This window comes from Lepidochelys kempii, chromosome 5, assembly GCF_965140285.1.
Source record: "Lepidochelys kempii isolate rLepKem1 chromosome 5, rLepKem1.hap1, whole genome shotgun sequence".
NCBI lineage: Eukaryota > Metazoa > Chordata > Testudines > Cheloniidae > Lepidochelys > Lepidochelys kempii.
The window spans coordinates 79,531,660-79,820,017 of record NC_136384.1 but is presented as its reverse complement, the minus strand read 5'-3'; the positions used below and the strand labels follow the sequence as shown (position 1 = coordinate 79,820,017).

Genomic DNA, 288,358 nt, shown 5'->3' with positions numbered 1-288,358 from the left:
TTTTGGGAAGAAACTATTGATAAACAGAATATTTTTGTGCCTACAAGAGAATTCACATTTCTAGGAAAAATAAAATTAGAAAGCTTAGAGACACTATAGGACTCATCAGCATCTCAGAGTTAATTAAAGGAATGAGTGGAAAGCATCAAGGCTTGCTCCCCTCTGCATGAATAATTCACCGCTTGTATCCATTATTAAAACCAGTTACTTCACCACAATAATTTCCAGCCTGAGATGGATTGGTCTCAGAAATGAGAGATAAATTGCAACAAGGCCTACAGCTATATTAATAAATTGAAATGAACATTTATTTGCTCATCTAATTAGAACTGTAGTTTTTCCAAATAGTGTAGTAATGCATTACCTTGACAGCCAATACCTGCTGTAAGATATAATTAACAGAAGTGTTTTTTCTAAGATTCAGTATTTTTAAAAAAATGTTCATTTGTTAATTTTGTTCACTTTAAACTATCCATTTTTAGTGATTGTGCTCCTCAGTTTGTCTTGCTAGGGCTGATGAGATCAGGGCATTTGAGGTACCAGTATTTAGTCATAAACCAGCAAATAAAACATACCTCCATAACACAATCCACTTTAGTCAATTCTCTTTGTTAAAGGTGTCATGAAATTTTCCCTTGAATAGTATCTGAAGAAATTAATCATGGTTTCAAAGCTTTGGTTAGTACCCCACACCCTTAGACAAAGAAATTAAGAACTCTGGGGATGTTAATTCATTCTTGCAAATTATTTGACAGAATATTTGCCCAACTCAGGGATGGAAGATATATATAAATTGTCATACCAGCGTTGGGCTCTTTTCAGGCTGTTGGAATAGTAGAACTGTTATAATAACTGTGTGTGTGTTTGTGTAAAAATTTCAGATTTCCCTTTCTACTTCCTCCTGCAAAAATGAGAGAAGAGCCAACTGCTCCAAAATACTGCCTGGTCTTTGCATTGAGCTTGCTGATTTGTGCTTAACATTCTTCATCTTTGTTACCCCAGGCTCAGGTCTGCTGATGGAAACAATAATAGGAGCAAACAGTCGTTGTCATTCCTCTCCCTTCCCCCCGCCCCTCGCCCACCGCAAACACACAAAAAACTGGTTACAAACTGCAAGCTTCGAGCAGGCACGGAATTTGCCCTCCATGCACTGCCCCATTGGCCTGACTGGAGCTGCTCCCCTTCCCCAAATATAGAAGTCAAACTATGCCTATGCAGACAGTGTGCACAAGCTATCACCATTTAAACCACCACACCATCTAAACCTGCACATAATAGCAAGCCTATAAGGACCTTGAACTCAATGTGGGAAAAGATAAAAAGTGAATGGATTGGAGCAGGGGTTGATAATGTCAAATCATCAGCAGCGAAGTGTTGCCTTGAATCATAAAATCATAGAATATCAGGGTTGAAAGAGACCTCAGGAGGTCATCTAGTCCAACCCCCTGCTCAAAGCAGGACCAACCTCAACTAAATCATGCCAGCCAGGGCTTTGTCAAGCCTGACCTTAAAAACTTCAAAGGAAGGAGATTCCACCACCTCCCTAGGTAACACATTCCAGTGCTTCACCACCCTCATAGTGAAAAAGTTTTTCCTAATATCCAACCTAAACCTCCCCCACTGCAATTTGAGACCATTACTCCTCGTTCTGTCATCTGCTATCACTGAGAACAGTCTAGATCCATCCTCTTTGGAACCCCCTTTCAGGTAGTTGAAAGCAGCTATCAAATCCTTCCTCATTCTTCTCTTCCGCAGACTAAAAATCCCAGTTCCCTCAGCCTCTCCTCATAACTCATGTGTTCCAGTCCCTTAATCATTTTTGTTGCCTTCTGCTGGACGTTTTCCAATTTTTCCACATCCTTCTTGAAATGTGGGGCCCAAAACTGGACACACTACTCCAGATGAGGCCTCACCAATGTCGAATAGAGGGGAACAATCACGTCCCTCGATCTGCTGGCAGTGCCCCTACTTATACAGCCCAAAATGCCATTGGCCTTCTTGGCAACAAGGGCACACTGTTGATTCATATCCAGCTTCTCATCCACTGTAACCCCTAGGTCCTTTTCTGCAGAACTGCTGCCTAGCCATTCGGTCCCTAGTCTGTAGCGGTGCATGGGATTCTTCCATCCTAAGTGCAGGACTCTGCACTTGTCCTTGTTGAACCTCATCAGATTTCTTTTGGCCCAATCCTCTAATTTTTCGAGGTCCCTCTGTATCCTATCCCTACCCTCCAGCGTATCTACCTCTCCTCCCAGTGTAGTGTCATCTGCAAACTTGCTGAGGGTGCAGTCCACACCATCCTCCAGATCATTAATGAAGATATTGAACAAAACCGGCCCCAGGACTGACCGGCCCCAGTGCCCTTGGGGCACTCCACTTGATACCGGCTGCAACTAGACATGGAGCCATTGATCACTGCCCTTGGAGTCTAATGATCTAGCCAGCTTTCTATCCACCTTATAGTCCATTCATCCAGCCCATATTCTTTAATTTGCTGTCAAGAATACTGTGGGAGACCATGTCAAAGGCTTTGCTAAAGTCAAGGAATAACACATCCACTGCTTTTCCCTCATCCATAGAGCCACATATCTCGTCATAGAAGGCAATTAGATTAGTCAGGCATGACTTGCCCTTGGTGAATCCATGCTGACTGTTCCTGATCACTTTCCTCTCCTCTAAGTGCTTCAGAATTGATTCCTTGAGGACCTGCTCCATGATTTTTCCAGGAACTGAGGTGAGGCTGACTGGCCTGTAGTTCCCCAGATCCTCCTCCTTCCCTTTCTTAAAGATGGGCACTACATTAGCCTTTTTCCAGTCATCCGGGACCTCCCCTGATCACCATGAGTTTTCAAAGATAATTGGATAGATCGGAAGACACAGAGGCCTGTCTATTCTACAATATCGAACTGCTGCTGAGCACAGGTGTCAACAACAGGTGAAGCTGCACCAATTCTGACTCCAGTTTAGATGAAAGCATAAAACAGGAGAAAAACACATTCAGCATAGTTTCAGCAATGGCCTACAGTATTCAGCACCACTTCAGCTGCATGCATTGTTGACACCAGTTGTCAGTTCAATTTTGTGGTGTAGAAAAGCCAGAGAGGAGATGATGGAGGATGGTTATTCTAGTCCAGGTACGAGATAACCATGGGAAGGTCTTTTGCAGACAACATGGTTTTATTCTCTTCCCTAAGATTACTTCCTTAAATAATGTCCCTGATAGATCAAACTCATATGAAATAATATCTACCTATAGATTTTGCAGTGCAGCATTTTCAATAAGAAATATTTTTAAATGAAATAAATATAGAGATACACACATAGTTTGCTCCATAGATTGTGCAATAATGGTAAAATGGTTTCAGAAGAATAGTAAATCCATAGGATATAAATCAGAAGAAGGGGCTAAATTTGAACTTGCAGTTGTTTTTATTTTCTGGATCCAAGCACATAAAAGAGATTTGAATGTGCAGCCTGCTTCCTCCGGGCATGCATTCATCCAACATGTGAACATTTGGCTTGTGTGCTTAAAGAAGTATGTCAAAACTGCTTTGTTAAGAAAGAAACAAAATAAAACAAAAAACACCCCAGACTAAGTGACAAGACTTGGTTTAGGGAGCTAATCATATTCGTTCTTCTTCTAACCCAAGAAGCTCCAGTGTAGAATTTAAATGAAATAAATGATGTTTCAAACACACAGTTAGTGATTTTATATGGTCACTGTCATTTTTCTTCTTCTGGGAATTCAATTTGTTCCTGTTATGCCAAGGTCACAGATTGGGGAATCTTAGTGAACATTATGTCTCTGCCTTTGATGTAAAGGGTCAGTGCATTAGTACAAAGGAGAATTAATCCAATGTGCTGGCTCACCAAATGATATTTAATTTATTTTAAATGAATGACTGTGGGTTCCTGTTCTTAGTTTCCATCTGGGCAAGCAGAAGCAATCCTTCTACCAATCAAAAACTTCATAAATGAATATTCAAGAGAAAGTATTACTTCATTGTCAGCTCTAATTGCTAGTTTTACCTTATTAGTACAAGCTTTTCTGTAGCTAAATCTGACATACATTTGTTTGCACACTGTTATTAGTCAAGACTCAGTGAAGTCTTGTAATTAACACCTCCACATTATCTCATGCAGTGAAAGCAAAGACAAAAACAGATTACTCACTTTGTTTCAGCTTTGCTCTTGTTTTCTGATACAGAAGTACTTAAGAAGAAGTGTAAGCTCATCAGAGTTACATATGGAGGCAACAGAAACCATAAAAGGGATCTCAGGAAGCAGTGCCTGAAAGTTCATTAAGAACTGAACAGGAAGGCCTGGTCTCTGCACAGTTTCAGTTAGGGATGTGATATTCTACCTAAAAAGTTGCACTTGTATAAGCCTAGTATGGATGCAGTTATAATGATATAAATCTGCTTCTCCCCATGCATCTTATTCCCCATTGCCATGGGAATAAACTATATCAATACAAACACATTTATACCAGTATAACTGCATCCACAATGGAGGGATTGTACTGCTTTAGCTATACTGGTACAGTTAAGTGGTACATCTTCTGTGTGTAGACATGGTCTAATACAAATATCCTGATTTAAATTTCTAGAATGCACAAATGTGTCCTGCAGGCTCATAATATACATTTTATTCATTGTTCAGACTTCTAGCTTATCAAGGACAAGCTCTGAGCTTGACTCCATTACTGAAAAGGAGAAATTAAATATTTTCAATAAGTATTATTTCATTAATGAGCTATAGAATGGTTTCACAACGCCTGTAGGACTACTAATCAGTGGATACATAGGTGTTCCCATGCTGGAGCAAACTAGCAGTGGCCAGTCACAGTGTCTGAGGAGAGGAAGATTCCCTTCATAATGTTCATAGCCCATTGTAGAAATGGGAAAGTTTATTCTGTGATCCCACAGGTGATAAATTTATGCCCTAAACTGAGATTTGACTATTCTTTTCATAGTCTCACATTGCAAGCTGAACGTTACCTCTCTGTTAGGTGAGATTTATCTTCAAAGTTATTTGGCTCCTAAAATTCCAGCACCTAATCTGCCAAAACCAGTAAATTTCAAGACCGTTACATGTTACATTTTGTAAACTGCCACTCCAGTTCTGGGGGGAGGAACAAACTAAGATAGCTATAGTAGTAAAGAGAAATTATGTTAATGCAGCAACACTGTGGCCTTTCAATTAACAAGTATTCCCAAAGCAATATGGAATCCAGTCATTAAATTATTATTGTACAGAGCTTGCCTGAGTTAAATATTCTGATAACAAAGCTTGTTTACAGGATAGAAGCTGACCAAGAACTTTCAAAGAATTAATAGAAATACCAAATTTCCCAAACTCTAGAATTAGACTTTGGAAAGGCAATGATTTAGAATGACAGAAATCCATGTTGATGCTATGCTTCATTGTAAATAGATGTTGCCATCACAATAGTGCTTTTTAGTTGATACATGTTGCATCATTACCGTTGTTATTGATCCAACAATCCCATATGTTGTTGGTTTATTATTTTGCTCCTGAAGAAGAGCTATTTTAAATGATTAGGTCACAAATGTTATTGTATTACTGTGATTTGGAAGAATTATTAAATATGGATAGCTTCATTATGCAGATCCCAGAGGTGCTATATATGATACGACTCTATTAGTTAAATTTCTGTTGGAGCTAGCAGGTGCTTATGCACAACTGAGGCTATCTGTATTTTATCTCAATCCCAAAAATACTGCCACTAAATGTTTTCAAGCACTTTGCCTTTGTGCATATTTTGGCAGCACTGTACTGGGTTCTGCAACAGAAAAATTATGCACATAAAATATAATTTATCCACCTCAGGTTCTTACGTTTTGGTTGCAGTAGACCATTATGCAATGGACTTCTGTGCTAAAATAGAAACGTAATGTTTTGTAACCTTTCAATGGGATTGCTAATAATAGCATTGCTTCACTATTTTGGCAGGGCCCAAAGTCTATAGCCACCTAAAGTGAAATACACACTACAGTAACCTAATCATAAGATTTCTCGAGGGTATAGGCAACATTTTTGTACACATTCATATTCTAGAATTGTTCATGAAGGAAATATTTCAGTACTCATTTCAAAATAAATGTGGGTTGTTTCTAGTCCGAAAGGGACAATATAAAAATCCCAGTTAAGAAGTTATTGACACAGGACATTTTGTTCTTTATCTCAGGCCTTGTTTATAGTGGGGATTAGCCCTGACTTCAGTAGTGCTTGAATAACAACCAGTATAGCTGCATCAGTGCAAACCCAAAACACAAAAAGCCTTGATTTGCACTTAGTTGAGCTTACCCCAGTTTCAAGCAAATTGCTACCAGTTCAAATTGTAGTACAGTTGTCATAAATATAAAGGGAAGGGTAAACACCTTTAAAATCCCTCCTGGCCAGAGGAAAAACCCTTTCATCTGTAAAGGGTTAAGAAGCTAGGATAACCTCGCTGGCACCTGACCAAAATGACCAATGAGGAGACAAGATATTTTCCAAGCTGGAGGGGGGGAGAAACAAAGGGTCTGGGTCTGTCTGTGTGATGCTTTTGCCGGGGACAGAACAGGAATGGAGTCTTAGAACTTAGTAAGTAATTTAGCTAGATATGTGTTAGATTCTGTTTGTTTAAAGGGCTGAGAAAATAAGCTGTGCTGAATGGAATGTAGATTCCTATTTTTGTGTCTTTTTGTAACTTAAGGTTTTGCCTAGAGGGATTCTCTATGTTTTAAATCTAATTACCCTGTAAGGTATTTACCATCCTGATTTTACAGAGGTGATTCTTTTTTTTACTTTTTCTTCTATTAAAATTCTTCTTTTAAGAAACTGAATGCTTTTTTCATTGTTCTTAAGATCCGAGGATTTGGGTCTGTGTTCACCTATGCAAATTGGTGAGGATTTTTATCAAGCCTTCCCCAGGAAAGGGGGTATAAAGGTAAGGGAGGGTTTGGGGGGGAAAGACGTTTCCAAACGAGCTCTTTCCTAATAATAATAATAATACTGGTTAGACATTTGGTGGTGGCAGCGAAAGTCCAAGGGCAAAGGGTAAAATAGTTTGTACCTTGGGAAAGTTTTAACCTAAGCTGGTAAAAGTAAGCTTAGGAGGTTTTCATGCAGGTCCCCACATCTGTACCCTAGCGTTCAGAGTTGGGAAGGAACCTTGACAACAGTATTCCTCATATACACTCAATGTTTGCACTGACAGCTATACTGGTTGCTGGCCACAGATTACTGAAATTGGGACTAGCCCCTCACAGAATGTAGGAATTTGCACTCAGATTACCAGGAAAGAGAGGCAAACCTTTGTTGTCTAGTGATTAAAACACTGATCTGGAAGTCAAAAACCCAGGGTTGAAAACCTGACTCCATTGAAGTCAAAGGCAAAACTCCCATTGACTTAAATCAGGCCAGGATTTCATTCTTAGTTTCTAATCTTGGATCTTGACATGGACTTGTGTGACTTTGAACAAGTCATTTTACTTCTGATTTTATTTCACCCTCTGTAAAATGGGATTAATACGTATCTGTTTTCCTAAAGCACTTTGAGACTTTTAAAGGAAAAGTACTATATAAGAGCCAAGCATTATCTTATTTTACTGAAAAGATAGGGCTGCTAGTGTTTAATATGGGAACCCTTTTCCGACATATTCAATTGTTATTAACATACAAGTCATTTTATACCATATTTTAAAAGATGCTTATTTGATGCTAACGGCATCTAAATAGTAATTTCAGAAATATTGGTTGTTACAAGCAGTTAACATCCATTTTGTTGGTTGACCTCTTAAGGAAGGTTAATGGTCTAAAATCTGCTCATTAAGTATAGTAACAAATGTTTTTCAGGGAGGTTATTGCTGCCATAAACTCTAATCAATGGTTCATAGGCAGCAGCCTCTGGTTCAGTGTTCTGACTAATGAAGAATTCACTATTTCCAAACAGTTAATAAAGACTTTTCACCAATCTGCATGCAGAACCATGATTTCCTTAGCTTGTAATTAACATTGTCCCATGGGTGCTAAATCCCACATCTCCAGATCAAGATTCCATACTAGCAAAGATGACAAGCATTGAATATAATACCATTTCACAAGAGAGTGTTTAAATTGGCTATTTTAGCCGAACCAAACAAGTTCTAAAGAATAAGGACTGTTGAGTCTTTAATGAATCTGCTTGCTGAATCATAGCAATGACCCTATTTTGTCATGACTGAAAATTTTACACTTGAATATTACAGGCTAGAGCCTGGAACCAGTTAATGAGCTACAAAGGGTTGTGGAGTTTTGTTTTTAAGATTGAGCTGCTGTTGGTATAAGAAAAACACTAGAGAGCACTAATAAATATATGCCTCATAACAGTAAAAGGAAAAAGGTACATCTAACCTTTCTAAATAGCCTGAGGGCAGTGTTTTGCTTTCCAATGAAAAGGTCATCCAGAATGAATTAAAGTTACTTTCCTACTGACGTCTAAGCATGTGGCTTCACTTTGAAAGCTAGAATAAAGTTGCTCTTACAGTTACTAATGTATCTTCAGGACATGGTTTTAAAGAAAGCACTGCAAAGCATGAGTCGCTATAACTGGGAAGAATTTGTGACACAGTTTCAATTTGCACAGAAAAACAAAAATCCGAAATAATATCTTGATACCTACATTCTGAAATACAGTAGTCAATCAATGCAAAATGAAAACTTAGATCACAAGATGGTAATCCATTCTGTACCCTTCACATGAGACTTCATATCATGCAGGCCTTGTCATTCTTCAGTTATTCAAGTTTTCATTGTCTTCCTTCATTATATCCCTTGTGTGAAATCCTGATAGTCAGTGGCAAAACTACTATTGACTTCAATGTGGCCAGAATTTCATAGCTGCAGGGGAGGGGGGAATGTCCTGGAATGATCACCTGTGAATGTGAGGGTGGAGGTTTTTACAGGCCAAATAAAAAAAAGGGTATGATCAACCAGAAAAAAAGGAATATTTGGGTAGTAAGGAATAAACTTTATTGCATTTTTTTAAATGGGGAGACTTGGTCATTTTGTGTACCCTACTATGCTGCAATAATAGATGACTTAAGGTGATTTTGTTCTATGTATCTAACTAAAAAGAAAAAAGTACCACTTACAGCTATTAGCAGTATGTTTCCTTCCTCTTTCATATGAAATTTATTTTAGAAATTGTGAACTATAAGAGTCATAGGAAATACATTTTATTCAGAACAAGCTTGTCATAAATATAAAGGGAAGGGTAAACCCCTTTGAAATCCCTCCTGGCCAGGGGAAAGCTCCTCTCACCTGTAAAGGGTTAAGAAGCTAAAGGTAACCTCGCTGGCACCTGACCAAAATGACCAATGAGGAGACAAGATACTTTCAAAAGCTGTGAGGAGGGAGAGAAACAAAGGGTCTGTGTCTGTCTGTAGTCGTCTTGGCCAGGGACAGAACAGGAATGGAGTCTTAGAACTTTTAGTAAGTAATCTAGCTAGGTATGTGTTAGATTATGATTTCTTTAAATGGCTGAGAAAAGAATTGTGCTGAATAGAATAACTATTTCTGTCTGTGTATCTTTTTTGTAACTTAAGGTTTTGCCTAGAGGAGTTCTCTATGTTTTTGAATCTAATTACCCTGTAAGGTATCTACCATCCTGATTTTACAGGGGGGATTTCTTTATTTATTTATTTCTTTATTTATTTAAGGACGCGTCCAAACAGCTCTTCCCCAGTAACCAGTATTAGTTTGGTGGTGGTAGCGGCCAGTCCAAGGATAACGGGGGTAATATTTTGTACCTTGGGGAAGTTTTGACCTAAGCTGGTAAAGATAAGCTTAGGAGGTTTTTCATGCAGGTCCCCACATCTGTACCCTAGAGTTCAGAGTGGGGGAGGAACCTTCATGTCAAGGTTCCTCCCCCACTCTGAACTCTAGGGTACAGATGTGGGGACCTGCATGAAAAACCTCCTAAGCTTATCTTTACCAGCTTAGGTCAAAACTTCCCCAAGGTACAAAATATTACCCCCGTTATCCTTGGACTGGCCGCTACCACCACCAAACTAATACTGGTTACTGGGGAAGAGCTGTTTGGACGCGTCCTTCCCCCCAAAATACTTCCCAAAACCTTGCACCCCACTTCCTGGACAAGGTTTGGTAAAAAGCCTCACCAATTTGCCTAGGTGACTACAGACCCAGACCCTTGGATCTTAAGAACAATGAACAATCCTCCCAACACTTGCACCCCCCCTTTCCTGGGAAATGTTGGATAAAAAGCCTCACCAATTTGCATAGGTGACCACAGACCCAAACCCTTGGATCTGAGAACAATGAAAAAGCATTCAGTGTTTTACAAGAAGACTTTTAATAAAAAATAGAAGTAAATAGAAATAAAGAAATCCCCCCTGTAAAATCAGGATGGTAGATACCTTACAGGGTAATTAGATTCAAAAACATAGAGAACCCCTGTAGGCAAAACCTTAAGTTACAAAAAAGATACACAGACAGAAATAGTTATTCTATTCAGCACAATTCTTTTCTCAGCCATTTAAAGAAATCATAATCTAACACATACCTAGCTAGATTACTTACTAAAAGTTCTAAGACTCCATTCCTGTTCTGTCCCTGGCCAAGACGACTACAGACAGACACAGACCCTTTGTTTCTCTCCCTCCTCCCAGCTTTTGAAAGTATCTTGTCTCCTCATTGGTCATTTTGGTCAGGTGCCAGCGAGGTTACCTTTAGCTTCTTAACCCTTTACAGGTGAGAGGAGCTTTCCCCTGGCCAGGAGGGATTTCAAAGGGGTTTACCCTTCCCTTTATAAGCTCAATGTGTGTAATTATTTAGGAAAATTCCTTATCCTCATATTACTGTGTACCAATACCACACATTAAGGTGTGAGGTGCTGGATATCTGTGCCTCAGTTGTTCTGAGGCATGAAATGAAGACTGAGGGTCTACAAAAACCTGAAAAGTATAAAAATGGGCTAGACCCAAAATCCTGGATCCAAAAACCTCTGAAATTTGGGGTGATTCAGAATGCTAACCAAAACCTGAATTTCCCAATAACGCATTAACCCAAAATTTCAGATCCAAACTTCCTTAAACGTTGAGATATTGGAGATCTGAACCTGGGTCTGAATTCTGTGGCTTGGATCCATCACCAGGACTCATAACAACTGCACTTTTGGAATGTTTTATTCCACTTAGATATTTTTTGTTTGTTGTTTCATTACCTTCTTTGTAAAAATAATTATATTCTCCAGTTCTGTTGTGTTGGGTGGTTTATCTGCACACATGGAACTTCTGTGAGCCAGGTGGGCTCCTTCTTCTAAGGTTCCTAATTATGGGGAAAAAGGAGTGAGGCCTATTCTGACATTCCTGGGTGCAATACAGACCAGTGAGGAGGGGGTCTCACAACCTGCCCTGCAACCTTGCTTTCTCATAGTGCTTTGCTGCTGTAGCTCCCAACCTTGACCCCTCACAAACAGCCAAACAGCATGCAGTCACAACCTGCATGTCTGTGGATAGCTACAGCCTGCCAGCACACACCAGTCACACTCTGGTTTCCACCAGCTCTGGTTACCACTTGCAGGGCCCAGCACACTCACTGTCCCAGATTTCCCGCCATACATGTGTTCTGCAGCCCTCTCCTGGACAGCCCAGATACTGGAGGTCCATTGCCCTTGTAAGGGGTCAGTATACAACATTTTGCTACTTTAAATGGAGTTACTCACAGTTCATTTTAAAGATAACACTGGATTAGTTTTAATTAAAGAATAAAACAAGTTTATTTAACTACAAAGAGAGAGAGAGATTTTAAGTGAGTACAAGTATAAGGCTTTAAAGTCAGAAATGGTGATAAGAGAAATGAAGTGAAAAGGCTTTCTAGTTACTAAACTTAACGAACTAGACTTGGTTCAAGGTAAAATTCTTACCACAGATTCCCAGCAATACTGCTGACCAAATTCTCGAGTCAGGATCTGCCCCGAAATCCAAAGCGCTGATTTCTTTTGTCGTCTTCGATGAAAGAGAGGTGAGAGATGGATAGGGAGAGATACTGTGGTGTTTTTTGCCCCTAGTTTTATAGTCCAGTCGCCCTTTGGAATGAATTTTCCTGAGATTTACCCCTGGATAATGTTCATTCCCACTGTGAGGATGGAGACATAGAGTCTTGTGGTGAAAGAGGTTCCATGATGCAGTTTGGTAAAATGCAGATAGGTCTGTTCCTACCCCTTTGCTTTCTCAAGGACCTTGCTTACTACTTATATGTAAACTAAGGTAAACACATATTCCTTTGTTTAAGATAGACGTGCTTAACCACTCCTTCCTCACTGGAGGTAAGTGGGTTTGAATATGTGCTACCAACATCATTCGGGGGAATTCATAACTTTACATATTACATTGCTACATACATTTCAGCATGATTTTATTGACCAGCGAGTTACTAGTTTTCAGATGATACCTCACAAGGCATATTTTGTACAAAGTGTATTACAGTAGTGAATAGGGTGTGCATAAAGGGGTGCATTTAGTCACTTGCTTATCCAATAGGAAAGCTAATTGAGAAGACTTCAGTAGGTTGAGAATAGCCTACTGAAATCCTAGACAAATTACAATGAAAAGAATATTGCTTTTCCCTTTTGTGCTATGTTATAGTTACAGCCTTCCAAACAGCAGTTGGCCCAGTCACCCCCTTCTTATGAGAAAATCCATGGGAGGGGAATAAAATCTCCACAAGGTTCCCCCTCAGAGATGTCTCCCAAGCCACTCTAGTGGGAATGGGGGCAATATATTTTGTTTCTTTCCCTGCTGTGGAACTTTCTGAGGAACTCTTAGCCAAAGCCAGTGAATTGCCTGGGATCTGTAGAGATGTGCACATCTCAGGAGCTTTGGGTCTCCAGTGTTTCCCCCCCGCTCCCAGTCATCATGGCTTCCTGGACTCCCATCATAGACAGAGCATTAGAAATGTAATACAGCCGCTGGCTAAGTTCAATTTCTTCCCTGAGTTCTGTAGAGCTAGTATGGGGGAATGGTAAGTTATCCACTCCTGTGTCACTTCCCTCAGGTGGAATTGTGGATTCACAGAGAGCTCTCCATGGGTTCAGGTGCAGGGTGTTACCAGATTTGCCCGTTACTTTCAGGTGAGCTCATTTATTAGGGTTAATCTTCTAGGGGGTGGGGGGGCGAGGTCTGTAATTCTATCAATGTACTGCTTGTGTCACTTGTGTTTTCATACGGCGCTCTACTTTTCCCTTCTGCAAGTTCCCTCCCAATGGAGCTATCCTGCAGGACCTAGGTTCCCCAAGGCTGGGTTTCTCCAGTCCCAGAATCAGATGAACACACACACCCACATTAACAGAACGCATCTGAGCAGACCGGGTCAATCAGCACTCCCAATCTGACCCCTTATACGCCTCTGGACTCAGCAGGCTGGGTCAAGCAGCACTTCCAAGCCATTACCCTCATATGCCACAGGCAACACACTGGAATAGAGTACGTCTGAGCAGGCTGGGTCGAGCAGCGCTTCCATGCTGCCACCCTCCTATGTCACAGGTTCAGCACATCGCTATCCTCACTTTCATGTTACAATTGTTCTGTTAGTAACCCACTTGATGAGCAAACCCTACAGGATTTTTGGACACTACAGGGATCTTTAGCTTAGGTGAGACGAGTGTTGCTGCAGAGCAAATTGGGAAGCCAAAAACACAAGAGAGAGAGAGGGAGAGACGCAACCAGTTTAACCATCAAAGTTATTAATTGCCAGGTAATAATCATACAAGGAGAGCCAAACAAACAAAACAGTTACAATATTAAATCTAGCTTAAATTTGATGACAAAAGTCAGATTTAGAAAACTATACCTGATCACACAAGTCAGGATTAGAAAGCTATACCTAGAGTAGGGGGGGAGGGAAACAGAGAGAGAGAGAGTTGGGTTCTCACCACTCCGTGACGCTTGAACAGGTCCGGGTTCCTAGGTGGTGGTGGTAGCTGGGGGTCCAGAGTGCTGGAGTCAGTCAGAACCCCCAGTATGATCAGTCAGGAGAAGATGAAGTCCCAATGGAATTGATGCAGAATTTGGATCCAGGCATCAGAACACTTAGTTGAGCATGGGTAGGGTTTTTTTTTTTTGTAGGGAAACAACAATGGTTCAAGGGAGAACACTAGATTTGTTTATGGGTAAACTGATGGCTCAAGGGTGTATACCAGTTGTTTTGTTCAGATTAGACAATAGGAACTGATCACTCCTGGCTATGGGCTGTGTTCCTTGGAGGGAATTCACAATACAATTAGGGACCTTCACTATTTTGGATACCAATAAAGGATTTATTACTAGAATTGGTTTGATAATTACTGAGCTGGATGTGTGCAGGTATGGGTTCATTAAAATCTGGAGCAGCGATCCCCGTCAAGCAATGCTTCCCTGCTTTTCTGGTCCCAGAGTTCCATGTGGTTCTTGCCTTGGAATCTCTGTTCTCCATTCTGTATGCTAATGGAGCTGCCTTCGATGTCCCATCTTCGATGCAAATGTGGCTAGGGGAGTTTCCTTAATCCTGTCACCCTTGTCCGGAGTGCTTTTGTTGTGTCTCCCACTGTCTTTTCATTGCTTTTTGTAAGTCTTTCTCCTGATTGGTTTTGGTTCAAACAGAGGCTGGGGGCGGAGGGGAGGTGTTCTTCATGCGTGCAGGGTTCTGCACCCTGGTTCCCCAAGAACACAGAGCTGACAGGTAATAAGGGAGGATACGGCCATGGAGATGGCTGAGCCACCTTTCTGCGTGGCGAGGGAGATCCTCGCATGGAGGCTTCACCTCTACTATGAGCTCAGAGGCATGATCAGGGCCAATGTTTAGATAAACTTTAACTTCTATTTTGCTGACTTCTTGCTTCAGTAAGTTCTTAAGTACAGAAAATGATTCTGAGATGCATTTCTGGTGTTGGACTTTTGGACGGATTGTTACGTGCGAAAAGAGAAAAGAATGCAAAGTAAGGCTCAAAACAGAGAAATAGGCAACCGTTAAATGTCTTTATTTAAAGTATTTTAGTTTCATAAAATATACACACTTCATAAAATGTGTGTGTGTTATTTGGAAGCATCCCTCTGTTGCAGTTAGGTTCCACAGGAGGGTTCCAGCTTGTAAAGGTTAGCCGTGCAGAAATCAAGGCTTTGTGCATTTTTGCAAAGGTCACACTCATCAGCAGTTCCGGAAAGACAACTGGGAAGGGCTATAGTTACTACCCAATGATTGAACCATGGCTCTGGGTTTCATTTCCTTTAAGAATACTGCCACAATCACTGGTTGTGTCACCAAGAGATAAAGAGGCTGCTCAGTCACTTGAAATTCAATTTGTACATTACTCAAATCTACCCCACCTCTTTCCTTCACGGTGTCTAGCAACAGCTTGCTGGCACTCTGCATTTCAAATGCCTGAGCTGCAGGAAGCAGTTTAATAAATGGGATAGGTTTTGATTAATGTAACAAGCTGAAAATAGACAATGATGTAATGCGTATCTCAGCAAGAACCACAGACTCAGATCAGATCTGTGTTCTAAAAGGAGACTGCTGCAGCAGAGAGTTCATCCAAAGAAGCATACACTATGCTTCTATAACACCTTGAGGTTCAAAAACTACAATATATAAGATTTAGACCTGTAATCCTGTTATGTCTATGAGCACCCATGACAGGTGACTGCATAGTCATGAAGTTCAGGACTAAATTAAGTATATGACACTGACTGTGTTCAAGCAAGGACATGTTCTGGGCTACACCACGGAGCTCTGATCTTATTTGGAAGAAGAAATACTGCAAATATTTTTGGCTAATAGAAATGTAGGCGATGAGTCATTGTGGCATATGTAAAACAAAAGCCATAAATTTTTCATTTTCAACTGGTAGTCTGTAAACATACTGCAGCTCATACAGTTTGAAATTGTCACAAGTTTATCGTTTCTGTGGTGGTACTACCCGCCCATTGTGGGTATGTCACTTTAACACTGGCTTTGGTGAATATCACTCCTGGGTAGATATGGGGCTCTGCATGATAGGAAGTTTAATCTGCTTTGGACCCTATCCTGTCAGGCCCTCTACAAACAGAACTCGCATTGATTTAGGATTTTTGTTAGGAATTCATCAAGGTAATTCTTTAAGGTCACTTACAAAGCAAATAAACAAAAAATATCATTCTGCCTTTCATCACTGCTTTAGAATGGTCCAAGAGGGTATGATTACTTTATGTGATATGTAAAGAGGGTATAATTAATATATGCACATACTTTTTTTCTGTTTGCTCGCTACATTCAAAATGTCTAAAATATCAGGTCCCTCCTTTCCCTGCAGTCTTGAAATGTGACATCACAGGAAGCTGAACTTGAGTGCAGCACTGCCCACTTTCCAAAGAGGAGAGAGGGGATGTCAAGACTGGATTTCTGTGCAAGATTGTCTTATTGGAATAGAAAAGGAGAGTTTTGATTATTCTGAGTTTCCTGTCTGTTTCCTGTAGTGGTAAATGAAGAACTCAAAGGAACTTGGGGGGAGGGATAGCTCAGTGGTTTGAGCATTGGCCTGCTAAACTCAGCGTTGTGAGCTCAATCCTTGAGGGGGCCATTTAGGGATCTGGGGCAAGAATTGGGGATCGGTCCTGCTTTGAGCAGGGGGTTGGACTAGATGATCTCCTGAGGTCCCTTCCAACCCTGATATTCTATGATAACTTATAATTCTTCCTGTCCATTGTAAAAATAATGAGATTTAAATTCCACAAGATGCAGAAACTGTTACTCATAGGACACTGTCAGGGTATTTTTTAATTATCTTAAAAATTATTTCTCTTACTGCTGTTTATATAACCCTTGGAAGCTTGAAACTTGCATTTGTTTCATTACCAAGGGCCAGATCCTGCAAATTTCTACATTAATGAATAGTTCAATTGCTACTTGAGTGAGTACGAGTTTTCCAGCCTGACTCCGAGGTTTTTCTCCTGCAGTTGTAAGTAAATTGGTTTAACACTGTAAGGATTAGAATTGATCCAAAAATGGGAAAAAAGTGATTTGAGAATATGTTCACCTTTAAAACTATAAGATAAGTTCATTTGACTGTTATTGATAGGCTCATATTAATTATTGTCTGCAATTATTTGGTTGAACAGCCAGTTTATTAATGAAAATGCTCATGTGTCCCAGAAACATCATGAATTTAAGCACACACATTTTTCATCTGAAAATTTGTACGGAAAGAGTGTTATCATTAATTGTCATTCATTGTATTAGTTAGTTTCCAGTTTAAACAGTCTCACGCATCCTATCAGGAAACAGAATCAAAGTGTTCACTTGGTGACCAGGCACATGCCATGACTAACAAATAGCTTAAGTGAATAGTTGGCAAACAAGCTGTGGGCTAAAATTTGGTTGCATAAAGGATATTTTGTAGAAATCAGGATCAGTTTTCAAATGGTTCTCAAAAAGCAAAAAGAGCTACAGTTAGATAATTTATTCACAATGAATAATTAAACCTACTCTAGTAAGGATGCTGATGAATGCTGAGATACTGGCAGATTTTTGTTTTGTTCATCTTAAAAGAAAACAGCATATTGTCTCTATCATGGGGCAGCAGCTTTTTATGGGGAGTTAGGGCTCACTCTGCCGGTGACTGGCTTATGAAGGCCCCACCTGGAGGTAAGTGACTGCCCCAGATGGCTGCTTAGTAGACAAGCACCTGGACCTAATAAAGGTTTTCCATGCTCATTTACAGGAAACTCCAAAGGGAGAAAAGAGGCTCATGTGGAGAGGAGCTCATAGAGAAGCCTGAGCCAGGGACCCTAGAAGCTGAGCTCTCCTGGGAGCCTTCTAGACAAGGTCTGTAACCAGCAGGCATCAAAGAGGGCCTGGTCTCAGCCAGTGGGCCTCCAGACACTAGCTGCAAGCACAGCCTGGCTAGGATCACTAATTGTCTCTGAAGAAGAGTCACAGTGGACAGACCTCCCCAAACTCCAAAGAAGGGCATGACTCTGGTAGGGGCAAGAGGCTTAACACCATGGGCAGAGATTGTTAATAAATTAGACCCTCCACATGGAGGTACTCTTTAGCATTTAACAATCTGTTTAGACTTGTTGATACCCTGGGCAAAGGGAAAATCAAGTAAGGGCTCATCTGCAAACTATGCTGCAAAGTGGGTAAGCTGGGTCAGACTGGAATGATGATAGTCCCATTTAATTTTGAGGAAAACCTATAACATTACATATATAATACATACAAGGACAGACAGAGATGGATAAGGTAAAAAAAAGTTTGAACTTCAGTCAAACTCAATAATAACAAAACAAAATTTCATTTAATTTGGAAAATTAAATATGTTTTTTAAAAAAGCTGTCCCTCTGTGTTTCCTGGTTTCAGCACGGTCTTGAAATGGAAATATACAACAAAAGCTTCTGTAGTCAGTTCTTGGTGAAAGCACATGCTTTCTTTCATTTCTCCAGTTTGAAACAGACAATCTGAATAAACAAAGGATGGGGGTGGGAATGTGACAACAAACAAGTGACTGGGCAGTGAAATTAGCACACATCTTGTTAATGCCAAAATTTGTTTGGTGTTTTATTTATTAAATTATATATTGCCTGTTTTTACTGCACCTCTTAAAGGACAGAACTGTGTTTTAATAAGACTTTGGAAGAAGTGTGTTTTTTAACGTTGGGACTTGAAGATGAAGACCATGGAGGCATGGCAGACTGAATCAGGAAGTGGGTTCTAGGTGTAGAAGCATGGGTGTAGTTTGTGGGGGAGGATGGTGTTGCCCCCCAAACTGCAAGCCTTGGGCAGGTGTGGAATTTGTCCCCCCATATGCAGCCGCATTGGCATAACTTGAGCTGCCCCCCGAAATATAGAAGTCAAACTATGCCTATTGCAGTAGAAGGCATGTAATGAAAGTAGGAGAAGAACATGAAGTGGCTTGGATAGGATGAAAGGGGATTGAGAATACCAGAAGGTAAGCAGGAGGTTCGTTGTATAGGTCCTTCAAGATAGGGATGAAGAGTTTCTTTTATATAGAATGTGTTGAGGTCTGGAAATAGTCAGAACAGTGGACTAGATAGCTGATTTTTGCACCACTGTTTTGGATCAATTAAAGATGGTAAGGAAACCACTTTCTCTCTAGATATGTAATACTCCAGGGGAGGGAGAACCCAGATCTGCACAAGGATTTTGGTGTTGGGAATGCAGAAGAGTATTTGGAGACGGTGTGGAGGAAAATACACTGGCTACATCCAGAGGATCAGTGGATGAAAGGAAAGAGAACAAGTCAAAATGACATCAAGGTTGCCCCCCAAAGGAAAGACAGAATGAGTGAACTGATATCAATAATAGAGACGCAAGGAAGAGGAGAAAGATGTGGAGTTCAGTTTTTGCCATTTTAAGTTTCAGTTACTGTTAGGATATCCTGAAAGGAAAGTCATAGAGGAAATTGAAGAGTCAAGACTGAAAAGAGGTTGTGAGGTGGTCATTGAATGGATCCATGAGACTGGATGAGGTTGCTCAGGGACAAGGTGCATCTCATTATGTTTGATCAAATGTGTAAAATAAGGTAGACTCTTAAGGTCAGTTTGTAGTATCTATCCTTCTGACTACTTACGTGGACACCATCGTCACCATAACATCCGAGAAAGGGGATGCATAAAATTAAGCCAGGTTATGTCAATCCTTCTCTTCCTATGCTAAAGCAATACTAACAAAAAGGAATACAAACTACAGCCTGCCTGAACCCTGCTGCGCCGGGGCCCCCCTAAGCCGAGGGCCCTGGGCTGCAGCCCCTAAAGCCCCTGCATTAATCTGGCCCTGCTGAAACGCTTCTGTTTTGTTTGATCTTTCTCTGTAAGTGTGTCAAGACTACAAAATCATGGTAATAATAAATATGTGTATTTATCAAGCTGTCAAATGACACACTTTACTGCAATTCTTTCTGTCCCTGTCTCCTACCTTTCCTATATTTTTCTCACTGCTCCAGTAAATGTTACCTATTTATTTCATTCTTGTGATGTTGTTGCAGCCATGCCAGTCCCAGGATATGAGAGAGACAAAGTGCGTGAGGTGATGTCTTTTATTGGACCAACTTCAAAATTTTAAATCCTCAAACTCTAATAAAACCAAGACGAGAGCTTCTCTCCTACCCTCCCCCACCACTCTACTGGAGCTGCTGCCTGCTTCAAATATGTTTTAAATGCAGGCTCTGTTATCTTAATCATGCTAATATTCTGAGAAACAGCCTAATATTGTACCAGCATAATGCTGATCTGCAAGTGTTATGTCCTATTGCAAACACCACATGATTCAATTACACTACATTTATAAGATGGTTTTAACATATCCACTCTGAGTTCAGATTTTCCATATTTAATGATGTCATACTATACCTAACCAGGTCAGGGCCTGTTTATTGTCAAGTACCAGTCAGTGTTTACTACACAATGTATCAGTTCCCCTTCCATCTTTCAATATAAATTCATTCCACTGAGTTTCAGTGCAGGTGAAATGATATACATTTTCATTAAAGAAAACTCTGTATTATGACAGCACTAAATGAATCCTCTGAAATCACTTTTAAAATACTTTATTTCCTGCAGTTGGATGGCTGTATGTATAAAAATACTTTCATTGACAAGAATGAAATATAGCTCATATCTATCTATCTATCGTGGGCCCTTCAGGTCATAGTTGGCCCCATTTACTTCTTTAATAAAAAAGGAAAACAAATTGACTAACCAGCATAGAATAACATAAAATCCATCAAAGTGGAAGATAATATTTTTCTGGAGTGATTCATATTCACACTTCCTTCTGTGAGACTTTCATATATTTGGTGACATTGTGAAATGTCATTGAAGAAAAGGCAATCTGGTTTAGCCTTGAGCAAACATACAAGCCGTGGAAGAACAGTGCATATGCAAAGCCTTTTTCTTCTTCCAAAAGGGACCGTTTATTTATTTATTTATTTATTTATTTAATAGCTTAGGCTAGTAAAGTACTGCATTATAAGAACTTGGTGAGCAAACATGTTGTTCAATTGAATGACTTGAATAACAAAATCCCCCGCAGAGTGTTTCAGAGCTAACTGCATTTGCACTCTGCAAGGAGATCAATGCTTCACCCTCATTGATTTTCTTCAGTTGCAGAATGACGATTATGCACAATGTGAAACTGTATTCCCAGACTTATCCAATCTGATTTCCAAGGCAGCACTAAAAAGGCATGGTGCTGTACTGTAAACATATGGTTACAAAAGTACAAGGTATCAAATTTGTACTTCTGCTAATGCTGCATGTTAAACAGAAGCCCAATAATGTATGATGTGATCCATCTTACAAAAATATTATATTCGTGATAAACAGAGGGGGTATGGTGTGGAGAAAGAGCTTCCAAATACTATAAATGTGCAGAGATGCCAAAATTAGAAATGGAAATGCATTGCATAGATTCATTTAAATCCCAAGACATGTTAAAATGTAGTATAGTTTCCCTTTCTAGGAGCCTTGAGATTTAGAATAAAAACATAAAAAGAAATAATTTCTTCGACAACTTCAGAGTCAGAATGTAGTACATCTTCGGAACTTGAAATAACCTTGTAATTTACAATGTATGCCAGTTTTTTTTAAAAGGAGTAATTACAGTAAAATATATCAATGTAAAATGACAGCTGACAGTAGCTTCACTGTGATCTTCAATTTCCCCATGTGCCAACTTTGCACATAAGCCATGAAATACCATCAAATGCTGTTAATTTATAATGTTCAACCAAAGACAGGAGTGAATAAAATTAGGCTGGCTCAGAGTCTTCTTAACTACGCCTTATTATGTAGTCCTGGTTGGACATAGCTAAAAACAGCAAAGAGAGAGGAAAAAAAACCACTAGAATCCTGACCAAAAGAAATTCCTTGTTTCAACCTCTGCTTTCTGGATCAGATGGAGGATTGGAAGCCATTCCTGGAACTTCAAACTGCTTATGAAAACAGGGCTCTTCCTACAAAGCCAAGATAAGTGATTACACATCAGCCTTTCAAAGGTAACTTAGCCAGAAAATGATCTTTTTGCATGGGGCATACTCCATTATTTAAGATCACTGTCACATCTCTCGCTCTGTTTACTCAAGGCTATCACATAGTCATACATACATATATATACACAGAGTAGGACTCACTTTATGTAAAGCATGTCAGTAGGAAGAAGGAAGTTTTAGACTGTTTAAACCAAAGAGCCTTGGGTTGATACATATAGAGAATTAACAGCTTGTACTACTTAAATTTTAATGTTTAAATTGGCTAAGTAGTGCCATCCTGGAAAATAAAGGTGTTAGATAAAAAGGGGTTGATTCTGTACAGAGCAGGGGCGCAGTTTGAGCACAAAGTAAAAAGTGGTGAGCAGACCAGGAGAACCAAGCTTGCATTAATGCAGCCACCAAATCACTGACGCTCAGAAGCAACAGTAAGACTAGAGAGAGGAACATGTAGTTAAGTGCCTTGTTTGCATGTTGCAGATCATGTTTAAGACTTCTCTCCTTGGACATGCCTATTTTAGTCCTTGCCCACACCTTTTTTTATGTAGTGTTTTTATTAATAAAGAGCAATCAAACAAGGTGTTGAGATTTCCTTCTACTTAGTGCGGAGGCCTACAACGGCCTAGATACAATGGTATATATGGTGCAGTCACACCAGGGCCCATGAGGTTATGGAGAAGCAGATGGAAAGGCACTCTAGCACTTCACTTGGCACACATGATTGCAATGCCACTCAGTCAAATTTGGCCATCTCTCCATCAGACACAGGAGTGTCTGGCCCAAATTTGAGTAGTGGCGTGACTGGGCGCATGGGGGTAGCAGTATTGTTCAGGTTTGTCCCAGCCATCTCTCCATCATGACAGAGGGGCAACCAGGCCAAACTGCTGTGGCGCTGTGATTCCATGCACCAGGTTGCAATGCCCCTCATCACTCAAATTTGTCCTGTGTTGTGTGAGTGTGGGGTAGGTGATGGGAGCAAGTGGAGTTGCTGGGCAGCTGGGCTTGTGAGGAACCACCTGAGCCCAGGTTGAGAGTGGAGCACTTAGCTGGGAGGGGTGCCAGTCAATGGACAAAAAGGTTCCTGGGGCAGTGGGTGAGAGGCTAGCAGACAAGTTGTTGATGGGCTATGGGGTGAGTGAAGAGTGTTGGAGTTGAGGGGTTGGGGTTGAGCATGTACTAAAATCATTGTCTTCAAGTATATGCTTAAAGTTAAGTGTGTGCTTAAGTGCTTTTCCTGAAATGGACCCTGTAGGTCTGATCCAAAGCCCACTGAAATCATTGGGAGTCTTTTCACTAACTTCCATGAGCTTTTGATCAAGCCCTGCTTCCCCCACCCCCATAAAAAACTTCTAAAGCCTATTTCTAAAACAACTTAAATTCCATATTAAAGTAGGATTTTAAAGCAGTGTACTGAAAATAATCTTGTTTCTGGAAAAGTTATGTTTGTAGAATTTAGTATGCTTGATCTAAGTGAGAGCAGTCTAAATAAATATTGCAATGTAATTAGATAATGAATAAGTAGGAGGATGCAGAGAGAGAACTAACACCATTGTTTAACCTCAAAACTATGCTAATAAGTAGGGTGATAGACATGAAACTTGGAATAATGGAGCTGTTATTCTAGCCCAGTGGGGCTGTCTCAGGAGACTCATAAGTGGATTTGCCATGCCATGACTAAACATAGCTCCAGTAGTGTATTTTGCATAGCCTAAAGTATCTTGTTGCAGCGAATCCTCACACTTATCAAACTAAATCACATTTAGAAGAAAATATATTCTTCCATTCGACATAGGAGACAGCTGTGTATATTATTTGCATACTATTTGTTTGCCTGCATGTAAAATTGATGAATACTTTCGAAATAACCTGTTTGTGAAAGGGATTATATCAGCACAAGAGTTTCATTAATCTTCGGTGTGCCTGTTAAAAATGAAAATTATCCTGCTAAGAGGAAAAACCATGAAGAATGCAAAATATGAACATAAATACACACACACGTCTTTGTTTGACCTGCAGTTGATTATTATGCCGAGCGTGACTCTAAGAATATTTGAACGCTGTGTGGGTTGAAGCCATCTATAGTTAGTCAAGACTGAATACTCAGTGCATTTCATTTCTGTTTACAACAACCATACCCTAGCAATAGAAGATCAAATACTTTTGGTACTGGGCTGAATTTTTAAGAAGTACTTGATGTTCCCTGTGAATCTGCTCTCAGTTACAGCTCATTAAAGGGACTGGTCTACCGGTGATTCTGTAAATACAGACATAAGCTGAAAGGGCTGTTTTTAAAGCAGAAAGTACAAGATTGATGTTGAGTGATTTCCACTTCAGTCTATCTTATTTGCAGTGTTCAGTTCTGAAAGCATGTGGTTATGAAAGAAAGAAAGAAAGAAAGATGCAGAAATGTGCACTGTATCCAATTATCGGTTGGCCTTTTTCAGCACAGAACCATACAATTACAATTAAAACACTGAAATGAGCCAGTATCGACTTCCATCTGTTCATAGTGGTGTGATTTTTAGATAAAATATGTTAAAATGAGGACAGATAAGCAAGAGGTTGCCACAATGCTTTTACTTCTGATTACTGGCAGTTAACTTTTCCATCCACACTCTTTTTTACATCTGGTTAAAAAAGAGGAGTATGAGGAGATTTCCAAAGAAACCACACTTGTTAAATTAAAAATATTTTTAAAAATCTACTGACAAATTTAAAATACTATGGGTGCATGCTCCACCCATACTGGTTGTTCTATATGTTAAGCCATCATTTGGATGAGCTATAAAACTAAAGTTCTGATCACTCGTGGTCATTAAAATCCCATAGTGTATTTCACATGAGTAGGCCTGGTAACCTCAGTGTCCTGGCCATATTCCAAGTCAGATACAATTAAATCTGTTACAAACCACTACATTTAGAGCCCAATCCCATTTTAGCTGTTATAACAGGTGGCCATTCAACGCAGTTTTCACTCTTCCTTGTTTCTTAGAATTTTTAATAAAATGTTTTAATTTATGTAATGTGCAACACTCAATCCTTTATACTTCCTACGGGCCATTGTGAATTGGAAGCACTGATCCGATGTTTGAAAGCGATTTTTAGCCATTTGTAGCTCCAAAGGCTCAAAATTCATGAGTCAGACCTCTACCATCATGAGATTAAAAAAAAAAAGTGTGATTTTTTTTTTCAAGTAGCCATCTGATTTTTGAATCTGTCGACCTATCTGACTCCTGTGTGATATTTTAAAATTGCTTGAGCAGCTATTGTTATATTGCCTTACACCAGTTACCAAACCACTTCTTATCAACAAACAGGCTGGCTTTCACCTGGATTGTACTGGACAGTTTCCAAATCTGAACATAAGAATGGCCATACTGGGTCAGACCAAAGGTCCATCCAGCTGAGTATCCTGTCTACCAACAGTGGCCAATACCAGGTGCCTCAGAGGGAGTGAACCTAACAGGTAATGATCAAGTGATCTCTCTCCTGCCATCCATCTCTGACAAACAGAGGCTAGGGACACCATTCCTTACCCATCCTGGCTAATAGCCATTAATGGACTTAACCTCCATGAATGTATCCAGTTCTCTTTTAAACCCTGTTATAGTCCTAGCCTTCATAACCTCCTCAGGCAAGGAGTTCCACAGGTTGACTGTGCACTGAGTGAAGAAGAACTTCCTTTTATTTGTTTTAAACCTGCTACCCATTAATTTCATTTGGTGGCCCCTAGTTCTTATATTATGGGAACACGTAAATAACTTTTCCTTATTCACTTCCTCCACACCACTCATGATTTTATATACCTCTATCATATCCCCCCTTAGTCTCCTCTTTTCCAAGCTGAAAAGTCCTAGCCTCTTTAATCTCTCCTCGTATGGGACCCATTCCAAACCCCTAATCATTTTAGTTGCTCTTTTCTGAACCTTTTCTAATGCCAGTAATCTGACACAACATATCAAAGACGAATGTGAAAGGGGATTGATTATGGGAGTGGAGTCAGTTGATCTCTCTGCTGCCTACAATACAGTCAATCATTGTGGGCTCCTTGCCAAAGTACTAATGCTAAAGAAGAGCCACCGCCTCACAAAGCTAATATAGACCATGCTGGAGAATAGAAGATTCTTCGTGAACTTTTGTGGCAAATGGAGCTGCTAGTGATGACAGAAAAATGGCCTCTATCGAACTAATGTCTGAGCATCTACATTACTCAACATCTATACAAATGATCAGCCGAACTAGCTTAGCACAAGGTCCTCGACATATATGATCTGTGCATCATCACAAAGCACAAAGAGTCTGGCATTTAGATAGTACTGTGTGGTGACTGTACTTAACAGTTTAGACAAGGATTCTGTAGCCACCAACTGTGTGCAAACCCAGTTCAGATGCAAGTCAGTGCCTTTTATCTGAAAAACTGAGAGGCCAAATGTGAACTCAAAGCAGCTGGCTTGAGTCAAAACTTATTCATTCCATAATTTCTGCATACCTCGGTGGTACTCTCAACCCCACGCTCTCATGTCAAGAAAACTAGAGCCAGGGTTAGCATAGGAGACAACAATCTCAGCAAGCTGGTTACATCAAAGTGGGATACAGACCCGTCCACTCAGTGATCAACAGCACTGACACTTTGCTACTCATCTGCTGAATGCACCTGTGCAGGGTGGGCATGATCCTCTCACACAAAGAAGCTAGACCCTGTACTTAACACCGTCAGCCACTACAGTACAGGATGCCTTAAATCTACCCATCCCAGCATCCTCACAGTTATTGCTCCTCCTGATATACATTGGGAATTTGCTAGTAGAGTTGAGCTCACAAGGCAATGTACAAATCCAAGACATAAGCTATATGATATAGCACCAATGCTGAGTCAATTGAAGTCATGACAAAGGTTTCTTGCCACTGTTAAACCCCTAACATCGTCACACCAGTATTGTCTTAATCAACTCTGCACTGAAGTTGGCAGGTCTAGAGTCATGATGATCAACTAGCTACATCACTGGCCTCAGTTCCTGTGACTGCAGCAGAAAGCCTCAAAATATGAAGAGTCTCCTGCAATGCCAACTGCTTGAGCACAAATGCTCCTCCAGTAACCTGGTAGAGTGTAATAACTGCTTGTGCACAGACGTGGTGGGAAACAGAATGAGGACATGAAGAGGAGGAGAAAGCTCCCCAAATTGGTGTGCAATCATTTTAGGTTCAAAGTTCAACTTTAAATACAGACACACACACAAATACAGTCCAAACCAGTGACTGATTGGATGGGGGACCCCACTTACCTTCTATTATCCCCTGAGATGTGGATAGCTACAATTATATTCCTCTCCATCCCCTTCCCTTTATACTATTATTTTCCCCTCCTCTTGCCATCTACTATCTGCCTCATTCACATTCAACCTTCATGCTGGCTCACACTTTCTAGTTCACCCACATACATGTTCTCTATGTTCAACTGCCCTCCATATTTTCTCCTCCCTTTCCCCTCAAGTTTCTTACTCTTCATATTCTGCTTCTTTGTCACCCCATTCCCTTGCACTCATTAGTCTCCTCTTGCATCTCTTATTCCCCTTCCTACTTCCCACTTCACTGCCCCCTCAATATTCTCCCCACATTTTCTTGAAAGCTCCTCCACTCCTTCCTGTATGCCTCATTCATTTGTTACCCTCAGTCTCCTCTGGCCTTCACCCCAGAATTACCCTAGTTTACATTCCCTCAGTCTTACTCTTGCTCTCCACATTCCCCTTCATTCCCCAGTTCCCATCACTCCCCATAGTTTCCCGTCTACTCTCCAAACCATAGGACAAGGGGCAGCTATTTTCCCTAGGAGCTGCCTGGATTCAATCCCATGGAACATGAAGTGGGGAATTGTGGCCATTTTTTTTTCATGTGTGCAGCTATAGGGAAATGACAGCCTTCTTGACTGAGACAGGTTGATGGCTTCAGACCCACTGATTGTAACAGGAAAGACTTTGACTAAGGGCAGCATTTGCATGTTTGACAGCAGAAATCAGGAGATCACAGGAAATTTTTAAAACATTGTAAGACTTGCAATTAAATTGTGAGAGCTGGAACTTCTGTCTTTGATTCTTCATCATTTGGGGGTAATCAAAAACCTTTGTATTCTGTCCATCTTATCAAGATGCTTATAAATATTGCATTATGTATGGCAAACAGGTCAGCAGGTATATAAATTACACAGGTTTATAATGTGAAAGATTCTTAGGGACTGAGAATTTAATGGTCAGTACATTCATGATTAGTAGGTGGCTATAAGTACAGATTTGAGAGTAATTATATTCTCTTTATCTAAATTCCCCTTGTGGTTTCATTAAATACATTGTTCTTCATTTAGTATCCTAGGGCCCCAGGCCTAATATTACACAGATTTAGGCATATGAATAAATCCTTCAAGGCTCAGGCCCCAAACTGTTTTTATTATTGTGTTGTACCATTTTGCCCCAAAAGTGGTTGTATTTCAGTGAGGCGGGAAGTGATTATTATATGTAGTTTGTGGTCGTGATATTCAAAACATAAAAAGCCAAAAATGTGAGCACAATTGTGAATGTAATTTGTACACAATTATTGTAATTGCACATGCAGATCAATTATTCATTTGTGGAAATGTCAGGTAAGGTATCAAACAACCAAAAGGAAAACTGGGGGGTTATCTATCTCCAGCTCATCTGAATACCAGGCTAATGAAGCTAGGACAACTACTCAAATACCTTTAGATAAGAGTTAATTTTCTTTATTTCTGTCCACTCCGTTCTCTTCCCTTTTATACCGTTATCTATTTAGTGTAACTGAACCAATTTTCAGACCACTTCATTAAATTCCCTGTGCAGTTATAAAATAAAATAAATATCTTTAATTTCCTCACAAAAACAGGGAAGTATATATTAAATAGTACTTACCTAGACTACAGTATTTGAAGAAATAGCTCATAATCATTACAAGCTTTCTTCTTTTAATGCATGAAAGTCCTGATTATAAAATGGTACCAATAATTCATGCTTCTAAATTATAACTCAATACCTATATTTTATTATCACTAATCACAGTGATACAAATATTATTTGGCCTGAAAAGGCAGAGGAATAGCTTTTTACTAGTTTTAGTTATCTCCAATCTCGGGGATTATGTGGCCATTAGTATGGCTGCAAAGTCACAATATCTGAGGGTGCTCTCTTTAAACAGATTATATTAATAATAACTGAAGAATATGACACATTTTGTCCCCCTGTATTGAATGGGGAAGTGGAGAAGGGAGTGTGGGGCAAGAGAGGGTTAGTCTTACATACACTGGCATAGCAATGTTAAGGGAGAAAAATACTCACATTTTCAAGTTTGTTCCTGCATTGAAGAGGAAACCCACTATCTTGTGCTGTGGAGCCATTCAGATTAAACTTGTATTTAGCATGTAACACTAATTTTTCTTTTTAAAGTTCTTTCAATGAAGGGGCATTAGATGAACCAGTGTTGTGGCTCTGGAGAGATTCATTGAAATTTAAGGCTGCTCCTGGATGGAGAAAAAACAGAACATTCCCATTTAATATATCTCACCTCTCATCTTCGCATCAAAAAGCATGCTGTGCCATTGTGAACATTTTGATCTCTTGGGACTTTCTTCACTTCAAGAAAATAACAGTGACTTCTTTAAAAGAAAAGGAGTACTTGTGGCACCTTAGAGACTATCAAATTTATTTGAGCATAAGCTTTCGTGAGCTAGCTTACAAAAGCTTATGCTCATATAAATTTGTTAGTCTCTAAGGTGCCACAAGTACTCCTTTTCTTTTTGCTAATACAGACTAACACGGCTGCTAATCTGAAATCAGTGACTTCTTTGAATCTCTAAACTGCAGTCTGGGTAAAAATGAAATGAACATGGAGTTGCATTTCATTTCTCATCTCTCAACATTTTACCCTTACCTCTGTAGTTGAGACATCTGAAGAAAAATGTCTAGGGAAAGCTCCCAGTTGGTAACTCTGCTGGCATTGTGTGTGCCTTTTCAGTCGTCAGGGTCTCAAGGTGGAGCTCCTTGCAGAATATCATTTTCAGTAGAACTTCAGAATAGTTTTCTGCATCTGCTTCTTCCATTCCCTCCAACAGGGCTACAAGCCTGACATTTTTTCACTAGGAACTGTTCTCAGGATCATCTACCATGTTCTGGGAGGAGAAAGCATCTTTTAATAGTTTTAGGCTGATAGATTCTAATATCTGTGTACAGTGCCAAGTGTTTCTCCGTCTTGTCAATTAGATTTACCATACATTTTAGCAGCTTGCTTCTGCAGTGCTAGAATGTTGTGGGTATTGTTTGTAGTTTCTTTAATGTATTTATTTCCTTCCCTAATTGCTTTTATGACTTTTCCCGATTGCTGTAATTTGCAGGGATTCTTCAAGGTTCATCCAGAAAGAGAAGTTGAGGCTTTGGAGTCTGTGTCCAATATAGGAGTTTCTGCTATTTGGGGGTAACCTGCTGAATAAGAATCTAGTTTAAAAGTCTAGTGAAAAAGACTGTTTAATATATCCTCTACCCCCGTTTCCTTGCATGATACCATATCATTTCATGTGAATGGATTTTAAATTCAGTTATTCCTAACCTTTTTTTATGTTTTGTATGTGCTCAAAAAATCCACTCACTCAACCTTCACCAAATACTGCTCTTTCTGATCCCTCCGTCCCTGAATTCCTCTTTTCTGGCAATCACCACATCTCCTTTGGCATTCCCTGCTCGCCTCCTGCACCCTGCCCTGCCACCCAATCTTCTGTGACTTCCAATTCATCAAAGTCCATTATTCATCTGTCTCTTGCAGCCCTCTCCTTCTGGCCCGCTCTTCCACTGACACAGTAGTTGACTCCCATGCTCTCTGGCACCATTGATTCCTTTGCTCTGCTCACTCTCCACAAGCTCTGTCATAATATCCAATTAAGTTTACCTGCTAGGAGGCTTAAGGTATCTACATACATTTCTAGTCTCACACTTCAAGCCTAAGAACTGGCACTGTTTGGAGATCTGTACTGAAACCTGAGGAGAAATGGCCTGGGAATTTTGAAAAACTTATTTACCAGAATTTTGCACTCTGAGCAATTCAGAGTACATTTTGGCTGAAAATATAAGATGCTGCCAATTACTGTATTACCCTTATGCAGAAGGAGGAAAGTATGAACATCATGAATGATTTACATTACTTTGCATAACTTGCCACACAACCTTTGTTTAACATTCAAGTAAGATTACCCAGATAAAGAAAGAAGGCAAGAGAGAGAAAAATTTATGCAATCTATGGTTAAAGCAATCTAAAGGTCAAAATTGTAATATTAAATAAATCTTACATGATTTTATACACCCTAATTTATTGTCTATGTGCAACTGACATTTTAGCTCTTGGTTTAATACCAAGCACTTCAAAGTATTCTTGTAGAAGAATGGTTGATAACCCTCTTACATGGTATAATTGGAATTCTGCGTGTTAGAACATTTGGTTTCTGAAAGATTTCTGAAAATGTTAATAGCTGTCTTTTAAAATGGTGTAAGTGTGAAATGCTATGAAGAGCAAAGGTTTAAATGTCACTCTGTGTATAATTTTCATATTGTAAAAACTAAATAAGTTTTTTTAAATAAAAAAACCTAAAGGCCTGCTGCAAGTTTAAAGATATAAGCTAGCTCAGTATTATTATTATTTTTAAAAAAACCCAACAGATATGACAGGCTTTAGGCTTGTTTTGCTAAAATTTACATTTGAACATTTAACTGGATGACAGTGGTAGTGGTGCAGATTCCTCCTATTTCCTGACACATGTGACTGGAGTATGAATAATTTACCAAAAAAAGCATGCACCCGATGAGTCTTCCAGAGCCTCATCACCTTTCTCATCAGAGGTATTTTTCCTTCATGACTCCACGGGCACTCAGGCTGAAGAGTTATGCAGGATTTCTCTGGGTCAAGCATGTTTTACTGCCATCTATTAAGAAGGAGCCTGTAGAACTATGTCAACATGCAAGCGCAAGATTTTGTTTGGTTAGTTTCTTTTAATATTTGTCTGGACTGGAGAAGAACAGATAGTTTCAGTTCCAGTGCAGAGATCTTTTGCAATCATTTTACTTCTGGGATGATTCCATGCATTCTGGATTATCTGGATTTTTAAAAGCAGCAATTTTTGATAGTCTATCCACTAAGAAATAGTCCATCAAAAGAAGAAATAGAACAAAAATGATCATATTACAGGAAGGTGATATCAGCAAAAATGTGTTTTTTGTATTCTCCTTTATTATTATTAAACATAATGTAGGGATAAAAGTTAGCTTCACCATTAACAAGGGTATCGGTTTACCATCAGACCTGCCTAAATCAAAGGGATGAGAATGTTTACCAGAGCAAAAATATGGTATAAAAAGCGGGTAACATAAACAACAACCATGCCAAGAATGCCTTGTCCTCACATGTTGGTTTTAGGGAGCTAAAACAATTTTCCCCTGATCTACTGTAACAATAAAGATTTACTTCAAGCAAAACAATATAAGATAATATTTCTATGTGCAAAAGGAAAGCATTCTTTTAAGTCCTATTGTAAACTTTGTGACTACTCAGCCTCCACCAAGTTGTTTTCTTTAACAAATTTGTTTATCAGGTTCATAGTAAAGAGCTTCTGTCTAGAGAAGGATTTCCCAAACTTTGTCATTCACAGAGCATCCCTCTCCCAAGCTCAGAAAAAAAAATTGTGTAGAAGGAACAGTTTTTCCTACATGAAGCACCTACCACATATGACCCAGGAGACTGTGCACCTATGTAAGGGATTCTAGACCCTATACTTTAGCTCACTACTGCAGCAGAGATGCTGCTGCTGCTTGGGTGGTAAGAGGTCACTAGGAACTTCCCTTCCAGAGAAGGGAGGAAGGACCCCCCTCTAATGTACCTCTGTGATGGGCGCTCAGCCTATTAGGGCTGGAAAGAGGTGTGTAGGTCAGGGTTGGAGGTGGGAGTGAATCAGGGGAGCATCAGAGGAGAATGCCAAGGATGGATTTACTGCATGCTCCTATGTGTAGCGTTCCAGTACTAAATGCTATCTTGCTTTTATGTTTGTTTTGGCAACGTAGGTGTCTGATTCACTATTCTCTGCTAGGCAGTATGTAAAACAGATGTGTTTATTTAGATATTAGCGAGAGAAATTAAAACAACAATCTTAGAAACATGGCAAGAGTTAGTTCAAGAGAAAAAGAGACGATTATTTTTGCTTGATAATGTCAAGGGCAAGTGGGGGAACCACTGCAATGTCAAATGTCCCGTCTTCTGTTGGCTGTGGGGAGTGGGGGAACAAACCACAAAAACCAGACCCAGTTAAATCACTAGAAAAGCCAAATTCAACATCTGGTGTTTTGTCAAAATGAAAACTAAAGCATGGCTACTTGAGTCTATATCTTACTGACGTCAATGAGACTTTTGTCAAGGCCCAATGAGTAGGCAGAAAGACCAGAGAGTTTTGTTTTCTCCCAAGAACATACAGGACATCATGGTAGCAGTTATTAGACATTTATTCCTGTATTAGGTAGCTGTTAATAAAAGTCTTGTACTTTTACATATTTTTTATTTGCTGCACAAAATGTTTAACATTGGTACATTTGTATTCATACATTCATTCTAGGAAGTTACAACATACTGAAAATGCCATATTGTGTATCTTTAAGGATTCTCATATGTCTTATCTAACCATCCATTACCTCCTTTAAAAAGAATAACAATATATATCAAGAATATAAAAGACACCAGCTGGTACCAAATTTCATATTTTCAATAACAATGGAAAACCTTAATCACCTTTAGAGTCCAACGAGGCCAGTGTGAATGTACTGTAAATGTTAGCTAAGTATTTAACGTTAACAAAGAACAGTTTATAACCTGATGAATTTTTTTGTGGTGACATTTCTCAATCTTCATTTTTTTTTCTTTAATTTCTATCTTTTCACTCAAAGAAGATCCTAGAGTGACCTTGAAATCTGCACTGGCATTTTCCCAGCAGAAAAAGAAGCTCTTGTTTCTCATTTGCAAAAATGAATAACAATTTGATCATTCTTAAACTTCTAAAAGGTTAATTATGCTCTCTCTATGAGCACTGAATAAAACCTGCTTTATCTCTGCCCAAATGAAACCCACAGGGCTCCTGTTCCCTGTACTCTGCCTGGAGACCAAATCCTGCAAGCTGTCAATTAACTCCTATCAACTCATAGATCTGTGTGAGCTGCAGTTGATTTTCTCATCCGAAAACTATGACCGCTCTCATTTGCCAGAGCTGTCGGGTGACTTAAAAATTTTTGCAGCAGGAAAGTGTTATCTGGCTGTGGGTTTGGTGGACAGAAAAGGAGAGAAAGTGGCAGAAGAGGCCATGGATTAAAGACAGTTTGTTCTTAGCGCTAAGATTTCCATCTGGTTGCAGAACTCAGTTTGAACTCGAGTTGCATGTTTCAAACAATAATAGAAACTGAAACATTATGTGCTACAAAGAAGATTCCCCAAGTTGGGTGCCTTTTTAATAGCACTGCATAACAACAGTCAGTCAGTCACCTATGAGACAAGACTGTCAAGCCATCAAATTAGTAGAACAGAAACATCAGCATTAAATATTACCCCAGCTGCTATTAGTTCCTGGCCATAGAATGGCTCTTTACTTCTGAAGTCAGAAATGGTAAACTTAAAAGGGAAGACTGAGATGCTGCAAAAACAGCATTTCATTTTTACCCTTAAAAAGTATTATTTTCAAATGAAAGGAATAAGAAAAGGTGAAAAATTCACTGACTGGTGAGCGATTGCCACATTCCCCCCACCCCTGTTTGTTTTATATGTACAATGTAGCACCTGATCTTGTTTACTGCAGAACAAGATACAGCTCTCAATGGGAGTTGTGAGATTGTAATGGATGCCTTCGAAATCAGAGCAATAGTAATTCATTTTAGATATATAATTTACAAATATATGGTCTTGCAGTTAGGACATGTGACAGGAGCTCTGGGTTTGGTTCCTGGCTCTTTCACAGACTTCCTGGTTGACTTTGGGAAGGTCCTGTATGCAGTGTTGTAGCCATGTTGGTCCCAGGATATTAGAGAGACAAGGTGGCTGAGGTAATATCTTTTATTGGACCAACTACTGTCGGTGAGAGAGACAAGCTTTCAAGCTACACAGAGCTCTTCTTCAGGTCTGGGAAAGGTACTCTGAGTGTCACAACTAAGGGCATGTCTACACTGGCAGAGTTACAGCACCGGCAGTTACAGACCCGCTCAGAGAGCTCTGAAGGAAAATCGCTGTTGTGTGTTCACACTGACAGCTGCCAGCGCAACAGCGTTTTCCCACTTGCGGCATTTGCAGCGGTATTCAGAGCAGTGCACTCTGGGCAGCTATCCCACAAAACACCTCTTTCTCTTTTGTCACTAAGAGTTGTGGGAAGGCAGAGGGGGTCGTGGGGCATCCTGGGTCCTGTCCTGATGCCATGTGATGCATTGCTTCACATCCCAGCAATTCCTGTGCTTCCGTCCACATTTGGTACCATCTTTCAACTGTTTATGTATTGCATGCCCTGCCTCTTTCAGGCTGCAGGAACGGATCCCAAACTGCTGACCAGTATGCTGCTCGTTCTGACGAACATGTCACAAGTGGCAATGACATTATTGCTTAAACTACAAGGGGAAGAGGAGTGCAATGTTGATCTCGCCATGCATAGTAGCTACGACACGAGATTGCTTATGGTATTCACGGAGGTGCTGACCATAGTGGAATGCCACTTTTGGGCTCGGGAAACAAGCACTGAGTGGTGGGATCACATCGTCTTGCACGTCTGGGATGAAGAGCAGTGGCTGCAGAACTTTCACACGAGGAAAGCCAAATTCATGGAACTGTGTGATGAGCTCGACCCAGCCCTGTGGCACAAGGACATGAGAGTGAGAGCTGCCCTATCATCGGAGAAGCATGTGGCGAGTGCACTGTGGAAGCTGGCTACTCCAGACTGCTACCAATCAGTTACTAACCAGTTCTGAGTTGGAAAGTCGACCGTTGGAGTCGTGTTGATGGAAGCGTGCAGGGCCATTAATCACATCCTGCTCCAAAAGACCGTGACTCTGGGCAACGTGCATGACATTGTAGATGGCTTTGCACAAATGGGCTTCCCTAACTACGGAGGGGCAATAGCTGGCACACATATTCCAATTCTGGCACCAGACTACCTAGTCACCAAGTACATTAATTGGGAGGGGTATTTCTCAATGGTTCTCCAGGCATTTGTGGATCACCATGGGCATTTCACAGACATTAATACAAGCTGGTCCGGAAAGATGCATGATGCACACATCTTTTGGAACACAGGCCTGTTCAAGAAGCTGCAAGCAGGGACTTTCTTCCCAGACCAGAAGATCACTGTAAGTGAAATCAAAAAGTCCATTGTGATCCTGGGAGACCCCGCCTACACTTTAATGCTATGGCTTATGAAGCCATACACGGGACAACTTGACAGCCGCAAGGAGCGGTTCAACAACAGGCTGAGCAAGTGCAGAATAACTGTTGAGTGAGCATTTGGTTGTTTAAAAGCCTGCTAGTGATGCCTATATGGGAAGCTGGACATGGCCAATGACAATATTCCTATGCTTATAGCCGTGTGCCTGGAGGCTGAGTTTGAACAGCCAGAGACCAGGGCTATTAGAGGGGCACAGAGAGGGGCCATAAGGCTCAATTTGAAGCTGAAAGCCACGAATATTTGTTGCTATGCTCGGGATTGCAGTGCTCTTTTTGCTTTCACTTAATAGAATAAAGATTGCTTTCAAACCAACACAAATCTTTTATTAAAAGACAACAACTGGAGGAGAGAGTCAAACAACAACATTCATCAGCAAGGAGGGACAAAGGGGGTGGGGAAAGGGAAGGTTTCAAGAGGAGGAGGGGTCCTGGGATGGCTACAGACTTGTATATGTCCAGGGATCATACCCAACCTTCTCCTTTGGAGTACAATGCAGTGGGTGCTGTACTTCAGCAGGGTTAAACTGCAGAGGGTGGGTGTTGAATGCAGTAAGTAGTGGGAGTCCACACTGCTGGACTGCGAGGAGGGAGGAGTGGAATGCTGTGGGTAGGAGTGGAGCCAGGAGGTTGATAAGAGTGTGTTGGCGGTCTGTGGGGGGTACATGAGAAAGAGTTTTGCGACAGCAGCTGCATGGCAGGGCGGCCATGGAGCTGCTCGATTTGAAGAGCTATTATCGCCTGAAGCAAGTCCACTTGATGCTCCATAACCTTTACGAGCCACTCCATGGCTTCTTTCTGGTGTGCCACGTTCTCCTTTCATTCCCTTTTCTCGCTATCCTGCCACTCCTTCAATTCCTTTTTCTCGGCAGCGAAGTGTATCATAACCTCATGCAGAAAGTCCTCCTTAGTTCTTCTTGGCCGCTTTCTAATTCTACACAGCCATTCTGCCACCGATAACAAAGAGGGAGGCTGGACTCCCAAGGTCATCTCTGAAGTTTAAATGCAACATTTTACAGAAGCAGTATTGTTTGCAACACAGACAACACTGATTCAGTGCTTTAAAACACAGCCAGTACTCACACACCTGTCACGAACTGGCTGACCCAGGCAAACACACATGAGCCACAAGACCCCCAAAACAGTAAGTAGCTACAGGAGCAGGGGAAATCACTCTTCCTGGACCCTGCTGTACATTGGGCACATGGCTCTTGGGGAGAGCCAGCACTGTAGGGGGAGGCCCTGATAATCCTCGCTGTCCCCACACTTTCCACAGGATGTGATCATTATTGAAGATATCCCCCTGCTGAGGGTAAGCAGGGAATCAAGGGAGGGTCTTCTCCAAGCCTTCTGCCCTGTCCCCTATGCAGCTCGCCTGTATGCAGCAATGGTCCCGTCTTCCCCCCCAGATTTCCTTCTCCTGGCTAGGTCCACTCTCAACTGGCACGTGAGCCAATGAAGTATCCACCATGGTCTTCACAGTGGAGGTGGGGTTGCCACCGAGTACCGCATCCAGCTCTTTGTAGAACTGCTCGTGGGTGCAGCAGTGGAGCAGCGGTTTGACTCTCGCGCCTTGTTCCGCAGCTCCTTCACTTTTACCCTACACTGCAATGTGTCCTGGTCATGGCCCCTTTCTATCATGCATCATGAACTCTGTCCGTAGGCATCATAATTCCTGTGGCTGGAGCGCAGCTGGGACTGGACAGCCTCCTCTCCCCAAATGCCGATGAGGTCCAGCAGCTCAGGATTGCTCCAAGTGTGGGATTGCCTGGTGTATGGAGCAGGCCTGGCCACCTGGAAAGATGTGCTGAGACCACTGCACGCCTTACCAAGCAAACAGGAAGGGGACTTTCAAATTTCCAAAGGAATTTAAGGGGTGGGGATGATGGTTGGTCATCTGAGGGCAGGGCAGTACAGTTCAAAACGATGACCAGAGAGGCGAGAAGAGGCATTGTGGGACACCTCCTGGAAGCCAATCGCGGGGCTGTAATTGCCACAGTGTCTACACTGGCATCGCAGCGCTGTAGCCCCGGCGCAGAAAGCTGTACACCTCTCGTTGGGGTGGTTTTCTTACAGTGCTACAACTGTGCAGTTTCTGCGCACTGAGTGGCTTGGCAGTGTGTGCACCTCGGGAGTTACAACGCAGAAAGTTGCTTTACTGCGCAGAAACTTGCCACTGTAGACAGGACCTATACACAAGGTGGAACAGATTATTTAAGATAAGTAGTTAGCACATGTTCTAAGGGACCATTCGAAGTGAAGTAGCCAATTAACACCCCTGTAGTCATAGGATAAAAGGGGGTTACTCAGTTACAGATTGCTGTAACAAGCCATACATTCAGTGTCTCTATTAAGACCATGATTTTTAGTGTCTTGTAAAGTTATGAATTTAGGCTCTCATGCTCATCTTTTGAGAATGCTGTGCAGGTTTCCTTTGAGAATGAGGGTTAGATATAGAGCGATCACTTTGACAAAAGTGTTCACCAACAGGTGATTTGCTTTTTTGTCCCTTGGGAAAGTCTTTCAGTGTGTCTGTCTATGTGTTAGTGCTTCATCTGTAAAATAATAGTACTTGTTTTTTGGACCAGGTCAAAAAAATCAGGATTAAATGTTTGTGAAAAGGCAAGTGAAATTGTGAATTTCAAAATGTTGTCACCAGATCTTTAGCTTCACCAGATCAAAAAGCAGCACAAAATTTCCATGAAATTGTTCACCCATTGTCAAAGCCAGGGTACAATCCAGACGAATGAGTAGCTGAGTCACCACTGCCCTCTAACCAGGGGTGCCCTTTACAGTGTTTTGCTGCTGTAGCCTCCAGTCTGGACTGCTCACAAACAGCCTCCAGCTTCCAAGTCACTCCCACCTATGTCTCTATGTGTACTGCAGCCAACCAGCCACACCTTGGCTCTTACCAGTCTCAGTTGTATTACAAGGTGACCCCAGCACACTCCCAGTCCTAGATTTTCCCTCCAGAAATGTCTGTACTTCCCAGCCCTCTCCTGGACAATACAAACAAGTCTGTTATTGCTTTAATAGAAGTAATAGACACATAACTTACCACCCCAAATGGAGTGTCCCACACTTCAATTCAAATCAGACATGGTTACCAGAAACATAAAGATAAAACACAACTGGTGCCCATCTTAACAAACTGTTAAATTCAATGCAAGGTTCTCATCACGTACTTTCAAAGTAGTTACTGACCAAAGTTCTTAAGTTAGGACCACTTCTCCAGTTCAATGGCAGCTTCTTTTGTCTCTTCTGGTGCAGTGAATCGATGGGTAGAGAGAGGAGGGGTGCCTTGGGGTGTCTGCCTCTTCTTTTTATAATCTGGTCCCCCCTTTGAGAAGTATTTTCAGCTGGGAGCAAGGCTGTCTGTGTGGAGGGGAACTCCATGCTGTTTCTTTGTTGAGATGTAGATTCTTTGCCTGTGCCCCTTTTCCTGCCAAAGAATGGCCAGTTAGCAGGTAATGGTCCATCAGCCTTGTTTACACCTGTCTGAGGCCTCAGCTTGAACTTTGTCTCTGAGGAACCATTTTAGGCACCCCCCCGACTTCTCTGGAAAACATACTTTTTGATCATAATCTCAGTTTGTTTTTAACTTCACATGTACTGCTGCTACTTGCATTTTGACGTGATATTATTGATCAGTAAATTGAGTTTTTAAATGACATCTCACAAGGCACACTTTGTAGAAAGATTATTACAATAGTGTTTAGGCTATGCACATGGGTACATTCTCTCATACCCATGGAGGCACATAATTTGAAATGTCAACAAAAATTAATCCTAATTACAAATTTCAAAAAATTCTGACCAGCCCTGCTTAGTTCCTCTCCCGGGTCAATTTAGATTGTAAGCACTTTGGAGCAAGCACTGTCTCTTATGATGTATTTGTATAGCACCTAATATAATGGGGCTTTGATCTCAGCTGAGGATGTTATGGGCTACCATAATTCAAAGAATAATATAACCAGGAAGATTTCTTATGAAATATAAGATAGGAGGGTAAATTAAATGGTTGAACAAAAGAGCTAAAAGTAAAATGAATTCCATATTTGTATAATGCATGTCCCCATTACCCTCTTCTTTTTCTCATCATTTCCTGATTTTTCCAAAATACCCCAAAAGATGTCCCAAAGTGCATCATTCTTGATTTCAAAATCAGTTGAAGGGCTCAACATCTTGCAGGACTGGATCTTCTGTCACTGATACTATGAGTTACATTAGACTTTTGGTGTGAAATCCTGGCTCCTTTGAAGTCAATAGTAAAACTCTCATTGATGTCCAAGGGGTCAGGATTTCACCCCAGTATCAGTGATGTCAATAAATGGGTGGATTCTGGGCTAACTTTGCCAAAGCAGTTCCAATTGGTTTAATAGAGGGAGGAAATAATTTTAAATAAAGGCAATTTAAAAATTAGTGAAGATCTGAATCCTCCATCCTTCCAGCAGCCTGATTATTTGACACTTGAAGTCAGTATAACTGCTCTGATTTTTCAACAGTAATATAATTAGCAAGGTGGTACACAGTGATTGATTTTTTGACAAGCCTCTGTAATATGTTACTATACAGCATATTAAAAAGGTCTCTGTGAATCTTTGTCTCCCAGTTCATTAAGTAGCAGATCAAACACCTATGAGTATATTGCCAAATATCTGTTATTTATATAGCAATATTCCACCACCACTACAAGAAGACCTAATGAAGACTGAAACTTCACAATTATTTAATTAAATTTAAAATACACCTAGAAGCTTAATGAAAAGTATATAGTTTTAAAGCATCCTAAATGTGCTGTCAAGATCACCTGATACAGTGTGAGAAATAGAAAATCTACTAGGCAATTATTTAGATATTAATATGTAAACGATTCAAGGATTGTTTAAGTTAATTTCTTGCTCATGATGGACTACACTAGAAACTGAAGTCTTGTGCTTATCCATGAAGAGGAATACCTGAAAAGTTTTGAAAAATTCCAAATGCAATAGAATAAGGCTTATGGAACTGTGCCTCAGTGGGCCATAATTGAGAGTGCCAAATTCAGGACAGCCTGGAGCAGCAAACTGCAGCCACGGGAAGCCGCAATCAGCCGAACCTGCAAACGCGGCAGGTAAACAAACCGGCTCGGCCCGCCAGGGGCTTTTCCTGCACAAGTGGCAGAACAAATTTGGGAACCACTGCCTTAGGCATTCCAGTCCTTGTATTACCACCGAAAACACTACACTTAGAGATGAGTGGTTCTTTGAAACCAATCTCTTCAAATAAAAGGTTCTTCGGATCCCAAAGGACCGGCCACATACCCAGGTCAATAGAAAACTTAATCTTACCCAAAAATCACGCTGATGCCAGTCCTTTAGTATCTAAAATCTAAAGGTTTATTCATAAATAGAAAGAAAGGTGAGAGTCCTGGCTGGAGTCCTTGGAAGTTTTTGCATTTTTAGGCACTAGGCTATTAAGGGGGCTGTATTTATTCAAATGATATTAGTATATGCATCCAATAAAAATGTCTATTTGTTATTTTTTTCTTAACCCTCTCACACATCTATGTCTCCCCTTCTTTAACTCCTTTTGTTCTAACATCTTCACTCTGGCCTCTGTCTTTTCCTCCTTAGTCTCTGGCCTTCCCACTCCTTGTGGTTTCTTTCAGCCATACTTTCCTCTCTCCTGGTTCTGTCCATCTCAAGATATTTCTTTCCCTGTTGGTCATTCCTCCCTGGTTTCTTCCCTTGTTCCTCTTTTCTTTCCCCATCTCCTAGTACTTCTATTACTAATTTCCTCTCCTCTCTTTTCTGGGATGGTTTCTGTCTCTTCTCCACTTTTTCCTGGTACCCCATTACTTGCTTCTTGTTGCCAGTTGATAACATGCTGTTTCTCCTTCCTCCGCTATTAACTCTCTGCATGGTTCATTTCTGCCCTGACCTCTGTCAGTGTTCCATGATTACTAAAGAATCACACAGTGGGCTCTTGTGCTGTCGGACACTGCTCCTTCTGGGCTTCTAATTTTAATTCGATAACGTCACAGCGTGGGGCAGAAGTCACTATTGCCTTTTGTTGGTGTCATAAACATACAGCTAAGGGTAGCATACAATCCCTCCTTTACCTGTAAGGGGTTAAAAAGCTCAAATAACCTGGTTGACACCTGACCAAAAGGACCAATATGGGAAGAAGATCCTTTCAAATCTGTGGCGAAAGGTTTTGTTTGTGCTCTTTTTGTGTGCTCTCAGGACAGAGAGAGGGACCAGACAGGAAAAAAACCTCTCCTAAAACCCTACCTGAAATAAGCATGTAAGATTACAAAAATTGTAAGTAAAGCAAGGAAATGAGTTAGATTGTCTTTTGTTTTAGTTTGTGACTTTTCCATTTGCTAAGAGGAAGGTTTATTCCTGTTTTTTTGTAAGTTTGAAGTTTTGCCTAGAGGGGGATTCTCTGTGTTTTAAATGTTATTACCCTGTAAAATTACCTTCCATCCTGATTTTACAGAGGTGCTTCTTTTACCTTTTTTCTTTATAATAAAGTTCTGCTTTCAAGAACCTGATTGGTTTTTAGTGTCCTAAAAGCCCAAAGGTCTGTCTGTGCTCACCTTGTTTACCTATTTGGTTGGTATATTATTCTCAAGCCCCCTCCCCAGGTAAGGGGGTAAAAGGGTTTGGGGGAATATTTTGGGGAAACAGGAACTCCAAGTGGTCCTTTTCCTAAATCTTTGTCTAACTCACTTGGTGGTGGCAGTAATACCATCCAAGTACAAGGGAAAGTGTGTGCCCTGGGGAAGTTTTTAACCTAAGCTGGTAAAAATAAGATTAGGGGGTCATGTGGGTGTCCACATCTGTACCCCAGAGTTCAGAGTTGGGAGGGAACCCTGACAGCTGGAGTCAGGGATAGGGGTCCTGGCTGGAGTCCTTGGAAGTTTTTGCATTTTTAGGCAGTAGGCTATTAAGGAGCCTATATTTATCTAAATGATATTAGTATATGCTTCCAATACAAATGTATATTTGTTATTTCAGTGGATCACTGATGTGAGATGCTGCATACCTGCTCTGCTGGTGCCCAATGGGCACCATATCATGGGAAAATTTTTCATTACAAAACAGTCTCAGACATTTGTTAAACTGTAGAATAGGCAGGGCTGGATTAAGGCATGAGCACTATAGGCTTATGTTGACAGCCGCAGCTTCTGGAGTCACATAAAGAGTTCAGAAGCTTAGCTCTTTTTTTTATATTTTATTTTTTTAGACAAACACTATGTTTCTAAAAAGAAAAGGAGTACTTGTGGCACCTTAGAGACTAACCAATTTATTTGAGCATAAGCTTTCTTGAGCTACAGCTCACTTCATCGGATGCATACTGTGCATCCGATGAAGTGAGCTGTAGCTCATGAAACCTTATGCTCAAATAAATTGATTAGTCTCTAAGGTGCCACAAGTACTCCTTTTCTTTTTGCGAATACAGACTAACACGGCTGTTACTCTGAAAACTATGTTTCTAGTGGTCATGTATGCAAACAAAACTTAAAAAGGTATCCCAAGAAATATTGATGCATGCTTGAGTCTGCAGACAGTCTGAAACAATAGCTCCAAGATGTGTGGACCACCACTTTCATCCTAACTCTGAAACATGCTGCCACTCTAAGGGGTCATTGTAACAAGGTGGGGCTTTTGGTTGGATTGGACCCAGGCAGGCTACCCTGTGGGATATGCCTAGGGCTGCACAATATCTTAATTTGCCCCTGAGAATAGGTAGTGCCTGGGTTGCAACAATGTAAGCATCCCTTTACTACTCTATCATAGAGAAGATAATTCAGTCTCTCTTTCTTTTTCCTTTTTTATAAGACTGCCAAAAAGGGTTCCAGTTGAGATGGTGCTCTTTGTCATGAGGATATCTTTTCTGCAAATCGTGAGATATGAACCAGCAAACCAAAGCACCCAGTTTAAATGTTTAATTTTGAATGGGTGTTTGCACATATTTGGAAATAGAATGCACGTGCCCATTTGTTCATGAACTTCAAGTGGTCTGTCATTTTGTTCAATAAGCTGTGGGGGCGTTGTCCCTAACTTGCCATTCTAACAAATATTTGACATTAGAAAGACAAGGCGGGTGAGGTAATATCTTTTATTGGACAAATGTCTGTGAGTGAGAGAGACAAGTTTTTGAGCTACACAAAGCTCTTCTTCAGATCCCTTCAGAAGAAATTACTCCAATAAAAGATATTATCTCACCTACCTTGCTTCTCTAATAGCCTGGGACCAACAAGTCTAGAACAACACTGCAAACCAATATTTGACAAGTAAGTCAACAGGATACTAAGCAGATATAGTTGACATGAACAATAATGTGTTTTTTACTGGCCAATATACCAAGCATTTATCAGAATAATGAGTGAGGTTCAGTGTCAATCACTGACTTTTTTCCACTTAATGAGTGTTTGTCTTTCCTTCAATGTCATCAAACTTGTTAAGCATCCAAGCTGTAATAACCAGTTTCATCATTGCAGCACTAGGGGGAAATGAAAATAAATACAAGAAGAATATGAAAGAAATATCAAATAGCACACTGTGCTAAAAGTGTTCCGTGGCATCATTTACCAGCAGCACATGGTTCATCAGTGATTTGACGAGGGCATCCTCGTTAGCGGTGTGATTTTGGACCTTGTTGGGAAAACAAAACTGAAGAAAATGTAGCCAGAGCAGTCGTGTCAGCACAAGAAGAGGGCATTCATTGGTGTGGGAGCACATGAAGCGAATAAGTTGGCAGAGGTGCCCAGATAGTTCATGTGCCACGCATTTGGACACCACATCCTCAGATGAGGTAGATCAGTATTTCTCTAAATGTGAAGCCATTCTCCCTGAAGAGGGTCCAATCTCTGCCAGGGGAAGCTGCAGCAAATCCAAGGGAAACAGCCTGGGCAGAAAGAAAAGGAGGACTTGTGGCACCTTAGAGACTAACCAATTTATTTGAGCATAAGCGTTCGTGAGCTGTAGCTGTAGACAAACTGTAGCTCAGGAAAGCTCATGCTCAAATAAATTGGTTAGTCTCTAAGGTGCCACAAGTACTCCTTTTCTTTTTGCAAATACAGACTAACACGGCTGCTACTCTGAAGCCTGGGCAGGATGTTAATAGGAATTTTGTGTGGAGAATCTAAGGGTAAACTATGGTTCATGGCCTGCAATGAACCGTACATCTGACACAAAGGGAGAAATCCTCCCTCCCGTCATAAAGATCAAATAAACTAGCTTTGCACGGGAGTTCTCCAGCATCACAGGCTTTGAGGAGGGAGGCATTTTCCAAACCCCAGGCCCTGGAGCACTGGTACAGCTACTCTGTGACTGCAGCTGCACTCCACTGATTACAGCAGCCTCTGAGACCGCTGAGTGCCAATTCCCTGATGAGGGCATTTGGCTGACAGATGTGCTTTGTCTAGTCATGGATAATACCGTCTTCCCCCTGCTTATCCTCAAGCCCTCCCCCCTCCCGCCCTAGTATTATTGTGCAAGGAGCTGCTGTGCAGCACAGTCTGGCCCCCTGGCAGGGACATTAGCTTGCTCCATGCCAGTGAAACCACAGCATTTCCACTACATTTCAGACCCTATGTATTCGTGGAGAGGGGGTGGGGAAGCAGTATGTGGATTTAAGGCCACATATTTGAAATCCAGCATAACAGCAAATATATACGTTGCACCCACAAAACACTGTATTTGTACACACCAGACAAGGACCTGTGATAGCAATTTCCACATGTCCACATGTCAGGTCCACTTTGTGTTTGCCAGTGCAGTGTAGTGAGTATGCCAGCATGCATATGATTCTGCAGGAACACCTACTATGCTGGGCTTTGAAAATGTAGCTCTGCATTTTTATTTTTTTTGTATTTATTTTTCTTTGTGTACAATTTTTTTGAATGGGAGGCTAAAAATGAATGTGCACCATGAGATGCACGGTTGCTGATCTGTACTCTTTTCTACTGAGCACTACAGAAAATTTCTGCATATGGTAATAGGAGAAAAATAAGTTCACTCAGTTCTTCTGTCAATAATACACTACTTTTTAAACATTTCTTTTTAGTCTTAATCCATGTTTACTCTGATTTTCTACTATGATGGTTTATCTGGTATTCTGTGATACTAATATATAGCTAGATTTATGAATAATATTAAGCAAATAGTCAAGGTCCGATCCAACTACCATTAAATTCAGTGGAAAGAGTCTCACTGACTTCGATGAGAGTTAGATCCGTCCTTTATCACATTATTTTATTTTTAAAGGAACATCAAGTACTGCTCTTCAATGACATTGTTTCCCAGACATCAGCAATTGTTCACTGACCCAGATATGAACTTGTATTTTTGTCTGTCTCTGTTTATAAAGTCTCTTTCTCTGCCATGCTTATCTACCCTAGTCACAGAGACCTGTTTAACTTGCTGAGAAATGGTGATGGACCAAATTAGAAAGCTTACTGTTTATAGCTGGGTCTGTCAGATCTAGTTAAAAAAAGAAAGAAAGAAAGGGAAATAATATTTACATAGATCAGGGTCTTCTTTTACTGTTCTCACTTCTTTGCCATTATTCAGCTGCAGGAAAAGAGATTATTGCTCAAGGGGGGGAAAAAGCAGTTCTCTTTAAAAGTACTAGAAGCTGAAATAAATTGCCTTCTCATCAGCCTAATACTTCCATCTGACAAGACAAGATGATAAGTTTCATTGCACTCAAGGGTTCCTTTCTCAATTCTTGCCCATATTTTTTGAGTAATGTTCACTCTTCTGCAATTCTCTCAACCCTTTCCCACAGCAGAGGAATCACAAGCTCTTTGTCAAAGCTTGTGAAAGCCAGAAAAGGAGGTAGAGTTAACCAAAAAAGATGTATTTCTATTCAGAAAATATCAATGCTGCTTCAATAATAATAATTTTAAAAAATCTTTTAGAACACACCAAGTTTTGTTATATTTGGCTTTCATATGAACCTGCTCTGATTCATATAAACTGTACCCATATGTCACAGTGTATCTGCATGTTGTTGCTAATTTTTATTTGTAGTTGAGCTGTGTGTTTATTATATAGCCCCAATCTTAAATAGACGTTATATACACTTGATATAAAATGGGCCAAAGGGTTGTCTCGTTGACTACAAATGGAGTTACTCTGCATGTACACTGGTGTAAATGAGTGCAGAATTTGTCTTAGCTATCAGGCACATCTTTGTGTTTCTTAATTACAGTTTTAAAATAGAGATAATACACTTTCGATTTTTTTGCCTACTTTCAGTGTTTCAGAACTAGGAGAAAATGTCCTAAAACACTCAGGAAATATATATAAGTTTTTGTGCATGCTATAACTATCCTTAGATTAACGATAAATTCTTTTTTAAAATCCAAAACTGGTATGAAAATGTCATAAATTTGGAGATTTCTTTTGCTTTCCAAAAAGGTATAAAATCACTGTCAAGAAAAAATAAAATCTGCTTCTTAATTTGTGGTGCTATTCCTTTGAATGAGAAGAATACCTATCTGAAGGTGCTTTCACTAACATTATGCGTGTGTACTGCCTGGTGACAAAGCATTGCAAAGACTTAACCCTGCAAAGAGGAAGGTGATTCCGGTGCAGTCACACTAATCTGGTGGTTGATGTTTGTTGCTGACCTGAAAGTGTCAAAGCAGCGTTATGTAAAAATAAAACTGGGTGCAGTGCCTGTAGTCCTAATGAAGGCCTGGATGCAGACTGGCTTGTAGATACAACTGACCCATGTTTCCTACACATTCTGTTTGCTGGAGAGTTGTGCATAAAAATTTAAAATAATAAGATTAAAAACTTTAAGAAAAAATGTAAAGGACAAATATCCAGCAAAATTACAATAATTGTTGCCTAGAAGTACAGCACTGTGAATCCTTTTCACCTGGAACATCAGTGGTTTTATTCTTGTCTTTACTAAAAACTTAGGGCTTTTCTACACTTACTGGAGGACGGACGCTGCAGCGATCGATGCATCGGTGGTCGATTTAGTGGGTCTAGTGAAGACTCGCTAAATCAACCGCTGATCACTTTCCTGTCAATTCCTGTACTCCACCGGATTGAGAAGAGTAAGGGGAGTCAACGGGAGACGCTTTCCCATCGAAATCGCACAGTGTAGACCCTGCGGTAAGTAGATCTAAGCTATGTCAATCTGAGTTACGCTATTCACATAACTCAAATTGCATAGCTTAGATCAACTTTTCCCTTTAGTGTAGACAAGGCCATAGTGCCTGATCAATTGCTTATGCTGCTGATTCACTGCTAACAATGAATTAATGGTGGACTGATTTGGCCTTCTTTTATGGCAAGTTGATTATACAAATTTGCCCACTTAAAAAAACAAAACTAGTATCAAATTCAAATTATTATTGAGGCAGAAAAGAAAAGAAGCTGCATGGCACTACAATGCTTTATTATCTTACCAGTTACAAATGTCATACAGTAAGTTTCTTTAGTTTCACATGACCATAATTACAGCTGTAATGAGGAAGCTTTCTATTTTTATACTGTATAAGTGGTGTAATAACATAGTAGTGGTGTTTTCCTTGTCTAATTTGTACCATGATACAAGATTTTAAAAATAATTATTATTTTACATTATTTGTTTAAAAGTCCAGTTTAGTTCCTGCTGGTTAAAATGGTTAGTAGCATTTTTCCTATGATAAAACTCAGGTATTTACTTGATTATAATGTAAAACACCTTCATTGTCCCTCAAAGGCATAATACCACATTTTTAGCAGTTGCTGCAAGAAATGCAGAGGCTGAAATGATATAGAATGAATCAGCATTGAGCTGGAGCTTGAGCCGTAGGAATTTTGATACCTACGGGCAGATTTCTCGAGGCTTGTGCAAAAAGGGCTACAATCGGGACACGCAGCAGTGCAGTGCGAAGATAAAGGAGCTGAGGCAGGCGTATCATAAGGCAAGGGAGGAAAACTATCGCTCCAGTGCTGTACCTAAGACCTGCTGGTTCTATAAGGAGCTGGATGCTATCCTCGGTGGTGACCCCACCTCCACTGCCAAGAGCCCCGTGGATACTTAGGCAGGCCTGGAGGCGGCAGAAGGAGGACCTAACCTGGAAGATAGTCATTGATGAAGAGGTGGAGTTAGATGATGATGTGGAGCTCCTAGTAGGGTCACCTGGTGGGGCAGGCAGCCAGGAACCGTTCACCACTCTGGAGGTGTCTAGGCAGTCTCAGAAGTTGCTCTCCGGTGAGCTAAAAGCAGGAGAGGAGATGCCTGGTAAGTGACTGTGGTTTGTGTGTAAAGGTAAAAATCCTAAGGCCATCTTGGATCCTCTAAAGGACAACTAGGCATCCATTTTTGTGAGCTCTTCTTGTCCCCTCCTCGTTCCAGTTTGGCACCTTTTTTCTGGTTAGGCAGGAAAAGACAGTGGCTGTCAATCATCTAATCTGCCTAGTGACCGAGTGTCTATATAAGGCAGTGTTCAGATCAGATCGGGGCTCCCCATCTGAGTGGTAGAGTCTGGTTGAGATGAAACAGGTAATTGAGGGTAGGCCATTCACCCCACAAGGGTTACTTGGAATAGGGGATATACTTGCTTACACACATCTGATCCATCTTCTGTAGAATTCGCTTACTGCACGCACGACGACGCAGGTATAGGGAACAGGAGGGATTTAACAGCTTACCTGAGAGGACGCTCATCTGATCCTGCCTCAAGGTCCTGCTTCCATCTAAGGGATCCAGCAGTCCTGTTTTGCTGTGCCACCCAAAGGAGGAGAAGACATCAGTAAATCAAGCTGCTAGAGATGGTATAGTGATCATCACTTTGTTTGTGTGCATAGTCCCCCTATTGTTACAGCCTGCCGTGTTTTTTATCTGACTGGTTGCTTTCTGTTTTACCTTGTTTATTCTGGGAGTCCCCACCATCCCTTTAATAAATTCTGTTATACTTTTATTTTGTTTGAGTTTTATGTGGAAATATAAGCCCCCAGTGACAGATACAGGTAGGAGGCAAACCTGAGACCGAGATGTTTGGGCCACTTCTAATTTTAGCTCCTGTTTCGCTCAACATGTGCAGTGTGGAGGTGGATTCAGGGTATATAAATGTGGAAGGCTGGCTGTGTTTCTGTGTGCTGGACATTCCCCTGTGCAGCTAATATGTATGGTGGAACAGGGTGTTGATGCATGCCAAGTTCTCACAGGAATCCTCCAGAGAGATCTCTAGTTAAATTTCCTGGAGGTATTTGGCAATCCTCTGCTGAAGGTTCATTGGCAGAGCTGTTTAGTTCCTTTCCCCATTGTAGGAAACTTTCCCATGCCATTTGGCAATCACTTGTGCAGGGACCAAAGTGGCACACAGGCGAGCAGCATAGGGACCAGGGCAGAAGCCACAAGCGTGTAGTAGATGTACCCTTGTTTCCCTGCTTACCCTCAGCCGTGAGATATCTGCTACAATGACCCCTGCCTGTGGAAAAGTGTGGGAGAACTTCAGAATTTTTTCCCTTGTTGGCTGCACTGCCAACACTCACCATGCTTTGTGTGTTCACAGAGGTGTGTGCTCCAAGGGTAAGTGAGAAAGTGATTGTTATGTTACAAAAGATGTATTTTACTGAAATGTTTCAATTCTGTGTGTGAACTTAACAATCATGCTTCTGTGCATTGTTCCTTCTGCTTCAGCAGATGTGGCCTTCAGGAACAGCCCACACACACCAGGCAAGTATCTACGCCAGATAAGAAAGCACCCAAGACAGAGAAAAGAAGACATGTTCCAGAAAGTACTGCATTGAGAACAGACTCTCAGCCTTATTCATGAGCCACGGCTGTAAGGGGTATGCCGGGCTCCCAGGATCACTATGGGCATTTCAACATCCTCCACTGTAATCTTCTGATCTGGAAAGAAAGTCCCCGCTTGTAGCTTTCTATACAGGCTGTTGTTCCTGAAGATGCATGCATCATGCACCTTCCCGGACCACCCCACGTTGATGTCAGTGAAACACCCACAGTGATCCACAAGCACCTGCAACACCATGGAGAAGTACCCCTTCCTACTGATGTACTCCTTTGCAAGGTGGTCTGGTGCCAAAATTGGAATATGTATGCCATCTATTGCCCCTCCACAGTTAGGAAAAGCCATCCACTATTTCACATACATTTCCCAGAGTCAAGGTCCTTCATAGCAGGATGCGATTAATTGCCCTGAACGCTTGCATTAAAGAAGCCCCAACAGTCAACTTCCCAACTCCAAATTGATTCGCAACCGACTGGTAGCAGTCTGCAGTCGCCAGCTTCCATGCAGCAATTGCCACATGCTTCTCCACCGATAGGGCAGCTCTCATTCTGGTGTCCTTGCACCACAGTGCTGCGGTGAGCTCCGCACACAGTTTCAGGAAGGTGGTTTTCTTATCCAAAAGTTCTGTAGCCACTGCTTGTCATCCCAAATCTGCATGACAATATGATCCCACCAATCGGTGCTTGTTTCCCGAGCCCAAAAGCAATGATCCACCCTTTGCAGCTGTTCTGTGAATGCCAAAAGCAATCTAAAGTTGCTCCTACCCATATCACACTGCATGTCAGACAATTGTGAGTCGTCTTCACGATTAACTGCACTGCCATTTGCGATGTCTTCGTGACAGTTATGAGAGCATAGGAGAGCAGTGCTGTATCCATCCCTTCTCACAAAGATGCTCGGATGCACAGCAAACAAGGGCCATTTAAAAGAAAGAAAGCCAGAAACCCATGGAATGCTGAGACAGAAAGCAATGCATCATGGGACATTGAGCCCAGTCCCAAGATGTGCCGCGATCTGCTCCACCTTCCCACAAGACCTAGCGACAGGAGGTGTTGAGCTAAACTGTGGGATAGGTACCCACAGTGCACTGCTCACACTGTCGATGCTTGTGCCCCAAGTTTGGATGTGCTCTGCTGACAGAGGGAGTGAGTGTGAACATGCAATACTGATTTTTATTATAGCACTTTTTGATTGTTGACATAACTTTTGTCGACAAAACTCTGTAATGTAGATAAGGCCTTAGGGACGCATAGACTGCCTTTGACTACTGTTTATGGTTTCAAGAGAGAGGTTTCAAGAGAGAACATAAGAACGGCCATACTGGGTCAGACCAGAGGTCCATGTAGCCCAGTATCCTGTCTTCTGATGGCCAATGCCAGGTGCCCCAGAGGGAATGAACAGAACAGGCATCATTAAGTGATCCATCTCATCATGCATTCCCAGCTTCTGGCAAACAGATGCGAGGGACACCATCCCTGTGCATTCTGGATAATTGCCATTGATGGACCTATCCTCCATGCTGAAAGGTGCAAATTAACCTATCTATCAGTAATCTCAGACCACAACATTCTGGGTACTCAAGCTAGTCTGATGGCATACAGATTTGTTTCAAAAACAAAAATTAGTGTTTTTCTCTCTAAACAATCAATTGTGAGCAATTTGTCTTTGCAAGCAGCTTCTGGCAGTTGATCAATTCTTTTCAGAGAATCTTTCCTCAAACCAAATGACCGTCAAGATCTTTCCACTCAACAATGGTACGCTTTAATTCTTAATGAAAACTCCCTCTTGAAATATTGCATTTGTTGGATGAGATAGTATAAAGTGTGTCATAAACAAAATTGTTAACACTAAATTATAATTTAGCTATCCTTTTTCGTCCCTTGCATTTAAATAATCCTGTGTTTTAAATTCTTTCTCCCCTAGCAGTAAAGGCCTGAACCTGCAGGACTTACATAGGTCTGAAGGAGCTTCATTTGAGTAAGGCCTGAGAATGTGCCCTAAAACACACTTATTTCAAAGTTCTAAATAACTTCTTTTTTTTAAAACCATGTGAGAAAAACACAGCAAAAACCATGCTGGGGAAACACTGTAAAATAACAAAAACAAGGAGGAGTCCGGTGGCACCTTAGAGACTAACAGATTTATTTGAACATAAGCTTTCGTGGGTAAAAAGCCCACTTCTCCAGATGCATGGAGTGAAAATTAGAGATGCAGGTATAAATATACTGACACATGAAGAGAAGGGAGTTACCTTACAAGTGGAGAACCAGTGTTGACAGGGCCAATTCAATCAGGGTGGATGTGGTCCACTCCCAATAATTGATGAGGAGGTGTCAATACCAAGAGAGGGAAAATTGCTTTTGTAGTGAGCCATCCACTCCCAGTTCCTATTCAAGCCCAAATTAATAGAGTTAAATTTGCAAATGAATTGTAGCTCTGCAGTTTCTTTTTGAAGTCTGTTTTTGAAGTTTTTTTGTTGAAGGATGGCTACTTTTAAATCTGTTATAGAATGTCCAGGGAGATTGAAATGTTCTCCTACTGGCTTTTGAATGTTACCATTCCTGATGTCTGATTTGCATCCATTTATTCTTTTGCGTACAGACTGTCCGGTTTGGCCAATGTACATGGCAGAAGGGCATTACGGGCACATGATGGCATATATCACCTAAGTAGATGTGCAGGTGAATGAGCCCCGATGGTGTGGCTGATGTGGTTGGCTCCTCTGATGGTATCACTAGAATAGATATGGGGACAGAGTAGGCAACAGGGTTTGTTACAGGGATTGGTTCCTGGGTAGTGTTTCTGTGGTGTGGTGTGTAGTTGCTGGTGAGTATTTGCTTCAGGTTGGGGGACTGTCTGTAAGGAAGGACTGGCCTGCCTCCCAAGGTCTGGGAGAGTGAGGGATCATTTTCCAGGATAAGTTGTAGATTGTTGATGATAAAGGTTTTAGCTCGGGGCTGTACGGGATAGCCAGTGGTGTTCTGTTATTTTCCTTGTTGGGCCTGTCCTGTAGTAGGTGACTTCTGGGTACCGGTCTCGCTCTGTCAATCTGTTTCCTCACTTCCCCAGGTGGGTATTGTAGTTTTAAGAATATTTAGTAAAGATCTTGTAGGTGTTTGTCTCTGTCTGAGGGATTGGAGCAAATTCGATTGTATCTTAGGGCTTGGCTGTTGACAATGGATCATGTGATGTGTCTCGGATGGAAGTTGGAGGCATGTTGGTAAGTATAACCGTCAGTAGGTTTCCGTATAGGTGGTGTTTATGTGACCATCACTTATTTTCACTGTAGTGTCCAGGAAGTGGATCTCTTGTGTGGCCTGGTCCAGGCTGAGGTTGATGGTAGGGTGGAAATTGTTGAAATCCATGTGGAATTCTTCAAGGGCTTCCTTCCCCTGAGTCCATATGATGAAGATGTCATCAGTGTAATGCAAGTAGAGGAGGGGCGCTAGGGGATGAGAGCTGAGGAAGCATTCTAAGTCATCCATAAAAATGTTGGCATACTGTGGGGCCATGCGGGTACCCATAGCAGTGTCGCTGACTTGAAGGTATAAATTGTCCCCAAATCTGAAATGGTTGTGGGTGAGGACAAAGTCACAAAGTTCAGTCACCAGGGTGTGCCGTGGCGTCATCAGGGATATTGTTCCTGACAGCTTGTAGTCCATCCTCATGTGGAATATTGGGGTAAAGAGCTTCTACATCCATGGTGGCCAATATGGCATATTCAGGAAGATCACCAATGCATTTTGGTTTCCTCAGGAAGTCATTGGTGTCTCTAAGATAGCTAGGAGTACTGGTACCGTAAGGTCTGAAGAGAGAGTCCAAATAGCCAGATAATCCTGCTGTGAGAGTACCAATGCTTGAGATGATAGGGCGTCCAGGATTTCCAGGTTTATGGGTCTTGAGTAACAGATAGAATACCCCCGGTCGGGCTCTAGGACTGTGTCTGTGTAGATTTGTTCCTGTGCTATAGCAGGGTGTTTCTTGAGCAGATGGCTATCCCTCTGATGTAAAATAACACTTGCCTCAATTGCAGAGAAAGAAAGGCAGGACATCTGAGATAAATATAAAAGGAGGACTTGTGGCACCTTAGAGACTAACCAATTTATTTGAGCATGAGCTTTCGTGAGCTACAGCTCACTTCATCAGATGTTTACCGTGGAAACTGCAGCAGACTTTATATACACACAGAAATCATGAAACAATACCTCCTCCCACCCCAAATAAATATAAGATCACTCACTGACTTTTGGGAACAAGCATTAAAGTATATGGTTATGTTACATGCTCCTCCTTTTTCCTCCTTCACCATTAATAGTTATAGGTTTTGCTTTTCCTAATATTGAATTGTATTTATTATTATTATAAACATAACATTAAATGGATACAATTCATTGAGTTTAGTTGCAGTTCTATCACCTTCCTTTGCAGAAAAGAAAGACAGTGTTTAGTTTAAAGCAAGTGGTTCTCAGCCTTTCCAGACTACTGTATCCCATTCAGGATCTGACTCGTTGTGTACCCCTATGTTTCACCTCACTTAAAAACTACTTGCTTACAAAATTAGACATCAAAATACGTCACAGCACACTATTACTGAAAAATTGCTTATGTTCTCATTTGTACCATATAATTATAAAATAAATTGATTGGAATATAAATATTGTATTTACATTTCAGTGTATAGTATATAGAGCAGTATAAACAGGTGATTGTCTGTATGAAATTTGAGTTTGTACTGACTTGGCTAGTGCTTTTTATGTAGCCTGCAGTAAAACTAGGCAAATATCTAGATGAGTTGATGTGCCCCCTGGAAGACCTCTGCACACCCTTAGGGATACGTGTACCCCTGGTTGAGAATCACTGGTTTAAGGCATTGGGCTGGGACATAGGAAATCTGGGGTTCAGTTTCTGTTCTAGCACAGGCTTCTAGTGTAATCTGGAGGAAATCCTCCCTTCCTTTCATAGGTACAATCTTTTGCTAACCTCATTGGTGTTTCTAAGGAGTCACTAATAATTTGGTGACAAGTGCCACAGAAATGCCTACAAATACAGTAAATAAATATATGAAGGAGGGTGGGCTCTAACAGTAGTTGATATATTTCTGTACATCACTAATGCATCTATCACATATTCTTACACCGATATGCATTTTATTTAAAACAGACAAGCACAGGTCATGAAACAGTATTAACAGTCTTTATTGTATAAGCCCAGCTGTGATGCAGAGGCTTAGGAGAACTTGTAGACTTACAAAGCGTAACTCCTCTTTCACTAGGCAACACTAGTCAATGCTTGTAAGGACCTCGGCATTTAGTATGTGGTGATGACGACCTGGCTTGTGGTATAATCTGTTTCATGGCAACTGGATCTGGTATAATCAATTAGTGGTGCTTTCCTAAGAATGTGTACAAAATGGCTGTCATCCCGCTTTGGAAAATAACGGCGCACAATGCTAGGAAAGCAAGGATACAAATATTAGAACTCCTAGTGGAAGACACTGGAGGGGATCATTTGATGAAGAAACAGACAAAAAAGGGGAAAAAAGTGTAATCCTTTTTAACCAAACAGAAAAGAAAGGAATTGATACTAAGACAGAAAATATCATATTGCCTCTATATAAATCTATGGTACTCCCACATCTTGAATACTGCGTGCAGATGTCATCACTCCCTCTCAAAAAAAGATATATTGGAATTGGAAAAAGTTCAGAAAAGGACAACAAAAATGATTTGGGGTATGGAACAGCTTCCATATAAGGAGAGATTAATAAGATTGGGACTTTTGAGCTTGGAAAAGAGATGACTAAGGGGGATATGATTGAGATCTATAAAATCATGACGGGTGTGGAGAAAGTAAATAAGGAAGTGTTATTTACTCCTCATAATACAAGAACTAGGGGTCACCAAATGAAATGAATAGGCAGCAGGTTTAAAACAAACAAAAGGAAGTACTTCTTCATGCAATGCACAGTCAATCTGTGGAACTCTTTGCCAGAGGCTGTTGTGAAGGCCAAGACTATAACAGGGTTCAAATAAGAACTAGATAAATTCATGGAGGATAGGTCCATCAATGGCTATTAGCCAGGAATGGTGTCCCTAGCCTTTGTTTGCCAGAAGCTGGGAATGAGTGACAGGAGATGGATCACTTGATGATTACCTGTTCTGTTCATTCCCTCTGAAGCACCTGGCACTGGCCACTGTCAGAAGCCAGGATACTGAGCTAGCTGGACCTTTGGTCTGACCCAGTATGGCCATTCGTATGTAAAATCAATTTGCTAATCAACACATCCCACATTCTCAGAGGACCCTTCCCCAGCTCCTGAGGCTTCTGAATGTCACTCTCATGGTCTTACTAGAATATGCCTGCACAACCAGCACTTCAGAGCACTCTGCTTTTGTTCAGACTCCAGTGTTGGCTGACGGGTGTGGCTGGAAAATGCAGTCAAAAATAAGGAAGAGTCTTAAACTTTGCAAGAATCCAAATAAAGGATTAAAAGAAGGAGAATCCAATTTAGAAAATAACACACCATCCAACACAGAGATCCTATTGTGAAGGTTGGCCCGGTTGAGTCCTGTACAAGCTCCAGTGGCCAGGCTGCCCTTTATTGAGATTTCTCTGAACCCAAGAAACTAAATCAGGAAGGAATTTTCTCCCCAGGTGAGATTTGGCAGAAACCAGGGGACACAGGCTGCCTTCTTCTGTAGTGTGAGTGTGAGGCACGGGTCACTTGCTGGTTTGACCTAGTGTAAATAAATGGTGGATTCTTGGTAACTTGAAGTCTTTAAATCAAGATTTGAGAACTTCAGTAATGCAGTCAGAGATTATGGATCTATTACAGAAGTGGATGGGCGTTGTTCTGTTGTCTGCGATGTGCAGGAGGTCAGACTAGCTGATCATGATGGTCCCGTCTGTCCTTAAAGTTGAGTCTATGAGTCTAAATGGATAATGATTGCAGAGGCTTCCCTACTGTACACACAAAAGCAGCCAAAGCACAGATATGTGCAGCTGGGCATCACAGAAACAGGAGTATGTTATCATTAAGGCTACGTTTTAGACACAGGTATTTTTAGTAAAAGTCATGGACAGTAAACAAAAATTCATAGCCCGTGACCTGTCCATGACTTGTACTATTTACCTGTAACTAAAACTTGGGCCAGGGCCTGAAGGTTCTCAAGGGGCGAGGTGGTTTGGGGGCGCTGTGAGTGCTGGGGAATGGCCCATGACCCCGGTTGGTGCTGGGAGAAGAGGGGGGCTGGGTGGCGGCGCGTGGCCCAAGACCCCTGCTGGTGCTGGGGGAGGCGGCGGGGCTGGTAGGCTCCCTACCCAGCTCTGTGTGTCCCTACAGCTCTTAGGGGGAGGGAAGGCTGGGAGGCTCCACGCGCTGCCTGCGACGAGCTCCGGTTCTGTAACTCCCATTAGCCGGGAGCCGCAGCCAATGGGAGCTGCATAGGCAGTGCCTGCAAGCAGGGACAGAGCACAAAGCCCACTGGCCCTTCCACCTAGATCAGGAGTTACAGGGTCATGTTGGCCACTTCTGGGGAGCCTCCCCCCAGGTAACCACTGCCCCACATCTCAGCCTCCTGCCCCAGCCCTGAGCCCCCTCCCACACCCAAACTGCTACTGCTGCTGGCCCAGGGCTGCCCGAGTGTATGGGCAGCCCCTCAGCCAGCGGCTGTTGCGAAGGTCACAGAGGTTACTGAAAGTCACAGAATCCGTGACCTCCATGACAGACACACAGTCTTTATTATCATGCCACGCACAGGACGCAGTCTACTTCAGTTCCTCCACAGGAGTTATAGCCATGGTCATTGTCCAGGCTGCAAATCCACTCCCACCAGCCCCGCAAAGTTTTCATGTCCTGGAACAGGACATCAGCATCCGGGCACACAAGACAGTTTATGCCATGGAACCCTTCCTAGAGTGTACTGTCCATGCTGTTCCCTGCGGAGGGAGAATGTGTTACCTGGAACTGGCTGGAGCACCAGCAATATTAGAATGAAGGACTGCAGAGATTTCCTGCTTAGCTTTCCCACTCCCCAAAAAGTGTTTTCTCCACCAATTGTTTCACTTGCCCTTTCCTCTCTTTTTAGCATATTTCCCTGGGGAAGACAAGAAGCAAAAGACTGCAGGAGCAAATGTTTCCATTTCAGGGAACACTTTGTACCACTGCAGAGAGACCTTCTCTCCTTTGTCAAGCACTGACTCTGAAATGCCAGTCACAGAAGTAAATATCACCAGGAGAGCTAAGTTTACAAAGACCATCACCTAAACTGGCCTGCAAAATGTACATATGCACATGTGGAACTATGCATCTGTGAGTGTAAATATACATTATCACACACAAACCAAGTAATTATACAAAAGGAAACAGGCACTTTGCATATGCAAGCACTTTTACAAGTGCACAATTTCCAGTATGGCACATGCACGTGTACACTTGCTCATCTGCACATATGTTGAAGCTGTAACTTACTTGTAGCACCTATTATTCTAAATGACACACTAAGTCACCTAATTGCTTGTGAAAGTTTCTGGATGCACATCATTCTGTTAAACCTATACTCAGAGTAATATGGCATGTGGAAGTACAAATTTTCCCATATAGTTGCAACCCAGCCTGGCCAGGTAGTACCACCAGAGGACAGAATATTCTGTGTACCTATGTCACAGTTGTCCTCTCTTCTGGGATTGCCATCACCAAGCCAGTCTGATGTTATTTTTGTGATGTCCACAGAAATATGAGTGAGACCACCAAATCATTTTACATATGTTTGTGAGCAGCTATCCGATGGCAACAACTTGTAGACACTATCATGCTCAGTAGATTTGAACTGGTGACCTACCCTTCCGGGGAAGTACTCGATCTCCCATTGCCTATCCCTTAGCTATCCATTCCCCTTTTCTCCATGCTTTTTAACAGCATTAAAATATGATTTATGGCTTTGTTTTGAAATGATTACTCATCTTTAAAGAAAAAATGTTGTTATACCTGTAGGCTAAAGAGCCTGAGCTAATTAATGCTGCAACAATTTTCAGACTTTTCTTGTATTAGAAATGAACTTCAGTTAACAGGATTTTGGAAAGCTAATGGGGTGGAGGTAAGGCCAAGCACAACACTAATGTAATCTTCCTCTGTTCCTGTTGTCTCATTTGTTAACTGTTGTTATTATGGCTTGGGTCAAAATACTTGAAAGAAATTACACTTTCCTCTGCCAAATACTTTAGCAGTAACAGACAAAAAAGAAGACAAATCAGGATGGGAAATCCTAGCCCTAGCAGTTCTTTCTCCCCCTCATTTCTCTCTTCTGCACTGGCCTTTGTGAGAATTAATGCACAAAGTATATATATATTGCAAAACATGCCTTTTTATTCTCAACTGCTCTGTGGGCTTAGATTCCTGACGTTTGGGGAATGTAAATTAAATACAATCCATGTTATTATTACATCTACCTTTCCTATTGCAGGCTTGATCCTTGATGTGTTGGTGTACATGTATCATTTATGCTAACCTTTTTTATTTTTCTTCTGCCCGTAATCCTTTCCCAGTAATTCCACAAGATATCCATAATGGAATTGTCAATCAGAAGTGAGCCAAAGGAAAATGCTGTCTGAGTACAAAATGGCCTAGGAAGACTCTCAACAGTGTAATCCTGAGACAGACCCAATGGCAACTGCAAAGCTGCTGTAACAACTGGCGCCAGAGCTTGCCAAGGAGTCAGTTGCCACCACTAGTAAAATGTAATCCATACACTGATAGCTGGATCCTGAAAAAATAAAGGAAGAGGAACAGGCTGTGAAAGGCAAGTAGCAATAGAATATGGGGAATCTTGTTTAACTTCAGATTAAATCTTTCTGCTAAATTTCATGGTTTTTTCACATGAAATTGTTTCTTTATGTTAAACAAATTCAGAACCATTTTCATGCATTCCCTGAAATCCAGTGATGTAGCCTAATGCGGTTGGAGAGCATTTAATCACATTGCAGCGAAACAGACATTGTAAAATGAATGTAATTGAGGAAATACCCAGTATTTGGGAAATTGTTTTTCTGCTTCCCATACCTGTATTTTCCTTAAAGTAAAGGTTTTATATGGTCCAAAAAAATAGCAAGAATAAAGTGGCACTGATAATGGCAAGCCCCAAGCACAGCCTTGCATGCATCAGCCCTTCAGAACAATTACTATATTTTTTTACAAGACTGAAGATCTTTGCATAACAGCAAGAAATGGCATTTTCTGAGAGTATGGACTCGCAGAGCATATACACCATGTGGAGGACTTGCTTTTATATAACTACTGTATGGTTTTTATGAACAACAGAAAATGTGTACCTTGGCTCAGATTTATGAAATGATCATTTGAGATGACCATTTATTCAAAATATGAGTGTAAATATGTTTTGTAAGCAGGACCCCTTTCTATAGAACATGCGCTTATAATTATAACATTTATTTACAAACACAGTATATTGTCAATTTACAGGCAATTAGTACTAACAGATGACAGTCATGTGGTTTACATCATCTCTCTGAATATTCTGAATCTCATAACCTCTTGTTTCAGTAAGATCAGTTTTTGAGGCTAATCTCTCCCACATGAGCAATGCTAAAAGATTGTCTTCGCTGTGGAGCACAAGAGAAATTGCTTAAGTAAAGGTAGTGACTTTCTCAGATAAAGGCCATTAAGTAAGGCTGTGTACAAATCTGACACTTTATTTTGTTGCCTTTGACAGTCCCTCGGAAGGATTTAAGAGAACAAGATCTGACTAAAGCTTTCAAAAATTCGTTGCAGAATATTTGTTAACCTTGCTCTCTATGATTGTTGTAGAACAAAGATAATACTCTTCAAATGGAGATAAATTACTACCTTTCAAAAGATTATCACCAATCTTAATCAAGTTTGCTCATACAGCTGAACAGCCAGTGACCTTGTTATTTACACAACAAACATGTCTGCTACTTTATGTTTATAGGTAGTACATTTACTCTAACTACCCTGCCCAGCATGGCTCCATGGATTTGTTACAGTTAAAACTTCTATACGTAAGTTAGCCGATTCATCTGGTTTGGTAAGAATGGGAAGATTGAACAGACAGTAACTAAATATTAAAATTGGTTTGGTTTTGGTTTAACTATACTAAAAAAATCCCACCCCCCAATTAGGTATTTCAGCAGCCTTTTCTTATATCAGAACATGTTGACTTGGCAGAATTATGTTTTAGGGAACTGGCACATCTGTTGATGATGCCACAGTGCTCATTTTCTGCAGATATGTTGGGGGTGGAAATTAGAATGGTATTAATTATTAAATTATGACATTTATTCGTACATCCTTAATGGCTGTGCCAAAAGAAAACATCTGTAGGGAGTGAGTATGAAAATCTGGATTGTTAGCAGTTCGGAATTAAGCTTCCCAAGTTTAAAAATACAGTCTTTCAGGCTAAGCACTTAGTTATTCTACAAACAACCCGACCTTTATTGGAATGAGTGCCTCTCAATGTCTCACAATGGCCCACCAAGGCAAGAGATCAAGCCTGGGGTAAAGCAGTGGCTTTTTGTTCTCTGTAGAAGCCTGTGCCCCAGTGTGCAGTGTTTGAGAGTGCCGTTCAGAATCAACCATAACATGAAAGGGAAATAAAAGCCACTTTAAGATAAGGCATGCGGCATTATAGGGCTGGCTGGAAAACAAAAATTCTGTTTCATGAAAAATGTCAAGGTTTCAACATTTGGTTTCATCCCACATGAAAATGAGACCTTTCAAAACTTTTCATGAAAAAACATGAGAAAGAAACCCACAGGAGCCAACAGTACACTGGTTAGTCCACTCACCTGGTGGGAGACCCAGCTGCAAGTCCCTCTAATTTGGTGCAAGATCTTGAACCTGGGTCTGCTGTATCCCAGGTGAGTGGCCTACCCTCTGGCCTATTGGCTTCTATGAATGTAGGTGTCTCTCTCTGACTTTGACCAGAAAATTCATCTGGGCCTGAGAACACTTTTTGATAAATCAGCATTTTTGACCAAAAAAAAGTTTTGTCAAAAAATTCCCAACCAACTCTGTGGCTTTACTGCAGGTTCAGACAATGTAATTATAAGAATGTTCTCTAGAGTTTTTATGTTTCTTGGTTTAATATCAGTTGTTTTTACTGAGTATTTTTTAACTGTTGACCCAATGCCAAAAGCTGATGAGTGCTTCCAGGATCTCATTGGGATTTCAGGGTGCTCTGCACCAATGCTCTGCACAAAGGCTCTAGCAAGAGCCAGTTAAGAGGTGGAAAAAAACCTTCGCTGTACTGTTCTCAAAATTGGGACAAGGGAGAATGAGAAACATTTTGTCATTGCAGTGGAATTTAATGAAAGTTTCAGAGCTGGTAAAAATATGGAGCAGCTGAAATGTTTGCAAAAATTAAAGGGAGAGAAAATTTTCTTCAGGGTTCCAGGCATCTATAGAAAACATTTAAATATTTTAAAGTGTATTATGCTCCTTAGGGCTCTTCCAGTTTTTATTGTTCTCCCCTGCCTCGGTGTGGTGTCTCCTAAATCCTGCACTGCTTGTCTGAGGGCTTAGATCCACCCACTAATGCTCACTGTACACTTTCACTACAGGGTTGGGCCAAGGAAGGTATTAATAAATAACTGTACTGATTTCCATTTGTTCAATCACCTCTGTGCTGCACTGGTTGATCATCCTAGTAAGTGGTTAATCCTGCAAAGTGTTTTTATCTACTGGAGCAAAACCTGGGCTTTTAATGTGACTTTTCTAAAACGAGTCTCACGTGATGTTTTGTTAGAGAGAGGAAAAATGTTGCTTTAATCATATGGCCATGATCTGAGCTTCTCTTTCTAACAAAACATCACATGGACCTCACTTTACAAAAGCAACATGAAAATCCCAAGGCCAGAGCTGTTTTTGTGAATTTTACACAATTATTTTGCAAAACCACAAAATAGTTTTTAAAATGTTTAAAACTTAAAAGCTAAGCACCTTCTATCATTTACTAGGCATTTTGAGCCTTGGGTCCAGCTGAGCTCCACCTGGTGATGGACTAAAGGTGGGAACAAAGGTAGCTGTGAACCAGCTTTGTCTGGTCTCCCCGCCCAACCCACATTGATCCCTCAGGCTGCCAGGGTCAATTTGTTAACAGAGTTGTCATGCTTATGAGGATCACTGGAGCACATAATCCCAAGCATGCCCTTATATGCTCCCTATGCCAAGGGCCTGGGGTTGGGTTGGTGGCATACAGCCAGGCACAACAGCTTTACACCACATGGTGGAATCCTCAGCTGCTCTATTAGGCCAGGGTTGAGTCTTCATCACACTGCTTGAGCAATCCACAGCAGTCTTAGCATGAGGCAGAATCTAGCCCAGTGGTGGGCAAATTGCGGCCTGCAAGCCGCACGCAGCCCATCAGGGTAATCCGCTGGCGGGTCCCGAGACAGTTTGTTTACATTGACCGTTCGCAGGCATGACCACCTGCAGCTCCCAGTGCTCTCAGTTCACCGTTCCCGGACGACGGGAGCTGCAGGAAGCGGCGTGGGCTGTGGGGACGTGCTGGCCACTGCTTCCTGCAGCTCCCATTATTTTGCATAACCAGGCCCTGCTGCATTCCTCAGGGGAGTGGGGGTGGAGCAGGGCAGGGGCCCTGGGCAAGAGCCGGAGCAGGGGCTGGAAATGTGGTGCCCCAAATTTCCTGGTGCCCTACACATCTGTGTGCTTTGCGTATGGGTAAGGATGGCCCTGCCCATAGTCCCAAATTTTCAGTGGGCTCCCGCTAGTATACCTGCATTTCATACACCTACACATCCAATGGTGTATGTGAACACTCACATATGCCTATGCAAGCAGGAATATGCAAAGTGTGTAGCTAGGCACACAAATTCAGGTTTCTGCATTCGTAAACAGGTGTGCACAAAAATTTGGCACATGCACAAAGCATCTGCTGAAAGCATGGCTCCCATTGTTTAATTTTAAAGAAAGCCTAGGCTTAGAGAGAGAAGCTATAAAGTTTCACAAAATAAAACAGCTGTTTTTGCAATCAAAAGCACAATGGGCACTATGTGGGAGCCTCTGAGGGTCAGGCCCAAAATTTGCCAAGAGTTGCTAGTGAAAAGTGAGATTTTTCTTGTGTTTGCAGATACTGCTTTGAAAATTTCATTAAACCATCTTCGCACCTCACACCCCAAAAGTTCCAAACAGTATTATCCTCTGAATAAAATAGCTGTGACAACCAAAAAGGTTCATTTTGTCATACATGTCCAACTGCAACCATATTGGGGAGGGGTGTGCTTGTGTGCATATGCGTGTGTGTAAGCTTTCACCGTATGGTCTATTGGTGTCTGTAGCATCTGAGACGTAAGATGCTATTGGTGCAGAAAGAAGAGATAGACTCCACTTCTAATAAAACAGCCATTTCAGTAGAATGTTTGTCATTTATAGGAAAAACATATTGACTCTCTGCTCCCAGTTTCTGCAGTCTCACTCTTGCCAGTTTCTTTGTCTTTTCCTGCCTCCTTTTCTTCAGACTCCTAGCTCTAAACCAAGGAATTCTGTAAACTAATAACAATAACTATTCTATCATTGTAAGTCGGATCCTCAACTGGCCTAAATAGGGATAGCTCTGTGGCTTTCTTTTAAAAAGTCCAACAAACAATTGCATGTGCAAACATGTATGCAGTTAAAGCCATTGTGCAAGTAAGCTAAGTATTAGCAGGTGCAAATGGCAAATTATGCATCTAGCTGGCCAACTGCATGCATAAAGATCCAATTTACACATGCAATCATGGTAACTGAGCAAATAAATTAGACAAGCAATTGCATGCGCATTTTTCATGCCCTAATTCACCTGACCTTTTCAAACTCAGGCCTGAAACGTCAAGGAACACTGTTTGTTATAAAACTCTGGCTTTTTAGCTGGTTTTACTACTACTCTGTGGTTAACCCCAGGACTCCAAGGGAACTGCTGGTTTCAGGATGACATGCTAGTTTTATCTAGCATGCACATTTTTCTTTTTGCATAACTGTACATTAGATGCAGTGAATCTATTGCCGTAGTACCCTGGTGAGGAAGGAGCCCATAGCTAAACAGCACCATTTTCTTGCAAGGCAACCATGAGATACATGTTCTATGCAAGCGATTTTCTATCAAATATTTTTAGACTGGTTCTTGAAAGCTAGGCACGGCTCTGCCTTGTGGAGGGTTTTTTGTTTACTTGGTTTTTGCTTCCTTGTTTACTTCTCTCCATCTGTTCAGTGTTTTGCTTGTGTTTTTCTGTCTGCATATTGGTGGAAGAAAAAAGGTCCTTCCTTTCTCCAGCTCTGTCTTTAATCTTTTTGCACCATGACTTCTGGGCACTACTTTTTTTTGTTTAGCATACAAACGGTTGGGCTAATAATGAGCTGGAAAGATAGCTAAATTATGTAGAATGCCTACAGATTCTCCACTGAAATTGGATAATAATTTAGTATAGATTTCCGTTTCCCTGCAGATTGAGTTAGGCCCCCTCTTCTTGGTTTCAAAGGTGCGGAAGACAAGGTATTATTCCATGACTAAAACGATTGTCAGATTCTCACCATTCACATTTGAAACTTTCACAATGGGCACAAAAGGTATAAAAAAAAATACCAACCTGTAGTAATTTAAAAGCCTGTCGGTGTTTGTGAACAAGGTGGACATTATCATTCTATAAAGCCTCCTTGTGTTTATTATGATTTTTGGTCATTGGCCATTGCTCTTGATAATTCCACATGGGCCAAAGAAATAACTTTGCTGATTGTGGCAGCCTACTGTCTCCCAGTGGTATAAGCAATATGAATGCCTGTGCATATTCTATCTGCTTATAACCAAACTGATCGAAACAGTCCTAGCTGAGGCCCACAGAGACTTTTATCTGCTTGCCCACAGTTCTTCATATACTTAGCAGAGAGCATGTCTACACACAAAACTGATTCTTCCTTCTGAACTTATTAGGCATGATACTATCATTCATTCTAGAAGATAATGTCTTTCAATAACATTGGAGTAATCAGAGGGGGATTAGACATATAAATAGCACCATAATTGTATTTCTTGTAGTCAAAGGGTAACATTTTCAAAAGTGCTTAAGTGACTCATTGAAACTCCATGTGACATAGCTTCCTAAGCACGTAAGACAATTTTGAAAATGGGACGTATGCTCCTAAGTCACTTAAGCATTTTGAAAATTTTAGCCAAAGGTCTTTTCCTAGAGTTGCACTTCTCTGCCCCACTGCCACCCTTTATTAGGGGCTTATACAATTAGAGGCTCATCTTTAATTTACATTGGTGTCTCCTCCAGGCTCCTGGTGGGGAAGCTACAGTGAGGAGAGACTAAAACAGAGTATCTTTTGGCCACATTAACCACACTTTCTTCCCAGCCAGCACAACTACCTTTGGGGCTGCACTAGACTCGTGGCACCACTGTAGACACTGTTCCTCCGCAATGGACTTTCTGCTGCCAGGAGCCCTGTGCCCAAAACAGGGATCAATCTACCCCAAGTTTTTTATTTACAACTGCCGATAGCGGTTCATCGAGACACAGAGAGAAATAGGGTCTAATCCTGTAGCCTGCCCCCTACTCATGTGTTGACCTGAACTTCCTCAAGTGATATAAGAGCTGCAGTATCGGGTCTGCTATGAACAGACAAGTAAAACGAGTACGATGCAGAAAAGTGTGTTGAGAATATACTGGCCTGATGGTGCTCTCACTGAAATCAAAAGGAGATTTAGGGAATAGGTTCAGGATCTATGTAAGCAATTCAGTAAATTGTTATCACAGCCAAGACCTTATTGATGGGTAAAATAGTGGTGATAATTTCACGTGTTTTGACTATTTTGGAGTAATGTGATAACAATACATCCTAGTAAACCAATAGCACATGTCTCACTCATCTATAGGACAAGTTTCAGAGTGGTAGCTGTGTTAGTCTGTATCAGCAAAAAAACCGAGGAGTACTTGTGGCACCTTAGAGACTCACAAATTTATTCTGTGAGTGAGAGTGTAGTCGAGTCCATCACAGGAGTACTAACAAACCAGGGAAGCAGTGACAGAGCCAGAGTTAATTGTAGACTCATGAGAGTCCTGAGGGCTGCTTCACAAGACATTTACTCAGGAAGAAAAGGATAAGGGAGAAAAGCAGGAAACTTAGTGGGCTGCTAAAGAGGTCATCAAAGCCTTATCGAGTGAAGAGGATAAAAATATCCAGAGAGCAACTAAAGGGAATGAAAGAACAGTGAAAGGAGAAAGATTTATGGAGGCATTAATATTATAGTACCTCCACAGTTAAAGTTGGATTGACTTTTTAAGTTAAAGTGAGGTTTACATCAATTTGTTAGGCTAAAGAACAAATGTGGATCAAACCAAAATTATATCACTTACTCTTAGGATAATGATTCAATTTACTGGAAAGTTACAAATAAATCCCTGAAGGAAACTGAGCAAATACTTTTCAAAATTACCTTGATCTGAAGGAATTCTGAAGTGTCTGAACATTTCTTTGTGTCCCATACATATTGAAAACTGAGTCAAATTATAACTCAACTATAACTACTTGTTAAATAGTGTCCATCACAGACTTTTGCACAAGCTACTTAAAAAAAAAGAAGTAAATACAAAGGTAACATTATTCTAACTAGTGCACAAGAAACCATCACTTCAGTCACTGAGGGAAGGGGGAGAATCATGCCATTGGATAGCTTTTCTAGTAACACCTATCTTCTTATGCACACACTGAATGAGCAGACTAAAGCTGATGCAGAAACTTACACACCGTCAGATAAAATGTTTCAATGACACCTGCTTTCACACACCAAGTAGAGGAGGTTTGAAGTTCGTGGATGACTTTACTCACTTTTGGAAGGACATCTCATTGACAGCCATGTGTACAACAATACTGCATGAAGAATAAATTGTGTATGTTTCGCTGCATGACAACCAACCAAAGCAGCAGAATAAACTAAATTTAATGAGAGGAAGGTTTAGGAGACATCATTGAAAGTCAATGGAAGGCAGGGATCCTGGGACCCTTTTAAGGGGAGATTTTTGCAAAGGCACAAAGGGAGTTATTTTATTGACTTTGGGTTTCTGACTCCCACTGTGCCTTTGAAAATTTCCACCTTTAGCTCTGCAGGGCACTGGAAATCAGAGGAAGGCAAGATCCTGGCTTCTCTGGCCTGAACCAGTGTGGACTTTCTACATTTGTCAGGAGCTACTGTGTGATGACAAGTCCAGAGGGACAATGCTCCAATGCACGCTTTTATAAAGTATGTATTGGAACATTGCTCTTAGAATTTTTAAGTCTTATAGTTGCTCATGTCATGTATACTTTACAATGTCTTCACAGATGCTACTTATTCGGGTGAATAGGCATGAAGAAAGGGAGCGTAAGGACAAAGGAGAAGATGTGAAGCAGGGAAGAGCTGTGTTTCAGGAATCAGGAAGGGGAGCAGAGGCTCCTAATGAGCACTTCAGTCTTTCAGATCCCTTGCTTCCCAACTCTTGGCTATTTATATTTGTAGTTTTTATGGAATAAAAAAGAATACCTTTCCTTATGCATTTGTGGCCTTCTCCATCTTAACTCCCTGCCATGCCGCAGCTTTCTCATTTTGCCTCAGGGCTCCTGTTTCATTGCTGCTACTGATAAATTAGAACCTCTGTGGACTTTCTAAATTCCATATATTTGGGCTATGTATATACTTGGTGACATAAGAACTGGGGCACTGTTCCCTGTTGACTTCTTAAGATCAGTAGCAGCACTTGTAGCCTTTATAACAGTGTTTAAGAAACTACACACGATTCTTTGAAAACAAAGCAAAACAGGGAAATTCATTAACAAACTTTAGTTTTCCATTAAAGTTGCTAAACAACACTAAAGCTGTCTTAATTGTAACATTGCTTGAGATGTCTACATTTTAATTTAAGTAACATAATCTTAATATTAAAGATAGCAACCTTAAGGTTCATGAATTTAGCAACCTTAAAATCAACAGACTTTGTAGATTAATCTAGCTATATGCTAATCTGCAGTTACGCAGGGTACATAATGAAATTTCCCTTCTTTGATGATGATAATACAATATCTGGCTATTATATAGCATTTTTATCAGTAGATCTCAAAAGAAGGTATAAACATAATTAACTCCATTTTACAGATGGGGAAACTGAGACATAGAGAGGTGAAATGACTTGCCCACACTGTCTTTTGATTCTGGTATTTATTTCATTGTGGAAATCCTGAGATAATAAACTGAATTTAGACACCAAAATAATAATTTTGATGCACTTCCTACTAACAACGATCTGGCACTTTTTGAAGTATGCATGTAGCTGAACAGGTCATTTCTATTTCAATCCACATGTTGTTGATGGCAGTTGAGCTGCTGATCCTGTATTCTAGAGATGACAGAGATAGATCAGTGTGAGATTATGTTGTTTATTATAATGCTTCCTGAGGTGTGCTCTTAGAAGTTGCAGTCTTTTCTAAGTGATCAGAAGTAGTGGGTCTCTTTGAATTACAACTGTGAGAGCCAGGATTGATGACAGGCTGTTTTAAAGCCGATCTCCTTGGCAATTAAAAAGACTAGGAGGTTGTTGGAAAGATATCATTGGAGATTTAGGGATCATCCACATGCAGATTTTAAACACTGCTTTCTGGAGTCATTCTGAATGGGGATTTAATTTGGTAATTGTTCCATAGCTAGTTGTAGTTTGATAAAAATCGGCCACAAAAGCCAACTTGTGGGTAAAGTAGTCATCCTCTTCTTTCTTTGTCCACTGCATATTACTACTCATCTGGGCATGCTGTAAAGTCCTTATATTGCAGTCGGTTAGCGAGGTTGGAAGTTTATAGGTGAAGGAGCTGGAGACTGAAGGATGATTTAGGTTGGATTTTATGGCATGGTATTGTTAGGCAGTACGCCTTCAGGGTTTTGTGGGAGAGTCTATTAGCTGGGAAAATGTGTAATTAGCAATTTGAAGAATCAAGGTATTTTACTGAAAAATGTTAAATTTTCTAATGATGAGCTTGACATTTTATGAGGCTCCCAGAACTCTGGACTGGTACCTGGAAAAAAAAAATGAAAGAGACATGTTTCAACAATAAAAATTGAATTGCAAAATTAATGCAGATTTGGGTCAAAATGTTTAACACTTTTTCAAGAACTCCATTACTAACACTTTTCTTGACAGATTTATTCCTTTATCAAGTATTTATTTGCCATATTTTACTCTCTCGCATTTCCATACATTCTGTATTGCATATATTTCCATATATACATAAACAGAGCCCATCTTATAGAATATTGGTCTTGATCTGACTCCGAATGAAGTTGATGGGACTTTTGTCCCTGATTTCAGTGGGAGCAGGTCCATTATTTTTAACTGTTCTCAGTGTGCTATGTGCGAAGTTTGTGATTGTTGAAGATATTAATTTAAATGGGCTTCATTGTAGAGAATGGTGCATAGGAATGAATAATACATTTTCCTCTCTGCAAAGTTCTATGTTATATGGCTATCCATTGCTCTATCTAATCTCCAGACACCAGCAATGTCCAGCAGTGTGGCCATGTGAACAGAGCACTGGACTAGGGCTCAAGAGACCTGGATCCTATTTCTGGCTCTGCTACTGGCCTCCTTGGTGGCAAGTCATTTTGCCTCATCCATGATATGAGAATAATGACTTACCTCCTTTGTTAAAGTGCTTTGGGATCTAATGGTGAAAAGCATTATACAATAGCAAGGTATTATTATTAGGGAATTGCATTTGTAAATAATACCTTACCATATCTTGCACAATTCTTGCCTTCCAAAAATACTACTGTGGAAAATGGCCACTGAACTTGTTCCTTATCAGGTATGTCATACCAACAGCATCTGCTGAGTCTTTGTACATCAAGACCACAATTTACAAAAGTAACTTGTCATTTTGGGACTGTAACTTGAGACATTTTAAAGGGGCTTGATTTTCAGAAATTGGTGTTGAGCACTTTCTGAAAATCAGGCCCTTTAAAGGAATCTCTGGTTCGGCAATCAAAATGGGTCATCCAAAGTCACAAGTCACCTTTGAAAAGCTTGGCCTAAATACATCCATGTGACAGTTATAGTGCCTTATCAAACCTCTTCAGTGCATTCATTTATTCATGTTTTGCGTAGGTTATCATTAGTTTAGTTAATTTTGAAAGGAAAATTCTGGAAAGAAATTATGGATGTATGTCAGTATCTTCACTAAGTTATGGTTGTCTTACCTAACATAATAGGAGTTCATAGAGTCTTTTGTCTTATGAATTTAGCCTAACATACAAATTCTGTAACTTGGATGAGAAAGGGCCCAGTTAATATTGATTTGTAAATAATTTACTAGAGGTGGTAGTTACATGTATTTCTCTTTATGTATGATTTCTCATCTCTTTGGAGGTGATGAGGTCATTTGGCTAAGTCTCTCTTTAATACAATAGCCTCTTTTTAATTCAGCAATAGTACCTGCCTGAGCCCTGGTTTACGCTACGGGGTTAGGTTGAATTTAGCCATGTTAGATCGATTTAAAATGAATGCATCTACACAACCAACCCCGTTCCGTCGACCTAAAGGGCTCTTAAAATCGACTTCTGTACTCCTTCCCAGCGAGGGGAATAGCGCTAAAATCGACCTTGCTGGGTTGAATTTGGGGTAGTGCAGACGCAATTTGACGGTATTGGCCTCCGGGAGCTATCCCAGAGTGCTCCAATGTGACCGCTCTGGACAGCACTTTCAACTCTGATGCACTAGCCAGGTACACAGGAAAAGCCCCGGGAAATTTTGAATTTCATTTCCTGTTTGGTCAGCGTGATGAGCTCAGCAGTACAGGTACTATGCAGTCCCTCCAGAATCACAAACGAGCTCCAGTATGGAGCAAACGGGAGACACTGGATCTGATTGCTGTATGGGGATAAGAATCTGTGCAGTCTGAACTCCAATCAAAAAGAAGAAATGCTAATATATATGCCAAAATTGCACAGGGCATGGTGGAGAGAGACTACAAGAGGGTCACACAGCAGTGCCGCATGAAAGTTAGGGAGTTCAGGCAAGCCTACCAAAAGACAAAGGAGGCAAATGGTCACTGCAGGTCAGAGCCCCCATACATGCTGCTTCTATGATCAGCTGCATGGCATTATGGGGGAGGGGAAACCTACCACTACCCCACCACTGTCCATGGACACTGCAAGAGGGGAGTCTCAAGCAACAGGGAGGAGGATTTTGTGGATGAGAAAGAGGAGGAGGAGAATGCACAGCAGGTAAGTGAATCCATTCTCCCTGGCAGCCAGGACCTTTTCATCACCCTGGAGCCAATACCCTCCCAAGAATCCCCGACCCTGAAGCTGGAGAAAGCACCTCTGGTGAGTGCACATTTGTAACTACAGGTACAGGGTTTAAAAGCAATAGTGTTTAATGTTTGGTTTGCCCTGAAGCATTGGGATGCATTCATGGCCAGTATAGCTACTGGAAAAGTCTGTTAACATGTCTGGAGATGGAGCGGGAATCCTCCAGGGATATCTCCATGAAGCTCTCCTGGAGGTACTCTGAAAGCCTTTGCAGAAGGTTTCTGGGGAGGGCTGCCATATTTTGTCCTCCACAGTAGGACACTTTACCACACCAAGCCAGTAGCAAGTAGTCTGGAATCATTGCAGCACAAAGCATGGCAGCGAATGGTCCTGGGTTTTGGTCGCATTCAAGCAACATTCGGTCTTTATCTTTCCGTGTTAGCCTCAGGAGAGTGATATAATTCATGGTCATCTGGTTGAAATAGGGGAATTTTTGTAAGGGAACAGTAAAAGGGCCCCGTTCATGCTGGGCTGTTTGCGCTTGGCTAAAAGGGATCATCCCAGAGAATAGCCACATGGCGTGGAGAGGGGTGAAGGATTCATCCCAGAGAATAGCCACGCGGTGGGGTGGGGGGAGGTGTGTGCTGCACATCTACCAGAAAACCGCAGCCTCCTCCTTTCAAATGTGAAACCCAGCCAGCATTGCTTGCTATGGGAAAGGAGGGTGCTGCAGTTTGAAACCATTCCCACATATTATGAAAGCATAAGAAGCCAACCCTGCGTACCCTTTGGCTTACCATGGCTGCTTGGAAACCGAATTCTGTTGTGATGTGTCATCATACCGGCAGGCACTCAATATAAAAGGCAAAATGCGACCTTGTACCTAAAGCACATGTGCTGTCTGCTGTGAATAGCTTGATTCACTGTGAGTCTCCCTTTTGTTCTCAGAAATGTATCATCTTAAATTTTACTTTCCCTTTTTATCCCTCTGCATGTGCAAATGTTTCTATGCTCCCCCTATCATCTCTGTCCCTGAAGTTATTGCAGATTAGAAGGCGAAAAAAATGCACTCGCGATGACATGTTTTCCGAGCTCATGCAGTCCTCCTGCACTGATAGGGCACAGTTTAATGCATGGAGGCATTCAGTAGCAGAGGCCAGGAAAGCATTAAGTGACTGCAATGAGCAGAGGCAGGAGGCGATGCTGAAGCTAATGGGGGAGCAAATGGACATGATGAGGCATCTGATGGATCTGCAGGAAAGCCAACAAGAGCACAGACCCCCACTGCATCCATTGTATAACCACCTGCCCTTCTCCCCAAGTTCCATATCCTCCTCACCCAGATGCCCAAGAATGTAGCGGGGGGGAAGGCTCCGGGCACCCAGCCACTCCACTCCGGAGGATGGCCCAAGCAACAGAAGGCTGTCATTCAAACAGTTTTGATTTGTAGTGTGGTTACAATAAGCAATGTGGCCTTGTCCTTCCCTCCTCCCCGACCTCACCCCACCCGGGCTACCTTGTCAGTTATCTCACTTTTTTTTTAATGAATAAAGAAAGAATGCATGGTTTCAAAACAATAATTACTGTATTTCCTTTGCCAGCTGTGATTGAAGTGGGGAGGGTGGCTGGCTTACAGTGAATTAAAATCAACAAAGGGGACAGGTTTGCAGCAAGGAGAAACACAGACAATTGTCACACCATAGACTGGCCAGTCATGAAACTGGTTTTCAAAGCCTCTCTGATGCACAGCATGCCTAGCTGTGCTCTTCTAATCACCCTGGTGTCTGGCTGCTCAAAATCGGCCACCAGGCGATTTGCCTCAACCTCCCACCCCGCAATAAATGTCTCCCCGTTACTCGCACAGATACTATGGAGCACACAGCAGGCAGCAATAAAAATGGGAATGTTGGTTGCTCTGAGGTCTAACCTAGTCAGCAAACAGCACCAGCAAGCTTTTAAACATCCAAAGGCACATCCTACCACCATTCTGCACTTGCTCAGTCTATAGTTGAACTGCTCCTTACTATTGTCCAGGCTGCCTGTGTACGGCTTCATGAGCCATGGGAGCAAGGGGTAGGCTGGGTCCCCAAGGATAACTATTGGCATTTCAACATCCCCAGTGGTAATTTTCTGGTCTGGGAAGTCGGTCCCTTCTTGCAGCTGCTCGAATAGCCCAGAATTCCTAAAGATGCGAGCGTCATGCACCTTTCCCGGGCATCCCACGTTGATGTCGGTGAAATGTCCCTTGTGATCCACCAGTGCTTGCAGCACCATTGAGAAGTACCCCTTGTGGTTTACGTACTGGTTGGCAAGGTGGTCCGGTGCCAAGATAGGGATATGCGTTCCGTCTGTTGCCCCACCGCAGTGAGGGAACCCCATGCAGCAAAGCCATCCAGTATGATCTGCACATTTCCCAGATTCACTACCCTTGATAACAGAACGTCAGTGATTGCATTGGCTACTTGGATCACAACAGTCCCCACAGTAGATGTGCCCACTCCAAATTGATTCCCGACTGAATCAATAGTCAGGTAGCAGTCAGGTGTTGCAAGCTTCCACAGGGCTATCGCTACCCACTTCTCAACTGTCAGGGAAGCTCTCATCTTGGTATTCCTGTGCTTCAGGGCAGGGGAAAGCAACTCACAAAGTTCAAGGAAAGTGGCCTTATGCATGTGAAAGTTTCGCAGCCACTGTGAATCATCCCAGACCTGCAACACTATCCGGTCCCACCAGTCTGTGCTTGTTTGCCAGGCCCAGAATCGGTGTTCCACAGTATCAACCAGCCCCACTGCTGCCATGATGTCCCAATTGCCATAGCCGGTGCTTTCAGGAACGTCTGTGTCCATGTTCTCCTCACAGTCATCCTCATGCTGGCGTCTCTTAGCCAGGTTCTACACATACTACAGGATAATGCGCGAGGTATTTACAATGCCCACAACAGCAGCAGTGAGCTGAGTGGGCTCCATGCTTGCCGTGCTATGGCATCTGCACAGATAACCCAGGAAAAAAGGCACAAAACAATTGTCTGCCATTGCTTTCACGGAGGGCGGGGAGACTGATGACATGTACCCAAAACTACCCGCAACAATGTTTTTGCCCCATCAGGCATTGGGAGCTTAACCCAGAATTCCAATGGGCAACGGAGACTGCGGGAACTGTGGGATAGCCACTCTCAGTGCACTGCTCCGTGAGTCGATGCTAGCCATGGTATTGAGAATACACTCCGCCGACTTAATGTGCTTATTGGGGACATACACGATCGACTGTATAAAATTGATTTCTAAAGATCAATTTCTATAAAAGCAACGTAATTTTGTAGTATAGACATAGCCTTAGTCACCTAGTTTAACGAGGCTATCAGTTCAAAATCAAGATCATTTATGACTGCATTTCTTCCTTTGGAAGGATTATCCAAAGTAAAGTAAAGACAGGGTGAACAATCAATATATCTATTTGAAGCAGCAAGTTTTCCAATAGTATTGCTGTTTTTCTTTCTTTCTTTCTTTCTTTCTTTCTTTCTTTCTTTCTTTCTTTCTTTCTTTCTTTCTTTCTTTCTTTCTTTCTTTCTTTCTTTCTTTCTTTCTTTCTTTCTTTCTAGCTAGGTTCTTACATACTAAAAGTATCACTGTGGTATCTGAGCACCTGTGCATCTTACACAGTCAATGTATTTTGTAGACAGAAGGCCTGAAAGGATTAGGTATCTTTTTATAATAGAAATAAGAGTAAACACTATTAATTATAATTAATTATAACTAATTAATTCATTATATTATATATTATCTCTATCTCTCTCTCAATTTGGCCATTTTACCCAGCTCCTTATTAGTGTAGGATTATTTCCTGTGCCATATTTTTAGTGCATATTTTCTTTCATGTGATCTGTGCTTTATGTCAATATGGTCTGCTTGTATTTAAAGAAAGAGCAGGAAGAATCAAAGTTTCCATTGTAACACACCAGAAAACTACACTAGGCGTTGTCTTCAGTGGTGAAATTTACCCCCAAATTCCCATTGCTTCAAACAAAATAAGTCTTTGAAATACTGGGACCCATAAATAAAGCAGGTTTCAGAGTAGTAGCCATGTTAGTCTGTATTCGCAAAAAGAAAAGGAGTACTTGTGGCATCTTAGAGACTGACAAATTTATTTGAGCATAAGCTTTCGTGAGTTACAGCTCACTTCATCAGATGCATTCAGTGGAAAATACAGTGGGGAGATTTATATACATAGAGAACACGAAACAATGGGTGTTACCATACACACTGTAAGGAGAGTGATCACTTAAGGTGAGCTATTACCAGCAGGAGAGCGGGGGGGGAGGGGGGCGGGAATTTTGTGGGAATTTTGCCCATTGTGTACACAGCCTCTGTGCCAGATCCTGAAGTCCTTATTCAGTTTTGTCTCATCCTTAATTGGTTTTAGTGAGTTTTGTCTCAGTAAGTACTTTAGGTTTTGGCCCTTTAAAATCATATTTATTTGTGATTCTTAAACTTTGGGTGCTAATTGCACTGTATTTCCTATAGTTTCTAAACAGAGATTGAGCCAAATTCTGCGGATTTTTTCCTCCTGCCTTTTAGCAGTAATTCTGCGTGTGTGGGAGGGGGGAATCTTTGTTTGCTCATTGTGGTTGATAATATATCTTTCAATTCTTTGGTGATAGAGTGTTTTCAGCAGAATAGTGCCTAATACCAGGTGTTCCATGGGATAGAGACATTGTATTCACATTTTGTTTAGTTGAAAACCGTGGAATAAAGCTATGTTTGCATTTTACAGCTGAAAACAAAGAGTGAAAAGTGACTGCCTTCAATGTGAAATGTGCAATGAGGGAGGTTTTGTTGACTGTAAAGAATGTCACTACCAAGTTTCTTAATCCTTTGTCAACACTGAGCTAATTCAGCTTTCATAAAACTAGGGAAGGGCAGTGAGTAAATAGATCATTCTTCTAATACATTCTTCTAATATCAAACTATATTACCATTAGAATTTGCAGCTTCATCTATATAAAGGGCTGGCTTTGATTTATTCTTTATGGGGAGTTTTTTTTATAAACCATTGGCAGATTCTGCTTTAAAAGATATACAAGGAAACAATGGAAGGTGACTGGAGCGAACATGACACATTTTGCAGTGATCCCAACTATGCAGTAATAGCAATTACAAACTACACCACCAGAATGGGCAGTACAATTAATACCATTAAAGTAATTAGCCCTGGCAGCTGTACGGTCAAATAAAGGTAAGTTTGTAACAACAATATGCCAGCAGAAAATTACTGACATTTCCAACTAAATTATATTCTCTAAATTGTTGTCTTAATGCTAAATAAATAAAGTTATGCTAATTAAGGGACTGATTACAGACTGAAATTAACACAATTACTTGTTCGACAGTCTGCTAGGGTTAACATTCTTTAACATAATTAATAGCTTTTGCTCACTGTATCTGGCTATACATTGTGTATCTCATTTACATGCCTTTGCAATATGCTGACAGTGCTAAATGTCTGAGAAGACAGATGTCCTCCACTGGAGGAAAATGGTTCTTCTTGTTATAATGTTCATAATAGACATGGTTACTGTACTGTTTTATTAATAATGACCAGAAAAGAAATGTGAAAGAGAGAAGCTCTGTGCTGTTTTTTGGTGTCCCTCCCCCCCCCGTCCCCCGGTCGCCCCCCCAAGTTTTGTGTGCCAAGCCTTTCCTGGAGTCAATGTGAAATGTAATTGCTCTTTTGACCTCTATCTTCTCTCTCCCCAGGTCTGAGGAAGAGCTACACTGGTTGATTATTGCAGGAATGAAAGGCACTCTGACCTTGTCGACCGAATGCCTTGCTGCTTTCAATGTTGCCCATTATGCTGAAGGCAGGCAACTCCTGGAGAGAGACTGGAATCTACAGGAGAGCAGCAATCTGGGCAACCTGCCAGCAAAGGCTTCATCATCAGGAAGTCAGACATGGCCAAACAGCTCAGGCAGCTAAGGAAAAGGGGAGGGGGGGGGAGAGTATATCAAAACATTGTTAGCACAGCATATAAAGAGCTTTCAGATGCTGATCACAGATTGTTGCTTCATTAATAAGGTTTTGTATCATACACCTGAACTGAAAAGTAACTGTGAAGCATACAAAGAAGAGGAGTACAGTAACCAATTTCCTGCCGTGGAATGTGGCAGTCATTAAAAAGTTCTCCCAATAATGGAGAAATTGTCCATGTATAAGGATTAATTAAAAATAGTTTTCTAAGAGAAAATGGGTTAATTATTCAGTTACTGCATTTGTGCTAAATCAGAAAATATACACCATAAAATCTTGCTAGATTATTTTTGGAGGTGCGAGGGAACTGCATGGTCAACACACTCTCCCTGTATATTTAAATTAAACCCTAAACCCTCTTGAATTTGCAGTCATAGACATTTATTTCATTAACTGAAATGATTTATTAGTACTGTGAATATAACTTTTCCTGCTCTGATCCAGCCAAGGGTAAGATGTCTAATTTGACCTGAGAATAGGTTTGGAGACTTGGAAGAATTTGTTGAAGGACATTGACTATGCAAAATGTCTCCCTTTTAAGCTCAGCCTTCAAAATAAAGATTTAAATAAGAACACAGAGACTTCATGTTTAAATTTAATCTGTACCAACCACCCAGGTTAATAGCATCTGAGAGTCATTACTGTTTGAAGGCTATCTTATGCCACATACAAAATGAGTTGGTGGTCTCAATTCAGTTCCTGGTAGCAAGTGTCTACATCATGAAAATCACTACCAAAATTTAGACAAATAAACACCCATGTTACTAGTTTCCTCCAACTGAGCAGGACTAGATGAGCCATGGAAACTAAACTACTCTCTCACTACTAGGGCTGAAAGCTTCTTCACGCATTGGCAGCAATGAGGCACTGCCAAGACCTTCATATCTCATGTGACACTCATGTATCTGGCAGCCCTGTCATGCATTCCCAAGACCAGCTTTATCCTCACGCATCCTTCTGGGCTGCAGCAGTAGTTGCTCCTCTAGGCCACCAAGGGACTTCAGAGTACTTGCTATGCATGCAGCCATGTGGCTGATCTGCCTCTCCTCTTGCTGATCCCATTGTTGATCCCAGTAAGGAAGGAGCTGCTGGGAGAAGCAGCAGATTCAGAAGGTGAGGGGTCTCAAAATAGGCCTCCCCCCCATCTCCTCAGCCAGATTCAGCCACCCAGGGAAACATGATCCCCCAGAGATCTCATAAACATGCCCAAACAGAATCCATCACCTACCTCAGCACCCCCATCAACCTCCTTTTCACCTACCCACACATGCCAGCCATCACTGCCAAGTTTTATGCAGCTCCATGTCCTATCCCCATCACTGCTTGGGCAGAGTATATAGGCCAAAAGCTGAAGTCTATGATTGTTTTCAAATTAGCTCATTACATAATTTGCATAAATGTTATATTTGGAACTGCACAAGACTTGGCAGCTATACAGTTTTTATGGTGGACTTCTTTTGTAGACAAAATACTTGTCACAGGTGGCAATGAGCCAGCTATCATGGGCATTAAATTATCTTTTTCAGAAAAGAAGGAAGAAATTAGACCTATCACTATTCACTATTCACAGATTAATAGATTATAAGGTCAGAAGGGATCCCTGTGATCATCTAGTCTGACTTTCTGAATAGCACAGGCCATAAGATTTCCCTAAACTAATTCTTGCTTGAATTAGAGCACATCTTTTAGAAAGATATCCAATTTAAAAATTTCCAGTGATGGAGAATCCAACTCAACCCTTCTAAAATACTCCAATGGTTAATTACCTTCTCTGTTAAAAATTTGCACATTATTTCTAATCAGAATTTCTCTAGCTTCAACTTTCAGCTATTGAATCTTATTACATCTTTGTTTGCTATATTGAAGAGTCCTCCTTTATCAATCTTTGTTCTCCATATAGGTACTTATAGGCTGTGACCAAGTCACCCCTTAACCTTCTCTTTGTTAAGCTAAACAGATCCAGCTCCTTGAGCCTTTCACTACAAGGCACGTTTCCCAATCCTTCTTTGTGGCTCTTCTCCAAACCCTATCCAGCGTATCAATATCCTGCTTGCATTGTGGACTTCAGAACTGGAGACAGATTCCAGCAGTAGTTGCACCAGTGCCAAACACAAGAGGTAATATAACCTACTCTTATTCTATATTGCTGGGTTTATGCATCCAGGGATTGCATTGCCCTTTGGCCACAGTGTTACACTGGGTGCCCACGTTCAGCTGATTATCTACCATGAATGCCATGTCTTTTTTAGAGTCAATGCTTCCCAGGGTAGAATCCCCTTGCCCCCCATAAGGATGACCTTCCTTCTTTGTTATGTATGGCTTTAAAATATGGCTAGCCCATTGCTGTTTCTTTGTTGCTATGAAAGCATTAGTGCTGTGTCAGTGAAAGAAGACATTTTTTAAAGTAACAGGTCTAAAGAGCCTAAATGTTCCAAATACCGGGCCATATACTGTGTCTGATCCCTTCATACAACTACTATTGAATTCATTAGGAGTTGTTCCACAGCTCAAAGGCATAGTTTCACCAGGAATCGTTATTTTAAGATAGAAACTAATACTGAAGAGGTTCCTTAATTTGATCTTTCTTTTTTTAAGTTACTTTTTTCTATGTCCTTTAAATCTAATGTTGGAGCCTCTTGAGGTAACACTAGAATGGGATCATAGTCCAAACACATATTTGGCACAGGCCATTGGCATAATGAGAATGAAAGAAAGGTGAACATGAGTCTGACAAGCAAACAGGAGTAAAAACATGTTTTTCTCTTAGACACCTACAGAGCCTTTGTGTGGTGTGGTATGGGGGGAGGGTGTGTGTTTTGGGGGTGTTTTCCCCAGAGTTCAAATCTCTGGCAAACAACTTGCTGCAGCTCAAGTTAGTTTGTTTGGAGAAATCTAAAAAGGTTAAGCCAACTAACCCCAATGAGACAAATGGCTCAAAGGTATTTGAGCCCTGTGGAGTCAAAGTATTAAATAAGTTGTACATTCATACTATGCAGGTTCTTAGTTTTCACCGTCTTCAGCTAAAGGATGAAGTAAAGTAAATCAACGTCAGATAAAAGAACATATCAGTAACTTGACACAACATCTGTAAAATAGAAAATAATTGTTTTCAGTAAAAATGCTCATCATCTAGAAACCAGTAAAACAGGTTTTCTCATACAAACATTTGAAAGCAACTTGAAACATTTACTTCTGAACTTCTTCCTCCTCCTCCCCTACGCCCCATTCTTTTAAGCCTTGTTGGGATGATAGTGTGGCATTGTTTGTGTGCTTCTTGCTGTGTATGTAGTGTTCTTTTTGACCACTGTATGGTACTTGTGCAGCAAATCAAACTGTTAGTTGCAAATTTTCAGAAGTTCAAGCACCTGATATATACATAGGAGTTATGTGCATACACAGCTGTGTGTACATGCAAACCTAAACATGCATGCACACTGAGCAATGCATATGAATTTGTCTGCATGCAATGCCTGACACACACAAGGGATTAATCCTTGACTTGCATGTGAATCAGGCCTTGTAGGTGTGCAAGTTAGGTATGTGCAAAACTGTGTGTGGGGTTTTTTAAAATATGCACCTGGCTGTAAGCTGTTCTGTTCAAGTAGGTCCTAGTTCTGTTTAAAAATACCACTCAAGGTCATTTTTCTAAGGTATGATAAGGTCACCATGAAAGCAGTAGTATCTAAAACAAAGTGCTGCTTAGATGATTCAGCTTAGTTCTTATACAGCATTGCAGTTGCTGTCTATTAAGCCTTTGTCAAGACTTAGTTTAGGCCAAAATAAGATTAGAATAAAAGAAAAATTGAAAAAAATATGAGGTAGTTTTCTAATGCACACATTTTTGTGTGGTTTATTTAGACTCTCATCTAATCCCTTTCTATTACTTTGTGTTTTGACTAGAATTATTCGGAAAGGCCAAACACAATCTGTACTTTAAACCTGTAAGGTGTTTTTTTATCTGTTGTATAGCTAGTGCAGGAAAGATCACCACAATATAAACTCTGAAATAACCAAGTGAAGAAATTTTAGAGCCTTTGTTTTTTGCTAATACACAGCCTGATCCTGCAAGATACTGAGTGCCTTTAATTTTCATTGGGCCTAATTCTGAGAGATGCTGAAGACCCTGTAACTCCCACTGAATTTAATCCTACAGCACACAGCATTGGGCCCAAGGTGTACATGTTATCAGTGTTTGCTCTTTGCTTCATTTTAAAGGTTGATATTTGGCATTTTAAAAATGTAATGTCAGGTAGGTAATACATTTGAATGTTAAGAGGTTACTAAGTATCAAATTTGTTTTTAACAGAGGAGGAAGCCATAATTTCCTTAATACTTGTTAGAACAGGGTTTTTGTTTGAGGGGGAAGGGCAGATTTTGTTGGAGGCTGGAGACTCCCTGTCAGCAGACAAGTAGGAGTATAAGAAGCTTCCTTGTGTTCAATATCAGCAACTCCTGCTCCATTTGCATTTGATGGAGTTTTTTTCCATAGTGTATTCATTTGCCAATGAGTTAATGTGTCCCTGCATAATCAGATAAGAATGGAATAGAATTACTAATGATAAGATGAGGTGGAACAAGGGCACAACAGCGATACAGCCTTTCCTTCTCCCAACTAATCTGAATAGAATCTCAAGTTCCTTTTCAAGGTGGTAGTAGGGATATTTTTTTTAAAAATTAGTATAGGAGAATTAAATACCATGGGATGAATATGGCAGATACTGCTGCATTCTACAAAGCTCTATTTAAAGAACAAAAGTGTTCTCTCTAACAGATAGGCAGATATGTTAACTTACCTTCCATACCTAATCCTAGAGGCAATTAATTATATCAGAGTGAAAAATACTCAAGCACTGAGCAAAAAAATACAAAAAAATGCTGATAAATACATAAGCTGTCAGTATAACATATTTTAATATGCATAAGTCAATAGTTATACTTGAATTAGAGTAAATGCCATTTGATCTAAGGGTTACTTACTGTGTCTTTTATAGGTTTCAGAGTAGCAGCCATGTTAGTCTGTATCCGCAACAAGAAAAGGAGTACTTGTGGCATCTTAGAAACTAACCAATTTATTTGAGCATAAGCTTTTGTGAGCTACAGCTCACTTCATCGGATGCATCAATGAAGTGAGCTGTAGCTCATGAAAGCTTATGCTCAAATAAATTTGTTAGTCTCTAAGGTGCCACAAGTACTCCTTTGCTTTTTGTGTCTTTTATGAGGCCGAGCTGCATGGCAAGCAGTTGCACTGTTCAAATGGCTGTCACCTGGCACTGTGCTTTCTAGGCTTTGGGAGAAGGTGGTGAGCAGCGTTTCTTGGGATGGCCTCCAGCACTCGTTCAGGAGGCAGGGGGTTATCCGCAACCAGGAGGTTACAGCACCATTTCTGAAGCAATGTTGTAACGGGGGACACTGTTTTAGACTATTTAACAAAGCATTTGTGGTTCTTTCTTAAACACAAGGGCAGGGAACACAGTAATAGACAAATAAGCAGTACCAGCTTCTACAATGGTGCCAATGGTGTCATCACACCGGGCCCACACTTGGAAGGGGCCCATATGGATGCCAGGCGGGGGCGTTGGAAGCTCCCTAGAAGTGGGGGGCCCACCAGCGCCTGGACTGTGGCCCTGCCTCCCACTCTACCCATCCCTCAAGGCCCCGCACCCACTCCATCTCTTCCTGCCCCGTTCCACCTCTTCTGATGAGGCCCTGCCCTCACTCCCTCCCTTCCTGCCCCCACTCGGCCTCTTTCTCTGAGGCCCTGCCCACTGTTCACTCCTCTCGGCCCCCTCACCCCATCGCTTACCCTTAACACTGGAAAAAAGTGGGAGGGCTATTTTAAAAGTGATGGGGCCATGGCCCCCTGGCCCATCTGTTCCAGTGCCCCTGTTGCCAGATATCCAGTTTTCGATCAAAAAGTCTGGTTACAGGAGTAACTGCAATCAGTCTGCCCACCAGGAGGGTGGGAGAGTAGTTACTGGTGTCTGGAGGAGCTGCAGCTCAGCTGGAGAGAGAGAGAACTGGCTCCCAAGGACCTGATTCCGGTGGAGAGAGGTAGGTACTGCTCTGCGCTGCCCCAGGGGTAGGGTGACCATACGTTCTGTTTTGGCTGGGACAGTCCCTTTTTTAAGCCCTGTTCAGGCCATCCTGACTTTTTTCGCAAAAGTGGGCATTTGTCCTGTCCAAGAGTGAACGGGACAAATGCCCACTTTTGCCACAATAGTGGGGTGCAGAGGAGGTGCAGAGGGGGCGAGCAGCAATGCCAGTCCTGCGCAGCGGGGGGATGCAGGGCTCAGGCAGGGCTTGGGCAAGCAGCGACACCAGCCCCAGTCTTGCGCGGGGGGCAGGCAGGGCTCAGGCAAGTGGCTCTGCATGGGGAGAGGAGCAGGGCTTAGGCGAACGGCTAGGGCCAGTCCTGCATGGGGCGGGGCTCAAGCTAGCCCCATGCAGTGTCCCATTTTCCCTTTGGATCCTGTCCCCCTACCTGCCCCTCTGTGCTTGCCCCTGGCCCCTGCCTCCTGCCTCACTCCAGGGACTAACCCCACTGCCACCATGCTGTGCTTTCCCTGGCCCCTGCCCCGCCCCATCTCTATCCTGCTGTGCTCTTGCCCCCGGCCACTGCCTCCCTCGGGGACCGACTCCCTGCAATCCCATGGGGACCCACAAATATGTTTGGCATCAGGACCACAAAAGGTTAATCCAGCCCTGCAAATAAGCATAACAGACATTATGAGCATTTTAATAAAAACACAAAAAATGAGTGTGTCAACCCATTAATTTATTCTCTGTGTTCTCTTAACTGAGGGGTGGGCAAACTATGGCCCGAGGGCGGCATCTGGCCCTCCAGATGTTTTAATCCGGCCCTTGGGCTCCCGCTGGGGAGTGGGATCAGGGGCTTGCCGCACTCCGTGTGGCTTCCGGAAGTAGTGGCATGTCCCCCCTCTGGCTCCCACGCGTAGGGGCGGCCAGTGGGCTCTGCACACTGACTCCACCCCGAGTGCTGCCCCCCACAGTTCCCACTGGCCGGGAACCAGGGCAGCATGCAGAGCTTCCTGGCCGTGCCTCTGCATAGGAGCTGGAGAGAGGGGACATGCTGCTGCTTCTGGAAGCTGCTTGAGATAAGCGCCACCCAGAGCCTGCATCCTTGACCCCCTCCTGCACCCCAACCCCCTGCCCCAGCCCTGTTCCCTCTCCTGCCCTCCAAATCCCTCGGTCCCAGCCTGGAGCATCCTCCTGCACCCTGAACTCCTCATTTCTGGTCCCATCCCAGAGCCCGGAACCCCCAGCTGGAGCCCTCACCCCCTCCAACACCCCAACCCCTAATTTTGTGGGCATTCATGGCCCGCCATACAATTTCCATACCCAGATGTGGCCCTCGGGCCAAAAAATTTTCCCACCCCTGTTTTAGATTGTTAAGGAAGGGAAAACACCCAAAGTTAAATGTTGTCATATTCTGTTTGTGAAACTGTAACTCAACATAAATTAGTCCTTAATCCAAAATTTTCTCATAATCTAGATGAATTATTTTTATATTTGAGAGAAAAATGTTAATGACCAGGATGAAGGAGGTCAAATTTTAACCTGGTGTTTGGAATCTTTCCATTCAATTTTGATGGACTTTGTTAAATCAATAGAGCCGCACCCATTTATATATGCAGAGAATTTGTTCGGAAGATTGGATACTTCATATGTGTAGTAATTCTGTTTTAAAACATTTTACCATTATTTTTAGTACCCAATTTGAGCATGCACATCGCAAATAGAGCCAGGAAAACATAGAGCCATTAAAGTCCATAGTCATGTGTAAATAATTTGAAAGAAAAGAAGGATTTACAGGATAGATCAATGGCTCTGTTAGTCTTTTGCATCTATAATCAGTATTTACATCCCTAAATACACATTTACATGATAAATTGTAACAACTTCTTCAGTCTAAATACTCCCCTCTGGGGTCTATTCTGGCTTTCTTTTTTTTTTAAACTTACATAAACATATTTTCTTTCTTCATATCATTTGCCCAGCAGGATAGATATGCTGGCTATATGGTATTTTGCTTAAGTAACACAAATTATGCAACCTTGCACTGGTCTCTGAAACTGATCTGTGCTACTAATATATTTGAATGAGGATTTCAAACAGGGGCAAAAGTGGTTCCTTTCTTTACCTGATTTAACTTTGTGTTATTCAAGTTTTACACTAGTGAAACTCTATTGATTTTGAAGGAATTACACTAATGGATAAACTGGAGCAAAATAGTGGTGAATCAGGCCCTGTATGTCTATTTTGTGGACAAAATCAACAGAGGCTTGCTGGAACAAGGAAAATGGGTCTTGAATCAAGAAAAGTGCCCAACATTCTGTTTCTGACAGTATTTGGGTCAGTCATCCAGAAAGAAGCACTAGAATCTCAAGGAACATCCCACCTACCAACAACAAAACTGCCCCTGCCATGACTGATGAAGACCAGCAAAAAAACACCAGAGCCACAAAACTGCAATCATAAGTGCCTGTTTCAAACAATGGAAGCCTCTGACCACCCTAAAGATTACAGTAGTCTGAGCAGTTTTGAAGAAGCCTACCCTTAGTGCCAACAAATTCACCAGTTGTGGCTCTCCCACATTCAGTCTTCCTTTTCTTGGCAAGATGATTGAGAAGATCTATCAAGGGTTTTGTACTGTGTTCTTCATTAAAGTATCTGAGCACCTAATAGTGTTTGTGAATTACAGTGATGTCTGTCTTCATCCAGTATTCCAAGTTTCAGAAAAGCACATGACAGAGGTCAATTTCAGACCAAATTGAAACCCAAACTCTTGGCCCTAAATGAACCAGAACTTGATTATCTCTCAGGCCACATTTTTGTTAGCAAACTTATTACAAACAAATGACCTACACAGTTATGGTGTAGCTGAAGAGATCCAGTATAAGATTCAAGCATTACGGCAGAACTTTCTGAGCAAGGAGATCCCAGCTGTGGAAAGTGGAGAGAGGAAAACATCCTTCAGAAGTTTTTGTGCTTTTTATATTATATTTGATGCATATATACCAAGTTGAAAGGCTACCTAATAAGATACCTACCTAATATAGCTAATCAAATATGAGAAACAACCCAAGTTGTGTGCTTATTCAGTCTAGGCTTTCTCAAAAAAACCCTGAGGTTCTGATATTTTTTATGAAAGATACTCCAGAATAGCCAAATCCCAGCAGCTAGGGCACTCACCAGGATATGGGAGATCCAAGTTCAAGACCCTTTCTGCCTGATTCAGAGCAAGGACTTGAACCTGCATCTTCCATGTCCAGACTATGGAGTCAGTCTCTTTAGTTCAGTTAATATTTAATTATTTATACAAAGTGGAGCAGCTTCCACAGGATATATTGAGATAGACTCTATAACTTGGTGGTTAGGGCATGTACTAAGGAAGATGCATGTTTAAGTTTGAGCAGGGACTTGAACTTGGGTCTCTCATATCACCACCGGTGAAGGCCCAAACCACTGGCCATTGGCTATTCTAGAGGCTCCCTCTCTTATTTTACCAGAAAGTTCATCCCAGACATGAGAAACTTTCCTGACAATATTTTAATTATCTTTCTGCAAAACGTTTCTGTTTTGATAAATCTGCATTTTCTCAACACTTCCTTCCCCCCCCCCCACAAAAAATGTTTCTGTAATACAATTGCTGACAACAAAGCTAAAGCAGATCATCTATTTTTTTTCTTTTATTACCTTGTATCTTAAAAAGCATGGTGGTTGATGTTGCACAAAATAGTAAGATGGATTTGTGTATATTATATTTGTTCTTCTTTCCAGGTTTTTGTCAAACAATCACAAATCAGAATCATGTTATTTGACAAAAATGTCTTGTACATTTTTGCTGTATAATTGCTCCTATTGTATTTCTTTTAGTAGCATAGAATATGTCAACTAGTGTTTGCCATCTTGGAGATGTATATATTCATTAATACCATCTTCCCTGAAAGGCTTGTAAATAGAATAGTGATTTCATTTAATTTATTAACATTATTTAAATAGCTACTGTGACGGGGCATGGCCATATGGCTATAGTAAAGTAATGGGAGACAGTTATATTAGCCACAGGCTAAACAAATCCCTGTTACCAGATTAAGCAAATGGCAGCTGCTCCAGATCAATTAAGACACCTGGGGCTAATTAAGATTTTTCCAAAAGGCAGGGAGGACTGCTAGGTTGATTGGGACACCTCAAGCCAATCAAGCCAATCAATGATTGGGGCTGGCTGAAACTAGTTAAAAGCCTCCCAGTTAGTCAGGTGGGTGTGCATGTCAGGAGCTGTAAGAGGAAGTTGCGCTGTTGGAGAGACTGAGCAGTACACATCATATCAGGCACAAGGAAGGAGGCCCTGAGGTAAGGGTGAAGTGGATCTTGAGGAAGTGGGGGCTGCTGTAGGGAAGTAGGCCAGGGAATTGTACGCGTCCTGTTTCTAAATAGTCAACTATCATTGCTGATACTATTAGGGTTCCTGGGCTGGTGCCCAGAGTAGAGGGCAGGCCCGGGCTCCCCCTTTTGCCCCCCTGATTAATCACTGAGACTGGGAGACAACAGAGACTGTGCAAGGGAGGATAGCTTCTCCTCATCTCCCTCGCTGGCTTATGATGAAAATGGTTCAGTAGGCTGTGACTCTTGCCTCTAGAGAGAGAAGGGCTACGTGAAGGGTCACAGTGAGCCTCTGAGGCTAGCGAAATCCACCAGGAAACACGGGACCCATGGAGACAAGGACACAGCTTTGTCACACTACATAACTAGTGTTGATTTGCTGCCACTACCTTGAATATATTTAAACATTATTATAACTTAGCTCAACATTCCCATTTTACCTCTGAAATTAATGCTTTTAGGCTCAATTTATGCCTGTCAACAAATAATGATCATAGATGTGAGCTGGGCTGGCTCATAATCCAGAAGTACTAGGTTACAATGCATTGCCATGGAAACTGTGTTTTATTGCATTTTCTCTACTTGATTTAAGACATTTGACAATCATAGCAACTGTTTGCCTGTCTTCCCACATCATAAAAAATTCAAAAACACAAACATCCAATAGTGGAAAATCATACAGTTCTTGGACCTCACTATAAAAATAAAAAAGAAATGACAACCTTATATTTAACAAGGACCTTTTGTGAATAGTTTATCTCACAGAATGTCCAGGAGTGTTGGAAAATTCAATCAGTGGTTAGTCATCGATGGACCTGTCTTGCCTGTGGTTCATTTTGTTTATTGCATCATATATTTTTTATGATCACTGGGACTTTAGCCTGAAACAGCATTTTCTTTAACAAGAACCATGTTTCCTCTAACATTGTTTATTGCATCTGAAACATTACTCTTTGAAACCATGGTACATTTTCAATTGAGCAAAGGTCTGTAACTGAATACTGCATGTCTGTGTTTATTCAGCATCCAGAGTAAAAAATATCCCAGTTCATGTAACATTAATCACTTTGCCAGTGTAGCTGAGGTCATTGCCACATTCCTAGCAGTATTAAGGCGAGTCAAGATTAATCACATACATTAAACCAAGGAAAGCACGTGAAACGGATCTGAAATTAGACATTTGGTAAAAGACTGAGAGCACTGTAACAAAATATGTTAGCATTGCTACAGCAAGCACTTGGCATGATTTGGGATTTTTCTACTATGCTGGTGTCAGCTCATCTATATTTAACAGTTTGTCAGTGTTTTCCATTTCTGAGAGTTTTTAACTAAAATCTTTAGACAAGGAGTTTTAGTTTTTGAAAGTGATTTTTTTTCTTTTGCTAACTACTTGAATATATGAGTAAAAATAAAATGCATTTTAAAAATACACTGGTGCATTTTTATGTAACGCAAAAACAGGTTAAGTTTTGAAAATAAAAACAGATACTAGGACCCTATGATATTTTAAACATACCAACACTAGTACTATCTAATGGACACTTAAAAATCAGTTATTGCTTATACACTCTTTATTCTTTTTGTGTGCACACATATTAACAATGTAGTGCTTCATCTTAAACAGACATAATTGAGAGTAGTTGTCTCACTGATGCATAAGATATACATTTTAAACTACATATTTATGTTGTACATGATAGACTAACAATTTATGTGTCCATTCTCCATTAAAGGTTTGTTTATATTTAGTGTGTTAGGGTTTCATAAAAGGGTAAAAACAAACAAACAAAAAACATTGCTAGCGCTGTTGAGAGCAAAGGCATATTTAGGCCTGACAGAAGCCTGCTGTGGATTTTAAGAGTCTGTTCTGATAACATTTAACAATGTAAGCATAAGTAGAACTGTGTATATGTAAGAAATTGCAGAATAATCATATGTGAGAACAAGAAAAAATAAAGATTGGTTTGAATTAACACTAAACTTGTACTGTTAGGGGAGGAGAGTTCTCATGGAAATGAGACTAATAGGTCTAACAAGACAAGATAATAAGAGTTATAAATAGGTTGGGTTTGTTTGTTTGTAACAAAGGGAGGTTAAAGCTGTTTTGTCCAGAGCTGGAGACAATTGTGTGATGAGATTGTCCTGTATGAGCTTCCCACTTGTAAGTAAGTGATCACTATTTGATGAGTGTTTTGCTTTCATAAATATTTGTTAGACCCATCTGAATCCCAGTCCAACAAAAGTGACACTAAATTTGCATGCATATATTTTTGCAATGAGAATTTATTACATTTAAAGAACATTGAATTTTCCTGAGTTTATAATTATTTTAAAATATAGTTTTAATGTTAAACTTAAAAGAAAACTAACTGTGGAAATAAAGCTAAGGTAACCAAACTACCTTAATTCTGGCCCTTTGCAACGCCCTGAGAAAATCAGATATTCTTATTCCCTTCTGCATCAGTAACCCCAAAACCTAGAATTGCCTTATTCTACATTGTCTAATGGTTGTGCTACTTTATGGCCTGCTTTACAGTCACATACAGTACATATTTACCGTCATACAGTATGGTGAAATTCAGAACACATACTTTACAAATTCCTGATCAGGCAGCCAGCCTGCCAATGGGAATCATTCCTCCCTCCTCATTAAGAGCCCTATGCTGCAAGGTGCTACATGAAGCACTTCCCCCTTATGTGCCTCACTGATGCATACCTCCTCAGGTCCTTAGGAGAGAAGCCCATTTCCTGCAGACCTTGAGTAAGTGCATCAAGTCTGATGAGTCTCCTAATCCTTGTTAGGGTCATCATTGCCAATATCTACAAGTTTTAGGAGGCATATTAAGGCTCCTCCAATGCTCAGTGATCCTTATGTTTGTAATCTCCTCACCTGTGAGACCTAGTAGCTTGAAAGGAGTGGAGCCAGGGCCATCCTTACCCATGCGCAAAGTACGCAGTTGCGTAGGGCACCAGGAAATTTGGGGCAAATTTCCTGGTGCCCTGCACAACTGCATGCTGCTCCAGCCCCTGCTCCGCCCCGTCACTGCCCCAGCTCCGCCTTTTCCCGCCCCTGCTGTGCCCCAGACCTGCCCCCACTCCCCTGAGGAGTGCAGCAGGGCCGGGCCTGCACTCACCGGCGGCAGGAAGTGCAGCAACCCGGCCCCAGCTGCACCGCCGGTGAGTGCTGGGGGGTGATGCCCCCCTGCCCTCCCAAGCCAGGCCCCTCTCCCAAGGAGGCCTGGGGCCCGCCACCCTGCTCCCCACCTCACAGAGGCCTGGGGCCCCACATGCACCCCCTGCGCGGTGGGAGTGGGGGGCTGCATAGGGCTCCAGAACAGCATGACCACCCGCAGCTCCCAGCGGCCGAGGGTCGCTGTTCCCGGCCAATGGGAGCTGCGGGAAGCAGTGGCCAGCATGTCCCTATGGCCCGCGCCACTTTCTGCAGCTCCTGTTGGCCGGGAACATAGGCTTATGCCCCCATTTCTCCTATCAGAGACCCACTTCTCCCTATGTCCACCACACGAACAGCCAGTGCATTGGAAATGGCTGCAAGGAGCTGAAAGGGCTAGATGGAACATTAGTGGTTCCATTTCTTTTCCACCTGATGAATGTCCTGTAGCTTGTCAGAGGGGAGTCCTGCTGCTGTGAGAAATATCAGAGGATTTCAGGAGATACTGAGGAAGAGCAAACTGGCTGAGAATAGGGAGCATTCTCTTCTCTTCCCCCTCCCTGCCTCTACACACACACTACCCGTGGGGCACTTCAGGTCTGCAGGGAGTAGGGGAGAGACAACTTGGCAAGCTTCAGGAGGTTCATCAACACCATTTACAAGCTTTAGGAGACTTGTCTTGGTCCTCCACATCTTCCCACAAGCCTTGGTAGAAAAGTTCTGGGATTTTCCATTGACAAGGCTCCCTTATGATCAGGATACATTCTGACCTCTATCTCCCTCTCTAAGAAAAAGGGCTACAGACTTGTTTTATTTTTTAAATGCAAGTTTAATTTAAAAGTATGTTTCAAATTTTGAAATTAAACTTTAATCATCTTCATCTTGGACACAAATTTGAGCTAGAGGCATCCAATACACAAAATTTTATTCTTCTACTTTCCCTTGTTTTGCTAAAAAGTGGCAGAGTCCAAAGATCATTTCTGGCTCTACCAGACTTCCTGTGTGGACTTAACAGCAAGTTGCCTTAGCTTGCCCTGCTGAACAATGGCTAGGTATTATTATCTCCATGTTTCTACCTAAGTTATATCAAAGGTACCTGTGTCTGTGGCATCTAGGAGCTGCATCATACTTCACAGGGATATTCTGAGGATTGACTAATTTTTTGTGAAGTCTTTTGAGCTCTTCATGGAAAGAGCAAAAGAAATACAAAGTACCAAAGGGATTCCATCTCCTGAGCTGCCAGTTTAGAACCTTTCACAATTACTGTTAGAACAAATCTGTATGCATAGTACATTGTATTCTCTTCTCTCATGCTTTATTACTAAGGACTTTTATATTAAAACCATGATGCAAAAAGAAACTACACTAACTCTATATTGTGGAACTCTTATTGTCTGCAGGAACCAAAAGCTCTAACCCTAATAGCTAAGTATCCCAGATAAAAAAAAGTACATCATGTTTTTCCAGCACTCTGAGGAAAGCTTAATGGCACTGGGCTCTTGCCATGTTTCTAGACAGGCTCAAGTGTGCTCAGGGATACATTCTCGCCCTGGCAGTATTCTGTTGAGCTATCAACTGGGTATTAGGACTTGTCCTTCCACATGTCTGAATCAAAGTTGGTCAAGAAGTCTTCGCTGACCAAGACTACGCTAATGACACTGTCTTGCTTGTGTGGAAGTCAGATAATTTCAATACCACCCTCCAAGGTCTCCACGATACTGCTGCCTGCACTGTGGAGTGGAACATCTCATGACAGCAGACCAAGGTTCAGAACCTCAGAGTTGGGCCACCAGAACCCTCGGTGCAGGAAGGGTAGAGAACCAGGGAGAGAATTGACAAATTCATATCCTATGCTGCAAGCATTATCTGAATGGTGGAAACAAACAAATAGGTCTTGCTGCCTCCTACATGGAGTCCATGTCTCAGTTATGAATGCAAAAAAGTCTTTGCACTGAGGCAAAGTTCAGGATCTATCAAACCTGTGTGCTACTTGTATTGCTATATGGGTCAGAAACCTGGACCCTCTTGCAGGCAGACTTGGAGTGACTAGAAGCATTCCATATGAGCTGTCAGTGCTAAATCCTGAGCATGAAGTGGTTTGACTTTGTGCAAAATATCAATCTTGCAGGGACCCGTTCTTTCAATTGCACATTACCTTCAAAAGTAGCTGTCATATGCTGCTGGAAGCACCCAGAGCTATGAACCACTGTGTTACTTCTCTGCCTCAGCAAGAGTGAGGGTTGCTAGAGATTAAATTGTGTCAGCTTCTTGCCACACCAGTCTCTCTTCCTCATCAGCAAACTTCTCAAGGTTCTCCTGACCTGGACCTCACCTAGCAGGTAAGAATCAGTGAACTCCAGTCCCTGAACTCCTCAGAAGTGTTTCTCTTCAATGCACAGCCCCTACCAGTGTGCATTCACACATGACACTAAGTTAACTGCTCTTTTAAAGTCAGTACATTACAGTTTATTAACTTAACTGGGGTACACATACCCTTCCCTTTAAATACAGTACTGAGTTTGTATATAGTAAAATGTTTATTAACCAAAAGCCATAAGTTAAGTGACACCAACTAAAAGAAATAAAGGTAGAAATGATTTCAAGTCATGAAAGTGAAAACATCATCTAAAACACTAAAACTTACTCTAGCAAGATAGTCTTTTTCTAGATGGCTTCTTTTACACACAGACTCCTTTCCAGCTTTTACTGGCCAGGATCTATCACAGAGATCAAATTACTTGGTTCTTTGCCTCCTAAGGTGAAGGAGAACTCAGGGGTTCTTTGCCCCTCTCTTTTATAGTCCACTGAACCTTTGAAATGTATTCATCTGAAGAGTACCTTCAGCTAAAGTTCATTAGTTCATACTGAGTACAGTAGCATGAGGTCTGAAGGATAGGCCCCATGCTGGTTTACCCCTGCCCCTCATTTGCTGGTGACTGCTACAATGCAATCGATCTGTTCCTGCAATCTCTGATATACTAATGAATAATGCATTGATTGTAATTGCGCCTGGGTGGAGGCATCAGCCTTTCCTTTTCTCTGAGAAAAACCTGTTTATCAACCACCCAGACTTGTTTGGTTTGGACCATTTTAGTCCCATATTTCCAGTGCAACTGTACAGTCCTTTGGGTGTTTACTGTATATGTAAGAATAAAGATCGGTATGTTAGTTTTTATGATGATTCCTGACATGACACCTATTGGAATAGGTTATGCCATTAGTGAGTTGAGGTACACTGAACTGGTTTGGTCATCTGAAACTCACTGCTCGATATCAGGGAGCTCCTGGTCCTCTGACATTTGGGATGCACAAAAACACCCCAGCAGAGTGGGCTCTCAAACTCTCCATTGATGTGTGAAGGGGCACATGTCTTGACCCTACTGGCACTGCTCACAAGCGATTAGTGGATTCACGAAATTGAGTCCAATCTGGGAACTTCACTACTTGCCTCGTCTGATGCCATTAACTGTGGTCACTGTGGCTGGCACAATTGTCCGCAGTAAACTATGCATGTTTTGATGATGATATTTTGAGAAAGCTTACAGATGAGTTTCGGGGGTGGGGGGATATAGCTATGGGATTCCTCCCCCTTCATTCTTGATGATGTATTCATTATCCCAAAACTTCATTAACATAGAGTTCAAGTTGACTGGCAATGGCTCATACCCTTCACGTGCACCTGTATTTAAGTCTCTAAAACCCATGGAACATAATGAGACTTATATCTTTCCCAGTTACCTCAGTTTGTACCACTAACACTATCCCTGGCCTAATGTGACATAGTAATATTATGGTAGCAGTGCTGCCACAGTTAAGGTTACATCAAGATTTCCATTTTAATGGGGTTGAAAAAGACCTACAAAAACTCTTTTGGATTATGGCATCACCTTTAAATGTATATTGTATTTTGTCCACTGTTTGATTTTTCTGTAGAAGTTTGTAGAGGAAAATATCATTTGAGATTTGCTATCTGTTTTTTAAAAGGGCCATGTGACTGACATTTTTTCCAGTGTGCAGTGTTTGACCTCTCCTTCACACCCCTTTTTTCCAAAGAACTACAGCACTTTGACAGATAAAATGGATAGGTATGAACTCTGGGTTTGGTAAACTGGATTAGATGAATTATTGTAGAATGCTGAAATTTGTTCTGTGTGTTTATTTTTTATGATAACATAAGGTATTGTTTTGACTGGCGACAGTCTCTTGGTGCTGCATTAGTCAATATCTACCACAGGCCACTCCTAAGAACAGGGCTCTCTTTTACAGTTGTGATTCCTGATGCTCAACAATAGCGCTGGATTGAGAAAGGCATTCCAATTCACAGATGATTTAGCTATTTCAAAATGTGGTTTTGTTCGAATTTAGCACCCCACACCCATTTGAAATTCCCTGAGAAAGGGGATAGATCTCTGGCTTTAGGGCAATTTGATGGGTGGGGCGGTCCTGGAGCTGCAGACCCTGGAAGTCAAGGGGTCCATGACTCTGAGGCAGTCCATTTGGTGGGCTATCCCAGAGTCATAGACCCTGAAAGCCCTGGGTTCCCCAGCACCAAGATAATTCACGTGGTGAGGTGCTGTGGATCCTCAAAGCATGGGCTGCTGAGCAATCAGTAGTCAAGTTGGCAGGGAACAACGCAGGTTTCAGTTGGAATCTTGCCTGGTTTCTGGAGGAACTTTGTCAAAATCAAGCTTTCTGTGCAGTACGTCTTAACTTTGACTAATTAGAAAGTTCAAACAAAAAACTGTTTCATTGCAATATTTCTGCCCAGCTCTATTCAGCAACCCTTTTGATCACATTGATTTGATGAAAGTTGAAGCTACCTGCTTTCTTAGATCATGCTCGGTCCCACTATTCAGGAAACAGGTGAAAAGCATGTAGCATGCTTACATTATCTTAGTGCTGCTGCTTACTGGAGTCTTTCATCTTCCCTCTAGTTCATTAATGCTGTTTTCCTTGACAATACCCTACAGTAAAATCAGAGTATGCACACAAATTGTAGGGTACTTTGAAATATTAAACTCTGCTCTCAGGGCAAAACTTCCAGAAAAAGCCCCTGCAGAATGCAACTAATGTGCACAACACACATTCTCATAAAGCTTCCCAGGTCATGACTCAAACTTACAGTACCTGGGATCTGTTTGGGTTTAGTGGCCACAGCATGTATCCTTGAGCTACTACCCACTTACTCTGAGATATCACCAAATACTGGCTTGTGACAGCTCCAATCTTGCTGTGCTGTACATATGACAATGACTTTCTCTGTCTTGACAAATGGGCTTGAGTCATAATGTAGATCCAACTTTTTTTTTTAATCTTGAAAAACTTTAAAAGTATTCTTTCCCCAAAGAACCTAATGGGCACTGGACACTAGCTGAGATAAATACCTGGGTGATATCAGTCTGGAAAGGATCAGAGACATAGTTTGAGCCCCAGAAATGTGCAAAAGGAGTTTAGAATTGTAAAATATTCATCACTTTTGGGGACAAGGGTGTGGAATGGGAGCTATATGTCAAGAAACCTTTGCTCAGATGACCTCAAACTTGGATCACTAATCTTAACTCAGATCCCTATGAGGCACAACAGTTTCCAAGATAAACTGGGAGAGCATATGGATTTTACAGCACTTAGAAAAGTTGTCTAGTAAACAAGGAGATAGTCTCAGCCTTAACTACAATGGTGCTAATGCCCGCCTACAATAAGGAGGGCCAATTTTATTTTAATTTTATTGTAACAATAAATAAATTCATAATTTTAAAAAACTGCTTGATTTTTACATTAGAAATTTGGATTCTGTTTGTTCCAGTTTTTGACTGGGATGGGAGAATGGTAAGTGGAGAGAGAACAAAATGATGACATCACAAGACAGTGAAAGTTGAGCAACTGGGAAGGGAAGGAATTTCTAATCAAATGGTTTGAAATGTTGCTCTTTTGTTAACACCTATTTAATTTAATTTAAATAACTAATTAACATTCTGGGAGAGGGGCTACTTGTTTAAAAATTCCACAGCTCACCTCTTCAATTCAGAGGTGAAATCTAACAATGTACATCTTCTGAGTTCTGCCCTACCAAGCCAGAGTTGGCAATGCTACTGATTCTGACAAAAAAAACCCCAAAAAACAAAAAAAAATCCTGAAAGAAAAGAGTCCAGAAAGAGGATAAAAGAGGGTGCACACACCCAATTAAAAAAGAGAGATAATTTGTAAGTCATTTTAAAATACGAAATGTTCCCCAGTCTCCATGTTGTAGCCCAAGGTGCTACATTTTCAGTGGATGGTGGGAGAGGATGCCAAAAAAGGTTTTTCTGGATGAATGCAAGTATATTACACATTAGAACATGTAAGGCCCATTATTTAATTCCATCATTAACGGACACCACCCAGTTTTCAATTTATGCACCTTTTTCAGTGTGTAATGCCAGTGCCATGTGCCAAGAGTGGAAAATTATTTGTTTGTGAACGGAACACTTAAGGCCTGATTCTTATTTTATTCTCACTACTTATTTTCAGGAGTAACTCCTCTGAAGTCAATAACTAGTTTAGTATAAGAACCTTAGAGCCTCTTCGTGAGACATCAAGTGCCATTCCATGTTCCAAGTTGGAAACTTTTAAGCTGCAATTAGATATATATATATTGAGTAAACCATTAAAACATCATTTTCATTTTAATGATTTGTATCGGTGAGAGGATGTAAATTAGTAATGGCCTATTAAATGTTACAGTTTAAGTTATTCTAAAAAAGACCTATGTATATTAGATGATGAAAAAAATAATTAGCTTTTTTAATATACTTAACCACATCCCTTTCAAACACGAACGAGAAGAACTGAAATAATAAGAAAAATTTAACATTTTTTGTCACTCTTTAAAGAAAAGATTTGCACATGTTCTACAGCTTGAATGTTTCCAAGAAAGATGATTGCAAACTATTATTGTATATTTGCAGAACATTTCCTCTTTATATTTGATGCCATGGATAGGAGCGTTCCATTCAATACATAGATTTCGGGATGCTTGAATCCCTAAAGTCCTCCTGAAGGCTTTTTTATTACATAGGTTACTTAAAATTAGTTTTTATGGCTGCTGGCTGCTCCTGAAATGCATATCAACGAGCTATCTCTGAAAAAGGAAAAATCTTTAAAAAAACAGAGGACACTAATTTTCTTTATTCTGAGTGGGAGCTATAATGTATTTATAAAGTAATAATTAAAAGAAAAACAATTACTGGAGCCTTATCTGGACCTTGCAGCTGTACTTCCTCCTTTTGCATTAGCAGTGTGTGTTCTAAGGTTATGACAAACCATGAAAATTGCATGTTAAGAAGAGTTTTATTCCTTTTCCTATGATTTGATTGAAACAGACAGCTACATTTTGTGTATATATAATTAGGCAGTAAAATAGGCTTTGAAGGCAGATTTCCATTTAGTATGTGAGTCACACGCACAACAGTCTTTCATTCAACAGCCAAAGACTGATCTTTTTAATGCCTCAACTCGCTCAACATGTTTTCTGAATGCTACATCTTGCGCGCCGGGGGCGGGGGGGGGGATGATGGAGAGGGAGGGGAGAGAGAGAGAAATCAGCTTTTAAGACATATTTCTTTCTTTCTTTTTTTTTTCCCCTTCCCAAACAAAAAACAATCTGAAAAGCGAATCTAGCAAGTCTGTGGTGATTTAACCTTACAACAAACTGATTTTTATTGTCTTTTTTTCCCAGATTGTTGTCCAGGGCAGCGATGAATGCTGCACCAGTTCTAGGCGTATCTAATCCCTTTCATAAAAGGCCATTGTGGTAGTAAAACTGAGACCAATGGCTTTTTCATTCTCTACCTCTCAGCACTCCAAAGTAATGGCACTGGGATCTCTTCTTCATGTTTTTCTTTTCAGATGCATATTTTCTTCTTTTAATAAGGTGAAAATGGGGAGAAATAAAATTAATACAATCACATCTTCCCCAGGCTCTCCATAAGCACCTATTAGAAAATAAAAAATAGAAATAATCACCTGCAATCTTAGTTGTTGTGATGTGTATGATAAACTTGTTTTTCTATAGCAATATGCCTTTGCAATTTTATGGCCACTATAAAAGTGTATGAAAGTGTTTAAAAGTTATGCAAATAATATTTGGTTCATCATCTTTTTCCCCTCAGGGTCAGATTATGCCACACTTCCTTGCACTGAAGTCAAGCGGACTACTGACAAAGTAAGGAATTATTCAACACAACCATGGCTATCAGAATCTAGAAGAGCAATCATGTATTGGGTGTACCATTCATTTATTTTTTGCCTTTTAGAAATTTGTGACGTATTCCTGCAAACCAATAGGTAGAAAGAAGTATCAAGATAGCTGAACTGTAATCCAGTTTTAATGTATAGGACACAAAAGAATAGTGGGTATATAATGCAATTCTGCAGGGGAGGGTGTTTGTGTAGTTTTTTCCCCTCAAAATGTCCCAACCTATGTATATACAAGCACAAATGATTTATGCTAGAATAATCCCATTGCATTAAATGGTTTGAAAAGAATTTGCCATTTTGAATTAGAATACCAATCTGCATTTGATACAACCTTGATTTTGACACCACAGGAATGGGTTTTCACCAACAAAACAAAGTGAGGCTTACCAATTATCTCTTTTTTTTAATTTATTTTTATTTTTTTGGTCAGATCCTACACTAAACAGGTATATATTAAGCAAAGAAATTAGATTTATGACTAGACATATTTCACACTGCACATATTTGCATCTTTAATAATTTCTTAAAATGAAATTATTTTAGTATGTCCCTTTAATACCACTATAGTTAAAGGTATCTCTTAGTATCACCGTTAAAAACAAACAACCAAAACAAAACAAAAACACAACAATGTTTAGGGGTCACAAAACTTTGCTCCAGGCTAAAACTTGGCGTACGAAGTTTAAGCTAGGGCTGTCACCAGTGGTAGGGATCTTTGTTCCCCGCCTGCATCCTTTCAGCTGCTGGGAAAACACAGGTGGCTGTCCCTGAGATCCTGCCCCGTGAAAGAATTCCACAGGACAGAGGGGTTTCACACAAAAGGTAATTCAGCCTAGGCTTGTGCAGATTTCCCGTGGGAATGATTCTCCTGGCTACATCCCTCTCACTTCCTTAATGCAACTTTAGAGGTGGTGCTGTTGAAGCAGCTGAATCTCTCTTCCATGTGGAAGGCAGCAGATCCAGCTGCAGAAGTTGCCTTCCATACCTGAGGGAATGGTCTATTCTCTATATTACTATTTAAAACACAATTTTTATGGCACTTTCCCTGTAGTAGCTGGGTATTCATAACTACATTACACTTGGACTCAACATGCTTCATAAACTGTAACCGCAAAAAGAAAAGGAGTACTTGTGGCACCTTAGAGCCTAACCAATTTATTTGAGCATAAGCTTTCGTGAGCTACAGCTCACTTCGATGATGAAGTGAGCTGTAGCTCACGAAAGCTTATGCTCAAATAAATTGGTTAGGCTCTAAGGTGCCACAAGTACTCCTTTTCGCGAATACAGACTAACACGGCTGTTACTCTGAAACCTGTAACCTCAAACCATCCCTATAAGGTAGGTAATCATTATTACCCCAATTTACAGAAGAGGACAGCACTTGAGATGGTGAGACCCACATTTTTCAAAATATGTCTGTAAAGATGCACACACACACACACACACACCAACGCTCCTGATCATGAATGCACAATGGCAGAAATGTGCACGCAAGTCTGGAATATGTGTATGCAAATCAAATTGTAAATAGACCAGGTGTTTTGTTTATGCAAATTGTGCAAACACTATTGATCATATACAATAGTGCATACAGTTTTAAAATGAGGGCCTAAATAACTTACCCAAGGTTAACTCAAGACTATCCTTCTTCCCTCATAAAAATGATAAGTAATTATGATGATTGATTATTTATATGGTGGTAGAGTATAAAGGCTCAAACTAAGGATTGGGGCTCTATTGTGCTAGGTGCCATATATATATATACATAATGAAAAGACAATCCCTGCCCTAAAGAATTTACAGTCTAAAAACATTAACAGAGATAGAATAAGACAAAGAGAGCCATCACCACTGCTACCTTGATCACTGGGAAGAATTTGCTGGGGTCTTAGACACCACCTTCTTCTAATTTTCATAGAATCCATAAAATTGAGGTCTGTAGGGACCTCAAGTAATCATCTAGTCCATTTCCTTGCACTGAGGCGGGACCATGTATACCTAGACCATGCCTGACAGGTGTTTGTCTAACCTGTTCTTTACAACCTCCAGTGACTGATATTCCACAATTATTCCCTTGGTAATCTATTCCAGTACATAACTATTGTTATAGTTAGAACATTTTTCCTAATATCTGACCTAAAACTGCCGTGCTGTACATCAGTGGTTCTCAAACTTTTTCTTTCACGGACCACTTGAAAATTGCTGAGGGTCTCAGCGGACCACTTAATGATCTTTCCGAATGTTGTTTGTACCGTTAGCTATTGTAAAGCACTTTGGATAAAAGTGCAATATAAAAAACCCTTAATAATAATTAAAGTTTTTGTTCTACAGATAAAAGCACACAACTCATATTTTAATATCAGTAGTCTTACCTTTCTAATGCAATGGATGTGTCCTCTCTCCCCCATCGTGGCAGCCCCCAAGCTGTGGCTGGGAAGGAAGGGGGTCTCTCCCTCTCTCCCCCACCGCAACAGCCCTCTGGGAAGGGGGAGGGGCTGTCTCTTCATCACCGCAGCAGTCCCCAAGCTGAGGCTGGGAAGGAGCCTGGGGGGTCTCTCCCCGGCAGCCACAGCCCTGGAGCTGGGGAAAGTCACCTCTTTCTTCTGCCACTGCAGCCCTGCAAGTCCCAAATTCCCCCCACCCCCTCTTTTCACTCCACTGCCCCCTCCCACCTATTTCCTATTCCCCTCAAGGCTACCACCTCACCCTATTTGTGCGTCTTCTCCAGGGTTCAGGCACCTAATTAGTGGAGCCATGCCTGTGCGGCTCCACTAATTAGGTGGGTGGCCCTTCCTTCTCTCGTGTGCAGTCACCCAGGCGTGTACCTTATATGGAACTATCCGCAGACCACCTGAATGGAGCTCACAGACCACTGGTGGTCCACGGACCACAGTTTGAGAACCTCTGCTGTAGATTAAGCTGATTACCACTTGTTCTACCTTCAGCAGACATGGAGAACAACTGATCACCATCCTATTTACAACTGCCATTAACATCTTTGGAAACTATTTTCAGGACCCCTTCAGTCTTTTCTCAAGTTAAGCATACCTAGTTTTGTTAACCTTTCCTCATAGATCAGGTTTTCTAAACCTTTTTGTGAAGATCTGAACGTGCAGGTCTAGAACCTTCTCGCTCCAGTGGAGTACCGGAGTCGAAAGGGGAGCGCTCAGCGATTGATTTATCACATCTTCACTAGACGCAATGAATCGACCCCTGCTGGATCGATCGCTCCGGAGGTAAGTGTAGACATGCCCTTAGTGGCATAAGGAGTGTATGGAGTGAACAGCTTTTTTCAGATTCAGCCTTTCTTCCCCTAACTAAGGCCTGGTATATACTTAAAATTTATACCGGCATAGCTGTGTCAGTCAGATGTGTGGGGGAAAAAAGCACATTCCCTGGTGACATAGCTATGCTGGCAAAACCCCCAGAGAAGACATAGCCCTGCTGACAGAAGAGGGCTTCTCAGATGGTTTCTTGATGTTTCTACACCAGTAGAAAAACTCCTTCTGTTGCCATGTGCTGCATCTACACTTGGGGACTATGCCATCAGAGGCTCTGCAGTGTAGACATAACAAATTAACGCTAATACTCTCAAGTGAGGATCTTAAGGTACTTTTACCTATCTGAGATATAGGTCAGTATTATTGTCTTGTCCCCATTTTAAAAACAGGGAGGCATGGGGAGATGACAGGATGTTCCCAAAACCATACAGCAAATCAATTGGAGAAATAGGAAAGTAACTCCCTGGAGTTCTGACTCCCAGTGCTGTGCATTAACCACAAGATCATTCTTCCTCTTTTTGTACCTGTGCTATTTCTTTCCTCCTTTTCCATCTCTAGGTTCCAATATCTCCTATCTCTTGTTGTGTTTTTCCCCTCTGCATTGTCTGCCATATTATCTTTTCTCCCTCACCTTTTCAGACAGTTCTCTCATTTCTCTCCCACAGTCCTCTGTCCCTGTGTCTCTCACCCTCCACTTATGAGGCTTGTCAGGATGCCAGTTGTTACTTTCCAAACACATTCTGATACCTTCTTTGCTGAAATTCCAGTGTTACAACTCTCCAAATTTTGTTCTGTCTAAAATGTAGCAGCTTGTCTTGTCCTGCCTATTCAGTGGTAGGAACCTATTACCCTCATACTCAGAAACTTTCACCAAATCACTCTTCATTTCAAATTTTAGTAGACACTCTGCCTCCTAGTCACCGTGATCTTATTCCGAATATGTACTATCTGATTGTATTTCTTTCCATTGCCTGTCCCATTCCTTCTGTTCACTCAGTGTCAGATTTCTGTCTGCCCTCTTTTCACATTGCACAACACATCCCTCTCTCCCTCATTTTCTAGTATAGACTCCCTATGCCTAATTGACCACCACTCTGCAAATTCCAATTCAAGACTCATCTCCTCTTTCCCTGGCCTATGACTTCTAGCCTTCCCTCTAATAAAACAATCTAATCCTATTCCTTAAGCCTTAGTTTCATTTCCCCATGCTCATTTGTTCTCCCTGAAAATCTAAAGTGTGGCACTCAGTCATTGGCCTTTGTATGCTCCTTCACCTTAGCACTATAATAACTATGACTACTACCTGTATAAAATATTGTACCTTCATACATCATATGTATTACAGACTTTAATTCACTATGAAGCATTGTGATGTTTTGTATGAAAGACGCTATACAACAATTGCATACATAATATGTTAGATCTATAAGAAAAGTAATGTATATTTTAAAATTTTTATTTATCATGCACAATCTACTTATAAATAGAACGTATTCTTAAAATTAGCTGAATACTTACACAATACACTAAGTACTATAGTTTTGAAATTATTTGAAAAAAGGAGTATCTATACCGCTGGGTCACTCATGTCTGGGTCAAAAGGTCAGTAGCTCAAATTCTACTGCAGGATTTCATAGAATCACAGAAGTTAGAAATGAGAGACTTATTCGATCATTCAGTCCATTTCATTGCCAGCATGGGATTGCTCCCTACAGTATATTTGTCTAGTGTTTTGTCCAACCTAGTTTTAAAGTCTCAAGCAATGGGATTTAACAACTTCCTTTGAGATATTATTCCATAGATTAATACATCTCACTGGCAGGATTCTTTTCCTGGTCTTCAGCTGAATTTTTCTCTATTATTTTCAGCCCCTGACTCTTAACTGTACTCTTGTCTAACACAGATGCATAGCCCCTGATAATTTTTGTTGCCCTTCTCTAAACACCATTGAGGTGACTTGTGGTCATATACAATGCACAGCAATACCTACCTGCATCCCGCACAATTAGAGAGATTGACTTTCAGAGTAAACATTAAATTGAGGTACCTTGTGATTATTCAGGTGAAATTTAAAGACTGTTCTAAAGGAATAGGGGATAACCTCACTAATATTCTCTTTCAGTAAAATACACTCTGTGTAAGTCTGTTTATGAACTATTTGCTAAGTGTATAATGGCTAACTCTATTTGTCTATACAATCATTGCCCCACAAGTATCTAATGTATTGCTTTCAAAAGTACTGTGGTGTGCTTTGTATATAAAAGGTGCTATATACAACAACAACATTTCATTCTACTTTTACTTAATTCATCGAGTAAAATAATTAATAGAAAACTAGATATTGTCTCCTTTTGGATGCTAGGTTAAAAGAAGAAATGCTGGTTTAGTTACTGCTGCTATGGTACTTTTAGAATCAATACTGTCACCTCTCAGCTCCCATATACACCTCTCAGCTCCCTTAGTTAAAAAAAATCCCGCACAGTCCTTTTACAAATCAGAAACAAAGAGCAACAGTCAGGGACTCTCTTATTTTTAAACAATAAAATAAGACAATAAAAACCCAGCTGAAAATTAAGATTTTATTCAAACATTTAAACAATACTTTTTAAAAATACAATTATTTTAAAATCAGACATGTCAGAGGGACTAGTGTTAACAAAACCATGAACATCTTCCCAGTGGGAATATATTTGCACACAGCTAATATGTTTCTCCATGGTTAACTGCTTGTTTACAAAGAATGCTTTGTGGAGCAGGGAATGTGAAAAATAAGATGACCTGACTCTCTCCTCCACAAAAGGCATAAACCAGGCCGAGGTCGGTGTGCAGACTCTGCTGTATTGCTGCTAACTGAATATACTGGCCTGTGTATCAGCCAATGAGAAGGCTTAAAAGCATATTTCCATAATGATGATTGGCTGCCGGACTCCAGGCTCACTTCAGCCTTTAAAGGAAAGAAAAAGAGGAGCTTTGCTGAGAAGATAGGCAACACAACTTTCTGTTGCTTGTTAAATATTCTCGGTACCAATTCATCTTCTTAAAAAGCTGTTTTTTGGGGAAAAAGGAAACATTTGTTCACAAGAAATAGGTTTCAAACAGCCAAAGGGTTTCATATAATAGCCTATCATTCTTTTTGCTAAAAATAGATTTTTGCTGGTAAATTTGCTTAGCAAATTTGATGCACATGCCTGGCTAGTTAAATAGAGTGAGGTTTTCTTCAAGATTCATAACAGTCTACAATTGCTTTAATTAAACAAGATTGTGCTATTTCTGACAAACATCACAAGTTTATTGGCCTTGTGCGGGTCTTTTAAAATGTGCACGAATCCAAAATTGTAATTCAGTTCGGAGAGCAGGCAGAAATTAATGAAGGTGGAAAAGCCTCTGGATGCTCATTCATTCTTTTAGGATGAAGGACATTTTCCCCTTCACAAAGGAGTTCTTGTGAGAAATCTTTCTGCAACCACTCACCATGACGTGTGAGCGCTGAAGATACAGCAGCCCCTGGCAATGGGCTCGCTGTAATCGTTCCTTTCGAAAAAGCTTCTTAATAATCAGTCAATAAACGACACAAAACATGTAGCTATATGTATTGGGGTCCGTCCGCCGCCCCCCCCCCCACGAGTTATATGAACTGCGGGGTAAGGTGACGCTATTTCATCTACATAATGCCCGCTTCAGTTGCACAAACATCTGTTCAATAGGCCGTCCTTTCAAAAAATTTAGAAAGGTTGACTAATTCAGATAAAGCAGTGGGCGCATTTTTGCAATCTTTCCCAGTGACCATTCCTTGGCTACCTAACAGACCAGCCATTCAGAAGCAATTTTCTTCAGGATGAAATTATGTGCTGACGGTAGCAGATCACGTCCCATAATAACCCTTCCCCCACCCAATGCTAAATACAATCTGTCTCCTACTCACTGCAATAATAACGTGCAAATGACTGTAATTTTGCAGACAAGAAACAGCCCAAAGTGAAACGTGTCTAAACAGAGGTCGATTTTGAAAAATCAGGGCTATTACCTAAATCTGTAAAACACATATTGTAAAAAACCCAGCAACAATGATCTGCCTTAAGTAGTGGGGGAGGGGGGAGTAGCCTCGATGTCGGTGATTTTAAAAGCTTCACTAGCACAAAGTTAAATCATTAAAATAGTTTCATTTCACACTCTTTTCACAACCATGTCACAGTATCCATACCAGTTATGATGTGCATAGCAATTTAAAGAACATAGAAGGCAGGAGTAGCCGTGTATTCTTCAGTGTTTACACTGATTTGCATTGCACTGCTGCTTTGGAAGTAGGCACTTTGCAAGCACTTACTTTGTTGGCATAGTGTTGTGTATTGTGAGATTGCCTGTGTAAGAGTCCACACAGCAAACCCTGCTTACATAACAACCATGCTCAAGAATCCCCCTTCTCACCCACCCCTAAGAAGTATTCTCCACTGATTCTTTGACACTATCGTTAAATGCCTTTTCCTACTTATAGTGTACGCAAACTGGTATTTTTTTAAAACAATTTCAAATGTTTAATGTCATCAAGGGCCTTCTTGGCAATTACTTTATCTGAGCGAATTAGACCCTTCTCTAGCAGCTCCAAAAGGTGATATCTTTTAAAAGAAAAGGAAGAGGAGCATACATCGTTCCTTCCATGCAACTATCCAAACAACATATGGCGTGATGTGTACTCTTTACTCTCAACAAATTTCAGTATAGCTGGGGAAAGGAGAACAGGAGACGCGACCCATTATTGTAGTTTACGGTCATTAAAATATAGTTTTCATTACGTTTAAAGACGATCTCAGTTATATGATACATTAGCAATAATTCAGACGTGTTGTGATTCACTATGCGGCCAGAGGGGAAAGAAGTATGCACTCGCCACAGAGAAGAATGGAAAATGTTGTTTATTGCAGCATCAACTCCAGTTTGGTTTTAAAGAACAGACAGAGGCTGTCTAGTGTTTTGGTAAGACAACTAAATCAGAAGTGATTTTTATTCAACCAAATGTTTCTTTAACTGTTACTTCTGAAATGAGAAGGATCTAAAATGTTTACTCATCCGAAAATACTCTACTAAACATCATTTTGATGTTAAGTGTCGACCGTATAAGCACTAATGCACATAATTTGCTCAGTTGGACAAAATCCAAAAGCGTATCTTGTCACATTGTCATCTGTAAGCAGTTTTACAAATGTCGTGCTTTAACTTCTTCCCGGAAACTATGATTTGGACAAAATTTTCAATTAGCTATTCAAAGATAAGAAAAGTCCAATATTGATTTTCAGAGTGAGATACTTTACACACACAAATACACACACAGAGGATTTGAAATGAGACATAAATGAAAAATAAAAGCGCACAGTTAGCCAGACTCCAGGGTAGTTAATAGACTTTAATATTAAATTACCCATACAAACTATTATTTTCATGCTAGACCCCATCAACCTCATGATATGTGACCGCAGAGACACATTATCTGGGTTATCAGCCTTTCGTCCTACAGTTAATTCAATTCTCGACAAGACATTCATGTTTGTTGGGTCCCTTCAATGTAGAAATTGTTCTCTGCAGAGTGCGTGGGGGAGGGGTTGTGCCTGGCAAACTGATCAATTTAAGCTGCATAAGGAACGTACTCACATTTTTTAATCAATTCAAATGCATTTTAAAGAGCATTTGGATCTAAGGCTAAACAAAAGAACTGATTAAGATTTTTTCCCCCTTTTTTGACGCAAGACAAAGCCTGCTAGAAAAGATTTGTGTTACTGATTCTTGTGAAAGGGTGTTGTTCACGTGGTAGTTATATGGTCGCTTGCATTCACAGTTCAGTGCTTGCAGCAGTAAATGAGGAAACTGGAAACAAAAGGGTTACGTGTTTTTTCAACAACAGAGAAACCGCACTGTCTCCTGTAAGTCCTATTGTAAAAATGAACATGAAATAAACTCTGAGGAAGGGACAAGCGTTAGGCTGAGGAATAAGGACAAACCGAACACGCTGCAGTACCTTGAGTGTCTCTCTAACGCTGGGGTGGGGGAGGAATGGAATCCAGTTCTGTTCTTTGCTGAGCCTCCCCTTCTTAAGACATTGTTTGCTTTTCTCCTTCACTAAACATGAAAATGATCGCACTCAGGTAACAGCCTCTCTCTCTCGGTTTCGTGTCAAACTGTTGCAATTCTGAATGAGGGGGCATTTAAAAACGGAGAGTGAGATTTTAATTTGCCTCTTTGAAACAGAAAAATCATCCATCATTGCTTTGAAAACTGCCTTGAAATTAAATTAAAAAGAAAATGAGGAAGTCCTCCTCCCACTGTGTGAGGCTTGGCTGGGCTGCTCGCCTCCCTATTTGGTTGTCTTGACATAAAATGTTATATAGGATAATGCTGTAATTGAAATGGGAAACATGATTTGTATCTTGCTGCAGCAGGAGGCTGCCTGCTGTAGCACTAAATGTAGTTTGAGGATTGCAAAATACAAGGCTTCTATGTATGTATGCGTGTGTGTGTGTTTTTCCCTTTCACCCCCTTCAGCAGCCGAGAGGAGCAGCTAGCCAATCGGAGAGCCCGGTTTCATAAAAGCTGGTCTCTGATTGGGCAGATGGGAAAGGGCATTGGGAACAAAGAAAAGTCCCTTTCAGGTACAGAGTCTGTGCTTGCTTCACACTCTCCCTTCTCCAGTTCTGATTTCTGCAGCTCACTATTGCAGTAAAGCCAGTTTGTTGTGTAGTGTGTATGTGTGTATATGTGTGTAGGGGGATTTTTATTTTTTTTAATTTTGTTTTAAAAAAGAAGGTTCATGAAATCGGGTGCTCTTTTCTTCCAAACACAATAAATCTGTTGAAGAAATTAGATTTTTTTTCCAAAAATAAAAAGCGGCTGCAACAAAAACACACTCAATGCAGTTAGAAGGAAAAGGTCAACTCGATCCAATACAGATCGTAAGTACGGTTGCGTGGTGTGTCTCTAGCACTTAGAGGGGATTTTTTTCATGCGAAGGGGAGTATTATGAGTTTTGTGCATTGAAATAAGGAACTAGTTATTTGTGTTTTAAAACAACAAAAAACCACGAGTAGGCTGAGTTATCTAAGGGATATGAAGGTGAGGAGGGTGAAAGCATTGTAGCTTCTCACACAAATCATACTTGACGGTGCACTCGGCGGGGGGAGGGGGGCGTTTTTACCTTTTTGGTTTTTTTTTTAAACTAACCAAGAGGGGAAAATCAAAGTGACACAACTACAAGCCTGCCAGCATATTTTTTCTCTCTCTCCACTCAATCCCCCCTAAAAATGAGCAAGCAACTTGTTAATAGGACCTTAGGGGTACAAAATAGCGTAGTGGAGCAGGAGGTTTTTTTTCTTCTTCTGTCACATGTTAATACCAATAATGTAATGCTAAATTAGGGGATAGTGACGCCCATACGTTGTGGTGCAGTGAGCGTTTTTCACCCCCACCCCCCCAAAGCCAGCCATCCCCCAACCAGAATCTACCCAGGGTTTAGAATGGAGACTAACTTGGAAGCTATCAAATGTTTAGTCATGTTTTATATACGAAGATATTAAAACCTTGAAATAACCTCCCCATCCCGTGTCTCTAAACTACTACAAATTGCAGATAACTCGAAGAAAGATTTTATAAGGTGTTTCTCTAAAACATATGCTTTGCCATGGTGTTCAGTACATTTTACTCATTCCTAACTTCAGAGACCCAGTTCGCAGAGAGAAATGTTTCACATTCATAACTTGTAGCTGTGCCAGCAGCAGAAGGGGGAGGGAGAGAAACAGACCTTAAGTTTTTTTTCCCCCTAAAGACCAGATCAGTATTTTCTTGATACGCTTGTCACCCATTTTTGTTCTCACGACAACCAATTGAGCCCTTGATCGTCACGTGATGAGAAAGGCTTGAACTGTAACAAAATCTCTCCTTTTAGATGGTTGGTTGTTGGTAACTCGCCCTTCCCCCCTCCTGCCCTAACATTTCCAGCAAACCAGCTCTCCTTTCCAATCCATCAACAATTCATTACAGCTTTTAGCTTCCAAACGCCAGCTAATTAAAAATACTAAGCCAAGCTCCGAGACTATCTGACTTAAAGGCAAAAGGGGAGGAAGTCATGAGGGGTAATAAATAAAAAGACGATGCAACATTTGCTGAAACGATAAGGAAAAAATGTGTCCTGCAAAAACCCAAAGTCTATTTTATCTCTTTGGTCTCTAATTACTGAATTACTTGCAACATGACTGATTAGCCTGAGCTCCCAGATTTCCCCCGCTCCCCCGGGTAGTTTGGATGCTATTTTTTTTTTTTTTTTACAATATACAAAAGAGAAAAAAAAGGGGGGGGGAATCCCCGGATCATACCCTTGGGAAGATTTACTTAATTTAAAAACACACTCTTTCCTCCACTCCCACGAAATGTTCTGATAACTGGTTTATCAGAACACTGATTTCCCCCTCCCTCTTCTCCGCCCCCCCCTTCCCCTCCTCATCCTCCCCCCTTCCTTAAGTTAGTTCAAGAAATCAGATCTGTCAGGACCGGCGGAAAAAATGCCACTTCCCGACTAACAGGCGGAATCCAGCCCAGATTTTCAGTCCTTTCTTCTTTTTTTCCTTCCTCCCTTTCACTAATTTATCCTGATGTTAGCACATTCTGTCTTGTAACAACCGGACGCCTGTAGGTTTGTTTCATGGGATCATTACTTACTGATCAGGATGGCTCTGAAGTCTGGAGTTGAAGACGGAATGTGAAGTTGGAAAACATTTTAAAATTGTTATTATTATATCTCGGTGCCTGTTAAGAAAAAACAAACAAACAAAAAACCCTGGTCCTTGATGCTCCTGTTCTGAATGTGAAATATTATCTTCCAGCTTGTAAAGTTGAGGAACAACATTTTTAAGAAAGGAGGAAAACCAACACAAATAAAAGGACTCCTGATCCGTATGCCAAAATGGGGGGAGATATCTTTTTGAGCGATTATACTGGCTGAGATGTTATTTTGTTTTCTACTTCTTGATCACTTTGCTCTTTAAGTAAAATGAGGCACAGAGTTGTTGCTGAGTCGAGTGGGGACAGCATTTTGATTTGCTGGCTTAATTAAAAATGATAAAGGATTAAAGGTAAGCAATATGCCTATATATGTATAAATATTGAGACAGTCAACTGTAAAAGGGATAGAGATCCCTTTAAAAATCGTTTTAACTAAGCTTTGTCAAACACACACTCATTTGCGGTCATTGAGGCCACCTTGGTGCAGATCACTTAAAGTGTACGTCTTAATCAGTTTCCTGTACAGTCAGTAATACTATATTTAACAGAGTGAGCAATTGTGTAACCTAGGAGTGCATTAAAACTGATTTTAGAATTATCTTGGGTATATTTTAAGAAGAAAAGACACTTTTACCCATGAAGATGGATATTTCTCAAGTAAATGTACCATTTAAAGTATAGGTTGTTGATTTTTTTTAATGGAAACTATCTTGTGTTAATGAAAAACAGGCTTCATGCCCCCCACCTCCCCAAGGTTAAGTAAAATTGGGGTAAAAAATAGTATAGAAAAGTCACAAAACTTCCAGGGTCTTGTATAAAGCCACAAAATCCAAGGAATGCAGTGAGGGCTGAAGCTGTGTCCTTCCTTTCTGGCTTTTGTGTCTAAGTGGTGGTCCAGGAGCTTATATTACACATGTGCTCCAACAGCTAGTCACCAGCCCTAACTCCCTATGTCCCTGACTTTGTGCATTTAAATCATGTAGTTAGGGTGGGGGTTTTTTTTTTATAGATGACTATTTTAAGAGTGATTATGGATGTTGGGGTACAACTAGATTCAAGCTGTTCACTATAAAATAATCACAAGCAATTGCCTCCTATTTAACAACTTTTAAAACAAAATTAAACGTGGAAACATTGAATGATCTTGCTCCCCCTCTCCTTTGCCCCCTATATTAATCGTATTATATTCTGGTAATATCCAGACAAGAAATATTCGACTTTTCCCCTCCTCACAGGAAAAGGTGGACCTGGACTTCAGGGTATAAACCTAGACATACCAGGGGGAGGAAGATAAGAAGAGTTAAATAATAATTTAAAAAGAAAAGCCCAACGGAGATAAACGAATGTCCCCTCATCTCCAAAGGAAAGTTCATCGGATTTTTATTCTAGAGATCTCATCTTCAGGATGTCAGTGAACACTTCCACTGCAGGCAAAGGTGTGGATCCAAACGCGGTTGATACTTATGACAGTGGCGATGATTGGGAAATCGGTGTTGGAAATTTAATAATCGATTTGGACGCCGATTTGGAGAAGGACAGACAGAAATTTGAGATGAATAATTCCACTAATACCACCACCAGCAGCAGCAGCAGCACCAGCTCCAAGGATTGTGGGGGTCTGGCTTCCAGTGGGGCTAATGCTACCTCAGCCTTAGCTGATGGCCTAAAATTTGCTTCTGTTCAGCCCCCTGCCCCCCAGGGGAATTCCTCTCACAAAGAGACTAGCAAATCAAAAGTGAAAAGGAGTAAAACTTCTAAGGATGCTAATAAATCTCTGCCTTCTGCTGCCTTGTATGGGATTCCTGAGATCAGCAGTGCTGGCAAGAGGCAGGAAGTCCAAGGGCGCCCTGGAGAGGCAACTGGCATGAATTCAGCACTGGGTCAAAGTGTGAGCAGCAACCCAAACGGCAATAACAACAACACCAGCAACAACAACTCTATTGCCTCTTGCGGGAAAAACAAAGAGGAGAAACCAGGTAAAAGCCAGGGCAGCAGAGGCTCCAAGCGGGATAAGGATGCGGGGAAATCCAGGAAGGACAAGCAGCATGACCTGCAGCAGGGCCACCCCAACGGTGGGGGTGGCAGCAGTCAAGCTCCCTCTGGGCACCTGTATGGCTTCGGGGCCAAGGGAGGCTGTGGTGGGAGCAACAGCCCCTTCCACTGCGGCTCCTCCACGGTGGGGGAGGTGAGCAAAAGCGCCCCGGATTCAGGGTTAATGGGGAACTCTATTTTGGTAAAGAAGGAAGAGGAGGAGGAGGAGAACCACAGGCGAATCAAGAAATTGAAAACAGAAAAGGTAGGACAAGCTCTTCTTTCCCTGGCTATCTCCCCCCCTGTGTCTATTACAAACTTCCCGCAGCTGTGTTCCTCGCTCCTGTTATTGATGTTATGCGTTTGTGATATACATATAATCTGTGTGTACAAACCCCACTCCCGGACAGAAAATGCTACGGTGGAGTCTTATTTTCGTCCTGTCTTTAATTTCTCTTTCCCCCTCTCCACATCCCCAGTATCTTCCCAAATGTGGCCAAACGTGTGTGTCCTGTTGTTGTGTCTCCTCCTTGTGTTTATTTTAAAGGAGAATTCGAAGTGACCCTCCCTGATGGGGCTGTTACACTAATAACATTCCGAAGTGATGTTTGCAACCCCCGAGGACACGTGTTTGCAGACCGGAGGCTGGTTTGTGTGTGTGTGGCTCAGACCTACCTGCCTGGGTTTTGTTTACTATCCTTTTTATTGTGCACTCTAGTATAAAAGCGGATGTTCCTTCTGCCAAGGTGGAAAGGAAATTCACATCCTTTCTTCCCACTCTTCTCTTTGGAGTTTAGATTGTGATAGGGAGGAGAGATGCATCTGCAGATACTTTGGCTCTTTCATCCACCCTAGTCTGGGGTCTTTTTGGTATTGGGGGGCTCTTGTGTTTACAACAGCCAAGAGGCCTCGGAAGCTGGCGTGGGGAAAGGGGAGCACTGAGCCAGAAGACACTCAGTGCCTGTAATAATCAGCCTGGAGGAAGGGAGTTGGGGGAGGGGAGTGCACCGCACCTTGTACTCTGATATATGTACAAAATATCTTTCTCTCAAATGTGGGGGAACAGTTTTCTCCTGTCAGGGCAGTCTTTCTTATCTGAGCCCTATAGGTTCTTGGCTGTGAACTTCTTGTTTGCTGAGTGGTTGAAATGTGTGAAAGAAATCAAGTGGTATGTGTGTGTTTTCCTTTCTGTGTTAATGCATAAAGGATGCTCTCTGTAAGAATAAATGGCCTTGTATTGTTAAGGGAGGGCGGGGAGAGAGCTGGTTTTCTTGGCTATTGTTATTGCTCATTCAGGCAGGTTCTAGTGTCAGCAGCAATTGTTCTATCCAGAGGGCAGAAGGTTTCTTCTCTAGGATCTAGGGGGCTATTGTTGGCCCATGATTAAGAGTCAAATGAATTCTACAGGTTTGGTTAAACAAAGACACCTTCTCCTCACCCCTCCCCCGCCCCCGCAAAAAACCCAAAACCTTAAGGGTATTAATTTGTGGCATGATTGTCTGGAATTGTTCTTAAATTACCTGCTTTTACAACTTCCCTGACTAACTTCTAAGTGATGGGAAAACTTTCTGGCTAGTGTTAAGTGTACAGAGTTGTTTACCAGAGTCCAGCTGGATTGAAATCCTTGGGAAAATTTATGCTATTTACAACATATTATGAGCCTCTTTTTGTGTGTCATTGCTGATGTTTAAGATTGTGTAACGTTTCAACAAACTCTTGGGCTATTGATAGGATTAGATTTTGGGGGTTGTGACATTAAATATGTTAAGAAAATGTAAAGATAGATTCAAATGTCTTGTATGAGGAGAAAATTTGAATTTCACATTTGTAGGTATTTTGCCACTTTTAGGATAATATATCTACAGGTCAATTTGAATGATCTGTTTGATTTTTCTAAATACAGATGAGAGAAACTAGGTTGCTTTAATTAATTCACAGGTGTAAACTTGCACTCTGATTTACTAAAGGTCTGCTGTCACTCAGAAAGGTGTCCTAAAATCCCATGGTCTTTTTCCTAATTTAGTACATACAGTAGACATTTACTTTTGTTACCAGTAGTCTTCAAATTGCAGTTCTCTAATCTGCTTTAACTATCTAGATAAATTGCCCTAATCCAGTCTTCACAATGGTTCTGGTTAAAGAGTCAGAGCCATTTGATTGGATTCAGTGGCTGCCTGGAATGTGGGAGGTACTGCCCTTTTGCAACCCCCTTAGCCTTTTAATCTTTCAGCCAAATGTTCACATTCAACAATTTTGTTTAGCTGGCAATCTGAACATTTCAGTATCTCAAAGGCTTGCTGTCATGGCAACAGAGATTAGAGAGTAGTGTGGTTTCTCAGTTTTTGTGTTCTTTTCACTCTAGTCACACAGGAAATTGTATGAAGAATGAATTCATATACATACAAGTAATTTTCAGTCAGTGTAATGTAAATGGGATAATAGGTAAATTAAGAACAAACATGTTAGGAGTAGTTTTGAGCCAAAGGTACACCTTATTTTCCAGCTCTTGGCTTTATAGAATTCTCAGAGCTTGCAATTCCACTAACACCCACTGCTGTTGGCACACAGTGACTTTAATATAGGCTTCACACGTTAGAGTCCTGCAGTGCTGGCCATTGTCTATCACGCTGGTGTGCTGGCTTACTGTTTTAAACAACATCCCTTAGTGTTTCACTCCAGAGAGCAATTTTCTTTAAAGAACGTCTCCTACTTGGCATATGAAAGTAGAACTCACTGCAGACTTTGGTTGCAATTTTAGATCCAGCCTGTAATGCGATCAATGAAACTTCAGTTTTAAAAAAGACTTACAAATCATTCAAGAGAATTATTTTAGGGATTTAAGATTGAATCTTTTTTTTTTCCCGCTTTGGCTATACACACGTGTATCTATAGATGTGACATGACCAAAAAGCACTGTTGTGACCGTAGATGACTATATAATTTTCAAGCCTGGCTGTTAAAATCAATTTCCAGTTGTTTTAATCTTTTATGAATGAGTTGTCTCGTAAATTTGAATAATATCTTGTTAGATACAAATTAGTTAATGCCCACAAATTTTAAACCTGAGTTTCTTTGTGTGGTATTGGAGGATATTTTATTGTTTGTTTACTCTTTGTTAAAAGCTTGGAGTAGATTCCCAAGAGTTGCAGTCACTGTTTAATTTTCACAGTATGCTCAAATGTCTATTTTTGGTCTGTTTGTTCTGTTTCCTTACTGCAGAAAGTCATGTAAAACATGATAAATTGGATTTCATGAAGTCTAATTAAATCAATGACTGTGTTCTGCTGGCTCTTTTATGCAAAAACCACAAGTATTTTGTAAAAGTCACCACTCCCCTAATACGTGGATAAAGTCAAAGTATGCTATAATTCTAAAATGTTTGAGCTATATTCATGAAGCTCATTTTGTGGTTAAGACACCAGTGCCATGTCTGAATAGGTAGATTTGACAGGTAGGCTAACCACTCCTAAGATTTTTGGTGTTAAAACCTGTCCCCTTTCTCCACCCTTTAGGTTTTTTTTAAGGACAATTACTCAGTAAATATTGGTCAACATATACTCTTCACCCATGTTACACTTTTGTAATTTTAATTGCTCTTACACTGAGAAATGTTCAGATTATAAGTAGTAGTATGTCCTAGATTTTGTTTATTGTGTGTGGGGGCTCACAACAGACCCTAAAAATAGGAATACTAAGCATATGCTATGAAAACCTTGTTTGTTTAGGGAGGGGGGAAGAAATACAGAAAGTCTATATCAACAGTTTTTTATATACATATATATAAAGTCTAGCTGTGTTCCATCTTTAAAATTAATAAATCTGGTAATATTCCAGAATGGAATTTATTTCTCCTGTATTGGTTTATTGACTTTCATTAAGACGGCATTTCACATCTGAAAGTTGTCTTCAGTGAATTAACTCACATGTGACTGGCATCATTTATTTTATTCTTCTTGTATAGCTGTTGTTTTTACACTTAATCAGGGAATTCTTGTAAATCACTGAAGAACATGTTCTGATTAATGAGTTTATAGAGATATGCTTTCCATATATTTTGCGCCTTACAAACACTACTTCTTGGGTGTAGTTTATTCACTGTGAAATAAAAGGGCAAAAAGGTCACTTGCTGTAATTAAAGAACAAAGTCCATTGTTGTTTGATAGCAAACTGTTTTGAAAGCTACATAAGGGATTTAGCTGTTAAAATCATTGATAACTATGGGTGTCTAACAATAAGCACAGCTCAAGGTCCTAATGTGCTGTAGTGCTGTCTAGTAGTGTGACAGAGCTTTCTGAGCTGGGTGAAGAGGTGTTGCCCTTTGGCTGAGGAAAGCTTTCTATGTGAACTTGCTGACCTCTGAGAATATGTATGACCAGCTTTGCTATTGAATTCCTGTGCAAAGCTAAAGTAGCATTAAAACAATTGACGGTGGTCTAGAATGTTTATATCACAAAGTATTGAAGGTGATGAGGTTATTCTGAACGTCAGGCAAATTATATTTCACTTAGAACATCGGTAATTTTACAATTTTAATAACTTCATAAATACCCATTAAAAAGGAAAGGATTGATTGTCCAGATGTCATGAGGTTAAGCATGTTCTCGACGTTAAATGGTTTCACTGCAAGATTGTTTTAATTAGAGTTATATAAAGACTTGTTTTTCCAAAGTAGCATTTTATAGTCCAATAAATGAAATGTATGTTAAAAGTGCTAACCAAAATTCTCCCATAACCACAAAGGTGTTCAATAACCAGAGTCAAGTAACATGGAAAGTACCATCTGTTCCTAGTTTTCAACATAAAGACAAGAATTGAATAGCTGAGATTTACTCATATTTTGACTCCTGCTTTTCTTTAATTACTTAAAAAAGTTCACCTGGAACTTTTTTTTTGAAACTTTCTGAATTGCAATAATACAAGCAAGACTGTGAAAACACATGATTGTACGCATATTTTAACCAGTTCTACTTTTATTTAAAGACATTTCCAGAAGTTCAGTCACTGAAGAATTTATTATACTGAATCAGCTCCTGCAGGCAAACACAATGATGGCCATTTCTTCAAAGATCTTATTGTTTAGCTAGAACCTGAATTATTCTGTCAATTTTCCCCAATGAGGGAAAAATCTTTCGAAGGGTAAATTTAGTGAGCTCCTATCAGTTACCAAATTGCATGTGATAAAACCATTAACTACAAATATCCATGGAGAGACTTTGCTGTTCAAACAAGTGTCCTAAAATTGTTGATAGCTGGACATTTTTTTAAAGATACCTTTTAAGTTCTGAACTGTTAGGCAATAAGATTCTTGGCTGCAGACTATGAGCCCCGGATAAAACATCATCCGGCTTTTGTTTGAGGTCTTTTATTGAAGCTAATGACTGGTCTTGTGCCGCCCTGAGATAAATGACATTATCTCTGAGTGGGCTGACAGGAAACAGACATGTTAATGGTGAAGCTGCAGGGAGGATCTGCCATAGTTCTGACAAAAGGGTAAAGCATGGACCCCTGGTTGTGATCATTAACACATAATGCATTCCTGCTTTTCCTATGGGGGCCATGATAATTGGAAAGCTATTTTATCAACAAGCACTTAAATCATAATCTGAAACTCCTAGTTTCTTTGCATACTAAAACTTGTGTGTTTTTTTTAAGAAGTGTGTGCTCTAGTTTTTAAAAGATGCCAGCTCTAGGCTGTATAATATTGACATCTATATGAGAATTTGTGGCCTGCTTTCCATTAATTGAACATGTCTTTTGGATGTTAAGCGTTATGTTCTGCATTTGGACTGTGTTATCCTGGTGATTTGTATTTGTAAAAGTAGATATGAGGCCAAATGCTGCTTGTTTTATTCAAGCAAAAAGTTACATTGACTTCAATGGGAGCAGGATTTATTCTGTGTTTTGTAAAACCTATATGTTTATTAGGTTGGTATAAACTGCATTTCTCTATGAAAAAGGAAAAGTCTTGAAAGGTGTTGTGGGGTGATGGAACTTAATAGTACATATTAGAAAGCTGCGAGATTGATGTCACTCAAGGATGGATAGGTCTGCTCCTTATCTCTAGGAGCAGGCCTCTTGCTCACCATTTCCAGTGAGACGGTACTTACCTTCCACTGTTCCGTGAAGCAAACGCAAATCTATTCTATTTGAAAGTTTACAGTGCCTGGCTGGTTCTAATGCATCTCCTGTGCACTTCCAACTTGCTTCAGTTTCTGAGACCAAAACGAGGGCATGCTGCAGGTTGGCAGGTCACAGAATGTATACTATACTTCTTTAAATTGTTACACAGAAACCTCAGTCAGTTGGAGATTGAGTTGAGAGATAAAGTATGCACTGTGATCCAGGAGCACTTGGCAAAATCCTATGAGAAGTAGAGATGGGAAATCAGGAGAGAAAAGCCATCATTTTTCTGGTGCCCATGCTTGAGCAGGGATGGAAGTGATCCAAATATAGTGCTCTATCATGAAACCTTTATTTCCCTTGAAGCCACTGAGACTAGGACTACAAGTAGGGACTACATGTGTGAGTAAAAGTTGTAGGTTTTGACCCAGGAAGAGCTACATCAGAAGATTAGAGTCAATACTATAAAGAAATATGGAGATAAGAGGCTACAGTCAAATATGAAATTAGGCAGAGTGCAGCTAAAAAGATGCAAATTATGTAAGTAATGCCTAGATACACCATGCATGTATGTTCTTTGCAACTCAAGCCCTGTGTGTAATTTTTCATCCTGCATACTGTGTTTGGCGTGGTGTTACTGGTGCCTATGGCATCTAAGCATGCACTATCCTGGTGCTTGTCAGACCTTACTCAAGATTCCTACCAGACTCTTACCCAAGCCACCAAGGCTCACCTGTGGACAAATGACTGTTTTGAGCAAAATAACGTGCAGGAGTTAGACAAAGTGGGGGAGGTAATATCTTTTATTGGACCAAGTTCTGTTGGTGAGGGAGACAAGCTTTCGAGTTTAAACAGAGCTCTTCTTCAGGTCCTCGGACCGAAATGACAATGCTGTATATGTGCAGGAGTTTCCACTGTCCCACAGGCAGGCTAGACTTTTTTCACAGCTACAGTATTTACCTGCCCTCTAGATACAGTTATTGAATAGTCTCTATTACTCTGTTTTACTCCCTTGCATAACTCAAGCAGTAGGCAATGATGCATCTTCTTGACTTGTTCCATGGTACTCAATTAGTCTTCATGACTATAATCAAGTTTTTGTAGTACTTCAGATTATCTCTTGCCCTCTAGCTGGGATAATTCCTGTTGGACAAAGTCTGTAGAGAGATTTATCAGATGGGGGTGTCAGGTTATTCTGTACTTAATTCATTGAGCACAATACAAGCTTTACCCAATAATTATATATAATGTCATAACATACAGTTATGCTAGCCAGAATCCTCAACACATCACTGCATTTCTGTGAATGGTTGATGAGCTTGTCCAGTTCTTATTTGTGCCTTTCCCCCTTCAATTAGAACATCAGGCTAGATCCTTAGATAGATAGTTAGCTCTATTGATTCCCTTACACTACTTGAGGATTTGGCCTATTTATAGTGAAATCTCAGGTCAGCACTGTTATATTGTTAAGGTTTTTAAATAATAAGCATAATTTAGAAATTGTATTTATACACAGATAGGAAAAACAGAGAATATTTCTGTATAGCTGAGGATTGCAAACTCGTGTTTGTTTCTTCTTCATTACTTTTAGAGGATTATCTGAATACACAGTATAAATGGCTGTTTAGAATTTAGAAATGGCTACTCTGGTTTTTATCACAGAAGCCATAGGTTCTTTTTTCAGGGCTTGTCAAACTTCTAAGCCATTTTCACTACATTGAAAAATACATTTAGAACAGAATAGTTGCTGAATGTGTCCTATTGGTAGTTTCAGAACATGCCAGTGTAAATCATCTGAAGCTGGGTTTAGAATCAAAAGCATTCAAATTTTAAATCAGATGTATTCTTCAATCTTACCCATGAAAAATCAGCAGCTGAGTGCAAGCAATGAATTGCTACTTGAACTATAAAGACTAGTCTAGAACTGCACTGTGCTGTAGCTGAGGTTGCACTAATCACTGTTGTGCAGTTTCTCTTTAATTCACAGTAAATGGTCTTGGCAATTGGAACAAAGCATTTACACTTGAAAGAAAGGTTGTAAAACTATTCAGAATGGCGTGACTGACAATTGAATTGTTTGTATTTTTTATTTTGTGTTTGTGGAAGAGAAAGTTTGGCACTTTTTCCCTATGGCTGTTGAATTTTGATTAAAATACATTTGGGAATAGATCAGTTAATTTATGGACGCATGTGGTGAATTGTGATGTCTGTTTTGCTTGGATTTACACTTCAGGCTGCACAGTCTTGGTGTCTGTGTCCCTTATAAGTGCTAAAATCCTGGGTCAACACTGTGATTCAAAATACATTATGCTTTAGTGTGAGAGAAGTTTAATAATATTAGTATTCTTATTTAATCTAGGTAGGCAAATACTACTAAACCTGAAAAGAAAGATGTCACCTTTTCCAGCACTTCGCATACACAATGTCTTCAGAGACTCTACAAAGCTAGTGTCTGTTTAAATTTGAAGTTATTTTTCCCAGTAAATTTACAAAACAAAAAAAGCAGTGCTTTAGGTGAATTTTGAATCCTTTACATGGAATCCTTTCTGGCTCATGGCTACAGACAGTTGTGTGGAAAAAATAATTATTGTGAACACTGAAATTGTTCTTGATTTTTGATTTAACTTTTTTCTCATTTTTATGTCTGAATATTATTCACAGGGACTATCCCTGCTTGACAACTGCGTTTTCAGCCTCCTGGGAACCTTCACTGTCAACTAGTAACATAAGAAATATGTGTCCACATGGACATTTTAGGCATATTCCAATCAGACCATGTGAATGCAGCTTTTGCTGTTAAAAGAACAGATGAAAGTATATTGATCATATTTTTTATTTTGGTTAGCAATTTTAAAAAGCTGATGTTCAGGTTGTGGTATTGTCTTATTATGTTAACCAGGAAGCAGATGGCATTGTGCCACAGAAGTATAATTTTACTTAAAGGAACTTTAAAGGTTTTGATGTGTTTTCTTTTCTCTTATTTCCCTGATGGCTTCTTTTTATTGAAGGGTAACTTGAGGAGAGCTGGTAGCAATTTTATAGCCTTCCCATGACAGTTTGAAATAATAGCTTGGTCTTTGGTTGCCAGTCAACTTTCTACTAGTTAGCTTGATTCTGGTTTTTATCATGTGGCAATGCAATATAAAACATAGATGTTTGTAGTTGGTTCTAAGAAACTGGCTCTTTTTTATGCTTCAATTAGCAATAGAAGACTAAGCTCCAATTGGTCACACTTTTGTAAACTCCTAGAAGTCACCTTTCATCCTTTTGATTAAAGAAAGCTCCCAAGTTTAGGCTCAGTTTCCCAGGAAAGCTTGATGCACATCTGGCCTCTGTTCACACTATACAGTTTAATTTTGCACACTGTTAGTCTTTCACATTAGCCATTGACTTAATTCAGAGGTTTTGTTAAAGTTCTTTCCTTCTCAAAAGCACAATCCACTCAAAAAAACACCTTCAGTGATATTTGAGCTATGCTATAATAACCTATGCTAGAAAATGTTCTGACTCTGTCAGAGCAGTACTACGATAGGTTTGTTAAATAAACTTAGATTTTATAGTTTTTTGCTGTTTCTTCCACCTCAACCATTTGGAAGAGTCAAAAGCAACTTGTAACCTCCTTTCACGCAGTGTAGAGGGCCAGACCAAATTATTTTTGGATTTCCTGTCAACTCCTTGGCTGATTTTTATGGATGGCTCATGTTAAAAGTAACAATAATGTTTGAATTGGAAGGGTTTGGTCTTTAGGTTTTTATTCTTCATGGAGAACTGTTTATTTGTGTGTGGTTTGCCACAGTACATGGATAATACTATCAAATCTGGGCTTTATTATAAGCTTATAACTGTAGAGCATCAGCAGTAGTTGTATGTTTCTGGGTTTCATGTCGTTGCCTGTTTTTCTTTTGGGGGGAGGGAAATGAAATTAGATCTATATCTTAGCAACAAAGCGTGAAAATTAGACACACAAACAAATCAGAAATTGACCCCTTTTCTCAATGGGAGTCAGTGGTGGTGTTGGAAGTTTTACATAAGATTGGCCAAATAGCTAAGAAGTTGTTAGTTTATTTTTTTCCCTGAAGATATATGAAAGATACGCCTGGAGTATATTTGAATATTAATTTATTAATTCTCCCTTGACCGAATGTTATGTGATGTACATATGAAGGTTAAATTGTGCTGAGATCTGGACTTTGAGAAAAATCATTTTGGTCATAATTTGAGCATATTGTATGTTGTTGCTTCACATCATCAATTACTGCGGAAAAAGAAAAAGATATTCAGATTCCCTACTCTTTTAGCTGGTATGAAGGTATAATTTGATATAACTCGGATAATATTGCTTGTTGCTGTAAAAAAATAAAACAAAATATAAAAACATGCTATTGTTTAAAAAAATATAGTAACTGAGCTTTTCAGAATCCAGCTACTTTTGGCCAGTTGTGTATATTTACATTCCTTGTCCAAATCCTTCATCAGCCTTTCCCATGATGCTTCAGCAGATGCCAGACACTGAAGAAGAAGGCAGGCAGCTGTTTCCATTACACCATTGCTATACTCTCCACCATAACTGTGTATCTTTTTTTTTTTTTTCTTCCTCTGTATCCCCCTCTCTTTTAAATACATTTTCCCCACTGACATTTGGGAACTCTGATTTATCTGTCCCCAGGTTATCTTGTCATTGCTAGTATTTTTTGAAAAAAATCTGCTTTTATTTTTTTCCATGAAGAGCCTGATTCTGCAACTCTTGATCATATTGAGTCTGCAATCCTTACTCGCGTTGAGTAGCAGTTTCCCGCATTAGTTGTCCCTGGGATTAGTTGCATTAGTAAATACTACTCAACGTGCACATAAATTGCAGAATAGGACCTTAAGTTAATAATTTGATTTATGTCTCTGACAACTGTTGTGTGATTTTTACATTCAGTCTGAATATATACTTTGAACTCTTACACTTTGCTTTTCTACCCGCTCCACTGAAAATAATAGTTTCATAGCTGTAAGCTGCTGTTGCTGAGATATGACCGAGAGAACTGCATGCAGTACAGTGAAGCACATTCATTTTCATCTAGTACCCGTTTATTGCCTTGAGCACTGTAAATCTGTCAGCTCTTCACGATTCTTTCACCTCTTTCTTCATTTGCTCCAGCTTCTAGTTTGACAATGTTCCCCTGAGGCAGAATTCTAATCTGCTTCCAATTAGTTGCAAAATGTGACTGAAATTTCCACATTATGACTGCTGTTTTACTTGCATGCACACATCTAGAAACAAATTAATGCTCTTGAATATTTATTTTTTGAGCCCTTGGATTTACTTTCAGAGGAAAAGTTGCCAACTGTTTTCAAGTGACTTGCAAGGTTTACATTTTCCCTCAAACTCTAATATTTAGCATAGATTTAAAGATGTCCTCTGAATTTAAAAAAAACCCACCCATAAACCTTCCCAGCTTTCTGAGATTATTGAAAATGTAGTACATATAGAGAAGTTAAAACTACAGCAATTTCTTTTTATATTTCCTCATTTATAATTATCTTGGCAATTCAAAATATAAGAACACCGATCCTGTGCATGATCCACAACACAGAAATCTTTTTTTCTGATGATTTAAGATATTGTGCAGGAGAAAGAAAATGCTTATTTTCTATTCTTCTTCCGTCAGCTAAGAGTAATTATTTGATTGGTCGAGGAAGAGTCTTAGATTCATCTTATTTCCTGGTGTTGGCAAGATTAAAATAGATATGGCTAATTAAAATCTCCCCACTGTATTTTCCACTGAATGCATCCGATGAAGTGAGCTGTAGCTCACAAAAGCTTATGCTCAAATAAATTGGTTCGTCTCTAAGGTGCCTCAAGTACTCCTTTTCTTTTTGCGGATACAGACTAACACGGCTGCTACTCTGAAACCTGTTAAAATGTGAGTGTTTCCCTTTTAAATGTATATTGTAATGGATAGGATGTGATCCTGCAAACTTCTCTGGCAACAGTACTTATACTCACATGAGTAGTTCAATTAGGACTACTGCCCTTATAATAGGGCCACTTGGATGAGTAGGAAATAGTGCCATAAAGACTTTCAGAACTAGACCTTAATTTGTGTGGCATTTAGGATTGGGGGAAGCACAGGAACCTAAAACTCTAGAGGACCCCAATGTGCAGACCTTGTTTAGGCAAAACTCCCACCATATTGCATTTCCACCTCACTGTATTATATCTCTAGTAGCATATCTGGAGAAATGCTGTGTATTTAACTCAAGTATACCGGTAGCTAAATTTATAGGTGCAAATGTTTAGTACAGCTTAGCACTCTACAGCTTGGCAGATTGATGTCAGCAGCTGTAATAGACTTTAAATAGGCTTGCAGAATTTCATTGAAAGTAAATTGCTGACGTTGATATTGCTAAGTACCTGTCATTTCTAAATGAGATTTGCACCTGTAAATTGAGCTATTGGTACACTATCAACAATTCTATTATTTATGGACATGAAAATGTAAAAAATAATTAAATTTCATTAGCTACCCTACGCTTATGTAGTAGCATATCACCATCACGCTCTCTTTTCTGTCCATATAAACATGAATGTAGATACCCACATATACACAATATCTTTGGAGAAACTGATTTTCATTCAGCAGGAAATGGTTAAAATAGAGGCAAAGGAAGATGACCTTGATATTACTCAGTTTCTCTTGGATCATAAAGCTCTGATATGAGACTCCTGATATAAAGATTGGAAACCTATTTTTTTTTTTTTATTTTGCTTACTCCGGTAACCTCCAATGAGGCACATCACGTTTTTATGAGGAAACAATATTGGCACACATTGTGAAATGCTCCAGCAACATTTTTTAAAAATGAAACATCAGAAGTCTCTGAGCTTCAATACTAATTCCAGGACAAATTGCATTTGCTATGATTTGTCAGTTGTTAAGAAGAAAGTGCACAGACAATTAAAATTCAAGTGGAATGCATGTATTTGCAATATACAATAACTGACTTAAAGAAATCCAAAGTGCATAACCAGGGTCAGCACATTTAAAAGTATTATTAATTTTGCAGGCAAAAGCCACGGTGCTTCTGAGAAGCATTAAATGCTTTTGTTGATGGCTTATAGTTTTATAAACTCTAAATGAGCTTATTGCCTTTTAACCATCATGAGCACTAAATAACAGAAGAACCTGTGAGCCTCCACATTGGACAGCAGCCAAGCAGCCACAGAAAGGGAAAAAGAAATGAATGGTTTAATTGTAGAGCAAATCATTTGTTTACAGATTAAGACCTATTTGGTAGCCAAGTTCTATGGACCAGGAGGTGAAAGAATGAGACCCTGAGGTACAGGAAATGAATGTCTGGCTTTATATTTTGTGACCAGGTTCTGCTATTTTTACCCCCTCCTAAACCAGAGAAGGCAAGGAAAAAATGAATTGTTTAATGGTGAGGACTGCTGAGCAAAGTGCACATATTTAAAAACAACAAAAGGGTGGGGGAAGGGAAGTGTCGGTATGCCTTTGCAGTCTGACAGGAACCTGACAACTCGAGCTACTTCCAGCTAAGGGGCACCAGTTGTTGGCAAGAAGAGCTTGCCTCTTTTGTTCGCCTGAATTTAAAAAGAGAGAGGAGAAATACCTCTGCTAATCTGAACAAACATAATACAGTCTCTTGAACCTGTCTCCCTGAAATGCAATTTGGCCTGCTCACAGAACCTTTAAAAAAAAAAAAGTTGTGTAAATGGGTCTTTGTTTCAATATCGTAATTCATTAGTGGCAAGTGCTAATGGTCAGCAAGGCTGTGGTTACTGCTTTATTGCTATACTTTTTTTTTTTTCTAAAAAAGACCAGTTGACTGGTGGCTTGTGAATTTCAGGACATCAATTTCATGACACACTGGGAGTTGCCCTACCAAGCCCCGCCCTACCAAATGGGGGTCTTGGTAGGGCAACTCCCATCTTTTCATATGCTGTGTATTTATACCTCTCTACTGTATTTTCCACTCCATGCATCTAATGAAGTGGGTTTTAGCCCACAAAAGCTTATGCCCAAATAAATTTGTTGGTCTTTAGGGTGCGACAAGGACTCATTGTTTTTGCTGATACAGACTAACACGGCTACCACTCTGAAACCTGTTAGCATGTGTGAGCTATTCTGAGGTAAAACACAGTGAAGATAAGACAGTTTTAGTTTTACCATGCAGTAAACTAGGCAAGGTCATCGCTATACACCTTGCCTACCCTCACAGTAAAACTCAAGTGCTTTTTCTTCATTGTGTTTTTACTTCAAAGATAGCTGACATTCTGCAGCCTTCTGACACCCAGGGAAGCTTAAAATACCGAGGACAAAGGGGTGGATTCCTTCACAGTAGTCTGGTGACCTGCTGGCAGGGAGATAGTTAAGCTGAAGTAAATAATACATCTTCTTTAACAGTGAAGATGTTGCCTGAGATAGGCATCGAATTAGGGAGTCAGTAAACTAATTTGCTTCCATGTGTACGTACGTATTGTTCCTTGGCTACAATTTGGAGGATGGAACAATTGACTTTTCCGATAATTTAAGCCCCAGTCCAGCAATCAGATCTGCGTGGGCATGATCCTTGCATCCAGACAGAGCTCTTCACTAGGGCTCTGTTCAGGCCTGCCTCCAGGTTTAGGGCCTTAGTTGATTCAAATATTTCAGCAAATTTTGACTGGCACTCTCAGCTGTTATTCTTAATCTGTAGCATGTTGTGTAAATACATTTTACTGTGTACTCTTAGGGTGGATTTTCAAAGCAACCTCAAAGGGAATTGAATTGGGCATTCAGATCTCTCAGACAGCTTTGAAAATTTCAACCTTAAAAAAGATTTCAGAGTAACAGCCGTGTTAGTCTGTATTCGTAAAAAGAAAGGGAGTACTTGTGGCACCTTAGAGACTAACCAATTTATTTGAGCATGAGCTTTCGTGAGCTACAGCTCACTTCATCGGATGCATACTGTGGAAACTACAGAAGACATTACATACACAGAGACCATGAAACAATCCCACTGCTCCCACCATGTCAAGGTTCCTCCCCCACTCAGAACTCTAGGGTACAGATGTGGGGACCTGCATGAAAAACCTCCTAAGCTTATCTTTACCAGCTTAGGTCAAAACTTCCCCAAGGTACAAAATATTCCACCCTTTGTCCTTGGATTGGCCGCTACCACCATCAAACTAATACTGGTTACTGGGGAAGAGCTGTTTGGACACATCTTTCCCCCCAAAATACTTCCCAAAACCTTGCACCCCACTTCCTGGACAAGGTTTGGTAAAAAGCCTCACCAATTTGCCTAGGTGACTACAGACCCAGACCCTTGGATCTTAAGAACAATGAACAATCCTCCCAACACTTGCACCCCCCCTTTCCTGGGAAATGTTGGATAAAAAGCCTCACCAATTTGCATAGGTGACCACAGACCCAAACCCTTGGATCTGAGAACAATGAAAAGCATTCAGTTTTCTTACAAGAAGACTTTTAATAAAAAATAGAAGTAAATAGAAATAAAGAAATCCCCCCTGTAAAATCAGGATGGTAGATACCTTACAGGGTAATTAGATTCAAAACATAGAGAACCCCTCTAGGCAAAACCTTAAGTTACAAAAAAGATACACAGACAGAAATAGTTATTCTATTCAGCACAGTTCTTTTCTCAGCCATTTAAAGAAATCATAATCTAACACGTACCTAGCTAGATTACTTACTAAAAGTTCTAAGACTCCATTCCTGGTCTATCCCCGGCAAAGACAGATTATAGACAGACACACAGACCCTTTGTTTCTCTCCCTCCTCCCAGCTTTTGAAAGTATCTTGTCTCCTCATTGGTCATTTTGGTCAGGTGCCAGTGAGTTTACCTTTAGCTTCTTAAAGGTAAGAGGATTTTTTTCTCTGGCCAGGAGGGATTTTAAAGGGGTTTACCCTTCCCTTTATATTTATGACACGCCCCCCCAAATCGCAGCTAGGGTGAAACACTGGCTGGGATTTCTTCCTGGAGCTCTAGGAAAACAGAGTTAATAAGGTTTCAGAGGAACAGCCGTGTTAGTCTGTATTCGCAAAAAGAAAAGGAGTACTTGTGGCACCTTAGAGACTAACCAATTTATTTGAGCATGAGCTTTCGTGAGCTACAGCTCACTTCATCAGATGTTTACCATGGAAACTGCAGCAGACTTTATATACACACAGAAATCATGAAACAATACCTCCTCCCACCCCACTGTCCTGCTGGTAATAGCTTATCTAAAGTGATCAACAGGTGGGCCATTTCCAGCACAAATCCAGGTTTTCTCACCCTCCACCCCCCCACACAAATTCACTCTCCTGCTGGTGCTAGCCCATCCAAAGTGACAGCTCTTTACATAATCAAGTCGGGCTATTTCCTGCATAGATCAAGACACATGTATCTCTAAATATACTACCAAATACATAAAGACTAACAATATTTTCTACATCCCAAGGACGATTTTAACCAGTTGATTCTGGGAAACTTTCACGGGAGAGTGCATCAGCCACTTTGTTAGAAGCTCCTGAGATGTGTTGGATGTCGAAATCAAAATCTTGGAGAGCTAAACTCCACCGAAGAAGTTTTTTGTTAGTTTCTTTGACGGTGTGAAGCCACTTCAGTGCAGCATGGTCGGTTTGCAGGTGGAAACGCCGTCCCCAAACATATGGGCGTAGCTTTTCCAGAGCGTAGACAATGGCGTAACATTCTTTTTCAGTAACTGACCAGTTGCTTTCCCTGTCAGACAGTTTTTTGCTGAGAAACACTACAGGGTAGAATTCTTGATCAGGTCCTTTCTGCATTAAAACTGCTCCCACACCACGCTCGGACGCATCTGTGGTTACTAGGAACGGTTTGTCAAAGTCTGGGGCCCTTAGTACAGGGTCAGACATGAGTGTCGCTTTAAGCTTGTTAAAGTCCTTCTGACACTTTTCGGTCCACTGAACAGCATTTGGCTGTTTCTTTTTGGTTAGGTCTGTCAGTGGGGCGGCGATTTGGCTGTATTGCGGTACAAATCGTCTGTAATAACTGGCCAAGCCTAAGAAGGATTGAACCTGTTTCTTTGACTTTGGGACAGGCCATTTTTGGATGGCATCCACTTTGGCCTGTAGGGGGCTGATAGTTCCTTGACCCACCTGGTGTCCAAGGTAAGTCACTCTGTTTAGGCCTATTTGACACTTCTTAGCCTTAACAGTTAGTCCTGCCTCCCTTATGTGCTCAAGGACTTTTTGTAGATGTTCCAGGTGGGAGGAGGTATTGTTTCATGGTCTCTGTGTATATAATGTCTTCTGTAGTTTCCACAGTATGCATCCGATGAAGTGAGCTGTAGCTCAAGAAAGCTCATGCTCAAATAAATTGGTTAGTCTCTAAGGTGCCACAAGTAAACCTTAAAAAAGCTGTTCTGCATCCTTCGCTGCTGTCACTGTTCCATAAAAATCAGTCTGATGGGTTTGGTTTGCCCACCGGACTCTGAGTGGTATTCAGTACTAGAAGATGTTACACATAAGGGCTTGTTTACATGCAGAGTTGAACTGGTTTAACTTAAGGGGCGATTTTAAACCAGTGGACTTTAACTGGCGCAAAAGGTTGTGTGGGAACTCTTACTTCCGTTTAAACCTGATTCCAATTGATCTTAAGTTGATTTTAAATACAGCCTTTTAAACTGAAATAGTGTCCATGTAGGGGTTTGCATGTGTTTAGTTAAACTGTGTTAATTAAACTAGTGCAAGTTTGTGTGTCGACAAGGTCTAAGATACATTTTTTCTGTATCACATTCTGTTGCATTTGAGATATAATTGAAATATTTATTGTAATGTATACATTCAAGGAGAAAAGGTTGTACATGTGACCTTAATTGTGGCATTTCCTGACTTTTGAGTGCTTAGCTATGCAACCTTAACTTTCACTTAACATACTCTTCTTAATGGAATACTGTCTATTGTTATAATTTTAAATATTTTCCCTCTCAATTCTGTTACAAATAAACACGTAAGGGAAATAGTCAGTGATGTGTTATTAAAGAAGTACTTGTACTTAACAGAATTATAGTCTACTTATGAACAAGAGGCTTCCTATTAAGATGTGTTTTCAATATTAGCTTCCACCTATATATATAATTAAGAGACAACATATCATAAAAGACATAAAGTTATACTGCAAATCACAGGCCTTTTCTCAAATTGCATTTAGGGATTGATCTTGCTCCCTTTGGAAGCATTCGCAACACAAGCACTGACTCACTGGGAGCAGAACTGAGCCCTAAATATAATCTGAGAAATGATCTGTTATGCGCAGCATAATTATATGCATATTTGTGTATGGGTATAAATCCTAGGTTTTTTTCCTTGGCAATGAAAGGGATATTTTCTTCTGGAACATTAAAACTACAGTCTGTTACCGGATATGTACTTGGTACAAGGAGCTTTGACATCATGTGTTAAATGATTTAAAGCAATGTTCTAAGTGACCCTTAAGGAACCTTTCCTTACTTTATGTTCTGGTATTGTGATCTTGTTCACATTGTACTTTGAAATGTGTATGATATTACTGGCAAGTTATCATGATAGCCAGTGACTGAACGGGGTTTTTTTCAGTTTATTTTTGCAAGCATGTCCTCAAAGTGGTGATATTTTTTGCAGCCAGTTACATATTTTTAATACCATTTGTTATTACTGATGCTTCCAACAATATGCAAATGGACTTTCATCATGCTACATGGTAAAATACTATTACTGAAGATATAAGGCATAGTTTCTTAAGCTCAGAGGGCAAAGTTCACAAGGCTTCCATTAACTTCTAATGGCCCAAATTCATCCCAGGCTTATGTTTAATTTCTAACAAAACAATAAAGTATGTACAAAGGTATGTTTGTTTTATTAATAATACCATGTGGCTAAGTGATAGACTAACTTTTATGTATCTTGTATATTTCTGTCTGGAAGAGACAAAGAGGAAAAATAAGAAATATTCCCTTGGATATAGGGCCCAGTGAAGTCAAAGGAAGTTTTGCTCTTGATTTCAATGGGAGCAGGTTTTTGCCCTTTTAAGTTACTTGACCTAGGGATTTTTGGAAATTCATTATGCTCTCAACTTTGGCTTGCTTTGGGAGCCAAAGGGCTGGTAAAATAGCTGAGAAAAACAGAGGAAGTTGCGGACATAGATCCAACTCATTAAGATAAAAATGGATGATGATGATTATAGCAGCTTTAAAGTTTTTTTGGGGGGAAGTGGCGGGGTCTTGAAACTGTGTTTAACAAATTTTAATCCTTCCAAGAAAACCCTTGTGAATATAGTGATACCTTCAGAAGTTGAAAGGAGTGATTTGAACTACCAAAATAACCCACATGGTAAATATCACACAGGAGATGAAGCTTTGGTGATTTTGAATTGCTGAGTTTAACGTACGACTATACAGCAAAAGTGTATGAGAGAGCTCTGTGTGTCTGAGAGTGAAAGAGAGAGTTGCCCACACACAAGTAATGACACTGAGGTCACTGGTGTTACTCATATGAGTAGGGACTACTTCTGTGAATAAGGTTGCAGCGCCAAATTTATTCATTCTCATATTTTCCTTTTTTGTCCTTGAGAAAGTCCGCTGAAGCGTAAAACTGAGTGCCAACAGTTTCTTGTACAGAAATCCTTTTTTGCATAAATAGGCTATTTTATTTTAGTCATGGCTAAATGCCTAATGATGTTTCCCTGAGAAGTCAAGTTATGAACAGGAGAGGAGACCTTTGTTGTTTTGAGATTAATTGAATCTCACTCATCTAAATTACAGGTTTACAAATGTTTAATTTAAATATATCCCTAGCCCACATTAACTACTGGGGTTGGATCAATCCGAGCTTGGGTGGCTAGCCTGAGCCTCCACCAATGCAGCGGTGACCATGCTAATATCTTTAGTATGCTAGCTCAAGCACCGCAAGTGTGAGTCTGTCTTCTCAGGCTGGGAGGTTCACATCCAGGTTCAGTGTAAGTGTACCCTGAGTTAACAATGAGGAGAGGAAGGTTGGTTTGTCCAATAGTTAGGGTGCTAGTCCGGATCTCAGAATGTCCATTTTAATCCCCGCTCTGCCACAAACTTCCTGTGTGATCTCAAGCAAGTCGGAGTGTGACTCCGTTTACTATCTTTAAAATGGAGATAATAGTACTTCCCTGCTTCACAGGTGTGTTGTGAGGATAGATCTATTAAAGGTTGTGAGCCACTCACATAGGATGATATTGGGGACCATATAAGTACCAACAGTGGAGAGCAATCCATTATGTGACTGATTAATCTGGCACAGGCTGTGTTCTTCCGAGAGTCAAGGAGAGTACGTTCCCTGACATCATCCATCTATAGCAGACTTTCATGAGATGAGGATTTGGGTGGGACACAACTGTCAAACTAGTTGTGGGGCCATGTGGAAGGAAAAGGGAGATAATATGAAATACTCTCTTTTCTCTTTCCATACAGCTTTCTCTGTCCCTTCCACAATGGGCCGTATGGAGAAAGGGGTACTGTCAGGGGGAGGAATAAGCCACTTAAAGCAGCTTGTTTCCTTTCTTCACAAACTAAAATCTGTATGAAATATGAATGAATACTGCTTAGAGCAGCATTAACTCCTCCTCTGAGCGCCTTCAGAGCAGCCATAGACTAGGTCTTCACTGTGTGCCTTATCTCCACTAGGATTTTACAGCATTGTAGCTAACACACTTTAGATATTCCAAAGTAGGAACACACCCTTTGGGAATGAAGACCATTTAAGACATAGATTGCAGACAGTGGCTAATTGCTGGGGGCAGGGCAGGGGACACTGTACAATGATCCTTCTTGTGACTGTCTAATTCTGTGGCTTTTTCTGGCCGTACCCCAACATGCTGTTGCCACTCCTGCAGATCAGGGATGCAGTATCACAGCTGCCCTTTCAAGCCCAGGGACACTTTGAATTAATTTGTTTCCCTCAGTGTGTTTTCACACTGGAGAGGAACATATGGTATGAACTAATTACAGAAGAGTTCGTTTCTCTTCAGTACTTCAACACTTCCATATAGATGCTTGTGCCTCTAGTAACCTGGACTCCAAGCTGCTTTCATCTCACTGGGGTTTACAAGAAGCATTATCTATGTATATCACCAGTGACTCTCTTTTTAGAACTATGAGCCAAAAGCAAAACACATTCTTTCCCTGGTTATAGTTAACCTCCAGCTGAACTCTGACAGTTTAAACTGGCACCAGCCCATCTCTCTATTCTAGAACTTCCTCTTCCAAATGTATACAAAAAGGTATCCTGAAAGTTACCACAGTGACGACTGATGTCACTTTTAGGACTGTGGAAACCACAGCTAATTTAAGTGATCTGACATGGGATCTTTCCTGTAGTCCTTCACCTGGAGAGTAAATGTTGAAAGAACTGCCAGGCTGTTTTATTGTCTTAACCCAGTTCAAGAACTAAAGAAATGTAATAATAAGGCATAGAAATCTGGTGTGCGGTGACCTATAGTTTCCTCCATTTTACTTGGGCTTGAATGTGTGTACATAATTGAGATTATTTTGCTGTGGTGGGTGTGACTGTAAATCTCAGCACTGAATATAGCAGTTACTTTTTCAGCTTGCCCACAAAGTCTGTGACTGATTTTAGTGAATGTTAAGATTTTTGCCCATATGTTTGGCTTTGATGGTGGAACTGTTTCAAAGTACAATGAAATAATGTTCCATTTCCAAAATTTTAACCTCTGAAAAAGTCACTGTATATCCGTTAATAAATGGCATCAATTTAGATAAACATTGTGATTAAATCAAAATCATGACATTAATTAAAATGTGTGTATTATATTTTAATATAACTGTCTGACCTCATACAATTAATACACTACTCTGTGTTTGTGCTATACTTAACTAGAAATTAAAACCTAATAAAGGAGTATATTAGTGAAGCTAACTATAGGGGAGTCCTTTCACTGCCTTTCATTTGGTCCTGCTATCTGTTGTTTGTAATAACATTTAAATATTTCCTCCCCAATCATTTCTATTAAAATAGACTTGGTATTGACTGGGAACTGTAGTTCACAGTTTAGCAGTTCTTTACTGCCCATATTGTTCTTTAAAGCACAAGGATAGCCTAAAATGGCTGCAGATTATGATGTATGGCTGCTCTTGTGAAACTGCAGCTGTGACTCTAAAAGAGGATGTAACCATGCAGAATCGCTCTTTTAGATGGTCATTAGCACTGCATAAGTACAAGCCTCTTTTTCAGATAGCATTTACTCTTCACGGTTCCTCTGCTGGTATTTGATGGCAATGTCATTTGCCAAGCACTGAATAACAATGAAGGTTTTGCTGAAGTACAGTATTCTGAACTAGTCCTTTTAAAGCTGTTTAAGTGCTTAATTTTTTTGTTTGACTGTTCCTTTTCATGCAAATATGGCGTAATCGGAAAAAGCCAATACATTCTGCTCTGTTGTGCTGTTGTGATATATGTAACTGAGCTGAGTTCTTGTTCTGGAGGAGAAGGAAACATAGCTTAATTTGCCCCACTTTATGCAGTGACATCCATCTCCAGCTCTGTTTTTATTTTCATTTGAGAACCAAGAGAACAGTGAAAGATTTACCTTTGTTGACAGGGAAGGGAAGAGGCAAGCCAAGAAATGGTCTCTGTGCAAAGTGGGAGGAATTTACTGAAATACAAATGAAGGGCTAAATTCCAGATTCCTTTATCTGTCCTTATTCGAGCAAAACTTTCATTGAAGTCAACAGGTTTTTGTCTGAATTAGGACTGTAACGCTCAGCCATAAAAAAAAAATATTTTAAAATAACTGTTCACTTGGTTAGTTCATTTCTTCCAATAATCCCAAAGCACTTTATAAACATAAAGGAGTAGATTTGCAGAAGAGCTCAGGGCTGGACTTTTAAGTCTTTAACACACACAATGGCAAGCAGATTTATGGGCAGATTTGCAAAAGACCCTAGCAGTAAATAGGCTTTGCTCTTTTGAAAATCTGGCTACTTGAGTTGATACTTAAATAGGAACTGAGGAATATTTTGAAATTCTGGCGTCAGTTGTGGTTATTGAGCTCTTTTGAAAGTCTGTTTTAAACCACACACCACCCATTCTACAGACAGAAAAATTAAGGTAGAGAGTTCTTGTGGTTAAAGGAGGTCCAAAATTCAGACCAACAGATATGATTCCAGGACAGAAGAAACATTTCCACAGTGCTTGACATCCACAAATCAAACTAATTGTTTTTCAGAAATACTAATGCAGCAAGACTAATTGTTGTAAAAAGTATAGCTAACTGGACTCTCTCAATTTAGTATATTTGAAGCAAAATGAAAACTTTGCGTAGTAGAGAGTAGCTGGCTGTTTATCATCTCTGCCGTTCAGTATCCCAACATGGTTTGTGTATCCAGATCCAAGAGGTCTCTGTAAACCAGAGTTTTCTAGAGCTTTTTTTTGTTATAGGAAAACTAGGTTACTGTATAAGAGCTAAGTATTGTTGTTAGGTTCCTTTTGTTTATGAAAAGCCCCATCACCCCCACCACCATATTCCAGAAGTCCATTTACCCATCTCCCGCAACCATTTGGATCTGCCTTACCCATTTTCACAGTCCTCAATAGGCATGGATAGTAAGCATTATGCTTTGTAGAGGTTCCCCTTCCAGTCTTGTCTGCACAGCCATTAATTGTAATGATTCTCGATTAACATTTTGAAGAAGGGCCCAATACAGCTATGACAGTACACATAAGGTCATGTTAGATAAACCTTGTCTGCACCTAGGATATATTTCAGTACTTTTCCAATATTAACACTGATTCAGTCCCACTGGTGTTAGCAACACTGACCCCTAACATACTTGCGCCAAGTGGGATTATATGACATGGTGCTTAAAACACTGGCAGCAGCAAGTAGCCCACCTCTGTTAGGGCTCCTAAAATGGGTAAGACTGGTGGATCTGAACCAATGTTGGCAACAGTGGTGGAAAAAAAAATCGGGAAAAAAGAAGTAGGTAAAGCTTATGTTTTCTGCCAAAAGCACTAGCAGGATTTATTCATGTGGAAATTACATTAAGGTTGAGTAGAATCGTATAAAATTATATATGAAGTACTAGCTACAGTTAAAGATCACACACACACACACACAAATTAAATGGACTAGTCTATTTTTAGAGTCCAAATTGAATAAAATACAAAAAGTAAATAAAAATAAATAATAAAAAGAAAATTCAACTTTAAAAATCAGGGTGGATTTGATTTAAATCACTAGTCAGGAAGACTCGATTTAATCATGGATTTCTACATAAAAGTGCATTCTTGTTGGTTGTTATAACCTTAATACATATTCCTCACAGCTCAGAGATCAATGTAGATTTCATTTTTAGAAGGTACACACTATACATTTTTAAAGTGATTTATTTTGAAAACTTTTCAGATTAGTTTTACAGCTATATCAGAAAATGAACGATTGGTTATTTTATTTACCAAAGGTAATTGAAGCAGATAGTTCCTCCCAATGACTTCATAAATATCTCCAATTCAACAGGTTAATCATTAATATTTGGAGGATTTCTTGCCACACTGTATTAGGAGGAGAACATCACCAGACAGGCATTTAAATTGTTTTATTTAACTAAAAAATAAAGTTATGTATTCTGGATTTTTTTTCTTTGACAGAAAACATAATATTTTAACAAAACAAGCATATGAATTTTTGAATTTAGTTAAACATTCAAGTTTTTTAAAATCAGGTTCATTTTTTTAAAAATAGTTTTTAATTAATTAAAACAGTTAAATGAAATATTCAACAACAACAACAACAACAACAAAATTAAATCGACTATGTCAGCCAGGTCAATATGAGAAACTTAAAATATTGGCTTCTGCAGCTAACTCAGTCGTCTCCACCTTCATTTTCCTGTTTGTTCATAATCCGGAAAAGAAAAACAAGTTTTCCTGCTTTTTCAGGTCCCAAACGATTTCTCAATTTGGAATGAATTCGTCCAAAGGAAGAAAATATTCTTTCTACACCGGCAGAAGAAGCTACTGCTCTTAAAAGTGAGATTATCACTTCAACAGTCTCTGAATCTAAGTGCTTAAATGACTTCCACCACTTCACTGGTGTGACTTTTTTGAAAACCTCATCAGCAAACATATATTTCTTGAATGGTTCATCCTTAGCTCTGAAGTTTATTATAGTTGGCATTATGGAGGGATGATTGCTGGAGATCCATGTCATAGCCAGCTCCTCTTCTTCAGCAGTTAAGGTTTGACCCTGGTACTGAATATTGAGAATATTTGCAAGAAAATGAGCTGGAGATAGTGCTTGTCCCATTTGTTTTTTTAATACTTGTAATTTACCTCTGTCGTTGAATATTTCTCTTTTTAAGATCTCACTCAGTTCCTTCCAAATTTCAACAGCATCAGCAATAGAAGAGCTGTTTCCCTGCATTTTGTTCAAGGCTACAGAAATAGGTTTCCGGGTACTCGGCATGTGTTCAACATTTCACTTAAGCCCAATGTTGAGAACTTTGGCTATGACCGTGCCATCTATTTTTTCATGATTTTGTTCACAAACTGTCATCGGATTAGGCCAGTTCTTGATCTGGTGCTCAAAACAGTCCACTAGTGAGTTCCTCGCACGTCTTGTGGGAGCTTGGTTCCTCCCACATTTTTCAGAGAGCTGCTGCAAAGTGGTTGTTATGGAAATATTTTGCAATTTCAACATCATTAGCCTTTATTTCTGGAATACTGAAGTCTTTGGCTAGGAGGTGCATCAAATGAGCACTGCAACCGTATGTTGTTAGTTTGGGAGTCTCTTCACTCTCTTCTAAATAATTTCTTCTCATCTTGGATACATTTGCAGCATTGTCTGTGACCAAGTTGTGTACTAGACATTTGAATTTTTTTCCACAGTTTGTTATACCTCTTACTGCTGCTACTTGTAAGTATTCTGCTGTGTGTGCATTTCCTGATGTATCAATTGTTTCTGTAAGGAAGACATTCCCCTCTTCTGTTGTCACACAAGCACATACAACAGGATCATTGTGGACATTGCTCCACCCAGGAAGACTCAGGTGAACAGTTTCACCCTCTAGACCTTTTGCACACTGCTCAATTTCTTTTTCATATACTTTATCCAGCAATTTGCCTGCAACATCTGCTATGTTGGGTGGACTGTATCCTGGTCTTAATGACTGAACCATGTTAATGAAATGTGGGTTCTCAATCATACAGAAAGGAGAGTTTGTTGCATAAACAAACGAGGCAATTTTTTCATCAATTACCTCTTTTTATAATCTATTCGTTCTTGGCACAAACTTATCTATGGCTCTTTCTGGATGATGGAGATTTTTTTTTCTTTTTGCTATAGGTGATATACTGTGGCTATGTGACATACATTATGTGACTGAAACACTATCATTGGCAGATAACTCTGAAACTATAGAAAATGACGGTGATCTTGAAGGTGGATAGTCTTTAGAATCCTGTATGTTGAGGATGGATTCTCCTAAACAAAATAAGTCAATGCAGTTAATTAATTATTATTACCATACTGCTCATTTAGTATTTGTCACTGCATTCACTGACACTCAGTACTACTTTAAAGGTGAAATTGTAAAAGGAAGATCTGCCTATTTCAGTTATTTATTTTTTATCACAAGTGCATCAAAAATAATAGTACCATAGAGTAACAACTATATTTTTTGCCCAAACATGAAAATTCAATAATAGTCCAGAAGGAAGACAAGCAGTCCTTAAGAAAGAAGTATGAAATAAAAAAGTTTACCAACCTGAAGATCTTGCATGTTCAGACATGTTCCTTTCATCATCTTCAGCGCAGCTTCTTCCTGAGAAGGAACACTTCTCCTGATGTTGTTTTATTCAGGCAACCAGGCCTTGCATTTCTTCGTTGCACTGTTTGCATTTTGCACACGTGCCTGTCTTACTCACAGGTAGAGGAACTTCGTTAAAATATTCCCAAACTGGGTCTCTTTTACAGGCTGCTGCCATTCTAGGTTTTCCCTTCTAGTAAGAGAATGGTATGGTAGATCTCAAATCAATGAAGGCTATACTCACAAAGACCTCAAGACTTCTGGAATATGCTGCTCAACAGTTTCACTTTTGTTTCTACTACCTGTCCCTCCCTTCTCACATTTATCTCCAGATTTCTTCTCTTTGTCCAGATCTATTCCACCCCCAACAATCTTCTATTCATTGAACTTTTGAAACTGTACACTTTTTAGAGCGAGGTAAGGGATTGACTCTATGTACACAAATTTGCAGAGGGACAATAGGGTTGAGGTCTGTTCTTTCTTTCTTTCTTTCTTTCTTTCTTTCTTTCTTTATTTTTATTTTATTTAAAAACATTTTTGCTGTTAACAAGCATGTTATCACTGGAAACACAAATCCACCGTTTGAGAACTGCAAAACTAAGCATCTCTGATGGTATCTTCTAGACTGAACACTGTCCCATTGGGTAGATAGAAAGATTAACCTAAATAATCTATACAGAAGCCCCATAAGATTGGGTCCCTAATCCATGAACTGTTGGAACTCATTTACAAAACTTTTTTTTAAACATTACAGGAATATATTGTCACATACTATAGAATTAGAATTTATAATCCCTATTCCATGATGAGATATCTTTGAGCTATAAAGTATCTTAATTAAAACTATCTTTAAATAGTTTTTTCCTCAAAAAGCATTTTATCCAAAAAATCCAATTTAAATTAAAAAAAAAAATTTTATTTAAAAAAAATTGATTTTTATCCACCCTCTTAAAAATTCTTCCAGTTTAAATAATCTAAGATGCTAATAATAATACAAACAAGGCTGTTTAATTTTAAGCTTGACAGTATCCAGGTCTTATACCTAATTACTCCCCCTTCCCCAAGTAGAATAATAAATGTATCATTCTTTTTATTATCTGAAAACAGCACAGCTGTTTATGAAATAAAATGCTTTCTGCCTTACATCTTCAGAAGTGCTATCAGACCCAATGTACATTTGTTTATGCTTTATTGTAGTACAGTATTTGCTTTAACTAATTTAAGAGTTCATGCAATAAGTAGGAAAGTATAAGGTAGCAGAGGTATAATAAACAGCAGTTTAATTCTTACAGCACAGTATTTTGTAGAACTATAAAAAAGTGTGATTGGCAAAGGCATTAACACTGTCTTAAATCAAATAAGTGTTAAATGCCTGGCACACTTGGTGCTGAAAACCTACGTATCAGCTACTTGCTAATAGAGAATTTGAAAAGGAGTAACTGGGATTGTCGGAGACAAGGATTCTGAAACTATGCACATCATGGTCTCTGTATCTTGGAACCATATAATTTCATTAGCTTCTCATTGTGATTTACATTTGATTTTAAATGCACTTCAGGTTTACAGTACAGGGAATTTTTACATACATTTGATTCTTCATTATACATAAAATGTATTTACCTCTAAAAGAGTTATATATACATACACACACCCTATGAAGAATTGATCGAAATGACTGATTTTAGTCCTTTTCCATCCCTAGTTACTTTGATAAAGACTTCATTTTTATTGGTTGGTATGAGAGCCTAAACTTGTTAAAGAATGGATTTGGTGGAGCACAAAAGGGCTTGATCCAAAGCCTACTGAAATCAATTATCAGGGGGTAGCCATGTTAGTCTGTATCCACAAAAACAACAAGGAGTCTGGTGGCACTTTAAAGACTAACAGATTTATTTGAACATAAGCTTTCGTGGGTCCCACTTCTTCAGATGCATGGAGTGAAAATTACAGATGCAGACATAAATATACTGACACTTGAAGAGAAGGGAGTTACCTCACAAGTGGAGAACCAGTGTTGACGGGGCCAATTCAATCAGGGTGGATGTAGTCCACTCCCAACAATAGATGAGGAAGTGTCAATTCCAGGAGAGACAAAGCTGCTTTTGTAATGAGCCAGCCACTCCCGGTCCCCGTTTCAAGCCCAAATTAATGGTGTTAAATTTGCAAATGAATTTTAGTTCTGCTGTTTCTCTTTGAAGTCTGTTTCTGAAGTTTTTTTGTTCAAGTATAGCTACTTTCAAATCTGTTATAGAATGTCCAGGAAGATTGAACTGTTCTCTCACTGGCTTTTGTATGTTCCCATTCCTGATGTCCGATTTGTGTTCATTTATTCTTTTACAGTAGGGACTGTCCGGTTTGGCCAATGTACATGACAGAGTGGCATTGCTGGCATATATAACATTAGTAGACGTGCAGGTGAATGATCCTCTGATGGTGTGGCTGATGTGGTTGGGTCCTCCGATGGTATCACTAGAGTAGATATGGGGACAGAGTAGGCAACTAGGTTTGCTACAGGGGTCAGTTCCTAGGTTAGTGTGTGGTGTGATGTGTAGTTGCTGGTGAGTATTTGCTTCAGGTTGGGGGCTGTCTGTAAGCGAAGATTGGCCTGTCTCCCAAGGTCTGGGAGAGTGAGGGATCATTTTCCAGGATCAGTTGTAGATCGTTGATGATGTGCTGGAAAGGTTTTAGCTGGGGGCTGTACATGATGGCCAGTGGTGTTCTGTTATTTTCCTTGTGGGGCCTGTCCTGTAGTAGGTGATTTCTGGGTACCTGTCTCTGTCAATCTGTTTCCTCACTTCCCCAGGTGGGTATTGTGGTTTTAAGAATGCTTGATAAAGATCTTGTAGGTGTTTGTCTCTGTCTGAGGGATTGGAGCAAATTCAGTTGTATCTTAGGGCTTGGCTGTAGATAATGGATCATGTGATGTGTCCTGTATGGAAGCTGGAGGCATGTAGGTAAGTATAGCGGTCAGTAGTAGGTTTCCGGTATAGGGTTGGTTATGTGACCATCACTTATTTGCACTGTAGTGTCCAGGAAGTGGATCTTTTGCATGGACTGGTCCAGGCTGAGGTTGATGGTGGGGTGGAAATTGTTGAAATCCATGTGGAATTCTTCAAGGGCCTCCTTCCCGTGGGTCCATGTGATGAAGATGTCATCAATGTAGCGTAAGTAGAGGAGGGGCGCTAGGGGACGAGAGCTGAGGAAGGGTTGTTCTAAGTCAGCTGTGAGAGGCTTTCCATTGACTCCAAAGGACTAGGCCCTAAATTCATTTTTCATGTTCTTAGGGCAAGTTTTTCAGGAGTGGTTAGTGATTTAAGGGACTTCAACTTTTGGTTGCCCATCTTGAGACACGAGACAGTGAGTGCTCAACACTTTCTAAATATCAGAAGGCTGGGCACACAAAAATTGAAGAACCGAAAAACATTGGTCACTATTGAAAATCTCCTCCCTAATTTTAACATTATTGTAAAAATGGATAAATATTCTATTTCTGATTTGCTAGACATTGAGAACTCAATCCTGCAAAACTAATTCATATGAATACACCCACTGAGATCAATTTTTAAATATTCAGTATTTTTTTCTTCATTTGGATTAGTTCATTCACACTGGAAAACAGTTATCGTTAGAGAAAGTAAAGAAGTTGGTTTTCTTGTCCCAAGCAACTAAACAAAAACCAGATGGCAGATGAATGTATCCTGTTCTTGAAACCACCTTGGACACAATGAGTGACAGAGTTGTGGGTAGTATTAACAGTTTATCAGTTCAATCAGTTTGTTTTAGGGTCATCATTACCCTGTGTTCGGGGTGGTGTGAAGCTGCATTGCCCAGCTTGAGGTCAGGAACTCTCCCTGTTGCTCAGGAGTGGCATGGGCCCTGTGCTACCCCTTAGAAATACATGGCATGTACTTCCCTCTGCAGCCACTCAGCTCTCCTGCTCAGGAGAGGGAGTTATGAGGCAATACCATCTTCCCATCCCTTTTGCATCCAAAGTAATACCAGCCCTGCACCCCAGCTGGTACTGGCTTAGGAGATCGCAGGGATTGTAACTGTGGCTGTACTGGGCTCACCATATGAGGGAGGGAAAGCTTCTTGTACCCTCCCAAATCCATGCAAGGGCCAGCTATTATCTGGCTCTTAACGTGTAACTTGTTTTGGTTGTAGCAGAGTATCTGCTAAACAGAGGTGAATTTACGGAGATTTGGAGAAAACCAGCAGGCATTCTATAGTTTGGCTATTGTATCCTTGACCCAATTTTGCTTGTTAATTGGCAAAATCAGATCTAATACATTATAATGTAAGTGTCATGGATCCTAATATGATGTAATGATGACAATTACATAGCCACACCAGCTATATAGGAAACTTTATTGGTTCAATATTAAGGGTTTTTTCCCCCCATTTATTAAGAATTATTTTCAGATTTCCGGTGACTTTATCCCTTGAGGCAGATTGTTGTTAAATTACAAGTTTGAAACAAGCATACGTTTTTAAAAAAAATATTTCTGACCACTATGAGAAGGCATTTTTGTAATGAGCAGGTGCATGATGCTTGAACCACTTCTGATTTTTATCAGAGCAGAAGTAACACAAGCGGACATGCCACTCTAAATATAACTGACTTAATTAAAGATATTCTCTTTAAAATAAACAGCTAAATATTAAAATGGGTGGCTTTTATAGAAAACAAAGGAAATAATAAACTTTCTGAAGTAAAAGTGTAGTATTTTTTGGAGGGGTCCTTTACTTTTTGGAGGGGTCTTGATGACTTTTGGAAGGGATTGTAAGAGAACTCTTAGCACTAGAGCCCAATCCAGTGCCCACGGAAATATTCCCAGGCATTGTCTAGACCAGGCTAACAGGTATTAAAAAACCAAAAAAGTTGGTTAGCACATTTTAACTAACAGACTATAAAATCTTAATGGGCAAATTGTATTTTGAGGTCTTGTCCTCACTGTGAAAAAAACGCAAATAAGATTTATTTAACTCAGATTAATTAAATTGGGTTAAACTTCTAGTATAAAGCCAGTTTGTAGTTTTACACATGAGTTAGCAGGTTGAGTTTTAATTGACCCGCTAACTAGTGTAAATCTAGCTAGCTTGAGTTAAGAACACACCTATTTTCATAGTGAAGACAAAACCTAGAATGGATTAGCTGGTTGAAGTGAACCTTAGGGTTTAGCTAACACATTTTATTTAAAACAACACCCTTTATCCTAATCTAGATAAGGTCCAACTGACTTAAGTGGATCAAGTTGTAAGAGTGTGCCTATTGCAGTATTATTGTTGATATTATTTTATTTAAGTGCCAGTAATGTGCCGTTGAAACTTGTCTCACAGAGAATGTTTACATTTTTGTGAAAGAATAAATATTGCATTACTTCTCCCTTTTGGAGGTGTATTCTTGTCTCCATGCACCTCCCTTACATGATAATGAGAATAAACGTCTAGTTGGGCTTCCTCAGCCACCCCTGGATAAGAGAAAATTCAGTAAGAAAGGAACAATCATGGGATTTTTCCACAAGTAGGCAAATGTTTTCATTTAGTTTCGTTTGAAGAAAAAAAATGAATATGGAGATGACTATTTATTAGCACTTGTAGTTATTTTAATTCACTTGTCAGGTGTATTAGACGGATGTCTTGGAGACTGGCTAATTTGTTTATGGTTACAGATTACAGAGTAGCAGCCGTGTTAGTCTGTATTCGCAAAAAGAAGAGGAGTACTTGTGGCTTAGTCTCTAAGGTGCCACAAGTACTCCTTTTCTTTTTATGATTACAAATATCTCTGATTTTGAGGGAAGGGAAAAGCCAGTGAGTGCTGCTGTATATGGATGTTAATTTGCAAATATTTGAATGATGATTGCTCTTGTATAACTGATGCCTTAAAGATAGAGACTCAGAAGTTGTAGCCATTATACACCAAACAGAGCTTTTGTGGGCATTTACAACTTCTCATATGTTAATGGCAAAACATTTTCTGAGAAATTGGCAGCTCCATGTTTTATAGCTTATGCCAGCTTCTTTCATGGACCTGTTCAAGGCAGAGCAAAAAAGAAAAAAAAAAAGCCTTGTTTCAGTGGCTGAATTACTCTGACAAGCTTTCACATTGCCCCTCCTCTTATTAATATTCTTTTTGATGTGAGCTTGTAAAACAGAGGATTGGCTGTTAATCTCCAGGATCTCAAGGGCTTTTGGCAGTGGCCCATAATTGATGTGTTCACATGGCTGTTGTTTGACTACTAATGATTAGAAAGCAGTGTTATCTCCTAGCTAAATCAGTGTTGCTTATAAATCACACTTGATAAACTGCAGTTTCATTTCTTCAAAGGGTCTGGAGGTCTACATACTTTGATAGAACTGCCAGAGGCATTTCGTGATTTTATGACAGTTAAGATTATGTTTATTTTTCATTTCACTTGGGCAAAGTATTTGAATTTCTTCCAAGTGTAAATAAGTGTTTTTGTTGTTGTTCTTATAATGGATTAATCACAGAGTGATCTAAATAGAAAAAGGGAGAGAAGGAAATAAAAGGTGTGTGGAATGATGGCGTATTGTACAAGAAATTTACAACATACAGTAATTAATTACCCAAAATAGGACTTCTTTTTTGTTTTCTTATGTGGGGAAGATGGGTGTTACAGTTCCATCAGTTTTTATCACACTGTTGTTTGATAAAAATAATCCATGAAGTAATGCAAGAAAGGAGGAAGGAGTGGTTTTGAGTGGTTAAATTACTGGATTGAGCTTCAGGAGAGCTGGGTTAAATTCCTGGCTCTACCACGGGCTTGCTGTGTCTCAGTTCTGCATCTGTAAAATGGAAATAATAATGCCCTAACAGGAAAGTTGCAAGCATAAACTCCAGAACTATTTGGATGCTTAGATTTTATAGGGATGGGGTTGTATAAGCAACTTGACAGTATCAGTGAAAAAGCAAAACATTAGAAATGTGGAACATGCTTGAGAAAGAGATTGGGTGGCATGGGTTAATGCAGTGGGTCTCAACCTAATTACCATTGTGGGCCACATACGCAGCTCTCTGTGTGTTATGTGAGCCACGTCCACACAATATATATACTGCCCGTATGGCCATGAGGCGGTCACATGATTGGGCCGCAGCTATTTGCTGACTGGGCTGCAGTTTGAGAACCACTGAGTTAATAGGTTCCAATGCCAAGGCCACAGCTTTGAATTCAGCACAGTGAGGAAAAGCTCTGGTGATCAGATATCTGTTCAGTGGCCTATAAACAAATTATCTGATGATCTTAGTTACTAGTGGACAGATGGTCTTCATATAAACTATAATTAATTACACTTGGCATTAATTGACAGCCGTATTAGTATTTACATCAGAGAGAAAAAGAATTAATAGGGCAAAGAATCTCAGGTCCTGTTCCCTCCCGCCCTTCCCCCCCCCACACTTTTAAAGGTCTGCTAGCTCAGAGTTCAGGCACACTGATAGGTAAATGTGGGGAAAGCTTTCACTGCTAGCTCCTATGCTGTGTGTATCTATCTTTGTGGGTTAGGGCTATTGGTCTGGCACTTTTCATAGCACAAAATTCCATTTTAAAAGAGGGAGAAAATAAACATCTTGGAGAGGAATGGTTATTAGCAGTTTCTTTCTCACATGGATTATTTTCCAGTTCAAAATCTTCACTGCACTTGGATTATTTTCAAAAGGTTTTTATGCCCCTTAAAAATCTCTTGAAAAGCTAACTTCCTCCCTACCAATTAAAACAAACACCCTCGCCAAATTCTGCTTTCAGTGGAGTTACTGTGGATTTACACCAGTGTAACTGAAAGCAGAATTTGTTCATTAGGATAATTTAAGATTCCTTAAATACTGCAAACGATATTAGGGGAAAAAAAGAGTATTTTGTTAGCTATGTGTTTTCAACTATGGTTATTCAAGTTGATAGTTGAATACTAATCATATAAATACCTTTTCAGGATTAGAACTACCAGATTGCGAAAGAAAACAGAGAGGACATTTTTTGTTGTACTTTATTTGGTCATGTAGTGGTTATGAGTGTGTGTCATAATTTACATAATGACAATAATAATATCTAGTATTTATAAGTAATTAGGACGCTGCCAATGGGCATGGAAAGAAAGTAAGTGATCCATAAATACACCAGACAAAAAGACATTGCATTTTCAGAACATATTGAAAGTCTCATCTGTAAGGATCTAATCAGATAATGCCAAGTTTGTGGCACACATCGGGGGAGCACATGGTGTCATGAAATGTCCAAAGATATAGACCCTCGTTTTGGCAGTCCACATTACAGGAAATAAAAATAACAAGATGGACTGACTCAGCACGATGCACCTGAATTGATGTTATATCTGAGTTGAGGAGACTGGGAGCTAAATCACAGTGCTTGACTGAATGTGGAAAAAAGTGGGGTGCAGACCACAAGTTGACCTAATGATGACCAGAAAGAACAGAAAAGTACAGAAGTATTTAGTGAATTCTAAGGAGGCCAGAGCAGATAAAATAGATTCTTTAGCTCTCCCATGAGGTTCAGCCTCACTTACAGATCCTGCAGAGGGATGGTATGAGGAGACTGGCTATATGCCATTGTAGGCAATCTGCTACTGCTAGCAGAAAATATCTCCATCAGCTGCTGACGGGATACTAGATGCGAAGGGCTCTGAGTGACTACAGAGAATTCTTTCCCAGGTGTCTGGCAGGTGGGTCTTGCCCATATGCTCAGGGTCTAACTGATTGCCATATTTGGAGTTGGGAAGGAATTTTCCCCTAGATCAGATTGGCAGAGACCCAAGGTAGAGGGGATTGCCTTCCTCTGTAGCATTGGCACGGGTCACTGCAGGTTTAAATAAACTATTGTAAATTGTGGCTTTTCTGTAACTTGAAGTCTTTTTAAATCACGATTTGAGGACTTCAGTAACTCAGCCAGAAGTTAGGGGTCTATTATAGGAGTGTGTGGGTGAGGTTCTGTGGCCTGCAATATTCAGGAGATCCCTAGATGATCATATTGGTTCCTTATGGCCTTAAAGTCTATGAATCTATGAGAGATTACTGAGTCATACAGCGTCTTCAATGGCTCTAGACTGGCTGAAGAGACCTCTGTCCCAGGATACAGCAATCATGTCAGTGACTAGCTGGATTTGACTTCCAGTAAGAGAACTAGTGTGCCAAGGGCCTATTTGCCTTGAAGATCTCTGGTGATTTGCTCTGAAACCCTGGATACTGAGAGTGAAAACCTGAAGAAGACAAGCTTATCAGGTAAGGTTATTACAATCATGGCGCAAGCAATGAAGTTATTAACTTCACATATGTACCTGAGATTGGAAAACCTTATCTTGGTGGTGTGATAGAGCAAGGATGTATTCACTCCATGTCAGTGCCAGCGATCTGGAGTTTCTACAAGCTAGGCTGGACATGGAGTTAAGTACCAGCTGCTTCAAGGTTCAATCATCGGCAGTAGCAGCTTTCAGTGCTTGGACAGCAGCATTTCCATAGGCAGGGACCCTGATTTGTTCAGCTTTCTGAAGGCTTTTCATAAACTGAATCTAGTAGTGCATTGCCTGTTCCCTGAATGGCATTTGAACTTGATCAGCATCCTGAAGGCTCCTCCTTCAGACATCTGAGGAAAATATCTATGTACATTTCTTTTCCTTGTTGTGGAATGCTTATCTGGAAGGGTTACAGAACTCCAGGCACCTTCAGGCAAAGAACCATAACTGATCCTTCACTGGGACAAGCTTGGGCTTAGAACTCTTCATAATTCAGACTCAAGATATCATCAGACTTCCATATGAAACGGGAGTTAATTTTATATACATTCTGCCCAAACCCAAACAGTAAAAAGAAAGGTAGACTCATTGTCTTGCTGTCCCGAGAGTGGTGTGAATCTACAGAGACCTTGTCTACACAGACACTTTACAGCGCTGAAACTTTCTTGCGCAGGGGTGTGAACCCTCCACCCCACCCCCGAGCGATAGAAGTTTCAGCGCTGTAAAGTGCCTGTGTAGACAGTACACCGGTGCTGGGAGCCACTCCCCTCGTGGGGGTGGGTTTTTTTACAGTGCTGGGAGAGCTCTCTCCCAGCGCTGGTGCCGCAACTACAGACACGTTAAAGTCCTGCCGCGGCAGCGCTTTAACATTGGTAGTGAAGACCTACCCTTAGATTTAGGGAGTTTCAGAGACTGTTTATTTTGCACTAGAGAAGGCAGCCTGAGGTGACCATTTTGAAGTGGATCAGGAAAGCTTATGTTACTGTGGAGAAAGGTCGTGACAGAGACTTTTAAGGGATACTCATCCCAATCAATGGGATTTTCTTTGGTTGGGACAGGAGAAGTATCTTTATTAGAAATTGGCAAGGTGGCCATCTGGCCATCATCCCATGCCTCTGCCAAACATTGGAGTTGACAAACAGGCTTCTGCAGATGCAGTCTTTGGCAGCAGAATATTGCAGGCAGCTGTCAAATGCTAATCTGTCCCATTCTAAAAAGGGGTGAGCTGCTTTGGGAAGTGCAAGCATCTGGACTTGTATAGAAGATCAAAGGAAAAAGAGGATTTTTTTACCGTTGCCTGTTAATCTTCTTTTTTTAAGATCTTCTCTTCTGGTCTTGAAGTGCTATCTGTGTAGTTTAGCATCTATTATTCAAGTTCATTTCTGCATGAGAATGTATTGAAAGGTTTTCGTTCGTGTTGTGAATGATCATTAACATAGTTGGTTTCCTGTGTTTTCAGTCCAGTTTTTTGAAACAACTTTTGAAGTGTTCATCTCAAATCTGAGAGCTGGGTAGAGCCTTATATGCATATGAGGATATGTGATCATCAAAATACTTCTGTGTATTGTATGTATTTGGCAGTTGGGAGGAACTATAACCCAGCTGTTGGACTGTTACAGTAAATCTTGAAGATGGGGGAACTGACCCTTTTTGTACAATATCAAACTTGTACAGCACTGAGGATTTTAAGCAACATATGTAGCTTACAAAAGATTTCTTGATATTTCCCATACATATTTCATAACATTTTCCCCAATTAATGTTGAGAAGAATATTGGTTTGTTTTACATTGTCTTTAGAGAGCACTGCAGTTGAGTAGTGACCAAAGCTTTCAAAATGATTGATTAAAAAGCAGCTGCACTTTACATTTGGTTATTTGGTACCCGAGTCTGTTGAGCTACTGTGTCAGACTGGTTAGGTTGGGTGGATTGTTGAGAGTTACAAAGCTGATAGTTAGTTATTTAAATATGAGATATGTGAACTGAGATTAAACTGAGATTTTTCAGATGAGCCTGAGATTATTCTTCTGTGGTGACGATGAAGGAATTATTTCATATGGTCAGTTTCATTAAGTGGGAGAATTAGTAGGGAGAGCAGTGGTTTTTAGATCTGTATCTATACATTCTTGGTCAGTTTTTCTCCTCTCATACTTGTTTTCCCATTATTTAATTCCATTAATTTCAACAGAATAGCTCCTGCTATTTATACACACCGTAAATGGGATTAGAATCAGGCCTTCTGGGGCCATTGTTGTTTCAGTGCTCCATTGACGAAGGAGAGGCATACTTTAAAGTAAAACCAAGTTAATCTTTGCTTGGCCTTGGAATCTTGGAAAGGCATTTGGAGAAAAGGAGAGCTTGCTTCAAGGACAGATTATTCAAGCTCCCCCAGCCCTACTTGAGAAGCGGTGGTTTCATTAAATGTGAGCTAATACATCTGTATTTTTAAAAAAAAAAAAAAAAAAAAAAAAGGTGAATGCTGCCGCCAGTATTAATAGTTGCCATTTTCTTGTATATTGCAGTCCTCCTTGCAGGCCTTTTTTTTTTTTTTTTTTTTTCAAAATGGAGGGTGTGTTTTGGTAAGGGTCATGCTTTCATTTTCAGACATGCCATAAAATGACCCATAAAATGTCTTGGAACCTTTCCTGCCTGGAAAAAAAAGTTTCTTTCCCCCAGCCATGCTGCTGTAGTTATCACTGGAAGTGTTCAAGCTAGATTTGTCTTGATTTAAAAGAGGAGGTTTGGTGTCAGAGTGTTCTCCGTAAAGGGCCTTCAGCTTGGAATCTGCTTCTCTACCTTGATCCGAAATAGATCAGTTCTGTTGATCTTCAGAGCGTTCTCTGAGGGACATCTGTTCACTCAGACTTTTTCAAAAGGGGCGGGGAGAATCATGATCTGTTGACCCTAATTCAGCAAGACAGTTGTCATGACTTCAGTGAGACTATTTAATTACTTATAGTATGAACCTGCTTATGTGCTTTGCTGAACCAGAGCTGATCGTCGAAGTTTTGTTGGCTATTGTATAGCTGCTAATAATTTATTGTGTTTTTGCAATTTGTGTCAAGAACATCTAGAGTTTCAGCAAGATACCTTTTAAAAATATTTAATATGTTTAAATAAATAAACTTAATTTCCAGGTAACAGCAAAGACATATGTTATGTCTTAATAATGTTTAATAATTTAAAGTAATCTATTTACAGTCTCTGAAAAGGTCAGAACATTTTCATTAGAACAAAATTCTAAATCACTTTTCGATCACCACAACCCCAGGATCCATGGGCTTGTGTACAGTCCAGATTATTTTTTCATCAGCATGGGTTTCCACAGGTGTAGTGAGGCCCTTGGAGACATACTTCCTTTCTACAGGACAGAAGGCCTTATCTTTTTTTACAGAAATTCAGTGTTTTTTAATGGAATCCACCCTGTAGGAGAGGCAGAATTTTAAAGCTCCAAAACTGTACTTCTGGAGATTAGTGACTGCATCAGAAAGACTGGCTGTCATGCATAGAGCTTAATTTCAGTATCTAAAATAAAACCAATGAGAAATTGAAGGAAATCTGCATACATTAAGAGCTTCACATGTGTTTCCACTTAAGATGACATTTCTTCTCTCTTAAAACTCTCCCACCCAAATACAGTCACCAAGGCATTCATAGTGCAGCCACCAAAATGTCTTTTTGTCATTTTCAGCTGGAGATGTGCTCACTGGAGCACTTACTATCCCTTCATTGGCAGACATTCTTCATTCGCAGTCAGCTTTCTAGTCCTGAGAACCACCACTGCTTGATACAATCAAACTTTCCGCGATGGAAAGCGGCCACAAACAACACTCCAGTTTTGTAGCCTTCATTATTAATCAGCTCTCAAAAGCCCTTGAAATACAGTGAATGTAGAAAATATTGCTTTACTATTTCTGTACATTTTTTAAGCCCTTTGATTATGTACATTAAGAGCTACGATCTGTGTAAATAACCTTCCTGTGTTTCAACTCCCCCCACCCCTTGGAATCTCTTGTGCGTTAAATAGCAAGGCTACTGCTCCGTATGTACCAGCACCTGGGAATAATCATGCAAAAATAACAGTGAGAAATGGCAGAGCGTCTGTTCTTGACATTAACTTTCTTCAGGTTGACAGACTGCCACCACCAGATGTTAAACTTATGTGCCTTTTTTCCACTGGAGATGGCGGCCTTCCTGCCTCTCTCTTTTTAACTCTAATAGATTACATCAGTGCCCTTTTGAGCATTCATAAAAAAACACTTGTGACACCACACTAATCACTGAGAACTATTGCTTTATGATTATCAAGCAACCTTTTAAAATAATTTTAAAATATTGGAAACTGGAGCACTGTTGAAGCTCCACACCACTTTTATTATGAGTGAGGAAATGTTCACCTCAAGCACAAATTCAAAAGGACAGTACAATCTTTCTATTTACCAGTGATTTTTGTTTTATATTAATTCCACAGAGCAATCTTTCCTTTTATTGTAATATTCACCTTGCAGCTTTTCCCCCCTCCTGGTTCCTTATGGCTGTATTGTATTTTTAACAATAAAGTCTAAATATTTATTAGTAAGTGGAGAGAAACTAGAACTGAATAAAACTGTTTATATCAATAGCTAAAGGGGTACACTATCAAATATGCACTTTCCCCCCATTCAATTGTTTGTAATACTTTGGAAATGGAAAAACAAAGTCTGCCATATTGTCTTTGTCCATTTATAATATGTCCTTTTTTTCTAGTTCTGCAGAAGCAAAGATTTAGTGTTTCTCCTCTCTTTGTGATGAGTACATCCTATGGAAGAATGATGTCATCTATGACACAGGAATTTTCCCAGCTGCAAACCATCAGCCCGGCAATTCATTTAGCATTTTTCAATTTTATAAAGGCACAGGGCTCAAATTCTCCTCTGCAGCTGAGCTGCACTCAAATAAGTAGAGGCTTATGTGTGTGCATTTATGACTTCCTGATTCTGTGCCAGTGTGAAGTAGAGCATCTTAGGAGCGCCTCTACTTTTATGTCAATGGCATATGATCCCCAAGGCATCTTATACCAGGAGTGGAGATTCACCATGCAGAGCTACACTCGGATGGCAAGGGTAGCAATGGCAGGAGCCAGTTCCAAGGGCTCTGCCTCAGCTAGTAGTTCCCCTCCACCAGCGAATTATCTGCTGGCAAGGTACTGTCAGGATCTATGTAGCGCAGAATCAGTGTCTTTTGAATGCTGCTTATACATAGATATTCTTTTATTTCATATTTAGTTCAGGGAAATCTTGCAATGATCATCTATTGGGGAGTCAGCTGGTAGTTGACCTGCCTGCTTCAGCCCATGGTACAAAGCTTTCTTGCTTTTATTATTGCCTACCTCTGCAAGTTTGATGGCAGAAAGATAAGCATAAGGATGCTAGGCTCTGATTCTGTAGTGTATCACATCATTTTTATGCCATAATAACACCACTGAAGTCAGTAGACCACCCTGGTGTAAACATGGTGTAAATAAATGGAGAATCAGGCCTTCAGTTTTACAAATTGCTGTAATATTTGCATTCTTTGATTTTTTTTTTCTTCTCCATGTGTAGTGTTATCTTGTATGAAACAAAATTTAGTTTCTTGCAGTAACGGTTTAAAAATTAATAGCGTATAATATTTTTTTAAAAAGTGTGTGCAAATTGCTTTTGTGCATGTAGGTCAGACCATTACTTATCCTGCTTGTACATGCAAATGCATTTTATATATACATAACTAACACATGTTGAGAAATGCAGTTACAATGCAAAAAAATTTATACATGCAGAATTGTGGGTAAAAATTTAGACTCTGCTTTTTGGAAGTTTGGTCCACTATGTTTTTAGCTCAGAGATGTTATTAGTCCTAATGTGATAAGTATGTTGGACAAGAATTTGATCTCAATTACATCACTTACCCCAGTCTTTAAGGTGCCACCGGACTCCTTGTTGTTCTTGTGGATACAGACTTACACGACTACCCCTGATACTTGGTTTACCCCAGTATAACTGAGATGAGAATCCAGCCAGTTATCTTTACATTTCATCTTGTTCGTGCCCTTGCAATCATAATTTTCTTCCTATATGTTTATGAACAATTAAGACCAAGAATAAGTGATTTTTAAGGAAATAGTTTCAGTCCTTACATATATTCAGAATTGTGTGCATAGCTGGAGAGTGTCAATTTTCAATTGTATGAATGATGATTAAAAGAGAAATTGGCAGTCTTTGTTGTTAGAACAGATTACAATTTTTAAAAGTTTTTCGTCATTTCATATTTGATTAGATTTTCTCATAATGAAAATATATAAATAATATGGATATTAGCATGTGCTCTCTAATCTCCCTCCCTCTCTGTACATTTGTCAACTTGGCTTTAAAAGAGTAACCATCAATGTGAACTTTGATCTGCTTTAAGCTGCATTTACATGAAACATAAATCAAAACATATAGGGATGTGACTTCTAAATATCTTCTCTCTTGGGCATTATTATCAGGGATGCAGAACAGTAAAGAACATAGAGTTAAAGAAATTTTATTACAGGTTTGAAAGCAGGAAACTTTTAACATTCAGATGGGTGAAGTGTTTCTTGGTTGAGTCTTGGCTCAGATGGACCAAATGAACATTAGTTTATCCTTTTAATGTACGATTGTATAGAGGATTGTTTAACTAACATAAACGCAAAGCTGACAGGATGCCTGGTTCAGCTGTTTAACTGGGAGCTCATTTCCTCATTTTTTTATTTCCATTTTTATGTGAAGAAGAGAACATTATGTCCACAGTAAAGTACTGAGCTTCTGAAGTGCTTAAGAGTGAATATATGACTGAGCATGCAGAGTGGAAAACTAAAACAAATTCCCATCACATGATTAAGGACTTTGCTAGGTTAGACCAAAATGCTCAGTACCTTGCAGGCTCAAGCCCCAGTGCAGAAAAATCTCCTGTTGCACAGGTATAATTAACATACTGCAAAAATGTGGTGGTGTTTTTAAATCAGCATATAGAGTAACTGTCTAATTAATTTTATTCTTCTAAAATCTATGTGTTGATAAGCCCTATAAATTAGCTGCATAGTTGTGATTGTTAAAGAAGTCATAATCTCTGACATTGTAAGTGCATAGATAGTAGACAGAACTGTGTCGGAGTGTTATCGGTTGGATGAGCCTAATAATGTGTTTTAAAAGCTGCAATGACAAGAGATCATGTTTCATGGCATAGGGGTGTTTGAGTTGTTCCATGTACATCACTTCTGTATGGTCTACAGAAAAACAAGACATTTCTATGTCTTTATGCCTTCATAAATGTTTTTCTTAAGGAAGAAAAATGCTGTTCCCAGTTTGCAAAACTAATTTCCTTCCACAAATCAGTCTTCTGCCAGAGGCAAGAAAAACAGTGGTTTTAATTCTTTTTTTATTTCATGCTAGTAATCTAAGGCTGCAGGGAATATTCTTTTAGAACTTTAGTGTTTTGTCTTGTTTAGCAAGACAGATTTTTCTATAATTTTTTCATATGCAGCATGTGGGATCCATGTAAAAAAAATGGAGAGTGCAAGACTGAAATCACGCTATGATATACTAAATACCTATGTACTCTAAAGCTGATACAATTCTAAGCAAACTGATTTTAAAAAAAAAAAAACATCTTTCAGCACCATTATAGTAAGTTTGTCTGTTGTTTTCAGGTTGACCCCCTGTTTACAGTGCCTGCACCTCCACCTCCAATTTCCAGCAGTATCACGCCTCAGATTCTACCTTCCTACTTTTCCTCATCTTCATCCAATATTGCTGCACCAGTTGAACAGCTTTTGGTACGGACTCGTTCAGTGGGTGTAAATACTTGCGAGGTTGGAGTAGTAACAGAACCGGAATGCCTTGGACCCTGTGAGCCTGGGACCAGTGTGAACTTGGAAGGGATTGTGTGGCATGAAACCGAAGAAGGTAAATTGTGTGTGTTTGTTTGTTTGTTTTTTCCCCATTAGGCTTGTATATGAGAGAGGTATATTAGGGGACTCACTCTGTATTACCTGTCTGAGGTGGTACAAGACTATTCATCTCCCATCACCTGTGGTGTCTGTCACAGTTTTATAAAAAACCTAGTGAGACTGTTCATTTCCTTAAAAACATTATTGTTAAAGTGTTGTGCTAACTGTCTTTGTATAAGCCGGAATGATCATTTAGTGATGTAGTTAATCGTTTCCTATCATGGTATTCAGTAAAACATAATATTAACAAATCATTAGCAAAATAGAGTTTTATTATATGTCTTTCTTGAGGGGTATGTATATTATGAGTGCTCCTATGAGTAGTACAGGTGAAAACTGTAAAACAGCAATTCTGGCCCCAGGCACCTTGATCGATACTGCATGTTTATATAATAAAAGCTATTCTAAAGACTTGTATTAAAATTATTCCTATGTTATGTTATGAATTATTTGCATTTTGCTGGTTTGAAACATGTTTTAAGGAGAAAACATTTTTGTTTTAAAAGGAATGTTCCCTTGGTTGCAGAAGTGCTAGCTAAACCAGTCTGATTTCTCCAATATCCTTAGATGGCACTTGGCCATATAGGAGTGCTGTAGAGCTTTGGGGAATATGAGATGCTGATTGGCTGGTGATTTAGAATAAAATAAATAGAGAGAGGATTATGCTGCGATATATGCAGATTTTTCCATTTTGATTTCTAAAAGCTCATTATTAAAATTTGAGCTTCCTGTTGTTAGTTATAGAAATACTGTGTGTGTACTTTAAACCATTGCAAGTTTTGATGTAATAATAACTGTAATAAGGTATTTCCCAAATTATGTCTAAAAGCGACTAAAAGATACTATTGTTAGTATTGTCTCCTGTTTGTTTTGAGGTGGTTTGTAGTGTTTAACTCTGCAATGAAAACCAGATTATTTATAAAAGTACATAATGAAAGAATACAAAAGTGCATCAGTTGATAATATATCCTGACATCCGTGGAATATAAGCACAATGGCATTTGGTTCTTTGCAATGATATATAAGGCCTCCCCAAAGTGCTTTACAGTGTCCTCTGAAAAATCAATATAGAGAGTCAGATTTACCTACTTTTGTATGCTCTCATCCATCCATTTTTCTCTCTCCGTATATCTACAACATATTAATAAAGCAGATTGTTTGTAAAGCACAGTATAAATTCTGTTTTAGAATATTCCAGCAGAGATGGCTGTCCTTAGCAGCTACAATCTTCCCATTACGGGTCTGTATTAACCAGTGTTGAAACGTGTGGGTGTTAACTGTGGTGACTTGAAAGAGCAGTAGTTCTTAATAATGTTATTCTTGCTGAATCTAAACTTCTGACCCCCACTGACTTTAAGAAGCCCTCCTTGTTTAAGGTCTGAGGCCAGAAATATGGTATTTTATAAAGTTCTAGTACACTTGTGAGGATGACATTCCATCTGCATTCTCTCAGTGCTCTACCTGTTGTTTATTAAAAATTAATGCCCAAATATCATTAACCTCTCTCCATCCTGCATAAAACGCTCTTCTAAAACAATTGAGGAAGCAATGAAATTGTGAAATAGTTTTTGAATGCCTATGAATCTTACTATGGGTAAACAGATATTATGTGGCGGGGTTGCAGGTGTAAATGACTACATGCAGTGCAGGGAGGTACAGAATCAGGCTCTTACATGTAAACTCTTCAGGGCAGAGGCTGTATCTTCATGTCTATGGATAGTGCCTAAAAGGTTGTGGATACTGCTAGAATAATGATAATACTAGCAACTCAGCAATGGTAGTGTAGCTTGAGCCTAAATTGTGTGGAAAGAGTAAGATAATTTGTATGGTTCCCTCTAGGAAAAAAAAACGAAAAAATTCAGACCCTGCTTAATGGAATATATGATTACTATATCTGGATGTTTGGTTATTCTCTTACCCTTTCCAAAAACAGTGTACCAGTAGAACAGATGATTAACTTTCCTTTATAGTTTAGTTTTGACATTTGGAGCACAGGTGCACACATGTATTTAGCTGTTTTCAAATTTGCTCAGACTTCACGTTTTCACAGAAGGTCTATATTATAGCTCGCATGAATCGATGTTTGCTGAAATTTGTCATCCTTTTATGAATGCAGGGTACACATGTGCCTTTTATTTAATTTAAACATTGGGTTTATTATCAGGTGTCTATTTTTTTTAGTTCTGATTTCGACTTTTAATTAGGTCAAAGCCTGACCTTTTGCACTACTGCTTTAAATCTAGAGGAACTCCATTGAAGTCAATGAAGTTATTCTGAATTTTCACCAAGGTAACTGAGGTCAGAATCTGGTCCATTGTTTATAATGCACAGTTGAAATTTGGGTTTCCTTCTTTCCCATTCGCTTCAAAGCCCATTACAAAAAATTAAAACCTACACTGTTTTTTTTTTTCAAGGCACAGTCGAAAGAGTTGTAACAGACTAAAGTATGTAAGAACTTGGACAAAGGTCAGAAATTATGAGAAATTTGAATAATTTTGTATGTAATTAGCCATTTGGTAAAACGAGTTGCTTAATGATCAGCATGTGCTTGTAGGATGTCTGCACACCCTACATTCTTCTGCATATGGGAACTATGAACCAAATGTGCTTGCTGAGGAGCTTTCAAACGCTAGCTGTGGGAATGCAAATACAGAGAGGATGTGGCGGTTACAGCTATAATGAGAACAGTTACAGTGGGTAAAGGAGATGAACTGATATTTTATTTGGCATTCTTTACTAAGTCTAATCGTACTTTTCTAGACAAGGGGGAAGTATACTTGAGGATTCATGTTTTGAGGATGGCTAGTATTTGAAATAACTGGTTCCCTTTTAGGATCATTACACAAAATGTAACATTCTGCATGTTCTGCTGCATTTGTTCTCTTTTTTTAGGTCATAAGAAGGCTGTGGTTTTATTAGTCTTGTTTTTAGGGTAGCCAGTCCAAAGCAAAAAAAAAAAAAAACACATAGGATTTCAAGCAATATTGTGGCTGATACAAAGAAAATTTTTGTTACCCTATTTTTCATTTATCCCAGGCCAATCAATCCAGTTAGTTTGATCAGAAGATTTCATACATAAGACCATTTTTTCCTCTGAATGTTTCAATTTTAGGATGTGGGAAGCAGACAATTGAAATCTGTCACATTTTATGATGGAGCTTTGTAACTAAATGTGTCTGTGATTTCACCAATATAATTTTTACCAAATGATGGTTATCCGATGGGTATTTCTTAAATGGTCCATGGGTGTTCAGTTTGCACACATGTGTACTGTAGGCATTTACTGTTCTCATCTGCATAATCTCATTGTTTGGCTGGGACTTGGAATGTTTTTAATTGTTGTGGAGGAAAAAGGAAAGAGGAGAACTGGTGGGGCTACTTTCTAGTAGTGGTATGAGGAATTATTTATAGGTAAGTCAACCTGAAACTTGGCAGATGATGTGGATATTTGATACTATAATACTATAAACTACCATTTTAGGAACATAAAGAATCACTGATAAACAGCAGTATGGTTTGGCTTTGTTTTATTTGTATCTAATATTGGACATTTTCTCTTGGAAACAACTGTTAAGAGTGCGTATTTTTAAATTGAGAAATAAGGTTAACCTTGAATGTTTTAATTAACTTCTGTTAAAATGGTTCTGAAGCGTGCAAAAAGGCAGTGGGCTTCTTGGCTCATACTGCTTGGAGGAAATAAAAATCGCCTAGAAAAAAGGGAAAACCACTTACCAACTTTCTAAACTGCTTAGAGGTTGTTTTTATTATTTTGTTTCTCACAGTCAGTTGCCCTGGGTTATGTCCTGCTTTTGGTTCTGCATCTAGCAGTGGAGTCAGCTGTTAGCTGTGAGAAGTACTTATACTGATGATTACTTGTTTGCCTGAAAATGAATCAGGAAACAGCCATCAGTCACGTTGCTGCCTTTGTGTGCAGAACAAGCTGTCAACATGTGGTGTTCAGGTTCTCACATTGCTGGATTGACAGTCTTCCTCTTTGTGGAGTTTGGGTACAATTTGTTTTTGTCATTATAGAATAAATAATGGAGAAATGAATTGTATTTTTGAAAAGAGTGCTGTTGTCAGCGTTGGCATGTTCTTTTTATAATTGAGATTTGTTCTCAAATTTAAACCCTAGGAATCTGAGGTTTGTTTTCATTTCATTATGTTGGTTCTTATTAGAGATGAAATGGGGTCTGCGAATAGGGAATTGGGCTAAATATATCTCATTGTTTATTCTGCAGCCAGTTCTGCCATAACTCTGCAGAAGAGCACGTAAGGAAACAAAACAAAACACCTTCATTCACATACAGGCATTCCCAAATCTATTACAGAAGGCTTTTCCAACTTCCCCATCCAACTCTTTTGAGTGTAGGTACGGTTTCGAAAATATACTGTAGTTACTATACAGAACTGAGACTGAGAATTCCCTTCCCACATGGCTTTGGTTTTGCAAAGGTATTTAAAGGGACACAATCAATTTGAAATCTATTCCGTTGAAATATATATAGATAATGTAAAAGTTGTTTACCTGCCGCTGAATCCCCTTAGCAATTTTTGTGGTTTAACAACCACGTTTTCCTACTTCCAAAAAATTGTTTTCTCTTCTTTTTTGTGTGCAAGACTCACATGTGAAAAAATCATAAATACAGAGGAAACTTGATTGTGGTGGAACAGTGAAACTCACTGTACTGAAAGTACTGTCATATGCCCAAGTAATCAAATGCAAAAAATAAAGAAAAATAAGTTTTGGTTTCTCTGATCTCTTTGTTAGAGGAATCTTAGGCGTTCCGTGTAAGAACAATAGACCAGAAGGGCAATTAAGTCAACAGTGTCTCTTTAACTGCAGTCATTTCTCAGTGATGCGCACAATATTAAAAGATGATTTGATAACAGGAATTTCCATCAGGATTTTTTTATTTTTTTTTTTACCTTACTCTGAAGCATTTGGTGCTAGCCACTGTTTGGGACAGGATAGTGGGCTAGGTGGACCACTGTTGTGATCTAATCTGGCCAGTAATTATGTTCCTGTATATTTCATGGATATAACACATCTGTCTAAAACCCAGGTTGTCTTATTGCTGTGTCTTAAGCAGAAAGGTAATTACTTCAAACCAAACCAACTAACAGTTAAGCGCACAACTATTGGTTTCCAAATTAAAATGGTGCTTTTATTAAGACTTCTCCAAATTATTTTGATCTGAAATGTATGTTATAACAAATTGGACCAAACTATAACTTTAAATCATAAACCCTTGGTCTTCATTGGAGCCTTTGGGTCATGTTTTTTTTGCAGTACAACAGTTTTAAAACATGAAGGGCAGGTCTACACTACAGCTGGGATCGACAGTCTGAGATCGATCTACCGGCGGTCAATTTAGCAGGTCTAGTGAAGACCTGCCAAATCGACAGCAGATCGCTGTCCAGTTGACCCCGGTACTCTACCCCCAAGGAGAAGAGTAAGGTAAGTAGACGGGAGAGTTTATCCCATCGACCCCCCCCACGATGTAGACCCCATGGTAACTCAAGCTAAGGTATGTCGACTCCAGCTATGTTATTCATAGCTGAAGTTGTGTAGCGTAAGTGGACTTATCGCAGTAGTGTAGACATAGCCGAAGAATGACACTTAGCTACTCAATTCCTGCACGGTTGTAGGTGGATGAGATAAAGGTGCCTTCAAGCCATCCCATATATTCGGGGGCTGCACGGAAGCCTGCTCAGCTGTCTTTGGAAGTTGAAGCAAAATAATTTATGTTGTTTCCTGGTACCACCTGTGGGCTTTAGGAAGCAGAGAATAGTGGTGGTGCCGTACACTCTAGCCACGCTTTTGATATGGCCCGCAGTTTAGCTCCCACGCCAGAGATTTGAAACACGGCTAAGTGTAGAGCCCATTGGCATCTTAGTGTGTGATGATATAACTTTGCATGCCAAAATTGAGAGCCATCCTGGCCACTTATAAAGCCAAAATTAGTTTCTGTGGTGTGACATCTGGTTAATGTAGTTGTTAGCATTGCCCCCACTGCTGGTATTTGTTATTGACTAAAAATTAGTGCAAATCCTGGGTCTAAATTGAATTAACAGCATAGTTTAAGGTGTTTCAGTAACATAGTACAATGTTTTCTAAGCTGAACCACTTGATGAGTTGTTATAAAAAGGCATGGTTTTCCTTAAATTACCTTGTTTGTTTTTCTTTCTTTCTTTCTTTGTTAAAGATGACTTCCATTTTTTAAAAATTGTGTTTGTGCCCTTTTTTCTTTTGCTGCTTTGTTGTTTATAAAGGAAGCCTGAAATGTGTGGTGGTGTATTTTTCTTTAAAATTCCCTTTCTAAATTAGTTTTTTTTCTGCTTGACATTTCAGCCATTTCTACGGTTAAAAAACTCAAGTTGGGTTTTCCCTGAAGTAGCAGGAAGAGCCATTCTTTGTGTACCAAGGCTGTATATTTTGACCTCTCATAATTTCATTATGGGTGTTGAGTCTCTAACAAAGATGTTCTTTTCTAAAATACTCAGTCATTAAAATTAAATTAGTGTTAAAAACAAAGTCAACATATATTTTAAGCAGCCAGTTAAAACTCCTTTCTCCTTTCGGTTGCCCAGGTTTCAGTCTGTTGTCTTGTAATATCATCACAAGACTATTTGTCTACTTTCTATAGCATTGTACATGTTTGAAAAGAATCTAAAAAAGGAAAAAGCCTTTCATGCTTTCTTCTTGTGCTATAAAAAACCCAGTCCCTCCTCGCTCCCACACCTCCCCAAAAACCCAACCCCACACAAGTGCAGTGGCTTTTTTTTTTTTGGTGAACTTGACTAGTCACCTTTAAGGGAAAAGTATTTAAGAAATGTGCATAGCAACATTATTGCCAAATACATTAAATTTAACTTCAAAATATTGCTTCTCATTAGCATTCTCATTCTCTTTCAGCCAATTTGTATTAGAGAGAGAAATCCATATGACATTGTTTAATATGCAGGTTGTGTATCCATACTGATTCATATTCATATGATTCATATTGACTGACCAGCTGTAACGCTAAGCAGAGCATAGCCACCGTTTTTACTGACGGTAGCTGACCAAGAATATCTAAGGTGTCTTATTTAGCAAGGGCAGTAAAGGCCAGCTTCTTTAAAGGGAACCAGCAAATGCCACTTTTCACAGCTCAGTGAAAAGATTAAGTACAGCTAAATGAGTATAACCCAAGGCACAGAATGTGAAAAGCTAGCAAATTGCAGACAATACTTACATAAAAACCTGCTTCTTGCAAGACTGCAGCAGTGCAAGACTCCCTGCTCTGCTTATACGTACATAGAAAATTATTCCTTGTTCAAACAAACATATGGGGGTGGGGAGGGTGCATAGGAAGAGGAAGGAGGATGATTAAGATTAGAAACATTGGCTTGGAGCTATTTGAGCATGAAACTGAGCCTGCTCCATCAATGAGGTATGAACACAGCAGTTCCTTGAAGCCAGTCAGTATTCCAAAGCAAAATCACTCAGCAGCAGTTTTTTTATGACTGATACCATTTCATTATAAAGTACTCACTGCATGTTCTACTCCTGTTTATAACAGGCCATCAGGGTGGAGTGACTGCAAAGCAAGAATATATTTTTAATGTGCATGGGTATTTTTTTAAACTAATGAATACCATCAAAGTGAGGAATGAAAACATATGCATCTAGCTCGTTTTAGAGATTAAATAATTTATTTAAAAATTACCTACTAGCACCACTATTGTACATTATTTTTTGCAAATGTTTCAATTATCTCGGTTCCCTTTAGGAATGTCTTCTGAAATGCATGTTATGCTGGCAGTATTGGGTTACAGTATGCAATGGGGGAAGGAGAAACAAATTTGGTTCCCCTTATTGCTGGAGGTGTATGTCTACAATAATATGAATTAATATGTAGATCATACAGACAGTGGTTTTCAAACTTTTTTTTCGCAGGCCACTTGAAAATTGCTGAGGGTCTCGGCGGACAACTCAATGATCTTTCCGAATGTTGTTTGTACCGTTAGCTAACTATTGTAAAGCACATTGGATAAAAGCGCTATATAAAAAAACCCTTAATAATAATTAGCGTTTTTTGTTCTACAAATAAAAGCACACAGCTTATATTTTAATATTAGTAGTCTTACCTTTCTAATGCGGTGGATGTGCCCTCTCCCTTCTGCTGCGGCAGGCCCCGAGCTGGGGCTGGGAAGGAGGGGGGTCGCTCCCCCACCACAGCATCCACAGATCTGAGGCTGGGAAGGAGGGCCATCTCTCCCCGGCAACCGCAGCCCTGGAGCTGGAGAAAATCACCTCTTTCTCTGGCTACCGCAGCCTTGCACATCCCAAATTCCCCCCACCCCCTCTTCTCACCCCACTGCCCCCTCCCACCTACCCCCTACTCCCCCCAAGGCCACCACCTCACCTTACATGTGCGTCTTCTCCAGGGTCCAGGAACCTAATTAGTGGAGCCACGCCTGTGCGGCTTCACTAATTAGGTGGGTGGCCTTTCATTCTCTCGTGTGCGGCCGTGGACCACCTGAATGGAGCTCGCGGACCATTGTTGATCCACAGACCACAGTTTGAGAACCTCTACATTAGAGAATAGGAACTTTTCCTTTTGTTGTCCTCTTCTCTACTGCTTTGCATGCGGTGAGGTGAACAGAATTTGGCCCCTAATATTTTAGAATTACCAGCAACTAACTACTGAATTTTTTTTTTTTAAGGTTTAGTTTAGGGCATATTAATAATGAATCTAGTAGTAACTGCTACTTGGCAGGAATGGCTGCTGCTGCCCAAAAGAAAATCCAAAGACCACGCGGGAAATCTCAGTTCAGAATTCTAAAATTATGATGAATCTTTGGCCTTCAGATTATGTTTTTGTTCTGAAAGAGGGAGTGTGAAAAAGGAGAATGGGGTGGAGAGAGAGAGAGAGAATATCAACTGAAGAAATTTTCAAGGGAAATGGCGTGCTTTGATTTGGACTGAAAAACTAGGTCCAGTTTTATTAGTCAGTGATAGAGTTTAAGGCCAGAAGGGACCATTAGATCATCCAGTCTCACCTCCTGTATATCGCAGGACACCAGTACCACCCTGCACCTGCACACTATACCCAACAACTGAAACGAGACCAAGGTATTACAGCCCACAGGAGACTAGAGCATTAAGTGACACAAACAGAGAAGTGGAAGGGACCCCTAGGTGCATCAGTGCCTGAGGCCCCTGCAATATCAGAGGAATGACTCAATGAGATATACCCAGACAATCCTGGGAAGTGACCCACACCCATACACTGCAGAGGAAGTCCAAAAACTTCCAAGTCACTGCCAATCTGACCTAGGGGGAAATTCGTTCCCGACCCCACCTAATTAGATCCTAGCATGTGAGCAGAAACCAGCCAGCCAACCACCTGAGAGAGAGAGAGAGAGAGAGAGAGAGACTATTCGGTGCCACCTCAAAGCCCAACACACCCCACCCGTGTCTCCTCTCCGGCCGTGGCCATCCCTGATGCTTCAGAAGGAGATAAAAATAACTTTCCCAGATTATATGAGGGGTAGGAGGGTGGAATCCCTTCCTGAGATCTGCCAGTGGCTGGCTGAAACCCTGAAGCATGAGCTTTAGGAACAAAAGAAATACACTGGAAGTGAGCCCCAGGGCTGTTGAACCCTGCCCCCTACTATCACAAGCAACGCATCCTACAATTTCACTCACAAAGTTAATGTTGCAATGGAAACTTCAGTGAAGGTTCATCAAGTCTATTGTCCTAAACGCCTCTAGATTTGTGAAAAAACAACAACATAAAATCTGATTAATCCACAGTTCATTCCAGTATGACAAAATTCTTTTTAATCCTTTGTTCTAAAAAAGCGTTAACCAGCTTTGAAAGTGTTTTTTATTTACATCAAGACTCAGAGGGTTTGTTTGCATTTTCTTTTAACTTTTACCTTGATGCAGACTTTTGAATCTCATATAGATTTTTTTAAGTGAATGTAAATACAGAAATGAGGAAGTTGTTCTCGTGTTTCTATTTTTTAATACAGGGGAAAAAAGTATTTTTAAAACCTCTTTTCCCATACAGTGTGTAGCTGTCATTCTTTTTAATGTGTGTGACTTATTTGTTAAATAGTCGCTTTTCAGGGAAGGTCAGAGAGATAATGACAGAACGCATTGCATTATGTTTTTCTGTATTTAAGTGGTTTGACTAATTCAAAAGCAGCTGTAGGATGTATTTTGTTTGTTTTCATTTCACCAGAAGTAGGTCAAGCTGTACAAAAAAGGGAGTCAGTAGCATAAAGATCTCCATTCATAAAACTGAGCTGAAGCTAATTTTCAGTAGCTAGTGATTCCATATCCTGTGCTTAACATTGAAACAATGGTTACAAGCAAAGACAATTCCAGAAAAAATCTTCAATTAATCTGGTGCTTAAAAATTCACTTTAAAATTTCTGCCCTTAGATGGGACAATGTTTTATTAGAGTTTACTACCTGCTTTCCCTTGCTGAGATTGACTTTACCACCAGACTTGTTCATATGCTTTTGTGTAAAGGGAGCTTCCATTTAAGTAGAGCTAGCCTTTTCAGTGCATCTGTGCAACCTCCATTTGGAGAGCCTAGAAATATAAAGGAGAATCTCAGATTTAATTAAATGAGTATGATTTTCAAACACTTTTCCTTGGGAGGTTTGAAAGCTTGTCATTGTGAAAAAAATCAAAGTTCACAAATTATTTTCTAGGTCTGGTCTCTAGAGTCTAGAAGAATCATGGCTCTGGGCTGTGCATTTTTTTTTTGATGAAAACTCCAGATCAGTTCACATCTGCAGGGAGCATTTGTGCCCAAGCTACCACTGGTGGCACTGGGTCCTCTACAACCTTCCTCTTCCTGCATATGAGCATAAGAAGGGGCAAGTCAATAGAGAAAGAGGCCCCATGGGCAGTGTGCTAAATGATGCTGAGAACAAAAGACTTATCACATAGGTCAGTATTTCCAAACATGGAAATACTTGATGTTAGGCATCTAAATACTGAGATGTTGAGAACCAGAAGCTTTCATTGAGTTCAGTGAGTGGTATATGTGCTCATCACCTTTAAAATGCAGGCCACTTTTATCTAGGTGCTAAAATATAGACCTGCATACTTAACTGTGTACATCCAAGCTTGAAAGTATTCGCTTAAACTTCTCTTTGCCTGTTTCTTTAACATATAAAGGGTATACACCCAGCCTCCCAGGAGTGTTGTGACCATTAAGAATGTAATGTATGTAAGCACATGAAAATGCCTGTGTAACCTTCCAATCGCTGAACTTTCCGGTCACAGCCTCAGAAATTTAGCTTATTTGGGTAACTGTCCCTTGCTAAACTGTCTAAACTAAACTAAACTTTCAGCTAAACTTGCTGAAAGTTGACAGCTATGCAACTGGGCTTCACTTCTTTTGTACCAAAAAGCTAATTAAGATGGGAGATAAACATCATGGTTTTTCAAAGTTAAAGATATCAACTGGAGCAGCTCGTGCTGCTAAAACATGCAGTGCTCAGATGGAATAATAGGCCTCTGACACCCTATTTTTAAGTGAGATGTAAGGGTTTTGCTGCAGAGGTCCATAGGAAATTTGAAAATGGGCTAGTTTGTTGGAAAGTGCCCCATGCAATATGGCAGGCTCATACTGGATTGGAAAAAGCAGTATGGTTTTTCAATACGTTTTTTAACTAGTTTCTTTGTAACCACGCTGACTAGCCAAGATTTGTTAGAAACCATATTAACTGGAACAAAGTTTAAACACTGCTCCTTAATCCGTTCCAGTGTGGAAAGAGCTAAAGAGAGCAAAATAGTTCTCCCCACAAACGCCACCACCACAAATCTGAAAGCATCTCCATACTGCTTTTTCCAATCCGGTATGAGCCTGCCATATTGCATGGGGCACTTTCCAACAAACTAGCCCATTTTCAAATTTCCTATGGACCTCTGCAGCAAAACCCTTACATCTCATTAAAAATAGGGTGTCAGAGGCCTATTATTCCATCTGAGCACTGCATGTTTTAGCAGCACGAGCTGCTCCAGTTGATATCTTTAACTTTTTCTTTCCCCAGCAGAGGAAGGTTCTGAAGGGCCTTCACCCTTTTGTTTTGTTAAACTGAGATATATTTCAAACTGCTGACTAGAGAAGCAGTGAGCTCCAGCATGACGTCTCACCCATGTTTTGAATGACTATGTTATCTTACTGCTAACTCTTCTCCATTAACAACAGAAATGAGTTAGTTTATATCCTGATTTCAGCCTGGAGGTTTTCCCACAAGAATAGGTAGACGGTCTCTTCTTGAGATAGAGATTAAAGTAAAAGGTGACAACTGATTACTCTGAGAGGTTTGGATTTTTCCATTGATGGTGTATTTTTATGAAACGGGGAAACTAAGTTAACCCATTTCTTCATTCTTATCTTAATTCTGCCAGACCAAGTGTCCTTATTAGATTAGTAGAAACGAAGTGGGGGGCTTTTTCAGAGGAGGTTAGGAATTCCCAGCCTGGTGTTGCTCCAGGGGTGAAGGTGGTGATTGGGTTACAAACTGTTCTGTTGGTCTAGACAAGAAATGACAGGAAATAAGCTAGAGAAAATGTTTTTGTATCCCTAAAGCGTTATCTGAGAGGAGCACAGTTACTAATGTCGTTGTGAAGAGCAGCCTCCATTTGGACAGACAGCTTGATGCAGGCAAAACTGCTAATTTGTTTTCGGCTTCAAGGAGATTTAGAGTCTTTGCATCCTTGGCAGTAGCACACAGTGTAATTGTTTTCCTGCTCCTTAATCGTCAGTCTAGTTGCATTGGATTAATGTAGCAAGGAAAGGCTGGAATGTTTACTGAATTTGCTGTACCAGAGTCCTCATTCTGAAGGACACAGAGAAGTTGCACAGGGACTATTCTGACTTGTTGGTATATTATGAAAACACACTTCGCTTGTGTCTAATAACAAAACCTCACACAGTAAGTGGGGAAAAATTCAGTTGCTGGCTATGGAGAGGTGACAGAGCTATCACTTTGTGCTGGTGACATTACTTATACCTTGCATATTTCACATGGGGCATTCTGCAAATAATACCTTTGCTTTAGTCTGCAGTGCATCTTCTGTATCCTTATTTCCACAAACTCATTTTATAACCCTATAATTCAAACATTTTTTTTAGAACCCAACTGTATCCCCGGGAGGTTTGTTCATACTCCATTATTCACAATTTGGCATTGTTTGTAGACAGCAAGTGTTTACATCTTTACAATTTGTGCTATTACATACTATTGGTCATAATCCTAGATATGCTCACCAAAAATAGTCTTTAGAAAAGGGAGCTAGCATATCATTGAGAAATTAATTTGTTTAGTCAGTCCAATGGTAAAGCTTGGGTCAGCCTTGAAGGGTAAATTTCATTGCTGGGATACATTCTTGGCTATGAATGAATGCAATAATAATTCTTGCTTTGAACCTTAAAATGCACAATAGACACAATAACTCCTGAGTTGAACTTTACAGGCAGAAGGGGCTGATTTATGGGCAGCTGTTGAAAATGCTTCTAGGCAAATTATTTTTTAATCTATGAATTAAGAACCTGTAGTAAATTAATTACTGTATATTGGTGCAGTGCTAAATTGCCTACAGCTATGCAAGACTCTATTTTTAATCTATAAATAAAAAACTTGCAGTAAATTAAATAATGTATATTGGTGCAGTAATTTACTATGACTTGATAATAACTTTGTTTGCTAGCAGAGGGATCAAGATAAAACTGTTTCCTGGTCTGTGGTAGCTTCATGGCTCAGTGCCAAGGTGGAGGAAGGGAACAGTTTTTCTTGCTATTCGTTTTTGAGATGGTTTTCCTACCTTTTTCAGTGCTAGAAGGTTTATTGATCATCATAAGGCATCCTGTTTTATTAAAGTTCTATCATGGAATCTGTTTTCTAAGGAGTCCTTCTGAGAATTAGTTTGGAGAAAAAGCAATTTGCTTGTATTTTACAATAGTTAACAGGCCAAGCAGATGGGAAAGCAGACCTGAAATAGTTTGGCTGGCTGCCTGCCACCATTCTATGACTTTTTTGATTTGTATGGATATGTAACTATTTTTTATTTTTCTCTTTTTGGAAGTGTATGTCTATAAGTCTTGGGGAATATTGATCCTTGGTTTCCTGTGAAATGTGCACTTGTAAAACAAATGTTGTAGCAATGTGCCATGCAGACCTTGCATTGTGTCAATTACCAGGCGTGACATCAGCAAACTCCGTAAGCTCTCAAAGGCTAGAGTAGTTTTCAAAGGCATCAACTGTTCATGGTTTTTTTTTCAGAAAAGAAATGCAAAAATGACAGCATTCAGAGCCACAGTTCATCACAGTTTTATTGTTTGATTCTCCTCTTCAAAAGGGTTGGGATCATTGTTTCTGTCATAAACTTGTCATTCTGTTTGACCATCCGTATTTTATGAATATGAAATAAAACAAAACATTAAATGTGTAAAATTGGCACAAAAAGCAAGAGTGATTCACTCATGAAACTTTGGGGTGAGCAAGAGGATGTTAATCAGTCTAACTTTATTCACCCCTACTATTTGCTAATGTCCCTTCCTATCAAAACCTGTTTAAAAAGCAATACACATTTGATAACTAGGGTATTGACAATGAAACTGCCTTTAAGTACAAGCCAAGAGCCCTATGTTTCAACACTAAAATATGCTAGGAATTTAGCATATGACAGACAGCTTGGGTCATAGTTCCTTTCTGTAGTTTTTCCCCTGGAAATCTGAAGCATGCAGATTCTCACCGATCAGCGTTTGAATCTTTGAGATCAAAAGGCCCTTCCTTCAAAGAGTTTCATATTGTTATTTAAATGGTAATTTGGCTCTTTCCTCAGTTTGACTAAGTTTAGCAGCTTTTGGACTTTCATTATTTCAGTTTTGTGTTTCTAACAGAGAGGGTGATTTGGGAACTGACAAAGACTAATTGCAAATTTGGAGCCAGTTACTTGTGGTAGGAGTTGACAGCTTTTTGGTAAGGCAAACAAGTTCCTTGAGAAGCATGTGTTTGTAAGTAAATGATTCTGCTTTTGTAATCATCTGTCTCTCCTTTACTCCAGATGTGAAACTTTATAGTAGTTTTCTCTCAGACAACTGAATGCTTTCGTATATTGTGGACTGTACGGTAAGCACAAACTACGGAACTTGATCAATTCATTTGCCTTAAAACATTTAGTCTAATATAATAATCTCTGGAGAGGCAAAACCTGGACCACAGAATTTTGAATCTGGTTCAAATTGACAATGTTTAGATAATAATCATTTGTCAGTGTTTTCTACTGTAATCCCCAATACTGGTGGGGGAAAAGATTATAGTCCCATATTTTCAGAAGACAGATAGAGCAGACATTGACTCATGATTTCTCCACCAGTCTTTGTTGCATTGGGCTTCCATCTTACTGTGCTGTCAGGACTATTACCTGCAACTGCCTCCTTTGTGTGATGAAGAAACCAAGAGCTTTTACAGGGAATATATATTTGCCAGGAAAGGTTAAAATATTTTCGTTAGCAAACAGATTGACTTTTAAAATTAAAAGTAGGCAAAATTGATCTTGAAGGGGGAGTAGAAAATTGATCATGTTTCCTGTGTCTAGCAACTCAGTACTCGTTTTATAAAAAAAGTGTGATTAATATGGAAACAGATGCCTGCATTTAGGATTAAAATGTCTGTCTTCATACTAAAATGTTAAACAAAACCCTGAAGTTTAGGTCAGCCAGGCAAACAAATTTATGTTGTAAATTCAAGCAGATAAGCTGAATGTGTGAAAAGATGGGGGGTGTTTATGGGTTTAAACCACCTAGAGGAGGTGATTTAGCATCAATGTGTTGGGTGTCTCCACTGTTTCTTGATAATCTTAGTTGCATCTTCCCATTCATGTGTTTACTCATTGGTGGGTTGAGACCACCCAACAGATCTAACCTGCAGCGTTTTTCTTCATTTCCCCCCTCAAATCTACAGTGCATGTATAGTCATGTTTTTGCTTTCCATTCACGGAGGTATCCAGCTGGGAAAATATAGTATGTACAATACTCTCTGCCTTCAACTGACATTTCTCATAAATTGCAACAGAAACACTGCTATCAGCAGCTTAATAGCAGGTAGAATACAGCTCTACATATCAAGTCTCAGCAGGATACAGAAACTATGGTTACCAAATTTCCAAAGAGAAAGCGGGTGTGGGAGGGAAGTTTCTATATAAGAATAACTGAAAAAACATTGAAAACGGATTCATTGAAAGCTGCCTTTTAGAAAAGGGTTTATAGGGGCTGACTCGGTGGCTGCAACACTCTTACTTTTTGCTGAATTGTTATTTTTGAAGACCTCACAAGAGGGTTTTGTGGTTAAGCAGTGCAGTAAAGCCAACAGTCTTTCCCCTTCAGTCCTTTAAAGGAAAAGCTCTTTGATAAACTCCATGAAAAAGGGTAATGGTTAAGTGCAATTCTAATATGGGGTGATTATGGTGAAAGACAGAAGTTGTACTCCGGCTCAGCCAGAGATGCATACCTGCAGGAAACATCCTTTGGTGGAGAGGTGACTAATAAATCTCCCTGTCTCTAGTAGAGCTTAAATTAATTAATCAATCATCATATTGCCCCATGATCTGTTTAGACCTTTGTCTTCTGTAATCAAACAAGATGAAGGAAAGTACAGTGGTAGAAGAGTATCAGGAATTATCACAGGTTTCGGAAAACCTGGATTTGTGCTGGAAATGGCCCAACTTGATTATCATACACATTGTAAGGAGAGTGATCGCTTTAGATAAGCTATTACCAGCAGGAGAGTGGGGTGGGGGGAGGTATTTTTTCATGCTTTGCGTGTATAAAAAGATCTCCTACACTTTCCACAGTATGCATCCGATGAAGTGAGCTGTAGCTCACGAAAGTTTATGCTCAAATAAATTGGTTAGTCTCTAAGGTGCCACAAGTACTCCTTTTCTTTTTAGGAATTATCACAATATTTAATGTGCATGTTAAAATGTGAAGTTGTAAATCTGCTTTTTGTAGATTTATTTTGCAAAGCATTCATTACCATGTGATTGCAATAAAAAAAATAAAGTTCGTTTAGATCTAGATGAATTTTCTGAACTAAGGTCCTGTGATAAACTGAAGTTGTTTTTTTCCACTTTCCTTTGTCATACAAGGAATTGCTGTGAAGTTAGTATGTAATCCTTAATTTCTTTTACACCTAAAACTAGTCATATTTAAAACAACATTGGCGGAGGCAGGTTGCATGCATGTAAGAATGACACTGTTGTGAATAACATAGAATGGAAAAAATATATGGCTAAAAATTCTTAATAGATTAATGGAGACCACAAATTACAACAAAGGATTTCTCATTCTTACAGTAGTCATACTGATAGAAGGTAATAAATGTAGAAATGTGTTCACTAGACTTTGGCCCCACACTATTTGCCATGGTGACTTCTTTCTGAAGGCTAGCTTTTTGTCCAGCTTTTAAAAAAAAACAATCTAAAAGGTGTAATGTTGAGTGTGTGCTTTTCCATCACTTTCCTCTTTTTCTGTAAACCCCAGCATAATCCAAATGGAGTGATCTGTTTTATGTTAGGTACAAGCATGTTGTTCAGCTGAATACTAGTATGCAGTTGGCCTGACATTCAGTAACCCACCTAGAAAGTGTGACAAGTGTGTCTTATAATACTTAAAGGCTAGGTGTAAAGACTGCTAAAAGTCAGAGCGTGAAAATTATACTCGATACCTGTTAGTCAGAATAGCTACTCTATTAGCCAGCGGCTGATAGGAAAAATAAGACCCCACTTTCTATGGGCAACACACTGATGAATAGTTCAACTGCCCTTTCCCTGTGTGTTGGGAAGGGAGAGGGTGCTGGTATTTCTACTAGAATGCTGCACCTGGCCCTTCTTGGGCCTCCATCTTTCATGCCAGCATCAAGTCAGTACCTGTCTCATAAATTTTGAAGGGCACTTCCTCAGTTATCTACCCTTCTCAATAAAATAAATAACCTTTTCGAGTTATGTTATAAATGGCAGAAGAAGGCAGAGCTGTAAACATGGCAGCCCATATTAAAATCCAAGAAATGAACTGCTGATTCTGAGCAAAGCACATAAATAATGCAATCTAGGCTCAGTGAAGATGGCTGTTAGTTTTCATTTGGCAGGATGAGTGGAATTTATTGTTAGTCTGACGAGCTAAAGGAGAACATCTCCAACTGGATATTTTTGGAAAGCACCAGCAGTAAGTATTTATTGGTGTTTGCCTGTTCTTTTAGTGGTGTTGGCTGCATTTTGAATCTTGATTGGGCCACAGAAAACATTTCCCTCCAAGGGCTCACAGTTGTAATCTAGTATGTTTTACTGAGTCTAATAGGTGTTATCTCTCTGCATCATAAGGCAAGCGGCAGTCAATCATATGATGAGGTTTTTATGTCCTCCAGCTCTTTCCACTCCTCTTGTTCTTTCCCAGTTATTTCCTGTCTCATGTCAAGGCAGCTCATAGTGGGATATTCTCAGTCACCATCTTGTTTTCTCTTAGTGTTACTTTCTCTAAGTTCCAGCACCATGGAGAGAGAGAAGAACGAAATATGCCCTGTGCAGCAAAACTCTTCCTTTCATCATGGAATCCTTTGGTTCCTTCTGCAGTCATTTATTACATCCACCATCAGGATCAAAGAAGCAGCAAATATAGCTATACTGAGTAGTCATTTCTGGCAGACCTATCCCAAATGCAAATTATGAGGCAAACGTCCTTCCAGGTACCTTAAAAACCAGCATTAGTCTGTCTGTCAATCCATAGTATTTCTGAGGCATGAAGAACTTTGGTATCTAAGCACCAAGAATTAGTGACAAGAAGAATTCCTTTGCTCATAAAGTATGACAGCCCTGGGCCACAGATGTCCATAGTCTGGATTAGTCAGGTTTAAATTGTTCACATGACTTTATGGGTTGGTACACCACATAATCTCCCATCCTGAAACTGATCCACAGCTGGCCAAGGAGTGGGCTCTGTGCATATTTGCTTCCTCTGCCACACCAAGAAACGTAGGTGCAAAGTCACTGTAAAGGATTCTGTTTCTTTCTCTCTTCAGAATCTCTGTCAACGGAAAGGGCAAATTTGCTCAGAGCCAGTACAGAAACCCCAAATCCCTCTAGAAGTGTTTCTTTTTACAATATGAATAATTGATTAATCTATCCAAAAGCCCTGAAGAAAAGAGATCATCAAGTAATGACAGCCCGACTTTCCCTTGGATTCAACTATGCTTCTAATGTATCAACTAGACAGGAAAGAGTGGGAGGTACAGTTAGAAAAAAATTTGAGTTTGGGGCAGGTCAATTTTCAATACATGTCATAGCAGCTATTGCATGGATGTCTGAAATCCAAAGGAGTTTAGAAGATTCTGTCTAAAATGTCTTTACCATCAGTAACCTCAGTAACACAGCCCACTGTTGACTGAATCAGGTCCTCTTGGAATCACGGCCTCTAACTCGGGAAACTCTCTATTATGACTCTCAAAGCCCCTAGATCTATCAAATGGGATGACTTTGTTAGAGCTGAGAATGATCGTATTCCTTTTCAAAGACTCCAGGTTTTTCAGGAAACTGCTACAAACAAGCTGGCTCTTTCTGTGCAAAGCAAAAGAAATGTGGAGGTCTCTGAATTCCCTCCTGCAGGAAAAGTGGCCATTTCTCATATTCTTCTCCTAAAGAATGAGAGGGGTAGCCATGTTAGGCTTTTGAAAACTTATGCCCAGATAAATCCGTTAGTCTTTGAGGTGCCACTGGACTCCTCTTTGTTTTTGTGGATACAGACTAACATGGCTATCCCCTCAATCTTTAGGAGAAGGATGTTAGTTTTTAAGGTGCCACCGGACTCCTCATTGTTCTACTAAAGAATGGTATCCCAAGAATGAGACTCCTACTGTTTTGTGATTTCCAAAATTATTAGAGTTGGTTAAAGGGTCAATATTGCGCTTGAAATGGTAAAATCAGTGATATAGATAAAATTTGGGATGGAGACATTCTGGACTACCTTGAAGGCTACATGCCTGAGAAAACCACCTATTGGTTTGAAGGCTTCTTGCCTCTACATACCAGTTTCCCAGGAACACCAGTCCTTCCTGAGCAACTAAGTTACAGAGAAAACAAGTTACTGTATTTCTTACTGGCTAATTCTTCTTCTTCTTCTGTGATTCTGTAGCTTCAGAAAAGTCACCTAAGCAGTCTTCTTTGCAGAAACACTCACAGAGGCTGCTTTCCGTAAGGCGTATTGCTTTAGGATTTTTTGGAAGCCATAATAGGAGGAGCAAGATGAAGGAGAGCGGTGCAAAACTCTCTTCTTGTGATTAGCTACCATGTGTAAATATATTGACAAGTAGGGAGAAATGTGTTTGCTCATTTTATTGTTAAGAAAAATAGTTTCCTTATGCACTTGATCGATCACCCTGCGTTCGATGAAAGGAGAGCTACCCATGAGATATGTGGAAGATTCTGTACAGCATAATGATGGTATCATCTCCCTTGCTTCCTTCCTGACAGAAACCATTAGCTGCAGTGGATTAGAGCTGCTGTCTGAGTGGAAGTTGTTCTGACAAAGATGATCATGTAGGGAGTGAGCTGCAATTTTATATTTGGAGAGAGGTCAGAAAATGAATGCATCATGGGATTTGCAGTGCGGGAACAAATCATGGTTTGTCAAAAGCAGCTTTCCTCATGTGGTTAGGTAAAACTTAAATGACAATAAAACATGCAGTAAAGACTTATACTTAATCTGTCTGAAGTGTTCACCATTCCTTGTACCTACCCAAACATATAACAATACTTTTTTTTTCTTATGCTCCTATCCTAGAATCTCAAAAATTGAAAATATATTGGCAGAACTTTCAGGATGTCTAGAAAACGAGATTGTGCTAGCATGATCTTCCTAAACTTACTCAGTTTAAAAAACACGATTTCCGTCTTTTTAAGGTAATTAGACTGAACTACTATTCATTCAGAAATTCATTCAGAACTATGGCCAAGTATAAGAAGAAGTGTAGGCAGTACCTCACCATACTTTAAAAATCTTTGAGAATGAGGGAATGGAAATGAGAATTTAGTCTTCGAGGACTGTTGATTTCAGTTTTTTATGTATTCAGCAAAGGTACTTTTTAGTGTAAAATTTAGTTAGTATGGAGAGAGAATTTCGGGGAGGAAAACTCTTTGTCAATTTATGTGACAAGGAAGCGAAACAAAACACTCAGCATGTACTACAAAGTTTTGTATTGCTTTGTAAAAATTATGAGATAGAAATGAACCCATTTTCTTTGTGTTTTAAGTGCAGGCAAACCAAGACGCTCGTGTTTAAGAGTAGATTTCCTCCCCCCCCCCCCCCCCCCTCCTTGGAAGAAGCAGCAATTAGCATCAGAGAGATTTACTGTCAGGCATCCCTACTATGTTAAAGGAACACATTGTTTTGGATTTCTGAAGTTAATTCCTTCTTCTAGCTTCTGGGTTTAGTAGTAAACTGAAGTATCAAAAAAAAAATTTTTTTTTTTTTTTACATTACAGTTTGTACTAAGAATGTCACTGTGGAGACTCAGAAGTCACATGTTGAAGACTAGCTATATTTACACATTTCCAATATAGGTCTCATCCTCACTACCATGTTTGCTGAAGCAGTTTTAAACAGTATTCTGCTGGTCATTGTGGATGGGGCATAACCATGTTTAAACAGTGTTTTTAAAAATGTGTTCTCAAGCTGGTTGAATTTAACTATATTATCCTTTAGCAGAATTAAACTGACTTAAACCCAACTGAACATATACATTTTGTTCCTTAGTATAGACAGGCTTAATTTTAACTGAAAGCTTGATAACCAGTGTGTGCCTGAAAAACTGCAATACGTAAACAGAGTCCTCAAATGTCATCTAGATTTTTCTCTGTTTTACAGTAATGAATGTGTTGGATGGGATTTGCATTTCTGAACAATAAGTTAAATACTTTAAAATCTCCTTGAAATCAATTTATGGTGATCACACATGCAGATTGAAAACCATGGCTTCAAGATTTACATTCTGCAAATAAAATTTACGTTCCCTGAAAGGCAAAGAATGCTGTCATTTCATGCTTCCTAACCTTCATTGTCTATTTCCCTTTGGTACACACAAGCACACGTGTGCGCACACAGAGACATGCACATTATAGAGGAATAGCTTTCTGCTCTGTCGACTTTGTTTTATAAAAGCCCTGTTTTCTTTATTGCCTTTATCTATTACATCTGTAAAATTTATTTAAGCAATGACAAATCTCTCTTTTGGGCCCAGAGTCTAAGAGAATAACTACTGTCAGACTGTTGGAAAGAGATTTGTTGGATATGACTGTTCATTAAATTGCAAAGAGCTGTGGGTGAGGCTAACTGTCTGGAGCTACTGTGGGTAGGTGGGTTATGGGCTGTACTTAGTGCATATACATCAGCTGAAAGACAAATACACCTCAACAGTCTCCTGTTGTTTTGTTAAACTAAAATAGGTGTTTATTTTGGAAAGACCAGTAAAAGTGTTCTCATTCCTCTAACTTCTATGTTGTTTGCTTTATGGAGCACCCATTAAAACACAGCACTCACATTGAAAGTTTTGTATTGCTTTGTAAAAATTATGAGATAGAAATGAACCCATTTTCTTTGTGTTTTAAGTGCAGGCAAATGAAGACGCTCGTGTTTAAGAGTAGATTCCCCCCCCCCCCCCCTCCTCCTTGGAAGAAGGATGCTTTATCCCGCAGCTGAAAATTGAAAAGAGAAGCTTCCTTCTCGATGTATTGGGGTTTGGTGTTTTTTTACACTCTTATTTCTTTTTTAAAACACACACACACACAAAACACACACACCAACATCAAAATGAATGTTGTGTCTGATTGACTGTGCTGGAAACTGGAATCCACTATATATCTTCAGAACAAATAGAGTTCAGGCTACACCAGTGCAAGCCTCTTCATTCTGCCTCCAATGTTCTTCAACCCTCTAGTGATGAGAGAGCTGTTTAGTCTCTACTCGACCTAACTGCTGATTTCCAGTGTCTTTTAAAATGTATATAAAAGCCAGAAGATGGACTTTAATCTTAAAGGACAAGAAACATGATATGTCATGGGGCATTTAGTTATTATTTTGGGATAGAATAACAGAATAGGTATAAACATAAAAGCTGTTTATATTTACAATAATTACATCAGTAATTTGAAAGGCCTGCCTTACTCCGATTTCTGTTATGCTTCTTTTAAAAAGTCTAGTGCTTCATTGACTGTGATCAGTTTATTCGGATGTTTTCCTAAATAATCATTAAATTCTGTTTTTGGCACTGTCTGAAAACACGTTATTGGATATATTATACAATATGAATTCTTTTCATTCTTCAGGGTATAAATGTGGCAAGATGAAAGGGGGGAATCCTTAATTTGAAACAAGTATGTGATATCCTCTTGTTTTGTATGAGAAGTGCTGTTGCACTGAATGACAGCTGAAAGGGCAAGCTGCTGTATCAAGAGGAGTTAGCAGAAAGAAACTGCTGTTCTCTCAACCAGCACCTCTGCAGAAAGCTCACTGAGTAGTTTACTGGTTCCATTCACATTTTGAAGTCAGTACCCTAACATACGTGGATGAAATGTCAGCTTTGTACTGGTATTCAGGTTTAAGAAAGTAAGTAAATATTCATGTACTGCTATCAAGTTCTATTTTAGAATTTAAAATGACATAATGCTTTCCTAAAGGCTGGAGATTTTACGGCAGAATCATCTAACGCTACAGTTAAGATAAAAACGAGCCATTCTGTTTCTTTAGCATCCAGCAGAATTGATTCATAAATTCTGATTTATGTCCTTATGATCAAGAGTTCCATTCGTACCAGAACGACCCTTTTTTATTATTATTTTTGGAGTTCCAGCTCTAAATTTGATCAGAAGAAAAGAAAGTATATTTCCAATTTTTCATTTACAGATGCATCCTCCCCAGCAGTAGAAATTAGTTTTGTAAAGGAAGACTGAAATCCTTACACAAAAGGAGGTCATGTATAGGCTTTAACTGTGGTGCATCATGACTACAGCCTGTTGGTAATAAGATTTGTACATACAGCTAGAGCAGGGGTTCTCAAACTGGAGGTCGAGACCCCTCAGGGGGTCGTGAGGTTATTACATGGGGGGGGTCGCGAGCTGTCAGCCTCCACCACAAACCCCGCTTTGCCTCCAGCATCTATAATGGTGTTAAAAATATTAAAAAGTGTTTTCAATTTATAAGGGGGGGCTCGTTCTCACAGGCTTGCTATGTGAAAGGGGTCGCCAGTACAAAAGTTTGAGAATCCCTGAGCTAGAGTGACAGACTGGTACTCAAAAATAACGAGAATTAGTGCATAATGTACTTAAACTACAAATTCAGTTACTTCCATGTAGGAGTTGAAAATGTTTAATCTGAACAAGACATCTAGACCTTCATGAAGAATGCTAGAGGGAAATATAACACCATCAAATCGTTCCTAAACTGTTTTTCCTCACATCATTTTGAGCAAAGGATAGTATAGAACTTAAAATGCACTAGTCTTAACAGAAAAAATATCCTTTTGTCTGTTTACCTAGCATAATGTGACATGCATTTGCTTTTTTTAGTCCTATTCTATTTTTAGTCTCTATGGGGTTTTTTGTTTGTTTTGGGTTTTTTTGGTGTGTTAGGTGTATTCTGTTAAACATTCAGTATTTTTACAGCAAGTCAATGTAGCTGATTGAAAGCTTATAGTCTTTATTTGTGTGCATGCTTAGTGCATGCTGTGTAATAAATGGAAACTTATCAGAAGAGATGTCTGACTGTTTATCTTTCCTTCATGAGAGGATGTATGGAAGAGATTATTTTTACTGACTATTATTAGCAATTAAGAATGTGTTACTTTCCGGGAAAGGCTTTTGGGACATTGTTCCACAGATCAGAGTCAATAAACCCTGAGCTGCTCATAATAGCCTTCTTTCTCATTGAAGCCTTGGACTTGCCCTAACTTCATCAGAGTAGAGAAAAAAAGATAATAACGTGAACAATAGGAGCTGTGGAGTTTGACTTAGGCCTAATGTTAGGAGGCTGTAAAAACTGTCAAGGAGCTTGATTGATTGGCTCTCACGCTGCAATCCCCTGTGCAAAGCAATAATGTTCCTACCTCAACTGAGAGGACTTGATGTGCCACCTGGGGTCATAGCTTATCAGCCTGAGGGGCCAATGTTTCAGACGAGGCCAAAGTTCAGCCAATAATTTATACAGAAATTTGTGCACAGATTCTCAAGTAAGGCAAGTTACTTCTTGACTTTGTTTGTCTGACCAAGGTGAGAATTAAGTCATGGCTGAGAGTTCAGCCTCTTCTTGCTCTTGCTGAAGCCAGGCAAGTTTTCATTAATGCTGAAACGTGCTTCTGTCATCGTGTCAGTTTCACAGGAGAGAGAGAGCGAGAGAAATGTGGGGTCATCTGTGCAAAGCTTCCCAGGTAACATGGTCTGTGGAGTTTTTCAGCTGATTATATTAGGGCTATTAACACACAAACTATAAGATTCTGCTGAAATTGTGGGTATGATTGTCCTGTGCTCAGTGTCTAACACAGTTTTGTTTCTAAATCTATGAAAGTCAAAGGCGGATCAGCTTTACAAGTGGGGTAAAACTGTAGCAGCTGTATGGATCACAGCAGGTCAAGGAAAGCTAGCTTGTCTCTTACTCATAAACAGAGAAATTGGGACACACTGCACAAAGGAGAGTGTTAGGAAAACTGTCCATGCAATCACAGACAAAAGAAGAGATACCTACCTCAAAGTGTACTGATCACTACGGGGAAACTGGTTTTCTGGTAGTTTCCCACTGCATTCCATCAATATTGGTTAACCAGTTGGTCATCAGAGAGTCTACCAGTTTCACCCACTTGCGGGGTAATTTAAAGAAAAAAGTTGAACTGGACTATGATGCCTACTGAGGTTGGTCAGTCAATAGCTAGCTAACTTTTGTTCTGCCCCAGCAAAATGCCTACTTTGCTTCAGTAAATGCTAACAAAGGCCCTTTTTGTCTTTCCTCTGCTCAAGGAGAACACTATTAGTCACACTTCATTAGGCTTGTTTACAGAAGAGAGCTGGTCTCTAAGCATGTTATTGAAATACTTGTAACTGTGTTGGGCTTCTTTTCCCCTACTAGAAGATAAGAATTTTGGAATGTGGACAGCAGGGGAAGGTGGCAAGAAAACCACTATTATTTTCTAGAAAAACTGGTTTGTCAGAGGGAAGATTATTTTGACAGGTTTCAGAGTAGCAGCTGTGTTAGTCTGTATTCACAAAAAGAAAAGGAGTACTTGTGGCACCTTAGAGACTAACAAATTTATTTGAGCATAAGCTTTCATGAGCTACAGCTCACTTCATCGGATGCTTCAACCGAGCTGGTGGTTGTAAAGAATTTTAAGTGAGGGATGTCCTCAAATTCACGAGCCTCCCACTCTCCTTTTTCTAGATAGTTTAGGAGATGGAACAGGTCAAGCTTAGTAGGTTCTTGGTGAGAGATGTTTGTTTTGTACTAATCTGAATTAATCAATATGAAGAGGTGTGGGGAAGTGGGGTTGGGGAGTAAAACAGTAAACTGGAAGATGAGTAACATTAATAATTTTCAGTTACAATGATTCACAGTGTTAAGAGGCTAACACTGTAAATCGTAACACTGGAATCATTGTAACTGGAAATTATTAAGGTTACTCTAGTGTACATTTTATTGTTGACCATTCTTAGCTAGAGTTCATCATTTCCTAGCTTTGGTTATTTTACTGTGACATTTCATTATGTGATGTTATTGCCTGAAGAGCTGGAAAGATTTCACCCGCCACAGACATGTAAGATGTGGGCCAAAGCCTCATGACAAATAAAAATGGGGAACTGGTCTTTTATTAACTGTAATAGGAACTCCTTAGAGACTCATGTAAAAGAAATCCCATGCAAACTCTATCCCCATTTGTCTTGAGAGCATCTGGTTCAGGTGTTTCCCTCATTACTTACCCTTTCCCCAGACTGTGGACAATGAAGCCTTTAAACGATATGTGAAACTTAATGCAGACACACACGCTGGTAGAATGCAGTTCAGTGGCTTTCAGTATTTTCAGCTGCTGTTTTAAATTCCAGTGAGTGAAATAATAGAGAAGTGATCATGTCTAGTAACTGCTGTTGGCCTTTGTAAAGAATGGCTTGTTAGGAGGCTTTATGATTTAGTGAAGCCACAGCTGGCTGCAAACAGAGCTATAGGAATGTGTTCTCTCTTGGGCCTGGTATCTAGAGATGAAAAGGCTCCAAAGCTGACACAAAAGCAAATAAACGTTTTGACTTTAAATAAAGCATCATAATTTATATCAGGCTCTGCTTTTTGGTCCCAACGAGATACATGGATCAGCAACAGCTTTTTGAGGTTGAGCTGAACTGTCTTTCTGTTCCCATTGCATTTTGATATCTGCAGTCCACAGATTGTTTTTTTTGTGGGGGTTTTGTTTGTATCCTTCCTCCTCTCTTCCCCCAAACTCCACTTCCTTCACTCCTGTCCCCTGCTGGCTTATGTTTCATTAATTGTTCCACACTTCTGACAAATAATTGCGCCAGTGTTCACACGTGGCAACATTTTATCACCATAGATAGCAATGGGGGACTAATCACTGAAGACACTTGTTGTTTGGTGCTTTTTTGCATTTACACTCCCAGTGCGTTTTTCCTACAAAGGTATAACTTAGAGCCAGGAAACAAAGTTCTGTTGATGTGTGTTAATGCTGGCTAGCTATTTGTTTGTTTATTTAGTACTATGAGCTCTTTTAGCAATTTTTGTTTTAAAATAATGAGCTTCCCTATTTCTTCAGCTGTTTCTCAACAGTTTACTGCTCTAAACAGCGCTTACGTGATCTGACATCTGAGAGAGAATAGGAAGGAGGCAGATAATCGTTAAAGGACTCCTGAGTGCCTGACCATGTGGGGAAGAATGGTTTTGATTTTCCTCTTTTGTCTTACACTATTTTGATTTAAACACTATGGCTCTTTTACTCTAATCTTGTTTTACTTTTCTGTTTACTTGGTTTTTAAGGTGAAAGAGTTTGAGGGAGGAGTAACTAGCTGAAGAGATCCTGTAATTAATATAGACTGCAGGAAGTGAGTGTGACAGATGAGTTGAAAGGCCTTGCATTCTGTTGCTTATCTCAAGTGACATGTGGTGCTGGGAGTATAAGCAAAGACAGTGGATTTTTTTTTTCTTTCCTCTGCAGTATAATGCAGAAGACTGGCCATGTGTTCCACAAAGCAATAACATAGTGTGGAAAGCCGTTGACCAAAATAACTCTCCTTGAGAAACGAGTGGTAAATTTGGGAGATTACAAAAGAGCGTTTCCTTTTCTATATCAAAATTGTTACCATATGACTTTAATGTTAGAGAATATGAATCACAAATTGTGATTATTGCAGTTAAAGAACAAAAAGTACTGCTGGAGAAAAAATAATTGATTTTTTTTTCTGAAACAGATTTGATCTTGTTCAGAATATGTGGATATTAAAAGATTTTTTCAACTAACTATCTTTCAGTTGGCACCGAAACCTTAGGTCTGCAGCTTTGTTTTCAAACGTTCGAAGAACAGTGAAATGGTTCAGTTGCTGTGACCATGGAAAAGATAGAGATTACAAATAATAAAACTCAAGTTGTACTCTGGAGGTCAGATAAGAGTAGTTAGTTTACAGTAACGTTAATTGCACTTTTTCCTGTAAAGGATGCAAAGGGTAGTCTAATGTTTGTAAACAAAAGCAAGAGTGTAGCAGCAGTTGATCAAAACCTTTCCTAATTCTGGGAAGATCTAACCATTTTCAGGTCAGTTTGACAGAAGAAAGAACTATCTGTGTTGATGGCTATGGCTTCATAGTTTTGGAAACCATTCTTCCAAGTGGCTTATATTTTTGTGTAGTTATTCAATTTGCAGTAAGTCTACTAGTCATTTTTGGGCCAAATCTGCAGTGTGGGTAACTCACTCTTCAGTAAGTCTTTTGCTGCCCAGGAAAAGAATGCAGGATTTTGCCCTTCATTAATTAGGAACTTCTGCATTATCAGTTATCTACTCATATGTAGATGGTGGAAATAGAATAATAGAGTTCACTTATACTTTAACGAAGGCATTTTTTAAAATTATTTAACGGAAACCTACAGTGAAAATATAATACAGAAAAGTCGATAAGGTATACTAGGGCTTGGCTTTTACACTGTACTAGCTTCTAAAACTTCACTAACATTAGCATTTAGGTGGTTGCTTTGTGCACACAGACATTACCATTTCATATCACCCTTAGCAACAAGCCTTCCTAACATGCTGTTGTATTTTATTCTAGAGCTGGGAAAGGATAATGTTACTAGGGAGGCAAGAAAAAGAAAAGCAGCAAGAGCTTCTTTTGGCTGACCAGTCAACTGAATATTGACCAACTGTCTTCATGAGAAAGAAATAGATGGTGGTGAATAAGCTAGAGTCTAGTTTTCCAGGAAGCTCAACGATTTTCCCAAATCAATACAGCTCATCAGGCTTCAGAACAAAGGCTGCAGGGGATGTGACAGTGATGGAAGTGGCTGTATGTTCTTTTGTGAATTAAAGCATGTGGGCCCGTGGGGAAACGGGCTTTCTTCAGTTATGGTTTTCAATGCTTGTTCTGTGTGCTTTGGGAGAAATCTTTAGGTTTTTGTGAGTTTTTTTACATGGGATAAAAAGGTTGTCATCTTGATGCCCAGAAACAATAGGTACAAGACACATTCTTTGTTACGTAAATGTTGCAACTAGCCAAATGAATAACAAATCATTTCAAGTCAAGGTGCTTGTTGTTTTAAGTAACTTGTGGTGATGACGTCTTAGTTAAGGGAGAAATAAAAAAGGCGCAGTATTTGGATTAAGCACCTGGCAAATGTAAACTGACATTATTCAAAACCTACTGGAAATCACATGAAAATGAATGGAGTCTGGTACCTTGTTGATGAGGCTATAAATTAATGTGGATAGAGTAAGGCCAACCTACGCTAGCCTTCGACAGAGCAACACTATCTAAACCAGAAATGTTTAGTCCTCCTTCAGACCTTTAATCTTTAAGATCACTGTGCTTTCATAAAGTAGTACACTAATACTAGAGTGATGTGTTTCAAAGGTTTGTGACTGTAGCAGCAGCACCCTAAGGCATGAAGTGTTTCATTACGGTTCTCTTTGTTAATGCTGCCCTATCTCCTCTGCTCCATTGCTGTCCATTATTTGTTCAGATAAAGCCTAATGTTCAGGATGACTAATCACAGATCTGTGTTCCAGATGGTTTGATTACAGGATGTGGGTAAAGCAACTCTTCAAACATTCGGCCCAGCAGTAGGGCTCTCTGGAAGGGGGGGAGGAGGGGGACAAACAAACCCATCTTGCATTTTCTGGTCACCTGACAAACATTACAGTTCCAGACTTGTTGATCTTGGTTTCTGCAACATATATATACCTGCTGTAGATGGTGAGATTCTTAGGTGGTGTTACGTGTATTACGTGATAAAACTAGTGAAAAATATAGAGTTTCTGGATCACTATAACACAAATTCACTCTTCAGTGTAGATTTATAAGAATTTCATGTGGGTTTTAGGCTATTGAAAAAATACTTGGAAGTCATGGAACAGGAAAAAATACTGTATAATTTTCATTGAAAGAAAAATATGAAATTTTGTATGGGTTTTTCTTTTTGTTGAACGTGGATGGATGGATAGATGGAGGATTATATGATGGATGGTGCTGTTGTATAAAATTTTTAACACAGGAGTTATACTGGTCCTCCTAAATGAGTGACAATAAAAAGTTCAGACCATATATGAGTCTTAGTCTCCTAAATTGTGGTTTTCCTTCTCCTCTCCTTCCCATACATTTTGACACTTGAAATACTTTAGTTACTGTGGACATAATGATGTCAAATAGGTATGAGCAGAACTTAGTTGACGGTCACAAGTGTAGAATAAAGCTAGCTTAATCCTTGGGTAGCAATTTATTTCATGGCTGACCGTTTCCCATAGTTTGGGCTATCTTAGGTGTCCCAATCTGTTTTATGTATATTCAGCAGAGAGGGGCCAAATACCAATTTGAATTTGATTTGTGTACAAATTTACTGATAGTGAAGATATTCAGAATTGATTTTGTGTGCTTGTGTGTGTGCATCAAGTGACAAATGTGGTAATATGCCGTTTTGAAGTCCTGCGATTGGTCTCTCGAGGTTCAAGAGCTGCTAAATCAGAAAAGCTTTGGTATAAAAGTCTCTCCAATTTGACTTTGTTTGGGACACAATGACAAAAAAAGAAGTGCAGTACTTACTGTCTGGGAGTTTTTCTCTGCAGCTTCAAGTGAGCAAAAACTGTCTGAAAGTGGAAAAGTCTCCACGGTACACCAGCATGCCAAGGCAATTAGGCTTGACTGTCATCCATGTTGAGGCATTTGATTGAAAAAAATGGTTCTCACCTTTAGAAGATCATCTGGAAGATATTCAGACAATCTCTGTGTAAACCTGTTGACTTCATTTTACTGGCCAAATAAATGGAAGTAAATAGAAACAGCACTATTGGCATCAGTGCTGCACCCATTCACACCAGTAGAGAATTTGGCCCTATAATCCAGCCCTTGAGTTATTTAGGAAGATAGGTTAGAGTTGATCTAAGTAAACTAGCATTTCTCTGGTAGTTGCTGTGATCTACATCTCATGTGAGCATTTCATTGCTCTCCTATTATAATTCATTTAGTGGCTACTTGTGTAGTGCTTTGAAAGTATGACATATTTTATGAAGTCATGATTTTCAAAAATTGGGGTCTAAAGTTAGGCTCCTAAATTTGTTAATGGTGAACCTAAATTAGTAATCTCATTTTCAAACTTTTGAGCCCTGGCATCAAAAAATCTTGGCTTAAGTTTATTATTATGATTTAGTAACAGAACTATGAAAGCAAATAATGTATTATCGTAATCTTACATGTATTGTCTAGTTCTTTCAGCTGCAGGGCTGTTGGGGTGACTACAAGGGTTTCTGAAGCTACTCAGAGCATTAGGCTTGAGGTGGCCCCATTCCTAATCTAAAGTCTGGGGGAGAAGAATTACTCCCTCCCTACTGCCACCCTTACCTTGGCGATCCCCAGTGCCCAGCTGAGATCCTTGTGGTGAACAGTGTAGACAGTATTTATGCTTTCTCTCTTTTACTAATGTCACAACCGGTCTCCTAAGTTGTATACAGTGTAGTTAACACTAAGAAAGAATTTAGAGTTATATGTATTGTAATGCTTAGCATATATAGCACTGCTATGATATTTACTTTTACTGATTTTGTTTTTAAATCACTGCTGAAATAATATAGACTTTTCCCCCACCAAAATTGTGTTACATACCTTATTATCTAGATTTATATTCAGTAGCCAATGAATTTCAGGCCTGCTATTTGGTATCCAATGAGTGAAAAGAAGGAAGGAAAAGAAAAGTGGGTTCATGAAAACATCACGAAAACATACAAAATACTTCTTCTTTAAACTTGCTGAGGACTGTATTTTAAATTTTCACTTTTCATGTCATTCTTTCATCCAATAACAAAACGCCAGTACCTGCTTACAGTTTCTACCCTTCATATGCACTAAACTGAGTAATACTATCCCAAAATGTTTTTGGGAACACCCTGTTGTGTCCTTGGGGATATTTATGTATATTCTGTTTTCGCAACTGGTTTAGCTTCATTTTTGCCATAATTATCACATCCTACAATGTGGCTGTGAAGCTGAAGAGCAATGAAAGGTCCTCAAAGTGTGAACTGAGAATAAATGTCTCTCATATAGGATCTTCTGCCACTGCTAAGAGCCTGATCCAGAGCCCCCCAAAGTCAACGGAAAGGATCACATAGAATTCATTGGTCTTTGGGACAGCCCCTAACTATTCTTTGGCATCTCTTACACTTACATTAAGGCCTATTTGTAAGACCTTGACTGAGCTATTGACTAACTGGTCAATGGATGTTGGTGCAAAAAAATATTGACTATCTTAGGTAACATGATCCTGTCTCGTTCTATTGGATTGTTTTTGAGAATCCAAAGGTGTAATACATTTATTTTCTTTCTTAGAGAACTGGTTACTTGTGTCCACTTTGCAATAAAAAAGGAAATCTACAGCAGCAGGAGTGTCAACTTCTGAAATATTGAAAAAGATTGTTCCTTACACTTGGCTGTTTTGATTTCTGGGTGCTTGACACAGCTTGGTGTGCAGGATATCACTTGTTACAGAAGTATCCTAATTGTGAATGCCTTTGTTAACTTGAATATAGAATGATATATCCAAATTGTAAAGGGGATATATGCTCCTATTTTTGGGATATGTTGTTTGCTATTATATACATAATTTATAAACTGCGCTCAAATCCTAATACTTAAACCAACATGGAATTAGTAGTCTACTACACTAGTTTGGAAGAGTTATTTTTATTTAACCTAATCATATTTATTATTATTTTGATACGACTGCATCAAAAATGTGCTAGGCACTTTATAACTACCTACTTTTAAAGGACAAGTTCCCTGAAGAGAGAAACTTATACTCTAAATATTTTGTGATAAAATTGCATTATAAATTCCTTAGTTTTTCTCCCTCCTTGAATAGAACATTAATTTTCCTTGGTTATTTTGAGCTGTTTTGTCCTTCCTTGTGGAAGAAATGCCAATGTGCAGATAGCATCATATCCCTGATTTCCTCAAAATATTTTCCAGTTGTGCCTCCTGTTGAAATAATGCTAAAGAAATGGACTGAAGAGGGGTAGTGTAATGAACAGAAAAAATAATCCTCCTCCTTTGAGTGATTGCACGTGTCCATTCCGCTGAAGGTGTGCGCACCTGTCTTGTGCACGTTTGTCAGACATTTTCCCCTAAGCAGTACCTGATGGGGCGGTATGAGTGCCCTCTGGCGCTTTTCGCCACTGCACGCAGGTATGAGGGGCCATGCTGCCCTGACCCACTCAGTTCCTTCCTACTGCCAGTGATGACTGTTGGAGTGCTGATCTTTGTGTCTGTAAATCTTCTCTCTAATAGTGTATATGGTACCTGTAGAGTTAGTTTTTAGTCTAGTGTAGTGTGTTTGTACATATTTAGAGATAAGAATAAGTTTGGAATAGTAATTTTCTAGAGTTGGGTTCCTGTTTGGATACTGGGGTCTATACCAGACTAATGCCTCATTCTCCTGACTTCAAGGCCTGTCAGCCATGTAATAAATTTGTCAGTGAGCGACCCACACCCCAGCTGCCTTGAGTGTCTGTGAGAGGTGCGTGTGAGTAACAAATGTCACATTTGTAGGGGGTTCAAACCCCAATAGAAAAAGGACAGGGTTGCCAGACTCAAGTACTTGCTATTGAAGTCTGCACTTCGCCTGCTGTCAGAACCTTCCTGTTCAGAACGGGTACTGAGCACATCTGACTCAGTTAGGAGTGCTCCTCCTTTTCTGAGTCCAGAGGCAGATCCTTGTTGCCGGTACCTAAGAAAAGACACCAAAGACTCTGTACCACGGCCTTCAAATTCTACGGTGAAGGGACCGAATGGAGGCAAGGACTCCAAGGTACACTCAAAGAAGTGTCACCTCCTGACACAGTTCATAAGACAGGAGGGATTGCTGAATCTGGAGGACCATAATTGTCCAAGGAGATCAATCCCTAAAAGACTGGCATATCTTTCGGTACTGCAGACTCAGGAGCCCTTTTCAGTGCCATCTACAATTCTGACTTTTGTGGTAGCCAGAGAGTTGCATAACCTGTCAGTGCCAGCTTCCCCTGCTGTTCAGGAATCTTACCCATTACTGGTATTGGAAGCATATGCTTCTGGAGTCCCAGCTCCAGCCCCAGAGCACTGTTTGGTACCAGTGGCCTCTACAGTTGTGGCTCCTCTACGTGGGGCTCCATTTAGAGGGAAGCCAGCAATGATCTTGTTGGTACCCCCATCTTCAGACTTGGAGCTGGTCTGTGGTCTGAGAAAGTGGAATCCTTATCAGACTCTGAGGTGGGTGCCTTCCCATTGTGGTACCAGCCACAGCTTCAGCACTGTATGAGCCAATGGCCTGCACATAGCTGGGTTCTGCCTCTGTATCAGTGGCTCTTTTGGGCTTCCCTCCACATTCTAGAGCCTCTCCGCTCCCTTTCCACCCTTCAATATTGGCTAGACACAGGGACCATCTGCAGCAAGGTAAACATCTTCCTTCCCCCCAGGACTGGTGTCGGACAGTGTGCTTGGGACTCTCCTGTGGAGTAACTGGAGTAGGGACCCCCTCAACAACCCTTAGCTGTTGCTGCTGCTTCTTCATGGCCTGATGAGGTGGTAGTGACTGAGTCTGTTTTTCCCTCTCCTGATGATTTCAGAGCTCATCAATACTTGTTGAGGAGGTGGCTGCAGCTCTGTATTTCCACCCAGAAGAGGTGCAGCAAGGGTCACACAGGCCCATGGATATTTTAGCCTTTGCAGGACTGTCTAGGGCAGGGGTTCTCAAACTGGGGGTCATGACCTCTCAGGGGGTCACAAGGTTATTAAATGGGGGGTTGTGAGCTGTTAGCCTCCACCCCCGAACCCCGCTTTGCCTCCAGCATTTATAATAGTGTTAAATTTAAAAAAAAGTATTTTTAATTTATAAGGGTGGGTCGTATTCATTGGTTTGCTGTGTGAAAGGGGTCACCAATACAAAAGTTTGAGAAACACTGGTCTAGGATAGCTGTCCCTATTAATGAAGCTAAGCTGGAACCTATCAAGGTTTTATGGCAAACCCCATCTTCCCTGCCTCCAACTGCTAAAAGGATGGAAAAGGGATTTGAGCACTTCTATAACCACCCACATCCAGGCTCCCTGGTAGTTGCTGCTGCTAACATAAAGAGAGACAGAGATACCGGGCCTCTACCCTGAAAAGAAAAGAAGCAAAAAAAGCTAGACTTTGGTTTCCTTAGGATCTGTGTCTCCATATAAATATCAAGGGAGCATTGGACCATCTGTTTAGCTTGGGTGGAGTTCCTTGCGCGTATCAAGGGGCAAAATTTGTCGGTATTCATAGACAACATAGCAGCAATGGTCTGTGTAAACAAACAAGGTGGACCCATTTGATAAAGCAGAAAGTTTTATTCCAGAGGAATTTTATAGTTGAGGATCGTGAACTCAGAGTCTCTGCTAGGTCTCTACGATTTCAGCCTGTGGGATAGTATCGTGAAGTTCAAAGACAAGCTCCCTGATGAGGCAAAGCAGGAGTTCAGTGCTGTGGGGGAGATGGGGAAATTAATTGTCAAAATATCATTGCAAGTGAGCTGGGATGCAACGGACTCTGTGGCTCAAGCAATGGCTTTCGCCATCATTATGTGATGTTCATCTTGGCTGCAATCATCAGGTCTTCCCCCAGAGGAGCAACAAACCATCCAAGCCCTCCCATTTGAAGGTCCCTTTCTCTTTTCCAATACAACAAATGAGAGGCTTCATAGTCTTAAGGATTCAAGGGAGACCCTTAAGTCTCTGGAGATCTATACACCGACAACAAAAAGAAAGCTGTTCCTCCTACAGCAGTCCCAATGGTTTCAGTCCTTCATGTCGCAGCGCTCTGAGGCCTATTTTAGATCTAAGGCAGCTAAACAATGAAAACAAAAGGCTGTATGATTACTCTAGTGTCTATTATCTCTTCCTTCAATCCTGGGGACTAGTACGTTGCTCTTAGCTTAAAGGGATGCTTCTTTTCACATGACAGGTTTCAGAGTAACAGCCGTGTTAGTCTGTATTCGCAAAAAGAAAAGGAGTACTTGTGGCACCTTAGAGACTAACCAATTTATTTGAGCATGAGCTTTCGTGAGCTACAGCTCATTTCATCGGATGCATACCGTGGAAACTGCAGCAGACTTTATATATACACAGAGAATATGAAACAATACCTCCTCCCACCATTTGTTAGTCTCTAAGGTGCCACAAGTACTCCTTTTCTTTTCACATGGAGATTGACAGAAAGTTTCTCAGATTCATGGTCAACAGATCCCACAACCAAACTGCAGTATTGCTTTTCGACTTGTCAGCATCCCCTAGCTTAGTCACAAAATGTTATACCAATAAAATAAAAACCAGCAGGATCTTATTAAAGGGAAAAAGGCAAAATACCACATTTATTGTGAATACAGAAAGAATCATAGTAAGCAGTTAGTTATAGTTATAACATTCCATTCAGTCTCATATTTATTCACACATTCATTCATACAAACACACACACAGGTTCTGCAAGGTTGTTACCGTAGTTACCAGCCTTAGAGTTGCTCATGCCAAGCCACTGGCCAAGTGGCCTGGACATGAGGAGGGAGCAGGGCCTTGTCAGATGCTCATCTGATGCTCCTGGAAGTTGGTTTGCAGAATCAGACCCCAAAGTTCTCACTTTTTAGAGTCTATTTTTATAGGAATTTCTTCCTATGCCAGTCTATGGGAATTGCTTCATCATGCTGTTGCTGAATCAATCAGCAGATAGCACATTTCTGACGGCTCCAAGATGTTATCTTGTTCTTTGGTTCTCCCATTCTTGAGGCTGTTGGGTGGATTCCAGTCTGCCCTCCGGGGGGGTCCTCTGGTTATTTCCACTTGACGCCTTCTTCAGCCGATGGACACTGGATTCTTAGGCTGGCACCTCCCTGATCATTCAGTTATTATCCACACCAAGCATCCATCCACATACATCCTCTATCTCTATTTTAATCACAATTGTTAATACAACAAAAGGGTGGGGAGTCTCTGGGTGCTGTTTCTGTTGTTAGAGTATTGCTTTGAGTCTCTCTGCGTGAATTGCTTTGAGAACAGACTCTGTCTTAGAATGTACTAATGCAATTAGCAGCTTGCAAGTTTCACACATAGAGGGAGAGAAACAGTACCAAAAACCAAGAGACCTCTTAGTTAGTAATACCCTAGAATTTAAACTAATGGGGAATCAAACTCATTTGTGATTTTAATACAGAACTTCTTTAATATGATCCAACAAAAACGCATGGCTGTAGTAGTGGCATTCCTGCAAAAGTTGGGTGTTCATGTGTTCCCCTACTTGGATGATTGGCTAAGAGGCTGCACCAGGTCTTAGGTACTCTTCAACCCTAACCACTATTCAGTCCACTTTTGACACTCTCTGGAGCTCCTAATCAATACAAAGAAATCTATCCTCATGCCTTTCAAAGAACAGAATTTATTAGGGCAGCTCTGGACTCTACAAAGGCTGGGGCCTTGCTGCTAGAACAGAGGTTCCAAACAATGCGCATCACTGCTGTAGATCTAAAAGTGCACCCTCTCACTTTAGTTTGGAATTGTCTCAAAATTCTAGGACACATGATGGCGGCATGCACTTGTGTTGTGTAGCATGCCAGGCTACAACCCAGAGAACAACATGGTTGGCTGGCCTTGGTGTACTCAGTGGCCCATCATCATATGGTTCAAGTACCTGCACAAGTTTTATCCTCCCGGGACTGGTGGTTAGAACTTGCACATTTTTGTGAGGAAGATACCTTTTTACTTTCAAGAAGAGTCACTCACTCTAGTCACAGATGCATTAGATCTAGGTTGGGGGGGGTCCCTTCAGTCCCCTTCAGACTCATGGCCTTTGGTCGCCTCAGTATCTGTGTCCATATGAATATCAAGGGAGCTTTGGGCCATCTGTTTAACTTGTGTGGAGTTCCTTCCGCATATAAAGGGGCAAAATTTGTTGGTACTCAACAACATAGCAGCCATGATCAGTGTAAACAAACAAGGGGGACACCTTTGATAAAGTTATGCCAAGAGGTGATCCCCCTCTGGGATTTATGCATCACCAGTCCCATCAACCTGAGAGCTGTTTATCTTCTGGGAGTTCAAAACACTTCAGTAGACCACCTAATCAGGTCGTTCACAGGTCACCACAAGTGGTCTCTTTATCCAGATGTGTTTACATCCATTTTCCAGTGGTGAGGAACTTCCCAAGTGGACCTGTTTGCAACAATAGCAAACAAAAAATGTTATCGTTTTTGTTCGCAAGGGGATCACAGCCCAGGTTCACTGACAGATGCTTTCCTCCTACCCTGGTCAGAAGGTCTGCTGGATGCTTTCCCTCCAGTTCCACTCCTTCCCAAAGTTATATCCAAAGTCAAGAAATAGTCTGCTTACCTTATTCTAATAGTCCCAGCATGGCCCTATCAGCATTCGTTTTCAATTCTACTAGCTCTATCCGTCAAACCTCCACAGCTGTCTCCTTCATTCCAATCTTCAGGACCTCCTCCTGACTCTGTGGAAGCTTCATGGCTGACAACCTCAGAATGAGTTTTTCTCTAAGGGGATGCAGAAAATTCTTCTAAATAGTAGGAAGCTTTCAACTGGGTCTATTTATCTTGCTAAAGTTATTTATCTTGCTCAAGTTGCAGTGGGGGAGGTTTAGATTGGATATTAGGAAAAACTTTTTCACTAAGAGGGTGGTGAAACACTGGAATGCGTTACCTAGGGAGGTGGTAGAATCTCCTTCCTTAGAGGTTTTTAAGGTCAGGCTTGACAAAGCCCTGGCTGGGATGATTTAACTGGGAATTGGTCCTGCTTCGAGCAGGGGGTTGGACTAGATGACCTTCTGGGGTCCCTTCCAACCCTGATATTCTATTAAATGGAAGAGATTATCCATTTGTTCCTTTTTAAGAGACATCCCCTCAGCTCAGGCACCAGTTTGCTATATCTCGGACTATTTTTTGTTTTGGAAACAAGGGTTAGCACTTAGCCACCAAATGGACTCTGATGGAACTAATTTTCTTTAGGGGCACTGTTTTCCTTCGACCTCACCCAAAATTAAATGGTTTCCGATTTTCACATTAATCAAGCCGTTGATTTACTGATTTTCTTTCCAAAGCTTCATTTAAATAAAGGAAAAGAAAAGTTCCATACTCCAGATGCTAGAAGAGCCTTGGTTTTTTTACTTGGATCAGACTAGGCCTTTTAAGTCTTTGTCTCAGCTCTTCATTGCTGTTTCAGACAGAGTAAAGGGCCAGGCAGTATCCACCCAGATGATCTCTTCCTGGATTTCCAGCTATATGCATTTGAGCTACTGATTACCCTGAGGTGCAATATTAGCCAAAGTGGTGGCTCATTCAACCAGGTTACAGGCAACTTCCATAGCCTTTCTGGCTTGTGTACCCATACTGGACATTTGTTGGGTGGCAACCTGGTCATCAGTCCATACATTTCCCTTTCACTATGACATCTCACATTAATCTAGAGAGGATGCCAGATTTGGACACGACGTGCTGCAATCCCTGTTCAAATAGACTTCTCGCCCATCTCCAATTCGAACTGCTTGTGAGTCATCTACAGTGGAATGGACAAGTGCTATCACTTGAAGAACTAAAAATAGTTACCTACCTTTATGTAACTGTGGTTCTTAAAGATGTGTTGCATGTGTCCATTCCACAACCTATCCTCCTTCCCCTCTCTATTGGAGTCTTTCTGGTAGGAAGGAACTGAGTGGGTTCAGGGGCAGCAGAGCCCTTTATATATGCTTGCAATGGTGCAAGGCACCAGAGAGCACTCATGGTGTCCTGACAGGTACTGCTGGGGTATAAATCTCCGACAACTGTGCACGAGGCATGCACACACCTATAGTGAAATGGACATGTGCAACACATCTCAAAGAACAACAGTTATGGAAAGGGAGGTAATTATTTTTTACAGCTGTTTCCTATACCTTGGCACCCACCTAAGGTGAGATATTGTGCCACACCTCTAAGAGTCTGTGAATGCTTTTGCTGTGTATTATCAGAGAAATGGTTTGTCCTGTCTGGGAATTGTGGATGGAAAGCTAGTGAAGACAGAGTGGCATAATTTGTAGTAGTGCTATGACTCATGAGATGTGCACACAGACATTTTTTTTCATCTCCGTCAATTGAGTTTCTTCTGAACAGGAAGAAGCATCTGTCAGGATGTGAAGAACCACACAAGAGTCTGTAACCACTAAAGCACATGTGCTCTCAACACCTCAGCATATAGGGGAGTTTTGTGGGTGAGGTCAGGGAAGGGCCAGTGAATCTGCAGGTACACTCCATGTGGATTCAGATGCAGCAAGATTAGAAGCTACTGGCCGTGTAATGCTTCTGAAACCTGGCAAGAAGATCCCTTCCCCCTCAATCCCCAGCGAATTCCCAGTTATGTAGCTTTGTTACTTGAGTTATGTGCCAGGATAAAGATTTGGACTAAAGGAACCAATTATAATAGTACATCTTAACTGGATTCAACAAGTCATTTTTTTCCAGCTATCCAGTATTTTGATCACCTCCATTTTCATCTTCCAGAGCTCTGCTGCAGTGGGCCTTCCAGTTGTGTCTCTTTATGAGGCATTCCTAAAATCCCATGTTGCTTCTGTTCTCTCAAAGCATGTCTGTTATAATTTTAGTTGATTAAAAGTGCTTCCTTCACAGCACGTTCTTAGAGAACTTGCCTGTGGCTAAAGAGATTCTGTATTCTGTACATGAAGGAATGAGAATTCATCCTCTTCCATAACTTTTCTTAAAGAATAGAGAGTGAAGGCTTCCTTTCTACAGATGTCTCTGAGGTGACCTAGATCATTCTGTTTCATTCTGGGCATGTTGTTACCAAAAAGATATTGGCAAATTTAGAAGGAAGTTTAGACCCAATTCCAGCAAAAAAATTAAGCACATCATTAACTTAAACATGTGAGCAATCCCATTGAAATGGAACTATACACATGCTTAAAGTTAAGGATTGATGCCGTAGAAATGACCAACAAAAATGAGTAGGATATTAGTAGAACTGATTTATAAGGAAAGAATTTACTCCTATTTGCTTGACAATTATTTTTTTAAATATACAGTATTGACTTTCTTATACTGGAAGGTCATGTGAATGATTGAATTTCTTATTGATTTCAGTTATTCTGTGCTTGTGGCTACTTCTGATGCCTGTCTCTGTGCTGCTTCTTTTTTTAAAATGTAACATGCATATACTCTATATATACACAATATAAAAACTACATACATTTAACATTATTAAATACAGGGAAATATAATGGAATACAAGTATATAAACACCAAAGAGGGAGACGAATCGTTGAGGACGATACATGTGGTTTTAACAAGAAGTAACAAAATGAATTTAACTAAGGTTAAATGTAGACAGAATATTAGGAAAATACAGAGAGCATTCTAATGCTTTGGCATAATCTCCCAAGAGAAGACGTAGAAGCCCAGTTGCTTTGTACATTTAGAACAAAACTGGACAACATACTGAAAATCTACGTTAGGGAACAATTCTGTAGTAGCAGAGAGAGATGGGCTAGATAGCATAATAGAATTTAAAGATGGGGAAGATCTATGATTTCCACTCTCAGGGTTATGGTCGTTAGAATAAAATGAGATGAAAGTATTAACATTACCACTGAAATAATTTTAATGTATCTCCATGGTTCAGAAATGTAGAGTTGACATTTAGTTTGGAGCTTCTAATTTGCAGAAACCAAATTTCCAGTGACCAATCATTAATTGTCATCATATATCTTCACTGGCACTTTCTTCCTTCTTTTAAGTTTTTGCCCATTCACTTGAGTAGGTCCAGGGATCGCAAAATATTAAATAAAAAGAAAAGGAGTACTTGTGGAACCTTAGAGACTAACAAATTTATTTGAGCAGAAGCTTTTGTGAGCTTCACTTCATCGGATGCATGCAGTGGAAAATACGGTGGGGAGATTTATATACATAGAGAACATGAAACAATGGGTGTTACCATACACACTGTAACCAGAGTGATCACTTAAGGTGATCTTCTCCAGCAGGAGAGTGGGGGGGGGGGGGGGGGGACATTAAATAAATGATTTCAGCACTTGAGTAAAATGCTATACCATTTATTTTCCCAAAGCCAAAACTTGCCATTCTCATTTGGCTCTAGTGGCATATGTGGACTGAATGTACACTTCCCTATATGAGAGCAATCCACACAGGAATTTATATGCAAGACATATGGACATAATACAGACACACAGTTCTAAATAGATATTTGTATATAGGAATATCTGTCTGCAACTGTAAAGCTCTCATGCAGAGGAACATTGTAGATGGATGAGATTTTCAAAGAGTATAACTACTCTCTCCCCTCCTCCTTGAAGATGAAACTTCCTTCATTTATTTTTTATCAATCACAGTATAATATTGCTCTGGTTTTATTGACCACTCAGCTAAAGCTTCTATAAATGATAACAGATTGGAATAGAACATAACATAAGAATAGCCATACAGACCAAAGGTCCATCCAGCCCAGTATCCTGTCGACCGACAGTGGCCAATGCCAGGTACCCCAGAGGGAGTGAACCTAACAGGTAATGATCTAGTGATCTCTCTCCTGCCATCTATCTCCACCTCTGACAGACAGAGGCTAGGGACACCATTCCTTACCCATCCTGGCTGATAGCCATTAATGGACTTAACCTCCATGAATTTATTCATTTCTCTTTTAAACTCTGTTATAGTCCTAGCCTTCACAACCTCCTCAGGCAAGGAGTTCCACTGTGCACTGAGTGAAGAACTTCCTTTTATTTGTTTTTAACCTGCTACCCATTAATTTCTTTTGCTGGCCCCTAGTTCTTATATTATGGGAACAAGTAAATAACTTTTCCTTATTCACTTTCTCCACACCACTTATGATTTTATATACTTCTGTCATATCCCCACTTAGTCTCCTCTTTTCCAAGCTGAAAAGGCCTAGCCTCTTTAATCTCCCCTCATATGGGACCCGTCCCAAACCCCTAATCATTTTTGAACCATTTCTAATTCCAGTATATCTTTTTTGAGATGAGGGGACCACATCTGTACGCAGTATTCAAGATGTGGGCGTACTATGGATTTATATAAGGGCAATAAGATATTCTCCGTTTTATTCTCTATCCCTTTTTTAATGAATCCTAACATCCCGTTTGCTTTTTTGACTGCTGCTACACACTGCATGGACGTCTTCAGAGAACTATCCACGATGACTCCAAGATCCTTCTCCTGTTTAGTTGTAGCTAAATTAGCCCCCATCATATTGTATGTTTGGTTGGCGTTATTTTTTTCCGATGTGCATTACTTTACATTTATCCACATTAAATTTCATTTGCCATTTTGTTGCCCAATCACTTAGTTTTGTGAGATCTTTTTGAAGTTCTTCACAGTCTGCTTTGGTCTTAACTATCTTGAGCAGTTTAGTATCATCTGCAAACTTTGCCACCTCACTGTTTACCCCTTTCTCCAGATCATTTATGAATAAGTTGGATAGGATTGGTCCTAGGACTGACCCTTGGGGAACACCACTAGTTACCCCTCTCCATTCTGAATATTTACCATTTATTCCTACCCTTTGTTCCCTGTCTTTTGTCCAGTTCTCAATCCATGAAAGGATCTTCCCTCTTATCCCATGACAACTTAATTTACATAAGAGCCTTTGGTGAGGGACCTTGTCAAAGGCTTTCTGAAAATCTAAGTACACTATGTCCACTGGATCCCTCTTGTCCACATGTTTGTTGACCCCCTCAAAGAACTCTAATAGATCAGTAAGACATGATCTCCCTTTGCAGAAACCATGTTGATTTTTGCGCAACAATTTATGTTCTTCTGTGTGTCTGACAATTTTATTCTTTGCTATTGTCTCAACTAATTTGATTGGTACTGATGTTTAGACTTACCGGTCTGTAATTGCCAGGATCACCTCTAGACTAGAGCACTTCTTTAAATATTGGTGTTACATTAGCTATCTTCCAGTCATTGGGTACAGTAGCTGATTTAAAGGACAGGTTACAAACCATAGTTAATAGTTCCGCAATTTCACATTTGAGTTCCTTCAGAGCTCTTGGGTGAATGCCATCTGATCCCGGTGACTTGTTACTGTTAAGTTTCTCAATTAATTCCAAAACCTCCTCTAGTGATGATAATTCCTAAGATTTGTCACCTACAAAAAATGGCTCAGGTTTGGGAATCTCCCTAACATCCTCAGCCGTGAAGACTGAAGCAAAGAATTCATTTAGTTTCTCTGCGATGACTTTATCGTCTTTAAGTGCTCTCGAACATCCAGGGGCCCCACTGGTTGTTTAGCAGGCTTCCTGCTTCTGATGTACTTTAAAAATATTTTGTTATTACCTTTTGAGTTTTTGGCTAGTTCTTCAAACTCCTTCTGGGCTTTTCTTATTACATTTTTACATTTAATTTGGTAGTGTTTATGCTCCTTTCTATTTACCTCACTAGGATTTGACTTCCACTTTTTAAAAGATGCCTTTTATCTCTCACTGCTTCTTTTACATGGTTGTTAAGCCACGGTGGCTCTTTTTTTAGTTCTTTTACTGTGTTTTTTAATTTGGGGTATACATTTAAGTTGAGCCTCTAATGGTTTACTATTTTGAGGTATCAGTTTCATTTAGGCCGTTATTTATAAAATCTTACCCTGCCTTAAACGGTGCCACAGATGATTAATGATTAATAACTTATTTTTTAAGTAATCCTTTTCTTAATCCTGTTTTCCTGTGAGCAAATTCAGTTCTTACAGTTTTGAATAGGTTTGAATGCTATCTTAAACAGTTCAATGACATGAGTCTCAGTGTATAAACACAACGCAGTTTAGCAGACAGTAACCTTTCGTCACATTGACAAGCCTAGTTAGTGCAAATAAACCAGTGTTTGATTTACAGAGTCAAGAAGCATTAGGCAAGCCTCTCTCATTGTTCGGATTATTCCTGCCTGATAAAACAGTTTCTGCATATACAGTCTCTCTCACTCAGTCAGTCACCCTCTCACTTACTGCTCTGTTCTGTGGTGTTGCATCATTTTTTCCCTTTGAAGCTTACTTATCCGAGGCACTTGCTTTTTGTGGTCTGTGCTGCAGTGCTCTGCCCAGCCAATCAGATAGTAATGCTCGCAGTAGGAGTTGGCCAATCCAAAGCCTGCTTTTGCTGGAAACGTGAAACCCTTAGGGGAATGCAATAACAAAAGCCTTTCACTGCAGACAAATGTTAAGTGTCTGTGCAGACTTTTCTCGTTTTTAATTTTATTACTCTAAGAATGGACGGTTTGTTGTTTCTTTCATGTTTCCTTTCAAGCAATTTTAATTATACATTTGTGCTACATCAGAGACTTTGAAACACAGTGATTCAGCCTATTGCATCTAAAGCTAAAATGCAGTAACCTTCTGGCAATACAAATATATTCCAGTGTTGTAAATATAGCTGACATGCTGAAGAATTTTAAGCAGCTGGAAAGGTCTCTGACACCACACACGATGCCCTAGAGAGCAAATGATGGGAAAAACCTTCACTCCCTCCCCCCCATAGCTTTGTCAGGTGTTTGTTTTTTATTTTAAAGGGGTCAGAATAAAATATATGTCCCCAGCTATTCCATTTTGTTAATATCAAAGCACAGATGATAAAAAATAAATTTAATATACTGATTGTCTAAATAGGAATTTTAGCCTGATCTTTTATATCCTGGGAGCCTGTTTTTAGCCTTGGTTGAAGAGTGATTTATTTTTTGTCCTTTAGACCATCTTACCACAATATATGGTATTCTACTGTCAACTTATAATAATAGCAACTTAAAACCATATGGGGAACAATTTTCAAATCTGCTATTGAGAATTTTCAAGGAAATCCCTTCTTCCCTAGTACTTTAGCTAACAGCACTTCAAATACTTTCCTGCTGTTAAAAGGTCCCTAAGGAAATAAGCTGGAGGTTACATGTTTACTTTACATTGGTGCTGCAGAGTGGGATAGTTTTAGTGTAAAATTAGAAATCACACTGGTAACACAAAGCAAGCAGACAGGCTAGAAACGTCTTTGGCACAGTGCCATTATTATTTCCATTGTAGGAAAGCTAAAGCTAGCTAGAACAAGGGGAGTGTAGAGAAATACAAACCATGAGATTCGCGTGTGTAGTTTTAGTTAAATATTTAGTTCTTTAGAATGAATTTCTGTGAATCTGCTAACATTTTGCACCATGCCTCTTCTTCTGCCTAGGTGAAATTAATCTTTTCAGCATGCATTCTAAAGAGAAATGATAACTGATTCAGAATATTACCTTATGTTTATCTACAGTATCTAATGAATTAAAGGGGTAATTATGTTGACTGGTCAACAAACATGATTAATTGTCTCTGTCTGTGAAAATGAAAGTATAAATTGTCTCTGTCTGTGAAAGTGTTTGAGAGAAAGCTGAATGAGTTTGAATGAAACCCTCCATTTATTTTTTTTTAAAAGAAGCCCCTAATGTATATACTTATTAATACATTGATTTTTCAGATAAAACAAAATTTTAAGCCCACATTTATTGTGCAGATTTATTTAAATTTTAACATAAGTATTTTTAAAGCAAAGCTTTAAATGATAAAGACATTAACATTGAAACAGCACATTGGTTTATTATTATTTATTATTATTATTATTATTATTATTATTTGTCTTCCTAAATGCCTCAATTTAGGTTGGAGGCCAGGTTAATGGAAGGCTCACAATGACAGAGAGAATGCAAATAATAACTAGAGGGTTTGTAGATATCCCTATATAACAAAACTTGTGTGTGTGGTGATTTGGATATTTGTAATTTCAGATCAATAATATCACCACTATAGTATTGTTGAAAACAAAGCACATTCTTCTGAGTCACCTACTGATTTAAGCACTGGTAACTGGTGCTTAGTTTATGCTGGCTGCCTGCCAAATGAAAGCAATTATGTGCAGTAATAGCAAAATTAAGAGGTGAATGTTGCCGTTTTACAGCAGGACATGGCAAAAACCATTTCCTTCTGTCAGCTGTATCTTGATCTCACACACGCGCGCACCCACACACACACTCTTTCCTGTGGGTTTTAACTTGAGGTCCCTGAAACCAGAAAAGAGGAAGAGTGTAGACCACAGCTTTTGAAAGCAAATAAGAATGGGGCTCTGTTCGTTTTTTAAAAAAAGTTGTAACTGTGATAATATTTTGTTTCTCTTCCTCCTACAGGTGTCCTGGTGGTAAATGTTACATGGCGGAACAAGACTTATGTCGGGACCCTGCTGGATTGTACAAAGCATGATTGGGCCCCTCCCAGGTAGGCAGTCATTCTGGGACTGTTTTTTCTCCACTCTTCCCCCCACCCCCCCACCCCCAATCTTTGGCAAGAAACCAAATAGAGATAAATAAAGAACAACTGTATATAATTGACACCATTCAGAAGAAGAATGAGTAATTCTCTCTTTCACACTGCAAAATGCAGACGTTGAGCTGGCAATTTGTATTTTCTATTGTTGTGTTACTGAAAAAATATCTCTGGAATTAAATTGAAATTGAGTTTATTTTAAAATATTTTCTTGGATACAAGAACTACTTTTTTTCTCTGTCAGTATTATTCCTGAAGCAAATGTTTTTTCTTTCATGACATTAATATTTGGAAGAGGATTCTGTTACATAAAGCTGTGTCGTTCTGATATTTGAAATATCAGTTCATGGTTGAAACAGCTGATGGTGTCTGGTGGTGATGTTTTAGTATCTGTTCTGACATCTGTTCTTCTTAACTTAGGTTTTGTGAATCGCCAACAAGTGACCTGGAAATGCGAGGAGGTCGGGGGAGAGGAAAGCGAGCAAGGTCTGCTGCAGCTGCACCTGGAAATGATGTTAGCTTTACAGAGTCAAGAGGACTGCAGAACAAGAACAGGGGTGGTGCCAATGGGAAGGGGAGGCGGGGCAGCCTTAATTCAAGTGGACGCAGGACACCCCCAAATTGTGCAGTGGAGGATGTCAAAGCTAGCCCCTCATCCACAAATAAGAGGAAAAATAAGCCTCCAATGGAGCTAGACTTGAACTCCAGTTCAGAGGACAATAAATCTGGAAAGCGCATTCGCACCAATTCTAGAAGCACTCCAACCACCCCACAGGGGAAACTTGAGACTACGTTTTTGGACCAAGGCTGCTCTTCTCCAGTATTGATTGATTGCCCTCACCCCAATTGCAACAAAAAGTACAAGCACATTAATGGACTGCGTTACCACCAGGCTCATGCACATTTAGATCCAGAAAACAAACTGGAGTTTGAGCCTGACAGCGAAGATAAAATTTCAGACTGTGAGGAAGCATTAAGTAATGTGGCACTTGAATGCAGTGAGCCAAGCACAAGTATATCAAGTTTTGATCAGCTAAAAGCACCAACATCTCCTTGCCCTCTTAATACCCCTGGGACACCCAAGGGGAAAAGAGAGTTGACCAATAATGGCCCAACTTCAATCATCAGTTCTAAAACTGGCAAAAATTCTGGTAAAAAGAAGGGCCCAAACAGTGAATTGAACACCCTTCCTGTAATTTCTAATATGGCAGCCTCACTGGACAATTGTTCAGTAGCAGATGGCAGTTTGGCCTCTGAAATGCCCAAACTGGAAGCTGAAGGATTAGTAGACAAGAAAAATTTGGGAGACAAAGACAGGGGCAAAAAAGCCAATACCTGCAAAGTGGATAAAAATCTGTCAAAACTTAAAACAGCTAGGCCCATTGCCCCAGCTCCAGCTCCTACTCCTCCCCAATTAATAGCTATACCCACTACAGCCTTTACAACCACCACTACAGGGACAATACCCGGATTGCCCTCACTCACAACTACTGTTGTTCAGGCTACACCAAAGAGCCCTCCGTTAAAACCTATTCAACCAAAGCCCACTATTATGGGAGAGCCAAGCACTGTAAACCCCGCTCTCACATCACTCAAAGACAAAAAGAAAAAGGAGAAGAGAAAGCTGAAGGACAAAGAAAGCAAAGAGTCTGGAAGTCCTAAAATGGATTCTAAGCTGGGAAAGCTAGAGGATTCAAAAGGGTCTGGGAAAGATTTATCTGGACATTTTTTAAAGGACCATCTCAACAAGAATGAAGTGTTAGCTAATGGACTGTCAGAGTCTCAAGAGAGCAGGATGGCAAGTATTAAAGCTGAAGCGGATAAGGTTTACACTTTCACAGACAATGCACCCAGCCCTTCTATAGGGAGTGCCTCCAGAATGGAATGCAGCACTTTGGTGAATGGACAATCTTCTCTGGCGCCACTGCATGTGTTGACACAAAATGGTGCAGATAGTGGAGCTGCTAAAACCAACAGCCCGGCTTACTCTGATATTTCTGATGCTGCGGACGATGGTGGTTCTGACAGCAGGTCAGAGGGCATGAGGTCAAAGGCCAGCTCTCCTTCAGATATTATTTCTAATAAGGAAAGTGTTGTAAAAGGACATTCTTCAATCACAGCACAATCATCACAAGTAAAAGAGTCCCATTCTCCCTATTACCATGGCTACGATCCTTATTATTCTCCAAGTTACATGCACTCTGGACAGGTCAGCACCCCTGCAGCTGGGAACAGCAGTACCTCACAGGGACTGAAGATCAAAAAGGAGGCTGAGGAAGAGGCTGAAAAGAAAGACAAGACAGAACCATCAGATTCCAAGAAAAATGATACCAATTCCACTAATTTACAGCCTCAGCACCAGTCAGTAATAACTCAGAGACATCCTGCACTTGCCCAGTCACTTTATTATGGACAGTATGCCTATGGGCTTTACATGGACCAAAAGTCCTTGATGGCCTCTAACCCTGCCTATAGGCAGCAGTATGAAAGATATTATGAGGACCAGAGACTGGCAGAGCAGAAAATGGCACAAACTGGGAGAGACTGTGAAAGGAAGAGTGAACCTCCACTGAAGGAACTAGGAAAGGATGACAACAAGCAGAAAAATATCCCCTCTGCTACTATCTCAAAGGCTCCTTCAGTTCCAGAGACAAGCAAAAATAACACTAAAATGGGGTCATCAGTCCCCAGCAAAGCTGAAGAGACAAGCAAATCACAGATTCTTTCCACTCACCAGCAGCAGCTTCAGTCTGATAGCTTCAAAGCCAAACAAATGGAAAACCATCAGCTTATAAAGGAGGCTGTGGAAATGAAATCTGTTATGGATTCAATGAAACAAACAGGAGTAGATCCTACCACAAGATTTAAACAGGTGAGGCCACTGGAACTTGAACACGGATAATCTTGAATTATTCTTAAGGTTTTACTGGCACGATTTTATTGTATTTTTCTATCTTACCTAAATGGCCAAACTCTGGCACCCTTTCTGACGTTGAGTAGTACCTTATTCCTTGAATAGATCTATTGCTTTCAGTGGGGCTTCTGAGAGAGAGGAAACTGAGCATGAGTAGAGGTGACAGAATCCAGGTTTAAGAAATTAGTTAGAAAATTTTTAATCTTAATTAAACAGAATTCATGGTTTCCATATAGAAACAAGTAGAATTAAAACTCTTAAATGTAAATTTAAGTCATTCTGCTTAGTGCAGCAGAGTGAAATTTCAAGAAATAAGCACTCTTCACTATGAATGAAGTGCAAAGTAGATTTAAAAAATGGCTTGGGGTTTTTTTTTTGGTTTTGTTTTGTTTTTTTGATGACAGCTGGCATTTACTAAAGAAGGGCAAGCAGGTTCTTTGATGCTCAACTCTTTATCCTAATCCGACGTGACCTTTTCAAAATCGGGGACATGGTTCCCTATCTGTCGTCAGTAAGCTCCTGACCTCTGCAGGCCCACACAATGGGTAAAATCCTGGCCCCACTGAAGCCAGTGATGGTTTTACCACTCTGGCTCCTCCTGGCCTTCTCACATTTTAGACAGCCTTCCAATACACACCCCTGCCAAGACATTTTACTGTTTCTTTGCTGTGATCCAGTGCTCCCACACTGAATATCCTCATGCTCTGGCATTTGGCACTAGATTGACTCCTAGATTTCATCTTCATAAGCCATCTTTCAAGGTAAGGCTGAGGGTCATGGAACTAGAAGGAAAGTGGGATGGTTCAAGTTTGGATAGGAGAAGATTTCCATGGACTATGATGAGTATCTGAACCAACGCTAATCCAGTTTACCTATTAGTATTTCTTATGCTGTGAACATTGACCATTAAAGTAAAGTAATAGTAATTAGCCCTTGTACATCTCATAAAAAATAATGTTCTTTTGTTATTCAGTAAAGATAGTGCTGTTTTAAGTAATCCTGTAGAGAAACCATGTACCCACTCTTTAGCATGTTTATAAACTGTTTTATAATAGTTAGACATATTCTACACACATTTCTCAAACCCTGACCTCAATCTCGGTGAACAGTGATTTTATAACTTTGCACATGTGAACAGTCCCACTTAATTGAATGGGACTGTAATGCGTAGAGTTACTCAAGTGTACAAATGTTGGCAGGATCAAGGCCAATATAAGCACCTTTCCAGCAAGATCCATTTTTCAGGTTCATCATTCCAGGTTATCTAAGTCCTTTGACGTAGCATTAGCAATGTTGTAGTTCACAGATGGGAAAATCTCTCTCTCTATGGCCATTAATCAAAATACATATATAGTATGATCACATAATGTTAACACCTAATATATATGTAATTCATGATTAAACTAGTCAAAGGCATGGAAAGGATATAAATAAAATAATTCAATCAGATTATGGTAGAAGTTTATTACATTGCTATTACATTGTAATATTGGCTGGAGTTTGAGCTTAAAAGTATAATGAACCTATAAGAAGCATGTCTGTCCTACAGTATACATAATCTGGGTGTGTTGTTAACACTTCTATAAAAAAAAGACCTCTACAGAAGTATGAGAAATATCAATAACTATCTTGTTTCACAGTGTGCATTTAGAACCAAATGTATTTCTCCCTCATATTAGGACGCAGATTCAAGAACATGGCATCATTATGTCTACCAGCCCAAATACCTTGATCAGCAAAAATCAGAAGAACTTGATCGGGAGAAAAAACTAAAAGAAGACAGCCCTAGAAAAACACCTAATAAGGAAGGTTCCATACCCAACCTCCCTGTCTCATTAACAAGCATTAAAGAGGAGCCGAAAGAGGTCAAGCGTTCTGATTCCCAGTCATTGGAGGAGAGCAAGATCAAAAACGATGATCGAAAGACTCCTGTAAATTGGAAGGACTCTCGGGGTGCTAGAGTGGCCGTTTCCTCACCAATGAGTCAGCATCAGTCCTATATACAGTACTTGCACGCTTATCCTTACCCACAGATGTATGATCCCAACCATCCTGCATACCGTGCAGTCTCTCCTGTTCTAATGCACAGCTATCCTGGTATGTGTTCTGTAACTGGCATTGTACACTAGTAAAGATTTACACACTAACAGTGGAGTAAAACCTACATTTTAATATTGGCTGTTAGCAGCTTCACGGATGACATTTGTTTTGCTTGTTCTTATGCTAGGGAAAGTTCTGCAGATTAAACTGATTTAATACAAGATGTTCCTTTTATGAACTGTCAGAGTTCCCAGTTACAGTTTCCACAACCCCTGACAGGCTGCTGTTGCTGTTAGACTGACGGATAGTTTATTGCCTATAAAAATATTCTAAGCACTTACTGTCAGAACCATTATAGTTACTATTCCTTTCACTTAAGAGGACCCATAAATGTCTGAAATGTCTGTAAGCTCAACCCTCTTTATAACCTCCATTCATCAGGGTGAATTAGCTGAAAAAATCGAAGAACAAAGATACAATTTTATAGTCACGTGATCCATTTTTGATGTAATCCCCTGTATAGGAATCTCTCCACCCCAATGTATAACCAAATGTAAAAACAGTAACTTGATGTGGCATTTATTGTTTATCTGCAGGGGCCTATCTCTCGCCAGGATTTCATTATCCTGTTTATGGGAAGATGTCAGGGAGAGAAGAGGCGGAGAAAGTCAATACCAGCCCTAGCATCAACGCAAAATCAACCACTGAATCTAAAGCACTGGATTTGCTCCAGCAGCATGCCAACCAGTACCGCAGCAAGTCCCCTGCTGTAAGGCTTCATCTGTTGTTATTGAACAGCAATACATCTGGGGTTGGGTAGGGAAAGGGCAGAGAACATCATCCAAACATGTGCATAGTCAAGCTATGACTATATTTTTAATATCTGCATCTAAATCCAAAGTAATTTAAAATCAGGGTGCTTCCCTGGCATATACTGGAAGTGACAAGTATAATAGGATTCTTGCTAATATACTTCCTAATATAAGTAGCAGATTTATATGGAAATCCAGATTCATAGATAGCTCTTGGTACATGGTACGCTTTATTAAAGTTTACCAAGAAGATCCTGTTTGAAAACAGATAATGAGATTAAAAAGTTGAACTACGGGATTTGGTAATATCCCTTCAATATATTTGCTGCGGAGCTGTTATCTTCTGAATAGCAAATTACTAAAATCCTGTTTTGGAGACTTGCATGTCAGAGTAAACCGTGTTATTTTGCCTTCAGATAAGTCAGTAAAGTTGTAATTGATGAAAGATAGTTTTGAAATAGCTCTCCTGCTCCTGAGAGTTGGTTCAGTCCCCAGTGCAAATGAAAGAAGTCCAAGGACTGATTTACACCGGCTGCCACCAGCTCAAATAGGCTGTTAGAGCAGCCAGGAATCAGCTGGGCATAAGGGAGCCTATAGGCCACCTCCTCCTGCAGAATTGGTGGGAGAAGAGGTGATTTGTGGCTGCTGTGTGATGCCTGAGGATCCCTTTATCCTGAGAGTATGGCTACACCAGCCTTAGGGCAGCTTTCTATTCTGGGGAGCAAAGCAAATCCGCTCCAGTTTACTGGAGAATCAGATCTCATAGTTCGTGTTTAAATGTCCATTGCTAGATACCCAGAGTGAGTGTATTGGTTGTGATATTCTCAATTTAAAAAATATTATATACATTTTCTTTTACCTTTTTATTGTCAGCCTGTGGAAAAATCTACAGCTGAGCGTGAGCGGGAAGCAGAGAGGGAGCGAGATCGTCACTCCCCCTTTAGCCAGCGGCACCTTCATACACACCACCACACACACGTTGGAATGGGCTACCCACTTATACCTGGGCAATATGACCCATTTCAAGGTGAGCTGTGGCTTCTGACTGTAGGATCGATGTGTCTTTTAAAGTCATTTAATTGATGTTGCAAGTGTGATGTGAAGCTATTTTAATAGAAACCCGTGTTTTACGGAAACCAGAAAAAATAGTTTACATCTAGGGAGAAGGTTTGAAAACACTCAGCAAGGACTAAGCTGGTAACACCAAATGACACTATAGCTACAGCTTCATGCTTGAGTAATACTGTTTTAGAACTCAACCACTGATTGCCAGTAAATTATTAAAATTTTACTTGTCAGCTAGGATATCATTCACATGAGTATTTTCAACGATAATAAAAACTGACACTAACTGATTAGAAAGACCCAAAGGAGGTAAAAAAATAAACTTTTTTACACAATTAGTCTTGTGTAAACAATGGAGAGAGCATGGCAAAGAGAAAAGCTTTTAATTTTGAACAAATTTTATGTACAAGAGAGACCCTGCAGTCAACCTTGAGATTTTCACAGCTACAGCTTCTCAATAGCACATGATCTGTTTTTATTTAGGTGAATTCAGCACGTATTGTTGCAGTCAAGGAAAAAGAAGCACAATAAGAGATGCATGAAAGATCATTCATTCTCTCTTGATTTACCCCAGGTTTTCTTCCTTTTCTGACACTGTTCTAGCAGAATTAAGATTTCCTCCCCTGCAGTGAAGTACACACTAGTACAGTTTGTAGCTAAAATGACATTAATTCATTGTGTTCTCTCAGTGCCTTAGAGTCATTTTCCTATGCAAAAGTCTTGAATATTTCTAAATTGGATTCAGTGATTCCATACGCCTTATGGGATGCATTATGCTCATTCAGTGGGAGAAATTTAAAATGAGAAGTTACTACGGAAGTATTGTATTCCAAGCAGCTAGCATGTCGTTTCTTTAATTCACTGTGACTTTTGATTCTTGTTGTTTCCTGGTACCCATTATTTCAACTGAGCTTCCTATTCAGGAATTCATACAAACCGTTTAGCACCATGCAGTGCAGTGCTTGGAAAGAAATACAATAAGGTAGAATGCCATATTTTCTTGTAAAATGCCTATTAAGGAGAATTCAGTACATTATATTAAGGCAAATTGGTCAGACCAGGCAAATTGTCTTACCTCTCTTACCTGAAATATTTGATGTATGCATCCTGCAAAAAGTGATTGGCTGCTATTTATGGTTTTTGAACTGACGACAATACTTATCTTCCTGAACACCATAAAATCCAAAAGTATATCCACAGTCTTCTGTTTCTTCTTTCCTTCAGGGTTGACCTCTGCTGCCCTTGTTGCCACTCAGCAGGTGGCTGCTCAGGCATCTGCATCTGGTATGTTTCCTGCACAAAGAAGGTAAATATCTTGTAACCCTTGAATTATACTTACATAGACATCTTAATAGGGAGGGAGGAAGCAAATTATAGGTTTCTAAGACTGGAGATCTGCATCCTTATAGACAGCAGCTTTTATTGAGAAGGGAGGGGGGTTTTTTGGTTAATTGTAGCTCTATTCTTCCGAACAAGACACTTGTCGTTGACCCTCATACTATAATCATAATGTAGATAATTAATCAATGAAATAGACTGCTTCTTCTCTGAGATTTTCAGAGAATATCCTTTACCTCTTGGTACTATTAAAGTAAAACAAGTTATTATGAAGTATATAATTAGGATTCAAAATATTTTCATAAAAGGCAAGCAAGGGATTCATTTTGGAGTAGATCCATCTAAAGTTGAGTAAACTTCTGCTCTTATGTATAAGTACAAGTCTATCTGGCTTCCTGATTTGCAGATACTTTTATTGGAAATAAAATATTTTTAGAAGGTACATTAAAGATTATATTATTTTAAAGTTACCTAAGAATCAAATGTAAACGGTTTACTTGCTTTTAAATAGAATTTACTTTTCAACCTCTAAAGGAAATGAAAACCTGATATATAATAAAAATTCTGTCTTAAGTGAAAAGCTCAACTCTGCCTTAACAATGGAGTATCCACAAACACTTCCAGAATAAATCTTACGCACTAAAATTACCAATTTTCATGACTTTATCACAAGTGCCGTGATATATGGTGTTTTTCTTAAAGTCCCAGCTCCCCAGAGGCAGTGATTACATGAGAATCTCACCTTTCATTTGAATAAAAAGCAAGTTTTTAGCACTCAGTGTTGTAGAGACAAGCCTGAGCACATGACCCAAGTGCACCCTAAAGGTTCAGAAACTAGAAGAGACACAAACTATTCCTTTCCCCCTCTCAATTTTATTATTTTTAAAAAATCTCATGATTTGGAGCAGGGGGCTAGGTTTGGCAATACTAATTACATGTGTTTAGTTTCACAGTTTTTGTGCATTTCAAGAGTTCAGAGTTAAATGATGGAAAAGGATATCCTACTAAAACCTCTTTTTTCTTTCTTTCTTTTTTTTTTAGAGAATGAGGAGTTTGGAAATGTACATTGTCATGTGACTGGATCACATGAGGAAGCGCTTTATTACAGACATCAGTTCCATGGTGTTAATTTGAAATGCCTTAATGGCAGGCAAAAACCAGTCATTTCGTTTTTGTAAATTGCAGATTTTATCACAGAGTAACAAATGTTGCTGTAATTAGACTTCTGTTTTTATATATATATATATATATGCGCGTATATATATATATAAATATATATATATTCTTTACTTTTTTTTGTATCGGTAACCAGGCTCGCACACTGGGTCTGCTGCTAAGTTGCAAACCACACAATAAAGGAAAAATGTATTTGTCATGTTTAGAAAAATGTTAACCACAAAAGGCCGGTTTTTTTTTTTTTTTTTTGCTTTTTGCTTTTTAATTGTAAATAAATAATATTATGTATCAGTGTGCCTGAACCTTGCATACCCTTCTAATATTGCCCACAAGCCCTCAGAGAGGCTAACTGTGATGATGACACTTTGGTACAATTTAGATGTCTATTTGGTGGCTCCTGTTAAGATGCATCAGTGTAAAATGTTACTGTACTCACTGTTTCATTGTAATTGTGTATTGTGAAAAATATACATTTGGAAGGCATGGGGTTGCCAGTACCACAAAAACTGTGTTGTACATAATGTATAGATTTTAAATGGGGAAATAATGAGTATCTGTGAATAATGAAATGTCTTTTTTTTTTATAATCTTGAATGGCAAATAACCCAATAGCCTGCATACCAGAAGACATCTGTGATTGTTCTATTACTTGAATAGTCCTGCAGTCTTTTTTTTAATGTTTACAATTATCCAGTTTTAGAAGAGAGACTTTAATGCCATTGCCTGGTTACTTGTTTTATGCTGTAATCTAGTTTATTTTATGTAAAATGTATATTGAATGCTTTCATTTTTATACCTGCCTTAAATAATTTGGCAATCAGAATAAAAAAAAAAAGTTGTTTTTGTACTTTTTGGCGTCTGTCTCACTTTGCTTTCCTCTGCCCAGCTCAGAGAGAGATTGTGTCCTAGTTACCAACAGGTATGTTTGACAGACTCTGGAGGCACTATACAGTTGTTAGTGTCCCCAGAAGGACTTTTGGCTTGGTTCCCAGGCAGCACTCACCAGTTTGGCAGCTAAGCTATCCTTGAATAAGGTGAAGCATGAATCCACACTCTCCATGCCCAGCCTGTTCCATTTTCTCCTTGCCCTTTCTTCCTTTTGGGCACATAGGGCCTGAGCCAAAACTGCAGTTAAAGGAGGTCTTTCCATCTACCTCAGTAGGCTTTGGATCAGGTCCCTAGTACCCATGAGTGATCTTTCTGATATTTACACCTCTAATACCTTCAGCTGAGAAATGACTGGCTGTGTGCACTAGAAATGCTAACCAAACTTTGCCCTGGATTTAACCTGTGCAGCCTTACGTTGTGGAGTTGATTGTGTGTACCTGTGGACAGAACTAGGCCACCTTTATTTTAAATATTCCTACCCATACTACCCAAGAACATGTTGTTGCGTTAACAAGAAACAATGAGCTTAAAGCACTGGGCTTAAATTGCAGCAAGGGAAGTTTAGGTTGGACATTAGGGAAAACTTCCTAACTGTCAGAGTGGTTAAGCATGGGAGTAAATTGCCTAGGAAGGTTGTGGAATCTCTATCACTGGAGATATTTAAGAGCAGGTTAGACAAACATCGGTCAGGAATGGTCTAAATAATACTTAGTCCTGCCATGAATTCAGGGGACTGGACAAGATGACCTCTCGAGGTCCCTTCCAGTTCTATGATCCTATGGTTGTCCGATAGTTTTGTTCCACTGCAGTAAGTAGAGTACAAAATGATAATAAAATTAATGCATGAAAGAAACAGATGGTTAGCCAGGTTATTTCGGGTGTCAACTTTATCCTTGATTGTGTACCACTGACATTCCTCAGCAAATACAGGGGTGTTTGAACTCTCATTCTCTATTCTGATGACAACTTGCACTGCCAGAGGTCAGAGCTTGTATATGAAGTGGGTACCGTTTTTCTTGCTTAGTGGATACTAAATGCACAAGGGTGAATTAAAGATTCCCAACAGACAAGCATACTTGAATTTGTTATATTACTTTGATGAATCTGCCATTAATGTTGCTATAATTTGAGCATTGGCCTGCTAAACCTAGGGTTGTGAGTTCAATCCTTGAGGGGGCCATTTAGGGATCTGGGGCAAAAATTGGGGATTGATCCTGCTTTGAGCAGGGGGTTGGACTAGATGACCTCCTGAGGTCCCTTCCAACTCTGATATTATATATATATATAATTGTTTTACTTTTATGGACATAAAATCAGCCCCCTTAGTGGCTAGTAATAAGGTTTATTGATTTTACTATACATTATTCATCTCTGGGTTGCTCTTATCATCTAGTCTTGAACACATGTGGGAAGCTTGTAGTGCTGACACAGTTCAAATTAACTTAATCAAGAAATGGGGAAAAAAGGATGTATTCCTTGGGGAGGTGGGGTGTCCTTCAAATACAGAATTCTTGACCACTTAGATAAGTGTTGTATTACTTCTACATTAAAATTTCAATTGGTTTTGTATTGAAATGTGCCATTGATTTGCAGCCTTCGCCTTTAACACTTCCACAGCAAAACAGACCTCATATTCACACTATTGGTGATTCTGATTTAGTGTGGCTTAAGAATGAGTGTCCGTAAGTAACCAGAATGAATTACTCTGATTGATATGGGGTAAGCAGCCATTTAAAAGATGATTAATGACAGGGTTTCATTACAGTCTTTAGGCTGTAAGAGAGGCTAGCAGCCAAAGCCATTCATTTTTTTTCCCTCCACTGACGATTAATCTGTTCTTCCTTCTCTGTGGCTTTCCTTTGGCTTTAACACTTTGAGGGACAAACATCTTTGCAATTGTGAACCGCTAGAAGGAGTACACCATGGCTGACCTCTTCCAAAGCCAGGAAGTGGCCATGCTGCCAAGCATCAACAGTCAGGCACGATATACACTTCTGCCTCAGCTATGTGAAGGCTGAGACTCCAAAAAATCAATGAAGAGAGGAGACAATGTGGGGGAAACTCTCACCAGCCCAGGACCTGTCTGAATACAAGAAAAGTTGGGCCTCCCTGCTAAGCCATCTCCTCACTGGGGGCTTTATCTCTCAGGCTAGGTCTACACAGCAAAGAAACCCACCCGGCTGGCCTGTGCCAGCCGACTTGGGCTAAGGGGCTATTTAATTGCAGTGTAGACTTCTGGGCTCAGGCTGGAGCCTGGGCTCTAGGACTCTGCAAGGTAGGAGGGTCCCAGAGCCTGGGCTGCAGCCTGGGCCCAGAAGTCTACACAGCAATGAAACAGCCCTGCAGTCCGAGCCCTGTGAGCCAGTCTAACGTGACTCCCCTGATGCTGCAGAGTGGCATTTCAGGGGTGTGGTGACAGACACAAGGATAGTCCTGCCCTAGTTGCCGCTAGTGAAATGTATCTCGCTCTGCTCACTCCAGCAGCAACAAGCACCTGCTCCATTCCATCTCTTCTCCAGGGTGACTAATGTACCCAGAAGTAGGTGCTGCCTTTGCTCTTCAATATGATTTTCATCCCAGTACATTCTTGGGCCTGACAACCCCTTCATGAGACCTGAAACCTGTGGAGGGAGTAAAGCAATAAGCGACGGCTTCCCAGTTTGTTTCTTCGTGCTCCCAGGTGCTCTGTGGGAGAGTCCACAAAGGCACAGAGAATCCCAGAAGAGGCGCTATTAGTATCACTACAGGTATACTGACAATTTCAACATCTAACTTTAGTTCTGTTGTCCTTCAGCCTTTCTATCTATCTGTTGAAGGACCATAGACCTCCCTACCTTCTACACCTCCAGAACACCTCTCATCTGTCTCCTGTTTGAGGTCCTACTGTCATCTCAAAATCAACACTTAAAAAAATGGATATGAGAGACCAGATTCCCTTCTTTCATCTGGTCCCTTTTTTGCTAGTCCCACCAGTACAAAGGGACTGTAAAGCCAGCAGAACCAATTTATTGGGAATTCTGCATGGTATCGGGGAACCCTTAGAACTAGTAGAGCTGGTTCTATGCCAGTCCCTCCAGGTACTTGATATAGTGGTTTGGTTGGAGATAGGCCTGGAGAATCACTACTCTGGAAATTCCTAGGTGGCCCCTGGGGACCAGAGCCAGCCAGTATAGATTAGGGCAACCCTGAATCTGTGTTTAAAATATGTTAGGGATGGGAATGGCATAGTACTAGACCCACGATTGGGGAGCAGCACAGACCTCTTTTATGGCTCCCTACTTCAGGTGCACCCAATGGAAAATGGGAGTAGCAGAGAATGTAACTGCATTGCCTTCATTATTCCTCTCTTTCCTGTCTTTTGTCTATTACTACTGATGTCTACTGCATTTCATCTCCCTGACTGAAAATCTCAGTGTCCTCTTCACCATTTTTTTTCTCTTCTCTCCTACTCCAATCTCCAGACAATAAGTCCTCCAGCTTTTTCCTCTTTAATATCTACCAAAACCCACTCTTTTCTCACTATCCTCACTGCTAAAACTGTATGTATATGCTTGGTTATTTCTCCCTTTGATTACTTCACCTTTCTCCTTTCTGGCCTCTCCTATCGTTACCTTTGCTTTCCAAACTATCCATAACTTCCTCTTCTGCCACACTGACCACACCTCTCCCATATTTTTTCATTGATTTCCTGTCATCTGCATCAAATTCAAGTTTCCTGTCATCTTCAGGACTCTAGAGTTTTTCAACCAGGCATAAATTTCCCCCAATTCCCCTTCTCTCTCTCTCTCTCTCTCTCTCTCCTCTCTCTACTATGTCTTATCATGTTGCTCTACCCATCTCTTGTTTTCATTGCAATCTTGGCTCTACAGCTTTTATTCCAATGGCCTATATGCCTGAACCAGTTTCCTGTTAACTGGCCACTAAGTCCCCTCTCTTGCCTTCAAAACACCTCTCTTCCAGGATTCCATCTTCCTTGGTCTCCTCACTCTCCTTTCCCTGCACAGTTGTTCTGTATCATACACTGTGTGTATTTGTCTTTAGGCTCAGATCTTTGGGACAGGGAACACATCTCACTTTATGTTTATGTAGCACTCTGCGCATTTATTGCTCTATATGAATGATTTTTAAAATAACTCATGCTTTTATCTTTTCACTAGATAACACAATATGCTTATGAGTATTTTAAATAGAACAATTACTAACTACTTCTTTATGAGGCCTCGATACTTCCAAAAAAAAAAAAAAAGCTAAAAGGCTTGTTGAATCTGTCTTGTCCCCTTCAAAACTTGGGAAGAAATCACTTCTGTACTGGAATTTTAAAGGAGTTTCATTTAGTCTTTGTTTTCTTAGCCAGAATTGGAGATTTAGTCATGATTTATTGATTTGTGATCCGTCTTTCTTTAGTTTTTACAAAAAGATGGCTGTTCTCAATTTGCCCCAAATTCATCCCTTGGTAAACTCAGAATTCTGTATTAACTAATCTGACGCAATAACTCTTAACTACATTTTCCCTATACCTGATAACTTCTCTTTGGATAGGTCAGCATTTGCTAGATTCCTCAAAATTTCACTCAAATGCACAACCTGAACTCCTACCTTGGATTTCCAGAAGTATTAATAACACACACTATACTTTTCAAGTAAAAGATGTGTTGGTAAGGCATTGTATCTTGCTGAGATAAGAATTATGGTTGTGCAGCTGCACATGATCTGGAAGAATTGTTTGAATGCTGAGGGTTGTTGTATAGTGGAATCGAATGGAAATATATTGTAGATTGGAGGAGAATCTGGGTATATAGGCAGTCCTCGGACTTTCAACACAATTGATTCCTGAAAATTGTGTCTTAAGTTGAAATGTCATAACGTGATTTTCCCATAGAAACAATGTCGGATCGAGCATCATAAAGTCGAAACCGACATTGGAAAGTCAAAACAGGATGTCAGTTTATAAACGTCATAAGTACCATTTGTCATAACTCGAACATCGTAAAATTGAGGACTGCCTGTATTTAGATAGCATGATGTCTCGGTGGCAAAGCATATGAACTGAGGTTGGATTGGATGTTAATGCAGCCTTGACTATATTTCTTTGATTTTAGTGTCTCCATTGCTAGGAAATGCACTAGACAGCCATAATTCTAAGTTAACATAGTTTTTGTTTGTTTGTTTGTTGGAGCCTTTCTATATTTCTGTTACTTGTTAACCAGCAACCTAAGATGACTGCATCAGACAGCAGAGAAATACGACTCTAGTAAGTACAATAAACTATCTGTGTTAGTTTAACATAGAGAAGGTCTATGTACAGTATTTCATTGTACTTTGTCTTCATCCTTTTTCGTTTTCTTTCACTATAGGAAATGAAAAATATTGCAGATATGTATTTTCACTAAGCTTTAGGAAAATGGGGTACCCTATTGTCTGTTCATGCACTAATCGCTCATTCCAACTTTGGACCATTCCCTTGGTTCACTTTGCAACTCTCATTGGCCCCAGTGAGAACAGGGAATGACCCCTTTTTGTGCATACAATGTTTACAAGTTGAATCTGCTTCATTATGGAAAAACTGCAAAGATAGTGAATTTTTCACTTTCTTATCTGAGTCTTTAAGGACCATTGATGCACACAGAAAGCCATTAATATGTGCCGTGATTGGATGCTAGACCCCATTAAAATCCTCATGATGGTTGTTAGTATGCTAAATTATTCTTTCAACATCAGTGGCAACTCTGAAACTTCTTAGATGTTCTGATACATTAGCAAACTTTAGGATTTAGCAAATATAATTATTACTTACAGACTCAGAAAACTTATTTCCACCATAATACCATATAAATGTGCATTGGGGACTTTCAGAAGTAGTTTTTATTAAGGTGAATGAACCTTTAGGCACGGAGCTAATACGTGCAGTTCTATATCAGTGGAGTCATATATGTAGTCCTTTCAACACCATTTCCAAGCATTTTGAATGATATAACATTGTACCTTAATTATATGATTTCCATTATTTGAGTTTGCTGATGCTAGAATAGCGCTTATTTATTGCTTTCAGTGTAGTGTTACAATATTTGTTTATGAAACTGAATGGCATAGCAATTCCAGTTAAACATAACCATGAGGAAAGGAAGACTCTCTGAAAGCCAATTTAAATCCAGGGGGGGAGGGGAGAGTTTTAAAAATTGTTTTTGTGAAATATACAGTAAGTGATTTCTGCTTTTCTTTTTTGATTTGTGAGCAGGGTTGTATGGATTCTTTTAGCATGGGTCTATTTTCAGGCTACCTTTCTAATAGAAGGATGTATATATTGCTAAGCTCTATAAATTCACTGCAGGTTATGTTCTTCAGCAACACACTTATTTTCTTGAGTAGCATTAGCTAAGTGTAAAGGGGGGAAAGTGATTTTGTCTTTATGTACTTTAAATAAAACTCTGCTTGGATAATAAACATGAAGTGCTGTATAAAAACGTCCTGGAATTCTCTGGTTGAAAAATCTGCCAAACTGTTAAGGAGCTGCTGTGTGAATTCTGAGTTTTCTGCTTATTTTCAGCCTCTTATTAGTATGATACTGTATGTAAGTGTCTAGATCAAACTGTGGTCCGTGAGCTCCGTTCAGGTGGTCCGCTGATAGTTCCCTATAAGGTGCGCACCTGGGCGGCTGCACACGAGAGAATGAAAGGCCACACACCTAATTAGTGGAGCCGCACAGGAGGGGCTCCACTAATTAGGTGCCTGGACCCTGGAGAAGACGCACATGTAAGGTGAGGTGGTAGCCTTGAGGCGAATAGGGGGTAGGTGGGAGGGAGAAGTGGGGTGAGAAGAGGGGGTGGGGGAATTTGGGATGTGCAGGGCTGCAGCGGCCAGAGAAAGAGGTGATTTTTCCCAGCTCCAGGGCTGCAGCTGCTGGGGAGAGACAGCCCTCCTTCCCAGCCCTCCTTCCCAGCCTCAACAGGGGGGCTACCACGGCAGCGGAGAGAGGGCACATCCATGGCGTTGGAAAGGTAAGACTACTGATATTAAAATATGAGCTGTGTGCTTTTATTTGTAGAACAAATACAGTTAATTACGTTTTTTTATATATCTATATATAGTGCTTTTATCCAAAGTGCGTTATAATATAGTTAGCTAACGGTACAAACAACATTTGGAAAGATCATTAAGTGGTCCGCCGAGATCCTCAGCAATTTTCAAGTGGTCCAAGAAAATTTTCAAGTGGTCTAGATACTATCGTTTGCTTGGATTTGATGGTTAGCATGCCCAGCTACAAAAAGATCATCTTACTAAGGGTAGAAGTAACTTTTGGGGCCAAATTTCCTTTTTGTATGGACGACTGAAAATCAGAGAAGTTTTGTAATTGACTTTCATGGGAGCTGGATCATGCTCTGTGGGCTCAGTTGTGCCTTTTAGGTACTGGATCACACTAGGTGCATCGTGAAACCTCACTGCTCTAGGGGCAGCTCGCTAAGAGAATACAACATACTGGTTAACCTGCTTCTTGACCAGCTGGTTGTAGGGGCTTGGCCTTACCTCCTCCCTGCTCCCTTTTGCGTGCTTTGTTTCTCAGGATGCAGTAGGATATAGCAGATCCTGGGTTCGGGGCGGGGGCGTGGAAGCAGGGATTGTGCTGTACTTATTCATTGCACAGGGGTGGAGGAGGGAGACCTTTTGTATCCTTGCCTTGCCTGTCTCTGCTGCAGCTGAGCCTAAATGAGTAAATCTTTAAGTAATGCTGGGCCATATCATGCCATTGATTTTTAAACAGAACTCCCCAATGAAAAGATTGCTTAGCAATCAATGCTGTGATGGCCTCTCCCCTCCATTTATTGTAACATATTAATTTAATGCTTATTCTTGCCTCCAGTTTCTGCTCTGCTAATTCAGAATCATCCCACTTCAATATGAGTTGCCTAGTTCTAGGGTTTTCTTTATCAGAGACAGGTATTTGTTCGCTGGACCCTCAGCTTGTGTAAATGGCCGTAGCTCCATTTATGTCAGCTAAGGACCTAATCCAATGTTTGGAGTAGTGATTCATTGCTCCAAAGGGTAAGGAAGGTTCAGCAGGAGTTAACATAATCAGTTGGAAGTCACTGAAAATAATAAGTCAAACTCTGCTGTTCATTATAGTAATAAAAATTCCTTTAAGAAAGGTGGGATTACACTGGTGTAACTAAGGGCTGGTCTACACTAAAGCTGTAAATAGACCTATATTACGCTACTTCAGTTACTTAGGGTTGACTTGTCGCAGTGTCTACACCACACTGTTTCGACATGAGATGCTCTCCTGCCAACTTACCTTACGCTTCTCGGAGAGCTGGAGTACAGAAGTTGACAGGAGATTGCTCTACCATCAACTTAGCAGGTCTTCATCATACCCGCTAAATCGACACTGTTGCATCCATTGCAGCAGTGACAATTTAGCTGTAAGTGTAGACATGCCCTTAGATATGAATTTGGCTCACTGAACTAAGCTAATCAGTGCTATTAATAGACTTTTAGTGTGCACATGTGAACAAAACAAGGGAGATAAAGTTGGACCATTAGCTGAAAATCTGGCTTTTGACTCCTAAATCCCCCAGAGTTCAGGACATTCTGATCCATAATTTTGGATGAGCCTATTATAGACATAGGTAACTTTGCGCCCAGTTTGACACAATTAAATATTTTACAGGTAAAATTGGATAACGTGGATGCAGCTGATACAGACGCAAATTTTGCAGGTGCCATTCAGGCAAGCATATATGCAAATTTAGCCTTACATGTTTGTTCTGGGGCTCCATAATGTAAAGCGCCTTCCAATTAAAATGGCTCACATATTCCCTGGTGTTTCAGTCGTGCATATTGCAAATGTATTTCGCTGTGGGATTTAGGTGTCTTTGTTACATATACACACAGATAAAGGGAGAGACTGCATTTAAGAAAATCTACAGCTATATTTTAAAAAAAAACTTTCGGTTGCCAACAAGCAATGATGAATTTCTCTACTGTTTAATAATAAGCTAGTTAAGATACAAAAGAGAACAAAGAATTATTTTCAAAAGCCATTGGTAGTTACAACATAATGGTTTCATTATCTAAAGTTCATTCACAACAAGGACAAAAAAACATCCCTCTTGTGTACACTGAAGTGCTTTTCGTTTTTGAAAAAAAATCAATACCATATTCACACTAATGTTTGCTTGCATAAAATATTGACCGAAGTCACACTGGGTTTTACATAAAGACTTGAAAGCAATCTTGATTGTCTGAAAGGTTCTAATTGTTTTTTTTTTCCCATCCTGAAAGAGTAATGAAAGGACAACTTAAAAAAGCAGAATTACATAGTTATTTTATAACTGGCACTAACAAATTTCACCCATTACCATGTCTATTCTGTAAGCAATGAACGTGTGGCTCCCAATTAATCTAGTGTACCTCCAGGCAAGGTCTAAATCAGCTGTATACAGCTAAAGCAATTTGCACACAGCTACAAGCAAATTGGAAAATAAGTGTTTCCCACTACTGCCTATCTTTTCAAGCCAAATACACAATCAGTATTCTGACAGCAGCGTTTTATCATGTTCTTTGCAGCTATCAATTTTAATTATAACAATTATTGATTAGTTGGGAAAGTGAATAATCTAATGATCAGATGAGGTTGGTGAGGCTGCGGGGATCTTTTTTACTTTTATGCAGAGGTCCATTCAATGTTAAGAAATATCAGCCAGAGAACATAACTGTATCACACCGCTGAGCTTACATAGCTGTAATTGAGGCTGTGCCAGTGGATTTTACACTGAACTGCTCTTTTTAGGATTTTAAAATTGTGCTGCAAAAATCTAATATAAACTGAATCATGGCATATAAGGGATCAATCCAGAAATTTAGGCCCACATTTTCAAACATATGCACTTAAAGCTATGCACCTACATTCATTTTAAAGCACCTAAATAAGTGACCTGCTACACAAGTGATGCTGAACACTCACAGCTCCCCATTGACATGGGCTATTTTGTTAATTTATCTAATTTTAGGCACAAGCTATTTGTTCTTCTGGTTTGATCCCTCAGTCAAAACAGAGAGGAAAGAAATATCCAACCCTTGCTTGAAAGTGCATGGGCATAAGAGAGTTACTTCAATTCAATTTAATAAGCAAGATATAACAAAACCTTCTAATTAGAGCTGGCACTCAGCCATCAAGTTTGCATCTAAACTTTTCCAAAGTCTGGTTCCAACCCTTTGGTCTACCCCATCTCTGCCATCCTCTTTGCCATGTTGCTGAAGATCTCTTTTTTACACTTTCATTTTGGTTTGAGCTATTCAAAATATTGAGCTGATGTTACTGTAACATAAAGAAGATGTTCAAGGATACTGTAAACTGTCTGCTTCTGCTAAGGCTGAAGATATTAGCATGACCATGAGAACCTCTCCGACATCTCCTCCTTCACAGCCATAACCTTGGATTTAGATTCTAATGCTCAATCCCATGATGTGCCCAGCACCTTCTGCAAGGTAAGGAGTTTCCAGCTCCAGCTGAAGTCAACAGAAACTGAGGAGACATTTTGCAGGCTCCGAGAGCACTCAGCAGGATCAGATTCTTGGTTATCAAATTAACCATTTTGATTGATGTTGAATGTAAGGCAATGTAATTGATAGATGTGATAAACAGCATTTCAGATACAGCTACAAATACGGGGTATACAACTTTGGAGCTGGTGCACTGCATGGCAGCTCAGAAGCTATGGCAGGCTACTACATCAAAGAGGTTAGCCCCATCAGTAAAGAAGAAGAATATATTTTCAAAGAAAAGCACAAGGTTTTAGTCATACAACTCCCACTGATTTGGATAAGAGTTTGGCAACTAATAATCTGCTTATAAAGTGTAAAGGAATACATCCTTAAATTAGGCAAAATGCCACCCCTACTTAATCAGGAGCAGAAAAATATGCTTACAGCTTCTGACCTTGCAATGAAAAAAACAAAAGAAAAGAGATCAGACATGAAAAAATCTGAAGATACACACATATACCACGAATGTGCTTAATACATGCACATATACTTTTAAGAGCAAAATTAACATCTAATAACAACAAATATTAATAGAAACCATATCTTGTTTTATATATACAGTAGAACCTCAGAGTTATGAACACCAGCGCTATGAACTGACCAGGAAACCATTTACCTCATTTGGAACTGGATGTACACAATCAGACAGCATCAGAGACAAAAAGAAAAAAGAAAATTGAATACAGTAGTGTTAAACATAAACATAAAAAGGAAAGTGGCATTTTTCTTCTGCATACTAAAGTTTAAAAGCTGTATTAAGTACATGAACATTTCAGAGTTATGAACAACCTCCATTCCCGAGGTGTTCATAACACTGAGGTTCTACTGTATATATAAGATCACGTAATGATTATATATATAATCAGAATAATGGGACTGGAATAGACCTTGAGAGGTCATCTAGTTCAGCCCCCTGAACTCACGGCAGGACTAAGTATTATCTAGACCAGCCCTAAAAGGTGTTTGTCTAACCTGCTCTTAACAATCTCCAATGATGGTGATTTCACAACCTCCTTAGGCAATTTATTCCAGTTCTTAACCACTCTGACAGTTAGGAAGTTTTTCCTAATGTCCAACTGAATCCCCCTTTGCTGCAATTTAAGCTCATTGCTTCTTGTCCTATCCTCCAAGGTTAACAAGAACAATGTACCTCCCTCCTCCTTATAACAACTTTTTATATACTTGAAAACTGTTCTCATGTCCCCTCTCAGTCTTCTCTTTTCCAGACTAAACAAATCCAATTTTTTTCAGTCTTCCCTCATAGGTCATGTTTTCTAGACCTTTAATCATTTTTGTTGCTCTTCTTTGAACTTTCTCTAATTTTTCCACATCTTTCCTGAAATGTGGCGCTCAGAACTGGACACAGTACTCCAGCTGAAGCCTAATCAGTGCAGAGTGGAGTGGAAGAATTCCTTCTTGTGTCTACTATCAGGAATGATCAAGTTGCAAATTTTCTAGACCGGTGATCAGCGCAGGGAGTGGATTCAGTGGATCAAGGCTGAGTACAAGAAAACCAGAACCACACCTCAGGCAGCTTCCCGACATTGTGCTCATTTTATGAGGAATTTGACCAAGTTCTGGGCACTGTGCTGAGCACGAAGCCAATGGCGGTGCATGATAACCTGGTCAGTCAGGCTGGTGACCTGCTGGCCCCATAATCCAGCAGCAGATGCCAAGTGAGGTGCCAAATGAAGTGACAGTTGTTTAAAGGGGTCCCAGAGGACACTTTGGAGCAGCCACAGAAGAAACACATCCTGGGGCCATACTCTGAGGAGCTGTTTGATGCCTCCCTAAGGAACAACCCACCATGGAGCCTGGTAAGTTTCTGACTCCATTTTAGTGTTTTTTGATATAGTAATGGGTGAGAGTCCTCCTCTGTGAACCAATGCAAAAATTATTAAAAGCCCCGACTAGCAGCATTTATCCGCTAATGCCAGATTGTATGCCAGCGACTTGACTTCCTCCTGCATCATGTGGAGTTCAAAATGCCAACCAGGAAATGCAAACAGTAAAAATTGCCTTGAAAGTGAATTTTGAGTGTAAAGGTGCAGATTTTTCTAGGGCCATTCTTGTTTCTTAAAAATAATAACCTTATATTGCCATGCCTGTAAATATGCCACTCTGTAGCCACTCAGTGGTCTATTGGGATGCCTGGAAACAGCAAACTGTGGGGTGGGGGAAGGTGGAAATGTGTGTTGTTTACAAATCTAGTTCATTTCTATTAAAGATAATCAGTGATGAGCTGCCAAAATCTTAACAACCGATTCCCTATAAAAAGTTCTGGTTTAAGGGATGTGCCACAATATGTATTTTTTGTACCAGTAGGGTTACCATATGTCCGTATTTTCCCGGGAGGAATTTTTAAAATTTAAAATTTAAAAATTCCTCCCAGACGACGATTTAAGAACCAAAAAGCCTGACCTATCCAGGAAAATACGGATGTATGTTAACCCTGCCTAAAGTTCTTTTTTAAAAAGATGGGCCTGAACTAGAAATGAGCTCCGTTTCACATGTGTGGGTCCCCGCCACTCCCTGGGGGTGTGCTAGGGTGACCAGATGTCCCGATTTTATAGGGACAGTCCCGATTTTGGGGTCTTTTTCTTATATAGGCTCCTATTACCCCCCACCCCCGTCCTGATTTTTCACACTTGCTGTCTGGTCACCTTAGGGTGTGCACATTTGTGGGTCCCAGCTGCTCCCTGCCCCCCTCATTGAAGCAGGTGTGCAGGGTTACTGCCCTGGGAACTGCAGGGCACCAGTGGACGTGGGGCCAGCTGCAGACAGGGGCATGGGGCATGGCTAGCTGGAGGCAGGGGGTGTGGGGCTGGCTGGAGGCAGGGCGGGGGGCTGCGGTAGAGGTTGGCTGGAGACGGGGTGTGTGGGGCTGGCTAGCTTCGGGCAGGGGGGTGCGGCAGGGGCTGGCGGGAGACAGGGCAGGGGGTGCGTGTGGCAGGAGTTGGCTGGAGACAGGGCAGGGAGTGCGGCAGGGGCTGGTTGCAGGCAGGACGTGCAGGGGTAGCTGGAGACAGGGGCTGGCTGCGGGCAGGGAGCGAGGGGCTGGCTGGAGGCAGGGGCTGGCTGCGGGCAGGGGGTGCCGGGGTGGCTGGAGACAGGGGCTGGCTGCGGGCAGGGAGTGCAGGGCTGGCTGGAGGCAGGAGGTGCAGGGGTGGCTGGAGGCAGGGGCTGGCTGCAGGCAGGGGGTGCAGGGGTGGCTGGAGACAGGGGCTGGCTGCTGGCAGAGAGTGCGGAGGTGGCTGGAGACAGGGGCTGGCTGCGGGCAGGGGATGCGGGGCTGGCTGGAGTCAGGGGCTGGCTGCAGGCAGAGGGTGCAGGGGTGGCTGGAGGCAGGGGCTGGTGCGGGCAGGGCAGGGGGTGCGGCAGGGACTGGCTGCAGGCAGGGGGTGCGGGGGTGGCTGGAGGCAGGGGCTGGTGCAGGCAGGGCAGGGGGTGTGGCAGGGCCTGGCTGGAGACAGGGGCTGGCTGCAGGCAAGGGGTGCGGGGGTGGCTGGAGGCAGGGGCTGGCTGTGGGCAGGGAGTGTGGGGGTGGCTGGAAGCAGGGGCTGGTGCGGGCAGGGGAGGGGGTGTGGGGGTGGCTGGAGGCAAGGGCTGGTGCGGGGGTGGCTGGAGGCAGGGGCTGGTGCGGGAAGGGCAGGGGGTGCGGCAGGGCCTGGCTGGAGGCAGGGGCTGGCTGCGGGCAGGGTGGTGGGTGCTCACAGGGAGAGCGGCTCGGAGCAGCCCGAGGAGCAGGACGCAGCCCAGGCCCAGCAGAGCAGCCGGGGACCCACCAGGCAGCAGCAGGAGCCCCAGGGCCAGGGGTTGGGGGAGCAGCTGCAGCAACAGGGCTCATGCCCAGGGCCAGGTGGCAGCCCACATGGCTCCCACAGTGCAGCGCCCCCGGCGGCCAGAGGAGGAATTACATCACTTCCCAGCTAGAGCCCATCAAAGCCTCAGTGCCCCCTGCAGGGAAGCGGGTTAACAACCGGTTCTAAAATTTAACAACCGGTTCGTGCAAACTGATGCGAACCGGTTCCAGCTCACCACTGGAGGTAATCCATGTAGTCCAAAGGTGACAACAACGTTCGTCCCAAATACAACTGGGCTTTGAAATTGTGCTGGAGGGGGCAGAGGAGGAGGAAAGCTGTGGAGTTCTGAGTGTTTGCATGCAGCCATAACGGTCTAAGCCACGAGGCGGCTAATGTACCATTCTGTTGATTCGGGGAAGGGCGTATTTTCCAGGGCCACGTCGGTAGCTGACAGGTCCATTCCACTTATAGATGTGCTGTTCAGTAGCTACACATTTGAATACTTTGGTTGCATACACTGTTGGTTTCCCACCGTCAGTTTGGAATAACATCTGCCTTTGCCAGTGAGGCATCCTTTGTTATGTCCTCCAAAATGTGGAAGTCCTGAAATGTTAGAAAAAAGTTTTTGTAGCACAGCCACTGATGACACTTTCCCACCCACGTACTTCTGCACTTTTTAGAAATAAAAAAACAGCTTTGAATTTTTAACTTACCATTGTCTCTGCATTGCTTTCGCTTCAGTTAATCAGGGTTTGTCCAGGTAGCTTCTATGGACTGAAGCATCCCTTTCACATATACTGAAGTATAATTTTATGCCCTTGAAATTCCACAAGGATTTTTTCTGTGCTCCTGCAATGAGCTATTTGAGACAATAGCAGTCTGTGGCCCATCCTATTCCAGGCCCCTCAGCCTCTACAGCCTGCAGCACCCCCACAACTCGCCCACCAAAAGCCTGGGCCAACGTACCTTCATGGACTGTTCCAAGAGCAAACTTTTCCCATGTTGAACTTATGGTTGAGGTTCTGGATAAGGCCAACAAGCACGTCCAGTGTCAAAGACAGAGGGATTTAAGGCTAGAGGAAAGGCATGTCTGCAGGCAAGAGGAAAGGTTCAGGCTGGCTGCATAGCTTGAGGACAGGGTATCAGCACAGGAGAGGAACTTGCTTTGCAGTTCCTGGAACAGGAAAAGCTGCTAAGGGAAGAGGACAGAGTCAGCAGAAAGAACTGTTTGAGTGGCTTATATCACTAATGGCCACCAGAGTGCCAGCTCCTGTTGCATCATCCACACCATGGCCTGAGTCCCCTGCACGGTACCCTGTGATGTTGTCAGCAATAGCTTGGAAAACTCCATGGCTGGATGGCCCATGCAAGTAGTGCCCATGAGCGGCTAAGCAGGGCAATTTTGCTCCTTGAAAACCTCCATACTGACCCCCTCCTCTGTGGATGCCTTCACTGCCCTGCCCCAGCATCAAAAGCTCATCAAATAGGGAAAGAAGAGAATGGAGGGTGGGGGACAGGGGACCTGCAACAGTTGGGGGCTTCTGTCCTGCACATGGTTTTACTGTTTGCACTTGTTTATGCACCTTTTTATTTATGTATTTATTTATTTTTCTGTAAGGTTTTGTTGTTACAGGTGTTTTGGCAATGGCAGGGAGCCTGCCTGGCAATACGTGAATGTTGTACTTTTGTAATACATGTTTATAAATAAAGCTTTTTATTTTCATCAAGAAAGTTTATTGCTATCACTGCATTGCATCATACAATGTGTATTTAATATAATAAAGATAAACAGATGGGTCAGAGACAATTAGGAATTAGTAAGCAAACACTATTCCTCTCTACAGTTAATTACATCAATCCATACTTCAATCATTTTCTTACATCAATACATATCCTAAATCCCTCTAACCCTCTCCCACCCCATTCATAAGTGGTCATGTCATTCATAAGTACATTGCATGGCAATCTATTCCCCAACTCTACCCAGACACTGAACCCCCGCACAATCAATGAGCCCCATCACCAACCCCACAAGCACATTCTCCAAAGTATTATTCCCCCTCTTCCATTGGGTCATGCAAGTCCATAATGTGCAAGGCATCCCTGTCTTCTGATGCTAGGTGCATCCAGCTCAGGCCATGGTAGGTGCACTTTCTGGCTGAATGTTCCAGTTCACCAGCCCCTCACTGTCATAGGTCCATTCAAGGCTCACCTCTGGCTTCACAAAGATTGAAGCCACATTAATGCACACAGCTTTGATGACATTGGCATCCAAATAGGTCTGTAGACATCACCAGCTGGATTTCAATCTGCCAAAAACAGATTCAACGACCATTCCATACCTGCTGTGAGTGTAATTATACCATTTATTGCCCGGACCACATATATCAGGGTACTTGAATGTAGACTTCCAATGAGTGAAAAAACCTGGCATCATGCAACCCACATTGACATTCATAAATCAGTCTCTGTGCTTCAGGAGGGCCTTCATAACAATGGAGTTAATACCCTTTGCAGTTTAAGTTCTCATGTGCTCCTTAAGTAGAACAAACTATGGGCATGAGTTCCATCAATGACCTCCTAATGCAGTTCAAAAACTTCATTCTCTCAAAGCCAGCCTTCAGGAATTTCTTTTGTGCCCATCACCTTGGGGTAAATCACATGCTTGATTGCCTCAGAAACCTCCTCCACCACTTTATCGACAGTCAACTTTCCAACACCAAACTGGTTGGCAATGGACCTGTAGCAGTCAGTGGTAGCGAGCTTCCAAACTGTAAAAGCAACCCATTTTTGGACCAGCAATGGTGCCCTCATGTGTGTATCTTTACGGCTGTAGGGTCGAGGCAAGCTGTGCACAAAGCTCCAGAAATGTAACTTTCTTCATGCAAAAGTTCTGGACCCATTCCAGGACTGTATGACAACGTGATCCCACCAGTCTGTGCTTGTGACCCTGCATCGGAAGTGTTGGCCTACATAGTGGTCATCAGAGGCTACATCCATTGTCATGAGCCGCATTAGCCAGTTCAAGCTAGCCATGCCTGTGTACTCCTATTCCTCCCTCTGCTACTTCATAAACTCTGTCAGGTGCCTTTGGTGGGTCAGAAAATGCCATGGAAATGGCCATCAGTAGTTCATGGAAGCTCTGCCCATTTCCTGATACAGGAGTGAAAGCACAAGCAAGAATTCTTCAAAAGGTACCTCCTCTAGGTTGCTGGCTCCAGTAGTTGAGAGTGCACAGACCAAAATGACTGCTCAGCAGGATGTGTTAGTGGGCTGTTCAAACTTCCTGTGTTGTGCAGGGTGAACAGTCAAATTTTCCACTGGAGTGGCCACATTTCGGGAGGGCAGTAGGGAGTCTGGGATATGGCTGGTTTGACTCGAGTCTGTTTGCTGTAGTGTAGCCACCAGAGCCCCAGGTTTGAGCCTGGGTTAGAAAATGCTTAAGTTAGGGTTAATAGTGAGTATAAATGCTGAAGCTCTGGGTTCTCTAATCCAGGGTCAGCTGACTCAAGTCCCACTAACCCTGCACTTACATTGCAGTGTAGACAAACACTGAATGGACTCTGGCCAACCCTATGTTGACACTTCTTAAAAATACACAGTCTTCACTTAATTACAGGAGATGTGGAAGAACATTCCTGCCTGTGGCATAAGATTTGGGAGGATGATCCGCATCTTTATACAAATAGATTCAGTCACCTAGCAATATTTTTTCCCCCACGCAAATTTTCCCTACTCTTAGGAGGAATAGATCACGGGAGAGTCTTGTGCATGTGTGCACGTAGCTGGTTTCATCCCGGTTCACATTAGTGCTGCATTTGTAGCATGTGTTCCTATGTGGCAAGAAATCATGACTGGCTAAAGGCACCCACCAGAATTTGGTCCGTTAACTAATAAAAATTCCGAAAGTTACATGTAATGTTTAAGCCATGCAGCTGAATATTTACCTTTGGATTTATACATTTCAGAGATCCTAATAAGACTCCTGTATAGTGTCTCATCCCGTTTTTATAGATATCAGTACTATTAATACAAGACAACTTCAAGCACATCTGGACAATGAGAAAAATAAGACAACCACAGGCTGTCCTTGACAGTGTTATTGCTAAACCTGACCTAGCCTGACTAATGTATTCATTTCACAAGGACGTAAGTCTCTCACACTGTTTTTGTTATATGATACTGCATCTGTAAAGGCTTCTTTTGAAAACGAGCAGAAAATTAGATCTGAGGCAAGTTTGCTTGAATGAAGTCTCATTAAAAAGCTTAAGGTTAGATTTAATTTCATGGTTAGGGATATTTCAGTACTTTTAAAAATACTATTTTCAGATTTGTGTGCAAGTCTGCATAGTTTATTCTAAACTGTCATCATGGTTTGGATATTTTCACACAGCTGAATTTCAAGTTACATTTTCAAGAGGTATATGTTGTAGTAATTTACTTTTTCACTCATGTGAAGGCTGATGGGTTTTTGTTTGTTTGTTTGGTTTTTGGTGTTGTATAGGTGGGGATTAAAGAATCTCATTACCAGGTACAATTTTTTTAGTTGTGGGAGAAGAACATTCCTATAAATCAATGGGCTAAAGTAAGCCCCAGTACAAACAAACCCAGGTTCCACTGGCTTCAGTTGGAGTTACAATTCTGCCAGGGTACAATTTGATTCAATGGCCTGTTTCCACCACCATTGGTGTAATGATCCCCTTTAGCCAGAAGGGACTGCTGCAGTAGAATAAGGGATTGCCCCTATTTGAGAACAGGTACTGTGTAACTTGCAATTGTTATTAGGGATTCCATCAGGGGAGGCCAGCTTTACAATAGGGCCTTGTCTCACTAGAACAAAAGGTTTCAGAGTAACAGCCATGTTAGTCTGTATTCGCAAAAAGAAAAGGAGTACTTGTGGCACCTTAGAGACTAACCAATTTATTTGAGCATGAGCTTTCGTGAGCTACAGTTCACTTCATCGGATGCATACCGTGGAAACTGCAGCAGACTTTATATATACACAGAGAATATGAAACAATACCTCCTCCCACCCCACTGTCCTGCTGGTAATAGCTTATCTAAAGTGATCATCAGGTTGGGCCATTTCCAGCACAAATCCAGGTTTTCTCACCCTCCACCCCCCAACACAAATTCACTGTCCTGCTGGTGATAGCCCATCCAAAGTGACAACTCTTTACACAATGTGCATGATAATCAAGTTGGGCCATTTCCTGCACAAATCCAGGTTTTCTCACATCCCCCCCACCCCCATACACACACAAACTCACTCTCCTGCTGGTAATAGCTCATCCAAACTGACCACTCTCCAAGTTTAAATCCAAGTTAAACCAGAACATCTGGGTGGGGGGGGGGTAGGAAAAAACAAGAGGAAATAGGCTACCTTGCATAATGACTTAGCCACTCCCAGTCTCTATTTAAGCCTAAATTAATAGTATCCAATTTGCAAATGAATTCCAATTCAGCAGTTTCTCGCTGGAGTCTGGATTTGAAGTTTTTTTGTTTTAAGATAGCGACCTTCATGTCTGTGATTGTGTGACCAGAGAGATTGAAGTGTTCTCCGACTGGTTTATGAATGTTATAATTCTTGACATCTGATTTGTGTCCATTTATTCTTTTACGTAGAGACTGTCCAGTTTGACCAATGTACATGGCAGAGGGGCATTGCTGGCACATGATGGCATATATCACATTGGTGGATGTGCAGGTGAACGAGCCTCTGATAGTGTGGCTGATGTTATTAGGCCCTGTGATGGTATCCCCTGAATAGATATGTGGGCACAATTGGCAACGGGCTTTGTTGCAAGGATAAGTTCCTGGGTTAGTGGTTCTGTTGTGTGGTATGTGGTTGTTGGTGAGTATTTGCTTCAGGTTGCGGGGCTGTCTGTAGGCAAGGACTGGCCTGTCTCCCAAGATTTGTGAGAGTGTTGGGTCATCCTTTAGGATAGGTTGTAGATCCTTAATAATGCGTTGGAGGGGTTTTAGTTGGGGGCTGAAGGTGACGGCTAGTGGCGTTCTGTTATTTTCTTTGTTAGGCCTGTCCTGTAGTAGGTAACTTCTGGGAACTCTTCTGGCTCTATCAATCTGTTTCTTTACTTCTGCAGGTGGGTATTGTAGTTGTAAGAAAGCTTGATAGAGATCTTGTAGGTGTTTGTCTCTGTCTGAGGGGTTGGAGCAAATGCGGTTGTATTACAGAGCTTGGCTGTAGACGATGGATCGTGTGGTGTGGTCAGGGTGAAAGCTGGAGGCATGCAGGTAGGAATAGTGGTCAGTAGGTTTCCGGTATAGGGTGGTGTTTATGTGACCATTGTTTATTAGCACTGTAGTGTCCAGGAAGTGGAACTCTTGTGTGGACTGGACCAGGCTGAGGTTGGTGGTGGGATGGAAATTGTTGAAATCATGGTGGAATTCCTCAAGGGCTTCTTTTCCATGGGTCCAGATGATGAAGATGTCATCAATATAGCGCAAGTAGAGTAGGGGCTTTAGGGGACGAGAGCTGAGGAAGCGTTGTTCTAAATCAGCCATAAAAATGTTGGCATACTGTGGGGCCATGCGGGTACCCATAGCAGTGCCGCTGATCTGAAGGTATACATTGTCCCCAAATGTGAAATAGTTATGGGTAAGGACAAAGTCACAAAGTTCAGCCACCAGGTTAGCCGTGACATTATCGGGGATAGTGTTCTTGACGGCTTGTAGTCCATCTTTGTGTGGAATGTTGGTGTAGAGGTGTGTTTTTTAACACACATTAGTTAACTAACTTGTTAAAAGCCTATCGTGAACAAAGGAAGTTGTAGCTTTTCAAGGTAAGTCCTAGGCTCCCCACTTAGGCTTTACCTTGATATGTTAAAACTATTAATGCCTTGTTTACAATAAGGATGTTAGCATGGGTTAGTTAATCTATGTTAAAATACACCTTTTATCCTAAAGTAGATGTGGTCTAGGTCTCCGGCACATTGCTCTGACAAGTCTCCCTCCCCTTAGTTAGCATCACTCAGGTTGGTGTGAATAAAGGGCTCTTTGGGACCAGTGGTTGTATGTTTTTTTGCATCCACTCCAATCTCCCTTCAGGCATACCTGCTATCCGTGCAAACCCTTACGTTAATTAAATTAAAATGGCTATGTTAATGTATCATACACAGTGAGAGGGTAGAAGAGGGGGGTTATAGAAGGAAATATGACCAGAAGGAAGTTGTAAGAAGATGTAGGATAAAGACTGTAAATTGTTCTACTTTATTTTGTAGTTTCTTACCCCTTTTGATTGGTTGCTTTTCCAATTACAAGCCCACCCATCTGTCCTCCAAGCATGTAAATTACGCAGATTTACACTCACAGTGCCAGAGGCTCTGCCCTCACTTGATCAGTTCAAATCCAGAGTAATGTCAGGGAAGTCAATACAAATACACTGGTGTAAGGGTATGTCTACACTACAGAGACCATAGAAGCATAGCTATGCCGGCATAGCTATTTTTGTCATAGTTGTAGATTTTTTTTCACACCCCTGAAAATATATCAGCATAACGTTTAAGTGTAGACCAGGCATATGTGAGGGATGAATTTGGCCAAATGAATCAAGTTCAAGCCTAGTGCCATTCCCATAAAAATTAACAGGAGTTGCTCCCACTTATGGCAGAACTGACTTTGCCTTTTAATAAGATAGACAAACAGAAAGAAGGCCACTGTGAAATCTTATCACTGGGGCTGGTATGCAACAGCTGGCACTCCTAAAAGCCAGAACTACTCCCCATTAAAATTTGATTTGCTATCAGTGAGGTCAGAGCACACACAAATACCATTTTAATAAGCCCTGGAGAAGTATTCTGTTTTAAAATAAACCCACTTACCATGTTTGCTATCTACCACATTGGTTGCCAAGTTTTTAAGATTTCACTGGAAACAAAAGGTGGGTTCTGACTACCAGGCCCTTATACAGTCACTGCAAAGCAAGGAAAAGCATGCTTGTGTCACATACTTCAGACCTGAGTCACAGCACAGTCACCAGGAGTTCGGAAACACTGTACAATGCAGCACTGAACCCTGGTGCATGGATGACCTGCTTTAACTAAAGGAAAGAATGCCCCCATTAGCATGTGAGCAAAGGAAGTAAAAATGATCTCATTCATGGGCTTTTCTTCCATTTATGTGAGGGGAGTTGGTCCCCACAGAACAGCACATCGTTCTCTTGGCCACACAGGGTAGTCTGCCTCATTTTCCTCAGTCTTAACCTTTGCCTCTTCCTTGGATTGAAATGTGAGACAATGCCAAGGCTTTGCATTCTTCCTTTATATCTTAGTTACAATAGCGAGGTGGGGTAAGGTTAAAAATGTGTGCACACCCAGAGAGTACCTTGAGTGCACACAACCATTCTGGAATTATTACATGTGATTTGTAAAAATGGTTAAAAGAATAGATTGCAATTTGAAATTCAGGGCCCAGCTGCAGCAGCATTAGCTTAAACCTAAGATATCTAGTTTAAATTAATGATAAAAGATAGCTTCTAAATAATAAAAGTCCCCAAAGCAAAACTTTCAACTAATGCTGCTAATTGCTTTTGAATCAGTTCTTCTCTATATTACCACTTTAGCACAAGAAGCACATTAATTATTGAACAATATGCAAATCATTGTGAAATGAGTAATACATTAATTTACCATCTTTTTTAGATAAGAAATATCTCTTTTCTTTTAAAAAAAAACAATAAAAGCTATTTTTTTTTAGGAAAAACCCCAACTCTTAGTCCTCCTTTGTTTTCCATAGCCACAAATATTTGCAAAGAGAATTATGCAAATGAACTGAAAAATGATTTTGTTACTGTATTTTTTATTTAACAATTAATAAAATAAATCTCTTTTTAGCATGCCCCTCACTAAAGATTTAACCGGTGTGTTGTAGCTGTTTCACTTGATGGCTTAGCAAGTTGTCTTTTAAAAAGACCTGTTTTGAATTAATTATTTACGACTCTGATAAACTAAGTATTCATAAAACTATGCTGATCCTGCCGGCATGTCACATGAATCAGTATCAAATGCAAACATCTTCAGCTGACAGTCCTCCGGAAAAAAAATTGCAACCCTTTCCCTGACTTTTGTCTTACCAACAGTGCATAATTTGTAATGAAGGAGGTGTTGGGGCTCAAGCAAATAGGTGCTGGGGCTTAAACAATTTTCTTATATTCGTAACTGATACAGCAAGCCTAGAGGTGCCAGGGCTCAGCCCTGGCAAGCCCTGGCACAAATTCACACTGTGTAGACTGGTAAGCAGTGCTTAAAGATATCAGTAAGAGGAGAAACATACTATACTAGAAATACATTCAAGAAATAACCTTGCTCTTTCACAATTGTTTTCTTCTACACAATCTAGTTCTTCCTTTAACAAATATTCATTATAAGGTTCAGTTGTTTTATGAGACGTTTAGTTTGCTTCACAGAAAATGTATCCAGGTATCAAATCTATGGAGTTTATCAAATGAACATTCTGTTACATTTTGTGTTTTAGTGCACTGGAAATCCATTGTTTTAAAGAAGCTCTGGCAAGGGACAGTGCCCATCAAGACAAAGATCTTAAGGTATGAGGTCAAAGCACTTCTTCATCCTGGTCTTCGCACATAATGCGCGCGTGCACACATATACATGCATGCATGCATGCACACATGCACACTGACCAAAACAAACAAACACATATCCAGATTGCCCCTTGGGAACCAAATTAGAGCAAGAACCACACATGACAGATGCTAGTCACATTGCTTAATGCATTGGAAGGCACTAAGATACCATATGATGGTAAACACCTTATAAACACTTGATTAGAATGGAAACAAATATAAAAGAACACTGGGGAAAGAACAGAGTGACACCATCAGACCCTCAGTTGCCTTTGAGCAGTACGTTAAAAAAATATTTAAAATTCCCATCATGGGTTTCTCACCTTCCTCCAGATAACTCCATGAGGATTCTTGCTGCAGCCTTAGGTATGCAGTAGCCTCTGATCAAACTTGCAGTGAGCTACCTAGGAATGGAAGAACTTACTTGTCTGAGCTTTCCACCCCCACTGTACTTATTTGCCTCAGCTCTTCACAGGTTCCAAACACAAACTGTGCAGGGAGTCCTTTGGTGCTCTTTTCAACCCAGCCATGACTGGTCAGTTCAGCACTGAGCCAGAATTCACAGCACTAAGGAGCTTAAGGTGAAGATTTGCTTCTAACAATGTTTTTTGTTTGTTTGTTTTTAGTTATGTAAAGAATAAATGTCTCTCACTGAACTCCTCTCTTTTTTTCTATCTTGTAAAACAGAGGTGGGCAAACTATGGCCTGTGGGACCCTCCTGCCTGGCCCCTGAGCTCCTGGCCCTGGAGGCTAGCCCCTCCCCTGCTGTTCCCCTCCCCCTCAGCCTCAGCTCACTGCACTGCCGGCACAAGGCTCTGGGCAGCAGGGCTGTGAGCTCTTGCCAGGCTGCGGCTCTGCAGCTGTGCTGCCCGACCTGGTGCTCTGTGCTGCGCGGTGGCATGGCTGGCTCCAGCCGGGCGGCGCACATGCCTGTCCTGCTGCTCTGGGCGATGTGGCTGTATCGCTGCCAGCCACTGGTGCTCCAGGCAGTGCGGTAAGGGGGCAGGGAGCAGGGGGAGTTGGATAGAGGGCAGGGGAGTTCGGGGTGGTGGTCAGGCGGTGGGGGTGTGGATAGGGGTCAGGGCAGTCAGAGGGCGGGGAACAGGGGGGTTGAATGGGGGCAGGGGTCCCAGGGGGCAGTCAGGAAGGAGGAGGGGGTTGGATGAGGTGGGGGGGCAGTCTCGGGCAGGGGTTCCAGGGGCGGTCAGGGAGAAGGGGTGGTTGGATGGGACGGCGGCAGGCAGGCAGGGGATCTGGGGGTGGACAGGGAGGGATGGATACAGCAGGGGTCCCGAGGGAGCTGTCAGGGGGCGAGAAGCAGGGGGGCTCAGCTAGGGGACGGGCCACACCTGGCTGTTTGGGAAGGCACAGCCTCCCCAACTGGCCCTCCATACAATTTCGGAAACTCGATGTGACACTCAGGCCAAAAAGTTTGCCCTCCCCTGTTGTAAAAAGTAAGAAGTCATTTAATTCTAATGGATGGCCATGTAGAATGGTCCCAGTCTAATTCCCATTGAAGTCAACATTGTCTTTTTATGCCCTCAGCCAACTTTCTGTTTTTCTGGATATTCCCCAGAAAATTAGCTTCCAAGTTCTCCGTGATCTCATTCCTTCTTATTCATACTTCTTCATGATCCTACCTTCATGCCTGCTTGGTCTGGTCTGATGCCTCCTGCCTCTGTCCTTATCCATTTTTGGTTGCAGAATCATACCATCCTTTTTCTCTTCCCCTGAACTCCTCCTCAGTATAATCCCTTTAAACATACTTTTAACAAAGCTTCCTTTATTGTAAATGCTGGGGATGGCCACATCTATTCCCTCTAATAAATGGCTGGCATTTAAATCTCCTGGACAATATTCTCTTTGTGATGAAATTCCTTAATCCTATAACCTCAATCTTTACTAATTTCTGGATTCTGGAATCTCTAACCCATTCCCAAAATTGTAATTCCTCCAAACTGTGGCTGATAAACCATTTCAGTATTTGTAGCTTATAAAATTGTTAACTAAACCCCTCATTGCCCAGTATATGGGGACAAGTATTGAAGCAAATCTGAACCTGTTTTTTGCAATGCACAGGTTTTTCTCAGCTTCATTACAAATGATTAAAAGGCATTTTGAAATGCTGTATAAATATATCTGCCCCAGTCAGAGCTTCTAGCACCAAGGAAGAAAGAATAGCAGAAGACCCAGTGAAATCAACCAGACACTTCTCAGTACAGATCTAATTTATTTTGGAAGACACTACGATGACAGGGTCTATAAAAGACCCAAAGCTGGGTAGGGAAATTGCTAATACAGTATATTTTTAAAAGATATGCTAAACTATATAGCTTTATGTAGTTAATAGAGTCAAAGACTTCGCAGCCAGAAAGGACCAGGGTACACATGGGGTAACATTGGAACATATGTGTTGTAATTCATTCTGTTTAAAACAGGAAAGTATAAGAACTATATTTTTTTCCCTCCCAGCCTATAGAATTTGCTTTGATGACCAAAGCCAAAGCCTGAAAAAAATGCCAATCTCCATAGGTATGCAGCTCCTAAAGAGTGAGTTTTCTCTAAAATCTCATTACTCTTGGGATTAGAAATAATGATTCCTCCATCTCAGCATTTGTGTTGGACCTTCTACACATACAGACAGACAATAGTTGAGATTACTTGTCAGATTGAACAATAGAAAGGAGTTAGGGTAACCATCAATACTAATTATACCATTTTTTTCCCCTAGGGTTGTTCTTCCCATGCTGAGGTTCCCCCCAGTGTTGGGGCACTTTAAATTTCAAGGCCCAAGTGTTTTATTAAAGGAAAAGCCCAGTTCACTGTAAAGAAAACTTTCAAAATATAACTGATGACTAGAAAGTAAAGTGGGTCACAGTGTTTTTTTTTTTCTTTTAAAAAATGACAGTGTATTCATTTGGTCCTCAGTACAGCCACCCAGCTTGGCCTTTAGGGCCAACAAAGCCAATCCCGTCCTCATTTTCAGGGCTGGCACTGTTGTCTCTGTTCACAAAACAGGAAACACGATGGGAGCTCAGATTAAGGCAGCCAACATGAGGGCAGAAGAGGCAACCCAGGCTCTCTGTAATGTAACTGACCTCACTGCAGGGTGTTGTGGCACACCAATCTCTAGGTGTTGTTTGGTAATATTCTGGGTGTAGCCTTCAGTGCTCCCAGCAGTAAGCTCTTCAAGCTTTAGCCCTCGATGGGTCCCCAAGAATGCTCACACACTTCAGCAACAGATAGGTTTTCTTTACAAGGGCTGCTAGAAATAAAATATTTGCAATACCTCAGACAAGATTACTTTTGATTACAGGCTAAAGATAAGCAACAGTTCGTCACTCAGCTACTAAAGTCGGTCCAGTCCAGTAGTACGAAGGTGGGGTTTCCTCAGTATAGTGCCAGGGAAACTCCCTTCCGGAGACAACCAGGTACTGGCAGTGCAGATCCACAGGCCAGAGTTCAGTTCTTTGTCCGTCTTGTTCTGATCTGTTTGCTCCTGCCTGCCATGACTAACCACTGGCCTCATTGCCAGTAATGAGCTGCTTCCCAGCCCATCTTTCAGTCCCAACACCCAGGTAGGGTTGCTGTTGCCAGCTGTGAGGTACAACAAAAATGGGCATCTTGGATGATCCTGAGCCCACCACACTGGACATCTGATAGTGTGTATTGAGCACCCTTGCAGATTTCCTGGGACACATTGTAGTTCAGCCTCCAGTTTGACTGTAACCTTAAATATGTCCTTCACCACAAACTGTTGTGTTGGACTGCATCTTACTTTTGTATTAGCAGGAGGGGTACCTAGGTATCAGATCTTAAATGTCAGCAACATCAAGGACTCATCAACTTTGAACAAATCTTCCCTTTGAGAACCATGGATTTGCTAAAGAAGAAGGGCCAGGCTAAAGGAAGATGGTTCTCTCAGTTTGTCTCCAGGAGGTGACATTAGTCACCTGACATGGCATTTGAAACCAGATCTGCTGTCTCTCACTGGCTAAATATTGTCAGGATGCAGAAAGACTGCAGGAAGAAGGGGGAAGAAGAGGCCTACCTGCTTCACACATAGGCTGGGCCTGAGCACTCACAGAGAAGGTGCACATAGATTCAGGAGGACAATGTATAGGTGTTTTTTGATTTTGCATAGATCTGCATGTCTTGTCTACACAGTGAGTTAGTAAGTCACAAGCCAGGTTGTGGATCTATAGCACTCCAGCTTGCCACACACTAATTCATCATGTGGGTGCTAAGTTGCACATAACAGGGTACACACAGAAAATTAATGAGCAGAAAGCTGGTGCACTGTAAATTCACAGCCTGGGTTGCTGTGCACTGATTCACCATGAAGATAAGGCCTAAGAGTGAAGTGTTTGCATGTGTTTAAGAAGTTTCTTTGCTTTAACTGTCACATGGTCCCTAAAGAGTTAAAATCTAAATGGAAGTGTCCCTGAGGGTAGAGCTCTGGGGGAACATGCATAAACTACTTGGGAGATTTTGGGGGTTCAGCATTGGTCTTAGGGCTTAGGACACCTGGACTGCAGGCTTCCATATCCCAAGAAGAGGGTGTCAGACAGGGTGTCTGCACCCTGGGAGTGGGCCTGAGAGGTCTGAACTAAAGAGTGTGTCTGGCCGCTGCTCAGACCCAGTTGTCTTGGAAGCTGAAAGCTGTGGTCACCCCATCTCAAAGAAGACCTTATTACAGTTGGAAAAGATCCAGAGAAGGCCAACACAAATGATTAGGGGTATGGAACAGCTTCCCTATGAGGAGAGATTAAAAAGACTGGGACTGCTCAGCTTAGACAAGAGACAACAAGGGGGGGGGGGAATATGATAAAGGTCTATAAAACCTTGGTATGGTATGGTATGGAGAAGGTGAATTGGGGAGTGTTATTTACCCCTTCCAAATAATACAAGACCTAGGTGTCACTGTGTCTCAGTGGGTCACAGCTGAGGATGCCAAATTCAGGATGAACTGCTGAGAAATACTTACCTCAAACTGGTGGTTATTCTATTATTAGATCGACAAAGCCAGAACCAAAAGTAAACTTCTGTCTCACCACACTGGTTAACAAGAAGTCCAAATCTCCTACAATTTTACAATCTCCTAAGGCATCCCAGCCCTTGTTTCACCACTCAGACACTAGACTTAATGATGAGTGGTTATTTAAAACCAATTTAATCAAACAGAGTCCTTCTAGAGATCAGCCACATAACCAGGTGAATATATAACTCAGATCTTGCCCATAATCATGCTGTTGCCAATCCTTTAGTATCCAATATCTAAAGGTTTATTTATAAGAGAAGAGAATGTGAAGAGTGTTAAAGTGATTAAAGAAATCATATACATATAATCCTTGCAAAGTTCTTGAATCATGTTTGTAGCAGCGATATTACAGACTGCTGGCTTATAAAGTCTCTGATAACATCCAAAAGATTGGAAGGTCCTCAGTCCATTGGTTGGAATGCGCCTTTTAGTGTATGTCCATAGTCCAGGGATCAGAGCAGGAAAGAGGTCAAATAAGAGACCATGAAATCATCTCTATACCTTTTCCCATGTGGAGGAAATGTTCTCAGTCTTCATTTGTGGAAAATTACTGGCACAAGATGGAGTCCAGGGTCACATGAGCTAGTCACATGCCCTTACATGCTTTGATGACTCATAGGAGTAGCCATTACCCATATTCTGGCTAAAGCATCTACAGGAAGGCTCACTGGGCAGGGGAAAGCTTCTTCTATAGCTCATTGTGTTCTTTAATGTGTCATCAACTTGAATGGTCCACCCACAATGTGCTAGTTAAACTGGATGTAAACTACCTTGTGGGTGTTACACCAGGAGCAAACACATTTGAAATACTAGTACGTTGTCAATATTCATAACTTTAGATACAAAGATGATACATGCATACAAAAGGGGTAATTGTATTTGAAAGATTGTAACTTTTCCATTGATACCTTGCATGACCTACTTTGTACAAGATTTGTTGCAGTTGTCTAACAGTGGCAATATTAATTACACAAATGGTCATGTTTTAATCATACAGCATCTCATTTGAGTTCACCTGATGAAATTAATAGGTAGCAGGTTTAAAACAAAAGGAAGTATTTTTTTCACATGCATAACCTGTGGAACTTACTGCCATGGGATGCTGTGAAGGGCAAAAGTAGTACTGGGCTCAAAAAGGAACTAGATAAGGTCCTGGATGATAGGTCCATCAACGGCTAGAGGCCAAGATGATCAGGGATGCAATGGATGTCCCTAAACCTGCTACTGCTATGGATTACTTAGAATTGCCCTGTTCTGTTCATTCCCTCTGAAGCATCTGGCAGTGACCACTGTCAGCAATAGACGAATCACTGGTCTGACCCAGTATGGCCATTCTTTTGTTCTTATGCGTGTAAGGAATCTTCTACTAAAACTATAGGAAAAGATACTTATTGAATGAAAAGTGAAAAACCCACACTCATTACTTTAATTATTCTTTGGGAGTTGAACTGAGTTCAGTTTTTTTTTCCAGTTAGAAGACATAAAAACGCTGAAATCTTCTCAAACACCAATTTTTTAAAGTCTTTTTTCTCTTACAAAGATTATTTACACTCCATCTAGATTTTGGGTTTGTCTCCTCTCTTCCCAGTGATTTATAATGGAGCAAAATCAGTCAGTTTACATTTAAGATATTTTCATTCCTTTCTCAGTCTCTCACAAGTGTACTTAACACAGAATGATTAAAAGCTGTGTGTTCTGTTAGACCTGTTATGGTGTTTAAACAAGGAAGTCTGTGTTTGTTTAAGAGAATGGGGAAATGGTTATCTTGACAGATTAGACTGAAAAAACAGTACAGCCATAGTCTAGCACAGATGTCCAAATTTGCCACTTGGCTGGTTTTCTGAGGTACTCTAAACAAAACTTGCATGTGTGTTTGTGCCTTGGCTCTATTTGACACCTGACTGAGGAATGTGATTAAGAGCTACTGCCAGGGCTTACATGTCTCTTGTGGGCAAATGTTTACAGGACTGAAATTCTTAGAGTCTGTTTAACTGTGTCATAATTAAACTAATGGAATACAAGATAAATTTCTTTCATTATCTTAAAGACCTTGCTAAGAAGTCGTTTCTTATCATATTTGAGAGACTGTATTGTGCAGAAATCTAAGCAAAGCTCTTCAGAGGTTCCTGAGATTATTTAGCTGTGCTTCTCCTCTCATTCAGTAGTGGAACATGTGAAAATGGAGGGAGAAGGACCCACATTCTGGTCCCATTGGCCACTGGCTTTTCAATGAGGCAATTGGGAACCTAAGTCTCATTGAAAGTCCATGGGACTTGGGCCCAAATCCTCAAAGGTGTTTAGGAGCCTAACTGCCATTTAAATCCATGGAAGTTAGGTGCCTAAATATGTTTGAGGATCTGGACCTTAGTCACTTTTAAAAACAAGACTAGCTCCTAAGTCAGTTAGGCATTGCAACACTGAGTGCAGCAATGCTTAAATACCTTTAAAAGTCTGCCCTGAAGTTCTTTTGCAAGACACATTACAGCCTTAGAGATGTAGATCACCTATGGATAAAAAGAAATGCTTACATCTTTGTGAAATGATCACTTTCTACACAATTTACAATGCATATTTTGTTTGATAAGTCCATACAGCACTCTGCTACAATACATTATTAGCTTTCTTTATTATCATCATATTGGATTAGTTGCCTTGACATTACTTCCATGACCAAAAAACACTTTTTAAGCCAATGGTAACTTCCCTTCTCTAAAGTCTACATAGTATTATAGAGAGTTTTGCTCAGCATTTTTTGTTATTAATTAGAAAATTTAATAGTTAATCACACTCCAATAAGGTTAACCAACAACAAGTTCAGGTTGATAATGCAAAGTAATGGTCATTGCAAAACATAATTCCAACTATACATACAAAATGATGGGATCTAAATTAGCTGTTACGACTCAAGAAAGACATCTTGGAGTCATTGTGAATAGTCCTCTGAAAACATCCACTCAATGTGCAGCAGCAAAAAAAGGGAACAGAACATTGGGCATCATTAAGAAAAGGATAGATGATAAGACAGAAGATATCATATTGCCTCTATATAAATCAATGGTACACACACATCTTGAATACTGCATGCAGATGTGGTTGCCCCATCTCAAAAAAGATATACTGGAATTGGAAAAGGTTCAGAAAAGGGCAACAAAAATGATTTGGGGTATGGAACAGCTTTCATATAAGGAGAGATTAATAAGGTTGGGACTTTTGAGCTTGGAAAGGAGACGACTAAGCAGGGGATATGATAGAAGTCTATAAAATCATGATGGGTGTGGAGAAAGTAAATAAGGAAGTGTTATTTACTCCTCATAATACAGGGGTATTATTATTATTAGGGGTCACCCAATGAAATTAATAGGCAGCAGGTTTAAAACAAACAAAAGAAAGTATTTCTTCATGCAACGCACAGTCAACCTGTGGAACTCATTACCAGGGGATGTTGTGAAGGCCAAAAGTATAACTGGGTTAAAAAAACAATTAGATAAATTAATGAAGGATAGGTCCATCAATGGCTTTATAGCCAAGATGGTGAGGGATGTAACTCCCTGCACGGGGATCCCTGGCCTCTGTATGGCTGGTCTTATGATAAAGGGCAACATTTTAAAAAGTGAGTACTCCAAACTATTTTCAGATATATACATGTGTGTGCAATAAATTATGCCTATGTAAATCTCTGTGGTATTCATGTATACATTGTGCACATGTAAATTCTGTGTACTCACAAACCCACATTTGGGCCACAATGTATTAGAGTCCAAGTGCAAAAGAGCTGCAATCTATGCACCCAAGAATAGTTTCCACCACTCTGACCTTCAGGGATACTCTAACCTGAGGACTGATATCTGCCACCAAAAGGAAATGGTCCAGTAATCAGGACCGTCTGTGCATAGTGTGTTCCTGCCCCAGGACTGATACGCCCTCCAGCCAGTGTCCCCTCTGCTTAGGGATTGAGGGTGAAGCAGAGGAAGTATGTCAGCCCCACACCATCTGAGGATTTCTCTTGCATTAGGAGAATCTTCAGTTGCTGCCTTAGGATAGTTTTAAGTCCCTTTGAAGTGCTGGGGTGGAACAAAGTGGACTCAAGAGGCTTTGAGGATCTGCCCTTCTAGCCTTACTCACATTGCGTCTAGATCTTGACTAGCATATGTGACTAGTGCAGACTGTACTAGAGTTGGTCAGAATATTTTTGATGAGACATATCAGTTTCCATGAAAGTTTTATTGGAAAAGGTTTTGGGTCTGGGGTGGAGAGGCAGAGATGTGAAAATCACCTTTATTCACCATAAAATCACATTTAAAACATAGGAACAGTATTGTGTTATAAAATATTATACATTATACATTATAATATATACACAGAAAGAAAGAAACACATCCCAAACAATCATTACAGATGGCTCACCAAGGCATCACCATCATCAAGGTCACTCAAGGATGAGGTAACTGACAGGTCACCGGCCTCTAACTGTTTGCACAATGACAATCCACTCAGTTTGTACATGACTGTCCAGTTCCCTTTATGACCAGCATGTTTACTGTGAGAACAGAAATACTCACCAAAAGGTAATTACAGAAAAAAACATGGAGTTCTTCATTCATTTCTCTTTCACAAAGGCCAGCATTGTCCTGTGTTGTTTAACATGTGATTGTACAGGACAAAGGACAAGGGCTGGAAAACTGCAGTAGAATGTTTTCTACTCACCACTGGTAAATGAAGGTTAATAATATCTTTGCACCAACCAAAATTTGTTAGCACCGCCATCCAATGAATCACAGGAAACAAATATTGTAATTGGCAACCTATATGCAAACTTCCAGCCCCAACAAAACTAGTTATCAGCATTGTGCTGTCAGCAAAAGATGTTTTCCCGATTAGAGCATTCTGCTAAAGACTGACATTTTCTAACAGAGAGAATAATACATTCCCATGGACACTTGGGATTTAACCTTGAAAGAATCTAACATGATTGAGCAGATAGCTATCCGTACATCTGAACATATCTCTAGGTAAATGCAGAAAAGGAAAAAACCACTTTTTAAAATAAAATTTTGACTTACTTTTCTACCAAAATGTCAATAGAGAGATTCACATCTTAGCTCAAAGGAATACACAGTATCTTTGCTGATAGTACATTTACCCAGATACTTGCTTTATGATAACAAATATACTATTCAAAATGCCAGCAAAGCTACAATGAATTAGCTTAACACAATTCAAATGGACTTTTGGCATAACATCAACCAATTACACTTTTCATGGTGCTCCTAGGTTAATATAAAATAATACAGGACAGTACTATTTATTTAATTTAGCATCCTTCAAATAGAGTATCATAAAACACTTTGCAGAGAAAGTGACTCTCAGGTAACATTTAAAGAGGGGAACTAACTCTCTAGCTCCAAAGAAGGGGAGAGATTCACACAGATTGGGCAGCACAAAAGACAGAGCAGTCCCCATCTGTGAAGATTCACAAAGAAGGGACAATGAGGTGGCCAAGCCTAGATATGAAGAATACTGTGGAGCAGACAGTAAACTAGTTTCAGATCTTATCTACACTTTGTGTTGTAATACTTTTTTTTTTTATTATAGCACAATGGAGTCCTGGTCCATCACTAGGACTCCTAGGCACTATGGTAATACAAATAATAATAATTAATACTAATAATGATTGTAACATGATTTAGTCTGATCTCCACAAGCAAAATCAAACCATGTAATAACAAGGTGGAGACACAACCATGCTTGTATTTGTAGTGCAGATAAAGCGATAGATGGGAGTAAGGGCATGGACACCCTTATAGAACCACTGAAACACTACACTATTCTACAGTAATGGTTCCCAAAACTATAGTGAATCAATGGTAAGCCATTGTGTTCAAAACAATAAAGCTAGAATAATTTCATAAGGGCCTTTCTGAAAACCAAAAGAGCCTCTTTGAAATGGATTTTGAAGATAAATATGATGCTAAGAGCGATGAAACAGTATTTTGCCCAGTAGTATATTTGGTTCAGGTTTATGTTTGTGAGAATCAGAAATAAAGAGGTTTAACCCAAAAGCCTGTGTCTAGTTATGTTTTAATAGGTCATTTGACATTAATCATAAGATATACAGTTACTTCATAAAAATTATGGCCTGATTATGGAACCATTATTCATAATGATGGGCACTTATTCCTACCAAGAGTCCTCTTAAAGTCAGAGGGTCTTTTCCTGTCAGTTAGGGCTCACTGATGCAAAGGTTTCATAACCAGACACTAAATAATTGGAGAAAGGGGTAAAAAGTAATTTTGCCTTCTTTCAAGTTCATGCAAATATTGTGAGTTCAAAGCTCAACCTGAACACAAATGTTATGGGGGTTCGTGTTTTGCTTAGAAGACACTAGGGAAAGATGTAGAGAGGGGAAAAGAGGAAAAAACCATGAAATAATAGGTGAAAATAGGAGCACGAATTTTGGGAAAAGAAGCAGATATGGGAAAAAGAAAATATTTCTTTATAAGTCATACTTCATCTAAAATTCTTTTTAAACGAGTATAATTGTTTGTGTCCTTTAGAATTCACCTTCATCATGTTTCAGTGGTACAGACTGCTTCATATTGCAGAAAAGAAAGTCTAAGACATATGAAAATACTTAAATAATTGTACATTTAGGTATGTTATTGCCTTTTTGTTTTGATTGATGATGTGAGAGTGCACACCTCATTGCAAAGTAATGCTTTTAACTTAAATCAGATCAATTTCAAGTGAACATGTTTTACACATTTAAGCTCAATAGTTTGGAAAAGCATTTCCTAGAAAACAGTACTTCCTTTAACCTATGGAGTGTACAAGTCACTGGATATGCCTGTATGTCTCAGCTAGTGAGCATTTACTTGTATTGTCTTGAAACAAATACAAGTTTAGGGCTCACAGGGCAGCCGTAGTCTTAATGAAGTGGTTAATGATGTGTGAATTATAGATCCTGACAGCCCCTTTAATAAAATCAACAGAGCTGCATCCACAGTCGACCATGGCAGCTAAGTAATGACAATACTTTCTGTTTAACATAACGGAGTATCTTTGAGTAAAGCACCCTTCTTGCATGGTTGTACTGAAAATTTCTAGTCAACACAAAGAAGAACAAGCTGATACACACACACACACACACACACACACACAGACACCCATTTCTACATAGTCTGGGATTCAAATGCACTAGCCACAGGGTAGTGACAAAAGAAGCATCATATAAATCAATTTTATGCATTGTTATTGTAACTTAGCTTTTCTGTGAGATTCTCTCTCAAAGTAAAGAATTGCATAATGAACTTTAAGAGTCAAACCTTCACTGTCTTTTTTCTTTCTTTTTTTTAAAGCACATGAAGTTTATCTTCCCAGTAGCTTTCAGTGACCCAGTTGTCTTCCTACAGCAGTAACTGAGATTTGGAATGTGATAACACTACACTTATAGAATGGTAGGTACTCTGTGTGTGGCAAGAGATTTTTCCATGCACTTAGCCAATCAGTAAAGAATGAACACTTAGGAAATAAAAGGTCCTTTTGCATTTATTTTGGTGGTCAGTTTTAGGGCCAGCTAACCGTTCAAAGAATAGCCCAAATGCTCTTCTTTGACATGTATTCCCTGAAGAAGCTTCTAGATTTATGTTCAAATGAATTGAATCCAAACACCTGTGATTCTGATCTTGTGCAGAAAATCCAAGACTGCCTTTTTTATTACTATTTGTGTATGTAGGTGCATTTATTTCTTTGAAAAGTTCATGGAATTATTTGTCTAACTCTAGCTTACTTGAGTTAATAGATATTGTAGCAAAGAAAAGGAAAAATAACAGAGTGCATTAGCCTACACAAACATTTCATTTTGTTCCTAGAGCTCAGACAGTAGCATAGCTATGAAATACCTAGAAGCTGGAAAATCACTGAAATGCAAATGAACATCCCACTTTGCTTCAGAACTCCTATATAAAGCTCTCTCATTGGCATCTTTAAACTGAGTAGGATTTACTTAGCCCATTTGTGTAGTTGTGAGCATATGGATTGGTAAAACAAACTTGGTCTGGTGGACGTGAAGGGGTATGAATAGAATTTTTCATTAAGGTAAGGAGGTTAATAGTGATAAAGCCTTCTGCAGTTAGCACTTACAAAGCAAACAAAACAGAACTGATTGCTTCAGCAAGCATAATCAAACCATTCAGTAAGTTCCCAGAAGTTCAAAGTCAACTTTCATATGTTACTTTAAGCAGTGTCCATATTAGAAAAAATGGGTGTTAGAATCCTCTTAACCCACACATAAAGACTTTGATACACACCTTACCCTTGCACCTTCTGATTCTTTTTTCAGATCCTGCCAACCCCCACACTCATTCCCACCATAAGTCCTACACACACACAAATCTTCCCTACACAGGTATCCTGGCTGCCAGCCTTTCACATTCCTCACCTCTTCCACCGAATTCAATTTCCACTCCTCTCCTTCAGCACCTTTCAAATACAATCCCATCTCCTCAAATCTCATTGCCCCCAGAACCTGTAGATAACTATCCAGTCCATTTTCTCACTCCACACAACTTACTTCTGATCCCTGATATGATTTCAAAGATTCTGCCTTATATATTTGAGCATAAGCTTTCGTGAGCTACAGCTCACTTCATCGGATGCAGTGAGCTGTAGCTCACGAAAGCTTATGCTCAAATAAATTGGTTAGTCTCTAAGGTGCCACAAGTACTCCTTTTCTTTTTGCGAATACAGACTAACACGGCTGTTACTCTGAAACCTGCCTTATATATGACAGTCCAGACCAATTGCCAGGAATTTCAGATACCATCCAACAACTCCACTTCACCTTTCCCAACTTTGTAGTTAAAATGATAGCATCCAGCTGACAATATTTTTTTTGCCCATGTTACCAATAGTGGAACTGCACCAGCAATGGTGGGAAATTTTAGAAAAGCATAGCTTATGCAGTCACTATGTCACAGAGATCCTGAATCCACTCCTGTCTGTAATGCAGATGGCAATTAGAGCAAAAAGGAGTGCATCTCATTTAAGGGACCAGATTCTGCCGCCCTCACACATGCTGAGTAATGCCATACTCTGCAAATAAACGCTCCATTAACTTCAGTAGGATTCCTTGGGGAGTAAGGGTAATACTGATCCTGAGAAGGGTGTCAGAGTAGGGCCCTAAATGAACAGTAATCAGGATAGGAAAACCAGTAACAACAAAACAAAAGGAAATCTGAGTCTTTTCATTAAACTGAAATCAGGCCCAGCATTACACTTTTTTTTAAGTTCTAGAAAATTATGGTTAACATTTTTTTTCAAATTTCTCCATGACCTTATGCTTTCTGACTTTGCTCAGAAAACCAATCTGAGGCACCAAAATACCACAAGAATGTTGTACTTCTGGTATTTCTTGCCAATGAAAATTAGGAAGAACTAGAATTTGCATAAGAGAGGCCTGATCACACATGATTTCCAATCTCATTTCTAGACCAAAGAGGTTCAGAAAAGCTTAAGATAAGCATTGGGATTTTTTGAGTGCTTCTCTGAGTCAAACCTTCAAGCCTTTTGAGGTTTGCTCACAGCTAATAGGAATATCTTGGTCCTTTCAGCAACTCATAAATTGACAGTGCTTTGGGGGAAGGGAAGCTACTAAATGATTCAATGCTAAATGAGAAGAGCTAATATTAATATCAGCTGAAACTGTGTTTTAGGGATTCATAAATCATACTACCTAATTGGCAAGAACACTCTTACCCCCCTCTCCATTTTTAAAAAACCTTCTTTAGATCTTAAAAGTGTAGTTTTCTACTGTTGCAGATTGCAGAAAAACAATCATTGGGTAAGTAGCTCTTGCATTTGCTAATTGCAGACATTGCTTAAAGGTTGGAGAGGGTAGATATATTACCAAAGGTCAATATTTTATGATCAGAATAAAAAGCTCTACATGGAGATGAATACTTGTGATACTCTATGAAAGATGCAGGGATTCTGTTTTAATGGGAGAATAATTCTTATTTTTAATATATATTGTACATCTACCATTGGGTTGGTTTTTTTTATTTATTTTTGTTGTTGTTATAATGTGTTGTCTTTTGGGATAGCGGAGGAGGAAGGTCAAGTACATTGATATGGCCTGGGGAGTTTTAAAATAGAGTCCCAGTGATATCAGAGCAGTCCACAGATCACTTATAGACTTAATAAGGCCCAGATCTATGGCTCATGTAAATTGCCATAGCGCCATTAAAGTCAATGGAAATATGCTGATTGATGCCAATAGAGGATCTTGTCCTTGGAATTCATTCAAAACTTGCTACATTGCACCTCTCAGAGGGAGATATTGACAGCCATTTGCATAGTAAAATGACCTGATCAGAGCTCTAGACAGCTTTCATTTTCTAATACATAAATTGTTTTAAAGGAAAGTGCTTGATTGATTGCAGCCAGTTTATTGATATTCAGAGCCGTTCATATTGCAGGGGTTTACAACAAACTGCATATCACTGTTAAACCCTTTCAAAATAAAGCATTTCTTATTGTCTGATGCAATTTTACATATTAATAATAGAATAGTAAAAGACTAGAAAAAACAGATTAATTACTGCTGTACTTTTTAAAGAAACATGACATAGAAATACCTACAGATGTGTCCTGTCTGGTCCTGCAATGTAAAGTAAATGGCACCTCCCAGAAGTAGGAGCAGCACCTTGAAGGATTGGTCCTTGGTTTGTATTACAAATCTTCTGAAAAAAGCAAACAAAATAAAACAAAATACTCTAAAATGGATTGATTCATTTTTGTTGTTGTTTAGAGTCCATGGAAACTCTGGCTTTCAGTTTGAAACAATCAATAAATCAAATATAACATCACAAGTTGCAGAGCATTCCCTGGGAAATGTGCCTCATTGTTGTTTCTACCATGTCATTTAAAACAGAGTTCTTTGTCTTTGGCTTGATGAGTAGGTATAAAAGCAATTATTCCAAAGAAAACTGTCAGATAAAGCAAACTCATTTCATGTCCTATAATGACAAGGTCGAGCACCACACAGAACCACTTTTAGATTTGCTTTGAGTAAGCTCAGCTGAAGAAAAAGCTTGCATCACAATAAAAAAGAGACATTGAAGGGTTTGGATGAGTCACATTCAGCCTCACCTGAGAATACATGTAGATAAAAGAGTGCAGCTTTGATGGAAGCACTGGTGAATTGGTTATGTTTTCATAATGACTTCTTTACATTATTGAATACAATGGGAACTTTAAAGCCAACTGAAATAACAGTTTCTCATAAAAAATTAACAAAGAATTTATGGAAATGTAGCAAAAGTCCCAAAGCAATTAGCTTAGATTTCTCTAGAGTCTGAGAAAAGCCTGGATAATTGCAGGCAGAAACTGCATAAAGTGGCTATTTTCATTATCACAGGATACAGAAAGTCCATTTTCATCACAGTGGGACATAATGATGTTAAAGCTAACATGGAGATATGTTTAAAAAGGTTGAGACATAGTTTACAAAATGGTTTGATTTACGTGACTTTTGAGATCCATATTAAAGATGCTTCTTAAAGGGACTATGGAGGTTTTACCTACTATTTTCAAAGACTCCTGCATATTAAGAGAAAAAAATAGATTGGCATTTCAGGAAGCCAATTACCAACAGGATGCACAAAAATAATTTAATTTGTCCTTGAATTGGAAAGAGCTGAATTGTACTGCAAATTAGCACATGAATATACATTTGAAAGCACCCATTATGTATGTTTATAGGTTCATCTATGACTTTTGTATTCTTTCAGAGTAACAGCCGTGTTAGTCTGTATTCGCAAAAAGAAAAGGAGTACTTGTGGCACCTTAGAGACTAACCAATTTATTAGAGCATAAGCTTTCGTGAGCTACAGCTCACTTCCTCAGATGCATATCGTGGAAACTGCAGCAGGCTTTATATATACACAGAGAATATGAAACAATACCTACTCCCACTCCCACAGTGAATCATAGAATATCAAGGTTGGAAGGGACCTCAGGAGATCATCTAGTCCAACCCCCTGCTCAAAGCAGGACCAGTCCCCAATGTTTTCCCCAGATCCCTAAATGGCCCCCTTGAGGACTGAACTCACAACCCTGGGTTTAGGAGGCCAATGCTCAAACCACTGGGGTGGGAGTAGGTATTGTTTCATATTCTCTGTGTATATATAAAGCCTGCTGCAGTTTCCACGATATGCATCTGAGGAAGTGAGCTGTAGCTCACGAAAGCTTATGCTCTAATAAATTGGTTAGTCTCTAAGGTGCCACAAGTACTCCTTTTCTTTTTGTATTCTTGTGCTGAATCGCTCTGAAACAGCAATTCTGGCCCTGAAGGATTGCACCAGAAGTTGACCTTACAACCTTAACAATGCTTCACAGTGCACCTGTAGACATATCCTAAAATCATCTATAAATGGTTGGTTTTATAAATAGTATATGCAGGGTATTTTTGTTACTGTTCTGTCAGTGTGTGAAGCACTCTCAGCAATCAATAAGAACTTTCCACATGAACGGGATAGCTATATTTTGGCGTGTTGCCTTCACTCAAATGGTTTATATTAGGTAACACAAGCAGCCTTTCATAAGTGCTCTTCGCTGTGTCACACACACTGATCTGAATAGTAGAAATTGCTACACCAATATTGCACCCGAGTGTAATATTTGCACCCCAGCGCAAATCTCTAGTGTAGACAAGCGTAAATCACTGGTACAGTGGTTTTCCTCAGTGCAGCACCAGTACAGCGACATCAGCGTAACAGCACCTGTTGTTAATTTAGGTTCAGCTTCCCATGGAATAAACAAAGTCCTGTATATACTGACACATAACAATAGGAAATTTGTCTTATAATCAGCTTTGCATAAATTACATTCTCACCATGATAGCCTCCAATATATTTATGAACAAGAAGGCAAAACAAATAATATATTTTAATTTGAGGACAATTAACATGTCTCCAAACATGGCACATATATGTATATAAAAATACACCCCTCCTCATTTATGTATATGTATGGAAGTGTATTTGTAGTGTCAAAAGAACATAGTATTTTAGTTAAATACATTGTGCTACCACACCGTTACCTTAATTCTTAAATAATATATAATAAATTACACTTATATGCAATGCTTACAGTATTTCAACATCTGGTTAATGTTTTGATATCTTTTTTAAATTAAAAATTGTTTTTTGGCCAGTTTATTTTTAAGAGACAATCTTACTCACTTAGGAAGGAGTTTGCTTGAAACCATTCTAAGTATGCTTCATTGACATTAAACACCCTTGGACCTGAAACTTCTGAAAGTTTTAGCTACCAGTAGGTTTGAATAAAATTATTGCTCGGGGGCAGGGGTTAGTTTAAAATCTACTTGTAACATGTTTTGATTTACAGATTATAAATTCAGTTGAGCAGCAAAGGAACATATTTGGGGATTCGCATAAACAAATACTGTGGATTAACCTAAAGTGACACAATTATTTAAAAATCTGCCTACTACTTGTCCTCATTGATTAAATGGCCTTAAGAAAGTGAGTCTGATGAAATGGAAGCCATTAGCATTCAGCACACCTCCTCCACTCCTTTTGATGGTTGACACATTCCCTAGAGTGGGAGATTGGACGGCTGATAAGCTAACACTGAATTATAAATACTTTGTGGAATGTCACTGGAAATGAAAGATCTACTGTTTTGCTTGCAGAACAACAGTATGCCTTAACAGCACAAAAATGGGACACGGTGCAGAATTATTTCATCCTCTGTGCTCAGAATAGAAATATATATATATATATCTATATATATCATGCATGCATTTTTATGGCACAGATCAGCTCATAGTGCAGCACGTCTTGTTCTGAGGTACAGTATCATTGATCAGGAAAATAAAAGTGTCTCTCTAGGACTTTTTCAATGTTGTCAGAAACTCAAACAAGCATGGTGTGATATCTCCATTGTATGTGTTGGTGAGTGACTTTCCGAAGCTGGGTTGGGAAACAGGGAAAGGGCAGGGGAAAAGCCTATCTACCCTGGGATTCAAACTGAATAAAGAAACTGTGCATAAACTTTAGTAGTCAGTGTGGACTGGGTGAAAACATATTAAAACTGCTTTGAAAAAAATGTGTTCTCCTTTGACAACAAGCTGAAGAAATCCCCAGTTTGGAATGCATACCCTTAGATATCGATGCAAGTAACACATACGACACGAGATTGCTTGTGGCATTCACTGACATGCTCCCCACCATGGAATGGCACTTTTGGACTCAGGAAACAAGCACTGAGTGATGGGACTCACATCATCATGCAAGTCTGGGATGACAAGCAGTGGCTGCAGAACTTTCGGATGAGAAAAGCCACTTTCATAAGACTGTGTGAAGCACTCGCCCCCACCCCACGTCATAAGGACACGAGATTGAGAACTGCCCTGACAGTGGAGAAGCAGGTGGGTATTGCAATCTGGAAGCTGGCAACTCCAGATGGCTACCGCTTGGTTGCTAACCAGTTTGGAGTGAGGAAGTCGACCGTTGGAATCGTGTTGACACAAGTTTGCAGGGCCATTAATCATATCCTGCTCAGAAGAACCGTGACTCCGGGTAACGTGCATGACATTATGGCTGGCTTTGCACAAATGGGTTTCCCTAACTGTGGAGGGGCGATAGATGGGATGCATATTCCAATTCTGGCATCAGCCCACCTATTCTCTTAGTACGTTAATCGGAAGGGCTATTTCTCTATGGTTCTCCAGGCGCTTGTGGATCACCGTGGGCGTTTCATTGACATTAATGCAGGCTGGCCGGGAAAGGTGCATGACGCATTCATCTTTCGGAACACTGGCCTGTTCAGGAAGCTGGAAGCCGGGATGTTTTCCCAGACCAGAAGATTACCATAGGGGAAGTCGAAATGCCCATTGTGATCCTTGGAAACCCCGCTTACCCTTTAATGCCGTGGCTCATGAAATCCTGCACAGGGAGCCTTGACAGCAGCAAGGAGCGGTTCAACAACAGGCTGAGTCAGTGCAGAATGACTGTGGAGTGTGCTTTTGGCCATTTAAAGGGCTGCTGGTGCTCTCTGTATGGGAAACTGGACCTGCATCCCCACGGTTATAGCTGTGTGCTGTACCCTCCATAACATTTGTGAAGGGAAGGGTGAAAGATTCACTCAGGCATGGAACTCAGAGGTTCAACACCTGGAGGCTGAATTTCAACAGCCAGAGAGCAGGGCTATTAGAGGGGCCCAGTGCAGAGCTGCAAGGGAGCAATTTGAGGCTGCAAGCCACCAGTAATGTCTAGTGCCCTGCACGGGAGTGAAGTGCAGTGGTTCCAATGTTAGTAGGAATCTGTGTTTGCTAAGTATGATACACTGACTTGCAGTGGCTGTTGCTTTCCTGGGCTACGGTATCTTTTTGTTATGCAATAATAAAGAATGTTTTCACTGCAAAAAAATCCATTTAACGAAAAGAAAATGCATTTATTGAAAAGAAACAACTGCTTGGGAAACACAAAGGGCAAAGGGGTGGGGTGGGGAACGGTACAATCACAGGTTTGCGTATGTCCTGTTATCATACTCAGCCTTCCTGTTTGGAGTGCTGTGCAATGATGGCTATACTGCATGGTGATGGGGGTTGAGTGCAGTGGGTAAGGGTTGTAGTTTTCAGGGCTTGGTGGTGAAGCTTCAGGTGTTGGAGGCAGCTGGTGGCGATAAGAACCCAGATGTTGGGGAAAGTGGGTTGGAGGTGAAATGGGAGCACAAGGGAAAGAGTTTTGGGACAAGGGCTGCAGGGCGGGGGGGGGGCACGGTAGTGCTCCACCTGTATGGCTACGAGCGCCTGGATTGAGTCCGCTTGGCGTTCCATGATGCTTATCAGTTGCTCTGTGCTTTGGTGCTGATGATCCGCATTCTGCTGGTGGACCCTCCTTTCACTCTCCTTCCACTCCTGCACGTTTTGATTTTCATTAAGGGAGTGCTACATGATTTAATTCAGCATGTCCTCTTTGCTTCTACGTGGCCTCTTCCTGATTCTTTGCAGCCTCTCGGCTGGTGATAACACGGACGGCTGAGATCTCAAGGTTGCATCTGTAAAGGCAAAATGCAGCACTTAAGAGAGGCAGCATTGTTCACACCAGACAGAGCAATGATTCCCCCATACTTAAGGAGGGCAAGCACAGTCTACACAATCGCATAATTTGCCTGTCCCAAAGTGAGCACGTTTAACCACCCGGGAGCCCCAGAATGGTGAGTAAGCACAGGATCAAGGGGGACTGATTCTTTCATGGCTGTACTGTCCTCTGGGTTTCTGTGCCTGGGGGAGAGCCAACAGCTGCAGGGAGCCCCTATACTGAACACTGTCCCCAGATTTTCCACAGGAGTTTGTCCTGGAAGATATCTTGCTGCTGAGGGTGACCTGGGAAGCAAGGGAGGGTCTTCTACTACAATGCGGATTCCACCCTGGCCCATATGCAGTTTGCCTGTGTGCAGCAATGGTGCCCCCGCCCCTCACAGCACAGTGGTGCGGACATGTTAGCCTGACTGGGACAAGGACCACAGCTGCTCTCCCACAAAAACTGCGCAAGTTTTTGTTCTGTTCTGGATGAGACCTTTGAAGACATCACTGAAGCTGATTACCGTGATGTGAGAGAGCACATCAACGCCCTATTCCACATCTAGGCATGCATGCAGTCCAAACCCTCCTTACCCCAAGAGCCCGCACTGAATAACTTCCTTCCCAAAATAAAAGCCACTTACTGGGAACCTCCTCTGGTGTTTGTCCTTCCCCAAGCACCAGCCGCCGCTACTGGCTACCTTCCTCCTGGCTTGAGAACAGCTCCTGGCTGCATGCATCTAGGGATTCACTCCCGCTTTGCTTCTCCTCCTCCTGCCTTTTTGGACTGTGCTCTGAAGTGTCCATGGTGGTACTCGGAGTGGAGGTGGAGTCACCCCCAAGTATCGCGTCCAGCTCTTTGTAGAAACGGCAGGTCGTAGGGGCAGCACCAGAGCAGGTGTTTGCCTCGCGGACTTTGCAGTAGGCATTCCGCAGCTCCTTCACTTTAACCCTGCTCTGCAGAGAGTCCTGGTCATGGCCCCTTTCCATCGTGTCCCTTGATATCTGCCTGAACGTATCGTAATTCCTATGGCTGGAGCGCAGCTGGGACTAGACAGCTTCCTCCCCCAAACACTGATGAGGTCCAGCACCTCGCCACTGCTCCATACTGGGGATCACCTGGCTCGTGGAGGCATGGTCACCTGGAAAGATTCGCTGAGAGCACTGGCTGAGCAAACAGGAAGGGGATTTTCAAAATTCCCAGAGACTTTAAAGGGCGGGTCTGACGGTTGGTCACCTGAGGGCAGGGCAGTAGAGTTCAAAGTGATGACCAGAGTGGCTAGCACAAGCATTGTGGGACACTTCTGGAGACCGATCAGAGTGCACCAACAGACCAGAGTGTCTACACTGGTGCCGTGACGCTCCAGAGAGGGTGCACCAAATGTTATTCCACTCACAGAGGGGGAGTACCAGTAGCGCTCTAGCAGCGGAGTCAGAGCGCTGTACGTGCCTTGCCAGTGTAACCCTTCTGCCAGGCCAAGTTGATAGCAGCAAGGGCCGGGTTCAGTACACAGGGGTTCCCTCTCATCAAAGCAAATGCAAAACTGGCTCGAGCATCCACCCAGTGACCTGGGAAAATCTTACACACACCCCCGGGTGCCTCAAAGAGGCAATACTTCCCCTCTTGCAAGCACAGAGTCTCGATGTAGTAGAGAATCTTTAAAAACATGAGGTAAACGACATCAGCATTAAACTGGGAAAACACCACAACTAGGGTTCATCAACCAAACCATGAGCAAAGACCCACCCCAGCAAATTGGGCCATGTCCTTTCCCTCGGGTTCTTGAGTCCAGCAACCCAAAGTCCCAAAAGTCCAACAGCCTAAAAGTCCAGCCCCAGAGTTCAAAAGTTCATCTGCAGAGTGTTACTCCCCAGTCTGGGTGAAAATGTGTGTGTGTGTGTGTGTGTGTGTGTGTGTGTGTGGGAGGGGAAGAGGTAAGGGGCACCTTACATGATCCGAAGCTGACTGCCCCGCAGATCCATAGGGCTTCACTCCAATCCACGCCGCTCTGCTCCACCAGCCATTCCACAAACCACTCTGCAAGCAGCTCCCACCATCCTGCGAACTGCTTCGCTCCGCTCCGCAATAGATCTTCAGGCTCCCCACTACTTAACACGGTGCTCAGTGATCTCAGCTCATAGTAATTTTAGCTCTTTAGTGATTTCAGCTTGTAGTAGTGGGAGCCTCAGTGCTGGTGCACCATAAGCCCAAAGTGAATTCAGCTCAGCACCTGTAGCTAGACTCCTAATAGACCCAAAATTAGCTCCGATGTTCTACAGTGGAGAAAGACAGCAGTGCAGTTGACATTTCAGGTCTTCATAAAGGGGCCCACACCACCAGGTACTAATACCTATCCCCAACCTCTCTCCATTCACAGAGTTTTGGAACCCATGTCCCTTGCCTAGTGAGTGCTACTTAGTTGATGGCAAGTCCCTCCATCATAACAAAAGGCCAAGTACAGTTCCACTGTCCTTGATTCCCATAATCAGGATAATAACAATTTATTCTTCCTGCCCCAATAACAGTCTCTGAGGATCCCACAGCATCCAAAGTGCCCATATGGATAGCTATGGGCTCATTCTAGGCAGGGAGGGTGTGCCTATGCAAATGAGATCAGCCCCTGAAGTTCTTTTCCACAACTTGTCACACCTCACCACCAGATGTCAGGGTGGAGCTCATCCTGACTCTGCTTACACCAGTGTGGACGTGTAGTGAGCTGCTGCGCCCAGGGCTCCTTTAATACATTGTAACTCGCAAGTGTAGCCAAGCCCTTAGTGTTAGCTTGTTGTGTAGTTCCTGGTAAAAAGCGTGTGCATACATACACACACACATATATATATACAGCACTGCGTTTTAATTGTAGTTAACTAGTTGTTGTTCCAATGCTGTGGTTAGATCTATGCATTGCCCAGTGCGGGTTTGTTCTATTACTGATTATTAGAATCAGGCTGCTATATTTTCATGGTGAGGAGGTAGTCCAGGTAGCTCAAGATCAGCTATGAAATATCAATGTTCATTCCTACTCAGGATATCATGTAATTGGGGTTATTTTGGACTCCCACGGAGAGAGATTCTCAAAGGTCTCCAGGCACCTAACTCCACTGATTTCAAATACCTTGCGTTTCTGCCCCAAGTCTGTGATAGTATACATACCAATTGATATTTCTTCTTCTTCTTCTTCTTATTGTTGTTGTGATTAGAGGAGCACATAGAGATCCTAGCAAATACTAAGGCTCCATTGTGTTAGGCACTGTACCAATATACAATAAGAGACAGTCCCTTCCGTAAAGAGCTTACAGTCGAAATAGACAAGACAGACAAAGCAAAGGATGATGGGGGAAGGAAGAACACACAAGCAGAGTGAAGATGTGCAAATGTCAGGTCAGGGCCATGATTTTTGTTGTTTTCTTTCAATGTTGGGTTGCTGTTGTTTTAAAAAAAAATTGGGTGGGGTTTTGTCGGGAAGGGCTTGGCTAAAGGGAGAGAAACAAACAAACAGAAAAAGAAAGCAGGGACATTGAAGGGAGGGGGCAAGAGTCTTAGGGGAAGAAGAGAGTATGGAATGCAGGCAGAGCGACGTTGAACTGAAGAGACCATGATGGATGGGGACTGGGATGGGAGGGAGTTGGAGGGAACAGCCAATCAGCAGAGGGGAGAGAATGTCCAGTCTCAGAACAGACAGGCACTGATGATATCATTGGAGTCCTCAGGTCCCAGTTACAGCTGTTTGTCTCTGCTCTTGCCAGCCCAGCTTCTGGCTGGCTCTTCCCTGCAGGTTCTCTTTTCCACCAGCTCACATGGCTGGGGGAGGGATGGAGACATATGGGCCTTGATGCTTCAGAGTCAGGGTTTGCCCATCCCCAATTGTGGATCCAGGGAAGCAAGGTGAATCCCAGCTGGATCTCAGCTTCCCCTTCTTGGTACAGCTATATAAGAACTCCTTAGTGGATTCCCTCCAAAATCTCTGATGTCAAGAGTAACCCAAAATAAATTATGTTGTGTTAAAGATAGGATGGACAGTTAAAACTGACTTATATAGTCCCCACCACCTAACTGGTCCACTTGTACTTTCCACCCTACTGGCAGAATTAACTATCTGGTGCTCTACCATGATTTATTAAATGGATTTAAATAAAACATTTTAAATATCCTTTTGTCCTTATTGCGGTATTTGCAGATTCCCTCCCTCAGCTCCCAGCTGGCAATGTCAGGTCCCAGAAAGATTTGGAAAAAACCCAGCATCTCCCAGAGCGTCTTCTAAAATAGGCATTTCACACAGATTTTATCCACCGCTTCAAGACAGAGCATTTGATAGTAGTGACATGAGGTTTCCAAAAGCAATCAGATAAACAAAGAATTAAAGAGTGGGAGGAGCTCAGCAAAGGGAATTGTATTTGATACTGATGGGTGGATGAAAAAAAAATATTCATGTGCATTATGCAAACCTATGGGGGCTTGATACCCAGCGTTTGAATCCCTGGAGAGAAGTCCCAAACCTCTCCAGTTATACCCTATGGCTAATTTGCATATAATAAATAAGCCTTTTGAAGACAATTTCTATAAAACTGCTAAAGATAGAAAATTTTTAGAGAGGTTTTTCTGCTGCTAGTGCCATTTCTAATTTAACAGCTGTTGTGCAAATGATTAAACTACTTTACAATGATTTTAGAGGAGCTGCAAGTGCTAGTTTAAAAAGTGCAGGTTAACCCTTTCTAAACCTCAAGTCTTCCGTGTCTAGAAGTTACTAACTAGTAATAACTGTAAGCATTTACTCCTTTTCTGCAGAAGAAATGATCCAGTGCACTAAAAAACAGAAAATAGCAGCTGTCATGACTCCAGTATTATGTCTACATTTCATGTTTGGCTGGGTTTAGAAAACAGAAGCTTTCAAATATAAAGAACCCCCAAAAATCTACGGCCATGAAATGACAACAAGATTAAAAAAAGTTGGAATTTCCTTTTTTCCTTGTGCTCGGCATATTATCCAGTGCAAAAATAACTTCTTGCTTAACACAATACTAGGGCCATGCCTACACTATGAACTTTGGTGGGTGCAAGTTACATTTGCATAAAGCCGTCATAGTATATCACTCGTGTGCATGCACACTTGGCTCCTTGCATCAGCAGTATGCATATTCACCGGGAATATGTGAATAGTTTTGAGCAGGGTGGGGACGGGAAGAGATAGAGTGGAGATGGGGACTTGAGGGGGATGGTGGCATAGAGACAGAGCCTGAGGTGGAATGGGTGCAAGAAGAGGAGGGGCAAGGGTGGGGGCTTGGAGGAGGGGGTGGAGTGGGCAGCAGGCCTGGGGCAGAGGGGGTGGGTGTCGAGCACCCCTTGGGTAGAGAGGAAGTCAGCACCTATGGATTGGACCAACTTTTGTTGGTGAGTGAGAAAAGTTTTCAAACTTACACAAAGCTCGTCTTCAGGTCTGGGAAATGTACTCAGTGTCACAGTTAAGCACAAGGTGAAACAGATTGTTTAGCATAAGTAGTTAACACATATTTCAAGGGACCATTTAAGGTGAAGCAGCCAGTTAACACTCTTCCAGTCACCGGGAGAGGAAAAGAGGGGTGGGAAAAGCTGAGGACTGAGGCGAGGGGGGAGGGGTACTGGGTTATTGCTTGTTGTAATAAGCCATAAATCTAGTGTCTCTATTCAGTCCATGAGTTTTAGTGTCTAGCAAAGTTATGAGTGTCAGCTCCCAGGCTTGTCTTTTGAAGGTGTTGTGCAGGTTCCCTTTGAGAATGAGGACTGAGTGGTCAGATATAAAGTGATTATTTTGCGAAAAGTGTTCATCCACAGGTGATATGATGTTTTGTGTCTTGTGTCATTTTTCTGTGTGAGTTCCTCCGAGAGTGTAGTGATTGTCTGGTTTCACTCTCATAGTTTTTATTGGGGCATTCAGTGCACTGGTTAAGATACACCACATGTAAAAAGAAAAGGAGTACTTGTGGCACCTTAGAAACTAACAAATTTATTTGAGCATAAGCTTTCGTGAGCTACAGCTCACTTCATCGGATGCATTCAGTGGAAAATACAGTGGGGAGATTTATATACACAGAGAACATGAAACAATGGGTGTTACCATACACACTCTAACGAGAGTGATCAGGTAAGGTGAGCTATTACCAGCAGCAGAGCGAGGGTGGGGGGACCTTTTGTAGTGATAATCAAGGTGGGCCATTTCCAGCAGTTGACAAGAACATCTGAGGAACAGTGGGGAGGGGGGAATAAACATGGGGAAATAGTTTTACGTTATGTAATGACCCATCCACTCCCAGTCTTTATTCAAGCCTAAGTTAATTGTATCCAGTTTGCAAATTAATTGCAATTCAGCAGTCTCTCTTTGGAGTCTGTTTCTGAAGCTTTTTTGTTGAAGAATTGCCACTTTTAGGTCTGTAATCGAGTGACCAAAGAGATTGAAGTGTTCTCCGACTGGTTTTTGAATGTTATAATTCTTGACGTTTGATTTGTGTCCATTTATTCTTTTACGTGGAGACTGTCCAGTTTGGCCAATGTACATGGCAGAGGGGCATTGCTGGCACATAATGGCATATATCACATTGGTAGATAGACATGTGTAGGACCCATGGATCATGAAAGATGTGCTGTAGGGGTTGTTGATTATTGAAGCATGGTGCCTCCTTGATGTGGTGTGTCCTACTCTGTGGGGATCTTGCTTCTGATGATTAGCTTGGAGGGGGGCGGGGGTTGTTTGAAGGCCAGAAGAGGGGGTTCAGAAAACATTTTTTTTCAGAATGTGGTCCCCATCGAGTATAGCTTGTAATTGATAAATGATAACTCATGATTGCAGAGTATGGTGGTAGGTGACAACTAAGTGTATGCTGGCGGGGGGGGGGGGGGGGGAGGGTTATTTCCAGATTGAAGCAGGCTCCATGATGCAATGGCCCATTCCATGATGCAATCTGCTAGGGCTGTCAAGCGATTAAAAAAATTAATTGCAATTAATCGTGCAATTGAAAAAATTAATCACGATTAACCGCGTGATTAATCACACTGTTAAACAATAAAAGAATACTATTTATTTAAATATTTTTGGATGTTTTCTACATTTTAAAATATATTGATTTCAATTACAACATGGAATGCAAAGTGTACAGTGCTCACTTTATATTTATTTTTTATTACAAATATTTGTACTGTAAAAAAACAAAAGAAATAGTATACTTCAATTCACCTAATACAACCACTGTCATGCAATCTCTTTATAATGAAAGTTGAACTTACAACTGTAGAATTATGTACAAAAATTAACTGCATTAAAAAATAAAACAATGTAAAACTTTAGAACCTACAAGTCCACTCAGTCCTACTTCAGCCATTCGCTCAGACAAACAAGTTTGGTTACAATTTGCAGGAGATAATGCTGCCCACATCTTGTTTACAATGTCACCTTAAAGTGAGAAAGGCATTCTCATGGCACTGTTGTAGCCAGCATCGCAAGATATTTATGTAGCCAGATGCGCTAAAGATTCATATGTCCCTTCATGCTTCAACTACCATTCCAGAGGACATGCATCCATGCTGATGACATGTTCTGCTCAATAACGATCCAAAGCAGAGCAGATTGACGCATGTTCATTTTCATCATCTGAGTCAGATGCCACCACCAGAAGGTTGATTTTCTTTCTTGGTGGTTTGGGTTCTGTAGTTTCTGCATCGGAGTGTTGCTCTTTTAACACATCTGAAAGCATTCTCCACACCTCATCTCTCTCAGATTTTGAAAGGCACTTCAGATTCTTAAACCTTGGGTCTAGTGCTGTATCTATCCTTAGAAATCTCACCTTCTTTGTGTTTTGTCAAAGATGCTGTGAAAGTGTTCTTAAAATGAACATGTGCTGGGTCATTATCCAAGACTGCTATAACATGAAATATATGGCAGAATGCAGGTAAAACAGAACAGGAGACATACAATTCTCTCCCAAGGAGTTCAGTCACAAATTTAATTAATGTTTTATTTTTTTAAAGGAGCATCATCAGCATGGAAGCATGTCCTCTGGAATGGTGCCTGAAGTATGAAGGGGCATATGAATGTTTACCATATCTGGCACGTAAATACTTTGCAATCTGGCTACAAAAGTGCCATGCGAACTCCTGTTCTCACTTTCAGGTGATGTAAATAAGAAACAGTCAGCAGTATCTCCCATAAACGTAAACAAGCTTGTTTGTCTTAGTAGTTGGCTGAACAAGAAGTAGGACTGAGTGGACTTGTATGCTCTAGAGTTTTACATTGTTTTGTTTTTGAGTGCAGTTACATAACAAAAAAAAATCTACACTTGTAAGTTACACTTTCACGATAAAGAGATTGCACTACAGTACTTGTATGAGGTGAATTGAAAAATACTATTTCTTTCATTTATCATTTTTACAGTGCAAATATTTCTTATAAAAATAATATAAAGTGAGCACTGTACACTTTGTATTCTGTGTTGTAATAGAAATCAATATATTTGAAAATGTAGAAAAACATCCAAAAATATTTAATAAATTTCAATTGGTATTCTTGTTGTACCAATAAAATAAAAACCAGCAGGATCTTATTAAAGGGAAAAAGGCAAAATACCACATTTATTGTGAATACAGAAAGAATCATAGTAAGCAGTTAGTTATAGTTATAACATTCCATTCAATCTCAAATTTATTCTCACATTCATTCATACAAACATACACACACACACACACACACACACACACACAGGTTCTGCAAGGTTGTTATCATAGTTACCAGCCTTAGAGTTGCTCATGCCAAGCCACTGGCCAGGTGGCCTGGACATGAGGAGGGAGCAGGGCCTTGTCAGATGCTCATCTGATGCTCCTGGAAGTTGGTTTGCAGACTTAGACCCCAAAGTTCTCACTTTTTAGAGTCTATTTTTATAGGAATTTCTTCCTATGCCAGTGTATGGGAATTGCTTCATCATGCTGTTGCTGAATCAATCAGCAGATAGCACATTCCTGATGGCTCCAAGATGTTATCTTGTTCTTTGGTTCTCCCATTCTTGAGGCTGTTGGGTGGATTCCAGTCTGCCCACCGGGGGGATCCTCTGATTATTTCCACTTGACGCCTTCTTCAGCCGATGGACACTGGAATCTTAGGCTGGCACCTCCCTGATCATTCAGTTATTATCCACACCAAGCATCCATCCACATACATCCTCTATCTCTATTTTAATCACAATTGTTAATACAACAAAAGGGTGGGGAGTCTCTGGGTGCTGTTTCTGTTGTTAGAGTATTGCTTTGAGTCTCTCTCTCTGTGAATTGCTTTGAGAACAGACTCTGTCTTAGAATGTACTAACACAATTAGCAGCTTGCAAGTTTCACACATAGAGGGAGAGAAACAGTACCAAAAACCAAGAGACCTCTTAATTAGTAATACCCTGGAATTTAAACTCTGGGGAATCAAACTCATTTGTGATTTTAATACAGAACTTCTTTAATATGATCCAACATTCTATTTAACAGGGCGATTAATCGTGATTAATTTTTTTAATCACAGTAAATTTTAATCGACAGCCCAACAATCTGTATCTATGGTGGATTGTCCTTGTTTGGTGAAGGCATTTTTAAGTGTGTTAAGGTGTCTATCCCTTACTTTCTCCCTGGAGCATAATCTGTGGTGTCTGAGTGCCTGGCTGTAGATAACAGAGTTCTTGCTGTGTTTGCGGTGGTGAAGATAGATGTGGTAATCTGTAGGGTTCCATTGATGAAGCTGTTCCTGGAGTCCAGGAAGTTCATAGATATTTAGGTCAGAAGGGACCATTATGATCATCTAGTCTGACCTCCTGCAAAACGCAGGCCACAGAATTTCACCCACCACGCCTGCGAAAAACCTGTCACCTATGTCTGAGCTTTTGAAGTCCTCAAATCGTGGTTTAAAGACTTCAAGGAGCAGAGAATCCTCCAGCAAGTGACCCGTGCCCCATGCTACGAGGAAGGCGAAAAACCTCCAGGGCCTCTTCCAATCTGCCCTGGAGGAAAATTCCTTCCTAACCCCAAATATGGCAATCAGCTAAACCCTGAGCATATGGGCAAGATTCATCAGCCAGATACTACAGAAAATTCTTTCCTGGGTAACTCAGATCCCACCCCATCTAATATCCTATCATAGGCCATTGGGCCTATTTACCATGAATATTTAATTACCAAAACCATGTTATCCCATTATACCATCTCCTCCATAAACTTATTGAGTTTAATCTTAAAGCCAGATAGATCTTTTGCCCCCACTGCTTCCCTTGGAAGGCTATTCCAAAACTTCACTCCTCTGACGGTTAGAAACCTTCGTCTAATTTCAAGTCTAAACTTCCTGGTGGCCAGTTTATGCTGATGTGGGAGTGTTTTAGAGAGAGTTAAAACACTGGGCGTTCTACCATCAGTGTAGGTAATTCATGTCCCCGAGAATTCTTCTGTCAACCTAGTGCTGCCTACACCGGGGGTTAGGTTGGCATAGCTATGTCTCTCTGGGTGTGTATTTTTCACCCCTGAGAGACATAACTCTGCCCATGTAAGTTCCCAGTGTAGACCAGCCCTCAGCTTGAGACCTTGTGTCTCTCACCAACAGAAGATGGTCCAGTAAAAGGTATTACCTCACCCACCTTGTTTTTCTAGGGTCAATATAGGTTGTGCAGTATCTACACTTGCACTGCATCCATCACAGTACCTTGACCATGGTTTAACTCCATTTGAGAAGGTGGTGTTACTGTGTCACCATAGTGGGGTGCTTACATCAGCAGAAGACAAATCTGAATTTAGACACTTGCACAACTAGGTCGATGCAAGGTGACTTATGTTGACCTAACTTTGTAGTGTAGACCAGGCCCAAGTTTTGATCTATTTGTGAAGCCCTTACAGATAATGGTAATATAGAAAAAGAATAAACCCATTGTGATTCTGCTGTCTCTCATCTTATTGTTCTTTCACTTTTGCACACTGTTAATATGATAAGTACCCTTTACCTAGTGTTAAGTAATATATTTTCAAAATGGGAGCCCAGGTCCGCTGAATTATAAGATGTGGGGTTTTTTCAGGTTCTTATACCATACCAATAAACATAGGATCCAGGCACCGAATATCTAGTAGCTTTTAATGTCTACCAGGGTTTCTTACAATCCAGTAAGAACATTCATACAATATTATTTATTGCTTTAGAATGTGAATATGAAAATATTAAAGGTAACATAGCAAGAACTTAATAAATTCACAGTCCTACTACCATTTTTTTAATTTAAGTTTTCTCCCATAAATATATCTATAGTTCCTGCTCATAGGGAAGTTTTTATAAAAAGTAGATATATTTGTTTGATAAAATATTTTGCAGTCTTTTACTGAAGAGTATACACATATATCATTCTCTTGTGGAGCTAACAAAATTTATATGCATTCATTATTGCACCAAGGCAATACTATGAGAATGAGACATCTTACTTTTGGTCCAATTTATTTTGTAGCCTTAGAGTGGCCCAAAATCTCCTACAATTTTCATCAAATCTTTGACAGATTACCTTGGATCATTCATTAGTAATAATATGTCATCCACTTAATACATCTTTTTATGTTCCTCTCCACCCATGTGAACTCCTTTGATAACTGGATTCAATTTTATTGCAATAGCCATAATAGAGAAACAAGGAGACAATACACAGTTCTTTTATGTTCCATGTGCCAACTTTATTGCTCAGAGTTATCTGACAATTACAGATAGTTTTAGAAGATATGCTGCAGTAAAACAAATCAGCTCATTTAGGATCTGATCCAAATAAGAGTCTTTCCATTGACTTTGATTACTTTGGATCAAGCCCTTAATAAAAGATGGACAAAAATTGAACTGTTTCAAAACCTGAAATTTTATCCCACATATTTTAGTGAGGTCAGACAGAAGCTCGAGAACATAGCAAAAGCTAATTTTCAGTTACAGTTTATTTAATTCAGATTTTAGTGGCTAACAGGGATCTCCACAAACAGCAAATCTGAAATCAATGTAGTATGAAATATCTTAGGTAGCTCTTTGTCTTAACACTCCTGGGATATGGGGGTCTTGGCTCCATATTACATCCTGAGCTGCTCTAGAATCCAACGTTTCTCCATACAACTTACAACACTTGATTTCTTTGGAAGGTGCTATTAAAGGATGTACTGTGTATGCTAATGAGAGATCATAAACAAAAGCTAGACAATGTACATTTTAAAAGAACATTAAATCAATTTACAGAAATTACACCAGTTCATCTCCTCCCATTATTTTTTAAAAAACTGCCAATAAGAAGCAACATTGTTGTATGGTTCTTAGGGTAAGTTTAAGTGTAGTATACGCTTACAGTTCATAATATGGACCGCATATGCAACTTTCCTGGGGTAGGCAAGAGTGCATTGTAGAAATCTGAGACTAAATTCCAAATAAACTATGCCATGCAGTCAGCTTTAAACCACCCTTTGTTGTACACTAGGACATTATTTAGAAATATGTTATATCAGTATGTGCTGGAGAATGGCAGACCAGATTTACATATTTCAAATATTTCTAAAGCTGAATTGGCTAAGGTGTATCCTGTTACAAAGTGACATTGTTCCATTATTATAGTGCCTTTCTTTGTAAACACTATTTTTAAAGGGGTAGTAACTTGTCTTTAAAAATTCCCCCTAAGCTAAAGCTTAGTATAAAAGACTAGATTTCTGCCCATGAGTGATGTTTTTTAAACTATTATATTTTATAAGCTATTTTGTCAAAGAAAGTATAACAAAATACAAATATGTTATGTGGTTTCACGTGATTTCTTGTGTTGCTGTTACTTTTTGTAGACTGTATTTTTTGTAGTCTGTTATCCCACATTGTGAGGTTTTGGCATTAAAAACCCAAACAAACAAACCTAAATATGGGACAAGAAATTGGGTTTTGAAAAGGAGCTAGTGCACATATTATCCTAGTAATCTGTCACTGATCACTGAGGCATGATCATACATTTTAGGCCAGTGGTTCTCAAAAGAAATTTTTTGGTGGCCTTAGCATGCAGCCACCAATTCTTGCTGGTGGCCTCCCTGACAATTTTTCCTAAAATACTTTATTAACTTTAGGAAAAACAAAACAAACAAATATCGCTTTTCACAGCAGACTTACGCAGTCCTGGCAAGCCAAATTAAGCTGTGAATGGAGAGGTGTGTAGGGAGGCAGCAGGGGCCAGAGGCAATGCGGGGAGGGATGAGCCTGGGACTGGAGCCCAAAGCCCCCCAGCTGGGAGATGGCACCTGATGTCCTGCAGCTGGGGGATGGTGCCTGCCACACCAGGGATGAAGCCGGAAGCCTGAGCCCCATCACCCCTGGGAAGGTGGGGAACTCACATCAGCTGCCTGCGTCTCTGGCATTTGAGGCTCCAGAGGAGGGCAGGGCACAATCCCTGCTGGTAGCCCCAGAGAGGGGCCACTGCTTCCCTCTCCCATCACTGCCCAGGGAGCTGTGGCCACAGGAAAAGCCTCTGGTGGCCGCATGCAGCCACGGTAGCTGCATTTGAGAGAAACTGTGTTAGGCACATCCCACAGTAAGGGGCTGTGTGGAGCTGCACTGCCTCAGGGACAACACCAGGAGCAGTGCTTAACTTGTGTAGCGCTCAATCCCGGCATCTCCAGGCTTGGCAGTTTATAGTCCCAGCACCTCTGGTCTTGCTGTGTCAATTATGAAAGTAAAACAATTTCTTGAGCCCCGGCACCTCTTTCATTATAAATTAAGCACTGACCAGGAGACAGTGTGTCTGCTGGAGCCCCAGGGCATACAGATTGTATGTGCCTGCCTTTACACCTTTTGTGGGAGGCAGCTTATTCCTTCCCAGATCAGTCAGTACCTATCACATTAGGGTGGGTGGAGTTCTATGCTTCACCATGGAAGCAGGGATGGCTCAGCTCCTGTGCTCACCAGAACACAGGGGCTGCAGTTCTAGCTGGCCTTTATGCAGGCCAGACAAGGAGAGAAAGGGCTCCTACACTCTCTACACTTACTAGGCCTCTTCATAAGGGCCAAGCAGAATCTGACTCTCAGTAAATAATATGTGCTCTTTGAAAATCAGGTGTGCAGGTCATACTTCAATGTAACAGTGAGATTGCTCTAAAGCAGATGAAGAGCAGCAATGGATCCTGGTACCACTCAATAACACCCTTGAGCAAATTCTGAAAAACACGTTCTGTGAGCATTCACTCAAGTTGTTTAAATGATTTAACTTTGGCCATGTTCCACTCCATTTGTTTTCCTTTTCATGTGCATTAATGCAATCGAGTTGTATGTCCACAAATATTAGTAGAAAGAGAATTTCAGAGACACTTGCATGAATTTTGGAAAAAAACAGCATTTATATTGGCACACCCAAGTGCTCATGCAAAAAGTGCTTACACTCTGATCCAGAGAGGAAAAACCATGCCATGCAACTACTAACCAATGGAACTACTCACATGTGTAATTGGGGGGTGGGGGGCAAGAGGTCAGGGTTTGCATCTTTTAAATTCTCCATTTCACCTGTACTTTGGGCCAGATCGTGCCTATTATGTACAGGCCTAGATTGGGGATAATGGGGAGTCTGCCCCGCGCGCGCCCCCCCCTCAAAGGGAGCTTAAAGAAGCTTTATGTTTCAGGGATACACTCTGGAATACATGCCCACAACAGCAGGCCTCGTCCCCTTCTTCTCCTCTGATATTTGCCTCATTTACAGGGGAATGCAGCAAAGGAAGTTCTTCCCACTCTCCTCTTTTGTGCACAGGGTCAAATACTAGTTGGCCTTTAGATTCTTTAGGATCCCACATACACTAAAATAAAAGGGATGAGTTCAGAATGGTTTCAATAAATGTTGAACAGAGGAATTTTAATTGAGCAAAATGTTAACCAATGATTATATTAGTATTTGTACACATTATATACAGCAATATGTCTTTTGTTAATGTATGATTATCTTTAGTTTATACAAACTGTAATTTGATTACATATTTTCATTCTTTCCCCAAGTCTGCAACAATAGATGAGTTCAATATGCTACTTTGTGCTGCTGCTTGCCATTTAATTAACTATAGGGAATATTTTAGCTATTAAAATGATGAAAAGAATTTTGATAAACATGTCAGAAATGTTTGGAAAGGCTGAATTCTGTCATTAATATCAGCGAATCTGTAAGTAGCTGGTTGCCAATTTTTTCTGATTAAAATGTGAAAAGAGAAGTTCTTTGTTATAAACAATTCAATTATTATCTCCCCTCTTCCTTTGCATCTTATCAGGTTAATGAGGCAAGTTTCTCCATGATGGGAACCATAAACAACAAAGATTCACTTTGATCTCACATTTTATCCTAAATAATGTGAAGGTTATTGGTGGTCAAGACTTACGATAAGTTCAGTGAGATGATTTGGAACCCCATGTCTGCCATTATTCTCCAAAGACAGTTGTGTGGGAAGGTATCAAACGATTTTGAGTAGTTAATGAAGCACAGGATCAATGGATGGTTGGATATTTGTGATTTGGTCACCTGTTCCTTGGCTCTTCTAAGAAATCTTATTGGGGAGATAGTTCTGCGTTTATCCTTTGTTGCATGCAGTCCTGGATGATGTAGAGCAGAACTTTGCTCATGTGCAAAGTCTATACTAAACTCCATTGTGTCTCCCTTTTTCAGTAATGACAGAAAAATTCTTTTTGTACAGTCCTCCAGCCAATTTCTAGTCATCCATCCATCATTACAAATTTTCCACCTAAGATCAGCACCGTGTTCATCAATCGCTTTTAACAGTTCTGCAGGCACATTTTCTTCCTCTGGTGCTTTTCCAGGTTTCATTTTCATAATAGCATTTACCACTTTTTCTTGCAGATTGATGGCTTGGGCTCTGTACTTTCTTTTCTGTTGTCCTGTATTATGAGTGGCTTTACTGAGGAATACAGATTCGCACAATAATCTCTCCATCTGCATTTAATATCATCCCCTCAGTGAGGACTCTGGCATCTTGATCTTTTATTATATTTATTGGAGGGAAAATCTTTTGGTGAGAAGTCTCACTGCTATGAAAATGCTTTTTACTCTCTTTATAATTCTCAAGTTCCATACTATCTGCTCAGTTCCTTATATTCTCTCCATCTCCAAGCCATTCTCTTTCACTCTGAATTATTTTATTGCCAGTTCAAACACTTTCTCAGTTAACCATGGTGTGATCCAACATTGACTTTTCAGAAAGTGTGCTTTGGTGGTATTGAGCATAATAGTTTTCATTTTATTCCAAAGTTCATTGCGGGGGGTGGGGGAGTCTCCTGTTTCACCTGTGCCAATGCCTCAAACATATTCTGGACAGAAGTTGTATAATGTTAATTGATTCAGAACAAGTCCAAGTGCAGTGGACTCTGTATAAAACAGTTAGTGAGAAGTATGGATTATTACTGAATGTGATAAAGCTAAAATGCATGTATGATGACACAACCAATAAAAGCAGGGGGGATAGTTTGAGGCAGATCACCAGAAAGTCAACTACTTAGTGCTCAAAATTAGCAATGGATTTTGAAGACTTCTAAAAATTCTGCTATGATGTCACGGATATCCATTGTGGCAAAGCTCTGTCCGTGCCTCTGTGGGTCCCACATTTCCTGGCAGAATTCGCTAGCCTCAGAGGCTCACTGTGACCCTCCACGTAACCCTTCTTTCTCTAGAGACAAGGGTCACAGTCTACTGAGCCATTTTCATCATAAGCCAGCAAGGGAGGTGAGGAGAAGTTATCCTTCCTTGCACAGTCTCTGTTGTCTCCCAGGCTCAGTGATTAATCAGGGGACAAAAGTTGGGGGGGGGCACCCTCTACTCAGGGCTCCAGCCCAGGGACTCTAATAGTATCAGCTATGGTAGCTGACCTTTAGAAACATGACATGTACAATTCCCTGGGCTATTTCCCCCACAGCCGCCCTCACTTCCTCAAGCTCCACTTCACCCTTACCTCAGGGCCTCCTTCCTTGTGCCTGATATGGTGTGTACTGCTCAGCCTCTCCGACAGCGCAACTTCCTTCCACAGCTCCTGACATGCACACCCACCTGACTGGCTGGGAGGTTTTTAACTAGTTTCAGCCAGCCCCTGATTGGCTTCAGGTGTCCCAATCAACCTAGCATTCTCCCTGCCTTCAGAAAAGTTCTTATTTGGCCCCAGGTGTCTTAATTGACCTGGAGCAGCTGCCATTTCACTTAACCTGGTACCAGGGATTTGTTTAGCCTGGAGCTAATATATTTATCTCCCACTACTTTTCTATAGCCATCTGGCCTTGCCCCGTCACACCAGGCATGAATAATTGGATTTATTTAATTACTTAGTTAACATCAAGGTAGGTTTTAAAAAAACAAAGCTGAAGCCCACTGAACAATACTTAGGGGCATAGGCCTCCCTTGTCCCATGCATAGAGTTTCCATAGAGGTTAATGAGAGCTTTGCACAAACAGAACCAAGATCTGACTCTGATCTCTTCTGCAGCTCATTTCTTTTAGGACCTCTGCCGTCCCCAAGGAAAGATGAAATCCTGAAGGGAGAACCAATACAGATGCAGCTGAACATAGCCACATCCCTCAGATTCAAAGACCAAGACACTCCTCCCAACTGCCATATATGGGAGTGAGGATGCTGAGGAGTGATGTTGGGGAAGGCAATGTCCCAGAATGGAGGACAATATTCCATCATGGGGGAGGCTGCCAGGGGAGTGAAGGCCTAAGTAGTCTGCAACTGCAAGTGCTGAATCACAGTTCCATTACACAGCTATCAGATGGAGAGGAAGAGCCCATCAGGGCTGAAATTCTTTTCTACAGCAAATATGGGACACTACCCACCCCTCCCCCCACAAGCACCCCACTCACCAGGGCCGTCCTTAGGATTTATGGGGCCCTACACAACACAAACATAAGTTTACAGAATTGGAAAACTTGCCACGTGCACTTTATTAAAAACAGTTTAATTGTGCCACCTTCGCCCCAACCTCTGCACAGTGCCGCCTTCATCCCTAACCCCTGCACTTCCCTCCCACTTGTGCCCCCAACCCCAGCCCTGTGCTGCCAGCGTGCTCAGCCACACTGCCCCCCTGCCCAGTACCTCCCACTCCCTTATGCCCAGTGACCCCTCACACAGAGACAGATCCCTATGCTCAGGGATCTCCCGCCCACAGACCACCCCACTGCCCAGCTCCCCTCGAACAGCCCCCCCCAACTGCCCAGCACCCCATATTCCTGAGGGAATTCAGCACCAAAACATTAAATTCTGTGCACAATATTTTAAAATTCTGCAAAATTCTGCAAATTTTGTCAATAAATAAATGCGGAGGCTCCAGCATGGCAGTGGCAAGCATAGGCCACTGGCTGCATAGAGATGGGAGATCACCCTGAAGCCTTCCCCCTCTCTTCCCCAGATAAGGACTTGGCAGTGAGATACCTCTGTGTGAATGTCAAATGGCCACAGGGAAGTGTTTTACATAATGGCTGGGATGTCAGCTGTGACCCCAAATTTATTTGAATGACAAAAAAGAAATAGCTGATATCAATGGCTGAGTCCAGCCCTCATCCAGGCCCTTTGCTGCTATGGCTCTGGGTCATCAACTTCCAAATGGCCTTTCATTCTTCCTAAAATAGAGCATTTCCCTCTAATCCTGAAAAGTAAAGAGATGCTTGGGATGTGCAGTTTAATAAGAAAAGGAATTATATTTAGGCACCAGTCTTTTTTTCTGCCCTGATTTACACACCTGGTTGCCACACATGGCTCAGTGGGATTGTACTGGGTATAATTCAGCATGCAATTTCAACAATGCTTCAACGGTGAGGCTGGAGCCATAAGAAGCCAAGTCTCATTTGAACAGTGGATCTTGTTTAAAAACTGCCTTAAATAATCCAAAGGTCTTTCCCATGGGTGAGGAGGAAGGTGCTTCATTCTTGAAGGAACCTTTAAAATCCCACTCAACAATGCACTGTTTAGAATGCTCCCTTGTTCAAAATGCTACCAGCTTGAGAGACAGCCCTGCAGATACTTGGATCCACAAGAAAAAAAAATCATGTCCATTTTCCCTAAATAAAAGTTTCAGCTACTCCCGCCTTCTCAAGGTGAGTCCATCTTCCTTCCCTGCTAAGAGGTCACTCCCTCCCTTGCATTCTGCATCCCTGATTGCTGCTTTTCTGCTCCAGGTACATCCCCCTCAGGAGGTCATCTAGTCCAACCCTCTGCTCACAGCAGGACCAATCCCCAACTAAATCATCCCAGCCAGGGCTTTGTCAAGCCTGACCAGCCTCCGGGTATTTCCCGCCCCCCCCCCCCCCCGCTACAATTCGGTTTCCCAGCCCTGCCCTCCCCCACCTGGCCCTGTTCCCCCTGCTCACTCACATGCAAAGTTTCACTCCTGGCCCTGTGAGGCCCCACCAGAGCCGGAGCCCTCAGCCCACTTGCTGAGGAGTGAGTGGGTGGAGTGGAGGGGGCAAGGGGTCGGGTCTGGAAGAAGCCTGCTGGCCCAGCATGGGGGAGGGGCCAGAGAGGAGTGGAGTCCGCGCCGCATGGTGCCCCAAATTTTCAGGTGCCCTGCGCAGCCACATATGCTGCATTTGCCTAAGGATGGCCCTGCCACTCAGATGGAACAGCGTTGATGCCCCATCCTCTTTCCACACATCTGGCCCATAGGTCCTCCAAAGTTTGCTTCTCACCCCCCCACTACAGTAGCCTTTATGGGATGCTCTGTCAGGTGAAGAGGGGTCAGGATATGGATAGGGTTGCTCCCTCCAGCAGTTGTGACAGTCCACATTTTGGAGCTGCTGCAGTTAAAGCCTGTGTCCCTTCTGAATTAGCTTGACCATCCTCAGCACTTGCCAGGCTGGTGTGGTGACACTAGACAGAGGTGAAAGTAAGCCGGTACGCCCCGGTATGTTCCGGCGTTGATTGGCTTCCCCAGGCACAATTTAAAGGGCCTGTGGCTCCTAGCAGCAGCTGGAGCCCCTGGCCCTTTAAATTGCTGCCAGAGCCCCTCTGCCGGAGCCCTGGGGTAGCGGCGGCAGGGCTGGGGCGGCGATTTAAAGGGGCTGGGGCGGTAGCGGCAGCCAAGCCCTGGGCCCTTTAAATCATCCCCGGAGCCCCGCCGCTGCTTCCCCAGGCTCCAGGGATGATTTAAAGGGCCCGGGGTGCTAGAGGTGGCCGGAGCCCTGTCCCCGGAGCCCTGCTGCTGGAGCCCTGGGGAAGAGGCAGTGGGGCTCTGGGGATGATTTAAAGGGCCCAGAGCTCCAGCCGCCGCTGTTGCCCAGGGCCCTTTAGACCACTGCCAGAGCCCTTGGCTGCCGCTGTTACTCCAGGGAGGGGGAAGGAGGCACTTGCTGGTACAGGGTGGGCCAGGACTGGCTCTGACCTCCGCAGCCCCACCCCTTCTGCCCGAGGCCCTGCCCCTTCCGGGGGCCAGAGCTGGCCTGAGCCCCACACCTAGACTTACTTTCACCCCTGCCACTAGACACAGGAGTAATGGGTGAACATGTTTATTACTCCCACAGAAACGAAGATCAAGACTTGGCCCATGCTCAAGGTAGAATATGTTTTTTTCAATCCCAAAGAATGCTTGACCATGTCAGCAGTGCAGGCCTATATCATTCAGAATTATGAAGGAGCCTAGCTACCAATACACTCATGTATTTTACAAAGAATACAATTGTTTTAAACAAGGCTAACCAACTGGAACTATATGGAGCATATCCTTTGAATACCTTGGGCTCCCCATCACATACACCTATCGAAAGAGCAAGGAATAATGTGGCAACTAAAGAACAGTTGACAGTGGAATCCAGACATGTGGGAATGTAGCAGCCCTACATATTCACAATTCAAGGCCAGTATGCACTGTACAAAACCTTAAGACTCTACATATTGTTATAGAAAACTGTTTTCTAATCTTGTCATCATGTATAGTTGAATTTGTCACTTTGCCGAGAATACTACTAAAGAGGCCATTTTAGCAGGAATGTATGAGAGTATAATTTTAAAAATAAATCTTTAAAGGTGTAGACTGCTTGCTTGGTATTCTTTGTTTCCCCTGAATGACCTTTAGTTCATTATGAATTACCTTCCTCACATTACAAACAGTGACTATTACAGAATGGCGAAGAATTAAGGAATTATGCACTTCCAGCTGGTATGTTAATTGTGTGCTGTTTATTCAACAGCAACATTACAAATACAAAAACCTCATCACGTAGTTCTCTGTGAAAGCCTTTACAAATAACCACACTTATGTAAAACTTAAGGTCTGAATGTTACTTGTTTATGAGTAACTGAATATTATCATATTAAAATCATTACTAAGCCAGTGCCTGAATATTTGTTCCGAAACCTGTCAATATTCTAATGGCAGTAGTCTTGGAAACTACACATCTGCCACAGGATTAATTACTCACATAAAACATTATCATTTCCTCACATCTCCTATGAGGTAGAGAGGCTGCTAGAATGATTAATGCCCCTATATGACATACAAAGGAATACATGTAAATGTTACCCAGTGGATAGAAAGATCTGTTCTTGATTCATATTAGACCAAGTTGAAGGACCTTAGTGGTGCAACATTAATTCTTAAGGCCTGCATGTAACCTAAAACTAAATTTAAAAAAAAAAAATTGAAAACAAATTCTGTAAACTTGCTGTTACACCAGGAAGACCTCTGATCCCACAAGCCATGTGTGTGTGTGTGTGTGTGTGTGTGCCTGCGTGCACATGCATATTTATCACAATTCTGTACCAGATAAATGAATGTGACTGCTTATAAAAGTCAGTGCTGGTACTTTTTGGCAGACTTTATCAGTTAAAAACCTCTTCATTTTTACTTAAAGTGTCTGTACCAGCATTGGTAGGGGGTTATACCTAAGTCAGGGAGCACATCATTGAGACATTGGCTCAGTTTTGATAGAATAGAGAGAAAAGGGGAAGAAGTATTTTGGGGGCAGTTTATTGTTTACTATTAAAATGAACAGAGCAGCGTTCAAAGGTGAAATCTCAGCATGCAGTTAAGGCCAGCGCGAAGGCCTAAGCAAGCAGTTAAACAACAGTTATAACAAATATAAAGAGGAGCCAATCTATTGGTTATGTCACTGAATGTCATTCTCAGCTGTCCTTTATTTTTGAGATATCCCTTATAAAGACCTAAAATTTATTTCCACTGCATAGAGTTTGCCTCTTCCTACTATTTGTTACTGTAAATCACTGAGATCAGAAATGCTATATTACAAAGGAAACGTCCTTGACATGTTCATGCCAAGATACTTGTTTCAATGCCCATTAAGTCATTGTTGTAGGTTTTGGCTTTTATTTATTTTGTTGCCATTTCCTTAATTTTGGGGGTCAGTATCCCACTTACAGGACTTGGCAGACAGAGAGCTTTGCAGTATGTCACAGATATAGATACTTTGTCTCAAGATGGCTGGCGCCTTTAGGTGAAGTCGGTATAGTATCCCTGTGCCAGCACAGGTGCAGCTCAGTTTGACCTGATTAAGAAGGTGAGGCAGCATCTCGGGTTGATAAATGAGAGGAAGATGGCTTTGATTGGGAAGGAGGTGCCCAGAAGGACCTGCAGGCATTCCGTGGGGAAGGCTGTGGAAAGGAGAGAGAGACTGAGTGAAAGAGTGTGTGCGTGCACTATAAAGCAGGAAGGTATAGACTCCAGAGCAAGAGGAAGGCCCAAGGGAATGCTCCCTCCCGCCCCTTTGGCCATTGTCCTATACAAGAGGCAGGAGCTGGGAAAGAAACCAGAAAGGCTGGGAGACCAGTGGAGGGGCTAGCCTGCTCACTTTCCTGAGCTGGAGAGCTGGGGCTGGCAGGCTGAAGAGGACTGCAGGTTAGGAGACCAGTGAAGGGACTAGCTTGCTGACCTTTCCTTGGCAGAGCATTGGAAGCCAGGAAGAATCCAAGTGAGGGGTGGCTATTATGATAAAAGAACAGGTGGGGACTGAAGAAAAGCCCAGGTGTTTACAGAAGATGCTGGAGCTGGGGTATGAGGTGTATTTCTGGAATTTGTTTCAGGATGATGGACTATGTGCACAGTGTTTGGGATAGATGGACTGTGTCTGGGGCTTTCAAGGACTTTTTGCACTGTGATACAATAACCTGGCCCTGGGTAGGGGCCATATTAGACCCAAGAGAACTTGTGGTGGAGTTTTTCAGGAACCTGAGAGAAGGGGAAATGGAGGCAGGGTTCCATCAAGCCACACCAGGCTACAAGGACTGCTCGGGAGGCAGCCACCCCATTATAGACACCTTACCAGGAAAAAGTTAATCATTCAGCTAAATCTCAGGCTGAATTTGTAATTTATATTTGCTTCAATATAAAATTATATGCTTTATCCCTGTGTTAGGCACAGAAAGGTTTACAACTTGTGAGTAAATCAGCAGACAACAATCTGTACTATCATTGTTACGGAGGTAATCACAATGATGCCAGAGGCAATTAAAACTGTTTGGCAAAACTGGCAAGTTTTTTAAGGCAAACATCCACTAAAAGAAATGTTCAATTTGTTTCCTACCCTGCTGCCATTATATCAAAATAGTCATGTGAACTTAGCTAACGTAATGATAATGATGCCAGTAATTATTTATATCGGGGATGGAAAGCGACCTCTATCAAGTCAGGAATACCCTAAAAGAATTGCAATGAAGTACAAAAAGGGATCATGTGTTCACCCCCTTAATCTTATTATGGCCCATTTTTTCCAATTTCCCTCTCTCTCTTCTAGCCCAGATCTCATGAACTAATCCCTGCATTTGATTCGTTCTGGGACATAGGATGGGTAGTCCAGAGCCAAAAGTGGGGCAAATAGCAGTGAGCCTCAGGAGCCATGAAAAGTTTTCAGGATTCCCCTGTCCCCAGAGATTAAATATGGTTTACTGCTTTCATGCTGATTCCATACTTCCTCCTCTCTCTGCACTTTTCACTCTCCCTAAAGCATTTTCTGTGTCCAGCTGCAAGATCATTTTCTACCTCCCTGAAATCATGTTCAGAATGAGATTAGTACACTGAAATTATTTTCTAAATAGGGTCTTGCATTTCAGTAGCTCCACTGGCTCCCAGTATCACTTATTTGGTTATGGCTGAAGTATAGTGAACCAACCTAGCAGGTGGTTAAAAGTTTGTTTGCATGTGTTTTTTAATGGGGTGAATTGTTATTATAGCTTTACTTTAATTCTGTTCTCAAATCCTGAATGATCTAAAAAGGCAGCCGTGACATTTTCACAGTACTGTACAATTCTCTTTTGTGATTCCAGTTATTGGTTACATTCCTGTAATAACGATAAAAAAATTGCCCCAAAATGTGGTTCTCCAATCACACACCATTGCTACTGCTGCCAACTTGATGTACTTATTCCCACCCGATTTGTTGAATTTTTGCGAGAAGCAGGAACTAAAAATTGAGTGCCTTACTGGAAATTATTTACTGTCAGTGGTCACAGTGATCAAGATTGCCTCACTGCTATGACTAAGGAAGAAAAATCAATAATACTCAAATATGGTGCTCTTCTCTTAGAAGATCATCAGTTTTACTTAAAATTATTTCTCATCCGAGATTATTCTGCTGAATAAGAAGTGGGTACTCTATATCACAGTTCTTTGTTCAGAAGATCATTAATATTACAATTTCATTTTAGTTTATGGAACTTTCAGAATTCAAAAAAGGTCCAGTCAGAAAATGAAAGGACAGAGGCCAAGGAAGCAGAATGGCTAGTAATTGTTTCAGCAAAAGTTGTAGTTTTATAAAACACTAGTTCTATATGGTGAAAGGACCTAGAATATCTGGATCTACTATCAATATTTGGGAGCCCAGATAAGTGCCTTTCACTTAAAACATCAAATTCTATCTTCCTACAGTTCTTCTGCCTATCACTATGGTATCTCGCTCAGGGGTGTGAAAAAACACCTCCCTGAGCACAGCAAGTTTCAGCGCTGTAAAGTGCCAGTGTAAACAGTGCACGAGCACTGGGAGCAGAGCTTCCAGCACCGGTAGCTATTTCCCTCATGGAGGTGGGTATTTTTATAGCACTGGGAGAGCTCTCTCCACTTCCTGGACACTACAGTGCTAATAAACAATGCTCACATAAACACCACCCTATACCGGAAACCTACTGACCGCTATTCCTACCTGCATGCCTCCAGCTTTCACCCTGACCACACCACATGATCCATCGTCTACAGCCAAGCTCTGCAATACAACCGCATTTGCTCCAACCCCTC

The 288,358-nt window shown here is 40.5% G+C and overlaps 1 protein-coding gene and 1 long non-coding RNA gene across 4 annotated transcripts; one reads left to right on the top strand and one right to left on the bottom strand.

The window, feature by feature from the left end:
- Positions 1–107,254: 107,254 nt before the first annotated feature.
- Positions 107,255–111,071, bottom strand: LOC140911555 (uncharacterized). Its single transcript, XR_012159045.2, has 2 exons — positions 110,697–111,071; positions 107,255–107,734 (listed from the first exon to the last, which is right to left on the bottom strand). It is a non-coding gene; the product is annotated as an uncharacterized LOC140911555 (long non-coding RNA).
- A 324-nt stretch (positions 111,072–111,395) lies between these two features.
- ZNF608 (zinc finger protein 608) lies at positions 111,396–217,994 on the top strand. Of its 3 annotated transcripts, none has more exons than XM_073344840.2 (10): positions 111,396–111,627; positions 114,685–115,745; positions 159,363–159,618; positions 207,667–207,754; positions 208,223–210,674; positions 212,396–212,813; positions 213,353–213,525; positions 214,442–214,595; positions 215,858–215,939; positions 217,013–217,994. In XM_073344840.2, the coding sequence occupies exons 2-10, from the start codon at positions 114,855–114,857 to the stop codon at positions 217,017–217,019; spliced, it is 4,521 nt and encodes a 1,506-aa protein (XP_073200941.1). In that variant the 5' UTR covers positions 111,396–111,627; positions 114,685–114,854; the 3' UTR covers positions 217,020–217,994. The 3 variants fall into 3 exon arrangements, with proteins under 3 accessions (XP_073200941.1, XP_073200939.1, XP_073200942.1); XM_073344838.2 differs by lacking the exon at positions 111,396–111,627 and adding an exon at positions 113,035–113,799; XM_073344841.2 differs by lacking the exons at positions 111,396–111,627; positions 217,013–217,994 and adding an exon at positions 113,035–113,799 and having other exon boundaries at positions 215,858–215,943.
- The last annotated feature ends 70,364 nt before the right edge of the window (positions 217,995–288,358 follow it).

What these genes read in the sequence shown, in the direction of transcription:
- ZNF608 (XM_073344840.2), top strand. Translation starts at nt 114,855, where the DNA reads ATGTCAGTGAACACTTCCACTGCAGGCAAAGGTGTGGATCCAAACGCG. An exon ending in TCTAATGCACAGCTATCCTG is followed by an intron (nt 212,814 to 213,352) that starts GTATGTGTTCTG and finishes GTTTATCTGCAG; the next exon opens with GGGCCTATCTCTCGCCAGGA. An exon ending in GCAATATGACCCATTTCAAG is followed by an intron (nt 214,596 to 215,857) that starts GTGAGCTGTGGC and finishes TCTTTCCTTCAG; the next exon opens with GGTTGACCTCTGCTGCCCTT.